Here is a 257,235-nt window from a genome sequence, read left to right on the forward strand (position 1 = left end):
TCAAGACTGAAGCCATCTCATGACGTGTGCACTGATCCCATCAACCATCACACTCTGAGCCTGGGATCCTCCAAAAAACCTCCCTTTGGGCATGAGTTGAGCACGTTAAGAGCCTGGGAAGGACAACTTAGATGTCCAGCGCTGATCTCTATCTCCACTGGCCTTTGACTGAAACACACCAACAGAAAAGGAGAAACCCACAACCTGGGCTTGCTGCCAGCTCTGACTGCACTCAAGCAACAACTCAAGCAAGCCCTAAGCCCTCTGACACAAACGGCAAGGCAAATACTTCACATCATGTCCCCGGGTGGGTTTCAAGCTCCCTGGATGAGTCTCTCACCAGAATAACAGCGTCCTGTTCAACTGAAGATCAGCTGCTGAGCAGCATCCCTCTGCTTACACAAAGTGCAATCCACACCTGGTCCCTCCCTGCTCCTCTCTGCCTCCTGCTGTGCAGGCAGAGGGGTGGGGAAGGCAGAGCTGCCTCCACGGCCCTGCACTGTACATGAGCCACTGCATTGCTGCTAATGAGGGGAGAATTAAAACCAAGTGGTAGAGGACTGTCAAGTCCCTTGGGGATGCTGAAGCTGGTGCAGCTGCTTCCGAGTGCCACACTTCCACTCTGAGCAGGGGTGGAAAGTGTCCTTCCAGGTGTTTCCAGGGCCTTGCAGGAGTCTCCAGTTGCAATTTTCAGGAGACTGTGATCCTTCCCATGCTTCACCTCCAGCACCTGATGTTAAAACAATGAAGCCAGTGGAAAGGGAACAACCGCACAGAGTAGCAGATAACCCTGATCTGTGTTTTGCTGTGGGCTGTAGCGCTGGTGAAGGCACAAGCCATTGGCTCTGCTGGGGATGGGCTCCTCCTTCCCCTCCCCTTCCTAACAAGGGACACAAAAAGCTGGCTGAAATGTGGCAGGCTGCAAGAGAGGAGGGCAAACAAGGCTAACTTTATAAACAAGCCCAGAAGCTGCTGACCATCCCTGCTCCTCTTTTGGGACACAGCAGAGACACAACCATATGGTAACATCCTTCTGCTACAGCTTGCTGGGATGCTGAGCTGCAAGCTGCTGCAGTGGTCAGGCCACAATACCAGGGACACTGAGGTGAATCACACAAGTCTCATCTTTCTGTCTACCCAGCAAGAGCTTCTCCAGGCTGCCCTTAAACATCTGGGATACATTGAGAAAGAATGTCACACAAGAACAGGCTACCTGTGTCCTTCTCTCCTGTGACAGGCTGGGACTGCAGCATTAGAGTGAGTCAAGCATGGAGGTTGGATGGTCACATGGACATGACCATATTTTGCTTTGAGGGGCAAGAAACCAGCTCCAAAAGCAGCCCTGTGAAATGGATCCTAGAAACATCTCCACATTCACAAGAAAAAGCTCTTGGTGGTTGAACCTTCAAATGCAGCCCAAAGCCAGGGCATGAGTGTGGACATGATGGGGGGTTAAGGCAGTTATGCTGAGGCCCACGGGCACGCCCAGCCTGGGCACATTTCACTCTGGGATGGGGACAAAGATGAGGCAGAGCAAGGACTCCAGGCCACAGTGCAGCCAAGGCCCTGGCACACACAGGCTGGGCTGGTGCCTCACTTCAGCTCTGCTTGGCTGCATGCAGAGTAAGGATGAGAGTCCTTTCACCTTTCTGCAAAATGCAAAGCAATCTCAAGAGAAGGCCTCAATACCTTAAATCCCTTCATGCTGGCACTGAGAGCTGAACCACTGCCTGCAAGCCCTGCAGGCACCAGACACCATGCAGAGTTTGGCAGACTGTGTCCATGCTGAGATGCATTTGGAAAAGAGGTTTCTTCTAACAGCAAAAGCTCACACAGCTGATCTCAGGGTGCTGCTGGAGCAGCTCTCCAGAGACAGTGAATGAGGCCCTGAAGGGCAGGAGGAAGAGTCCCAAAATGCTTGTGAAAAGACCAGGCCAGACTCAGAGAATCCCTGCAGCTGCCTTTCATGCTGTGGTGGCTGTAGAAAACCGCAGGCCAAGGCAGCTTGCTCAAATGCACGAGCCTGGGGCATTGCCAGCCCCTGCTGTGAGGCAGATGGATCATTCCTAAGCCCCAAACATGCTCTCTGTCTCTGGAGGTTTAGCAGTGCCTGTGATGTGCTGCATGGGTTGGAAAAGGACACTGAGAATGCGACCACAGCAATCAAATTCCCCCTGGGCTGCAGCACAGAACCTGGCATGGTGCTGGGAGCCAGGGAAGGACCCTCTGGTGCTAAACTCTTCCCTGCCCACCTCTCTCCAAGGGCAGGGCTCAGAATGGTGAGCAGGGCAAAAAAAATCTCATCACCAGCTGACACCTGAGAGTCCTCAGCAGTAGCCACAGGGCAAGACGAGTCATGATGTGGTGTGTGGGAGGGGAGGAGATGGGCTGCCCTGCAAGAGAAAGGATGGAGCAACAGTGGTGACAGAGCTGCCTTGATGCTGGCAATAATCTCTCTGCAGTCAAACACCTCCAACCTGGCTTTGCTATGGTCCCCCTTGAGTGGGCAGACAGGTCCAGAGGGGAAAAGAGGGTGGGTTGGGGAGGGAAAGAAAAGAAAAGAAATGAACCCCCCAGCAAGCCTGGGGTGGCAAATCTAAACCACTTTCATTTTAAATAACAATAATTATAATTAAAAAGAAGGGTTGCCCCTGGCTAGCTTCAGGGAAGTCAGTAGCCAGGGTGCCATTCCTCACTCTGTCATCCTAGGAAGTGTCTTTACAGGAGCCGTGGGATCTGGTTTCCCTGTCACTCGGTGGAGTCCCTGCGGGAGGAGGGGAAGGGAGGGCGACTGTGCCCGTCCCAGTCCGGGACACGCCTTGTGCTCGGCGCGGGGGCGGCCGTAGTCCGTAGCCAAAGGCGTTTTGCTCTCGCAGCCCTGCCCCCCGCCGCCGCCTCCCGGCGGAGTTCAGCGAGCCAAGGGCGTCCAGCTGCCTCCTGCTTCTAGATGAACTTGAAGCACTTTGTCTTGTCGTGGGGCAGGCGGGTCTTGAAGAGGACCGAGTCCACGCGGAACTGGGTGTACAGGAGGGGCATGTAGCCATACACCTTGACAAAGAAGTTGATGCACTTGTGCCGCTCGTGGAAGTGAGAGTCGTCGTGTGAGAGCGCCTGCGGGCAGCCGGGGCAGCGGAAGGTCCAGCGGGAGGTCACCTGCGGCAAGAGGAACAGAGATGGTCGCTGACAAGCTGCCCGCAGCACCCCGGCCAGGGGACGCCCCCTGCCTCTGCCCAAGGCACTCTGCAGGGCTCCTGCCACAGACTGGGCACAGATTTGGCTGTGCTCTCCTTGGCTGCCAGGTGTGCCTTGGAGGATGCCCATGCAAGGAAGGACTGGATGACTAAAGGTTCCTTCCCAACCAAACCGTCCACACCAGCTGTCAGAGCAGAGACTCCTGTAAACCATTTCCTGAATCACAGAATGGCTTAGGTTGGAAGGGACCTCAGAGATCATCTAATCCAATCCCCCTGCCAATTTCTTCCTTCCTCTAGTCTGAATCTCTCCTCTCTGTTTAAAAGCAAAGATGGAAAACTACACAAAATCAGCAAGGAAGTGATTCCTGCTTGTGTCATGTGTTATGGAAAGAAGGAAATTTGTCTTTCAGGATTGGCTGCTCAGAAGGGCCTTTGCTGAGCCAGGAAACCCTTTGGTCTGAGCTGCAGTGTAAGTTAAATCCCAACTCATCTGTTCACCTTGGCAGAGATATAGCTGCTTCTAAGGGCTGCAGTGAGCCTTCACCCCTTTCTGAGCACACACTACATCTCCTCAAGGCCAGACAAGGAAGATGCTGACAGCCTCAAGCACGTCATGCTTGCAGTGTAGCACTTCAGGGACACAATGCAGACACATTTGGTCCAGGCAGTGGATTCTGTGTGGCACAGCTCCTGTGCTAAGGGAAAGGCAACTGGATCTGTCTCGCAGCAGAGTGGCCTCCTAGCACACTCCTTGCCTTACAAACCGCTGGACCACTGCTTCCCCAGAAACACAAAGCCCAGGACCAGCTTCCACCTGGTGCTTTACCTTGATAGGAGGTTTTCTGGTCAGGTGAGAGACCAGGAAGTTCATGGCGATGTCCTCGCAGTTGATGTACTCATCCACCATGTCGCGGATGGCTTGGGGCATCACGTAGGAGTACAGGTAGGCGTAGTACTGGGAAGGAGAAAGAGGTGCAACGCTGCTCAAGGTGGTTCCAAGCAGAGCTCAAGGGTGGCAGTGGAGAGACTCCATAACAGAGATAATCCTGCACCCAGCAGACGTGCTGTACCCACAGCAACAACAAATCTACCCCACAGCCACCACCTTGACCCAGCCTCAAGGCTCCTGTAACTTCAGATATCAGGGAAGGATGGTTACAGTCTCCTCAGATCTTGCTGTCTGCACATGGCAGCAGCAGCTGGTGGATAACCTTCCTAGCATATCAAAGCTCAGGACAGTACCCTTGGGAGAAGATCTGACTCTTTTCTCAAGGCCTGTTTGCCTGCTTTTGCCTCTCCCATACAGAGGAGCACAGTCCATGGAACTACTTTCTGCACTGTTGTTCCCCTCCAACACCAACCAGCCACCTCCACACCTACCAGCCAGACTGCTACCACACGGCTACAGAAACCCAGGGCTTCCCCACAAACTACCCCTTGCAAACCTTTGGGCCTGCAGGATTTAAAATGCTAGAGTAAGGATGCAGGGCAGGCAACCCTGTGGCCTGTCTCATCCTCCCCATGACCAAGAACACTACTGAAATGCACTCAGCCCCATGCCCATGGCACTGCAGTCTGCTTCGGTGCAGTGGTGCTTCTCACATACAAAAACTCCTGCTGCTCCTTGAGGAGATCTCTTGCTGGTACACAGCCCAGTTGCTGGCTGTGTTTCATAGAGTTGTAGAACCGTTTTGGTTGGAAAAGATCTTTAAGATCATTCAGTCCAACCACTAACCCAGCACTGCCAATTCCACCGCTAAACCATGTCCCTCAGCACCGTATCTATATGGCTTTTCAACACCTCCAGGGATGGTAACTCCACCACGGCCCTGTGCAGCCTGTTCCAGGGCTGGAAGACTCTTTGGGAAGGAAGTTTTCCTCATCTTCAACCTACATCTCCCCTGGTTCAACTTGAGGGGAAAAAAAGACACAACTGCACAAATAAATACAACCCCTGGGAAGGAAGGGAAAGCTCAGGGCTTTGTGGCCATGACATCTCACCTTATGGAAGAAAGCAGCACCAGTGAGCACCATAGAGAGCTCACAAGAGTAGTTGGAGTTGTAAAGCCAGGACTGATGAGGGATGTCCCATGCATGGTAGCGTCCTGGGAAGCCAACAATGCGGTCCCTTGCCTCTCTCCAGACACTGCAAACACAAAAAGCCTTTCAGTGAGACACAAACCCAGGAAGCCTGTCCAGAGATGAGCATGGCTCTCCCTGAAAACCACTGCACAAAGCACTATGTCCTCAACACCAATGGACCAGCTCCCAAGGGAGGCTGCAAGTGATGGAGATATCTATAGACAGAAAAGTTTAGCAACTGCTCATGCAAAACCAAGCAACATGTGTTTTGGTAAAAAGGACAGACATTGTTAAAAGGTGCAATTACTTTGCTTTAAAAGTCTGGGTTTAATAAAAATAGACAATTCCAACATGTAAAAGACCTTTTTACACAGGCAAGTTTGTCCACCTCCACTGCACTGAAGCTCCACTGTTGGCAGGAAGAACTGATTGGCCATCACAGCTGCCTGAGTGACAGCTGTACAAGTACCACCCTGAGGTAAGTCCAATTTCTTTCCTATTGCAGTGCAGAAAGGGATGAATGCTGAAGTCTTGGCTTGAATGGACAGGCAGAAGTTGTTGACCTCATTGTAGAGGTGGAAAACCCACCTGGAGTACTGCATCCAGTTCTGGAGCCCCTATTACAGGAAGGATCTGAACATGCTGAAGCATGTCCACAAGGCCCATGGGCAGGGCCACAAGGATGATCAGAGGGCTGGAGCTCCTCTCCTTGAGGAGCTGGGGCTGTTCAGGCTGGAGAAGAGGAGGCTCTGAGGAAACCTTATTGTGGTCTTCCAGTATCTGAAAGGGGCCTACAAGAAAGCTGGGGAGGGACTTTTTAGGGTGTCAGGGAGTGATAGGACTAGGGGGAATGGATCAAAACTAGAAGTGGGTAGATTCAGATTGGATGTTAGGAAGAAGTTCTTCCCCATAAGGGTGGTGAGACACTGGCACAGGTTGCCCAGGGAGGTGGTGGAAGCCTCATCCCTGGAGGTTTTATAGCCAGGCTGGATGTGGTTCTGAGCAACCTGATCTAGTGTCAGGTGTCCCTGCTCATGGCAGCGGGGTTGGAACTAGATGATCCTTGAGGTCCCTTCCTCCCTGAGCATCACTCAGTCAGCTCTCCTGAGCACAGGCTGAGTGCAGAGCAATATTGCCTGGTACAATGCTGAGTTTCTCACCTTGTTCCTCTCCCAGAGGCACATTTGAGTTGCTTATTCACAAGGAACATGCTCCTAGCTCATGAATTAAGGATTTTCTATCTCATAGTGGCTGCTCTGCAAGTTTAAAAAACCCAAACTAATGAAGCCTAGTGGCCCTAAATTAGTTTCTGAATTACACTGAGAATGGAAAACTTAAGATCTCAGATGGAAAGGCAGAGAAAGAGGCAGGGAAACAGTGAGGCAGGAAACTCATCTGCCACCAGCTTCCTGTGGCCCATGAGAGGGAATTGCTGCACAGCGTTCTGCTCCAATCATTTCCCCTCTATGGCAAACCCAGAGCAGCCAAGGCTTGGCCCAGGAGGAACTCATTGTCTCCTGGCCTCTTCTGTTGAATGCCTGGGACCTTTCAGCTCATGAAACTAAGTTTCCTCCACCATAAATTGAGACAATAGTAAACTCCCTTTAAGAAAGCTGCTGTGATGCTGAAGACTCTGGTGTGTCCAGAAAGATCTGGAGTGCCAAACTGCCAACTTCCCCTACCAAACCAGCACCCAGTGGTTTCCTGGGCTCTGCCATATGGGGAGGTACTCTGGGACCATAAGGACACCCTTCACCCTAACACATTCTCACAGCTGAGCTGGAGGGAATTAAATGCTGCGGTTCACGTGTGAGAGCGTGGGCTTGCTTAACATTCTGCTCTCATCTGAAGCTCACTCTCCCCAGGAGAAATCCCACAGGACAGCTGCAACACTGGCAGGAATAATTAAGAAAGATTTCAGTGCCTAGTGCCTAACTTGGGAAATAAATCCAGCTTCCACTGGCAGGGGTCCTGGCTTCCTTCAGATCATCTGCTCCCGTCTCCCTAACATGCTGTTCAAGATGCAGCTCCAAACACAACACAATAAAAGAAGCAAGTCCCAGGCAGAAGCCTACTGGACACAGAGAGGCCTTGCCTTCTTCACAGGCACAAACCAGGGTGGAAAATGGTCTGTTCAGTGCTTTCCTCATGTGGATGCGAGTTCCTCCCACAAGTCCCATTCCCATGGAGGCAACTGCAGGATGCTGAAGAGACTGAACTTCTGAGAGCCCCGAGTTTTCTTTATCCTTAGTGACACAGCCAGGAGCAAAGACATGACTACTGTTCTAGGCTCTGCTCAAATTAACCCAACTCTGATATAACCTGGTCATAAACACTCAGTAATTAATACTCTCAGCAGCTTCCCTGGCACCATCTCCAGCGAGCATTTGTTTGCTGCTGTTTCTGTCAATCCAATCTGATTGTATTGAAAAGCTTGAGTGGGAACTACTCATTCCCTTTCACTTCTCCCACCTCTTGGCTATCCTATGAGCACAACACTTTTTCCTTCCCAGTTCAGCCAGAAAAATAAGGATTTCTCCAGAGACTTATTTTGGGTGTGCTCCACAGAAGTTTGCTCAGGTTGCCCACCTCCAACTCATTCCTGAGCAGCAAACGGGGCAAGAAGCAGCTCTTGACCTCAAGAACTGCATCTAGAAGCAAAGTTTCAACAACACACATTTGTTGTGAGCAGAATTTCACTCAGTCAGTGAGGCACTGACTCTGACTCTTGCCTGGCTGAATGCACTACACAGGGAGGCTTGGTGGGAACAAGGTGTTTGTAAGCAGGGAAATGAGTGAGAATACAAGGCACTTTCAATTTTCATTTGATGCTCTCCTGGGCACATCACTAAAGCCTCAGTGAGGCAAAGATGGATAAGGGAGGGAAAACAGAGACCAGAATTGGGGAGAAAACAACCAAGTTCAGATAAAGAGATTTGAAATGGAGCATGCAAAGGAAACCAGGAGTCCTGCTGCCTACTGCCTGGCTTTAATCACTTCAGCACCTCATTTCTCATCTCTTGCAGAAAGCTTGTTGGGATTCCAGGCATTTTGTGCCTTTTAATCTTCCTCCCAAACCTAAGCCAGCATGTTTGGTGCGAGCAGAGAGCTGGTCCCCATCCTCCACCCCCAGACAGCTGCCAGGTGCTCTTGGATTAGCAATAGCAGCCCCTGCTGCTGGCTGGGCAGGCTGAGTTGCAGCCAAACAAGTCCCAGCGCTCTCTCCTCGTGCCATCCTGGCTCCCTGGTGCCTCTTCGGCAGCTGGTGAGGTTTAGCTCTACAAGTTGCAGGAGCAGCCTACAGTAACCTCCCACGGCAGGAGCCCACAGATCTCCTTTCTTCCTCAGGGAGGCTTTTTGCCAGGGTGAAGTCAAGGAAAACAGAGGCTGGAGCAGGAGGGTGAGAATGAGAGCAGCCACCACCAGATGTAGCATTTGCCTTTTCCATGCTCTGCAGAAAAAATAAGTCAGAAGAGCTGCCACATCCCAGCATCAGAGAGAGCAAAGAGATGCAGCCCACTGTGAGCATGTGAGCATCACGTTCTGCAGCAGCCAATAGCTGATGGAGGATGCAGTGCAGCAGCCTCCTGCCTTTGTTTTCTAGTTTCCCTCCACCCTAGGAAGCCACACGCTCCTGAAACCGTTACAAGAACATTATCAGCACGGCAAAAGCTGAAGTGTTGAGGTCATGAAGTGTGAGAATCAAGGTTGTCTGAACAACCTGGAGGCAGAAAATATCATAGAATCATGGAATTATTTTGACTGGAAGAGACCTTTAAGATCATGTCCCTCAGCACCACATCTACACAGTTTTTCAGTCCCTCCAGGGGTGCTGACTCCACTGCTTCCCTAGGCAGGCTCTTACAGGGCTTGACAACCCTTTCCATGAAGACATTGTTCCTGATGTCCTAACTAAACCTCCCCTGGCACAACTTGAGGCTGATTTTCTCTTGTAATATCACTTGTTCCTTGGGAGAAGAGACTGACCCCATCTTGCTCCAACCTTCTTTCAGGGAACTGTAGAGAGCAAGGTGGTCTCCTCTCAGACTCCTTTTCTTCAGGCTAAACAACCCCAGTTCCCTCAGCTGCTCCTCACAAGACTTGTGATCTAGACCCTTCACCAGCTTCGTTGCCCTTCTTCTGATATGCTCCAGCACCTCACTGTCCTTCTTGGAGTAACAGGCCCAAAACTGAACACAATATTCAATGTGCAGTTTCACCAGTGCCCAGTACAAGGGGACAATCATCTCTCCAGTCCAGCTGGCTATGCTATTGCTGATCCAAGCCAGGATGCTGTTGGCCTTCTTGGCCACTTGTGCACATGCTGGCTTGTTATCGTCTGCCTATCAACCAACATACCCAGGTCCTTTTTCAGCCACTCTTGCCCAGGCCTGGAGTGCTTCAGGGGGTTGCTGTGATCCAAGTGCAGCAACCGGCACCTGGCCTTGTTGAACCTTATCCCACTTGTCTCTAACCATCAATCCAGCTTGCCCAGGTGTCTCTGTAGAGCCTCCTTACTCTCAAGTACATTAACACACCCACCTTACTTGGTGTCACTTGCAAACTTACTGAGAGTGCCTTTGATCCTTGTCCAGATCATTGGTAAAGCTGCTAAAGAGAAGTGGCTCCAGTACTGAGCCCTGGAGAACCCCACTTGAGACCAGCCACCCGCTGGATTTAACTGCATTCAGCACAACCCTTTGAGCGCCAAAGCACTCGCAGGCTGCGTGCACGGAGAGCACTGACCGGAAGCCGAACATGATCTCGTCGTGGCGCAGGTGAGCGTCGTCGTCGATGGAGAGGATGGCCTCCGTCTCGATCTCGTCCCACGGCAGGAACCGGTTGTTCAGGCTGTTCTTCTCTGTGCGCACCACCTGGCAGGGGAGCACACAACAGTTACTACGGTGGCTGCGTGTGCCCAGAGAAGAGATTGAGGGGTTGGGGCTGTGTGCTTCAGCTGCAGCAGCACATCATCTCAGCACTGCTTCCTAACCCTTACGAGAGAACATCATCTAAACACCAAGCATCAGCTCATCCTGCTGTCAGCTTCTAGCCGTTCCTCCTGCCTGGACTGCTGAAGCCAAACCCAGTCCTCATGGTACCAGGTACCAGCTGTAACAGCCATGCTTGTGCTGCTGGCCCTCTTGCATGCTAAGGGCAGCTCTGAGATAATGAAGAGGGGACAAGACAGCAGCCACGGCCAGTGTCCCCTGTGGCCACCAAAGAAGTGGCCCTTGCAGCCTTTCTGCACTACTGATCTGAATTGTTCCTGCCACTATTCACACTGCCTTCTTCGACAATTCATCTGCAGCACCTCCCTCTCTCAAAATTCTTCCAGCCCCGTGCTGGGTCATTTCCTTTATCCCCAGCCACATGAGTGTAAAAATCAGACTGTATTCCTCCGTCTTCCTGACTGCCCCTTCCATGCTGTACCCTCTTTCTCCCTCTCTCTGACACTTTCCACCTGCCCTGGCTGATCTACAGTCAATTAGCTCACCCTGGGCTTCCCATCCTTTTCAATCCCTGCAATTTCTCTGAACAACCTCTCTTGATTTGAAAATGAAGTCCAGCCTGGTGAAAAGAATAAAGCGTCACGGCAATAAAACTCCATTAAATAAGATTACATTTGATCACAGGAAAAAAAGCTCACACTGAAACCATTAACAGTGGAAAATATTTGTACTGGGGATCTGTGTGACAGCTGGTAGGATTAAATTCCCATGTAAAGCCAGTGCTGGAGCTTTCATCTGTCAATAGCTGCTGGGGAGGGGGAGAAACAGAGCATTTGACAAGAACACATTAAAATATTTCATTGAAGATCCATCAAAAGCACAAACAATTTATTGCAGGGAGGTGAGCAAATTAAGCAGCTCTAAGCTCTGGTAGAGCAGGGTCAGAGCTGAGCTGGCAGCATTCCCACTCCAGGAGGGCTGTCATGCAATTAATGCCTGTAAGAGAAAGCAAAATTCCAGAGCAGGAATTTCTTCCCCCTCTACTGACCATGGAGGAGGAGCATGATAAAAAACAGCAGGGTGTTTGTATCCACTTGCACAGCTAGCATGACCCTGCAGATGCACCCAGCAACATCTTCTCTACCTGGGAACTGCTGGAAAAGAGAGGTTGCAGGAATCACAGCAGCAAGAAGGGAAGCAGGAGAGAAGGCAGCTCCACACTGAGGAGAGGCAGCTGGAAAGACAGGAATCAAAGCCAATGGAGGTTGGCAACAGTATGGCCCTAAGGCTCTGGCCCAGGAGGCCAAGGAAGACCGGGACACAAGGAGGCCAACACAGGCTTCAAGAATTCAGCTACTGGAGAGGAGTCCAGCAGAGGCTGCAAAGATGCTGAGGGGACTGAAGCAACTCTTTGGTAAAGAAAAGCTGAGAGACTTGGGGCTGCTTAGCCCAGATAAGACAAGACTGAGGGGGGATCTTGCCAAACCTCATCAGTACCTAAAGGATGTGGGTGTCAAGGGACAGACTCTTTTCAGTGGTGCCCAGCAATAGGACAAGCAGCAATGGACACAAACCAGAACCCAGGACACTGTAACCTGAACATGAGGAGAAACTTCTTTCCTCTGAGATTGATGGAACCCTGGACCAGGCTGCCCAGAGAGGTTGTGAAGTCTCCTTCTCTAGAGAGATTCCAAACCCACCAGGACACAATCCTGGGCAACCTGCTCTGAGTGACCCTGCTTTAGGAGAAGGGTTGCTTGGTTGCATGGTTTAGTTGATTAGGTGGTGCTGGATGATAGGTTGGACACTATGATCTCAAAGGTCTCTTTCAACCAGGTTTATTCTATTCTAGATGATCCCCAGAGGCCCCTCCCACCCCCAGCATTCTGTGATGCTGTGAAAACCACCTCCACAGAACCATTACCAAACAACATATCCTCTGAATGTGTCAAGTGGGGAAACAATAGGAGCCAAAAAGTGATCCCCAAATGGACAACAAGGAGACTTTACATCTTCTCTTACATTGCCATGGCTGTACCTAACTGGCTTTAGCAAATCCAAGTGCTCTTGCAGCGGCACCAGGAGAACCAGGTCTGCTGGCTCAGAAACAGGGGATGCAGCTCTAGACAGGGTAGCTGAGCCCCACTCAGAGAAGTTTCTGGACTTGAAGATCACTTTGGCAAACTGATGCATTGACAAAACCAAGAACACTGCGCAGTGCAGCAAAGCAGACCGTGGTGGGTGCCCTGAACACCTCCAGCAGGACACTGTCAACCGCAGGTTGTGTGTGTCACCCATTCCCAAAGGGACTGTGTAAGACATTTAAGAGAATTGAGGGCCAAATCTGGGCACTGGCTTCTCAGAGGTGCAACAGCCCAACAGTGTCAGGGCTAGTGAAGTGGACAGCAGTAAGCTAAGACAAAAGGGACTGTCAAGTCACTACATCAACCTTCTGCATAATCCAGGTCACAGGGACCCCATCTCAGACCTGAGCTGTGGCTGGCAGCATCCACGCAGGTGTCCTTTATCTGTTTGAAGACATCAAGAGTGGCATTTCAACCAAGATGTTAACTCTCAAAAGTCAGTAACTTCTCATTGTGAACCATCTGCTTCAGTTCCTAGCTGCTGCTCCTTGATGATCCTCTTCCACTCCAGAAAAGCACAGAGGAGCTGAGGTCTGAGTCTCTCACCCGGAGCCATCTCTCCTGACCTTCCATCATTTTAACAACCAATTTTGCCACGATCTTGTTTCTCGACGCTCTTGAGCCAAGAGCTCTATCAAAACCCAACTATTTTGTCCCCTCAGCAAAACTGAAATGTTGCACTCTGGCAAAAGAGAGAGTCAGCAGTTTTCCTTACCCAAGGAGACAAAAATAGTGAGGAGGACACAAAACCAGCCAGTGAGCAGTGTGAGAGAGACAAACTCATTTACTAAAAAACCACCTTCCCTTACACCAAATATTAAGGCTCCAAACACACTGCTAGGACCTCCACATAAATTCCAGCTCCTCCAGACTCCAAATTATCACTGATTGTGTACTTCCAGCTGTCTTATTTTAGGCTTTTCCATGGGAATAATTTCTTTTAAAGCACTGTCATCAGTTAAACAGCCTCCAGCTCCAAATTTTGAACCCCTAAACAGCCTTTTGAGATAAACTGCAAGGCCTGAAATGCCTCTGAGCACCCCACATGCCACATGAGAAGTTTCTGCTCCTTTCAGCAAATTGAGTCAAGGTGATTCAATTCCACAAGGTGGGGTTTTCTGACCCAAGGAGCACAAAACCCCACAACTCCTTTTGCTCCTACTGTTGTTCATTTCCTAGTGGGGCTTTACACTGAAGCTTTAAGTGTTGCATATAATCTGATGGTGCAAACAAGAAGAATGTCTGTGCCCTTGGAGAAGTTTTGACAGGTCAGCCTGGTGAATGGGATTGATTCAGGTGATCCTCAGAAGTCCCTTCTGACCCCTACACCATTCTGTGATTTCTGGGCAAAGAGCAAATTCTGCAAGCAAGCAGGAACCTCAGAGCTCACATCAGGTCTTCAGGAGGAAAAAAGCCAGAGGAGAGCTGGATAATTGGGGGAGAGAAGTTTGGGATCCAGTTCAACAATTTTGTAACTCACTCAATTCAGTCCAAGTGGGCTGGGGAAAAACAGCACCATAGGCAGAGTGGGGATGGGGACACCACAAGCTCTCTTTTGCCATGCAGCTGAGAATTATGGCACTGAGGACAGGGGAGCCAAATGCATCTGCCTCTTGCGCCTGATGGTCTGACCTCGATCTACGCTTGGAAGGAAAAAGCTGAGCGCTGCTGCCAGCGCAGCCTCGAGGGAGGATGCAGATTTACACTGCTGTCAATCCCTTTTCCTGGCACCAACTCTGACCATTTTATTAATAAGATTCAGTGAAGCAAGTCTCCTGAGATGCAGGGAATCTCTCTAGCCAGAGGTTCCAGGGTTGTGTCCTTTGGTTTGCTGCTGTCCCAAGGACTGATTCGCTGGACCGGAGCAAAGCCCCTCTGCAAAACTCAGCTTAGCTCAATGTGAACAGGACTGACCTCAAGGGTGAGATCCACCCAGGACCTCACAGAATCATAGAATGCATTGGGTTGGAAGGAATCCTCAAAGGTCATCTTGTCCAACCCCCCTGTAGTGAGCAGGGACATCTTTAACTAGAGTAGGTTGATCAGAGCCCCATCCAACCTCACCTGCACTTCCAGGAACAGGGCATCTATACCACCTCTCTGGACAACCAGGGTCAGTGTCTTACCAGCCTCAGTTTAAAACATTTCCTCATGTTTAGTCTGAGTCTCCCCTCTTTTAGTTTAAAACCATCACCCCTCGTCCTGTTGAAGCAGGCCCTGCTAAAAAGGTCCCCATCTTTCTTATTCCCTGTAAGTGCTGAAAGGCCACAGGTCACAGCACATGCAGCCAGTGGTGTGGAATAGAAAGCAAATAGAAATCAGCCAAACTAGGCTTAGAGGTCAGAGAGAGCTCTGGTAGGAGATAACAGACTCACAAAATAGTTGGTGTTGGAAAGGATCTCTGGGGTCCAACCCCCACTGCTAAACCAGTCACCCAGAGCAGGTTGCCCAGTCCCTCCAGAGAAGGTGACTCCACAACCTCTCTGAGCAGCTGGGTTGAAGGCTCCAGCACCCTCACAGGAAAAAAAAATCCTCACATTCAGACAGAACCTCCCAGGTTCCAATTAGTGCCTGTTGCTCTTTGTCCTTTCACTGAGCACCACTGAAAAGGGTCTGGTCCAATCCTGTTGGCACTCACATCCATTAAATATTGATCTGCACTGAGAAGATTCCCTCTCAAACTGCTCTTCTCCAGGCTGAACAGTCCCAGCTCTCTCAGTCTTTCCTCACCAGAGCCAAGGTCCAGTCCTCTCAGCATTTTCATAGCCCTCCACTGGACTCTCTAGTAGCTCGCTGTCTCTCTTGAATTGCTGAACCCACAAGTGGACACAGTGCACCTGCTGTGGCCTCACTAGGGCAGAGTAGGTGTAGAGTTCAAGAACCATCTTCAACCTCCTGGCCCCACTCTTCTGGATGCACACCAGGAGATGGTAAACTTCAGTGGAGGGGAACAATGAACAGGAACCAAGTGTCCCTGAAAGTATTCTGTAGTCAGACATTTATTTTCATCTCCTACTTTGGACACCTTCTGATTAAGAAAGCTGCCCAGATTGGCCCTTAAGACCTGCAGACTACCAGATACACCAGAGTCCCTTCCCTCTATGCATCAGCATAGAAGTGCTGAGATTATTCACAAGACTCCTTAGAAGGAGTTCTGTGTGTGCAGAATATATCACATCTTTTTTGTGTGTGTACCATGGCTGACTCCATTCCCTGCTCCCTCTGAAACCAAGGTGTTAGATCAGACTGGCACTTGCTTCTCTGCAAATGCAACCATAGGAAGATGACAAGTCTGCCTGGTCACACAGAACCAGCAGTATCCTTGGTGATGTGTAACTCTTTGGGAGTGCAGCTGTCAGAAGAGGTTTGTAGTGACCAGCTGGAAATCAAGGAATGAGTTTGGTACATCAGAAGGGGATACAGCATGCTGTAAACATCCTGGCTGTGGCAGGGATTGTGGCACTAGGAGAGACTCCATATGGAAATTACACACCTGAGGTTCAAACTCTTAAAGAAGATTGATCCTGATTTCTCTCACGGTGTGTGTTATCTTTCCCTCATTTAACGTGTCAGGGAGCTGAAAAGAGAGGCTGGTCCCAAGACAGGCATGATATGGACACGGTGGCTGCAGGATAAGAAGCCAAGCTTTATACCAAGGCAGCTGCCAAGGAGAAGCTGAAAAAGCTGCTTCCATCACTATGGATGCCAGCAAAAATCTTTGCAGCCCTCTACCTATTCCCATTTTTATGATGTATGTGTGAATCACGTCAGTCTGACCAAGACTGCAGTCTTTTCTTCCTTGATTTTCTCGGCGGTGTATCACTACCTGCTCCTGGGCGAGCTGAAACGCTCCACAAAGCTGCCAAGATTGCCGTGGCTCTCAGCCCAGACCTCAGATCTATTTGACTACTCTTACCAAGGACAACGACACCAGTGCTTATTGAAGGCTATCTTTTGCCTCCACAAAGTGCAGCATCAAACTCAGCAGCCCTGGGGTCCTGCCCTGCCCACACAGAACTATTTCCTCCTGCCAGTCTCAAGTCCTACCGTGAAAAAACCCTCCCCATTTGCAGAGGACAGAAATTCATCCTGTTCCTCATGGCCAGCATTCTGCTTTCCAAATTCAAAAGCACAGTGAATAAAACACAGAGCCAAGCCTTGTGCTCAGCCAGCAATTCTTCATTTCATGAAGAAGAAAACAACTGGCCTCACCTGATACAACACAAAGCTCCTCCCAGCATGCTACCAGGCTGCCAGGGCTGTGCAGGCAAGAGAAGGGATGCTTGGTCTCTCCAGCGTAATCAAGCCCCTGGGATGATGCCTTTCCTCTTCTCAATCACTCTCTCACTCTCGTCCTGGCCCCAAAACTTGATGAAATGAGTCCAGCACAACAGGGGACCACAGGGCATTTCTGACAGTTCCTGATGAGCTGCAAATTCAGGGGAAATTGCAGCTCTGCACTTTGACACACATGTAAACATGGTGTTAAAGCTCCTTCCAGAAACCCCACCAGAGCTGGCAGCTCTCAGCAGATTGGCATGTTGTAAGGAAATGGATGTTCTTTTGATGCTGAGAGTTCATGATAATTAGTGCTTAAAACCTTGAGATGCAAAGACAAAATCATGGGTGCAGAAAGCAGCTCTTCCAAAACCTCTCTCTCTCCTAAGACAACAATCTTCTGCTGTTATCCTAGGCTTAACCCCCTCAAATCCCCAAAATACTGATACACACACAGGAATGACCACAGCTCCTAAACCACCTGCCCTGGCCAAAGGTGGTGTGGATAGAAATACAGGCTGCAAGGTGCAGCTGTAAGTGGATGTGCTCCTCTCCAAGCTGCTCTCTCACCATGAAAGAGCCTTGTTGTGCCTGGCTGGCTCTGCCACTCTGCTCCAGCTAGTCTGGATGAGGCCCAGGCCATGTGGTGCTTGGCTCTGGATGGTGCTACACCAGCATCTGCACAGCCAGGCAAGGGGCAGAACAGGCAGGAGGAGATGGCACCTCTCTGCTGATGCTCTCTCACTGCCCTTTCACAGCAGTTCTCACCTACCCTGAATGTATTCTCTGGCATCTGCTCTCCTGCTTGATTTGATGGCACTGGCATCAAAAAGATGTCATTTATTTGAGCATCCACCCAAACCCAGTTCTTCAGAAACACTCTTAGCAGGATGTTTCTTCATCTATTTTCTGACAAGACATCCCTGGCTTGCGCTGTGGTTTCCCCTGGCAATTCTCCACCTTCTTGTTTTCCCTTTAATCTTTGCTTGTAGAGATGGATTGGGAAGTTACCATTAGCCCCTTTCTCATGTATTAATTATTCTGCAGCTACTTCCCCAGCGCTTCCTTTTCACCTTGAAACAGTTACAGCCCCCCTCCTCAACTCCCAGATTTCTGAGCTGTGCTACCCTAAACTTAAGGCATTTTCAAGATTTGAATGAAAAGGATTTATAGACTATTTTAAGCCTCATCTCCAGAGGTATGAAGAGAGTTTCACAGCAAGGGTATTTAGCTACAAAGCTATCCAAAGGCAGCGTACGCCGCATATAAATTGGCAAAACAGATGCATTTTTAAAGTATGCATAATTAAATAATGCAACTTAAAACCCAAGCATAAATTATCCCCCACTGAGAACAAAACCACACAGGAAGGTATCAGTGGAAATCCCTTTTTTAAAGCTGGTGTACTGTGGCCACGCACGTAGTATGTGCAAACGCTCAGTCTCTCTTTAAACTACTCGATTGCTATCAGTGGGTTGCTCATCTCCAAGATGAGAAAACAGCTTGTGATACAAATAAAACTGATTATTTATTCATTTTCCTATGGGTGCAGCTGTCCCTTCCTTCTAGAGGAGCTAAGGCAGAAGAATGCTATTTTAGCACTGGAGGGACTAGATACTCACTTATTTTTATCCTCCCAACGTGTCGCTGTTCGTGGCTGTGCAATTAAAGATGCACGCAGAGCTGGCTGTCCAATTAGATTTATTTTACAATTATTTGTAATTACTTGGCTCCAAAGAACATCCCTGAGACAACACATCACTTGCAGTTGAGGCTTTCAACTACCTCAGCTCCCGTTGCTTCATCTCACTCCTTCCTCAACTTTCTGAAACTCCACCCTGTGCTTTACGTGAAAGCTCGCAGGGAAAGACTGCTGAAGGCAAGGGGACAGAGCAGCTCACAATCCAGCTTCCTTTAGCATGCCTGGGATCATGAGCCAGGCTTCAAGTTGTTGTTTGCTGTGAAACCAGAGCAAGTCGTTTCAGGAGGGACAATGCAATGCTCCCGGTCAAGGGTTCGATACCGATAACCTCAGTTCCGGGTTTGGTGGGGTTTTATCTGGGAATGAAACAGGCAGTGCACAAAGGCACAACCTTCTGACAGACATCACAGCTCATTTTGAAGGCTCCTTCAAGCTGCAGCTAGGTGAATGTCATAAACCTGCTTTTCACCTGGTGAATCCTGCCTTGGCATTCAAGGCCAAGATTCAGATGAAATTCTGCCCAAACTAGAAGCACTCTCAAAGCTCAGAGTGAGACACACTGGGGAGAAGTCGGACAGCAGCAGGAGTGTCTGCAGCAAAAGCACTCACAGATTCAGCGCAAGCAAGGGTGTATGTCCCCAGTTATTTGTCTTCTGTAAGACAAAGTAAGGCAAATAAACCAGAAATAGCCTGTCTGCAGGGTCTCTGCTGCAATTTAGTGATAACATTCAACTGGCCTGCAGTAATGCCCTTGCCAGATGCTGATTCCACTGGGAGGCTTTGCTCATCCTACCATTCACAGATACGGTAGGGAACTCTTTGCAAGAGGTCACATGAGATGTCACAGCCACCTTTCTGCAAGAAGGACAATGACCCCACCACTGCCACTTCTCTAGTGACAGCACCAAAACACCCATCACATCAACAGAAATATGTTCTCAGAACACCTCTCTGCTTGGGCTGGAAAGCGGCCCATCAGAAAAAGACCTTTGCCAAGGTGACCATGAAGGCCAACAGCATCCTGGCTTGGATCAGCAATAGTGTGGCCAGAAGGATTAGAGCAGTGATTGTCCCCTTGTGCTGGGCACTGGTGAGGCCACACCTTAAATACTGGCTTCAGTTTTGTGCCCTTCACTCCAAAGACATTGAAGTGGTAGAATCTGTCCAGAGAAGAGCAATGAAGCAGGTGAAAGGTCCAGAGCACAAGACTTATGAGGAATGGTGGGGAGGGAACTGGAGTTGTCAAGTCTGAAGAAACAGGCTGAGAGACCTTCTCACTCTCTAAAACTCCCTGAAATGGGGTTGGAGCAAGGTGGGGGGTTGGTCTCTTCTCCCAGGTAACAAGTGATAGGACAAGAGGAAATGGCCTCAAATTGCAGGAGGGAAGGTTTAGGTTGGATAACTGTAACTGGAAAATTTTCTTTCCTGAAAGGGTTGTCAAACACTGGAAGAGTCTGCCAGGGAAGTGGAGGAGTCACAACCTCCAGAGAGATTTAAAAGATGTGGTGCTGAGGGCTGTGGGTTAGGGGTGACCTGGCAGTACTGGGTTAAGAGTTGGGCTCAACGACCTTAAAGGTCTCTTCTGGCCAAAATGAATCCACAATTCTCAGCCTCCATTTTGCTCTATCTTCAAGTCCTTGCTTCTGGCTGTCCATCTCAGCTTCTTCCTCTGTGCATTTAATTCCTCTCCAAACACCCCTCAGCTATTATAGTGGTAATTTTAATAGCAAAGAGGTTGTTGGATAAAACATTTTGCTCTTCAAAAGTGGAGAGTAATGATATAATACACTGCTGAACCACTGTCATGCTCCAAGCTGATGCAGCTGTATTTTAATAAGCCAGGGCTGTCTATCCCTTCCTCATCCTAGGGGTCAGCTGTTGAGGTTTATGAATGCTTGCTGACAACTCAAAAGATCTTTGCACACAAAAAACATTGTCAGGAGGATTTTCAGAGGTCAGTCCTATACAACTGGAATATTGCCTTTTTCAAATGAAACACCACAAGTTTCACCCAGCTACTGATAGTACAACAGTGACTGAATTAAGTGATGAAACAGCAGTGTTGGGTGTGCAAGGCTGAGTCCCTGGAGCAACACAGCTCTGTATCACTTAATGTGGGGGGTGGGGTGGGAAGCAGGCTTATGTCAGCCTCCCCAAGTCCATCCCCAATAAAATTCTATTTACATTACAAAATTTCATCTGAGAAGAAGCTTTTTCCCCCACTATGACATCCTCATCTTTACAGCAGACCTTCTCTGCCTCTGTCTCCATTCTATTTGGGTGCCTGAGTTTTCCCTGGACAAGATTCAGCAGAGTGCCCAGGGAGAGCCAAGAGCTGGTGAAACAGGGATACCTGCCTTGCATTTTCTGCACTAAAACCATTTTTCTAGTATGAGGTAGAACACAGAAATGCCATTTGTAACCAGACCTTGCTACTGAAAAAAAAGAAACATGTAAAGAGACAGAAAGAGGGCAGGCAACATCTTTTAACTCTCTTCACAAGGTGGAGCATCAGAATCACAGAATCCTGGAACAGTTTAGGTTGGAAAGGACATTTAAAGGTCATCTAATCCAACACCCTGCAGTGAGCAGGGACATCTTCACTTCCATGGGGTTCTTCAGAGCCCCGTCCAGCCTGGCTTGGAATATTTCCCAGGGATGGGGCATCGTCCTGGGTTTGGCTAAGATAAGGCTAACTTTGTGGTTTGGGGTGGGTGGGTGGTTTGTTTTTCTTTTCTCCACAAGCAGCTGGGAAGGGCCACAGATGAGACAGCCAGTAGAACCAGCCAATGGTTATTGGGTACCACCCTGATGTCATGCCCACTATAGAAGGGAAGGGGTAGCTGGGTACTGTGAGCAGGTAGCTGCGGTATGGTGCAGTGGCTGGGCAGGATCAGGCTGCTGGGCTGGGCCAGGCCATCATGGTCCATGCTGCAATTTGTATCACTGTTTTTAAAGGCTATTTCATTGGTGTTATGTGGCTTCCTGGTTGTTTTCATCTCTTTGTGCTGTTCTATTCCCACCAGGGTGGCAGTGGTGTGAGCGAGCAGCTGCACAGGGCTCAGCTGCCAGCTGAGCCTCAACCACAAGCATCTTCTGCCTCTATGGGTAACCTGGGACAAAATATTTCCTCCTTACATCTGGTCTGATTCTCCTCTTCATATTTAAAACCATCACCCCTTCTCCTGCCACAACAGGCCCTACTAAAAAGTCTGTCCCCATCTTTTTTACTGGAAAACCACAGTAAGGTCTCCCTGGAACCTTCTCTTCTTCAGGCTGAAGAGCTCCAACTTTCCCAGCCTGTCCTCACAGCAAAGGGGCTGCAGCCCTTACATCGTATTTGTGGTCTCTTTCAGAGCTGCTTCAACAGGTCCATCTCTCTCCTGCACTGAGGACTCCAGAGCTAGACTCGGCTCTGTAGGTGAGGTAGTATCAGAGCAGAGGGGCAGAATTGCCTTCCTTGACCTCCTGAAAGGCCTGGAGCTCAGGGGTGGGGGATTCAAACTGCATGTGGTTAGCCAAACACTTTTCAAAGCCAGACTGCTAAATGCCAACAGCTCAACAGATGTGCACCCTACCAGTGCATCTGGAAACAGATACCACCTTTCTGCTTCAGACTGAAGCCAACTAACTCCTGTGATTCAGCAGGCGTTTGGCTCTGCCAGGAGAGGAGCTGTAGATCCTTGCAGCATCCTGGCCTGTCCCTGGAGGCAGGCAGAGCCCTGAGGTGCACATCAGGCTTGAGTGATCACTCCTCTGAACTAAATTCTATCTCCTGGATCTGTTCTGGGTATTGGAGGGAGGCTGGTACAGCACCATGGAGGGCAGAGTGGCACAAGATTGGACTGACACCCACAGCCAGGATTGCTGCACGCTGCTTGGGCTAATTTGTTTTCAGAGAAGCTTCTGAAATCCAAAGCAGGAGAGTGAAAACAGGCCAGGGAAGAGCCCACGGCCAGGACTATTCTGTTCCTGTACTTGAACTAACCCCTGAAGTGCTGTGTGATACAGCCTGTATAGATGAAGAAGAAAAATATCAACTAGCTCAGCTGTGAAAGTCTGACCTTATTTTGGCTAAAATATGAGGTGTCCCTGCCTCACTTTCCCATCTGCACAATGTGGAGGACTCCTCACAGATTCATCAGGCCACACACAACCTTGGTGCCTTGTCTTCCTTGGAAGAGCTATATGGGAGCCTGGAAAAGCCCTACTAGAGCCTAAAAAGATACAGAAACTGTAACTCCCTGACCTTATTAAAAAGGAAGAACAAACACACAAACAAAAACAAGCAACCCAAAAAATCCTTCTGAAGTATTGAGGCCCAGATTTCTCTCAGCCCTTCACTCTTAAGACTCCACTAGCTAATTCATGCACTTCAAATTTCATTGGAAAAGACACATTGCTAGTCCTCTGGTCTGTGCTGAGAAGTCTGGCAGCAAATAGGCTGAGAGCTCAGGGATGGATCTGGGAAAGGCTGTCATATCTCATCTGCAAGACAGAGAGTGTGTAAAAGTCAGCAAGGCAGTTTAGGAGCACCCTTGAGGTATTCTCTTCTTGCCAAGCCATCAGCTGCTGTGCAGTACAAGGTCATCAGCATCAATAAGAAGTAAACACTGCAATGTCCATCTTAGATATGTAGAAATGAGAGACAGACAGAAAAGGAAGAGTCTCCACTGGAAGAAGAAAATGCAACACCCAAGGGATGCACTCCAAAGGGATTATTGGAACCATCTTCCTTCTGTTCACTAAGTGAGGCAGAGTTTATCTTTCCACACTTTTGCTCTTTGGCTGATAGCCCAGCTGCTTTAATTAACAGGGACTTTCACCAGTACAAATCCTCAGCATTGTTGTGCAATTACTTCTTCAGGAGGTTCCTTCTCTTTCTCCTTGGTATCTGTCAAACAGGATTTCCACTGCAGCAGTAAACCAAAATGCCTGGCAGAGCAGGTGTGATTATTTAAGAATGTGTTAAAATGGACATGCCTCAGCGTTTGGAATACAATCAAGATGCTCAGTGATGGTGTTCAGCAGTTGAAAGCTGCTGTGTCCAACCCTAGAGAAGCTTTATCACAGTCATTCCTATCTGGGGGCAGAAGGCATCAAAATGAACATTATTTCTCAACTAATGGAGGAGGGAATTGGTGTCAGACTATAAACTTACAGAACAGCTACTAAAAAAGCTGGTATATAAACTTGGTATATAAGCTGAGCCAAGAAGCCTTCAAGTTTGCAGGTAGGTTATTTTTTTTTGATGGGAAGAGGACAGAGGATTTATTAATGTTTACTTGGGTGGGAGCAGCAATCATAAAGAACATTCAGGAAAGCAAACTCACTTTTGGCTTCCAGGTTTATTCCCAACTGGAAGCTTTCTGAGATTCTCTAAGATGAAAAGGCTGAGACCTCACTGGGAAAGTTCTGATGGGTCTTGGATGAAGACAGCTGAAGACAATCCTCAAATCTATCATCTAGAGATAATGGTTCTTTGAAGTAACATTAGAAGAAAAGAACTATCAAATCCATATGATGCCTCCCTAATCAGCATTTTATCTCTTGCTGCTGTCATTATTTCATGAGTACAACTCATCAAGAAAAGCCCTTTCCATTAGCTCAAATATCAGAGAATAGGGTCAGGATATTATCCTCAATGTGGTCAAGTAAAGGAGAAAGGCATTTTCCCCACACACATCCTCTCACCTCAACAGGCAATAAATGCCTTCTCACTTGACATGGCAGAGCCAGTTGAAAGATACAAGCCCCACATGGATTTCTGAGGATCCTAGCTGCTGCAATCCTTGGCTGAATTCTGCTTCTCTTGCATGCCTCAGAGTGACTCACTGTTCCAGCCAGAAGAGCTGAACGTAGCACCAAGAGGAACACCATCCCCATGCTCTCCAAGCCATGGGCTTTGCACTGGCCAGCATCATGTTCCTCAATGCCTAGCTTGCCCCAAGTCTTTTTGTATTGAGTGACTGACTTAAATGTCTGCTGCTAGTCAATTAAAAAGTAAAATAAAATCAAGGGGTAGGAAAGGCTGCCATTAATACATCACTGACAAACACATGGTTGGGATGAATAGAGACTACCACGACCACCTCCCACAGCCCACAGTATGGGCTGGGAATTAAGGACCAGCATGTGTTAGAAATCACAGCGTTCCCATAAATGAGGCACAGTTAAAAACAATCCCTTTCATAAATTTCTGATAAAAAGCAACCTAATTATTACCAATGTTTTGAAACCAATTTGCCTTGCCACCTGCATTCAGAGAGAAGAAAATAAGCCTTATTGTGAAGAATTATCTAGCTTACAGCTGTTACAGTTTCCAGAAAAGAGCTTTTCTTGTTCCCTGTTGGCTCTCTTTTCTCACAGTAAAAGATGGAGCTGTCCCTTACTGCAGACAGAAGAGAGCCTTCCCCACCAGCCCCACTCTGGGCAGTTCAGGAGATCAAAGTGACAATTAGCCCTTCCACATCAGAACCTGAACCTCCCTGCCCAAAAATGCTTGAAGTGTTCAGCAGTCATTTCCCTTCCCTACACAACCCTCAAAAAACTCCCTCAGAGATCAATTCAGACAAGCATTTAGGAACCTGAAGACTTTGCTGAACTGTTCTATTGTGATCTGAAAGTGTTATCTGGGGAGCCCAAGAAGAGCTTCACCAGATTTCCCATCTTTCTGCTGCTAGTAAGTCTGGGACAGATGAAAACAGCATTTCTGTGAGCTCATAAGGAGATCTACAAGTGCATGCCTTAGAGACCAGGCACAGCTTGTGCGTCTTTCTGCCTCAGCTTCCCTCTGGCTTATTAGCAAGATGCCCTTAGGTCTTTCCTTATGGTCTTTTAGCCAGTTTCAGGAGAAGGAAAATCAGAGTGGTTTGTGTTCAAAGGGACCTTAAATATCATCTAGTTCCTACTCTGGGCAGGGACATTTCCTACTAGATCAGATTGCTCAAGGCCCCAGCCAGCCTGGCTTTGAATGCTTTCAGGGCTGCAGACTCCACAACTTCTCTGGGCAATTTGTTAGTGTCTCACCACCTCCTGGTGAAGAATTTCTTCCTACTGTCTAATGTACATCTAGTTTCTTACAGTTTGAAGCCATTACCTCTCATCTTGCCACTACAAACCTTTGTAAAAAGTCCCTCTCCAGATATCCTGTAGGCCCCCTTCAAATACTGGAATGATGCTCTAAGGTTCCCTCAGAGCTCTCTCTTCTCCAGGCTGAACAACCCCAACTCTTTTAGCCTGTCTTCACAGGAGAGGTGCTCCAGCCCTCTGATTATCTTTGTGGATATTCTCTGAACCTGCTCTAACAGGTCCGTGTCCTTCTTGTGTTGGGGGCTCCAGAACTGAGCACAGCACTCCTAGGGGGGGCCTCACTAGAGTGGAGCAGAGGGTCAGAATCCCCTCTCGTGACCTGTTGCCCAAGCTGCTTTTGCTGCAGTCCAACATAAGGTTGACTGTTTGAGGTGTGGGTGCACACTGCCAGCTCACATTAAACTCCTATTCCTCACACTTCTTTGTAGGGCTAACAGATTTTGAGGCTGTAAATGAATGGAAATTATTTAAATCTATTGTTTTCTCCTCTGATTTCCTTAAACTCTTAAAAATGGAATCCTCCCACTGTCATCAGGAAAAAAAGCTTGGTATTTTCTAGCAGTGGTAGTTAAACAGTACTGATTCCCAGGATCAAGCAGCCAGGACAATGAGAAAACATAAGGGAAAAAAAAAACAACTCTTTACTTTGAGGCTGTTGGAGCACTGGAAGAGGCTGAGGAGTCCCCTTCTCTGGAAACTTGCAAAATCTGCCTGGCCTCAATCCTGTGCAGCCTGCTCTGTCAGACCCTGCTCTGGCAGGGAATTTGGACTAGATGATCTCCAGAGGTCTGTGATTCTGTGTGAAAATAAACTGCAGCCCCTGGTTCTGAATACAGCCACTCCATCACTTTTCTGCTTATCAATTGCTTTTTACATGCAATGAACTTCTTCCTCCAGGAGCACAGGAAGGAGCCAGGTGCTGCTTTCTGGAGAGGGGAGCACTCTGTGGAGCACAGCAAGGAGATCTGTCACACCTTATCGCTTAGCGCACAGTTTGATTTCAAGAAAATTAAAGCAGCAGCCAGCAGTTAAGATAAGGGAGAGCAGCATCTGCTTCCTCTCCAGATACAGACAGGTATGGGTGGGAAAAGGGGTCAGGGACTGTCCAGGAGGTGCACTGGTGAACACGGGAATAAGTCACCATCTTCTATTTGAGAGCTGCAATGGCTTCACTGATCGATCCCACAGAGCTTGGGGGGCATTTGTGAGCTACAACAGACACGTAAGACAAGCAGTGAACTCTTGCTCCTCATCTTTTCCTCTCACCTTCCAAGAGTTACCTTAAAATCATAGAATCATGTTGGAAAAAACCTCCAAGATCACTAAGTCCAACTGCTAACATAACACTGTCAAGTGCACCACTAAACCATGTCCCTCAGCATCACATCTACACTTTTGAATCCCTCCAGGCACGGGGATTCCACCACTGCACTGGGCAGCCTGTTCCAGGCCCTGACAATCCTGTGGGAGTGAAATCACTCTGCATGTCTAGCCCAAATCTCCCCTGGCACAACTTGAAGCCATTTCTTCTTGTTGTATTGTTTGTTCCTTGGGAGAAGAAACTGGCTCCACTTCACTCCAAACTCCTCTCCAGGGAGTTGTAGACTACAAGAAAGTTTCTCATTAGCCTTCTTTTCTCCAGGCTAACAATCGCAGCTCCCTCAGCTGCTCCTCCCAAGACTTCTGCTGTAGACTCCTCACCAGCTTTTTTACTCTTTTTGGGAAGCATTCCTTCCTCATGTCCCTCGCAGTTGACTTATTGATGTCCCAATGCCCCATGAAGTCCCTCCTATTCCAGCAAACTTTAACACAGACTTTCCCCCCCCCACCCCTTGGGTCTATATAATACCCATAAGCCAAAGCCAAATTCATTATCATGGTGGCTACACCTTGATCCTTCTCTTCTGTGCCTGGGTACTCATCCACTCATCCATCAAGTTATTGCCATTCTGAGAGGCAAGGGTGTCTTTGCTTCACAAATGCTTCACAATCAAATGATTTTGCACAGCAAAACCACTCCACCAAAGCAATTAAAACCATGAGAAGATAGGAGTAGCCCCAGTAAGGAGGCCCAGCCAGCACCCATGGATGATATTGGAGAAGCCATCAATCATTGCCCTAACAACCGGGGGGCCACCAGGCCCCCCGGCCTTTGTTGTCACCACCACCATCACCCAGTGTGCACCATGGACACTCACCAGTGATGAGAGGAGGATCCCTCAGCCCAGATGGGCTCAGCTTGGGGCTGCTGCCTTTCCTGGGGGGGATTAAAAAGGGGAGTGGGTGGGGAGGGCAAAGTGGCCACACCTGGAGTGGGAGGAGACTCCAACAGGTGCTCTGGGATTTGAGAGGGAAAAGGAGCAGGTGAGGGACTTACAGGGTGTCAGGGAGGGATAGGACTAGGGGGAATGGAAGAAAAAACTAGAAATGGGTAGATTCAGATTGGATGTTAGGAGGAGGTTCTTCTCCATGAGGGTGGTGAGACACTGGCACAGGTTGCTCAGGGAGGTGGTGGAAGCCTCATCCCTGGAGGTTTTTAAGGCCAGGCCAGGTATGGCTCTGAGCAACCTGCTGTAGTGTGAGGTGTCCCTGCCCATGGCAGGGGGGTTGGACCTGGATGATCCTTGAGGTCCCTTCCAACCCTAACAATTCTATGATTCTAAAACAATTTTGCAGTTTAGGCTGGATGTGAGGAAGAAATTCTTCCTAGAAAGAGAGACTGGCCATTGGAATATGCTGCCCAGGGAGGTGGCAGAGTCACCATCCCTGGAGGTGTTTAAAATAAGGCTGGATGAGGCACTCAGTGCTGTGATTTAGTTGAATAGATGGTGCTGGGTGACAGGTTGCACTTGATGATCTTGAAGGTCTTTTCCAACCTGGTTAATTCTGTGATTCTGTGGAACACAGATGCCCAGGCACTGGGACTTTATGGGAAGGAAGGTGTAGCTTGCAGTGAAGTGGATGTCAACACATGGTGACATACAAGCTAGACCTGAAACAATAAAGTTACAGAGAATTAAAAGAAGGCAAAAATAGAAGGGAGGGGGGAAATAGAGAAAATGCATCCACAGCCTCAGTTCCCTCTCATGCTTGTTCCACTGTATGGAATAATTTGTAAACATGAAATACTCTCTTGTTATTTAAACAGGCACATGCAGACCCTAAAAGTAGCAGGAATCCAGTCCTGGAGAAACGTTGTGGCATTTTGCTGCTGCACTGTTTCTGGTGCCAAGTTCTGCCGTGCAGCTTTTGTCTCTGTAGCTGTCGTGGCAGAGTCTGCATTTTAAAGATGCAGACAGCTTTTGTGTTGATGGTTAAAGGCTTTAACACAGGAGGACTGGCCCTCGTGACATCTTCAAGCTCTTGTGTGTGACCAAAATGATCCAATTATTTATGTACACAGCAGTGTGTAAGGCTGCTTCCATCCCTTGTTTTTCCCTTTCCAATGCCCCATCTGAATCCTTCCTTCTTGTCATCGACCCTATTCGCTGCATCCTAAGCCGAGGGAATTTAGAGCACTAAGGCTACAGTAACATTTTGCCCAGGGAAAAGCCATTACAAACCAGCATATGGCACAGGAGAGAGTTAAACCTTGGTTTAGGCAACATCAGTTCTTGCAAGGGTATCTGAGTTAATATTCAGAGCGCAAATCCCCACGAAGTCGGCGCTGCTTGTTACATTATCAGCGTACATTCACGCCTCGCTGCACCTTCGCTTAGGCCCTGCAGTGACAAGCATCTGGATTTTAGCATTGCAGGTAAACTAAGCAGCAAATTTGCTCTCTACCTCTTTTGCTATGCCACGGCAAAAAAAACACCACCCAACATATTGAGGCAGCAAAACTCGCAGGGATTTGAGAACTAATCCTCCTCTCCGGCAGCAGTGTGGTCTGCGGGCAGCAGGTGGTGCTATGTCCCCAGCAGCAGCACACGGGCATCTTCATGCAACATCACCCGGCCTCATCAAATTGCTCTCATCGAAAAATTTACCTCATAAACCAGTGGTACACTGCCCATGAAGCTGGTGCACTGGATGGGGCCCATTTAACCCACAGATGATGCAAAACTCTCCTGTAAAGTGTCTCAGTGCTAAGAAACCAGGTGATTGTCTCAGCTGTTTTGGTCAAGGAAAGCACAGCCTGTATTGTTCCTTCTGGAAGCAAACCTGTAGCTCCCCACTCCCACATGCCACCCAGGACCTGAACGTAAAGTTGGGTTCCTCCTGAGTTAGGACAAAGTAAGGAAAAATGGTGCCCAGTGTAAAGCTTTGAATCACCAAAGAGCTTGAGCAGGTGAGCTGGTCCAGAAAAGCACAAGCCACCTCACCAAGAATGGGTTAGGCACATGATTTCATACTCAGCTGAGTCAGGATCCGAGCTGGTATGTATGCAAAGCTCCCAGGAAGGAAAGGGATTCAGTGAAATTGTGGTGTGATTAGCAGAGTTTTAGACTCTTGTTTAACACATAGTTTCTGTGAGAACCTCACCCTGGCTCACCCATGACTCAAACTAATGGCAACTGTGTGAACTGTTGGTTTGCAAGGTCAGGTCTGCTCTTACTAGAAAACCAAACTTGATGTTAAAGGACAAGCAGAGAAGCTCATGCTGCCACCATGGCATGATACACACTAGTTATAGAATGGTCTGGGTTAGAAGGGACCTCCAAAGGTCATCTAGTCCAACCCCCTCCTGCAAGCAGGGACATCCTCACCTAGATCAGGTTGCCCAGAGCCTTGTTGAGCCTCACCTTGAATATCTCCAGGGATGGGGCCCCAACCACCTCCCTGGGTAACCTGTTCCAGTGTTCCACTAACCTCATGGTAAAGAGCTTGTTCCTAACATCCAATCTAAATCTACTCTTCTCTAGTTTGAAGCCATTTCCCCTCATCCTATCAGCACAGACCTTTGTAAACAGCCTCTCTCCATCCATCGCTCTTGTAGGCCCCCTTAGGGTACTGGAAGGTCATTATTAGGTCCCCCCAGGTGTGAGCAGGTTCTGTTCCCTTCCTCTTAACCAGAAGCATCACCTAGGAACCCCATCACACTCCTGAAAATGGAGATAGCAAAGCTCAAGTATCTTGGCCAGAATGGACATGCAAACCTAAGGCATCTGTCCTTCAGCAGCAAGCTCAGCAGAGCAGGGCTGTACAGACACTGCCCAAACAGAAGGGAAAATTACAACAGCATTTCCCCCCCAGTCTGCTCCCAATTAACAACTGGCATGTCAAGGGATACTGTGGCCAGCCAAACAGGTCTGCAGACACAGCAATGCTTCTGGATTAGACGTTTTCCAAAGATTATTCCTTTTTAAACAAGCAGCTAAATTGAATGAGCTTTCTCAGCTGGCCACCGAGCCAGCAGAAAAGGACGTTACACCGCTGGAACTGGCTGCAGAGATCAAAGCCAGCTACTTATTCTATAACAAAGCTGAAGGGAAGGATTAGTCACTGCCAAAAGCAACGGGAGCTGGCATTGGCAGTGAACCCAGCTAAATTGCTCAGAAATGCCTACAAGCACATGCCACCTAACCCTGGAGGAAGAGCAGCAAGCAAACTGCTGCAGGGCTTTTCCAGCCATGGCTCTGTCACTGACAGACCTGCAAGCATGCAGAAAAGAAAGATGAGTTGGGAGCTAAGGCTGTAATTTCTTAGGATGAGAGCACAGGCTGTGAAAATACTGGTTTGGGCTGAAGAAAGTTTAGCCCCAAATGTGAGAAGCCCTTTCACAGCTCAGCTGGGTTCACAGACAACCTCTGTGCAAAGTCCTCAAGGCTTCCAAAATAACTCAACCCAAAGGCAGCCATTACTGGGAAAATGGGGGAGATGTTACACTGTTTCAAAATAAAATGAAGCCAAAACACCACCGGATAGTCCTGATCGAACCTGCCCCCCTCAGCAATACACCCCAACAGCTGGTCAGTATAAAATCTCACTTATCAGCTAATAAGGATAAATGTCACTCTTTTTTTTGCCTCCAGCACACCCAGCCTGGCAAGCTTAGATGGTGTCACCTCTCTGCCTACTCATCCAAAGTGATGGATTTGAGATGGGTAACGTCAGCAGCCAGCCAGAGCTGCACAAGAAGGGCTCAGGACAGACAAAAGGAAATAAAGGCAACGTTGCTTGGAAATCCCTGTTTGAGGTTCAAACACCCCTGTAAAGAGATCCGGCTTCACAAAGCTGTCTGGCTTCCACAAACCTTGTTGTCATGTTGCTTGGATCTCTGCAGCCTTTGGCAAGCAGAGATGGCTGCGCTGGCAACACAGCACTAAAGCCTGACAGGCTGAAAACAGTGGTTCCTCTCCCTGGCTGGCAAAACCTTGACCGAAAAGGATGTGCTTCCTACTTACTCCACTAAGTGCAACTTTGCCCAGTTTAAGACAGATCAACCTAAAGATGCTGGACTGGGATGGCAGAGGGTGCTTACTAAGGGCACAGAATTATTTTACTCAAGATTATAATCAAATTTAGGATTCTCCTGAGCTCAGTTTTCCCTTTCCCAGTCTCCTCCCATCCTCAGGGCATGACCCACAGGCTGAGCAATGTAGGTAAGAGAAGAGGTAAGGGGAGGCTGCTGGGGGCACTCTGCTTCCATGGCTAGGACTGCAACTCCTGGGGGGATTTAAGGAATTTTCTGGAAAGAAAACGGATAACTGAATCACTGCATTAGAGGATCAGTTTTGAGTACAAGCTGCTTCAGAGCTTAATCACCTTGCTGTGTTGTGCTTTCACACCACACCAAGAGCCTATGCACCACTGGCAGCCTTCTGAAATGTGTATCAAATACATATTAAATACATTTAAGCAAACTTTCTTAAGGTAACTCTGGCTGTTCAAGCTCAACTTATTCCTTTAGGTCTTTAATATTAAAATTTGAGCAGAAAGAAATCCTGTTTCCCTGTCCCCAAAACGATCCTGCTCAAAGCCACACGACGATGGACGGTGAATCAGCTCCAGCAGATCTAAAGAGATGCTAAAACCACGGACTGGGGTTGTTAAGCATCCAGACTTGCACGTGTGCTGCAGGCTTGCTGAGGAATGGCAAGCGAACGTCCTACAGTGACCAGCAAGTGGCAGTATCTCAATGCTGAGCACACTGCAGAACACAGCAGTATCTGAATCTTCTTGGGTGCATCTTACTAGAATTTGTGTGGGTGGGATGTGTGGTTGCCTGAGTGCTTTGTTTCATTTGTTTCCCTTCACTTTTATTCATGTGGATGAAAACGCTGTCAAGGAATCACAAATCAAAGAGTGTGGTTTCTGCTGTCATGCTCTGTACACTGTTTAGCAATCCTGAGAATGGATCACACAACCCCAGGATGGTAGATGTTGGAAGAGACTTTGGGACATCAACTAGTCCAGCCCACCTGCTAAAACAGGGTCACCTTGAGCAGTTGCCCAGGATCATATCAATGCACCTTTGGAATTTCTCCAGAGCAGGAGACTACAACCTCTCTGTGCAGCCTGGTCCAATGCTCCAGCACCCTCACAGGACAGAAGGTTTTCCTCATATTCAGATGGAACATCCCAGGTTCCAGCTTGTGTCTGTTGTCACTACCATCACTGGGCACCACTGAAAAGAATCTGGCCCCATCCTCTTCACCTCTGCCCTATATATATTGATCAACATTGAGACAATCCCCTCTCAGTCTTCTCCAGGCTAAACAACCCCAGTTCCTTCAGCTGTTCCTCACAAGACTTCCACTCTAGAGCCTTCACCAGTTTTCTTGTACTTCTTTGGACATGTTCCAGCCCCTCAATGTCCTTCTCAGAGTGAGGGGCCCAAAAGTGAACATAGTATGCAAGGTACAGTCTCAGCAGTGTCCAGTACAGGGGATGATCCCTACCCTAGTCCTTTTGGCCACTCTATCGCTGATCCAAGCCAGGATGCTGTTAACCAGTTTGGCCACCTGGGCACACTGCTGGCTCATATTTAGCTGGCTGTCGACCAACACCCCCAGGTCCTTTTCTGCCAGCAGCTTTCTAGCCACTCCTCCCCAGTCCTGGAGAGTTCATGAGGTTGCTGTGACACAAGTGCACTTGGCCTAATTGAACCTCATCCCACTGGCCTCAGCTCATTCATCCATCCTGCCCAGATCCCTCTGTAAGGCTTCCTGACCCTTCAGCAGGTCAAAGCATGACTTATTGCTGTCTGCAAACTCACTGATGTAGATCTGCAAACTCATACAGATATTTGATACAGATATTTTTGTGACTTTGCCAGATGCCACAGACATGTTGAAGTACCTATTTTAAAGGATGCACCAGTGTGCACAAATCCTGCAAGAAGGCACTCAGGAGTTCAAGAAGTGGCTGCAATGTCACTGTTGGTGCAGCTGGAGTCCCCCTCTCCAGCTTCTTCTGTTTGGGGAACTTCTCCTAATGCAGTGTTAGAGATACAAACATCTGCAGAAAGCAGGTTTTTAAGCTTGCACAGACAAGACTCCTCATTACAACCTTTGTTTTCTGCTGTGACACTGTTTAACATGAAATGGGAACAATTTTACAACTCAGCTCCAGCATAAAGGCACTTTAGATGTCTGTTCCAAGGGCAACCTTGAGTGGCTACATACACAACTTTACATTAAATTATATTTGTTTCAAGTCTTTTCATACTTGGTACAGGGCCAGAATATTTTATCAGAGACTCCTGTGTAGCTAAGCAGTCTTACTGATTTTTCAGTCAATTAAGCCATCACAAGAAATCTGTATCTAAAGTAAAAGGTTTTTAAAACCAAATATATTCTGTAGCCCTGTTTATCTCACTATGCATGAAAGACTCAAAGATCCAAAAAGAAAAACCTTCAAGGTTTGCTCTTGAGTAACTCCCAGCCTGGCAGGGAAAAGAATCTACATAACCCACTTTGGAGGAACAAAATCACCACCAAGCAGCACAGTTTGCAAATGAAGTCTCAAGGAACCAATCCTTGAACTAAGGTCAGCCCATGCAGACAGTCTAGAGGAGGAAGCCCAAGGCTCTTTTGGGTATTCTGCTAGCATAAATCTACAGTATAGTCCTAAGTCCCACCTAGATGCTGCTGGTGGCACTTGGGACTACACTGTAGTTCCAAAGTTATCTCAGTTATGCTACAGGACATACTGTGCCTGTTGCTTTGTGTCATTGGGCTATGACTGATCTCAATAATCTTCTGATTTCAGGTGTTTTGATCATAGATCATGTCAACATACATGTGCTGCTGTTGAGCTGCTCCTCACAGTCAGATGGTGTCTGGATCCACTTCAGTTGCGAGAAGGGGGCACCCAAATCTGTCCCTGTCCACTTCTTGCTCACTCAACTTTCCTCTGCACAGCTCTGTATCTTGGGACTTGAATACAGGGCAATTCCTCGCACCCCAAAGTTACTGCAAGTTATTTATTACAAAGACATGCAGCACTGCTCCCAGATCTGAGAGAACCAGATATTCTCCACCAAAAGACACTTTTTTTCCCTGTAAGGAAATAAAATTCAGAGCTCTGCAGTTTCTTCTGACATTGGCAGTTGCGAGGGCTTGCTTCTTGCCAACCCCATGTATGCACCTGCTTCTTCCCCTGGCTAGCACATCCCACATCTCAGCTGTTGAGGCTCAGAGCCTCATCTCTGGTCCCCATGTTCTTTTTGCCCTTCCCCACAGCAGGTCTCAGGATCTGCCACTGATGCAGCCCAGGTACATTTTTACTCCATTACTGTACTAAGCCATCCATACAGATGAAGGACAAGATGATTGTTAAAGGTCCCTTCCAACCTAAACTATTCTACAGACTCCCAGTGTGATTTAAGCACCCAGTCTGGACGTGGACTTCAGTGGGATGGATGCCTAGAGGCTGCAATGCGTGAGAGAGCTCAAGACACTTGGGCTCTTTTAAAACATGAGGTTTGAAAAACTGGGAAGAGAGCACTCAAACTATCAGACATACATTCTCCTTCAGAAAGGACCCCGGCAAAGCTAATTGTGCTCCAGCTGTTCCCTGGCACTCAGCCATGAGCACAGTATTCCCATCTGACGTCCAAAACCAGACAGGAGGCCATTTCCTCCTCTTGAACCAAGAAGGTTTCTCTTGAACATAGAATTGTTTTGGTTGGAAAAGACCTTTAAGATCATCGAGTCCAACCGTTATCTAACGCTATCAATTCTGGTGCTAAAGCATGTCCCTTAGCACCACACCTATACATCTTCTAAACTCCTCCAGGGATGGTGATTCAACCACCTCCCTGGGAAGCCTATTCTGGTGTTTGATAACCATTTCAGTGAAGAATCTTCTTCTAATACCCAATCTAAAATTCCCCTGGTGCAACCTGAACCCATTTCCTCTTGCCTGATGGCGAACAAGCGACAGGACATCCCCCACAGAACACCAACCCCAGCAAGTGGCTCAAAGGCGACACGCAGCAACTCGTGTGTGTCGAAGTTCCCCCAAAAGCTAACACAATAGATATGCATATAAGAGCAGATTAAAAGAAAGCCATTAACTTCCACCAACAGAAACATATTTTTCTTTCACAAATAACAGCCATTAGCAACAGCAAGGAGAACAATCCCCACTCTTCAGCTCTGAAGGAGTACACAGTCTTCCAGCAGACATAATGTGAAGATTTTGCAGAATTCAGGCATTCAACAGGACTAATGTGAAAGATTATTTTACAATTATCCAAGCAATTTTCTCTGCTCATTGTCCCCGGACCATAAGGGTTTTTAAATGTGAGCTGAAGGATTTATTCATCACAATAATAATAAAACGAAATATGAAATCAATGAATCTCTTTGCATAAAGCATAAAGCTCACATGGTTATTAAGCTCAGCAGCATCCTGTCACATAAACCACACACAGTTTGCCTACTTAAGTACCATCTCCCCCTTTCATTTTCCCCTTCCCTAATTGGCAAGGCATTATCCTTCCATTTGTCCTCCAAACACGACCAGATTCACACAACGCAGTGTTGTTTCTTGTCACTGGCTCTATGCCCACACCTGGAGATTTATATTTACTGTGCACTGTTAACAGTGACCAGCACAGAAAGTTCCACTAGGATTACAGAGAACTCCTGAAGTAAATAAATACATTCAGAAGTAATAGTTTAGGGAGAATGAACTCCTTACAAGCAACACTGCTAACATGCAAGCAAATAGCTGGATGAGAAAAGGAATGATGCTGGGTTTTGAAGGTGTCACTTACTCACTTTGGCTGGAGGGGAAAAAAGAATACAAATCAACCCAGACCTAAGCAAAAGCCAATTACAACCTTTGGAGCATGAAAGCTGTCATAGTAACGCTGGCCTTGGTGCCCTTTTTTGCCCCTCTTTTCTTCTCTGCCATCCCTTGCAACGTAAAGTGATAAATGGCTCTTAAGGCCCTTGCAGGAGCTCCGGCTTCAGTGGGCCTCTCTTTTGTCTTTATAAAAGATTTATCCCCTGAAGTGCAGAAACAGTCACTACTTAGGTATTTATAAGGTGCCAACTGTCCTCACGGTGTGACACTTAAAGGAGGCTAGGCAGAGATCTGCAATAAGCATGAATCTCTAGCTTTAAGCCTCCAGAGTCATATTAGGCTCCACAGAAGCAATTACTGTTTCATGAGTGCTGAACAGCCGGCACCTCTGCAGATCCTGTGTTTACACACTTCAGGCTCTCCTGCACAACAGCTCCTGTATTTCATAACCCAAAGGCCACAGCAATTCATCCTGCCTAGGTTCACACATCCACAGAGCACTCCCATGCACCTCTGAACATCAGCCTCCCTTCAAAGCTGGGGGAGAGAAACAGGCGGTTCCAGAGCAGGAGCCAAGGTGTTCTCATGCAAACAACTAAAATGGGTGGGAGGAGTCAGACTTGTTTTTCTCTGCTGATAGAGCATCCAGATCACGTACAAACACCTACAACCAGGATAGATGAATGCTGTCCTAGATGGCTTAAACTGAGCTGACATCCTACAGGAGAGCCACACCTAACTTTAATACATAAACCCCACCAGGAAGCAAGACCATAGTAGCTACATATTTCTTACCATGATTGGGACGCCAATGTCTGGCCACAAGAGATCCTCAGAGGGAAGCTTGGGAGAGTTCCACACTACCACAACTTTATTTAAGTATGGCAGACCATTGAGCCTTTCTAGGGAGTTCATCAACACTTCCTCCCGCTCATAAGTCAACATCACTACTGTGAACTGCTCCCGGGGGACGTTGCCACCCAAAGCAGCCTGGAATTCCTTCCCAGAGCCACCTGCTCCTCCACCAATTGGTCGAAAGCCAGTCCCAGACCCCAGGAATTTTGCCTCTGATGGCAAAACAGGGTCAAAGGGAGTGTAGGGGAAGAGGTGGAAAGGCCCCGGAGCAGAATTCCAATTCCTGTAGATGTCCATTGCAGTGAGGGTGAAATTGCGGAGATATTTGGGAGACGCATAGGGTGGTTCTGTTTCCACAGGCCCCAAGTCCAGGTCACCATTGTCTGCCATATTGGGGTCTGTACCAGCAGCTTTACCAGACCGGTGGGGAATCTCCACAGCAGTTTCTTCTCGGATGGGAGCAGCCGGGATTTGGATTCGAGTCCTTATGATAGCTAACACTGTGCTGAACACGTTGTCAGAGGTGGAGAAGTAGGTCTCCCACAAGAAGCGGCCCTGCCTCCTCATGGCAAGGAGATCGTTGTCAGAAATGCTTCTCAGAAGAAAGTGCACTTCTGTGATACGTGGCTTTGGTATGATTAAGGCTGCCTCGTTCCACCGGATCACATCATTATAGGGTAGCTGAACTTGCTCTCCGAGAACCACTGGGATGGCTCCAACTTCCAGAGCCTCAAACAGTCTCATGGCACACCCAGCAGAGATCACCAAATGGGTGTCCCCTGGGGTGATTATCAGTGCAAAAGTAGATAGCTTCAGTAGCTCTAGTCTGTCGTCCCTTTCTCCACACAGAGCCCACTCAGTGGGCAGACTTGCCTTAGGCTGGTTCTTACATGTGAACTCCACCAAAACAAAGTCCAACTTGCTGTCCTGAACAGCCTTCAAGGTGGTAATGATGCGATCATCGTAGTCAGCTGGGGCGTTGCCTTCTATTTCCTCTTCGAAAGAGCGAACCTCCTGCAAGCTAGATCTGAGAGACTCGATCTTCTCTCCCTGGAAACTGAAGAGATATTTACGCTTGACTGGCACCTGGGGTGGGATTTCTAGGAAATTGGGTTCAGACATAGCGTGGACCAGAGGTGACACTACAATATCAAACCCTGGTCGGTACTGTGCATCGTAAAAGGTGGACTGGGCAATCATGGCGCGCCCTGTGCTGATGTTGTAAATGAAGTTCTGAGTTTCTGATTTCCTTGATAAATTGATGATGAGATGGTTATGTCCATCAGTCCTCCAATATGGCAAAGAGTGCAACTGTTGCTCTAGTTCAGTAGGTTTTGGCATCACGGGCTCTTGCATCTCTCCCACTAGAATTATATACACACAAGCAATATTTGCATTTTCAGTAACATAAACATTAGTTCTGACAGTCGCCTCGAAGGCTTGTTTAATTAAAGGGTCTAAGGAACTACCAAAAGGATAATCGTCACTGTTGTAGACATAGACTGGAAAGCCAGATGTCAACGGGCAGCGAGAGTAGTCAAAGCAGTTGTGTAGCCTGCAGTTCCGGATGGATTTTGGCAGCGGGAAGGTCACATCGTCTTTGTCTGGCAGCAGCCGGATGGGCAAAGAGAGCTTGGGCTGATTCTGAGCCATCAGCTCTTTGTAGGAATGCTCAGTCTGGCTGATGACATTCTTCAGCTGCAGGAGGTCCTGCTTGGCATTTTCAATGCTCTTTTTGCAGGCCTCAATCTTCAAGTTGAGCTTGGCAATCTCACTGTTGAGCTCCTGCCGCTTGGCCTCCAGCTGGAGCAGCTCCTCGCTGACCGACTCCCGGATGCGGCACAGGTCTTGCACATGCTTCACCTCGCACAGCTCACTGCCGGTCCGAGGGCCGAAGATGCGCTTGCCGGCATCGTCTGCGTCGTCGATGGTGGTTAAGTAGTAGTGGGCAATGAGGGGAAAGAAGACGAGGATAATGAAGAGGGTGAAACTAAGCCAGGTGAGCCGAATCCGACTGGACCATCTCAACACCCAGGGCTGGCCTCCGTTCCCCACTCCCCCATTCCGCAACATGGTATATCCAGTCATGAGTTCCAAAGTCGCTGTGTGCCCAATCACGTTGGATCAGTAGCCATAACCGTAGGAGCTTTTCGAGTAAGTCTCTCGAAAAAAGAAGTTATTGTGCCTGCTTAACGAGAAGCCAATAGAAGGGGAATTTCATCTTCTTCGCGTGCCAATGGCTTTCTACAGTTGTGTTGCTGCAGGTGCAACTTTTGATCCCAGTAGACTCAATCGCTGACCTCCTCACCCACCTGCGGCCCACCCTTGGTCTGCGGGCAGCCTTTGCTGGAAGTGTCACTGCGTTGTCATGGTGATTTGAAGCCTCAACCAGCCGAAGAAAAACACAATGGGATCAAGCCAAACTCTATTGCTGCTGCTCTTGACATCCTGCATTACCATCCAATGAATATGCAGAGGCACCAGCCATTGTGGAGAAGGAGCCAGGAGAGACTCGAATGAGTGTCAGTCTCTCTCATTGCTGCTGCACAGCTGATGCTCTGCCATTCCTACAAGAGAACAATCACATATTCAGATAATGTGAACAAAACAACCCCTGAGTGACCTAAGACAGAGCTAGTTTTTAAAAGCAACTGTCCTTTCTGCACAAGAGTAGCCTTGGTACATGTCTGACACCTCCAGGGTTAATACCAGTAAACCTGGGAAAGCGGTGGGACTCATTAGATGCGGGCACATGGCTGTCTGCAGGCACTCTGCTTTTCATTTAGGCTGCATGCTTCAGTGGTCAGACCAGGAAAATCACAGTGCCTGGGTCTGGCTCCCTATCTCTGCCTCTGCTGCTATCTTGCTGGGTAACTTTGCAGAAGACGCTGAACATCTGCAGGCCTCTATCTTCCTGTGTACAGAATGGAGATGCCACTGTACACCTGGCCCCTCTGCCTACCTTTGCATGTTGGGGTGCTGGTATGCAGCAGCGCTGTGAATTCGTACTGCATAACTGAGTGTAATCACTGTTGTTCTGGGCTACTGACTAGAGCTGATGAGGAATTTTTAGATTGTTTTGCCTTCACTTCCTGATGGAAAATTTTGATTCACTGCAAGAGGAAGTTTAAAGAGAACTATGATTACCTTTGCTGGATGGCTGCATACAAGAGAGAATTACCAGTCAAAACTGGAAAAGTCACAGAATCACAGAATTATTGAGCCTGGAATAGACCTCTGAGATCATCAAGTCCAGCCTATGACCTAACACCACCACATCAACTAGACCACGTCATTAAGCACCACATCCAGTCTTTCCTTAAATACCTCCCTCTGCCACCCCATTGGGCAGTACATTCCAGCATCTAATTACTCTTTCCATGAGGAAGTGCTTCCTAATATCCAACCTAAAACATGGTATCAAGGTAGTGAATGCCTATATAGCACAGGCAAAAAAATCAAGGACATGGCTAACTCATGTATGAGTCTTTATGACCTCAGATTTAAATCTAGGCCACAGGAATATACTGCCAGTAGAAACTCCTTTCCCCTTTTTTTATAAGCATCCTCTGAGGTACATGACTTTCTGGAACATTCTTTCATATACTGGACTTCTCAGATCCCTGATGAATGTAGTTCTGGGCTTAGCTTTGAGTCTTGCAGAGCCTCAGGAGAAGCTTATTCATTTCCGCTTCAATTTTTAATTAGAGGAAAGTCATCTGCGCCGGTGATGGTCATTTTTCACTAAATCTATCTAATACTCCTCTCATCTAATCATCAAGAATTAGCAGAAAGAAGGTGAGGAAGCAAAGCTCAGCTGAAACAGAGATCTGGAAACAGACCAAAGCGAAACAGAAGTTCACCTTCAAGGAATAGAGAGAAGTTAGGAATAATTTTGAGTGTGGTTCGCAAGTGCGGGGCAGAAAAAGTAAAAGGAAAAATGGATTCTAACCAGAAAAAATTAAAATGAAAGGTGGGGGAGGGGGGAGGGAAGTGGAGTAAAGCACAATTCCTAGGCCTGTATGCTGTGAGGAACTTAATGCCCCATGATTAAATGGGAATCTACTCCAAGCTAACCCCCAAATGATGCATAACAATAGGAATACTCAAAATTAAGGCAGATTCCTAATGTTGTCTGGCAAACAGCAGTGGTGTAAATCTCAGAAAGCCAAGCGGATGAAAGGGCTAAAAAGTCACCAGAAGGCTAAATCAGCTTTCTTGGATCTTGGCAGCACAGTTGCTGTGGGCAGATGCAGGAGGCTTTGGCTCTGCTGGCAGGACATTTTAATACTGTTCTCTGTACACCAACATGCATTTGCCCAGGCCGGGAGAGAGGCTGGTGATGAATATAAATCCCCAGCGCTGCTGCACAGGGCTGTCAGTCAGGCACAGCGAGCTCTGGCAATGGCAGCTCACTCGCATCATGCCTCTGGGACTGCTGCTACACAACAGAAGGGTTTTAGCACGCACCAGTGTACAAAGCAGGCATAAAACAGTAATAAAAAAGCTTTTAAAGTCTATTTTTCTGCTTTTTTTTTTTTATGCTCTCCCCAGGAAATGAAGCTCATTTTGTCCCTGTCTGTGTGCATACACCGCTTGGTCATTCCCTCCTGCTTGAACCTGGTCTCATAGGGACTGTAAAGATCCTTGAATTGCTCCGAGGTTTCTGCAAAATGCTGGCCAGGAAATGAGAGCTGTCCTGTTAACTCTTCTTTCCAGGGAAAAGGCAAAGCATGTGCTCACTCGAACACCAGTGAATGTAAAAACCAGTTTAACTTCAAAGCACACCAGGGAAAACAAGTTCTGTTTTTCGTTGTTGTTGTTGTTTGGGGGTGCCATGGAGTAAGTGCAGTCAAACCTGCAAGGTCTTGAGACAACACAGGAGCAAGAGCTCATAAACATGGCCAAGAAAAAATGAGGAGGTACACGAACACGTTGCATCAGGCTGGCCAGAGAAAACTGCAGCCCCATAAGCAGTAAAAGCAATCCTAAAGGTTAACAGCTAAGACTACATCTAAATCTTGTTCCTTTATAGTTTTGCCCATTTATAAGCCCTAAACAGTAATGAAATGGTAAATTGGACTCCTTAAAATGGCAGCTGGGGACCCTGGAAAGATAAATCCATTGCTCCACACATGATCCTCTGCAGCTGTTCTGCCACCTAATCCTTCCAGTGGCTCCTCTGGTCCTTCCAGTCACTTGGCACAGAACTTCAAGTCTCCTGACCTAAAAACATAGGCTGTGCATTAAAAAAAAAATCTGTATACTCAGAAACCTGAAGCTGACAAAGTGACTCTGCCACTAGCTTGGTAAAGACCACACGGGGAAGACCAGAGCAGGCTGGGGAGGGATTTAAAATGCAACATGTGTGGCTTGGGAACAGTTAAAAGTATTGACTGTCAGTATGAAATATGTGATGGCGATAAAGCAAGCACTTTAGACACACTCTCAGCCTCTTCTTCATTACTAAGACTTTACTCCTCATCAACCTGATGGAGTCTGACACTGTTATTAGGACTTTAAAAAAAATAAGCAAAGTAAAAATCCATTCTGTGGTTTTACCACGAGAGACCTCAGTGTTGTATTTAAGAGCAATAAGCAGCCCTGGGAAAAAAAGCTGATTTCCATAGCTCCCCAAAAAAGATGTTTGGGAGGAGAAGAAATGGGTTGGGCTCTCCAGCCAACCCATTCCTCTTATTCTTGAGTACTAATTATTCCTTTAAACTGACCAAGCCCCACACTGAGAAACTCCCCTGGATGCTGTAGCACAATGTTTCTGCCCAGCAGACCTAATTACACACACCCCCTACGTCCCCCCCAAAAAAGAGGCAGCAAGAGCTGATGGGAAATCACAAGCTCAATAACTATCAGAGCCTCTTCCCAAATGCCAACCTGACTGGCTTTTTGGGCTAACAGGTGTACATACTGCAGATCCTTCTTCCATAGCAAAGGGCTGCAAGATGAAATTGCTGCTCCAACACACTGTCATATCTTAGTGCAAATCTTGGGCTGCATTCCCAGCTTTCCTCCACTCCACAGTGGGCACTCCTCATGTTGGTGACATTATGGGAATACCCAAGGATCTCCCTCATTTTGACTTCCAGGAGAAAAAGTCAGGTCAGCCTGATCTATGGATGCTTGTGAAGTCTTCACTCAGCAAACGTTTGCCACAGAGATCCTTCTGCAATCATCTGAACACACCTATTCCTCTCTGCTTACACCTCCTTTTGTCCATCTCCCTATAAAATCATGAAAATATTGTTCCTATCTCAGCATATTTGTGAACAGAACCTGGAAATTTAAACTTCTGGTCCTCCAGAGCTCAGCACAGCAATAAATAACCATTAGGTAGAACACAGTGACACAGACTGCACTGAACCTTGCAGGAGGAAAATCCACAGGGACGCTGCATCTGCTAAATTAGAGCTCCCAGACTCTGCCTGTATGCACCCACACTTGTCCTAACATTCTTTCCTCATCTAATGATAGGTCTGCAGTGTTATCACTGCTGTTACACCTCCAGAAGCTTTCTGCTGTGCTGGCCCTCTCCATGCGAAGCGCTGCACCCACCTCTGTCATGCAGGCTCCTTCTGGATGAATAGCGAAGGATGTCAGGGAGTGCTTGTTAGTGGCTCCTGTGCTTTATCTGTCCAGTCTTCAACAGGCAGTTTCTACTGCCAAGAAGTCTCTTTTTCACCAGCACTAAAAATGAAAGAAAAAAAAAAAGAATTAAAAAAAAAAATCACTTCCTTTTCAAGAGGAGAAGCAAAATATTCTGCAAAGCAAAGAAAATACAGCGTATTTCCCTTTTCAGAGTGGGGTTTCTGGTGGAAAGAAACCACAAAATAGTCTGTCAGCAATGATAACTTTCTGCCCCTGTGGGATAACTGTCTAGCTCACCATGGGATTTAGTGAGCTTTGGGACCAAGATCGTTCACAATCAGCAGGTGTTTGTGTTCAATGAAAATCCGAGAAGCTGGCCCGCTAAATGGCCGAAGAAGGGAGTCTCATGGAAGCAATATGGCCCTGCTTTGCCTAAAAATGATGAAGCAAGGCTGAAATAATACAAATACCCAACTTCAGAACAGGTTTGGAAGGCCGAAGTTTCCCAGTGAAGACCTTTGCCTAATTAACTGCAATTTTAAAATTAAAGTTAACACACGGCCAAACTGTGTACAAGCTAAACACATACAGTGAGTTCTCAACTCTCCACCCAAATCATGCTAAACATCACCTAGAAGGCAGAGACAGCTAGGGCTAGGGCATAAAACCCATGGCAGTAACATCTCTCAGGGGTAGCAGCTGTGACAGGGGCATGCAGGGGGCACAGGTACTGTCACCAACAGCTGTACAGAAGGGCCAGCAGCAGAGGTACAGTATGGCCAGCACCAATGGGTGTACAGAAGGGCCAGCAGCAGAGGTGCAGTGTGGCCAGCACCAATGGGTGTAACAGAAGGGCCAGCAGCAGAGGTACAGTATGGCCAGCACCAATGGGTGTACAGAAGGGCCAGCAGCAGAGGTACAGTATGGCCAGCACCAATGGGTGTACAGAAGGGCCAGCAGCAGAGGTGCAGTATGGCCAGCACCAATGGGTGTACAGAAGGGCCAGCAGCAGAGGTGCAGTATGGCCAGCACCAATGGGTGTACAGAAGGGTCAGCAGCAGAGGTGCAGTGAGGCCAGCACCAATGGGTGTACAGAAGGGACAGCAGCAGAGGTACAGTGAGGCCAGCACCAATGGGTGTACAGAAGGGCCAGCACCAATGGATGTACAGAAGGGCCAGCAGCAGAGGTGCAGTATGGCCAGCACCAATGGGTGTACAGAAGGGCCAGCAGCAGAGGTGCAGTGTGGCCAGCACCAATGGGTGTACAGAAGGGCCAGCAGCAGAGGTACAGTATGGCCAGCACCAATGGGTGTACAGAAGGGCCAGCAGCAGAGGTGCAGTATGGCCAGCACCAATGGGTGTACAGAAGGGCCAGCAGCAGAGGTGCAGTATGGCCAGCACCAATGGGTGTACAGAAGGGCCAGCAGCAGAGGTGCAGTATGGCCAGCACCAATGGGTGTACAGAAGGGCCAGCAGCAGAGGTGCAGTATGGCCAGCACCAATGGGTGTACAGAAGGGTCAGCAGCAGAGGTGCAGTGAGGCCAGCACCAATGGGCATACAGAAGGGCCAGCAGCAGAGGTGCAGTGAGGCCAGCACCAATGGGTGTACAGAAGGGCCAGCAGCAGAGGTGCAGTGTGGCCAGCACCAATGGGTGTACAGAAGGGCCAGCACCAATGGGTGTACAGAAGGGCCAGCAGCAGAGGTGCAGTGAGGCCAGCACCACTGGGTGTACAGAAGGGCCAGCAGCAGAGGTGCAGTGTGGCCAGCACCAATGGGTGTACAGAAGGGCCAGCAGCAGAGGTGCAGTGTGGCCAGCACCAATGGGTGTACAGAAGGGCCAGCAGCAACAGTTGGGAGAGACAGCAATTAAGACAGTCAGTGGTGCTGTGCTCCTATTCCTCCACCCAAGACAGGGACACCTTTCTTGGTAAGAATTGCACTCTCAATAGAGAGTTTAACTTTTCCTGCATTTCTGTTATATATCAAAGCCACTGTAAAGGTTCACATCTCCAAATGTGTTGGAAGTTTCCCAGGATTTACTAATCCTGAGCCCCATCACTTGCATTCAGTGCACTTATCACTGTTAATCCCAAATCTGTTGTATCTGTGGCTGTAATACATTAAACCATTTGATTGTTGTAACTTCCTGAACATGTGCCAGTGCAAGTCCTTATCAGGACACCAAAAAGAGAGGGAAATATTAATTTTGTCAAGTAGTTCCTGTAAGAGTGCTGGGACTCTGAGATAGGAGAACATCAGGATCTTACCTGTAACGTGACAACTTCCTAATGTTCTCAAAGGAAAGGATTATACCACAAATCCCCAATCACTTTGGGAACAGGAGCAGCTGAACAAGGAGAGTAAATCTACTAGTTGTGTGCTTCAAGGCAAGTTTCAGAGCAGATCTTTGAAAAAGAGCAGATAGAAATTTCACTCTGAAATGCTGTGTGTGCTACATCCTTAGGGATCATCAGTAGGGATGTGCAGCATCCCAGAGCTCACAGGTACAGACAAATTCTCCTGGGCTAAGATCAATGCTGCTACACACAAAATTGGTTAAAGGACTTCTAATGTAAATTCAGGGGATAAATTCCATTCTCAAAACTCATTTGGACAATGACCAGGTTCAGAGACCTCCAGAAGTCCCATCCAACCTAAATGATGCTATGATTCTGTGTCTGAACTCTCAGGTGGAACTAATTCAGATCTGCATGCAGAAAACTTGGGAGTCAAGATGTCCTGAGTCTGACCCAAGCAATAACGGCCTTTCTCAAGCACCAAGGGCAAATCACACAACCTCCATTTGCCTCATTCTCCCTCTTTACAAAGCAAAGGCAAACTCAAACATTAAGGCAGACAGGGGAAAAACTGACAGTCTGTCTCACAGATTTTTGTTCCCCACATGCTCCAGGAGATGCTCAGTATTGTGGCAAGCAGAAACTACAGAGAACTCTCCCTCGTGAGCTTCCAGGTACCTGCCTGCTTTGCTCTGGGTAAAATGCAGCTGCTGAAGGTCTCTCATGTTTCTCAGCTGAGGTTTACTGAGTGATTCATGAACATTCATTTATTCTGATGAAATCCTTAAGACAGTAAAACCACATCCAGTTTTCAGAGCACAGGTAATGTAGGTATGGAGGAAGAACTTGCCCAAGGTCACCCTAAAAGTAACACCAGCTTGGAATTCACTCCACATCTAATTGTCCTGTCCACAAGATCATCCATCTTCCCAGCCCACCTTCTTCCAGTGGTTTCCTTCTCCGGTGCTGCCTTGCTTTTTGCATAATGCACTGCAAAACCTACTTTACATACAGAGCTTTCAGTGCTTAAATTTATTATTTAGTCTTGCTTCCTGGTAATACACCAGCCATATTCTTTTATATATTCTTCCAGGCTGCACAGAATTGCTTCACACAAAGAAATACCCAGCTTACAAGCAAATCCTTTCGTGTTTTGTGGTACCAAATGGCAGAACACCTTGCATGCAAAGTTCACCCCGCTGCAAATCTCAAAGCAAGGGACTACAGGGCAAAGCTTTACAAGGGGGCTGGTGAATCCATACAGACACAGTGGCTGAGGATGTACTGCTCACCATGTTCCTATTATGAAGTGCTAAAGGTTTTTTGGGACATAGAAAACAAATCAACGAAGAAAATACTTTGCTCCACTGTCACCGGTAGCAGAAGCTACTGGAGGAGTAGATGTGTGGTTAATATTTTGTAACCCCTTAACAGGGATAAATTAGGTGTGGAAGGAGGGGAAGGCTTCTGTTCACTTGTTCTTTTATTTTGCAGTAATTAATGAACAAGCACTGTTTTGAGCTAAACCACAATGAAGAGCCAGGTGTTTTGAATCATGTGAAAAAGCCATGCACAGGTCAACTCCAGACAGGAGGTGAGAGTTGGCTTTCCAAATGCTGACTTTGTGAGACAGCTTTTCACAGAATCATGGAATGGTGGGGCTTGGAAGAGACCTATGGAGATTATCTAGTCCAAACCCCCTGCTAAAGCAGGGCCACTCAGAGCAAGCTGCCCATGATCATGTCCAGGCAGGATTTGAATGTCTCCAGAGAACAATACTCCACAACTTCTCTGGCCACCCAGGTCCAGGGCTCCAGCATCCTCACAGTAAAGAAGTTTTCCCTTAAGTGGAACTTCCTGGGTTCTACAAAAAAAAAAAGAGATTGGCTCCATCCTCTTTTGACACCTGCCTTTTACATATTGACAAGCATTGAGAAGATCCCCTCTCAGTCTGCTCTTCTTCAGGCTAAACAGCCTCAGGTCTCTCAACCCTCTCTTTGCCAGAGAGATACTCCAGTTCCCTCAGCATCTTTGTGGCCTCTGCTGAACTCTCTCCAGTAGTTCCTTGTCTCTCTTGAACTGGAGAGCTCAGAACTGGACTCAATAATCCAGATGTGGCCTGGCTAGGGCAGAGGAGAGGGGGAAGAGAACCTCCCTCAACCTGCTGGCCATACTCTTAATGCACCACAAGAAAACATTGGCCGTGGTCACTAGGGCACATTGCTGGCTCATGGGGAACTTACTGTTCACCAGCACTCTTAGGACCTTCTCTGCAGAGCTGGGAAGTTCTTGGTATTCTTTGTAATTTTCAGTCCTAGACAGCTCAGGCACATTATTTTCTCCAAGACAAAAATATAAACCTCTCACCTCCCTAAAATGCCATCATCAGTGCTTCCTCAGCAGCAAATAACCATGTGGCAGAACTCAGTCTCCTGCACTCAGACAGATGCTTCAGGCCATAATTATTTAAATTTTATTTACATTTAAGATCTTCTTTGTCCTGAATAAGTTATAAGAAAGAGGAAATATTGTCTGAATGGGGAAACACACAGTGCTTAACATCTCCTGGATCCCTGTGGAAAGTAACACATCTCTGTGGGGTTTCTGGAAAGTTCATCCATTTCCCACACAGAGCAGCCAAGACAGTCCTGGAGACTGATCATATCCATCAAGGGGCCTCTAACAAGCATAGAATCATACAGGAGGTTTCTCCTGGACTTCAGCAGGCAAGGAGGCAGGTCAGCAGCCTGTCCTTGTGACTCAGGAGTGCCTGGAAGCTTACATCCATGGAAAGCCTACAGAAACTGGGGAACCCTGGCTGCTATATCCAAGCAGGGTGCAGTGACATTAGATTTGTCAGTGCCATGCAGCCAAAACCTAACCAGCCTAACCAACTTCAAATGTTTCTTCTCTCTTTCTAAGAGCTGTTTCGCATGCTCCCCATCTTCCTATCTCTACCTGCGCTGCTGTGCATCCAGCACCAGCTTTTCCCTCCCTCTCAGAAAATCTTCTGATGTGTGGAGTGGGCAGGCCAATTATCAAGCTGATGGTCTTCTGCACTTTTTGGAGAACACTCCATCACCAGATTGAAGCTGCTCCCTTTCAGACAGCCTGATCAATCGCACCAAACAACTAAATGACCTGACGTGCCATAATCACTCACAGCTATATAGCAGGTGGATTCTCAGCCACCATGGTTCACCACAAAGCAGACTGGAATCTCAGACGCACAAACACAACTATCATCAGGAGCCCATTAATTTGGACTAGCTTCAAAGAGGGTCCTATAGGTAAAACCTCCTCTCTCATTACCAGACACTCCAGTTAGAGCACCAATTAGGAGTGAGACATTAGATGCCTTTGTGTTGCACTCACATGCATGCAACACAGCAGGAAGCCAGCAGCTCAACTGTTCTGATCTTCACCATCTGCAGAAGTTTTAGGAGAAAGATGTCACCATGCCACACATTATGCCACTACCTCTCCGGTGTAAAAGCTATCTCACACTGAATTGGAACAGCATCCTAGCCTCAGTATCACTCTTATCCTAGCCCAAATATCATGGTTTCCTAGGAAGAAAGACTGAGATACCTGGGGCACTTTAGTTCTGAGAAGAGAAGTCTAGGGGATCTTATTAATGTCCATACCAGAGGAGTACCCACTCACCAAACTTTTAATAATGAAGCATTGTGTTAGCCATCAGGTAACCAAAGGAGGCCTCTGCTCTGGAGCAGCAACCCTCCAGCTCCAAGCTTATGACCATGTCCAATGGGGCTGCTCTCTCCCATAGGTTCACTGCTGCAGCTTGGATAAGATGCAGCCCAAACTAACCAGCTCCTTTTTAACATTTCTTAGTATCTGAAACTTAACAGCAAGAAAGCCACCAAAATTAATAGCAAAACTCTAGTTTCATTAAATTCTTGTAGAATACATAACTTACATGTTTTAAAATTGTATCTGGATTCTTCCAGTTCCCATGGCACACCTGGAGCTCAGGAAGAATCAGCAACCTTCCATAGTCTCATGGTGCCACAAAGCATATTCCTCAATGAACCACAGAGATGCTTTGTAGGGATTGATTGGCTGGAAAGCAGCTCTGCTGAGAAGGATCTGGAGTCCTGGTGGACAACAAGTTCACCACGAGCCAGCAATGTGCCCTTGTAGCCAAGGCCAGTTGTTTCCAGGGGTGCATTAAGAAGAGGTTCTCTTTACACTCTCCTATGGACTCCACATCTGCAGTCCTGGGTCTAGTTCTGAGCTCCCCAGTTCGAGACAAGGAACTACTGAAGAGAGTCCAGCAGATGGCTATGAAGATCCTGAGGAGACTGGAGTTGACTCTGAGGGAAGGCTGAGAAACCTGGGGCTGTTCAGCCTGGATGCTGATCATACACGAGGAAAAAGTTCTTTCCTGTGAGGGTACTGAAGCACTAGAACAGGCTGCCCAGGGAGATTATGAAGTCTCTTTATCTGGAGAGATTCCAAACCCACCCGGACATGATCCCGGTCAACCTGCTGTGGGTGCTCCTGCTTTATCAGGAGGATTGGACTAGATGATTGCCACAGGTCCCTTCCAACCCCTAGCATTCTGTGATTGCAATCTGCTCCTTCACAACTCTGTGATGGCCACTTTCATGAAATGCTTTAGACTCCTTCAAAGCAAACTGTAACTCTGATAACTCTCAGAGTTGAAAGTGTGGGGACATTAGGAAGAACATGGCAGGACTGTTTAAGGGCTACACACTTAAGGAGCAAACACAGCAATTCTTTTGACCTCAAAAATTACTTTTTAGGATAAAAGAAAGGAGGTCTCAAAATAACAAAAAGCATGATAAAACACTTCAATCAATGGCACTGCTGCATGGAGCCTGTTCCGTAGCATCCTGGAGCAGATGTGCTGCACTCAAAATGTCTTTGTCTATTAAAACTGTGTCAGCTTCAGAGACTCCAAAATTCCCTGTGGCATAAACAGAATTTCTAATGAACAGCTGCAGGATACTGGAGTAGCCACACAAAATGCAGCTGTTGAGATTATTTTCTTTGCCCCTCTCACCACCTTTCTTCTGCTGCCCAAATCCCACTTTCCCCCATTTGAGTCTCTCCTGTCCTTCACCCACAACTCCACTGGGTTTTCTGCACACTCCAGAGAGGAGTGCTGTCAACCCAACAGATTAATCTGTATCCTTCTTCATGCTTCCCTGGGATCTGCCTCCATCCTCCTGCTTTGTTGAAAGCCTGCTATCAACCAGCAGTTTCAGGACAGACAACCAGTACTGGTTTCTTCTGCTGACATTTCTAATTTCTGAAGCCTGGGAGCATCCCCCATCTCCTTAGACCACATCCTGCTGTGCCTGCACATCTCCCAGTCTCACAGAGCCACATTGCCATGCAGCCCTTGAGCTCTCTCACACCTCTCCAGCCTCTGCCAGAGCTTTGCTGCTGCTTTGCCTGCTTGCACCAGGAAAAGTGCAGAAGGGAGAAATAAAGGAGAAAAATATTACTTCTCCAAACCCTGTAATTCCACAGAACATGAGCAATCCTCAGGGAAAGATTCAGCCTTGGTAAATTGGAACTCATTAATAGAGCTTTTAGCTTCAGTGCTGCCTTCTAGGCCAAGGCACCAAACCATGATTCCTTCTGTGGGTTGGTTTGGGTCTATTTTTTTTCCTTTTTTTTCCACACCTGCCTTTGAAACCAAAACCCTGTGAAGCATAGAGCCTGGTCTGAAGGCACTTCCCAACTGCTCTGCCAAACCTGATGCTGTCCTGTAAGTTAGCTGGAGGATCATTCATTTAGTTAGGTGCATGTAATGGATCCTGTGATGAGGGAAAAATGTAATCTGGAGTCTCAGTGTAGCCCAAACAAGTACTTTGGGGAACATCAGCACAAACAAAGCCTGAATTCTTACTCTTTGATGCCTTCAATCATAGAATCAGAAGATCATTTTGGTTGGAAAAGACCTTTAAGATCATTGAGTCCAACCACTATCTAATTTGACCAAGTCTGGTGCTATGCCATGACCCTTAGCACCACTTCAATGCATCTTTTAAACACATCTATGCATCATTTCAGTCTTCCATGGGGTTCTCCAGTGGCCCATAAAAAGCCTCAATTCCCTGTTTTCAGGACATTCATAGGGAGTTAATGCTTCAGTGAGCTCCATCTCTTGAACATGAGTGAGAACGGCTGATGAGTTCAACAGTAATTTGAAGACTAACAGATGTCAAAGTCCCATTTTGTTAGAACACTCTGACAACATTAGAGTGTCTAATGCTGGTGCATTTTTAAAGAAATCCTTATTAATTGGGATCAGATACACAAGCCAGCTAAATACCTTGTGGCTTTGAGACAGTTTATCTGAGATATTCATGTGACGTCCAAAATGCTTTAGCTACTCACCCACCACGAGTGGTGAGAGCAGTGCTAGCACTAAGCAGCTTCAATCAGCCAAGTTTTTGCAAAGTTAATGGCTTAGCAGCTTTCCTGGACTGGCAGCAGGATGTGCAGGGCATGGGTATTATGGACACACTATGCACTTGGGAGATTGCCCAAGTAATCTCCACCACGCATGGTCTCACCTGCCCGCTCACAACAGAAGGTGAAGAGAATCCAAATGTTAGCAGAGGGAGCACATTCAGGAAGGCTGGAGCTGCTTTGGCAAAGAAACCCCAGGATTAAAAGTACTCTGGTCAGGAATCTCCAATGCACATCATCTATTTTTGCAGGGTAAGTGGGGCCAAATGTCTTTGGAGAGGCTCAAAACCAGGCAGTGGGACACAATGCCAGCACAACTCTCATGCAGATAATCACTTCTGACACAAGATGCCGTCTCCCAGCCATCATCCCAAAGATCAGACTATTTCCAACATAAGCCAGCTTTGGGCACCATTTACAGAAGAGATGATGAGATGTCCTAACGGACAAGGAAGCCACAAACATCTCTTCTGGCCATTTGCCTCAGATATTGTGGACGTAAGAGTAAGGCAGGGCCAGGTTACTGTCTGGACCTGATGACCTCAAAGCTCCCTTTCAACTAAAACAATTCTGAGATTCTATGAGTCTAAGGCCTAGCAGCTCTCATGATGTGCCACCTCACACTTCTCTCAATGCCCTGAGCCACAAATGGCTCAGATGACAGAAAAATAGTGGAAGGGCCAGCACAGCTACTTCCATTTATGGTTAACAGCCTATTGGCTGGCTAGTGTGTGAGTTATGTATTGCCATCCACTGGACAAAAGCTGCTCGTGTCCAGAGTAAATACCTGATGCCCAGCCAAGAAAAGGGGAAAGGTTCCCAGAGCCTGGGAAAGCTGCCGGTGAACAGCTTTGAAGAGCTCAGTGCTGCAGCCACCAGCTCCACTGCGAACGTGCCATGCAGACAGACACGAAGGCATTGGCTTGGAACCAAGTCATTAAGATAGCCACAAAATTCACAACTCAATTTGACCACTGTATAGACTCCAATAAAAATAAAAAAAGCACACGAGGATGGCTATATTAGATCAAACCAATGATCCATCCACTTCAATCCCTCACTCCTGAGTACTCATTTCCAGCTGCTTTGGTGCAAAATACTCATAAATTGTAGTCACAGAATGGCTTATTCAGAACAAATTTTCCTTGCTCACTAGAAAACAGGAGTTGCATGAGCTCTTGAAGACCAGAGGCTGCCCACCAAAATGCTTTTTTGAAGTAATCAATATATAGTTTCCTCCGTACAGTCTGAACTGTTAAAAAACCCCACCAAAACACACCAAACCAAACAAAACCCAATGCCCACATAAATAAATAACAAATACATTTAAAAAAACCAAACAAACCCAAACAAACAAAAAATCCCGACAAAGAAAGAAAGAAAGGGAAAACCACATCAAGCACTTGGTTTCAGTGCTTCTCACAGCAAAGTTCCACAGCTGCGCTCTGCAAGTGATTTCACAGAATCCCAGTATGGTGGGGAAAGGATCTGCAGATCATCTCATCCAGTCTCCCTGTTAGAGCAGGGTCACCCACAGCAGGTTGCTCAGGATCATGTCTAGGTAAGTCTGGAATCTCTCAAAAGAGGAAGATTCCACAGTCTCTCTGGGCAGCCTTGTACAGGGCTCTGGCAACCTCACAGGAAAGAAGTTTTTCCTCATGTTCAGATGGAACCTCCCGAGTTTCTGTTTGTGCCTGCTGCCGGTCATCACTGAAAAGAGTCTGGCCTCATCCTCTTGACCACCACCCTTTAGATATCAATCATTATTGAGAAGACCCCCTCTCAGTTTGCTCTTCTCTAGGCCCCAGGCCTCTCAGCCTTTCCTTGCCAGAGAGATGCTCCAGTTCCCTCAGCATCTTCATAGCATCCCCTGGACTCTCTCCAGTAGCTCCTCGTCTCTCTTGAACTAGGGAGCCCAGAACTGGACCCAGCACTCCAGATAGGGCCTCACAAGCTTCTTTTAAACATCTTCAAATACAAACCCTCCAAATTCAGTCTGTGCCCTCTTCTACAGTGTTCCACACCTCCACAGTGACGGGTACAACAGGACTCTCACTTAACTCACTATGAACCCAGTGGAACACCGTGGCAACAAGATGTGCCACCTTACCTTCTTTAAGCTCTCTGAGATCCCACCACATGCTTCTCACTGAGCTATGCAGTGTTAAGTTTTTCAATCCTTGTGACCATCAACGTTGGCAGAGAAGTAGGAATACAAGGACCATACTGCCAAAGGGCAATTTCAGTGAATACCTGCACTTCTACCTGATAAACATTCTTGCTCTCTAGTACAGTCCTTCAGTGGAGCACCCTCTCTACCTTCTATCCAACGTCCTTCTCTAGCACTGATGTTCTGTTTCCATTTCAGTCATTGCCCAAATCTGTGTAGTTTCTTTTGGGTTTGTTTTGTGTTTTTTCAATTGCTCTCAATATGTCACTCTATATTACTCAACAGCAGATGGATTTAAACGTGTCAATGCTGTTGCTTAGCAGATCTGACTGCACATTTAAGCCTGCTTTGGAATCATGTGGTCCCCTTCCCAGTGCTCCCCAGCATGTCCTCTGATGTCTGGAACATCAAAAAGTTAGCAGAAAATAAAAGTTAGTCTGACTCTAAAAGCAGTTCATTGGCCTGCCTAGGAAAGCTTCACTAGAGATCCTTAAAAAAAACACCCCAAACCACCACCAAAAACCACACTAGAAGAAGAGGAATTGGGCCAAAAAGCCCACTAGATTTTCCTTAGTTGAGAATCAGTATCAGGTGCTATTTGTCTTCCATTTTCTACCTTCCATTTTCTACCTTGTACCCACGAGCTTCAATAGGAGCCCATCAAGTAAATGATCATCAAGAGCTTTTCAGAGTCCTAATATGGAGCTAATATCAGCTTTCCCCCTGCAGCAAGCTAATTTTAGGTAATGGCCTTCAACTGCTCTATAAAAGGCCTGAAACACCCAGGTGAGAGCATGTTCTGACCTTTGAAATGAGACTTGGGACTTTGCTGAGAGAGAGAAGATAATGGCCCACTAAATCACGTACACAATGTTTTCTGCTTGGGCTTTTCAAGCGTTCTAACCAGCAATGGTCCAGGTTTAGTCATTGCCCCTGTGGACTCCAACTTGCACATTCACAAGTGAGTCACTGGAGTGCCTCACGGCTCCTTGCAGCAGTGGCAAGCTCCATGCACAAACTCAGTGAGAGGCAGAAGCTGTCTCAAAATGCTTATGAAAATGCCTAAGCAAACCTGAGAAAATGTCACCCTTCATCAATCCATTGAAGCTGAATAAATGAAAGGGAATTACCCCAAAGCACATCAAAACCTGCCACTAACAGATGCCATGTCTTTGGCACATTTCTTCAGAGCTCAGACCACACAGCCATCTCCCTCCAAGGTGTATTTCACATGTTGCCTCTAAGCTGACCTTACCTTCTCTCCCAAAATCTCCAGTGCAATCATAGGATAGGATAGGATAGGATAGGATAGGATAGGATAGGATAGGATAGGATAGGATAGGATAGGATAGGATAGGATAGAATCATATCATCTTGGTTGGAAGACACCTTTAAGATCATCAAGTCCAACTGCAAGGTCCTCACCAATACATGTCCCTCATCACTACATCTACACAGCTTTTAAAGCTCTTCAGGGATAGTGACTCCACCACTTCACTGGGCAGCCTGTTCAAGGGCTTGACAACCCTTCCAGTGAAGAAATTGATTCTAATATCCAACCTAAACCTTCCCTGGTGCAACTTGAGGCTGTTTCCTTTTATCCTGCTGCTTGCTCCTTGGGAGAAGAGATTGACCCCCACCAACCTCCATTCATGGATCTGTAGAGAGCCAAAAGGTCTCCCCTTCACCTCCTCTTCTCTAACCCCAGTTCCCTCAGCTGCTCTTCACAGGGCTCATGCTCTGGACTGCCCCCATCACCCTCTATCACTCCAAGCCAGGCTTGGGGAAATTAACTCTCATAAACTTAGGTCATCAAGACAGCCTCCAGCAGCTGGTAATTCCTGATGCAGGCTCCAAATCACACTGAAGAAACCAGATTCACAGCCTTGAGAACTGACACCACAACCTGAGATAGCCCAACCGAAGAGAAAACTTGCAGCAAGACCTGCAGAACGGCTGCCTGTGGGCTTCCCAAAATAACCCAGCTCTCTATCTGTGGTGCCTGACCTCCACTTACTTACAGCCGACTAAAAATAGCCCCTTCCCATTTGGATCAATGAGGAGAGCTGACAGAAGTGAAAGACGCTCATCACTCCGCATGCACGCAAGATTAAAGGAGAGAAAAGACTTTTGAAATGCAGCAGAGGGAACAACCCCGTGCTGGCCCTGAGACAGCCAGCTGGATGGGCCTAATGAGTCTGCTCCAGCAACAGCTGTGATGGGGTTTATTTCCATTTTGTGTGATTAAAAAGAAGGAGACAGATAAACGGGAGAACAAAAAGTCCAAGATTTCAAAAGGCACTAAAAATAAAGTAGTTCCTATTCACTTGGCACCCTACCTGGACAGCATTCTATAGATGATAGCCAAGCAGTCCTCAACAGCCCAATAGGAAGACGTAAGTAATTTACAGGCAGGGAAACCAAGGCACACAGACATTAAAATACTGACTCAACTAGCAATGAAATCAGCAGCAGGAGCAGGTTTAAAGGGCAGGCATTCCTGACGTACTTCTCTGCGTTCATGCTGTAAGAGGCTTCTCTATTTATTCTTCACAGAGCCAAGGTAATTGTTTCCATTGCCTGGCAAACACAAATCGATGGCAAAGAGTTCAGTGGCTCCTCACAAGGAGTTACAGTCCATTGAGCTGATAAAAGTTAACCAGCTTTCAGAGCCTGTTCACACCTCATGGGGGAAAATGCACTTCTTCAACATTTGAATGTACAAGTTTAGCAGCAGGGTGCCTGAAATTAATCCCTTTATTTAAACATTAACAACTTTAAGTGTCTCTAAGCAATTGTAAAGGCTTTATTAGCTAAGGCAACGAAAGCCCACAAGCAGCCAAGTCAAGACAAAGCCAAGGTTATCTGCAGTAGGTTTCCAACTATTAACTTTGACAACACAAACTCACTCTCGAGAGCATTTGTACCTCAGAGGCAGGAACAAAGAGGACAGCAATGCAACTGGAAAGGCTGTGTTTACCCTGCCCAGATGCCTTGCTGTAAGTAGGAATGAACAAAGAGAATCCTCCTAGAAGCTATTCCCACGGCCATGAAGGGCAAGAAGGTGATATTGGAAGCACCACAGATGTACTGTGGGCAAATTTTACCACACCAATCTGATTGTCTTCTATAACCAAGTGACTGGCTTGGTAGATGAGTAGAGAGCAGTTGACATGGATTACCTTGACATCAACAAGGTTTTTAATGTAGTTTCCTATGACTAGATATACCAGGGGGGAAATAAATGACTGGAACAGGAGCACAGAGAGGTGGGAGAGCCTCCACTGCAGCGAGGGTCAAGCCTCAACTGGACAAAGCCCTGAGCAACCTCAACTACCTTTGTGGTTGGCTTTACTCTGAGCAGGACATTGTATAAGATACCTCCAGAGTTCTATGATTCAAAGAAATGCCAGAGAGAAAGTGGAGACATTCCCTGGAGATATTTGAACAAGATAAAGCTGTAAGGTATAATAAAAATAACTTCTTGTAAGCTCTTCTTTGAACAGGTTAAGTCTCCCACCACACTGCACTTCCTTCTCTAACATCTACACCTTGACAGAGAAATACACCTGTTCAGTTAAGACATAACACTTTCATATTAAAATTCAAGGTCCTTTAGTGATGTTGTAAGACTCAGTATCTGCAGGAGGTAATAAAACATTCATGAGGGCAACAATGTGAGGTCAAATGGGTTGGGCTGACATTAAAAGATATTTTAAGAGTCATCCTTTTCAGAATTCCTCTGCTCCCATTTCTCTGCTCATCCACTACATAACCATTTCCCCAAATCCTTCCACATATCGAGCACACAGAGTAATGCACCATGCATGCATGTCCCAGACTGGATCCCATCTGGTTGCTTTAATGGGAGGAAAAAAGAACAGATCAGATGTTCCCTTTGAATTCCAAGTGTCCCTAGGTTTGGGATTTGTTTTAGAAATGTCTTCTGTTATTACTGGAAAGTGTAACTATTAAGTTTCACCACAGCCTAAAGCTCCCCTCAGGTTCGTTTTCCTTTCAGCTTGTGCTATCAGCTGTCCTGCCAATATCCATAGAAGACAAAAATCCTAGCACATACATTCTGAAACAGTTTCAAGTGCAGAGCAAAGTTTTCACCCTTAAAATGATCTTGTAAGGCAGACAGCTACGTTCCTGACTTTGCTGGTCCTGATCCAGAGGGAAAAAAACAAGAACAACAGAAAACTAAACCAACAAACCCACAAGCTGCTGGTTTTGCAGACCAAAATTACCCTACTTAGTGAGTATCAGCAACCTTCAAGGACACAGGAAAACATACCTGAGTGGAAATTACAAGTGCTGGATGCAGTTCCCTTAAATGCCATCAGCCTCTGCTTTTCCACTCTAACAGCCATTTAAGTGCTGATAAACTCACTTTTAGATTATTTTTATAAACCTGAAGGCCAATGAATGATTTGGTAATTATGACAGTCACACAATTCTCAGCCTGATGTATAACTTCAGCCTACTTCACTGAACAAACCAGGAGGCAAGGAGTATCCTGCCTGTTTTGAGGTGTGATGTGCCCCTTGGGGTCACAAAGCCTTGAAGACAGATTGCTCTGAGCCATGTCTCACAGCAACATGTATTTTGGAGCCTCTCCAAACTCTGGCTACCCTGCTGCAAGCACCTGCACCACTCAGCAAACCTTGGCCACAGTTAGTGACAGTCTGCTTTTGTGCATCCTTTGGCACTTGACAACCCCTCCTACTTCATCAACTAATAAGTTACCTCTCATGCAGGGTGGCTTTCCAGATGAAGAGTGAACAGTCACACTGAGTCTAGTTCTCAACAGTCCATCCCTGCATCTAAAATGTTCCTGACACTATTCAAAGTCAGTCTGAAGAAACACACTGATCTTGGCCAAAAAGTCTTAGATAGCAGGTGATTCTTATATCAACCAGTGGAGGGCAACCGAGAGACAACAGTCAGCATCCTACTGCCTGATAGAGAACAAAAAACAACACACTTTCTTCCCCTTCCCAACCATCAGAAGAGCTAAGTGCTGTGTATTTCCCATTCTGTCTTATTTACGTCTACACTCTTCCTTGTGACACTTAAACAGCATCCCCCAAATATCCCCCAAATAGGACATTCACCTGAAAGAGTGAATCTGAATTCCTCAGTTGCCCCATTCAGGAATTACCTCTTCAACCCATACATAGGAACCACCTGCAAGGTCATGTGGCAAAAAGGAACACTTTCTCCCTTCTATGTCAGCCCATAGCCATGTGGGCAAGACCACTGGAAGAGTTTCACCACTTTTTTTTTCAGATATGAGTCCTGAGCTGTAAGGGGCTACCCAAATAACCACAGAATGGTGAGGGATGGAAGGGACTTCTGGGCATGACCTAATCCAATTCCCCTGCTAAAGCAGGGTCACCTAGAGCAGGTTGCCCAGGATTGCTACAGGAGGGGTTTAGAATCTTTCCAGGGAAAGAAACTCCACAATCTCTCTGGCCAGACTGGTCCATAGCTCTAACATCCTCACAGGAACTGATTTTTTCATTATGATTAGGTGCCTATTTGCCCAGTTTGTGCCCATTGCCCCTTGTCCTGTCACCAACAAGAGTCTGGCCCCATCCTTTTCACACGTACCTTTTAGATACTGATAAGCATTGAGAAGATACCCTCTTAGTCTTCTCCAGGCTAAAAAGCCTGAGGTCTCTCAGCCTTTCCTTAAGAGAAAGATGTTCCAGTCTCCTTAGCATCTTCCTAGCTTCTGCTGGACTCTCTCCAGTAGTTCCCTGTCTCTCTTGTACTGGGAAGTCCAGAACTAAACACACTACAATAAAACAGCAGCTGTGATCCAGCAGGAACAGATCAGCACCTGGCAGGTCTTCAGCAAACAAAATTCTTACCCAGCTAAGCAATAGGTGCAGGATATAAAGGAGAAGGCAGGTGAAGGCCGTATGGACCTTACACCATGCAGATAAGCCATGATGCTTCTAAAGCACAATATATCCCCTCCAGACAGGGAGCTTCTTTCATGCTATTGGGAGATGAAAGGCCAAAGCAAGCGTCTCTCTTCAGAGGCTTGACAAAACAGCCAGCCAAATCAAATAATGCTTTAGCAAGAGGTAATCCAATCGTTTCAGCTGAGCGACTGTTTGAACAGCCACAGTGTTTGGTACAAAGACAGGTTGAACATCAATAATTCTGAAGTCCAGCTTGAGTAGATCTTAAGCAAATAGGAAACAAAACACTTTGTCCTTCACTGCACCGGCAAGCTCAGACTCCCTTCCACAGCCCAACCGAGCGTGTCCATGCCCCAGCCAGACCAGAGTGAGCAGAGTGGTGCTGCTCAGCGTGCCGCTGTGCTAACTTCATCAGCTGAACTGATAACCCCCTGAGCTTGTCAAGACAAGTTGGCTGCTGTTCGTGCTGCTGACCTACAGAGAATACATCAGTCACAGCTGGTAATTTGGGCACTGGAAGCAAGGAAACCGCTTGTGAACTGGCTATAAATAGCAAAGGGACTTGGGGATATTTTCTGCCTCTCGTGGGGGCCTGCCTGCCCTGCTTGCACAAACCCTTGGGAGCCTGTATCAGCTTGCTCTGATACTCTCATGATCCAAAATAAGCAGGAGATGAAGAGGAAAGGACTTGTTCAGAAGAGCCCAACAACTACAACTTTTATACCCTGAGGCAGGATATCCTGCTAGTAATGCCATTCCTCAGTACTTAGCTGGAAAACCCAAGGTGTTTTGGGGAGAAGCACTGGGTGACAGGGAAAACATTGTTGATAAACAGCTACTAAGGAAAAAAACTAAAAGAGACAGGCAAACAGAAACCACTGCTTCTCTGGCTTCCAAAGGATCTTTGTGCACTCAAACCTGTTTTGGACACATGGGTTTCAGTTGGCAGAGATTGCCTGTAGGATGTGCACAGCACCCAAAACACACAGCAGAGATTCACAAAATCACAGGATGATAGGGATTGGAAAATACCTCTGGAGGTCATCTGGTCCAACCCACCTGCTAAAGTAGGGTCACCTACAGCAGGTTGCACAGGATGGTGTCCAGGCAGGTTCTGAATGACTCCAGAGATGGAGAGTCCACAGCCTCTATGGGCAGCCTGTTCCAGTGCCCTACACCCTTCATAGTAGTTCTTCCTCATGTTTAGACTGAACTTCCCATGTTCAAAAGTTTGTGACTGTTACCTCTTTCCAGCAGGTCAGCCCCTAACTTGTACTGATGCATGGGGTTATTCCTCCCTAAGTACAGCACCCCATGCTTGCCCTTTTTGCAGGCCAGTAAAACACTCTGGGTTTCCAGACAGGGGTGGGTTTCAGTATTGTGATCAATGAGAAAGGGGAAAGGGGAGTTTTGTGTCATTAGTGTGGGCTGCCGTGGCCCCAAAGCTGTGCCAGGACACCTGCCTGCTCTAATCTCGGACCTCAAGTCCAACTGGTGTAAGAAAGCTGCTTTTATGATCTTAAAGATTCACACGTTCCTAAATACCACTGCCATGTCCAGCCTCCCTTGTGGGTTCATTTCCTGGATGTGAGAACTTCTGGCACAGGGCTGGAGATCACGTGGGTCAATGGTAGCTAGCCAAGGCCACTGCTGGGTGGGTTACACCTTGAGCAAGGAATTCCCAGTGCCCAGGAGCATCTCCTTGTGCCCTGGCAACCAGGCTCCCAACCCTGAGCTGTGCAACTCTGAGCAGAGCTTGGCCTCAAGAGGCAGGGGAAGGATCTGGAATCTCAGTGTTTCTCATTGCTTCACAGCAGTGAGAAACAAATAAATACCTGTGGAACACATGGGAAGGGTTATTGCTTCAGCATGTTTAGAGGAGACATTGAAGTGACAGGGAACTTCACTTTCCACTTTTTGAGGGGATAATACAAACCAGCAGAGCAGAAATAAGTCCAAAACATCATTTATCAAAGCAGCAACAGAATTTTCTGTCAAACAGATTTCACAACAAGGATGCTTTTGGCATGGGCGGATTCGTGGCCAAACAATGCAGCAATGCGAGTGATATATGATGGTTTCTTTGCACAGAACGCCGAAAAGCTTTCAGGAGGCCTGTAAAATTAGAGCAGCTTATGTTTAACAGCTAAAATGTAAAGGGAGGGAGGGAGTGCTTCCCATGCAGCTCTCCAGAAGCATAGCTGATGATTGTACTCAGCGGGAAACATGCTACTTGTGGAGCAATCTCAGCACCTTCCTTCCCACTGAGTTGCCGGCACAGGGGCAGCTCAGCAATTTACAGATTGGGTCCTTGCTTTTGTTCCTCTTGCCTCTCACCCTCCCCTCGTACTCCCCATCCTCCCTTTGACACACACAGATAGAAATACTGATGATAACATGCCAATTAGGTTATTTGAAGCCTTGCTACTCTAAATGCAGGGATGTGAAGCAGCAGGATTCTGCTGGTGACATTTGGACCACAAATGAAGTCTCCAACAGTAATAAACAATCAGGTAAAGAAATCTGGAGAGAAATTACCCAGCACACCTCATCTTCTTGGCCCCCATGGGATCCATATAAAATGTGTTAATGCATCTGATTATGATCTAAATTATGTACAGAGGCTCCTGCCAAGCACTCTGTTAAGTTTCTTTATTGTTAAGTTGGAAGCTGTTTAAGAATGGTCCAGTCATCATGTTTCAAATTAGATTTAGGGGGGGAAAAAATTTCCTACTTTATTGCTGGCTCGAAACACGGGTTTGTGGGAGAAAGTCGATATGTGGCTTTTCCCTGCTGAAGGAAGAGCAGGAGAAGTGATGACAGAACAAAAGAAGAGTCAGTCTATTACCTTTCCTTGTATTGTAACCTGAGCTGCATAGATTTACACACCAGAAAATTGCTGCAGTTGCAGCTGGCTTTCTAGGTGTGTTTTTTCCAAACTAGGGGTATAAACATTGAGGTGTTCTCATGTACACATTCCACAGACCACAGAACTTTCAGAAAAAGGGTTTATGAAAATGAAGAGTTTGATGAGAATGGTTTGCAAACCATCAGGTGTGACTTTCACCATGCTTGTATGGGTGAGCTGAGCTGTGGCATTATCTGCCAGCAAATCATTACGTTGGCTTTGGAAGCAGATAAGAAAGTCTAGGTGGGTTTGGAATACCTGGTCCAGTGCTCAGGCACCTTCATTGGAAAGAAATACTTCCTCGTGTTCAGGTGGAACCTCCTGGGTTCCAAGTTGTGCCCATTGCCACTTGTCCTGTCACTGGGTACCACTGAAAAGAAACTGGCCCCATCCTCTTCACACCTGCCCTTTAGATATTGGTAAGCCCTGCCAGCCTCTCCTTGTCAGAGACATGTTCCAGTCACCTCAGCATCTTCACAGACTCTCCTGGTCTCTCCAGTAGTTCCTTGTCTCTCTTGAACTGGGGATCTCGGAACCAGATGCAGTACTTCAGATACGGCCTCACTAAGGGTGAAGGAAAGGGAAAGGAGAACCTCCCTCAACCTGCTGGCCACACTCTTCTGAATGCATCCCAGGGACCACTGGCCTGCTTGGCCACAAGGGCACATTGCTGTCTCACAGGCAACTTGTTCACCAGCACTCCCAGATCCTTCCCCACAGAGCTGGAGAGGTCAGCCCCTAACCTCTACTGGTGCAGGGGGTTATTTATTCCCAGGTGTAGGACCTTACACTTGCCCTTATTGAACTTCATTATGTTCTCTTCTGCTTAACATTCCTGTTTGTCCAGGTCTCACTGAATGGCATCACAGCCTGGTGGTGTGGCAGACACTACTCCCAGTTTTGCATCATCAGCAACCCTACTGAGAGTACACTCTGTCCCTTCATCCAGGTCATCAAAGACGCTGAACAAACACATGTGTCATAGGAACACTGGAGTCTTTTCAATGAAAGTTTAGAAACACACCTCCCAGATGTATATTCAACACATACAAGTCCAAGAGAGCACTGACAGTTTTACATAACATGTCTGACAACCTCACTTGTAGCTAAAACTCCACCAATCCCAACCTGGGTTTAACTTCTGCTGGTGTCTGACCAAGCCTTCACTGCACACTGATCAGCATCTCCTTTCCACTGCACTGCTGTTTTTCCAAGTTAGAAGCAAAGCCAGGGTCACCTTGCTCAGAAGAGATGTTTTTTTAACAGAAGGGTCCCTGTATATATTAAAGGTCTTCCATCTATTACTTCTGCCCTTTCAAACCCACAGCTGCAGTAATAACTGCGTAAATGTGGACTGAGCAGGTCCCTATGGAAGAAAACTGGCCTAGAATAGCTCTTACATACTTATATGTATGTATACATGCACATAAATACATATATATAGATAGATACACTGCTGACAACTATCTCTCACCTCCTCTCAAGGTGCATAGCTCGTCTTGGGTATAGGGCTTACCACGGAATTACAGAATGTTCAGGATTGGAAGGGACCTCAAAACATCACTGAGTCAAACTCCTCCTGACAGAGCAGGATCACCTAGAGCAGGTCACATAGGAATTAATCCAGGCAGGTTTTGAATGTGCCCAGAGAAGGAAACTTTCTCTGGGCCATCTGTTCCAGAGCTCTGCTACCCTCACAGTGAAAAAGTTTTTCCTTATGTTCATGTGGAACATCCTCTACTCCAGCTTGCACCCAATGCCCCTTCTCCTATCATTGGACATCACTGAGCAGAGCCTGGCTCCATCCTCCTGACACTCCACCTTCACATACTTATAAACATTTGAGGTCACCCCTCAGTCTCCTCTCCTCCAAGCTAAAGAGACCCAGCTTCCTCAGTCTTTCCTCATAAGGGAGATGCTCCAATCCCATCAGTATCTTTGTGGCTCTCTGCACTGGACTCTTTCAAGCAGTTCCCTGTCTTTCTTGAACTGAGTGGCCCAGAAATGGACACAATATTCCAGATGCAGCTTCACACCCATCAGATAACAGACATTTTATGGTATCAACCACACTCCGCTCTTTTGGTATGTCAAGACAGTCATTTGATATGCCTGACAACTGTTGAACACATTTGATATTGCTCCACAGGGTGAAGTTAGAAGCTAAGCATTAGAAATCCACATTTAAGACAAGCCTTTCTTGTTTGGTGTGAACTGAGCTTTGCTTTCACCTCCAAACACCTTCCATGCCTCCAAGCACCTCGAGTTAGGCAGCAAGAAAAACAAAATGCTGAGACTGAGGCAGATGGGACCCTCACACCAAGGACATTGTGGTGCAGTAGTGTGTCCATAAAAAAGCAATGAAGCTGGTAAAGGGTCTAGAGCACAAGTTGTATGCGGAGCAGCTGAGGGAACTGGGATTGTTTAATCTGGAGAAATAGAGGCTGAGGGGAGACCTTCCAGCTCTCTACAACACCCTGAAAGGAAGCTGGAGCAAGGTGAGGTTCTGCCTCTTCTCCAAAGGAAAAAGTGATAGGCCAAGAGGAAACAGGCACAAGTTCTGCCAGGAGAGGTTTAGATTGGACATGAAAAACAATTCTTCACTCCAGGTTGTCAAGCCCTGGACTAGGCTGTGCCAAGAGAAGTGGTGGAGTCACCATCCCTGGAGGGACTGAAAAGACATTTCAATGTGGTAGTGAGGGGCATGGTTTAGTGGTGATTTGGCATTGCTGGGTTAATGGCTGGACTTGAAATCACAGAATCATTTTGTTTGGAATAGACCTTCAGGATCATCACGTTAAGCCTAAATGTTGAACTGCAAATGGCCTTGTTCTGTGTTTCAGCATTCATTCCTGAAAACACCAACTAGGCAACAAGGCAGGAATAGAATAGAATAGAATAGAATAGAATAGAATAGAATAGAATAGAATAGAATAGAATAGAATAGAATAGAATAGAATAGAATAGAATAGACCAGGTTAGAAGAGACCTTCGAGATCATCGTGTCCAACCTATCATCCAACACTATCTAATCAATTAAACCATGGCACCAAGCACCCTATCAAGTCTCTTCCTAAATACCTCCAGTGACGGTGACTCCACCACCTCCCTGGGCAGCACATTCCAATGGGCAATCGCTCTCTCTATGAAGAATTTCTTCCTAACATCCAGCCTAAACCTCTCCCGGCACAGCTTGAGACTGTGTCCTCTTGTTCTGGTGCTGGTTGCCTGGGAGAAGAGACCAGCCCCCACCTGTCTACAACCTCCTTTCAGGTAGTTGTAGAGAGCAAGAAGGTCTCCCCTGAGCCTGCTCTTCTCCAGGCTAAGCAACCCCAGCTCCCTCAGCCTCTGCTCACAGGGCTTGTGCTCCAATGTTGGCGACCAACATGTCTGCCTGTGGTGAAACTCAGCACAGGCATAAAGGCTAAACCCAGGAGTTAGCAATACAAAACTCAGTCAGAGCTAGTCCCTGTTATCAGCAAATCTACAGGAAATTAGGGATAAGAACCACCATTTCTAGCCACCATGGTAATGTAGTGGTTTAAACATCAAAAAAAATGCTTTCATGTAGGATCATGGGATGGATCCCAGCCAACTAACAGCAGTGCTTTAAAAGGAAGTATTTATCTCTACCAAACACTTAGTAAACAGCATGCTAGGTGCTTGAAAACAAACCCTTGGCTAAGCAACCAGATTTTAACCTGAAATTCTGCATGTTGGCATTCTCCCCTGCTGCAGGTAAGACTGATTCCCTTATACAGCATGCTTATTTTCTCTCCTCTTAAGAAAGAAAAAGAATTTTCTCTTTCAGTTTAACTTTGAGGCAAGATGGAAGACCACAGCCTGGCCTCAAAGGCGTGAGATCTTTTGAACTCCTAGTCAGCAGGCTCTCACAGGAGCTGCGCTCGAGGGCTGCTCAGGAATAAATCAAAAAGGATTTACTCTTACCCTTGAACAAAGCAGAAAAAACCTTCCAGATGTACAGATACGTGGTTGGAGGTGGGAAGACAGCTAACAGGTTGAAAAGAAAATGAAAAAGGCAACTTAAGAGTGTGCCATTATGGTTTGATTGCCATGATCCCATAAGCTAAAAGCTGTCCTGCACGGTTGGATTTCCTGGAGGAATTCACCACAGGGTTTGCTAAGCCTGCTGGAAGCAGTTCAGCCCAAGTATATATGGAGCAGATGCTCCAAACATGACACACAAGGACACAGCACTCCTAAAAAAATCTTTTGACAGCAAGGCAAAACAGGGGCTTGACCTGGTCATGTGTCATTAGAGAGGCAGATGTGATTTTCACACAGATTGTAGAGATCAAGGCCAAAAGGGACCTTGAGAGCACCTAGCCTGCTTCTTGCTTTATCGCGGCCCATTACATTTCATCCCAGTTTTCCTAAGAGCAGCAATTAGATCTGGCAACTAAATCCTAACTTCAATAACTATGGTGGCTTGCAATAGCAATCCAGATGCTACTTCTACTCAAAAACTGAGACTGCCAGAGTAGCTTTGTGGGGGATGCAATTGCCTCTTGGTGCCCCTGCATCCCTTTGTAAGAAAACACCTCTCTCTGGCAGAGGCAGAAGTGACTCCATTCTCCAGCCACTTCATGCTTGACACCCTTGCTGAAGTCCAAATTCATCATCTGTTTTGACAATACTCCAGAGCCTGCCTGAAAGAGCTCAGCACAGGGCTTGAAATCTCATCCTCTGGCTTCACTACTGGAGCGAGAGGAAAACTGGATAAGGAGAAATGTGCTGCTGGCAGCAATCTCCAGCCCCTGCAGTGAGATTGCCTGCGGTTCCCAGTCAGCCACACACCCTCGCAACAGCTGCACATCAGCACCCATGGGCCAATCCTCACACAGTGAACCTACCTTGGGTACAAAGTGTTTTGAGACAACAATCTGCACAAAGAGTAATGCTAAAGAAGAAATGTTTTTCAGAACTTGCACCACTTTTGGAGCCTAACACTCCTCCACTGAGCTGATTAAAGGGATTTGGATCCTGAGGCACCCTGATGCTGAGCTCGGACCATTAGTGACATTTAACACTGCTCGTGAAATCAGAATTTAAACTGCAGAAATCAGAGCATTGTGAAATGCTCCATCTTCACCTGCAGTTCTGCCAAAGGATCTGGCTGAAACACTCAGCAAACAATAGATGATTAAATAAAAGAGCTGATGAGCAAAGAAGTATGCAAGGGGTTTGATTAAGACTCCATGAATGACTCTGCACTGGTGCTGACCAATTTTTGCAAGCTTTCCCCATCTCACTGTTACTTTAACTTGGCTATTGGGAGAAGGCAGGAGAAAGGGCAAAGGCAGGAGAAGGGTGAAGGCAGAGTGTTGCTGGAGGAGTGCTGAGATGTTTTGGGGGACTGTGTTAAAACACAGCACAGGAAGAAGCAATCTAATCCCAGGCTTTACCTTCTGCACTGCAGCTCCTTGGCTCAAACCTGTCCAGCATCACACATCAATTCCTTCACTACTTTTCTTCTTTCTCCCAGCACTGATCTCAAGGGTTCTTTTCCTGTTTAATGTAAAAACACAAACAAACTCACATTACTTAAGAAATGTTTTACCCATTGCCTAGAGGCATGGAGGCAGAGCAACTGCCTATGAGCACACTTGGTTCAAAACTCTCCTTCCAGAACGTCTCCAAACATGAGAAATTCACCACATAGTTGGTCTTATGCCTAAAAGCTCCCAGGGGCTTGACAGTCTGGACTGCTGGTAAGTATCAGAGGCTAGAGGACACTAGCTGAGGAGACAGGCATGGTATTAGCCCCAGGGCAAAGGATGTATCTTTGGGTGCTATGATGCCTAGAGTATTAAGGGACATCCTCAGCTCCCACATATCCCTCAGCATGGCACAGACTCACCAAGAGAGTGCAGAACACTCCTAATAACAAGCAAACTGGCAAAGTTCTGATGACCTGGACTCCTGGTACTGAGCCCCTTCTATTGCAGGAACTCCACTGCAGGAACACCAGGAAAATTAACTCCAAGCCTCCCCTACCTGAACTTCATAGAATCACAGAATTGTTTAGGTTGGAAGAGACCTTTAAGATCATCAAGTCCAACCACTAACCCAGCACTGCTAAGTCACTGCTAAATCACAACCCCCAGCACCACATCTAAACAGCTTTTCAGTCCCTCCAGGGATAGTGGCTCCACCACTTCCCTGGGCATATTCTTACAGGTCTTGGCAACCATTTCAGTGAAGAAATTGTTCCTCATGTCCAACCCAAACCTCCCCTGGCACAACTTGAGGCGATTCAAACTTGTTCTGTCACTTGTCCTTGGGAGAAGAGACTGACCCCCACCTAACTCCAACCTCCTTACAGGGTGTTGTAGAGAGTGAGAATGTCTCCTGTCAAACCTTTCTTTTCTCCAGGCTAAACAATCCCAGTTCCCTCAGCCACTTCTCACAAGACCTGTGCTATAGACCCTTTATCAGCTTTGTTGTCCCTTTCCAGCCATGCTTCAGCACCTTAATGCCCTTTTACAGGTTGGGCGTATTTTCCTTTGGCTTACAAGGGCAATATGCACACTTCCAGGGCTAGCCAGACTCAGAAGAAGGACTTGAGAGATGCTCTTGATTGCCACCCTGGCCACTGACTTGCTGAGTTACCTTCGCTCCATAAATCCTGGACCGTTACCCAAATCCCAGTACAAAGATACTTCGTTCCCTAAGTGCCACTACAATTTACAGCACCAGAACTTCAGTGGTGGATGATCAGCATGCTTCACAAGTGCTGCTGCTAATACCCCTCTCTGAATGAGACAACACAAAAAAGGGTTACTTCCAATTTGTTGTAGATAAACAGGATGAAATGTGTGTGGGTCAGCAGCTCTGCACCCCAGCAGCTCAAAACCAGCTTGCAGGCATTCTCAGCTCTGTCACAAAAAACATTTCCACTACATCTGGCAACCAGTAGGTCTCAAACCACATGCATCTGACCACAAAACTAGATAAAATAATCAGCTACGCTGTTCCCTACGTGTCAAAGTCCAAGAGGACCACCATAAGCCATTCAGTCTGACCTGCTGCGTGACACACCATGAGCTCCAACCACCAGTCCCAGCCTCAAGCCCAGTAACTCACAAGGCTTCCTAATCCAGCTTTTTCCCTATCTCAAATCCTCTCTGATACACACTTCTGCTGCAAAAACCTCTGTGATCTCAGCAGTTAAACATACAGAAAACTGACATAAAATAAAATACCTTTTGCCAACTGAAGTCCAAGGCTTCGGGACTGTCATTCAGCAGGCGATGCCTTTGCTGTAAGTGGCATTTCCTTTTGTTTCTAAACAAAAAGCTCTGTGCACCAGGACCATGCACATCCTGCCTTCACCCTCCTACACAGCCTTTTGGACAGCCAGTTTTGGCAGGCAGCACAAGCAGAGTGTCCCAAGCCTGCCTCTTCCCACCCCTACTCCTACTAATGTGTTCCATACTCACAACCACTCACACAGTCCCAGCTCCACCGCCACTCCCAGCAGAGAGCTGGTGCTGGGCTCTGGTGACAAGACTGGCAGCTGCTTATAAAGGCTCACTCCATCCTTTTCACTCTGGCTAGTAGAATGCTTCCCAAGTGCCTACATTTCCAGGCTACAAAGAAGGAAAGATCATGAACGAAGCTCTCCTCTCTTGGGGCAGGCTGCAGGATGTGGCACATTTCCATCTGCACAAGGCTACAAGATGTGTGCAGAAATGGCAACAGCCATGACCCCTCAATTCCTCACTCCACACCAGACTGCAAAGCTCCATCTACAGTTCTCCAGAAATCAGGGGTGAAGATGTTACTCAAGAGCCACAGCTGAGGATTTCATTTCAGTGTGCTCTGTAAAACACAGGCTTCAGCACTCACCCACCTACATGATCCCTGCATCTGTACACAGCCCTCACTGGGCTTTGAACACATACAGCTGAAAAACAAAAATTCATGTTGCTGAATTTGGTTTTTGGTTATCTTTTTTCTAAGTCACAAATTATTCTGGGTCCCTGAAACTCTGGACTCATGGGGCAAAGGACATAAGAACTCAGAGAACATGAAAAACATAGAATTACTGAGTGATTTGGGTGGGAAGAGACCTTTCCAGGTCATCTAGTTCAATGACCCTGCAGTCAGAAGGGACATCTTCAACTAGATCACGTTGTTCAGAGCCCCATCCAGTCTGAACTGGGATGGTTCCAACGAAGGGGAATCTACCACCTCTCTGGGTAATCTGGGCCACTGTTTCACCACCATCAGCATAAACAACTTATTCCTTAGATCTAGTGTAAACCTCTCCTCTTTTAGTTTAAAACCATCACCCCTTGTCCTGTCAGGCTCTGCTAAAAAGTCTGTCTCCATCTTTCTTCAGGTTCTTGTAAGCAGTGAAGGGCCACAAGAAGGTCTCCCTGAAGCATTCTTTTCTCCAGGCTGAACAATTCCAATTCTCTCAGCTTGTTCTCACTGCACAGGGCTGCCAGTCCTCTGATCACCTTTGTGGCCCTCCACTGGACCTAATCAAACAGATCCATGTCTCTCCTGTGCTGAGGACCCCACAGCTATAGGTGGAGTCTCACCAGACCAGAGCAGAGGGGCCTCAACCTGCAGCTTTGGATGCAGCCCATAACGTGGTTGGTTTCTGGACTCTGAGCACACATTGCCAGTTCATGTCCAGCTTTTCACTTGGCAACACCTCCAAGTCCTTCCCCACAGGGCTGCTCTCCATCTCTTCATCCCCTACCCTGGACACCAAGGATTGTCCCAAACCTCAGGAGGTTCACGTAAGCCCACTTCTTCAGCTTGTCCAGGTCCCTCAGGATGACATCCCATCCCTCAGTCATGTCGATCACACTGCTCAGCTTGGGGTCATCTGCCAACATGCCGAGGGTGCACTGGATCCTGCTCTCTGTGTCACTGATGAAGATACTAAACCACATCCAAGATGCCCGAATTCACATCAGCCAAATGAAGCCCTTTCCTGAGAGCTTAGGTAAAGAGTAACTCAAATGTAAGCTCTGAAAATCATTGGAGTGACAAATGTCACCTCCTGATAAAAGGAAAGCCCCTTCCCCAATAAACACTGTATAAGGTATATAATGTAATGTAAAAACTACAGCACATGTTAATGACAGTGATCAGAATATTAACAGCAATAGCAGCACACCAGCAGCAGACTCACCCCAAAAGGCACTTTCCTGTCTATTTCCTCTCAGAGCAGTGCTGGCAAGTAGCTGTTAGGACTTAATTTTACTTTTTATTAGTTTTTACAAGCCAGATATGCTAAAAGGTTCCTCCAGCCATTTAAACTGCAGTTGTCAGCAGGAGTGAAGGACATTGTGGGATACATTTTATTCCAGCTCCTTTTATTGCTTGGCTCCTTGGAGAGACTCAAGCAGCTTAAGGATTTCAGAGATACTGTCACAACAATATCTGGCCCTTAGTAAGCTGCCATTTCAAACCCCAACAAATCCCAGCCTTCAAAGAACTGTCTGGACCAGCAGAAGCTGATCAAGAGTCAACAACCGCAGATTGCTTCCAAATTGCTCCCTGGCAGGGACAGGCACTTTGTGCCATGTTATCCTTACTTGACAGACTAGGAGGTGGCTCTGCATAGGTGGCAAATGCTGAGTTTTGCAGCTCTGCCAAAACACGTGCACAGACCCACACCCGTGTCATGACTCTCACCACTGCTGGTGACATAGCAGGTAACATGATGCTTCATGGCCCTTGGGCTAACATCAAGTGTGGTAGCGTGTGGTGAGCTCTCCATGGGACAGAGAGCCATCTCGACAGACTGACAACACACACTGTAATCAGGCATTGAAGGAGACCTTGTGCTAATCATTTGCTTCTAAATAAGCCTCTCATCTATCCATACAAAAATAAGCTCCTCTGTTGTGATTGAAATGTGGCTCACCAAGGTGCTGCCGGCACACATGAAGGAGCCAGCAGAAGGACGCTGGGCTGGTTGCCTCCTCCAGACCCGATCCCAGGAGGTGGAGAGGAGACATCATATATCCCCAGAGTATGTGCTTTACTCTGCCCAGTCCTGCCCATCAGCTATGAACAGGTTGGGCAAGCAAGACCTCTTCCCTGCTGTGCCAGCCCCTGAAGAGGATAAGCAGAGGCCTGGAGTGCAATGTGGCTGGCACAAACCCAACCCAGGAAAGCCTCTAAAGCGTTAGCCTAAGGAGAAATGTTTTGAAGATTGCCATGGCAGCAGGCGCCTGCTTTCTGTTCAAGCACCACCCCAGGGCTCTGCTGGACTCTTCTCTACAGACGATCAAAAGGAGATTTAATTTGCATCAGCTGTTCCTTGAACTCACACTCACAGACCAACACAACAGCTTCTCCCCACTAGATCAAGCTGGTAAGAGATGCTGGTCTTCATCCTCATCTCCCTGTCCCAAACCCTCTGGGACTGAAGAACGTCTACTGGCTGCCTGCCTGGCAAAGGACTCGATCCCAGATCTGATTATGAAAACTACTCCGGAAAAAGGGAGTGGGAGGTTGCTTTGCAGGAGGGCAGAACAGACAGGGGCATTCTTGGTCCAAGTAGTGCCTTACGTTGAGTACCAGAATGGTTTGGGTCGGGAGGGACCTTAAAGATCATCTAGTTCCAAGACCCCTGCCATTGGCAAATCATGTGACTGAATTCATGCCCTGCTTCCCCATCACAGCCACGAGCTTTCCTGGGGTCTGAGGCTGTGCTAGGAGAGGTCCACACTTGTCAAAGCAAGAGGTAAAGATAATCTTGTGCCAGCCAACCACATCTTAAAGCCTGTGAAGCCGAGCAGAGCTTCCTTTGAAAAGTGTGATCTGTTAAAGCAGGGCAATGGCTCTCGTAGCTGGACTGTAAGATTTTGAAGTTTGAGAGCTTTTCTTTTTAATTGAAAAGAAGTTTTTCAGGTCACCTTTGATGCAAAGAGTCATCTAAAAGGAAGTAGCTGTCAGATGGTCTCTCAGCAAGTGAGTATCTGTTCCCTGGGCATAGACTCAGAGCCTCCTGAACTCCCTATGCCACCTGCATGTTACATGTTTGTAATCCAAGCCCCACGGACACTTCTTTGATGTGTTACCATTTGCTGAGCTGGAGCTCCCAGAGGTCTCCGAGATCACAGGAACATGTGTGGCACAATGTGCTCAGTGGATAAGGACTCCTCCATCCAATGAAACAGAAGTTAGGCTTTTGTCTTTTTTAAACAACATTTAATTTGCCTTTTTTTTCCCTCATGTCACTCCTCAGTTATTGTGCTAAGCAAAGAGGGCTGCACTTGGCAGAGATGGAGCAGAATGGCTCACCCACTGCAGAGACAGCACTTATCAACATCTGCTGCTCAGCTCACCATCAGCCTTTCACTGCACACCTCATTGCTGCTGTTCACTGGAGAAAGGCAAGTGGCAGATGTCTGTTGCAGAGTCTCCATGAGTATTGTGTAGGTAAGAAGCACTTCAAAAAGTTAAAAAGAAGCTTTGTCCTAAGCAACCACAACAAGCCACAGAGCTTAGCACAAAGAGCTGGAGATGAGGGAACTCCAGCATGAAGACTACTGTACTACATAAGGATCAAACCTGTCCTTAGGTCTCAACAGAGATCTGCGACATTACAAGAAAAATGTTAATATAGTACTGTGGACAACATCTTTGGGATGCTGGGTTGGAAGAAGGCAGCAAGAAAGGTCAAGGGGGATGATTTTGCCTCTCTGCTCCACTCTGGTGAGACCCCTACCTACAGTGTTGTGTCCAGCACTGGAGTCCTCAGTGCAACAGACATGGAGCTGCTGGAGCAGGTCTAGAGGAGGCCACAGATATGATCCAAGGGTTGGAACCCCTCTGCTGTGAGGACAGGCTGAGAGAGTTGGGGTTGTTCAGCCTGGAGGACAGAAGGCTCTATGGAGACCTTTTTATGGCCTTTCAGTACTAAAAGGGACCTATAAAAAAAGATGGGGACAGGCTTTTTAGCAGGGCCTGTTGTGACAGGACAAGGGGTGATGGTTTTAAGCTAAAAGAGGGGAGATTTAGACTGGATCCAATGAAGAAATTGTTTATGACGAGGGTGGTGACACACTGGCCCAGGCTGCCCAGGGAGGTGGTAGGTGCCCCATCCCCAGAACCATTCCAGGTCAGGTTGAATGAGGCTCTGAACACCCTATCTAGTTGAGGATGTCCCTGCTGACCACACAGGGATTGGACTAGGGAAAGGGCCTTTCCAATTCAAACCGTTCTGTGAATCTACCATTCTATGAAGAGGGGCCAAAGGCAGAGGGGGGCATGGCTGGTGCAGGACAGCAGCAATGGACAGATACCTCAGAGGGCTCTTCTCATTCTGGGGAATCCAGTCCTGTTCCTAAACACATGGTGTCCTCCTGGCCTCGCTAGCTTGCTGCTCCAACGTAAGTAAATAAGATCTACATCCTTCTGGAAATTAAAACCAGCATCTGGGATACGTACAGAGACAAGCTCTCCTTCTCCCCAGCAGCCAACAAGGATGGAGAATATGCAGCACCAGGTGGCCTGGAGCAATCCACTTTAGAGGGGGCTGAGGAAGACTGAGACTGAAACACCCATCACTAAATGGCATCTTGGGATATTTAACTACCTTAGTTTTCTTTTTCTGATCTACTCTCTTCAGTATCCAAATAAATGTGTCCATTTTCTTTTCCTTATCAATGCTGTATCCACTGAAAAGCTTTTTGCAATTACCCCTCAGTCACAGAAACATCACAACCTGCTTTCATCTCACCCTTTCCTGACAATCATGCTTTCCTGTTTTCTCCTCTTTCAAGGCTCTCATCTGGGCTGGCTTTTCACTTCCCTCATCATTATTTTTCACATTGCCAGGCAGGCTACTGTGTATCTAAAATTCATTTTCAGTGTGGTTATTTAAGCTCATTCTCCTGTGCTCTGGTAGATAAATATTGCAACCCAATACAGAAATACGCTGGTAGAAATCATTCCCAGCATGCAATGCTCTACCCAATTCTGAGCAGAAGGCCAACCCTATCAAGACATGGGGCAGATTAAGCTCAGATCTGCAGTTCTGGAGGGCCACCCATCCGTGATGAAGGTACAGTAGGCTGCAACATGCTCTGCTCTATGCAAACACACTGGCATGTGTCCAAGTGTCTCTCTGCCAGAGCTGCTGAGCTGACCGTGGTTGGGATGGAAACATTAAGCAAGGCCAGGCAGACAGCATTTCTGGCAGCTCCATACCTGTGGCACCCAGTACTGTTAAGAAGATGCCAAAGTTCAGCAGAAGTTTGGACAAAGCACAACATTAAATGGAGCTCTTTGATATTTAAGAGCAGAAAGTTTCCCAGCCGGCGACATGTCACATAAAACTGGCAACATCACCATCTGGGCCCATTAACTGCACTTGCTCTATAGCATTTGCTGTCTGAATTGTTTATGCCTCGTTTGAGCACAGAGCCTACCCAGCATATTAATACTCTGGAAAAGAACACGTAAAGCAGAGCTGGAAATGAGGGGCTGTTTAGGATGCCTGTTGTTATGCCAGAGTTACAGTGCAGGCTGCAGTGGGCTAAAGCAGAAGGGGACTAGAGGGGATAAAAAAGCACAGATGAAAGCCCCAGAGAGCCCCTGTCTAGCTTCCAGTTCAGCAAACGAAATCATACAAGCAGTGAAATTAAAACCTGTTATTGCAGAGAGAAAGACAAGGATTTTGTTATCTCACTGCAGGAAAGGAATTTTAAAAGGGATAAACCATTAGTCTCTTCTGGAAACTCCAACAAAACCAACTGATTTCCCAGAAACAAACTGGGAAATTATCTCCCTCCCCATTCCCCCAGGAGTCAAGTCAAACCCTGCTTGCAAAGGATTAGTTTCTACTGCCTCTTCCTTACCCCCGACTTGAAAGTCTGGGTTCAGAATCACAGTTCAAAGTCAGATAGGTTAGAGATGCCCTAAAAGCCTCAGCTGAGCCACTGAAAGGGACTGAAGCACATCATTTACCTTACAGCTGACGAGGAGCTTGCTCCAATGATTATTGTGGTCTGCATCTATCTTTTAACATCACTTTCCAAACAGCTGGTACTTCTCACACTCCTGTCCAGTAGACTTGGCAGCACCCAGCACCCTCTTCCCATAATAAAGAGGAATGTTTTGTTCTCACTCTTGACCTAACAAACAGTAAATTCAAGTCCAGATAGATGTTTTCTCCCCACTCCTGGTACTGCCCCACTGTTCCTTCTGCATATTCTCTAGCTTTTCCCATGTCTATTTTAGAACACAGGTATCAGAGTTAAATAAGCTATTCCACCAGTGTTTTCATAAAGGCAGATTTGGAAAAAAACAACAACATCCTTTTTTCCTATTTCCCAGCTCACATGTCTGTAGATGGCATGAACACTTCTCACTGCACTACCACTCTGGGAACTCAAGTAGCCTTGGCTGCTCAGTACAGCAAGTACCTTCTCACAGCAACCGCTTCTGCAGGGCAGAGCCCTCTTTCTCAGGCATGGCCCACGCTGCTCACTCCTCCACATGCAACTTTATGGTGGGTCATTTCACACATGATTTGTGGGACTGCAGTTTACTGTGGATGACTCTAAGTCATTTACCATATTCTCATAATGATTTCTCAGCAGCAACTCTGTACTTGATGACAATGGCAACAGCAAAGATTCAGCTCTTCCAAAGAGCTCCCATGATCACATTTACAGTGCTACAGCTTTATCGCAGCCTTTACATGACTTTCATTCCCTGCACTGATGAAAAATGAGCAGATAGGGGCTTACACTACCTTCATGACAGGTTTGACACCATCTAGTCTCACACAAAACTGAATTTGTTCAGAGCAGCAGCCTTTCATCATGAGCTCACAGACAACCCACTCCTACCTATAAGCACAAGATACTTACACCCCATTTCCTTTTGGCTATGGGCAAGAAAAAAATCAGTTAAGCAAGAGAAGTCAGCCTTACAAAATAGATCTGCTTACCTACTCTCTGTCAAATCAAGTAACTTGAAAAACTGGCAAATCTATGTCTTTGCCCAGGAATTAAGACTAATAGATCTTTCAATGACTCTCACAATCTTCTCTTCCCATCCAGTGTGGGCCTTTGTCACCACAGGAACTGTGCTCGGTGCTACCAGTAACGATGCCTGACGTGCAACTTTAACATGTGCAAAAGCTTCATTAAAAGGCCATAAAAGTCCAGGAAAGGGTTGTCAAACTCTGGACCAAGATGCCCAGGGAAGTGGTGGAGTCACCATCCCTGAGGGGATTTTTACAGCAACTGCAAAAGTGTTATCTAGGCCACACCTTGAGTACTGTGTCCAGTTCTGGGCCCCTCAGTTTAGGAAGGATGTTGACTTGCTGGAACGAGTCCAGAGAAGGGCAACAAAGTTGGTGAGGGGTTTGGAACACAAGCCCTATGAGGAGAGATTGAGGGAGCTGGGGCTGCTTAGCCTGGAGAAGAGGAGACTCAGGGGTGACCTTATTGCTCTCTACAACTACCTGAAGGGAGGTTGTAGACAGGTGGGGGTTGGTCTCTTCTCCCAGGCAACCAGCACCAGAACAAAAGGACACAGTCTCAGGCTGTGCCAGGGGAGGTTTAGGTTGGATGTTAGGAAGAAGTTCTACACAGAGAGAGTGACTGCCCATTGGAATGGGCTGCCTGGGAAGGTGGTGGAGTCACAGTCATTGGAGGTGTTCAGGAGGAGACTTGATGGGGTGCTTGGTGCCATGGTTTAGTTGATTAGGTGGGTTGGATTAGTTGATAGGTTGGACATGATGATCCTGAAGGTCTCTTCCAACCTGGCTTATTCTATTCTATCTTTGAGGTCTTTTCCAACCTTATAATTCTATGAAATCCTGGTGTACCCTGGTGTTACACTTTGTCAGTGAGATAATAGCAAAGTGGCAGCAGTAGATAGGTATCAGGCTGAAGCACTGTTAGCCCACAGCCAACACCTGATACATGGCATCCACCCTTCCACAGTGAGGCAGCAGTGTGGGTATGCACACGCACAAGTTTCAAAGTTCTGAGGACATCTCATTTTCAAGAAAAACTGGACAGCAGTTTTGCAGTCACTAAGCTGCTTGTGCTTAGCAAGTGCTGCAAAAATCCTCAATGCCTTCAAATTCTTCACCATTAACACATGCTCCGCATTAATCTCCCCCAAAGGATCCATACTGGAAATTTAGGTCTGACCCTGTATTAAAACTCAGGGCAGCTACCTATTTGAACATGTCATGGAGCTTAAATACATGAACATGATCTGCTAGAGGGTAGAGAGGCTCTGCAGAGGGACCTCGACAGGCTGGACAGATGAGCAGAGTCCAACGGCATGAGATTGAACACATCCAAGTGCCGGGTTCTGCACATTGGCCACAACAACCCCATGCAGAGCTACAGGCTGGGGTCAGAGTGGCTGGAGAGCAGCCAGGCAGAGAGGGACCTGAGGGTGCTGGTCGATGGTAGACTGAACATGAGCCTGCAGTGTGCCCAGGCAGCCAAGAGGGCCAATGGCATCCTGGCCTGCATCAGGAACAGTGTGGCCAGCAGAAGCAGGGAGGTCTTTCTGCCCCTGTACACTGCACTGGTTAGGCCGCACCTCGAGTACTGTGTCCAGTTCTGGGCCCCTCAGTTTAGGAAGGATGTTGACTTGCTGGAACGAGTCCAGAGAAGGGCAACAAAGTTGGTGAGGGGTTTGGAATACAAGCCCTACAAGGAGAGGCTGAGGGAGATGGGATTGCTTAGCCTGGAGAAGAGGAGACTCAGGGGTGACCTTATTGCTCTCTACAACTACCTGAAGGGAGGTTGTAGACAGACGGATGTTGTTCTCTTCTCCCAGGCAACCAGTACCAGAACAAGAGGACACAGTCTCAGGCTGCGCCAGGGGAGGTTTAGGTTGGATGTTAGGAAAACGTTCTATACAGAGAGAGTGATTGCACATTGGAATGGGCTGCCTGGGGAGGAGACTTGATAGGGTGCTTGGTGCCATGGTTTAGTTGTTTAGGTGGGTTGGATTGGTTGATGGGTTGGACGCGATGATTCTGAAGGTCTCTTCCAACCTGATTTATTCTATGTACTCTATGTATTCTATGAAGCCGAGTGCCTTGGGAGGCTGAGGAGAATCGTTTTCTGCCACATTGGCAAGGACAAACTGGTTTTATGAGTGTGTGGTTTAGAGTCTGTTTTTTTCAACTTCAAACTAAAATAGTCCCCAGATGGAAGTTGTGTCATTCCAACGTCAACCTAAAGAGTATTTTCTTTTTTTGAAATTGAAAAACAGGCCAAACTTCAGAAAATTGGACTCCACAGAAAAGCTGACAGTGCCTTGTGTTACTCAGAGAGGACTCAGGCATGGTGGGGAAAAAAAAAAGCAAGCCTTTAAGATTTTTTTTGTATCAAAGATTCAAGCAGTAAGGAAACAGTTTTGAAACGGTGGCAGCAAAGTTTGCTCTTAATTCCACAATGTGTGCATCAGACTGTGGAAAATTTCTTTACAAAGCTCCAGGCATCCACACAGGCAGCTGGAGTGGGAAAAGGATTCCCTTGCCCACAGTGTGCTTATCCACTGCCTCAAATGAGCTTTCCTTCTGCAAATCGATATTTTTGAGTGTCCCACACAACTATGACATGGCTCCAATATTCTTCCCAGCTCACAGCACCTTAATAATTAACAACCTCTAAAGCTTGAATTTAGGTTTTAATGTGCATCAGCAATGTCTAATGCAGAAGACAGTCCAGCTCATCTCTTATTCTGGTGCTGGGTAGGTGATGCAGAGCTGTGTGCTCCTGCTAAGCGAACAAATACTTGCAAAAGCGGAGAACAGGAGAAGGAAGATCCAGGAGATGAAAGCAGGGGTCTTGAAACTGTACTTCTGCTAGCATGTGAGGCTCAATAAGGCCAAGGGCCAAGTCCTGCACTTGGGTCACTCCATGCAATGCTCCAGGCCTGGGGAAAAATGGTTGATAAGCTGCCTGGCAGAAAAGGGCCTGTGGGTGTTGGTCGAGAGAGGCTGATGAGGAGCCAGAAGTGTGCTCAGGTGGCCAAGAAAGCAAATAGCATCCTGGCCTGGATCTGCCAGGCCAGCAGGTCTAGGGAGGGGACTCAGCACTGGTGAGGCTGCATCTCAAGTACTGGGTTCAGAGGCTTCTGGCTCCTACCCTAGCTCACTGACTTTCCTCACCCACTATTCAGCAGTCCTTTCTTTTCCACATCCTCATGCCAACACCAAGTTCCAGCCCATGTTAACAATTGCTGCTGGGCACAGAGATCCTGTTACAGCAGATTACTGAAATGTTGCCTGTGCTTTGCAGTTTGGAGAGGATCATGAGTATCATGTTATGCCACAGCTCATCCAAGCTCACCACATTGTCAGTGATCATTAGGAAAGCTTTCATTCTGCCTGATGAAGAACAAAACCACTTTGGCTGAACCAGAGAGGTGGGACAGAAGAGAATAGCTTTGGTTATGAAAGGATCTCATAACTGGGTAGAAATTGTGCTGTCAACACAACATGCTGGCAGAAGTTCACAGAATCACAGCACGGCAGGGGTTGGAAGGGACCTCAGGAGATTATCTAGTCTAATCTTTCTGATAAAGCAGGGTCACCCACAGCAGGTTGCCCAGGATTTCAGTGTCCAGGCAGGTCTGGAATCTCTCCAAAGGAGGAGACTAAACAGCCTCTCTGGGCAGCCCGGTCCAGTGCTGTCAACCACACTGGAAAGATGTTTTTCCTCATCTTCAGACAGAACCTTCTGGGTTCTAGTTTGTGTCTATTCTGCCTTATCCTGTCACAGGACACCACTGAAAATAGTCTGGTTCCATCCTCTAGACCCCTGCCCCTCAGTTATTGAGAAACACTGATAAGATTCCAGGGCCATGAGCCTAAGCAGGCAATCAGAAACCCCTCAATGGCCACAAGTTTTGCAGCAGACCCCTCCCAGCACTGTGTTCAGGCCACTCTTGCCTTTGTACTACAGGGTGTAAGTGGTGCTTTTCCTTCTGCAAAAAAACCACTTGGGGATCTAAACCAGAGCTAACTTACTAGAGAAGCCACATCTCAGTCACAGCAGGATGCTCTCCCCGGAGCCAGGCTGAAACACAGACACCTTCAAGCCTGGACTTTACCCCTCCACATCACCAAAGCCACTCTTTGCTTAAACACGCTCTTTAAACACCAACCTCATGTGAAGTTCCACCAGCAACCACAACAGAAAGTGCAGGTTTCCATATCCATTTCTGCTCACTGCAAACGCCAGGACACAGCAAGACCAGAATAATAATGCCCATTACAGATATTTAATGCAGTAATTAACATAATGAACCTCCATCTCTTTCAGATAAGTAATCTCAGAGCAATTGAGTTAAAGGTGATCTGGCTGAAGCACACAAGAATACTAAACACTGATTACATGGATGGAACTGGGAAAGATTTCTACATAGTTCCTCAAAAAAACACCTCCCAGCTCCCCTCTGCCTCCACACCCACACAAAAGGAGGACCCATGGTATTTATTATCTGTTATTTTGATAGCACACAGAGGGAATAGTGCTGGAAGCTTTTTATAAAAGAGATACTGAGCCAAACCAAGCCCTGTAGCAGATGATTTGGAGGCAGGAGGGTAGTAAAGTAGTCTTGCAGCAAACAAGGAAAAGAATAAGCAGCAAGTCATTACTTCTCTATTCTGATGCATCAGAGGAAATATCCTCAAGTTGCATGAGGGGAGGATTGTATTGGATTACTGGAGAAGTTTCTTACCTAAAATGGTTGTCAAACCACAGAGTAGGCTGCCCAGGGAAGTGCTGGAGTCACCACATTGGAAGGATTGAAAAACTGTGTAGATGCGGTGTTGAGAGGCATGGTTTAGCAGAGGACTTGGCAGTGCTGGGTTAATACTTGGATCTTGGATGACCTTAATGATTCTGTGATAGAGAAGTGGAACAGATCCATATCTCTTGAAAGAATACCCAAAGTGACATGTGCTGAGTGCTCCACACTGTGCCCTCTGCAAAAAGTAGCCAAAGAGGCTATGAAGGATGCAAATTGTATGTATTTGGGACACTTCAAATCAATGTTGGGGGGGTGTGGGAAGAATAGAATAGAATAGAATAGAATAGAATAGAATAGAATAGAATAGAATAGAATAGAATAGAATAGAATAGAATAGAATAGAATAGAAGTGGAGTGGAGTGGAGTGGAGTGGAGTGGAGTGGAGTGGAGTGGAGTGGAGTGGAGTGGAGTGGAGTGGAGTGGAGTGGAGTGGAGTGGAGTGGAGTGGAGTGGAGTGGAGTGGAGTGGAGTGGAGTGGAGTGGAGTGGAGTGGAGTGGAGTGGAGTGGAGTGGAGTGGAGTAGATTAGAATAGAATAGAATAGAATAGACCAGGTTGGAAGAGAACTTTGAGATCATCAAGTCCAATCTATCATCCAACACCATCTAATCAACTAAACCATGGCAGCAAGTGCCACATCCAATCCTTTTTTGAACACCTCCAGAGATGGTGACTCCACCACCTCCCTGGGCAGCCCATTCCAATGGTCAATCACTCTTTCTATGAAGAACTTATTTCTAACACCCAGCCTAAACCTCCCCTGGCACAGCTTGAGACTGTGTCCTCTTGTTCTGGTGCTGGTTGCCTGGGAGAAGAGACCAACCCCCACCTGCCTACAACCTCCCTTCAGGGAGCTGTAGACAGCAATAAGGTCTCCCCTGAGCCTCCTCTTCTGCAGGCTAAGCAACCCCAGCTCCCTCAGCCTCTCCTCATAGGGCTGTGCTCCAAACCCCTCCCCAGCTTTGTTGCCCTTCTCTGGACACATTCCACCAATTAAAAATCTTTCCTAAACTGAGGGGCCCAGAACTGAAGACAAGACTCAAGGTGTGGCCTAACCAGTGCAGTGTACAGGGGCAGAATGACCTCCCTGCTCCTGCTGGCCACACTGTTCCTAATTCAGGCCAGGATGCCATTGGCCTTCTTGGCCACCTGAGCACACTGCTGGCTCATGTTCAGCCTACTACCTACCAGTATCCCCAGGTCCCTCTCTGCCTGGCTGCTCTCCAGCCACTCTGACCCCAGCCTGCAGCACTGCATGGGGTTGTTGTGGCCAATGTGTAGAACTTGGCACTTAGATGTGTTAAATCTCATGCCATTGGGGAAGGTGACACTAACACTCAGGACATTACATAGTAGGGAAGGGAGCTATTTATTACTTCCCCTGGACATAAATTTCTCTGCCACACTGATTACAAGATCATTAATACTTTGTGGGGTGAACATGAGAAGTCACCAGGGATGTGGGGTAAAAGACCACCACACTGACGAGGCCAGTGGACTCCACAGTGGCCCTTCTCTGTTCATTCAGCATAACCTTCATCTTTCTAGCCAGACACGCAGCCCACAATATCCACAACTGCCTGGTCCAAGTCTTTACTGTGGGAAGGAGGAGTTCAGGGTGGTGGAGCTCAGACTGCCCATGTGGGAACAGGCTGGTAAGGTCCCAGCACAGCCCCTGAGGGTTTCCTGATTTTCAAACTGCAGAAACAGTTGAATTTTTCTTTTGCCTTTTCTTAGGAATGAAGCAAACACGTCAGCACAGTGAATGCAGATGGCATGAGAGGGAAGTAAAAATAGCCAGAAAATTAAATCAGGACACACTGAACCTGTCTCCTTGGCCACCATTCTTCATTTGGGAGGAATATTTCCTGTTTCCAACTCCACCACTATCCTTACTCCATTTCTCATCCAGTTCCTTGGTCCTCTCCCAGGAGAGAAGCACTCCAGGGAGCTCCAGTAGATACACTAGGATTCCTTCCTCTACTTCTTTGTGTAGAGTTAGACCAAAATGCCCACCTTCACTGCCCCAACTCTCCACTCATGCCCCTTGTGCCCACAGCACCAAACTGGATGCTTTGGAGGTTCATCTCAGACGTCTCATGTACCACCCAGCAGCTGAACCCAACTGCTATGCTGAAAGCTTGCTATTCCCAACGCTGGCACCAACAGCAAGCCTTTGATGTGTGCATGCAAACTCTAGGTGCTAGAGGAAGAGACCCACAATATCCCCCAAAATGAGGTAGCCCACCAAAAACAAGCCAAAGGATATAAAAGATGCAAAATGCTAGTTGTGATGAACTCAGGCACTTGTAGGGCACAACCATGTCTCCTCTTGGGCAGAAAGGCTTGATCACATTTCATAACCACAAATCTCACAGTTCCTCAAATAACATGCACATAAAAAGTTTCGTAGTCTAAGACCACAGAACGGACAAAGTTATTCTATGCACTAAAGCTTTTGCCCTATTACTTCAAATCACATCAAAATCTAGCCCCCAATTCAGAAGAGGACAAGTACCAAGGGTTTTAAGCCCTGAAACTCAGGGAAGTGGTGGGGTCTCCATGCCTGGAGGGGTTGAAAAGCTGTGTAAATGCAGTGCTGAGGGACATGGTTTAGTGGTGGCTTGGGAGGGCTGGGTTAGGCACAATGATCTTAAAGGTCTTTTCCATCCTAAACAATTCTGTGGTGCACTTCAATGAACACTGAATGGACCTTTCCAGACAAGGTCACACCAGTACTGCCTGTTGACATCCATATTGGAGCGGTCAAACAACCTTGCACTGACAGCTAAGCCTTGTGTTTGTTACAAACTCAGTCATCACCCCTAAGTTGTCATGTTAAACATAGCAAGTGTGCTTTTTCCTGTTTCTTTTGCTAACAGAAAACCAGATTGAAATGGTCCCTTCTGCAAGCTGAGAGCTTCCACTATAACCAGCAGCACCAATTACCAAAACTCTGAGATTGCAAGGCAGTAATTAGGGAAATTAAGGCAAAGAGCTAAATGATCTGCCCAGGGCCACAGAAGGCAGGCAGTGATGGAGAAATAAGTAGTGTTTAGGAGTCTTGTTTACAGCACTGTTCCTGAAGCCCTGACAGAACACCCCTGAGGCCAATTCACTTGGGAGCTGCTGGGACAAAGCACTGGCATCTCAAAACCTGCCATGGGGTCACAAAGTCACCCTGAAGCCAAAATGAGTTTTCTCCCCACTCCCTCTTTGCCCACAAAGACAAGAGTTTTGCTGGCTGAGTGATTTCAAGCAAGATGAGCAGAGCTCGACTGAAAACAGAAAGAAAAAACAAACATAAGTCACTCACCCTCCAGTGCTTTGGGCTCAAAGAGCCAAAGGCTGCTGAAGGGATGCTTGCTTGGCTGGGCTGCCCGAGACACACCATATGATAGATGCTCCTCTGTGAGCAAGCAAAGCTACAGACAGCAGGGGAAAAAGAAAAGCTTCTCGTGTGCTGTGGCAGCAGAAGGCATTGCCAGGGATCTCAGGGCCTAGTTTGGGGAACCCAGCTGCTGTACAGAGGACAGTGAAGCTCTCCTGCTCACAGAGCTGCCTTGAGAAAGCACCACAGGGAGCAGAGCAGGATAAAGCTTACAGGACCAGGTTGCCCGTGACTCATGTACCCTGACACTTCCATTTCCCTGAAGACAGAAGCAACTAATTAATAGAGAGTCAAGGGATATAAGTGAGCTGCTAGATATTTTGGATTACTTTAATTACTTCAGTCCCAAAACTACAGCAACAAGAGATTCTCTTTATAGCATCCCTCTAGTACAGCAATACTACCTGTACTCCAGCCTCTGCCGCAGCTCTTGACATCTCCAGTAGCAGAGATTTCCTTGGGAGAGGATTCTGGCAGCCTAGCTGATTTTCAGTGTTAGGATGTAATAAAAAAGAAAATTCATGAATTGGCTGCAGTAATTTGAGGGAGATTTGTGGCCATAGCAACATTACTATAATCTAGGCTGCAGGGAACAAAAGCTGCTTTGATCATGCTTTTCCCTACCCTCTCCACCCCACCCACCATGCTAGACATCGCCATCCAGACACTCTCCAGCTCCCAAGATGCCCATGTGTGCTCTCACACTCACTATGCCTGACATGAAATAGCTGAAAACTTCCTTCTCTGAAGAGATTCAAACCCTGCCTGAATGCAAACCTGGGCAACCTGCTCTGGGTGCCCCTGCTTTAGCAGCGGGGTTGGACTAGGTGATCTTCAGAGCTCTCTTCCAATTCCCACCTTTCCGTGATTCTGTGAAGAACAGACTCAAATGGCCTTTGAAAGCTTATGCAGTGCATCTGCCCTCCAGACAGACTCTACCCACTCCTGAGAGACCATGTTCCTGTGCTGGTTTAGGAAAGGAACAACACCTGGCTCTCCCAACTGCCCACCAAGCACCAGCCATTCCACACTGCTCCCAGCAAGGTGAGCATATGACAGTGATGAATTGGCTGAGGATGAGCTGAAGACACTAATTGTGCTGGTAACAGATCATAAATCACTCTGGCTTTATTGCTGGTGTATGTCACATGGCTGCAGCCTCCAGTTTCCCTCCTATCATTCGCCACACTTGCTTACTCTGAAATTGATCTAAAACATCTTTAGGCTCAGAAAATCTCTTGCAATGCACTCATGTCACAGAATCAGATCAGGGTGAGGGCTGGAAGGGATCACCCAGTCCAAATCCTCTGCTAAAACAGCATCACTCAGAGCCAGTTGCCCAGGATCGTATGTGGGTTTGGAATCTCTCCAGAGAAGGAGACACTACAACCTCTCTTGGCAGCTTGCATCAGGGCTCCAGCACTCTCACAGGACAAAAGTTTCTCCTTACATTCAGATGGAACTTCCTGTGTTGCAGTTTTTGCCCACTGCCTCTTGTACTGTTGGTGAACATAACTGATAAGAGTCTGGCCTAATCCTCTTGACCCCTGCCCTTTAGATATTGATAAGCATTGAGAAGATGCCATTTCAGGCTGCTCTTCTCCAGGCTAAACAGCTCCAGGTGTCTCAGCCTTTTCTTATTAGATAGATGCTCCAGTTTACCCAGCATCTTTGTAACCTCTGCTGCACTCTCCAATGATTTCTTGTCTCTTGAGCTGAGGAGCTCAGAACTGGACACAATACACCAGCTGTGGCGTGAGCAGGGCAAAGTAGAAGAGGAGGAGAATCTCTCTCAACCCACTGGCCACCCTTCTTAATGCACCACAGGACACTGCTGGCCTTGGCCATGAGGACACATGGCTGGATCATGGGGAACTTGTGCACCAGCATAGGCAGGTCCTTCTCTGCAGACCTAAACACCTAGCTGGTACCTTAACAGTGTCTTAGCTGCACTTAGGCCTGCAGGAACTCCTGTAATACGTACCAAAACAATAAATCCAACTGCCAAGAGCAGCACCCAGCATGGTGCCTGCCTATAGCCTGCCTCCTACAACAAAGACATCTCTGGAGAGGCCAGCCTGCCCAATGAGCCGAAGGGAGAGCCTGGCCAGTATAAATGCTCTCACTACTTTTAGCTTTCCAAATGGCACTTCCTGCCGCTGTACACATCTGGCCCCTTTATGGTCATTCCAGTTCCTTTCCCATAACATAGGGCCTGGAATGTAGCAAGGTGGAGCACTGGAGGGAAAGGAGCAAACTTTACAAATTAGTAGCAGAGGGCTGCAGCAGCTCTACAGCTGGGATAGCTCAGCAGCAGTGATTACAATCTGCCCACTTAATTTGGCCCTGCAGTTTCTATTAGAGACACAGTAGGAGGAAATTCTTGTACAGTAGTTAAAGCAAGAGCCGGGGTGTGGGGTGACTGGGCTTTTATTCCCAGATGCATCTCAGACCTTCTGCGCAACCTCAGGGACTTTGCTTCATCCGCTCCAGTTCCCTCGCTCACAGCATTCCTCAGCAACTCACAAGGGATCTCATGAGTTACAAATAGCAACAGAGACTAAAAGTATAATCAAGAGCAACTTCCTGTTCAGCAGGATGTTAAGCATCTCACGAATTTGTTTATAACAAGACCAAAAGATTTAACTGCACAAAATTGATCAGTCTGCTTTGATTCCATTTTTAAAGGAACAAAAACACATACACAGGCTGAGCCGTGCCACAGTCCCACACTAGCAGGAAGCCTATTGGAAGCTGGATCTTGATGGTCTCAAAAGATGATCCTGGAAGATAAGGAACATGAAGCACCTTTTGCTGGTCTGCCTTAAATTATTTCATAGCTCTGACTCTGAAATAAAACCTGAGCGTAGGCACAAGACATGCTAGAAACATTAGAGACCTCTTAGTAGAGCCCCTTGACTTTAATCAGTCTTAAACTTCAAGCTTAAAAAAAAAGAAGATAAGGCAGAAGAGAACCTTTACCTCAAGTTAAATATAATGATAGAATAAAAAAAAAATGGAGGAAAAGGGTCCTTATTTCATTGAATCATTTAGGCTGGAAAAGACCTCCCAGATCATTGTTGCTGGTTGATGGTAGGCTGAACATGAGCCTGCAGTGTACCCAGGCAGCCAGGAGGGCCAATGGCATCCTGGCCTGCATCAGGAACAGTGTGGCCAGCAGGAGCAGGGAGGTCATTCTGCCCCTGTACACTGCACTGGTTAGGCCGCACCTCGAGTACTGTGTCCAGTTCTGGGGCCCTCAGTTTAGGAAGGATGTTGACTTGCTGGAGCGTGTCCAGAAAAGGGCAACAAGGTTGGTGAGGGGCTTGGAGCACAAGCCCTATGAGGAGAGATTGAGGGAGCTGGGGTTGCTTAGTCTGGAGAGGAGGAGACTCAGGGGTGACCTTATTGCTCTCTGCAACTACCTGAAGGGGGGTTGTAGTGAGGCGGAGGTTGGTCTCTTCTCCCAGGCAACCAGTACCAGAACAAGAGGGCACAGTCTCAGGCTGCGTCAGGGGAGGTTTAGGCTGGAGGTTAGCAGGAAGTTTTACACAGAGAGAGTGATTGCCCATTGGAATGGGCTGCCTGAGGAGGTGGTGGGGTCGCCGTCGCTGGGGGTGTTCAGGGCGAGGCTTGACAGGATGCTTGGTTCCATGGTTTAGTTGATTGGGTAGTGTTGGATGATAGGTTGGACACGATGATCTCGAAGGTCTCTTCCAACCTGGTCTATTCTATTCTATTCTATTCTATTCTATTCTATTCTATTCTATTCTATCATCAAGTCCAGACACAACCCCAGCATTGTCACGTCCCTCAGCACTACACATCTACACACGTTATCAATCCCTCTAGGGATGGGGACTCCACCACATCAATAGGAAGACTTTAACAAAGCTTTAAAACCCTTTCCATGAAGAAATTGTTCCTCATGTCCAACCTAAACCTCCCCTGGCACAATCTGAGGCCATTTCCTTGTCGTTTTGCTTGTTCTTTGGGAAAAGAGCCCCCCACCTTGCTCCAACCCCCTTTCACAGAATCATAGAATCAGTAAGGTTGGAAAAGACCTCAAAGATCATCAAGTCCAACATGTCACCCAAGACCTCATGACTACTAAACCATGGCACTAAGTGCCACATCCAATCCCCTGTTGAACACCTCCAGGGATGCGGACTCCACCACCTCCCAGGGCAGCACATTCCAACAAATAACAACTCTCTCTGTGAAGAACTTTCTCCTCACCTCGAGCCTAAACTTCCCCTGGCTCAGCTTGAGACTTTCAAGGAGTTGCAGAAAGCAGTAAGGTCTCCCCTGAGCCTCCTTTTGTCCAGGCTAAACAACTCCAGTTCCTTCAGGCACTCTCCACAAGACTTGTGCTCTAGACTCCTCACCAGTTTCGCTGCCCTTCTCTGGACACACTCCAGCACCTCAATGTCATTCTTGGAGTGAGGGGCCCTAAACCGAACCCAGGATTCTAGGTGTGGCCTCACCAGTGCCCAGTACAGGGGGATGATCCCAGGTCTAGTCCTGTTTGCCATGCTATTGCTGATCCAAGCCAGGATGCTGCTGGCCTTCTTTGGTGGCCATTTCTTCGACCACCACAGCACACACTGGCTTATATTCAGCCGGATGTTGACCAACACCCCCAGGTTCTTTCCTGCTAGGGGCAGTTTCCTGCCACTCTTCCCCAAGCCCATGGTGTTGCAGGGGGTCATTGTGACCCAAGTGCAGGTCCTGGCAGTAAGCCTTGCTGAATCAAATCCTCAAGTGCTCTTCCGACACTTGACTCACATAGCTCTTAAGTTTGAGGTTTCTTTGGAACTGAATTTAGTCTAGTACCTGGGATCTTTTGATGCATTTCATTTGCAGGGAGGCAGAGCAGAGGTAGTTCTTTGTGAAATGCTCCAAGCTTCTCAAAAAGGGCCAAAACTAATTAAAGGTACACCTTCCAGCTCAAAATTCCTGCACCACATTGATGGGGGAATTGTTGAGACTGTATTCAATTCTCAGAATAACTTCAACATAGAAAAGCAATGTGGGGCAAAACATTGTGGCAGAAATAGGAAACTCTTATCAGCATTTTCTTCCACCTCTTTTTGCATGCCCATACCCAAGGCAGAGTTAAGCAATTAGCTCATCAGCACATTTAGGTTAACAGGATTCACTGCTCAGACCCTTGGAAGAAAGGCAGTGTCACAGCAACGCTGCACACATTTAAATCATCCTGTGCCAGTTTGAAGGCAAAACATGCAACACCAGATGAAGTTGAGTGGCCAGAAAACAGACCAAGGCTTTTCTTTCAAAGTGTCACGAGCACCGCTCAGTAACACTGACCTAATTGTCCCTACAAGAGGGCCACAAAAACAGCTGACACCCCCATTTTCTGGGCTGCTGCTTTACACAGCTCTGAAATCACTTTAGAAATTAGGCTACAAAGAATATAGGGCAAGTAGGACTTCTGAGACAGCTCCAGCTTTCACCAAAATCACTGCTGTTTTCACCACTGCGTTCTGCGAGGGCCGAGTCAGAGCAAGGCTGCATTGAGGAAATTCCACTTTGCACCTTTGCCTCCCTGCAGCATCTTTCATCCAGTATCTCCCTAATGTTAAAACCCCTGTGCACTCTTTCTGGGATGAAAGGATAGGCAGACTTCATTTTTTTCAGGATGAAAGCTTTTGAGGCTGCAGGAATGTTTCAGCAGTGATCGTTCACCCTTGCCAATCCAAACAAAACCCCACACGCAAGTACATGGGAATGTTAAAGGGAAACAGCCCGCGCAGCGAGCTGCAGTTCACAGACCTCCAGTCCCTGCTGACCAGGCAACCTGATGCTCCTCCAGCCAGAGCAATACACGAAGGCAGAATTAAATGGGGGGAAAACTGTGAGTGCAAGAGCCTAAGCCCACCCATCTGACAACTCAGAAACACACTATATACAGGCAGGGTACCAGGATGGACCTACATCGCCGCAAAGCCTGACGCACCCTTCATGGCACCTTGTGAGGTCTGCAATTACAGCTTTAGAATCAAATTTTCACTTCAGGCTTTATTTTCATACAACCATAGCTTGGGAGGGACCTTTTAAGGTCATCTAATCAAACCTCCCTGCAGTGAGCAGGGGCATCTTCAAGTAGATCAGGTTGCTCAGAGCCCCATCTGACCTGACCTGGAATGCTTCTAGGGATGGGGCATCTACCACCTCTCTGAGAAACCTGGGCTAGTGTTTCACCACCCTCAGCATAAACAAATTTTTCCTTCTCTCTAGTCTGAATCTCCCCTCTTTTGGTTTAAAACCATCACCCCTTTCACATCATAACAGGCCCTGCTGAAAACACTGTCCCCATCTTTCTTCTAAGCCCCTCTAAATACTGAAAGTCTGCAAGAAAGTCTTTCCATAGCCTTTTCTGCAGGCTGAAAAACCCCAACTCTCTTAGCCTGTCCTCATGGGAGAGGTGCCCATCTTGGACTTGCCTGGCTAATCATATCACCAACCTCTTCCTAGGGCTTTCTACAAACAGATCCTACTGCCCAGCACTGTTTATAGGCATAAAACTGGGAGCCCAGCAGGATTCTCGTTTCATCTGCAACTTCGGAAAACTCTTCAAATAGAAGTTTCCTGAACACCAGCCACAACTTCTGAATCAAGGCTTGCATAGCAGATTCCTCCTCTATCCCAGCTGATGGTGTGATGTCTCTTTACTTGCCAAACACCTGCTCATCAGAAATGAAGCTTGGCACTTTATAGCATGAAACAGACTTTGCAAACATATGAACCAACCATGCAAATGAACCATTTGTTCAGGCTCCATGCACAGCAGCCTCATTCCTTGGCAGATCTGCCACTCAGACCAGCAGCAAGACAGCCTAGGTGGCTCATGTGGAACACTCTGAGAGGCACAAACAGAGCCCCAAAAACTCAGGCCTGGATTGTTCTAAATCCTGCCTGCACAGTGAGCTGTTCTGATTCATCCCGGGACCAAAGTCTGAGCCATCATTAGGAACAAGAGCATTACAGATCTGTGCAGACATCTGAATAAACACTCCAGATTTTACAGAGCCTCCACTCTCTCCCAGTCTCCTGAAGACCTGTCAATTTCATGATGTTTGGCATCTAACTACTTCAATGTGCCACAAAGATGAACAATGACAGGCAGCTGCACGCTATTAACGAGAAGCATCACTGTCTTCAGTTAAAGTGCCTCCATTTTGTGTGCCACAGGGAGCTCTGTCTTCCTTAACTCCACACAGCATGCTCTATACAACACAGACTTCTCCAAAGCCTCCACAGATTTTCCCTTGAATTGAAGAAGAACATAACCTGGGAACCTTTACATGATAGAGACGTTTTGGCAGAGGCCTTCATGTAAAGTACAGCAGAAACTGGATCAGTGTACACCGAAATGCAAAATTTTTCTTTGTTCAATCTGGGGACAACAAACCTCAATCCAGATTTCAGCCATTCAAAGAAACTGTGATTCCCAGAAAGTTTAACCTTCATGGTTTGATTTCCACCCAAATGGGGTTTTGCTACAAAGCTGAGCATCTCCAGAGATGACCAGCAGATGACCTGTATGCAACACTCACTGAAAATTACACACAGGCACCTCACCCCATGCAAAGCTCTTCACAGAATCATGAAGGCTGAAAGAGATCTCTAAGATCACTAAGTGTTAAACCCAAGTCCATGAAACCATGTCCCCTCAGCACCATATCCACACATCTTTTAAATCCCTCCAGGAATGGTGACTCCACCACTCCCCTGGACAGCATGATCCAGGGCTTGACAACCCTTTCCTTGAAGAAATTGTCCATAACATCCAATCTAAGCCTCCCCAGTATGAGTTAAGGCTGTTTCCTCTCAACTTGTCAAACCAGTCCCATTCCCACACATATTTATCCAACAAGTCTAATGGGTGCTGGTACAAGAAGTGATATCTATATTCCATACACAGCAGTTTGCACCCTCAGCCACCATTTTTTTTCTGTAGTATGAGTACAACAAGAAATGGATACACACAAAAGGCAACTCAAAGTCATTTATCTGACTTAAATAATGGCCATTTCCTGGTAATTTCACTTACCAACTCTGGAACTTGCAGTACCTCAAGCCAACAACAAAAAGTGGTCATGCAGCTAAAAGTTAGTGACTTTGGCTTTAGTGAGACATCCCATCCACTGTGTACATTTCTGATAAGCACCCACTTGTTGTAAAGAACCACCACAACACTGACAAGTCTCAGATTTCCTTTTGCTTTTATTTAGCTTCTAGAAGGAGATGCAGAAACTGTGAAGATGCACTAAAGAGAATAAAAATGGTGATTTTCTTACACTGTGTAAGCCCAGAGAGTCCAATATCCTTGAAATTACGGATTCACAAAATGATTTGGCTTGGAAGAGACCTTTGGAGTTCATCTAGTCCAAGCCCCCTCCAGTAAGCAGGGACTGGTTGCTCAGAGCCCTGTCTGACTTGAGCTGGAATGCTCCCTGGGATGGGGCACCTACCACCGCCCTGGGCAGCCTGGGTCGGCAGTCACCACTCTGAGCATAAATAATTTCTTCCTTCTCTCCTCTTCCAGTTTAAAACTAGATGATCCCCAGAGGTCCTTTCCAACTCCCACCATTCTGTGATTAAGACCATATGGGATTCATTTTTCAAGTGATTTAAAGGATTAAAACCATACCCATACAATTGGGAAATACAGTCTTGTGCCTTGCTCTTTTGGTGCCAGTTTCCACATTGTCCCAGCAATTGTGCTGAGGGAGCCAAGTCCCTTGGATGGTGCACCTATGGTTTTCTATCAGCACTGCTTCTCCAGAACCACTTCTCCTCAACTGCACACCTAGCCCTGGGCCATGGCTGCCATAACTTCTGGTTGAAACCTTCTGGTGAAACAGTTTGGATTTCCCATGTTTTCATTTCACATTCAGGACTGGGCATATTGGCAGGTGAGGAAATTTGGCATTACAATGACAATATATGTGAGTAAAGATCAGAGACAGAGGGTGTGTTGTGACAGGCAATAGCAGCAGAAAGATAGAGCTTTAAGGCTGCAAACAGGACCACAGAACACCCTTCTAACAGAGAAAGACAAAACAGCACTTTTCAAGGACTAAACCCAGGGGCCATGCCTATAGCAGTGAGTTAAACCACACCAGAGTGGACCCAGACCCCAGGTAAGGATCGAGAAATGGCACAGGCAAGGCATCATCCCCTGGAGGGATCTGGGACCAAGCTGTCCCAGTTTGGAGGCTGGAAGTTTAACACTGTGTCAGGTGGACTGAGACCAGGAAGGGATCAGGAATGCCACGGGGTGAGTGACAGTCCTAACCAGTGACATACCAGTTCCCAGACCTGCACCTTGACAGTCAGGGGGAGTGCTTGGGGATAGACATGGAGGAGACAGCTGGCAGACAAGTATCTTGGGGAGGGGTGGGGGTGGGGGGTGTTCTTTCAAATACACATGAGCATTTTTAGCATCTGCTCACTTGAATTCCCCCTAAGAGAGAATATGAAGCTGTTTCACATCCTCTCAGGCAGAGACTGCTCTCTGTGGGATAAGATAGGTCTGCACTTGCTGCCTGTCACACAGCAACCTACACACTCTGATTCTACCACAGAGAGAAGAAAGAGCATTCCCTGCAAAGGACCCTGCCAACAGGCCACCATCGATGACTAAAACACACTTTATACAACAAAAGACTTGAGGAAATCTCTTTCTTCAAGCAGCTCTGGAGACACTTTAAGGTTTCTCTACACTGCACATTTCAGCACCACCATGAGGTACTTCAGCTCCACAGGAACAAGCATTCTTGGTCCTGAAAGCTTTGGGCTTCTAGTCAATAATTTCTTCCTGTGTAGATGTGGTGCTGAGGAACATGGTTTAATGGTGACCTGGCAGTGCTGGGTTAATGGTTGGACCCTAACAATTCTATGTTCTACAGCTGCATTTATAGAGAGAAATTTTATTTAATTTAACAGACACCTGCTGGAGTTCAGAGCAGTGCACTTGTTCCCCTCCAAGCATGAGCTGGAGAACAAGCAAGATTTTAAAAGTCAATACTTATAAAAAACAGAAGAGCAGCTCAAGATGAGGAAAGTGCCCTAAATTTCATTGCTTCCAAGTACCAGCAAACAACCAACCCTCCCCTTCCCTCAACTATCTTAGTGCTTGCTCTTCTTCATCTCCATTTATTGATTTTACAAGAAAAGCCAGCACTAGAGCCAGGAAGGATGAATTATGTGTGTATAGTCAAGATGTTAAAGCAGACCTGACTTGAAATCTGAGGATCGAGTTGTAAGTAAGGTTATTCAGCTTATACTGCTTCCCCCATGGCAAAACACAACCATGAGCTGCCCAAGCTTTTGTCTAAGATGATTTTTCACTTTTGGAACATTTTTCAAACCTTAGTATTTCACAGAAATACTCATTCCTTCATTGGAGATGTCAGTAGAAGTACAAACAGAATTTGCAGTTCCCTAGAAGTACAGAGGAAGCTTTTCTTATTTATTGCTCTGGAGAAAAAAACTTTGCTTGCTTTAAATATGGCCTTGCTAGACTCAAGGCATCTGCACAGAAAGGCAGATTTCACTTCATGATGTGGTGGATTTGCTGTGCCCAGGGAAAGCTGCACACATGTGAACACATGGCAAGTGATACAAAACACCCAGTGTCCTACTACGGTGCCCACATCAGAGGCACAGAAAAGGGGCATGAATAAAAGCAAGCAAAAACCCTTCAACAGTGGCAAGAATTGCTGGGTCCTAACCCAGCTCTGACTTCACTACAGGGCCACACAATGAAAATTACTCTATTTTAACTAAAAGGGTATTAATCCAAGCCAATTAGTTCAATCATACTAAACCTCTATTTGCTGAAGTGACCTTCTTTCTAATTAGCTTAGCTTCAATCTGGAAGTAAATGAAGACAAACCTTCAGGCAAATTTCCTTCTAAGCAACAACTATATTTCATAAACTTCAAGCAACTCAAGAACCTAAGAAGCTGAATTCAGATCTGTTTGCCTGTATATTCACATGCAGATGAGCCAGGAACCTTACAGCAATTCTTCCCAGCACCTCACAGCAGTCTCAGCCCAACTTTCTACTCCCAGACTGAAGTGTGATACTGCTCTTTTAGTTGATAATCATCTTTCCACCTCCCAGATGGCTGTATTTCCACAGAGCTGTGAATGCAGAGCTGTCTAGGGCTTAGAGATCTGGAAATGAAAAGCATTATATGATGCTTAAGGCTATTAAACTTGAGTGCTGTAGCCCAGAAGTCAGCAGTTAGGAGAAAAGTCGAGATACAAAGCTTTTACAAAAGAGCTCAGCAGTGGTTTTGTTAAAAATAAATAAATATGGGAGAGCAGGGAGTTTGAAAATATTGAGAAATAATAAATTTGTTTCCCAAATTCACTTTGCTGCACTGACTTTAAGTGAAAAAGAATGTTTACAGCATATGAATTGAATCAATCACAGTAGTTTAGGGAAAGCACAATACAGCAGTGAGGGGGAACAACTCACCCAGCTTCAGAAACACCAGCCTGCTAGGACAAGGAAACAGGTCACTGCTGCAGCCAGGCTGAAGAAAGGTCATAGAATAGTTTGGGTTGGAAGCCGTGTTTGCTCAAGGCCCCATCCAACCTGGTGCTGAGTACTTCCAGGGTTGCAGCCTCCACAACTTCTCTGGGTAATCTGTTCTAGTGCCTCACCACCCTCATGATGAAGAATTTCTTCCTAATGTCTAATCTAAATCCAGCTGCTTCCAGTTTGCAGCCATTACTTCCCATCCTGTCACTACACGCCTTTGTAGTAAGTCCCTACCTAGCTATCATGTAGGCCTTCTTCAAATACTGGGAGGCTACTATAAGGTCTCCCTGGTTTCTCATCTTCTCCAGGCTGAACAACCCCAACTCTCTCAGCCTTCTTCATAGGAGAGGTGCTCCAGCCCTCTGACCACTTTTGTGGCCCTCCTCTGGACCAGCTCCAACAGTTTCATGCCCTTAAAGTTCACACAGGAGGAGTGGATTTCTGCCTAACTTTTAAAGCAAGAGATGACTACAAATCAGCTTAAGTTTCCACCATGTGGCTCACCCAAAAGGACAGGTCTACAATGAGATCAATTAAACAAGATAGGCAGAGTGGAGGAAAAAAAAATCCCTTCTTCTCAAGTGCTGTAATTAGGGCATATGTAAGTAAACAAATCTTGACAAACTTGCTTGTTGATCTCTTCTGCTCCAGGAACAGTGCAGCTTCAGAGCTAGGAATAGCTGAAAAGCAGCTGAGAAGGGAACATGTTTGAAGAGAGAGGGAATTATCTGACAATGATACACAAGGCTGTGCTTGAAATGACAGAATTACAATTTCAGAGAGGTAATTCTGAGCTCTCTTCAGATGATGAAGCTCTACTGGAACATCAAAAACTCCCCTAAAAGCAGCAGTAGGAGCCCTATTTGTCAGCTATAAAACCACTCAAGATCACGCACAGTGGAGAAGCAGTCCAGGGGTACAGCTTGATGACCTCCCTGGTTGCTCATCTCACACAACTTGTCCATAGCAACAAAGATGATAACACTGCAGAACTGCACACTATCAGAGCTCAGGGTTACAGTAAAACTTTGCACATTCACTTTCTGTAACTGACTTCTTTTCATTTTCCAGGTCTCTCCACAAAGCCACTTGCCCTTTATTTCCCCACTCAGGGATGCTAGTCATGGACAAGTTGCCACAAGAGATGTTTGCATTGCCCCATACGGGGCACACAGCCATCAGATGGGAAAGGGGGGTAGGAGGAGGGAAAGAACAACCCTTCCAAAACAGAGAGTGAAGCAGAACTATTCCCAAACACCAGCTGTCATTTCCTGACCTTTCTCAAGAAGACATAGAGAGCTCTATAGCAAAAAAGGTAACTAAAAGTTACCTTTTACCAGGGCCACAAGGATGATCAGAGGGCTGGAGCACCTCTCCTATGAGGACAGACTGAAAGAGCTGGGGCTGTTCAGTCTGTTCTCATGGGTGACTTTAACCTGCCTGATATCCACTGGGAACTTAACACAGCAGAGAAGAGGCAGTCCAGAAGGTTCTTAGAGTGTATGCAGAATAGTCTCTTAATCCAGCTGCTGTGTGAGCCTACCAGGGCTAAGGCTTTGCTTGACAAGCAGAGAAGGGCTGGTGGGAGATGTGGTGGTTGGGGGCTGTCTGGGGTCCAGTGACCATAAGATAATTGAGTTTTCAATATGGAGTCAAGCTAAGAGGGGCAGCAACAAAACCTCCACTCTGGACTTCCCGAGGGCAGACTTCAAGTTACTCAAGGAACAAACTCAGAAGGTACCTTGGGAAACAGCCCTTAAAAACAGAGGGGTCCAGGAGGGCTGGACCTACTTCAAGAAAGTAATCTTGAAGGCACAGGACCAGGCTGTGCCAATGTGCCGGAAGATGAGCCGCCGGGGCAGACGGCCAGCCTGGATGGGCAATGAGCTTCTGAATGAATTAAGAGGAAAAAAGAGGGTGTACCATCTTTGGAAGTAAAGAGAGGTTCCCCATGAAACGTTTAAGGATGTTGCTAGGTCATGCAGGAAAAAAATTAGAGAGGCAAAAGCCCATTTAGAGCTTAGACTGGCCACTGCTGTGAAGGACAACAAAAAGCCCTTTTACAAATATATTAATAGCAAGAGGAGGGGCAAGGACAACCTCCACTCCTTGGTGGACACGGAGGGGAAGATAGTAACTGAAGATGAGGAAAAAGCAGAGGTACTTAACACCTTCTTTGCCTCAAATTTTAATAGCAGGATAGGCTGTCTTCCAGACAACTGGCCTCCTGAGCAGGCAGATGGAGTCAGGGAGCAGTATAGCTCCCCTGTGATGCAGGAGGAAGCAGTTAGAGACCTGCTTAGCCACTTGGATTCCCACAAGTTCATGGGACTGGATGGGATCCATCCTAGGGTGCTGAGAGAGCTGGCAGATGAGCTGGCCAAGCTGCTCTCCATCATTTTTCAACAGTCCTGGCTCACTGGGAAGGTCCCAGAAGACTGGAAGCTGGCCAACGTGGTGCCCATCCACAAGAAGGGCCAGAAGGAGGAACCAGGGAATTACAGGCCTGTCAGCCTGACCTCAGTGCCAGGCAAGATTATGGAACAGGTCATCTTGAGTGCAATCACACAGCACATACAGGATGGCCAAGGGATCAGGCCCAGCCAGCATGGATTTAGGAAGGGCAGGTCCTGCCTGACCAACCTGATCTCCTTCTATGATCAGGTGACCCACCTGGTGGATCCACCTATGAGGACAGACCGAAAGAGTTGGGGCTGTTCAATCTGAAGAAGAGAAGCCTCCAAGGAGACCTTATTGTGGCCTTCCAGTATCTGAAGGGGGCTTAAACGAAGGCTGGGGAGGGACTTCTCAGGATATCAGGTAGTGATAGGACTAGGGGGAATGAAGCTGGAGGTGGGGAGATTCAGACTGGATGTGAGGAGGAAGTTCTTCACAATGAGAGTGGTGAAGCCCTGGAATGGGTTGTCCAGGGAGGTGGTTGGGGTGCTGTCCCTGGAAGTGTTTAAGACCAGGCTGGACGAGGCTCTGGCCAGCCTGATCTTGTTTGAGGTGTCCCTGCCCATGGCAGGGGGGTTGGAACTAGATGATCCTTGTGGTCCCTTCCAACCCTGACTGATTCTATGATTCTATGATATGGGGAAGGCTGTGGATGTGGTCTACCTGGACTTCAGCAAGGCCTCTGACACCATCCCCCACAGCAAACTCCTGGCCAAGCTGTCAGCTCATGCCTTGGACAGCAGCACTCTGCAATGAGTTAGGAACTGGCTGAAGGACCAGGCCCAGAGAGTGGTGGTGAATGGTGCCACATTCAGCTGGCAGCCAGGCACTAGTGGTGTCCCCCAGGAATCAGTGCTGGGCCCCCTTCTGTTCAGTATCTTTATTGATGATCTGGATGAGGGTATTGAGTCCATCATCGGTAAGTTTGCAGATGACACCAAGCTAGGGGTAGGTGGTGTTCTGTTAGAGGGTAGGAGAGCTCTGCAGAGGGACCTTGACAGGCTGGACAGATGGGCAGAGTCCATGGGCATGAGAGTTAACACATCCAAGTGCCAAGTTCTACACCAACAACCCCATGCAGCACTACAGGCTGGGGTCAGAGTGGCTGGAGAGCAGCCAGGCAGAAAGGGACCTGAGGGTACTGGTAGGTAGTAGGCTGAGCATGAGCCAGCAGTGTGCCCAGGTGACCAAAAAGGCCAAGGGCATCCTGGCCTGTATCAGGAACAGTGTGGCCAGCAGGAGCAGGGAGGTCATTCTGTCCCTGTGCTTCACACTGGTTAGGCCACACCTTGAGTCTTGTCTTCAGTTCTGGGCCCCTCAGTTTAGGAAAGATGTTGACTTGCTGGAAGGTGTCCAGAGAAGGGCAACAAAGCTGGGGAGGGGTTTGGAGCACAAGCCCTATGAGGAAAGACTGAAGGAGCTGGGGTTGCTTAGCCTGGAGAAGAGGAGGTTCAGGGGAGACCTTCTTGCTGTCTACAACTACCTGAAGGGAGGTTGTAGCCAGGTGGGGGGTTGGTCTCTTCTCCCAGGCAACCAGCACCAGAACAAGAGGACACAGTCTCAAGCTGCACCAAGGGGAGGTTTAGGCTGGATGTTAGGAAGAAGTTCTTCATAGAAAGAGTGATTGGCCATTGGAATGTGCTGCCCAGGGAGGTGGTGGAATCACCATCACTGGAGGTGTTTAAGAGGGCACTGGATGAGGCACTTGGTGCCACGGTTTAGTTGATTAGATGGTGCTGGGTGATAAGTTGGACTTGATGATCTCGAAGGTCTTTTCCAACATGGTTAATTCTATTCTATTCTATTAAAGCACAGGGAGGCAGTGGTGGATCACATCTCAGTAGCTGCTGTCCCCACCCAGCAAGTATTACAGATGCCAGTAAGGAGTGAAGTGCACATACCATGCTAAGATTTATTATTTTGAAAATCATCAATGACACACTTGGCAGAACTGAGAACTCTCTTCAGGGAAGAAGAAACTTGCTGCACTTTATGTGGGAGTCAAGCATCTCTACTCCCATAATGAGGTTCACACTGACAAACATGGACACTAATCTTCATGAAGTCACACAACTCCCCCCTACCCTTAGTGGGAAGCAGGGATATTAATTTCAATTTGGACCATCAAATCCTTCAAGCCAGAAGCACCAGGCAGAGAATAACCACAGCTTGCCGTCTACTCTGATGTATGACTTGGAATATAAAGAGGGGAAAAACAGGTGATCACACTGCATTTTCTTCTTCTGGCTCTTAAACCCTTGCCAATAATAAAAGATTTGTCACTAAGAAGCAGCTCACTTTCCAATAGAGATGCATGCAGTGGGACACACTCCAGCTTGTTCTCCCACAGCATCACTTCAGCTGAAGGGCAAACAGGAGCCAGAGCTTAAGTGCTAAAGCAAACAGATCTAGCTTTAACACGCAGGTTGATGAAGGCAGCCACATAGCGGCTCTTGAAGTCATTTCTTTGTAGCTTTCATTCCCACAGATAATTAGGAGCTTAAACATTATGAAATGATGCTTTGCACTTTCTTCAAATAATAAAAAAAAATAATTAAAATCTTATGCTTTTAAAGTAAAAATTAATGAATCCTCACAAGAATTAACAGAATAGCCTCAGTCACCTAAGCAACAGATTTGTAGGGGTGCTCTGGTGTACCCAGTTTACCCAAAACATATTTTCCCACATCTCTACTCCCCTTCTATGCTGCCCATGCTCAGCCCACCTACAACTCTGCAGTGGGCAACCACTGCTGCCAAGCACCAACTACGGGAGGGTGCTGTAAGGACGTGTTGGGATGGATGAGGACAGCAGAACAAAAAGTGCAAGGACCCAATCTCCCAGCAAGTATCCACAACACTGAATGTATTTGGAAACCAGATGTATTCTTCCCTTTTGCATAGGAAAAGCAGTATCATAGAAAGTCTGTACCTCAATCTAGGTTGAAGCCATAATTACTTAATCTAAAAAGTGTTAGAATTCCTCTCTTGGAGACTATCTACATAACATTCCTTCTTTATAAGGTGAATTTGAGTAATATCAAGTTTACAAAGAGACCTTCACAAAGTACCACACCTTGAGTACTGTGTCCAGTTCTGGGCCCCTCAGTTTAGGAAGGATGTTGAGTTGCTGGAAGGTGTCCAGAGAAGGGTAACAAAGCTGGGGAGGGGTTTGGAACACAGCCCTGTGAGGAGAGGCTGAGGGAGCTGGGGTTGCTTAGCCTAGAGGAGACTCAGGGGTGACCTTATTGCTCTCTACAACTACCTGAAGGGAGGTTGTAGACAGGCAGATGTTGGTCTCTTCTCCCAGGCAGCCAGCACCAGAACAAGAGGACACAGTCTCAGGCTGCGCCAGGCGAGGTTTAGGTTGGATGTTAGGAAAAAGTTCTATACAGAGAGAGTGATTGCCCATTGGAATGGGCTGCCTGGGGAGGTGGTGGAGTCACCATCATTGGAGGTGTTCAGGAGGAGACTTGATAGGGTGCTTGGTGCCGTGGTTTAGTTGTTTAGGTGGGTTGGATTGGTTGAGGGGTTGGACGCGATGATCTTGGAGGTCTCTTCCAACCTGGTCTATTCTATTCTATTCTACTGTTAGCACTGAAATCAACATTTGGAAGAACAAAGCTGTAGGCCTTCACTCCCCAAATGCTATGAGTATGATCTCAGGGGAACCTGAATCCAGAGAAAGGAGGAATTCAACCAGGATGTCACATTCACCTTAAAATAAAAAGAAAAATTACAGCATCACCCCCACTGAAAGGGCAGAGACCCAAAAAACAGGGGCAAGAGAGAACATAAAATGAGACACAAATAGTTTGTGATGGAGAAGAACAGGTTTTATTCTCTCCCCTAGATTTGGAAAGCGTGGTATGTTTTGTGTGTAGCAAGTGTGTGGGGAAAGGGAATGGATGGGAAGAGAGTATCAAAATCAAAACAAGTCACAAGGCATCGACAATCCCTTGATGACAGGAGAGTAGTTTTTGTTGGCATGGCTCACGACAGCTGGAGGAATAATTGCAAAGCTGAGCAAGAATGCTTAGAATATATTTTGCCTTTAGATTCTCAGATGAAAGATGCTATCCACAAGCACTTTGTGAACGTTAATTAAACCCACACAGCCCCCTTTGGCAGATCAAGAAGTATTTATCCTTATTTTGCAGAGAGGGCAATTAACATCTCAGGCATTTTTAACTTCTACTCTTTCTATTTTAGAAGTGCCCCACAATACATAGACCATTAAAAAACACACAAAAAAACCCCACAAAATAACCTTTCCAGTCCAGTAGCCTTCCCCAGCATAAAGCCAGGATAGAGCTGATACCTCCAATTTCCTCCTGACTACAGCTAGCTCTGGCCATGCAGGTCAACAAAGGTGAATATGAGCACCACAAACAAGCTTTAAAGCAACACCATTCCTTTATGACCTGTAAAAAAAACATTCAGCTTCCCCCTCCTTTGGGTTTTCCACTTTCAAGGTGATTCAGCCTTTGCATCCTGACTGGGCTTCATGCTGTGAAACATCTTCCCATTTAAGAGCCATTCCCAGCAGGATTGCTCCTTCTCAGCACCACTTTATAGACATTCACCTCTGCCCAAGAACTTATCCCACACTCTTGGGCCACTTCCCTACGTTTAGACCACACGGTCAGCTCAAGAGTCTCCCTGCAGGTAGGGAAGAGCATGTTCTTATTACCCCCAGCAATCAGTCTTCCCTATTACCAGCTTTATCCTGCTGGAAGAGGAGAAATACTTCTTCTCCACACAATGGTGCAGTTAAGGACTCGAGTCCTCAGCTTTCACTGAGCTTCCTCCTTGTTGAGCCTGAGGCAAGTGCCTGTGAACCCAGTAAAAGTCAGGTTTCATCCATCTTCACCCTAATTATACATTGTATCAGCAAAAATTATTTCAAAGTAGCTTTATCCCTAGACATCAACAGAAACTGCTACTGTAGAAAACAAGCTTTCCATTCCATATATTGCTACACACACACAACTCCACATTGTGATAAATAAACCAGTGTTTGTGTAATTTCACAGAATCCCAGCATGATGGGGGTTGGAAGGGACCTCTAGAGATGATCCATTCCAAACCCCCTGCTAAACCAAGCTCACCCAGAGCAGTCTGCCCAGGATTGCAATGTTCAGGAGGGTTTGGAATCTCTCCAGAAGAGATTCCAGAAGATGGAACTTCCTGTGTATCAGTTTGTGCTCATCAGCCCTTTTCCTTGTCTCTGGACATGACTGAAAAGAGTCTGGCCCCATCCTTTGACGTCTGCCCTCGATAAGCATTGAGAAGATCCCTTCACAGTCTCCAGGCTAAACAGCCCCAGTTCCCTCAGCCTTTCCTTGTCAGAGAGATACTCCAGTCCACTCAGCATCTTTATAGACTGCACTAAACCCTCTCCAGTAGTTCGCTATCACTCTTGAACTGGGGAGCCCAGAAATGAAAACAGCACTCCAGATATGGCCTCACACTAGGGAAGAGTAGAGGGAAAGGAGAATTTAATCCAAGACATGGAGTGAAAACAGGGAGAATCATTGGAGATAAAAAAGAACCAGTGAAATATTTACCTAAATAAGCAAGAGAAGCAGGAAGTACTTGAGACACCTACACCAGCAGGGCAATAGAACTGCTGTCTTCAGTAAAAAAGAGCTTATACTCAAAACAGTCAATCCTTTGCTAAATTGACATGAAAAACTCTGTATTGAAGAGAAGGGTCAATTTGTTAGATCTACAAAGAGTAGCTGAAGAGGTCTGCAAGGACAGGAAGAACAGGCATAAACACAGGTGAAATAAAAAGCCCAAACACACAGTGGTGGCCAACACTTACTTTTATACCACAAAAATAAGTGGTGAAAAAGCCCCCCCAAAACCAAACAAAAACCATACCACCAAAATAAACCCTTGAGGCAGCTGATTAAATATATATTGCAGTTGGAAATACATTTAATGATGCAGTTGGAAAGGAAACCTAAGAATAAGTGGAGCAAATTCAAAGGCCTCAGATACTAAAAGGCATAAAAAAATTCCCTGGTTTTCAAAAACCTCATCCCAACACACATATAGCCTAAGAGAAGCTTAATGGGAACTGAACAGCGTAAAATATGTAGCTTAAAACTTCGTTCTATTCTAATTTCTTGTCTAACACACACTTGACAAAAGACCCCTTCTGCTGCTGAACATGGAAGGAGGTTCTCTGCAGAGATTAAGACAATCAGGTATTGAGTGATGCCTACTGCCCTGAAGCTGGATATGTCTAGACCTCTCTCTGGTGACTGCAAAACCAGATGCCTGCACACATTCGCGCCTCCAGCACGTCCCTTGAACTCACCAGGTCAGCAGCGATTGCAGGTCTGTTAGTTCCATATGCAGTGAATGTACTGAGTTAAAGCATCCTTCAACCCGAGGGAACTATCAAGGAAGAATTTGGGGGTACAAACTACCACTCTACCCTCATGTGCTAGGCTCTACTTTACTCAAATCCAATGTGGCTCAGCTTATATTTTCCTACAACAGTGGAGGTGAGGCCACTTTCAAATTGTTCATCTCCAGCTGCTCTCTGACTCTTACTTCATTGGCCATCTGGGCCAGCCTCTTCACCTTAAAACTGAATCACAGAATCCCAGCATGGTGGGGATTGGAAGGGACCTCTGTGGACTGCCATGTCCACTCCCTCTGCTAAAGCAATCAGAGCAGTCACATCCCAGGCAGGTTTGGAATCTCTCCAGAGAAGGAGACTTCACAACCTCAGTGGGCAGCCTGGGCAGCCTGCCACCTGAAGCTGACATACTTAGGCTGTTACTTAGCAGGAGCAGGGAAGTCATTGTGCCCCTGCTAGTTAGCACTAGTTAGGCCACACTTTGAGTACTGTGTCCAGTTCTGGGCCCCTCAAATTAAGAAGGATATTGAGACACTTGAACATGTTGCTGTTTAGGTGGGTTGGATTGGTTGATGGGTTGGACGCGATGATCTTGAAGGTCTCTTCCAACCTGGTTTATTCTATTCTATTCTATGTCCAGAAAAGGGCAACAAGGCTGGGGAGAGGCCTCGAGCACAAGCCCTATGAGGACAGGCTAAGGGAGCTGGGGTTGCTTAGCCTGGAGAAGAGGAGTCTCAGGGGAGACCTTATTGCTCTCTACAACTACCTGAAGGGAGGTTGTAGCCAGGTGGGGGTTGGTCTCTTCTCCCAGGCAACCAGCACCAGAACAAGAGGACACAGTCTCAAGCTGCACCAGAGGAAGTTTAGGCTTGAGGTGAGGAGAAAGTTCTTCACAGAAAGTTATTGGCCATTGCAATGTGCTGCCCAGGGAGGTGGTGGAGTCGCCATCCCATACAGGTGTTCAAGAGGAGATTGGACGTGGCACTTGAAGCCCTGGTTTAGTAGTCATGAGGTGTTGGGTGATAGGTTGGACTTGATGGTATCTGGCATCTTTTCCAACCTTATTGATTCAATGATTCTATGCTGCATGTTGCAGTATACTGGAGACACTACCCTCACCACCCCACACAGGTGGCCACAATCTTCACTAATCCAAGGCAGAAGCAGTTTCAAAGACCCAGGAAAACTTGAAAAACAGCCAGGGAACCATGTAGCTGGTCATGCAATTCCAGTATTACATGTTCTGTTGCAAACTGGCACAGGCAGGAGCCACCTGAAACATTTGGGGTACAACCAGCAGATGTTTGGTGCTGCATATAATTTCCCTTTTCTGAGCTTTTGCAGAAAAGCAAAACCAACAGGGAGCCCCAACTGCTTGCGCCACCCAGCACCACATGCCAAATCCAATTTTGGTGCTCTCCTCCCATCTCAGAGCTGCTTCTCCAATCTGCTCACTCAGGATGGTGGTAACGCAGGAGTTAAAATAATGCACCTCGACTGCATGCATATTTTTTAGTGATAGATAGAGTCAAACATTTTTGGCTGGAAATTTCATCTATGCCCTTGGCTTCTGGTTAAATTAGGATTGCACACAGTGAGGTAGATATTGAGACATTATTACAGGTGTCCATTGCATTCAGAGATACATTTCTGGGGGAATTGCTATTTGCAGTACACTTCATCTTGAAGACAACCACGAATCAAGGCAATTCCAGATGAGAAATGTTGCTGTATTTTAATGCACACCATGATATGAGACAGCTGCACTGACCTTTCCTGCCTGCTGTTGTGGAGTCCTATCAACAAATACTTGCAGGTTTTGGAATGGGTTTTGACTTACACCGCCCTTGAGGACAGAACACAGAGCAGTGTCCTCCACCATGGTGCTGCAGTGGCTGACTGGTACTGGCTTAGAGAATCACAGACCAATCATTACCATTGGCCAGTGTCCTTTGGAGTTGGCTTAAAGCCCTTACAACAGCCACCTGACCATAGAAGGTTCAACAGGATACAAGGAAAGTATAAAAACATACAATTAGAGTCATTTTGGTTGGAAAACACCTTTAATATTATAAAGCCCGACCTTTCACCCAGCACTGGTAGGTCACCATTAAACCATGGCCCTCAGCACCACACCTGTGTGGCTTATACCCAGCATTAGGAGAGGAGGGTAGGTCTAGGATCACTGAGATGTGAGGCTGCTCTGCTCACAGGGATGGCAGAGGCCAAAAGTCTGCAGGAGGACAGAGTTGCTGCTGAATTCCTCTCAAGAGGAGCAGCCCTCCTCTTCTAAATATCAAGAAGAGGTTTGAGGCTCAGTACTCAAGGTTGCAGGGTGACTGGAGCTGGCAGGGGGTACCCTCCTTCCCCTGCAGGAAGGGGGCAGGGGGGTAGGCCTTGTTATTTCATTCCTCATGATAAAAGCCAGAGCACAGTTTTGGCCTTCCCACACAAATCAATAGTCGGATGGCTGCCAACTCTTTATCGCTTCCCATTTCACTGATTTTTGTTGTTGTTTGTTTGTGATTTAAACTTTGTTCATTGCCACATTCAGGAAAAAACTCTCCCTCGAAGTATAGCATTAAGAATACATTAACTCCTGGAAATTGCATTAAAATCTTTCTTGATCCTTACAAAGAAAGCCCTAATTGAGTGATAGAACAGCAAACTTCTGCCCCTTTGCGGGTGAAGCACTTTGTACAGGCCACCATGGAAGCTGCCCTCATGACTTTCTACAGATCAGTAAGCCCCCACATATGCTCACCCTCCTCTCTTGCCCCTGTGGGACACTAACACCACATGCACACAGCTATCACACAAAGCAAACATTACTCAGTAGCCTTGAATCTTGATAGTGAGTATAAACAAGCATGAAACAGCTCAGGACTGCCTACATCAAGTACAACCTGCTACAGTCACCCTCTCAAAGCCCTCTGGAAAAGCATTAAATGCTTTAGAAAGAGCCCAACTGGCTTTTGAACTCACTCCCCAAATGACTGTTTTAAATCTCCATATGCAATCACTAAAAGCCACATTCTAACTCTCAACTGCTGTGCTTCTTTGCAGCCTTATTTTCTTTTTGGGAATCAACACTGTCCTTTAAGTTACAGGACATTTTTTCCCCCAATATGGTATCATCAGTATTACAGAGCGAGACAGTGACCCTTTTGCTATCTTTCAGTATCCCAAGCACACCTCTGGTAGCATTCAGGGATAACTGACAAGGCCTCTTTGCAGCTCCAGTGTCCAGCAAATGTTCTACACTTTAAAGAAGCAGCAGCTTCTTATGTGGCTGACTCTTCCCAATCATCCTTCTCTGAAGCTAATGACTCTGGAAAGATCCCGGGGGAGGGAGCACTTTGCTGCCAATGAGCTTCATTAATTATCTAACAACATCCAGCAAGAAACAGGAAAACAATTTTTTTCTTCCAAATCACTTTTTCAAGTTGGCTGTTACACAGAGAATATCACAGACCATCTGCTGTTTTAGTCACAGAATGGTTTGGGTTAGAATGGACCTTTTTAAAGGTCATCTAGTCCAACCCCCTCACAGTGAGCAGGGACATCTTCAACTAGAGCAGGTTTCTCAGAGTCCTGTCCAACCCCATCTGGAATGATTCCATGGATAAGGTATCTACCACCTCACTGGCTAAAACAGCATCTCATCACCCTCATCATAATCAGTTTCTTCCTTCTATCTAGTCTAAATCTCCCCTCTTTTAGTTTAAAACTATCACCCCTTGTCCTGTTGCAACAAGTCCTGCTAAACAGACTGACACTCTATCAGCTCAGCTACTCTAAATTTAGCTGTAGGCCGTGTCTTTCACATAGGCCCCCTTTACATACTGAAAGGGTACAATAAGGCCTCCTCAAAGACTTCAGGCTGAACAACCCCAACTCTCTCAACCTGTCCTCAGAGCAGAGGGGTTCCAGTCCTTGCATTACTTCTGTGGCCTCCTCTGGACTGGCTTCAACAGGTTCAATTCTCTCCTGTGGCTGAGTACTCCAGAACTGGACACAACACTGCAAGTGGGGTCTCATCAGAGCAGAGGGGCAAAATCTTCTCCTTCAACCTGCTGGCCATGCTCCTTTAGAAGCAGCTGGCCTCTAGGCCAAAAGTGCAAATTGCTGGCTCATGTCCAGCTTTTCATCCACTTTTACTTCCAAGTCCTTCTCTGCAGGGCTGCTTTCCAACCATTCATCCTCTGGCCTGCACCAGTTATCAGGGGTTGCCTCAAACCAGGTGCAGGACACTTTGTACTTGGCCTTGTTGAACCTCAGGAGGTACACAGAGGCCCACTTCTTGAGCTTATCCAGATTCTTCTGGATAGATCTCATTCCTCAGGTGTATCAACTACACCACAGCTTGGTGTCATCTGCAAACTCACAGAGGGTGCTCTCCATTCCATGATCTGTCCACAATTCTTTACATTTATTCTGGCAGTTGTAAGCAACTGGAGCTATCTCCAGGGAAAAATAAGTCAGGATAACAAAGCAACGTGAGAGCACTGCTCTTGTGATGCAACCCACATGTCACTTCAGAGCAGGAAACAAACAACTGCAAATACCTTCAAATACTGACACGTGACTGGCACATGAGGCTTCTCTCAGGATGTGGTTTCACACTGTCGCTCAGCTGCTATAAAAGCCTGCTGGTGCCAAAAAGAGGGATCTCTTCCCTAGCTTCCAAGCCTGGATCCACAGTGAACACATTTGGGAAGTAAAGCTGGAAGGCTCCATACTGAGGAGGAAGGACTCCGACATGCATCAGCACAAAAAGATCGGTGCCAGCACAATGCTGGGAGCAAAACCTTTCCTTGCAGCACCATCATGACATTCTAACAGTGCAGACACAGTGCACAACCATGCTCTAAATTTAGGTTTCTAACTAGAAAGCTGTACCTCATGCTCGTCATTCCTCTCCCAACACAACAATGAGCCACTCTGTTACAAATGCTTTTGTATCACTGTAGCACTATCCACCCGACAGGAGCACGCATCAATTGTGGATAAAGTGGTTCTGCTTCTGAATGTAGACAAAAACGGAGACAAAGCTAATGGTAGTGAAGGACAAGTTGCCCAGGGAGTGAAATGATCACAGGTTTAGGATGAAAGAGGAAAAAGCCTACAGACATTTACCTATGCTTGGGTCACTGCTCATTAATACACTGAAGAAAATCATTCCACACGTTATAAATGCTGCTGCTCTCAGCTTACTCACCTATTACCCAGCTCAGGCAGCATCCAGTACCCTTTCACACACACAAGCTAATGAGAAGGCTTACTCTGAATAAAATGGAAAGAAGGAAAGAACTGGGGCCTTCATTTGAGCAAGAAAATACATTAGGAGACCCAGCAACAACTTCTCTAAGTCACTCTCTACCTTTCCACCTTCCCCAAAAAATGGAAAACCTCTCTGAAAGCAAACTGTGAACCACATGGGCAGAAGACAGGGTTGTTCTCTCCTGTTAATGTTTTTATCTACTCCCTGTTGACTTGGGATTTCCAACAGACTTTTAAAAACCTTTCCCATTCAAGCTGCATTCCATTTTAAGAAGTCTCTGGAGACAGTAAACTGTGTTCAAGGCACACCCTCTTGTGGCAGATGCCAAGAGGATGAGACCAGACCTTTCAGTGGCACCCAGGTACAGGGCAACAGGCACAAAATGGAACACAGGAGGTTGATTCCATCTGAACATGAGGGAAAACTTTCCTGTGAGGGTGTCCTGGAACAGACTGTCCAGAGAGGTTGTGGAGGCTTCTCTAGAGGTTCCAAACTTGCCTGGATGCAATCCTAGGCAACCTGGTGTGGGCGACACTGCTTTATCAGGGGAGTTGGACTAGATGATCTTCAGCAATCCCATCCAACCCCTTACCATGCTGGGATTCTGTTAAAGCTAGTGCTAAGTCAGTCTGGATCTGGAATGAGTCCAGAGGTGTCACACACAATGCCTCAGCCCCCCATGCAAGTGTCTAGTAATGGCTTCTGCTGGCCTGCACAGATCTTACAAGGTTATAGTTCTGGTCCTGTAAGGCAGTTTCTGCAAAAGCATTTTTAGAAAAGAGATTTAAGTTTGGAAGGGTGGAAGGTGAATGCATTGTTGCACAGAAACTGCCTCTAAGGAAAGGAGGGTGCACTTCTCTCCTTTCCCCTCCTATCTTCTTTGTGGGGCCACCTGGCTCCTCTGCTTCATCCTGCTGATCCAGCTGCTGCCTTTCCCTGTGGACATATTTTGTGTCCTTTTAATTCTGTCTAGAGTTCTCACCATGAGGCATGACAGAGCTGATGCCTCTGAGGAGAAAGGGAAGCCTTCGTTAGCTCTCCAGGGAGTTAATTTATAGTAATACTCTCGGGTTTACTAGTCAAGTGTGTCTTCGTTTCTAGAGGCTTTTGCTTCTGAAATCTTATCGTGAGATCAAGTGCCAGTCTGCTGCTGCTTGCACAACTGTATCCACACAGCCTAAGAGTTTGGGATCTTTACTAGGAAGGGGAGGGAGAACTGACAAAATACTTGGGTCAAAATAGGATGTTTCAGCTTCGCTGGCTGAAGCTAGGCTGTGCTGTTCTCTCTCAGCACGTTGTGGATTCTTTCAATCCTTAACCTTCAGAATAAAACATTTTTAATCACAATTATTAGTTTATTTTATCAGTGGTAGTAACAGATGAGATGATGTGTGGGAAAAGAGTGATCTCACCTTTGCCAGCCCCAATAGAAGATATCACTGGTATACTACAGTCTGATGTCGGATTTCATTTCAATATAGAAAATAATTACAGAAGTGTGTGTTACAGCTGCATTTTTTTTTCAAGCCATGATTAGGTAGAAATAAATAAATAACTCAATAAGCTGGGGCAGAAAGTGGCTGCTGGCTTTTGAGTACTGAGCTTTTCCTAACAGTAAAAATTAAAGGGTTTTGATCCCCTCTCTGTAGCCCTCCACCAGACTCACAAAATCTTCCCCTTCTCTTTTCAACAGTACAAACAGTAACATGCAAACCAAGAATCTGATTCTTCACAAATGACTTACAAACATTCAAATCTCTGGATCAGTTCTTCTGCAGTCTAGCAGGCCCAGACTGAAGCACATTCATAGAGGCGACCCTTCTGCTCAGGACTTTTCCCAGCAATGTAAGCTGCACTCGCTGTTCATCGCTCTGGACCAACTTTTCTAAGATTTAATTTTAAGCATCACTGTCACAGGGCTATGCCCACGGCTTCCACATCAGCCCTTCCCCTGCCTGCAGGGAGCACAAATCTTGGTCTTGTTTTAGCTCATGTGTCACTTTGGAGGCGGTAAGAGAAGAAAGGTCTGAGATACACAAGCATCCTCCAGTCATCAGCATCCCTGGCTGAACATTCAGGGAACAGCAGGTCTGAGACCACGCACAGGGAGGACAGAACAAAAACATTTCCATACATTTAAAAAAAATTTAAAAGAAAGAGGGCAAGCAAAAAACCTTACTAGTTTTGGAAAAATAACTACACTTGATTCTCACTCTTTCTTTGATTTGCAACAGGAGGAGGAAGGGGTGTGAAGGAGGGAGAAGCAAGTTGTTTAAACAACAGCTGTTACATCAATACCGGTATAATGGAGCCACAAGCATCCTGCTCCTGTCAGAGCAGTCACTGTTTAAGTACAAGCTCTGCCTTTTGAAGAGGACTTTATGACCTCAAACACAGACCTTCAGCTACATTTTCTTCCTAATTAGAAGTCAATTACCCTGCTGAGTGATGACAGAACAACTCCACAAAGTAAATCCTACTCATATCAGGGCCTTCCCTGATGGAGTTGCACTGGAAACCTCCTTGCTCACACAAAAGCAAGGAGGATTTCACTTGCACTTCCCACAGTTGTTCCCAGAGGCCTCTCGTCAGACTACTACTTGAACCTTTGGTGCAGAAAAAGCTTCACTGGACAGTGTGGGCTAACATGCTTTCATGCAAACTGAAATGTCACCAGTCAATCTTTCATTAAGTTTGAGGCTATCCAGAAAGTATTTATGTCCATCTCCCTGTAGATTTTACTCAGAAGTGCTATCAGCAACCATCTTTCCCTGCTTCCCAATCATTACCATAGGAATGCAAAAATCCTGATTTCTTAACCACTCTGACATAGTTTTATCATAGTAAATTACTGCAACATATTAATGTACAGGTTAGTGGTTGACCTAGTGGAAAGATTGACCTGAGCTCCATAGAGAAGGACCTGGACGTCCGGGTGGACAGCAAATTCACCATGAGCCAGCAACGTGCCCGGGGGCCAAGAAGGCCAATGGCATCCTGGCCTGCATCAGGAATAGTGTGGCCAGAAGGAGCAGGGAAGTCATTCTGCCCCTGTACTCAGCACTGGTTAGGCCACACCTTGAGTCCTGTGTCCAGTTCTGGGCCCCTCAGTTTAAGGGCATTGAGACTCTTGAATATGTCCAGAGAAGGGCAACAAGGCTGGGGAGAGGCCTCAAGCACAGGCCCTATGAAGACAGGCTAAGGGAGCTGGGATTGTTTAGTCTGGAGAAGAGGAGGCTCAGAGGAGACCTTATTGCTCTCTACAACTACCTGAAGGGAGGTTGTAGCCAAGCCAGGAGGGGATTGGTTTCTTCTCCCAGGCAACCAGCACCAGAACAAGAGGACAGTCTCAAACTGCACCAGGGGAAGTCTAGGCTCGAGGTGAGAAGAAAGTTCTTCACTGAGTTGTAAGACATTGGAATGTGCTGCCCAGGGAGGTGGTGGAGTCACCATCCCTGGAGGTGTTCAAAAAGGGATTGAAGCCATAGTTTAGTAGTCATGAGGTCTTGGGTGACAGATTGGACTTGATGATCTTTGAGGTCTTTTCTAACCTTATTGGTTATATGATTCTCTCCAGTTCAACAGAGAGAGGAAACTACTGGAGAGAGTCCAATGGAGGGGCTAGAAAGGTGATTAGGGAACTGGAGCATCTCTCTGTTGAGGAGAGACCTGGGGGGTGTTTAGCCTGGAGGAGGCTGGGAGGGATCTTCTCAATACTATCAATAGCTAAAGGCCAGGGGGCAAAAGGATGGGGACAGACTCTTCAGTGGTACCCTGTGACAAGACAAGGGGCCAGGACACAGATTAGAGCCAGGGTATCCTTTACTTTGCAGGGAAGATTCCATGTTCCCCCACAGCTCTCCAGGCTGGCATAATCCAGTTCTATTTCCAGCTCAATCTGTAAATAGCTCCAGGAAACCACTCCAGAATGCTACTTGCCCTCCAAAGGAGTTTGTGATCAGTCACTGTTGTTTCTGGAGCAGAGAGCACATGTTCAGGGACAGGTGCCCACAAACCATGCCTGTATGAAGAAAAGACTGGCAGAACAAACACGTGAAAAGCCTGATGATCCTTTACCTCATCATGAAAACTATAGCTACACACTCAGGAACTCTGCTTATTGAGTTCTGCTCTAACAAGAAGTGTTCCTACTCAGGGCACATGTATTTGGAATTAGATCCACTCTATGCAAAGTGTCAGTTAATGTTTATCCCTGCTTCAAAAGGAAGCCCTGTGTGGTATATCTGAGCAGGAATGGTCAGATTCCATCCCCTCTTTTTTCAATGATGACACAAGACAGGAGCAGAAAGAAACCAGGATAGAGCTTTGTCCTTGTAGCAGAAACAGCATGAAAAATATAGCTAAGGAATATGCTCAGATAGCCTCCTCCCAGGAGCAGTTAAGGAACAAACTCAAGAAAGAGCCTGGAGAAGAACATCAGAGAGCTGAAGCCACAGCCCACAACAAGTGATAGCTGAGCTTTGTTATTTAATACCAAAGTAGTCACACCACAAGAATAAAAGGGATGGAACATTGCAGACCTGCAGTAACACATTATGGAGCATCCTGCATGCAACCTGACAGTTTTAGCATCATTTGAGCACTCTTCCTCTAACCTGCCATGTGATTCCAGAAGAACTGCAAGTAGAAAAGAAAAACACACACAAATAGTGACTTATTCTACCTAAATATGAACCACTTCTGGGAGGGGAAGGGAGAACAGGACTCAAACTGATATTACAGGCTTAGTAAGTAAGAGGACTTCAACACATACTGCTGGCTTTGTACTTGTGCCACAAAGGCAGCCTGTTACAGCTCTACCATTACAACATTGTCCAATGCAGCCTCAAGTCCCCATTTCAATGGCTGTATTAAATGAGAAGATCCCTGAGTGATGGTGTTAGTTGGCTTCTTGGAGCTCTCCATTTACAGCATCTTGCTTCCTTAGCATGGCTGGATAACAGCAGGGATCCCAGCAAGGTCATAAACCTTCCCTCACTCCAAGCTAATACATGAGGTTTCCACTCCATGGAGTCTCTCCATCACAAGAGATTTGCCTGGGCAGAGCAGAAGTCCAACACGTAACTCAACATTTTGCAGGCCCTTTCCACATTGCCTATACTATTCAATGATAAAATACAAATAAATAGATTTTGTGTTCCAGTCCAGGAAGAGCTGATTCCTTTTTCAGAGAGATCAATGTCTGGCACATCTACACCCTCTAAAGAGTGCTTGGCCAAAAATAACACTGAAACCAAGAAGAGAAACAGCCAATTTGGCTGTTCTTATCCCAACCAGATTAAAAATTACTCTCTACTTACTATCTTAGTAAACTACATCTGAAATTGTTACAGTAGGCTGTCTGTGGGCTGGCAAGCTAGCTGCATGCAACTTCACATGAGCACATATAAAAAGAATGAGGAAGAACCATAAATGCACTTATGAAGGTGGCAGGAATGGGAAAAAAATCTCCCTCCCAACTGTCCTTCACTTCAAACAAGCTGGGCCCGGGACACCCTGGGTAGCAACAGATCAACCCATAGTTTCTGGCTGTATTTCTCTCATTCTCTCCTTTTGCCATGCAAGTCCCCTGTCCAGGTGAACTCTGCAGCTCAGATTTCGGACTGGGTGAGGCAGCTCCATGTGCCCAGAGTGAGGCACCTTGGCAGGCCAGGCCAGGCTTTAGGAAGCTGTTTTATTACCAGTGAAATGACATTTGCTGACATGCTTTCTTGGGCACAGCAGCAACATCAGCTGCTTCAAGAAAAAACTGCTACAAGGACTAGGTCTGCACACATCTGTAGGTCAAATTTACAGTACCGTGATACCGCAGACTGGTGCAGAAGAGTTCCAGGGCTTTTGGCATGGTACTGCTATGGGAGAAGTGGTCACCACACCTAACAACAATCAATAGGGGCCCTTTGAAACAAGGGCTGAAGCAGACAGCAGTCAGGTCCTTTGGCTTCTCTGAACAGAAGAAAAGGCCCAGATCACTGTGTGGGTTCTTTGGTCTTAAAAGAAAGAAGGAAGCACTGGGAGATGTGCCAGAAAGGGGAAAGGAGGGAAAGGAGGAAAAGTCTAGTAGCAGGAATATCCCTAGAGCTGTGAGGAGCAGGGAGAGAATGCCCTGGGCAGATAAACCTCAGCACAGGGAAAAACTGATCTGGATAATCCCTGGAACTCTGACTCCGTGCCAAGGAAGAGAAAAATACTCAAGTGTTCCTTAGCTGAACCAAGGCCCAGGTTTCTCAGGCTGCTCACAGGGCAAGTCTTTAACCACCCTTGTGGGAGCTATGATTCACCTTAGGGCAGCACTAAAGCCACAGACATGAGTCAGGACAGATATCTAAAAACCACAGACAGCCCCAGGCATGTCAGTCTGCAGACCAGCACTGCAGACCTTTGACTACAACCCAGGGTGTTACAATTCTCATCACATACATCCAGTTCTACTTTTTGGAAGCCACAGAACTAATAAAATAAATACCACTAATGCAAAGCACAGGGCATGGAGGGACATGCCTTGCTCTTGCAGAATCAGCACGTGCTGTTTGGTGACACTGATTTATATTTATTTAATCAAGGCTAATTCCCTCCTTAGATATAATTTCCTCTCTTAACCAGTGAAGAGGGGGAGGTGGTTTAACATCAAGAGTGTTTCTTGTCCCCATGTAGAAGACACAGTATACAGCAGCAGCCACTGAAGTCTTATGAAATCGCTGCAGGATACAAAGATACATCTCACATCCTGGCTGACAGCTTTAGCACAAAGCCACACAATGTCTGCCTGGGCTCCTTCCTAAATACCATATTGTTCTAGTGACCCAGGGCACTGGAATGTATCAGGTTTATTCACAGTTTTTCTGATAAGGGTGTTCAGGCACATAGACTTCTGCTTTTTAGATAAAAGAAAAAAAAAAGTCTATGGCTTATTATGTGGAGTATACAAAATTCCTCCATTTTTATAACCCTGGAAAAGAAGTGAAGTAAAAAGGACAAACCTTCAGAAACCTAATGGTTCTTTCAAGCTTCTAGTAAGTAGGTCTGTAAGAACATTTGAGAGGAGAAAAACCAGACCAGTAACAAGACCAGAAGTCACTGACAAAAGGAAAGAGAACAGAAGAGCAGTGAGGACAGCGGAACACATGGAGCATGGAAGATTGTCAAGGCCTGAAGCAAGTTGCCCAGGGAAGTGGTGGAGTCACCTTCCCTAGAGGGATTTAAAAGATGTGCAGGTGTGTTGAGTAGCATGGTTTAGTGGCGACTTGGCAACGCTGGATCAACAACTGGACTCTATGATCTTAAAGGTTTCTTCCAACCAAAACAGTTCAATGATTCTGTCTTCTGTACAGAGGATGGTTGAATTAATTAGGACATTCTAGTCTTGAAAACAGACCTCCAATCACAGAAATGGTAGGGATCTATAGAACCCAAACCAGCATGGAACTGGCAATCATGCACACAATTCCCTATACAGGAACTTGTAGAAGTAAACTTGTTGGTAGCAGGTTATCAAAAGGAGGCAGCTCGTCACATAAAGTTATAGTTAAACTCTGAAACACATGATGGCAAGACAGAGGCTGAAAGCACCTGTGAGTCCAAACAAGAGCTAAATAAACTGATGCGAGATGAAGGCCATTTCTACATGGCACTGCTGGAGACAGAACAGACTTCCAGTCTCCTGCAGCCCAGGTGTCTGTCTGCCATGTTCTGAGTTTTAGACAAAGCTGTCAAGAGTCTACGGCATCTTCTAAAGAAGGACAGCAGCTTGAAGCAGGAATTCTTCTGACTCAATGCCCCATATTCTTTGGGAGGAGATACCAGTAGCTCAAATCCTCCCAGCGACACCAAATTATCTGCTCTTGCTCAGTCTGGTTAATTTCAGCTGTGAGCAAAGTCCACATGAGCATGTATACAGCTAAGACCAGTGCTTGCACAAGAAGCATCAGACCTACACTCATGCTCATACAGATGATGCCACATCCTCATAGGAAGGGACCTGCAATACAACATCCTGCAATACTTAGCTTTGCTGCCAAGCCAGGAAGCCTCAGGTGATGCCCGAAAATACTTTAATATTCCAGTTGCAGGTGAGTTATTTTGGTATTTAGTGCCACAGAGCCTTGCATAAGAATGACTTGCTGAGGACTCCCTAGAAACAGGTCATTTTGCCATTCTGCTCCATGGCAATTGTAGACAGACTGTGTTTCTAACATCTTTTCTGTTCTAGCTATCTGCCAAGAACAGCCCTTGGCTCAGCTATCTCCTACTGACCTAAATTCACACATGCAGTCTTCTTGCTTTAATCACAGTCTTCTGCCCTGCAAAAGGACTCCAAGGCTGAAATCCTTGTCTCCTATATTCATTCTTCCAGCCATTAGGTCCTTAAAAGCATAACAGCTTCTGAAGGTCAATGCTGAGCCTGCTACACACAACACCAGCCGTAATAAATGTTCTGCAGGCCAAATTATGCCCTTGGGGAAGCCTACATAGCCCTGTGGCCTTCTGTGGATTGCACAGCTGTCAGGCTGCAACTTACTATGTTTTACTTAAGATATGCAAGGAGAAAAAGAATTCAATGGTATCGACTTATTTGAGCTACTGAAGTCAGCAGATCTGACTCTAAACACACACTGGGATTACATCTGTCGATTAAGACCATGGCACGATGGCACCGTTGGTCAATAACGGCATCAGTTGTTCTTCACACGACCTCTCTGCTACTTCCACTTCTATTATTCACTATTGCGTTTGTTACAGGAGTCAAACCAGCCAGGACCAGCTGAGATGAGAGTCCCCACTGCACTTGGCATGTTACACAAGTAGAGTAAAAAGACTGTCCTGAATCCCGAAGTATAACAAGTTGAATCGATGCTGTAGAAAGCAGGAACAGAACATCTGAAGCAAGGACATGTTGCATGTCACTATACTGCTCAGATATAGAAGTTTGTACTAGAAACAGCATGGCCAGGAGGACTGGGAAGTGATTGAATCTCTGTACTCAGCACTAGTGAAGCCACATCTCAAGTACTGAGTTTGGTTTTCAAACCCGAATGGTGAGAAGGATATTGAGGTGCTGCAGCAGGTCCACTGAAGGGCGACAAATCTGGTGAAGGACCTAGTGAAGTCTAGTGAGGAGCAGGTGAGGGAACTGGGGTTGTTCAGCCTGCGAAAAAGGCAAGATCTTTCCCTCCACAGCTCCTAAAAGGAGGTTGGAGTGAGCTTAGGGTCAGTCTTTCCTCCCAGGGTAAAAATGACAGGACAAGAGGAAATGGCCTCAAGTTGTAGAGGGGAGGTTTAGGTGGGACATGAGGAACAATTTCTTCCTTGAAAGGGTTGTCAAGTCCTGGAACATGCTGCCCAGGGAAGTTGTGGAGTTACCACTCTTGGAGAGATTTGTAAGACATGCAGATATGGTACTGAAGGACATGGTTTAGTGGTGACCTGGCACAGGAATTCTCTGCCCTTCCCCCAGGATGTATGTAAACCAACTTGCTGGCACAGTCCAGTTGCAAAGTGTATTATTTGATCCTTGCCTTTCCTTTCCTTACTTTTAAAATTCATCATCCCATGTTATCCTCAAGGGAGCTGCCTGCTAGGACTGTTAGAATAAACTTAATTGTGCAGTGGTCTCAGTCCATCCATGCAGCTCCTGCACTCACCTGCAGTTTACGTCCAGAAGCAGAGTAACCTCCCACTTGCAGATGCCTACAGCAGGCAGTAAACTATTTCAGTCTGCCAATGCCACTGCACCACACAGGCCAGAACATTCCAATTAACCAGTACTTACTTAACTAGCTAATGGCCTTCACAGGAGCCAGCTAAAAAGTATTTGTAGACACCTCATAAAGCATGGGCTCATTACTATAGCCCATTAACATGCATGCCAGATATTTTAATGTGTAAAAATCCTCCATGAAATAATGATTTTCTCCTCCTCTTTCTGAGAAAACCTGCCATCCTTACCATGAACTAGGCAACACTTTCCAATTATTTTTTTCTTATCCTTTCCAGCTCACAAGTCAAGCCAAGCCTCATCTGCCTGATTTCACAGCATGCCTCTATGAGTAACCCCTACATGTGCTGCGGCAGGTCCCTCACACGCCCTCTTTGCTGAGTTCAACAGCTCCAACAAGGCTGGAAAAGAGGAGGCAAACCTTTGCTCTCCTGACCCCAGAACCTCCTCTGCTCTGCAGCACAGGAAACTGCACATGACACATTGCTAAATTATGTGGCAACACCTCTAAAGTTGATTCCCCACAGCTTTGAGCAGGTAGAAGACATAACTGAATCCGTTCTCTGCTCTGCTGAAACGTGCACACTTCTGGAAGTGCAATACAAATAAAATTTACCACTTCAGACAAAAAGAGCTGGAACATGCTCCTCCCAAAACAAGAGTGAAGCCAAAGAAGCTTGTATTTCCAGGACAATACTGTCCAAGCATGCAGACTTAATGCTGCTCCCCTGTGAAGTCAATTTTAAGCCAGTATTAGGCACTGCACATAATCTTATACTTGAAATATTAAGGTACTCACTGTGTAAGCTGAACAGCTGGAAAACTGGGATCTGTACTTCTTCTGTACCAAACTCGCTACTCATCTGTGTGGAGCCTATTAGAGAGGGAAAAAAGGTTGTAAATATAGACAAAGGGACAACTAAAATTAATTTTAAAGTATTTTTGAAAAAATCAAGCAGTCCAGCTAAGCAAGGCAAGACAGATAGAAACACACACACCCAACACTGAAGTCAGGAACTGGTCTCAAGAAAATCATTGAATCATTAAGGATAGAAAAGACTTCCAAGATCATCCAGTCCAACTATTAACCCAGCACTGCCAGGTCACCACTAAACTATGTCCCTCAGCACCACAGCTAAACAAGTTTTTTTAATCCCTCTAGGGATGTTAACTCCACCACTTCCCTGGGCAGCCTGCTCCAATTTTTAATCTCTCAGTTAAAATTTTTTTTTCCTAATGTCCAGCCTAAACCTCTCCTGGCACAACTTGATACCATTTCCTCTCAGCCTGTCATTTGTTATCTGGGAGAGGAAATCTACCTCTACCTCACCCCAGCCTCCCCTTTGTAGAGAATAAGAAGGTCCCTTCTGAGCCTCCTTTTCTCCAGACTAAACCTTAGTTTCCTCTGCTGCATCTCAGATGACTTGTGCTCTACACCCTTCACCAGCTATGTTGCTCTTTTCTGGACCAACTACAGCATCACAATATCAAATGTTATGATCTTGAAAACAACTATGGAACCAGCTGCCTCTGGAGCTTCTCAAAAAGGTCAGACTTGATCCAACTCAAGAGTAAAGTACAATATTTACCTCAGAGTAGCAACAATAGCCACACAAAACCAGTTACCATATCGATGGTGAATCACAGCTCTCTGTGATGCATGCTGATCACACGTGGTCAAGAACATTACAAACACATTTTTCCCCTCACTGGCCACAGAAACTGCTTTACCAAGACAGAGTCTTCACAGGTTAGATGGGCTGTGGTCTAGTTCTTTCAACACATTATATCCACAGTTTAAGTAAAAGATTACCTACAGAAATGCGTTGGGGTGCAAACAAAAGAAAAACTCATTGCTAGATACACATATTAGTATACATCACACACAGACCAATTATGCTTCAGGGAGACATTTAGTCCCTGTTCAATTAATAGAGACACCTCAGAAGATGAGCATTAAATAATTCCCTACAATGCAGCCAGACAAATGGCTACTTCAGTAAATTGCAATAGAAATAACTCCACATCTCCTCATCAACAAAATCCCAGTCAAAATTCTCCCACAGAATGACAAGAGGTCAGTAAAGAGGGAGGAGGGGCAGGAATGGTACTACTGCAGTGCTATTGTATGCTTATATTAAAGACTCCTCATGAGAAAATTAAATGAAATGGATGCTTTTCATGTTTATCAATAACAGAGCTAATGGTTTTTATGTAAATGCCATTACTTTCAGCTAGATCTGCAAGAGACTCAAGCCATATAGCCCCATTTCCCCTTGCAAGTGACTCCCCTTCAGGCAGCCAATCTAAATGCAAATTACAATCAAACGGCTAAACCAAGAGTCTTCTGGATGATACTGGAAAAGTATAACCAGGGACAAAGCACACATAGATGAGAACAACCCTCCTCTTCTGGAAAGACCTGCTGATCTCACCTTGCTTTTTTATCAACCTGAACACATAAAAATTGAACTTGGTTCTCATTTGCAGTCGTATTATTTACCTATACAGTACCATCAAGGGTAGGGAGGATCCACAGAACAATCTGGACAGGCTGGAAAAATTGACTGAGGCCAACAGGCTTGAGGTTCAACAAGGCCAAGTGCTGTGTCCTGCACTTGCATCACAACAACTCCACAAATGCTCCAGGCCTGAGGAAGAATGGCTGGAAAGCTACCTGGTGGAAAAGGACCTGGGGGTTTTGGTCAACATCTGAACGAAGATGAGCCAGCAGTGTGCCCAGGTGGCCAAGAAGGCCAAAAGTATCCTGGCCTGTATTGGAAATAGTGCAGCCAGCAGAACTAGGGCAGGGATTGCCCCCCTATAATGGGCACTGGTGAGGCCACACCTCAAATACTGGGTTCACTTAAGGGCTCCACATTCCAAGGACAATGAGAGGCTGGAGTAGCTCTAAAGAAGAAAAACAAAGCTGGTGAAGGGTCTAAAGCTCAAGTCTTGTGAGGAATGGCTGAGGGAACTGGGGATGTTTAGTCTGCAGTACAGGAAGCTCAGTGGAGACATTCCCAATCTTCCCAACTCCCTGAACAGAGGTTGGAGCAAAGTGGGGGTTGATTTCTTCTCCCAGGTAACAAGTGATAGGATGAAAGGAAACAGCCTCCAATTGTGCCAGGGGAGGTTTAGATTAGATATTAGAAAAAACATCACTGAAAGCCTTGTTAAGCCCTGGGATAGGCTGCCAAGGGCAGTGACAGGGTCCCTATCTATGGACAGACTTAAAAGCTGTGTATATGCGGTGCTGAGGGAAATGATTTAGTGGTAGACCTAGAACTGCTGGTTGGACCTGATTATCTTGGAAGTCTTTTCCAACCCTAATGATTACATGATCCTATCTTTTTCTGTTCTATTGCCCTCAAGTGTTAAAACAAGGAGGGGAATGTTCAGCTACCAGGCTAATAAGAGACAATATCTCTTGGAGATATTTCACCTGTACCAGGAGCATCCTGGTTATTAAACCAAAGCAATAATAAAGCCCCAGTTGGACTTGGCAGAACAAACAGCAACATTTTCAGGGGAAAATTTCTCCTTGGAATCGAGTTGTCTGTGTAAGTCAGAGGAAGAAGGTATTACCACAAGATGGTTATTAGGAGGCAGAGATATAAAACTGTTGCCAGCACAAGGAGCACCATTCTTGCATCACAAAGGCTTCTTTGAAGAACACTTAAATCCCAACCCTTGCCTGGAGCCTGTAGCAAGTCAGGCACTTTGTCAGCACTGATTAAAACAAGGTACTAATGGCAAATCTGAAAATAACTAAGACTGGAAACTGCACTGTTTGACAAGTAGAATGCACAGAGGAGAAACCAATGATTAAAACAATGGCACAACATCTGACTACAGCACAAGTCTGCAAGTGAATCTCAGAGGGGCCTGACTTTAACTACCACAAGCAGCTGAACACCAAAAACTATCATTCCCGAGAGGGACCCATGTCTTCAGAAGGATGCAGCTAATTAACAGTATAGCTGTATACACACTCATTACACAGGTGAAGAACTTGGCCCTTTGTATGTTTTCCAAGCACAGACTACAGGAATATTCACAGAGCAGAACCTGGTTAATTAACATTAATAACCCAGAGACCACTTCTGCAAATGGCCGGGCTTTGTGAATCAGCCAGCAAGAGAACATGCAAAGCCGGGAAGCCAGAGAGACAACACGGCCCAGCAGGCACCTGGCTCACTTCCTTAGGTATCTATAACTAAATAATTTATCACTGTGCCTCAATGTCTCTGAGAGAATGTGTGGCCTGTAAGAAAAGCACCTCTTACTATGCAAGGCCCTGCTAAATATGTTTAGTCGAGTTTGACCGCCTGTTGAAAAAGGCTGTAAATTAAAACTACCTTCTATCAGGAACTTTTCCCATGAGTCTGTATTTCAGAGAGCACATCCACCTCCTTTTCAGCAGTTCTGACATACTTCATGGTTAAACAATTACTCACAGACCTATTGTTTTTTACACCAAAATGCTGGCTTTCAATCCTGAATCACAACCTGGAATTGCTATGGCCCCCTTGTCCTCCTTTTCAAGGGAGGCAATTCTGCTGCTCTACTCCATGCTGGTGAGACCTTACCTGGAATACTACATCCAGCTCTTGAGCACTCAATACAAAAAAAGACAAAAACCCGTTGCAGTGGGTCCAGAGGAGGCCACAACAACGATCCAAGGGCTGGAACACCTCTGAGAGTTGGGGTTGTTCAGCCTGGAGAAGGCTCCACAAAGACCTTCTTGCAACCTTTCAGTACTTAAAGGGGCCTACAAAAAAGCTTGGGATAATCTTTTTAGAAGGGCTTGTTGTGACAGGACTAGGGGTGATTGTTTTACACCAAAAGGGGAGATTCAGACTAGATGGAAGGAAAACATATTTTCACAATGAGGGTGGTGAGACACCAGCCCAGGATGCCCAGAGAGGTGGCAGATTCTCTATCCCTGGAATTATTCCAAGTCAGGTGGGATGGGAATCTGAGTAACCTGATCTAGTAATGATGTCCTGCTCACTGCAGGGATATGGGACCAGATGACCTTTAAGGGTCTCTTCCAACCTAAAGCATTCTATGACTCTGTAATTCTCTTGCTCTACTTAGAGCTTGTTACCACACTGGCCACAAGTGAGAACAACCTGTAAGCAGTAGGGGGGGTGGGAAAAGGAAGAAGCCCTTACAAAACAAGCACAGCTTTTCTTCTCCCCAGTCTGGACGCTTCAACAAATAGTACAAGCCTGCCAACGGATGTCCTGGCAGAAGCAGCAAGTGGCAGCACTGGGATGCAAACGAGCACTCGGGCACAGCAACTGAAGGAGACAACTCTGCTGCTCCAGACAAGACATCGTGAGACCGCACAGCGATGCCTTGGTGACAGTGCCACTCAGCCACCTGGGATTTCACACCCAGCCACCTCGGGCAAGTGTAATCTGATTTAGCAGTCGTATTCTGTCAAACCACAACCATGGTACATTTGCTGCAGCAGCGGGTGCAGCGATATGCTGGCAAACCAGAGCTGTTCTGCAGCAAAGCCATTTCCTCCTAGAACTGAAGGTTCAGAATCAGAAGCACTGCAGCTTTACACTGGTGCCCAGCTGTGCCACACACACCCCAGTCACCACTGGCATGCTGCTGAACACAACCTCAACCACTGACTTAACCAAGTAGGTGGCAGTGACAAAGATTATTTCTGGAAGACCTTATAGCAGCCTTTCAGGACTTACAGAGTGGTGAGTCACTCGTACAGATCATCCAGAGAGGAGGTAGGTACTCCATCCCTGAAAGCTTTCTAGGTCAGGCTGGACAGAGCTCTGAACAACCTGATCTTGAAGATGTCTCTGCTGGCTGCAGAGGAGTTTGGACTAGATGGACCAACTAAAGGTCCCTTCCCACTCAAATCATTCTGTGATTCTATAATTTTCCTTGGGATGGCAGAAACTTCCAACAATCACTTGAATTTTGCAAAGGGAAGGAACAAAAATTGCAAATCTTTCTCCTCTCAAACTGCTTCCTAATGGCTCTTGTTCTTAGCTGTACAATTCGAGACCAGGCTAAACTTACTCAGTACGGTGGGATTTTGGGGTTTTCTTCCTTTTCCCTCAAAATACTTTCTGTCATCACTCACACCCAGCCTGTGTCTTCCTCCATTAAAGCTCAAGGTTTTCCCTTTGCAAAGGTTTAGGTTTCTACACACCAAAACGCCCTGTTCAGCAGCCCCTTCTTACTGCCTTTTGCGAGAGGCTTGATGTGATGATGAATGCGTAGAAATGCAAAGCAGGAGTCTACACAAAAAGAAGCTAGTGTGTGAGGTGGTTTTGCCTTAAAAAGAGGAGAAGCAGGAATGACTTATCGCCTCATTAAAGAGCTCCAGTCTGCATTTTTATTAGATAGTTTAAAAAAAAAAAAAAAAAGGCAGTTATATTCTTAACATATGGCCCTAGATCAGTCACATGGCTACAAACAAAAATAGGCACAGCGCATTCTCCAAACATAGGCATGGAAATCGTTTTAGGGTGCACATGGCCTAGAAAATGTCAAGCAATTCCAAGGCACACAAAGGTGTTACTGGATTTAGCTACTGCAGGGCTGTGCCTTGTCCCCTTTCTCTTGCATCACATACGCCTGTGCGTATCATAGATACTACAGAAGACAGTGAGGAGGACGAGTAACTCCAGCTTGGTCCTAATGAACATGCACACAGGCTCACAAACCCTTTCTATCCTTATTTTGAAGGAAAAGAAATTGCTCTCAGCACTGCCTGTGGGCAAAAGGTCTGACTAACGCTGAACTTCACCTCAGACCATATCTAAGGTACAACCATGCTTGGAAACACAGCAGCACTCGCCTTTTCATCACTCTGTTGTGCTCAAGTTTTACCACATAATTAAGGGATTTCTCCAATGCTCTTCTTTCTGTGTTTTCTGACTTCATTACACAGAGTTTGAAGAGTTTGCAAGCTGCCCAGTGCAGTAAAAAGGCAAGTCATGCTGTATTTATTTTTTCTGCAGAGAAACTGAGGCACCAAAGAGGCAAACTGCCTACATTCATTTCCTATTTCAATGGTAAAAATGAGCTGATAACCCAGTCATTAGCCTCCTGACTTCCAGATATCTTCTACAGCACTGCTGCAGTCCAGTGTTACCCCAGGCAGCTCCCTTCTTATGCTGTCACCTCTATCCTGCAGGAAACCATGGCTTCAAGGCAAAACTTATTTCAAGAGTCAATGAGTATTATGCACACAAAGCACTAATGTAAATTGTATCTCCCCAGTTTCAATGGTAATGATAAATTATGGCCAAGCACATACATGGACACTTGCCCTGAAGAAAACAAGAAGGCACACCCAAGAGCAAGCCTGTCTTGCAACCACTAAACACACATTTCTGTGCAATACGTGGGCAGCAGCTGCTCTCCAGAATATTTTAACAGCAGACACTGCACGGCTTGCTGTAGAAGGCAAAATTAAAACAACCACCACAACACAAAGAGAAAAAACCTGAATACATTCCTTCTCTTAGTCAAAGCCAGAACATAAGAAAGAAGCAATATAATTATTTCCACACAAGAAGGAAAATAAGCCCAAGAACACACAGATGGAAAGAAACAAGCCTCCAAAACTGGATTTGCGAACTAGTTATGGGGCTTCTGTGCAGGACTGCAACCTCACAGCAAAAGTCAAGAAGAGTGAAAACTACAGAAAAGGCTACTGCAGAGCCCACAGCACCCCCTCTTCTGTACTCTTCCCCACCCCAGCACTGGCTGGTTCAAGAACAAATCCTCAAACTCCCCTGCCCAGCATCCAAACAGTAGTGAGGGTACCTGTGATATCTGCTGGCTTCATTTCAAGTGCTGGTTCAATTTCTTCCCCTCACTAGTGATCCCCATCACAGCCTGCAGCAGTGTCTGCACTAAGGCAGCACCCCAAAGCCAGCACAGAGTCTGCAGCAGCAGGTGCCCTAAATACTGCCCATCCTTCATCATGCGACCGAGTTTCAGTTCACCCAAAGTTACCCTTTCTGTGGCGGTCTCTGTTATAAGCAAAAAAATACCCAAGCATGTTCCTACCTTCTGCATCAAGCACAAAGCTCCACCACCTTCCATCCCAAGGATTCACTCAGTACATCCATCCACAGATTCCTCAGCTGAGATCAAGAATTTTGGGTCCAGCATGAAGGTTGCAGGCAAACAAACCCTCAGCATGAACAAAACCAGGCTCTCGCATCGCCCTGCTTCTTCCAGATAGCAGAAGCACAGTTTGGACGCACTCACTCTTCATGGCCAAGTAAAAGCGCCTTAAGGAGGGCTTTTTTTCCCTCCCTCCACTTTGTTTTAAAGGGCTGAAGAATTTCCTCTGTGAATGCTCCCAATTGTGGTTCACGCTGAGTTATTTTTAAAAGCACAGAACCAGATTTTCAAGACCCTGAATGAGGAAATGCAAAGCTTTTATTAAGCAATAATAGCCCAGACAATGGTCACAATTTCCCAAGGGTCTGAACACCTCGGCTGACAATAAGCTTTATTCCTCCACAAAACCCCCTTCTCAGGCTCGAAGGGCTTGCTTTGTATGATCCAGGCTCAAGTTAGAGAGCTAAAACAAAAAGCTCTGTGGTCGTTTTCAGTGTGATTTCCTCCATCATTGAACAACTGATCAGAGACAAAAAATCACTAGGAAAAGACACTTTGCACTATCTTGCTCCCTCCTTTGCTAGTGCAGGAGTCCTCCATCTAGCTGCACCTTTCCCTCATGGATGGATGGTATCTGACAAACTGGCTAGTCTTTCCAGGGTCAAGTGACTGAAACAAAGCCCTTCAACTTCCTTCAATGATAATTCAACCATCACATGACTCTCGCTAAAATGGCCAGAAACATGCTTCAAACCTCAGACCTGCTACCATGTGGTATAATTGGATCCAGCAACCACATCAGCTCTTCCTTCTCTGAAGAAGTTGCAACTGCAAGGAGCTTTGTACAGTCTCCAAAATCACCCAGCATCCAAGGTTTAGCCTTGAGAAAGCCACTTCTCATTTAGTAAGGTGTCATGGTTGGCCATAACAGATTAAGTATTACACTAAACTAGCTGGTCTAGCTCTCTGTACAGCTAGCAAAAGCAGCAGGCACTTCTGGGGCACATAAAACTAAAGTGGTTCAAGATGTTTGCCTAGGACAACATGAGATGTGCTCCAGAAATGGTTGTTTTTCCTCTGCTGCTACAAAGCAGATGTCAAAGGAAAAAAAGAAGGGCTTTGTAGACAACTATATCTGTACAAAAAAGTCCCAACCTAAACACTGCTCTCACCTTAAAGAGCAAAGGATCTGTCCCCAAAAATTCATTAGTTTTTTGAACCAAGCACATATTATTTCTACCCTCCCACCATCTCTCCCCTTCCTTGTCCCAGCAAAAGCAGTGCTGTTGCACAGCAAACTGAGGGTGCAATTAACACTGCAAACAAGAAAGCTTGTGTTCAATCCCATCGCTTCCCAAATCTTGCCTACCACACAACCAGGAGAGAGAGAGATCACAGGACCTCTCCTTTCCAGATTTCCACAGCTTCAAGAGGTTGTGATAACATTTCCTAATCTTCTGTGTATCTGTCAGTCAGTCTATGACTGAGAGAGCTTATGCAAAGGAGAAAATACTTCAACACCCTTCACAAACACCTGCACTACTCCTGCTACTGGTGCACCCTCTCCAAAGCAGCCATCAGGAGCTGCAGATGTGAGACACGTGCCTGCTGCATTGCTTTCCCCCTTTCACTGCTCTCAGAGGTACAGACAATGGAAAATGGTTTCAAGTTTGTCTTGAACTTCCTAATGGAGAGAAGGAAAAGGTGTCCAGAGGATTTAATTCAAACACATTTCATCCCCTTCGCCTTTTCAACCCTGCCTGTCAAATCAGACATAAGGCAATAGTCTCCATCATCCTTTGTCTGGTTTACTGTAAACTCCAAGGACACCTGACCCAGCATAATCCCTCAATTTGGCTTAAAATGCTACTGACACATTATTAATCATCTGCTTCTCTCTAAGACGTCCGTCCACATTACACGTGTAGGCAGCTCCATACACTGTCCAGAGGGGCATGTTTAGAAAATAGACACACTCACAAATTGAGGATGCCAAACACACCCAGATATTGCCATTCAGAGAATCCACAGAAGTACTTTATGTGCAGCAACATCTGTAAATCAAATAATATTATTTTCCATCCTCATAATCAAGAGATTTGTTTGATTATCTAGAGATCTGTCCAATCATGACAAAGCTGTTGAACCTCATGCAGCTGCCTGAAATGCACACTCACACAAAGAGCTTACTCATGACAAAGAAGAACAAATGTGGCCCTTTCAGAACCTGCTTCCAATTAGTGAAACTCTCAGTACTACGAGGAAAGAGCCCATCACAGCCAGAGGAGTGGCCGCAGGTGACAAATGTGAATGCCAGCAGCCAAACCAGTCTCTCTATAATGAGGATGGGAGGCAGACTGCAGTCAGGGCTTCATCAGCAGTCAGTGAGAAGCCAGAGAGACTGGAGTAGCGTCAGGATGACAGACAGCAGACCTAAAAAGGCCGCCTTGACAGTGAGAGCAGCTTCAATTAACACGCTGTATTTGCAAGGCCACACTCCAAAATGTTCTTTGGCATCCAATCATCTAACTGTTGTTTAAAGACATGCCATTATAAGAAGGCATTGGGTATCAGCTGGATGAACAACTCATCCTAGTCAGATGCCAGAACTACCAGCAAGTAGGTCAGTGACATATTTTTTACCCTGTTCAGGGCCCTCCAACCAGGCCCAGTTACACACCACCACTCATGCACCTGTGAAAGTAGTTTGAGAGGTTCCTCATAATCCCAAATCCATTTGTCAAATGATACTTCATTTTGTGGTTCAGGAGCAGGCAAATCACAGCCCACCTCATTGCCAAGAAGCCTTTTCATTGCTATCCTTCCAAATCATGTTATGCAACAAGTAATTCACTCCTACACAGGTAGGAGCAAAATGCCATTCAGCATTCATAACGACTCTACATTATAGTGACCTTAATAGAAAGATCATGGAGATTTTATTATACAGCTCTGCAAACTACTTACATCAAGCCAAAAAGCACAAGGTCAAATTAAGACTCCTTTCCTGCTCTACCCTTCATGCCTGTCTGTGGGAGTACACACAACAAGATTATTAAATAGAGCTGTTAACTTTCAGATGCAGTATAACAGCTATTTATTGACTTATGGAAGATCCAAGCACGCTCCTCAAAAAGCATGTGCCAAGGATAAGTTATTTGAGGTACTTTAAGAGCCACTTCTCTCCAAAGAGAGCAGTGACAGATACCATCTCTGGAATGATTCAGGGCTGTATTATACTGAGCCTTCATTGCCATCTATGACCTTTACAATCATACAGTAAATATTTTAGCATATAATGAATTTACTGCATTATATTTGCTCTCTGGGCTACTGAATATCAGCAAGAAACTGATCAATTGTAGGCATAAGGCTCCCACAGAGCTGAAAGCTGTAGTGGAGATCTTACTGCCTGCCTCAATACTGCAGCAAAAAGCTGAGGGGGTGAAGAGAAAAAAGGTGTCTTTAAAGAAAAACAACTCATGAGCTCACCATTTACATAAGCTTCCACCAGATTCAGAAATCCCTGCAGTCACTCAAGCAGCATTGCTCCTGAAACTGCATCTTTATTGTTTTCAATCCTGGCATTCACTGACGCCAACAACAAACCTCTCAAAGCTAACCTCAAAGACTCACAAGCTTCCCAGGAGTTTGAAGGACATGCTGCATAATAGCTCTGAAACACAAGGGAAACTGCATGTGTTAGTTAGCTCCAGTTCTGCCATCAGCTCATTTGGATGATTCCAGACATCTCTTTGCATCTCCACTTCTTTGCCTGCTGGGAGACGTCAGCACTTTGTAATTTTGCAGTAGCATCTCAAAAAACACACAGAGTTGTCCATATCTCCTCCACTCACGGAAAGGAGATGCCACGGTCTCTTTCTAGATACCATCAACTCAGTATCCACAGAACATACAAAGCCAGCCGTTAGAAGCACTGCTGATCTCTACTGAAACCTCAGGCAGCCAGATTTTCTCATTTTTCTGAATTTCATTTTCAACAGGTTAAGAAAAATTATCCCAGGGGTATGGCAATGGACCAGAATGCAGGAGATCATTGCAAGACATCTGTAATAGCACACAATTAACAACAACTCTTCAATTTTGTATGATGACCTCACTCATTAAGAAGGGGTTTTTATCACCTTCAAATAACAGCTTTAGAAACACTCCTGCCATGTTCCTGCCAAGTCTTTCCTTACTGCCATAGCAAGCCCATGGCTTCTCTTTCCTCCCCTTGAGATGGACTTAAGGCAAGATCTTAATTTCCTCTACCATCTGCAATGAAATTGCATATACACACATGCCAAACAAGCTCAAACTACACCATTCATTTCAGCTTAGTCAGCTCACACCACAGACTAAGGCAGTATTAGCCAGATATTTAGCAAAGACTACAATTTATTTAAATCACAGAATCATACAAAGTTTGGGGTTGAAAGGGACCTTTAAAGGTCACCTAGTCCATATCTCATGCAGTAAGCAGGGACATCTTCAACAAGAGCAGGTTGTCAGAGCCCTATCCAACCTGACCTGGAATAGTTCCAGGGATGAAGCTTCTACCACCCCTGTGGCAAACCTGGACCAGTGTCTCACCACTCTCATCATTAAGAAAAATATATGTATTCCTTGTATCTAGTCTGAATCTCCCCTCTTTTAGCTGGTTCAAACCATCACCCTTTGACCTGTCACAAAATGCCCTGCAAAAAGGTTGTCCCAAGCTGTTTTTATACACCACTTCAGAAGTGCTGAACAGCTGTAAGGTGGTCTCCCTGCAGCCTTCTCTTCTCCAGGCTAAACAACCCCAACACTCTCACCTTGTCCTCACAGCTAAGGGGTTCCTGCTACATCATTTTTGTGGCCTCCTCCAAACCAGCTGCAACAGGTTGATGTTCTTGTGCCAAGTGCTCAAGAGCTGGACTTAATACTCCATGTAAGGTCTCAGCAAAGTAAAACAGCAGAATCCCCTCCCTTGACCTGCTGGCCATGCTGCTCTGGATATAGCCCAAGACACAGTTGGCTTGTGCACTGTGAATGCATATTGTTGATTTATACCCAGCTTTTTCACCTATTAGCACTCCAGGTCCTTCTCCACAGGTCTCAATCATATCACCCCCCAACCTGTACCAATACCAAAGATTGCTGTGACTCAGATGTAGAACCTTGCACTTGGCCTTGCCAAACCTCAGAAGGTTTACAGAGGCCTACTTCTTGAGTTTGTCTAGGTTCCTCTGGATTGAACCCATACCTCAGGCATGTCAACTCCACCATGTCAACTCAGCTTGACATCATACACATATATTTTGAAGGTTCACTCAATCCTACTATGTCATTGATAAAGATATTACACAGTACTGATCTCAGTGTTCAGCACATTGTGCTCACAGAAGCAGATAAAGCAAAGGATGAGAGACAGCAGGACACGCTGTTTGTGATTTGGGGGTCAAACACTAGACAGCCACAGACTTCTTTTGGCTAGGAACCTCCTGTTGTCAAAAAATGGAGATTGAGGGAATAGAAGGATCAGTGTTTCCCAAAAATCATCCCCTCAACCCAGGCCTGCTTCATGAGAAACAACCTTCCTGTGAACAACACCATGTGCGAATGAGAACATCTCATCTTTCAGAGAGGCAGGGTTGCTAAGGCAATTGGAACAAAAGGCCCCTTGTCTGCACCTCTTCACAGTTTCTCAACACATTGCCATCACTGCTAGCTATAGGGCAGATCAGCCCATACAAGAAGCTCCAGCTAAAACCAGCCTCCATTGCAAAAACATGTTTCTCTGAGCAGTTCTTAAGAGCACTCAATGTTTTCTGGTATCTTCACAGCTGCTCCACAGCTGGCAGAGAAAAGGGAAATTTTGAGCAAAAGGACTTACATGAAAAAAATGCCAAAGTGGAGAAATAAAACAACAAACAGTTCAAGCACAACTTCACCATCAACTGCAACTGGCCCACTACTCTAAGTTTTTAACAGAAACCATAGGGAAAGAAAAAGAAACTATCAATTGGAGGACAGTCCCTCTGCTTCCCATCCCCTCCTGCAATTTTTATAATTTTCTGCAATCCAGCTGTTTCAAACAAGCACAGCCTAGCAGATATCGATGCTGTGAGTCAGCAGCATCGCTCCACAAATGCCATCTCACCCAAAGTGACTGTTTTCCAGAGCAACATCTCCAAACCAAGCAGGGCAGCAGCGCAACTCAAGAGTTTTCTGACAGTGCTGTTTAGAGGAAGAAAAACTGATGAAGCCGCCCAGCATGCCAAGATAGTTAATGATATTGCAAAGAAATTAGTTTACCCCAGATCATGTCAACGTCTGACTTGGAGCAGCCTCATTTTAAAAGACTATTTTTTGGTATTCAGTATAAAGGGCTAGAGAAGAAAAAGCAATTCCTTCAGCTGTGCCTTCCATTTCTCACAATAGCATCTTTTTCCCTCCTGCACCATCATAAGCAGATACTAAAGCTCCTGGGCTTCTCTCACTCTCCTGTGCAAGCTAGTTGGCAAAGCTCTTTGCTTACACTAGCTCTGGGAAATTATGCCAAAATTGAAGATTAAAGGAACAGGTCATTGAAAAATCCCAATAAACAGACTATGCCATCTAGGAGGGAGGGGGGAAAGTGTCAACACAAACCTCCCTCTTACACAGCCAACCACAGTTAAGTCGCCTCCTGTCAGCAGATATAAAGCATTACACACATCAGAGCTGCCACCAGCAGTGAAAGCTGCTCATAAACAGAATGACATGCATGAAAACTAAGTGTTCCTTGTTTTGTACATAACTGTCTGAGAGAGGAAGTCCAAAGACCAAGTAAACAGTCCACGTGGAGCCCAAACCAGCTGCACAGCATGGAATTTCCCAGCCAGCAGTGTCCCTGGGACCTTGCAGACAGCAAATCACATTTGGTGAAAGGAAGGTCCACAATCAGAAGAAACCCTCTTTTGCAGTGCTGCAGCTCACAGAAGTGACTGGTTTGGTTTTAATTCAGTCATAGAGTAAATATTAAAAACAGTGACATAGAATATACTCATATAAACCTTTTGTTGCTAAACATTGGTACCTTTTTCCCATGGACAAACTCTTCAGCTACAGAAGCTGAAGGAAATCACAGGGACAGCAGCAGACACACATATACAACCTGCATTTCAAAGCACAAAGAACAATACTCTGCTGAATCTGGGAATTCAGAAGCCTGACAGACTTAACTCCGGTTTATCCCCTCGTAAATTAGCTGCTGTTCAAACATGAAGCTTGGGTATTACATCATCTGTTTGCAGGGAATTTGGTTTAATATTTTTCTAAAGCTAAATCATTCTTGTGTTCACAGCTTGAGAAAGATCATTTGATTCGCAACAGACTCAACAAAATGAAGGGGTGGATCAAACTTTTTGCAGGAGCCCTGCAAGCACGGAAGCACAAATCTAAACTGTTTTGCAAGTACAAACAGGAGAAGATCTTATCTGGAATCTAACAGGAAACACAGAGTGCCCCTCAGGTTTGTCTATGCAGATTCAAGAATGAGAAGCCTGCTTTTTCAAGTCAGGATGTGCAAAACACAGCTTGATTAGGGGCTGAAATCACACAGCTTCAAAGGCCTGTGACTGGGTTCCATTTGATTCTTTCACTCACTTCTGCCACCTATGCAAGGAACTCCAGCATCTTCGACCTCCATCCAGTGGATGAAAACCTGGACATGAGCCAGCCACGTGCACTCGCAGCTCAGAAGCCAACCATATGCTGGGCTGCATCCAAAGGGGATGAAGGGGATTCTGCATGTCAGCTTAGCTTTGGTGAGACTCCACCTGCAGTGATGTGTCCAGTTCTTGAGTCCTCAGCACAAGAGACACATAGGCCTGTTAGACCAGATCCAGAGGAGGGCCACAAAGATGATCAGAAGGCTGGAAACCCTCTGCTGTGAGAACAGCCTGAGAGTTGGGGTTGCTCAGCCTGGAGAAGAAAGAGCTCCAGGGAGTCCTTATTGCAGCCTTTCAGTACTTAAATGGTCTGATAAGAAAGCTGGGGACAGATTTTATTAGCAGGGCCTGTTGTGGCAGAACAAGGGGTGATGGTTTTAAACTAAAAGAGGGGAGATTTAGAGCAGCTATAAGAAAGACATTTTTGTACAATGAAGGTGGTGAGACATCGGCCCAGGTTGCCCAGAGAAGTGGTAGATATTCCATCCCTGGAATCATTCTAGGTCAGGTTGGACAAGACTCTGAGCAACCTGCTCTAGCTGCAGATGTCCCTGGTCACTGCAAGGGAGTCAGGACTAGATGACCTTTAAAGGTCCCCTTCAACCTAAAGCATTTTATGACTCTATGATTCTAGGTACCAAGCTGCCTTAATGCACCAGACTGAGAGGCAGGAAAGAACCAGCTGCAAACTGAGCTACTGGAGATATTTTTGGTACCCATTCTCTTGTTCAGCTTTGAACACTCATTTTGGCAAATTAGTGTCCCATAAGAGACACAGATACCCACTAATGCAATTTTGTTTCTCAAAACTGGGCAGAACACTAATATTGCAGCACCTGCACTTCAACGCTTCTTTCACAGAGCTTTGAAGGACCAGGCTCTCACAGCCTCGCCAAGTACAGCTTCAGAGAATGCTCAGTGCAAAGGTCTCTTGTGAAAATTCATACTTAAAGAGTTGATCTGAGAGATTTCACACAATCTGGTTTTTTCATCTCTTTGATCTCAAGAGTTGTCAGATTTTATAGACGAAAGAGGAAGAATGCCAGAAGAGACATTTCAAAAGGGTAGAGGGAGGAACCATTGGTCTCAGCCTTGAGAAGAGGGGTATGTGTGGCATGACTGAAGCCCTTGCAGATATTTGACATGATCCTATATACCAAACCCACAGCAGGCTGTGACAACCACCCAGTAACATCAAGGCACAAGATGCCACAAAGCTTTTGCTGAAGCTCAGCAAACACATTTTAAAGGATTTTCTTTTTCTGAAGCTGGTAAGGTTCTATGACCTAATCATGTTGCAACTGCTTAAGCTGAAACAAAACAAACCATACCAAAAAAAGCAAAACACCAAACCACGATAAGTAACCGACAAACCCAAAACCCCAACCAAAATGCAACAACAAACCACAGCCCTTTCATCATCGTGCCTTAAGACAGTCAAATATAGTGCGAATTTTCTTCTCAGATTAACAAAGAAAGCAAACAAGCAAGCTTTATTTGGAAAGAACACCAAGAACAAACAGTTGTCTGAAAATAAAGGAAAAAAAACAGACCACAACCAAACACACACACAAAAACCAAACCCAATCCTCAAAGTTTCAGAAAACTGCATCTGTGGAAGTCCTGTTAAAAGACAACTTAACCTTTAGAAAAGCCAGAACTGTGACACACAGAATGCAATTAAAAAAACCCAAAACCCAAACTCAAAGCAACTCAATTCTACTCCATCTCAAGATAGCCAGAAGCTGATCAAGTCAAGGAAATAGATTTTCTCTCTGAGATTCTGAAAGGTCATTTCAAAGAATTGCTACAATGCAATACTGAAAACAACATATGCCAATTCTTTTTTTTTTTTTTTTAATTTAACAAGGCATCTTTACTGCTCTTGTTATTACTTGGAAGGAGTAATAATCCCAAGGATCACAAAACTGGTTAAATAATTATATGAATACCAAGGCACCATTAAAACTGCATTTCAGAGCGAGTAGGCTACACAACTATTTGTTTCCTCTTCCTCTGCTTTTGCATAATACAGTTCCCAAAGGAGATCTCACCTGCAGTTAAACCTGGGCTAGAATGAAGACATCCCTCTCCTTGTATGGGAAATAAGGGAGATTATTAATTTCACTTCTCCTAACAGAAGAACAGAAATCATAATAACGTAGCCTCAGAATAAAGAGGCAGGTAATAAAAAGAAGTGCCAAGGCCTGAAGAGATCTGCACCAACAGCTCCTCTTTCCAGTTGTCTCACTGCCAAGCAATGCTCAGACCTGGGCATTTTCTTTTTTCAGTCCAACTCCAGTGCCCATTAGCAGGAACTGCTTGCGTCAGCACAAACCTCAGCTTCACCGGGCAGCAGGCAGGGACTGAAAAATGAGCATCCTGTTCTAGTGACCTTCATAGTCATATACAACAGTGAACTGTTCTTGTCCACTCAGCGCCTTCATTTATAACAAGCTCCCCCCTACACTTCATTAAATTACCCTCAGTGGTCCTGAGCAGAGTCCAGATTTGCAATGAAGATAAAAGAGCACTGGAGCAGACCTCTGCCATGGCACAGCAACTCTATCACTGTCCCACTACCAATTCTACACTTGCCCAAGCCTTGCAATGCTCAGCCATTCCTGTCACTACCAGAAGAAGGGGCCAAGCACAGTTAAAAACACAGCTGAAGATGTCTAATGTCCTTGCTCACTGAAGGGAGATTGGACCTGATAGCCTTCAAAGGTCCCTTCCAACACAAACAATTCTGCAATTCTATGACAGCAACTAAGAACAAGAAAAGGAAAGAAGGGGTGCCTAGCAACCTCTCCTCAAATCCTGCTAGTAAGGAAACCCCTCACTCCCCACCTCTAAAAATAATCCAGCAGCAAACTGCCTATCAAAGAGAATCAGCTCACTGAGGCATCCTATAAATAAGAGGGACCACAGAGCTGAGAGAGGGAGAGGGACCAAGGCCATCCCCTCCAGCAGCAAGCTGTGAAATCAGTTCAACCATGTCTTGAATCCTGAATCCAAAGGTCAGTGTCAATAAGTATTGAGCACTTCTCTACATCACAGAAGCTGTATGATGCCATGGAGACGTTAAACTCTTTCCTGAAGATTTGTAAAACACAGAATGTCCCCACGTACTCAGTACAGTTACAGCCACAACTTGAATATGGATTCAGTTTTGGGCCCTTCATTCCAAGAAGAGCATTGAAGTGCTGTGATGTGTCCAAAGAAGGGCAAGTCAGGTGAAGAGTCTAGAGCATAAAGGTGTTCCGAGAAGCAATTGAGGAAACTGTGGTTATTTAGTCTGGAGAAAAGGTGGCTATGGGGAGACCTTCTCACTCTCCACAGCTCCCTGAGAAAATGCTGGAACAAGGTGGGAGTTGGTCTCTTCTCCCAAGTAACAAGCAATAGAATAGACCTTAGAGATCCTCTAATTCAACCTCTCAACTAGACCAACAGGACAAGAGAAAGTGTTAAATTGCACCGGGGGAGGTTTAGTTTGGATGTCAGGAAAAATTTCTTCCTCAAAAGGGTTATCAAGACCTGGAATAGGCTGCCCATGGAATTGGTGGAGTCCCCACCCCTGAAGAGATTTAAAATGTGTAGATGTGATGCTGAGGGACATGGCTTAGTGGCGACCCAGCAGTGCTGGGTTAATGCTTGGGCTTGATGTTCTTAAAGGTCTTTTCCAGCCTAAACAATTCTATGACTCTGTGAAACAGTAGAGAGTGAAATAAGAGCTAGGGTGCAATCCTGTCTCTCCTCAAAAGGCTCCACGTAAACACACAAATAGTCTGTACACAGTATGATTTAACACAGTGCTCCCTTGGTAGGTACACAACAGCTCTTGGTAAACAGGCTAAGAATAGGTACAGGGACAGCAAAATGCTCTGGCAAGACACTCCTGAAAAGCAACACTGAGTTTGCAAGAAGCAGTCGTGATACCACTTCTCCTTTAAACAGTTTTAAGAGAAGGAAACTCACTTTGGTTCTTTTTATAATACCTACTCTATTACATTTGTCAAACAGCTGCCACTTTCTGTCCCAGATAGAGCTGCTGCCAGCAATAACCAAAGAGACTGCTGTGTCTGCGCATGTATTAGAGATCAGAGATGCATATTCAAACAGACTTGAGATCCATCTGGAGATTGCATGTCACTCCTTCCATGGCAATGGAATTAAAGAGACGCAAGTCAGTGCAAAGCCCAGGTCACACTTGTATAACCTACACCAGAAGATGCTCTGGGCCTCACTGCCTAAGAAATGTTGTCTGAAACGCAAGCTCAGTAAGACAGACACTCAACTGATGTAGAGACATCATCTGTTCCAACATCTCCTTTGATAAGAAGAAATAATTGCATCACTTGACCTTTCTAATCAAAATCATCATTGTGCCTGCAATGAAAATCATATCCAGAGGAAGAATAGGTTTGATTCCTGAGGGGTGGGGAGGAAACTACCTTCTGTACAAAAGCCTCACGATGCCTGCCAGCTCCAGCTCAATCCTTCTGCCTAACTAACCACACAAAAGGCTTGGCGATCATCAACACTGTCACAAAATAAAACCAAGGCCAGAAGACCCTGGAGGCAAAAAGGAAAACCCAACCACAAGATTTCTTTGAATCTTTTTAACATTATATTCATTAAAGGATCATTGTTGTAAGAATTTTACAATTAGCATCATCAATAACACTTTGCAGCCGATTTACAGCTGTCTCATGAAGAAAGGCAGCCTCAAACCTTTTATAGGTAAGAGGCATAGTAAGTTTGCCAAATATAGCAGAGTCCAACAGCAAAGAGCTTCTGGGCCCACCATCTCCTGCCTGCTCCCACAGCAAGGAACCACATCATAGAATATATGTTCTGCTCTTAGTTAGATCAACAAAATAACAACCACCCAGAACATTTCCTACAAGATCATTACAAGGACAGCTCTTACTTTTCTCCAGGTCCTTGTTTTTGTTCCTGATGCACGGTTGAGAACTTGCAAAGAAAGGCTTAACAGCAGCTAATTGTCAGACACCACAGTAATTAGTGGCAATTTTCCAAGGCATCCATCTCTGGCTGGTTTTCGATAGCTGGCTCCTCCTCAATCCCCACATTAAAATGAAGGTACACAAGGTAGGCGGCAGCTTCTTTTACAAGAACCAAGGCCTTCCCAGGAGAGATGCCTAAGGAAAGGAATACCTTACCCAAACAATGCACAGGTTGGGTTTTTTCCTTCCCATTTGCTATGGGACTGCTATCTCTATTAATAATCTAAGAATGATCCTAACCTATTACTTGACGTATTAGGAGATGACAGTGCATTTCTGGGAGTCTATGGGCTCCTGTATCATGTTAACTCTGGCCAGTAGATTATCTCTAAAGGAAGAAAACAGAATCATACCATCCTGTCTTCTGCCCACCTGCTAGTTACACATCACAGGTTTTATGCTACTACTGCACTTGTGGCCTGCAGGTCAAGGAAGTGGGGTTTGTTGCTCTACTCCACTTTCAAGAGACCCCACCAGAAGAACTATGATCAGGTCTTGAGCCCTCAGTACAAGTAGAAAATTAACCTGTTGGAGTAGGTCTAGAGCAGGCCACAAAAATGATCCAGGGGCTGGAACCCCTCTGCTGAGACGACACACAGAGGGTTGGGATTGTTAAGCAAAAGAAGGCTCTGAGAAGACCTCCTTGTGGCTTTTCAGTACTTAAAAAAGGTCTATGAGAAAGATGGGGACAATCTTTTTATCAGGGCCTGTTGCAAGAGGGGATGGTTTTAAGCTAAAGATGGGAAATTCAGATTAGATACAAGGAAGAATTTTTTTCATGCTGAGGGTGGTGAGACACTGGCCCAGCTTGCCCAGAGAGGTGATAGGTGACAATGTGTGCTTACAGCACAGAAGCAAACCATATCCTGAGCTGCATCCAAAGCAGTGTGGCTAGCAGATGATGATAGAATTCTGCCCCTCTGCTCCACTCTGCTGAGACCCCACCCACAGTCCTGAATCTAGCTCTGGAGTCCTCAGCACAGGAGAGACATGGACATTTTGGAGCAGGTCCAGAGGAGGCCATAAAAATGACCAAAGTGCTAGAGCACTTCTCCTACAAGGATAGGCTGAGAGTTGGGATTGTTCAGCCTGGAGAAGAGCGGGCTCCAGGGAGACCTTGCTGTGGCCTTTCAGTACTTAAAAAAGGCCTAAAAGAAAGAACAGAAGCACATAATCATTATGGGGTGAGACTCTTCAGCAGAGCCTGCTGTAGTGGGACAAGGCGTGATGGTTGTAAACTGGAAGAGGGGAGATTCAGACTAAAATATCAGGAAGAAATTGCTTTTACTGAGGGTGGTGAGCCCACATTGCCCAGAGAGGAGGCTGATGCCCTATTTCTGGAACCATTCCAGGTCAGGTTGGATGGGGCTTTCAACCACCTTCTCTACTTGAACATTTCCCTGCTCAATGCAGACATTTTGGACTAGATGACCTTTAAAGGTCCCTTCCAATATAAACTATTCTATGATCCTATGAAAGGGTTCTGGCCTGTGTTATTTGCAGACCCTTCCAAGTTTCCTTGCAGACACAAAGACTCCCAGTAGCAATTCAGGACTGCTTTGCTTAGACTTTACGGACCCCTTGGAAAAGGGCTCACACCACTGTTCTATGTATTTAGGCTTTGCTCTCAACTCTGAGGTTCCCCATAGATTTGGCAGCTCTTTTTGTCGCAAGCTCAAATGCTTTCATGCCAACCTTTTACAGGCATCATCTGCATGTCAGAAGTATCCCACAGCATATACTCAACATCAACACAATCCAGAACACATCACTTCCCACTAAGTGCCTACACAGAGCAGACCTGCAGTATAATTACTTCCTCCTGCCCATAATAGCAACACTAAAAGGCATGTACAAATTCCATCCTGATGCACTCCTCCGTTACAGATGATGTGGAGGCATTTCATCAAGGGAGTCTTTCCCACGTTCAGTGACGTGGTTCATTCCATCCCATTCAAATCTAGACCCAGAAGGTGGGGTACATACAAAGGCTTATCTTCACATTGAAAATGGAGATGTGTTGATGGGACAACACAACGGAGGGTGCTGATGGTTTCAACTGTGATGCCTTTATGTAAGCAGGACCCAATTTCCACATAAAGTTGCCAAACCTGAATTCATCATCTGTTTTGACTGGAGTTAATAGCACTCAACCTGTCGAGAAGTGTTCCTCAAGGAAGACAACACATGCACAGAACAATTGATTTTCTGCTCCATGGCATTTTGGCTTTCAAATAAATAAAATTCACTTCCAAATGAATTCATAGATGACCAATACACTGGCAGAGATATGAGATGACTGCATAGCCTCACAGTCCTTTCATGTCACACAAACAGCAAAACAGCTCATCCTACAGAGTCAGATGTCAGGATTTGCACTTCAGCACAACAGCTCTCCCACCAAAACAACAGGAATGGAACCAAACCTCAGGCTACCTGCACTGCCACTACTCCTAAGAAGAAAGTGAGATCAGAAGATACCTACAAGTATTTGGAGTGACAAAAGAAAGCATTTTATGAAACAAGACTGATAAAATGGTAAGCAGCTGGAAACTACTTCTAAAAGGAAATAAAAACATTACTTGTGCAGTGGGAAATTATATTAATATTCTGCATTAGAAGAAACTTGAGGTTTCATGGGTTAATGCCATGTTCTGCTGCTATTCTCAGGCAGATATTTGCATTAGTAGAGTGACACATTTGCTTAAGCACCTAAATTCATGGGGAAGAGAAGGGCAGGAGATTGGCAGAGAAAGCAGACACCTGCAATTCCAGGCAGGGAGATCCCAACCATTTAAGAAACAGAAAGCAAGAGCACTAACTCTGAAACTCATTAAAACAGACACCTTAACACCTTTTACACCCAGTAGCAGCTACAGATTACCTCAGTTTGGAATGTCAGTTTTTCCCTCTCTCCCTTGACAAACACAGAGTAAGTTTCTCCTCACATTCAGATTGAACATCCTGGGTTCCAGTTTCGCCCACTCTCCCTTGTCTTGGTACTGGGCACGAATGAAAAGAGTCTGGCTACATCCTTTTGGCCCTCACCCTCTAGATATTGATGAGCATTGAGAAGATCCCTTCTCAGCTTTCTCCAGGTTAAACGGCCCCATGTGCCTTGGATTCTCCTCAGAGAGATGCCCTGGTCCCCTTAGCATCTTCATAGACTCTGCTGGAGTCTCTCCAGTAGTTTCTTGTCTCTCTTGAACTGGAGAACCCAGAACTAGACACAATACCCTAGATGTAGCCTGACTAGGGCAGAGTAGAAAGCAAAGAGAACCTCTCTCAACATGGTGGCCACACTCTTCTTAATGCACCTCAGGTCACCTTGGCCTTCTTGGCCATGAGGGGACATTGCTGGCTCATGGGGAACTCCTCAACCAGCAGTGCTCCCAGGTCATTCTTGGCAGAGCTGCTTACCAGCAAGTCAACTCCTGACTTGTACTGGTGCAGGATGCTATGCCCCTCCAGGTGGGAAATTCTACACTTGCCCTTGTTGAACTTCATGGGGGTCTCCTGCACCAAATTTTCCAGGCTGCCTAGGTCTCACTGGATGGCAGCACAGCCTGATTGGGTGCCAGCCACTCCTCCCAGCTTTGTATCATCAGCAAACTTGCTGAGGGTCCACCTTGTCCCTTTATGCAGGTCAAGGATGAAGATGTTGAACAAGATGACTCCTGAACACTACTAGCTACAAGCCTCCAACTACACTCAGCACCACTGATCACAAACCTCTGAGCATTGTTCTTCAACCATTTTTCTATTCACATCACTGTCCATGCATCTAACCCACATTTCCTAAGCTTACCTGTAAGAACATGATGGAAGGTGGTCAAAAGCCTTGCTGAAGTCGAGGTTATCAACATCCACTGCTCTCCCCTTAGTTGATATTGCAGGATGCTTTAAAATTTCTATCGCCTCGTAGAGAATGTCCATGAAATCAAGGCAGAGGCTACAAAATGTCCTTTCAAATCCATCTGTGATAGATTAGTCAGACCTCTAAACTGCTCTTGCTGATAACAGACATCAATTAATTAATAGTAATGATTTCCCTGAAACAGGATTTCAATTTGCACTTCAAAACTGGCTCTGCAACTGCCGTGTAATGACATCAATTTACCTGGCTGGCCAGCGCTCAAGGCTCCCCACGCCCAGGCAGTCCAGGAATTGATTAGCTGTAGGCCATGGAGCTGAGCTGTACATGCTTTTCTGTCTCTGTCCTTCCTAACCCCAAACCCTCAAACTGGCTTTACACCTCTTCCCAGGCAGCATCCACCACCATCTCCTGCATGTGACAAACACCTGCCAAAGCTGCAGCACCTAAACTCAGTAGTGACAATCCCCAGTAAACAAGACTCAGAAGGATCTCAAGAAGAAAGCTACAGGCTCTTTGCTTTTGAGGATATATCTAAACTGCAGCCACAGAACTGTAAGCATACTCATGCTAGGGTTATAGCCCAGCAAGCACAGCACATCATGACAGGTTGTAGCAGACAACTGAAGTCCCAGCTGTGGCTCCAAATCCCATGTGAATATTTCCCCTATTGTCTAGCCACATACTAGCAGAGCTAAGTCTATTTGTACTGAAATCATAGCACCATAGAATCAATTTGGCTGGAAAAGACCTTTAAGATCAAGTCCAACCATTATCTAACTCTACCAACCCTGGTGCTAAACCATGTCTACTAGCACCATGTCTATGCATCTTTTAAACTCTTCCAGGGATGGTGATTCATCCACCTCCCTGGGGTGTCTATTTCTTCTAATATCCAACCTAAACATCCCCTGGCGCAACTTGAAGTCATTTTGTCCTATCACTTGTTACTAAGGAAAGGAGATCAACACCCACCTCACTGCAACCTCCTTTCAGGGAATTGGAAAGAGCAAAAAGATCTCCCCTCAGCCTATTTTTCTCTAGGTTGATCAATCCCAGGTCCCTCTGTGAGCTGCTCCTCACAAGATTTGTGCTCTGGACCCTTCACCAGCTTCATTACCCTTCTCTGAACCTGTATCAGCCTCTCAATATCCTTTCTTGGAGTGAGTGGCCTAAAACTGAACAGGTGTGGCCTCACCAGTGCTGAGTACAGGACAATCACTTCCCTGGTCCTGCTGGTTACACTATTCCTGATCCAAGCCAGGATGCTGTTGGTCTTCTTGGCCACCTGGGCACATGCTGACTCATCTTCAATAGCTGTTGACTGGCACCCCCAGCTCCTTCTCCACCACACAGCTTTCCAACCACTCTTCTCCAAGACTGCAGTATGGCAGGGGGGTGTTGTTACACATGTGCAGGACCCAACACTTGACCCTCTTGAACCTCATCCCACTGACCTCATCGCATTAATTCAGCCTGCAAAGGTCCCTCTGTAGAGCCTTCCTACCCTCCAGCAGGCCAACACTCTCTCCCAGTTTAGTGTCATCAGCAGGTTGACTGAGGGACCCTTCAATCAGATCATTGGTATCAATGGTCTCATCCATACCATTGATAATGTCACATATCTAAATATGCCTATGAGTATCACTCACCTTTTTTGTGAGGAAGCAAACAAACACCCCACCTGTTTTGCTTCTTGGGTGGTTAAAACATAGGAAACCCAGTCTGGGTTGAATTATTTTGTTACAGTAACAGCAAAAGTTCAATCCTAGGTTAAAACCCAAGAGGTAGGTGCTACCCAGACTGCTTCTGCCCAAAAAGAAGCATTTGGCACAGTTCAGAAGCAGAGACCTGAGAAAGCAAGCACTAGGATAACCTATCCACTCCAAGGAGAAGTGATTCAGTGACTGAGGGGTTCCTTCCAATACAGGGGTTTTGTGAGGCTTCCAAACCAACACTGGACTAAGAGACAATTTACAGTCGGCTGCTGTGATCTTGGCTTCAAACAGCTAGCATATGTGGTTAGCTGCATTTCCCACCTCAGTGAAATCACTGTTGTGGGCAGGGGGAGAAATGGCACAGGAAACCAGGTGAGACAACTGGGATAGATGACAGGCATGAAACAACAAGGAGAAAACTTTGGCATCAGAGACTGGAAGGAAAAAAGAACAAATATGCACAGCCAGAAGGAAGGAGACAAACTCCAAAATGTCAAATGGCATTTCAAGACAGAATAGTCATGGAAAGTAGACTCAAGATGGGCTCTGGTTCTATATAAGCAAGCAAGCCCTGGGACTACATCAACATTCACTTCCTTGGCTGAACAGTACCAGAGCCCCATGCTACAAATATTCAACAGAAGATGATGATGATCTTCCCCATCCCACCTTAACAGCACACAAACAGCCCTCTGATTTTTGCCATATATCACTTAGAAACATTCTAAGTGAAGACAATTCAACAATCATATTCTTCTTGTTTTGTGTATTTGCTGCTTTTGCTCTGTTTTGACATCTGCCAAAATCCAACCTCATGTGCAAACAAACACAAGAGCTAGCAGTCTCCACTTGAAAATCTAGAGAATTTCAGTAAAAACATTTTTGGACTTCCCTTCTGCAACAAGCCAGCACGAAGTTCAAGAACTGTCTGTACCACCGCTGAGCTGCCAGAAGAATTTGGCTGTACTGTGCTCAAATGAAGAGGCCCCAGCTCCAGAATCACTTAATACCGAGCTGAACTGATGCAAATTTCTGTTTCTGAAATGTAAAACTGAAAGAAGAGGCATCCCAATGTCGTGACTCAAGACAGATAAAGCTACATATAGTGATGGGGCTCTCAGATGATACATGAAGAAAAGTGAATTGTCAGTGGGAGAACACTTCTCTCTCTTTATCATCATATAATCAGAGTGGTTCATTTCTGATGCTACTTCTGCATAGAAGCTAGCTTAAGATTACTCATTACTTGATATAACCCAACAACACAGAAAACACACCCTGCACTCCAAGAACCTTTCCACTTCACATCTAACAGAAACACTGATCAGAATACACTTGTAATATCTGCTTTAGACTTTAGCATCTCACATATATAGATTTCTCCATGAAAACAAAAATATCTGTAAGCTGCATGTGACATCCCTTTCAGCAAACAAAGTGGAATCTTAAATCTTCTTTATACAGAAGTTAGATTTACAACACAGAAACCCAGAAATTTTAATGCCAAGCTGTTGTATTGGGGTAACAACACAGACTATTTATCAGGCACACACACAGCCAACAAGAGATGAGAAAACAGTCAACGAGACTCTCCATGTTTGAATGTTAACACATGCAGCCACAGAACAGCACATCTAGAATGCTTCTCAATATCTCTGTAACACCATTTTAACTATTTCCTTCTCCTCCAGGCTCCAAATTGTTTGGGCTTGCACCAGCATAATGGGATGTTAGGCAGTCAGCACCAATGTATTAGAATCCACACTGGTAAAAAGTTTTGAGTGAGGTATGACCCTTCATGTTTTTGAGCAAGAAGAGACCTCATGTGGGGAAAACAGCTGGGAAAACAACCAACCAACAAAACCACAAACAAAGATAAACCTCAGCTTCAGCAAACAATTCACAGGAGCACAACACGAATGTATCAGAAACGCTGAGAAGCCCAGAAAGATAACAGCCTTGTCATCTCTGTCCTCACTGTTTCACGAGGCGAAACCCCAGCAAGAGCAACAGGGAGCAGGCACTTGTCGGGAGGAACTCTGTCAAGTTTCCAAGACACGGAACTACCCTGCGAGATGGCAATAAGCACCAACGCTTTTGGTGACCATCAACGCCGGACCAGGCGCTAGGCCTCAAGCCCCCACACCAAAACATGCCTCAGAGCGGGAGGCACAGGTCTGCCCCAGCCATGGAGGAAGCAACGTCCCCCCACGTGCAGGAGATGCTGCAGGCAGCCAAAGGAGATGGGATGAGGGGGTCTCGGGCCCATCTCCTCGCAGAGTTAGTTCAAAGAGGAGAGAGGGCAGGGCACAGCCAGGAGGGAGAGCAGGGGGCAGGCTGTAAGGCTGGAGCCCATCAGCAACCTAGGAGCCGTCGCAACGCTCCCGCCATGCGGGGACTCCAGCCTTTGGGGATGCCCGCCTCCCCGCAGCGTCCCTCATGCTGTGAGGGCCCCCTGTGCCCTCAGCCCTGAGGATCCCCTCAGCCGTGTCCCCAGCCCTGAAGGACTCTACCCGCTCCCCCCACCCCCAGACTGCCTCTCAGGGACACCCCAGCCAGGCCTTCCCGCTCCCCGCCTCAGGGGGTTTCCTCCGGACTGTACCACTGCCGCCACTCACCCGGCCCCCCGGGCTCCCCCAGGGGTAGTGGCAGGGGGGGTGTGCAACCACGGTGAGTCGCTTCCCCCACCTCAGTATGTGGTACGGTCCACCCTACCTCTTGGCGCCCTCACTTCACCCTCCTGGCGGAGCCGCGGTCCCGGCGCCCGCTACACCGCCCTCCGCGAGTGGCTGGGGGGGGAGCCATAGCTGCTGTCTTATCTTCCCACTCCGTCCGCCCTCCCCTGCTCCCCCCCCCGGTCCGGACACACTTGGTTTGCTCCGAGAAGCCGGCCGGTCTTCTCCCCTAAACCGCTGGCTCTCTCACGTCTTCGGCCATTTCCGACCGAACCGGCGGAAGTTGCCGAAGTGGTGGCGGAACTTAACGACTTCAACGATGGGTGGGCGGAGACACCCGAACTGGCAGCGGAGCTATCCGAAGGGTTGAGGGGGTGGCGAGCAGAAACGCGGAGGAGGAGACTGAGGACTCTGGAATCTGCCGAGGATAGCTGAAGCCCCCAGCTTTCCGCCGACTCCAGCGCGGAGAGAAACAGTCCAGCGTTGGCAAGGGCTCAGCTACCCGCTTTCCCTCGGTTCTGAGGAGGCGAGCTACGAAGCAAATGGGAGGACTGTCCCTTTAAATGGCGGAGGACGCGAAGCAACAGCTCCTCCCCTTTCGGAAGCCCGCCCAGCCGTCTCTGCGCGTGCGCACTACGCCGCGGCGCTTTTCCCGCCTAAAGACAGGCACGCGCTCTGCGGTGCGTCTCTCCCAGTCGCCTCACTGAGGCCCCGTTACGAACAGCCACCCTCCCCTCAGTGCCCGATGCTGCTTCACACGGGCAGTCATGCCAAGCCGTTTAACCACCCAGCCATGTCTTTGTCCAGCTGTCCCCCAAAACCCCTGCAAAGCTGGGGCTGAACCCAGGGAGCTCTGCCACATCTCACCCACCTCTGTTAAACTGCTGCAGTGACTGCAAAGGTTGCCACACGCCTCAGGCAAAAGGGGTTATGAAAACAGCTGTACTGCAGGAAGCTGACCTAAAGATACGAAGATCCTGACTGCAGAGCCTGCTTACAGGTACTAAAATACAGTTTTGGTTCCCCCTCCCCCCCCCCCCAAAAAAAAAAAAAAAAAAAAAAAAAAAAGATGCATACAGGGAGGAAAGTGTCCAGAGAAGTGCCACAAGAATGATCAGAGGACTGGAAGAGCTGGCATATGAGGAAAGGCTGAGAGCTCTGGGTTTGTTCAGCCTTGAGAAGGCTTAGGGGAACCTTATTAGCATATACCTGTGTATAAAGGGTAGCTACCAGGATGATGGAGACTCCCTTTTTACAAGAAGTCACACGGAAAAGACAAGTGAACATGGGTACAAGTTAACTCCTGGGGAGATTCCTGTTGGAATTTTTCACAATGAGAACAGTTGGCATAATCATTGGAATAATTTCCCAAGAGAAGTAGTGGCTTCCCCTACATTTGTCAGTTTTAAGGCTCAACTAGACAGGCTGCTGGACCATCTCGTTTATTAAACTACATTCTCACCCAGAAAGGTTGGACCAGATGATCCTTGGGGACCCTCCCAACTGGGCATGCTGTGATTTTGTTACAAAATTGCATCAAGATACAACCTGGAAGGTTTGCATTAGCAGTACAAACAATCACTTACTCTGGATGAAGTACTTCTAAATACTAGAGAGGTGTTGCCATTTCTGATTAAATGTTAAGTCAAAACAGCTATGTAAAACTGAGGTTGATAAGTACTAAACATATTATGCAACAGATGGTGATTGAAGCAAAAGGAAAAAATAAACCACAATGAGGAAATAAAGGGGGGGAGGGGAAGAGAGAGGTAATCGTGGCAGCATCTTTGCACAACAAAGCCAAATCATAGAATCATAATCATAGAATTACAAAATAGATTGGGTTGGAAGGGACCTTAAGGATCATCTAGTCCAATCACCTGCAGTCATCAGGGATATCTTCAACTAGAACTGGTTGCTCAGAGCCCCCATACAACCTGACTTTGGACACTTCCAGGGATGGGGCATCCACAGCCTCCCTAGGCAATCTGTTTCAGTGTCTCACCACCCCACAGTAAAGAACTTCTTCCTTGTAGCTAATCCTAAATCTGCACTTTTTTCAATTTGAAGCCATCACCTCTTGTCCTGTTATTACATGCCCTTGTAAAAAGTCTCTAACTTTCTTGTGGGTCCCCTGTAGCTAATGGAAGGCTGCTGTAAGGTCTCCCTAGAGCCTTCTCATATCCAGGCTGAACAACCTCAACTCTGAGCCTGTCCTTACACAAGAGGTGCTTCAGCCTTCTGATCATCTGTTGGAGAGAGTTCAGAGGAGGACCACAAAGGTCCATGTTCTTCTTATGCTGGGTGCCCCAAGGCTGAATGCAGTACTCCAGGTAGAGTCTCGCAAGAGGTAGGGGAAATCAAATGGGTTCAGTATTCTGCTTCATTGCTTTATGCACTTTAACTGTAATTTTATATTTTAGGAGCCTCATGAAAGGCATTTGTATCTGTGGGAATCAAGTCCTACCCCAAAGCACACAAAGTGGGGGATTAGAGAATTTTTACAGGGAGAAATAGGTTTTTATCTCTGTAGGAGTGGAAAGGGTGGCAAGTGGAAGGTGTCTCTGGCCACAAAGCTCCAGGAATCTCAGCTTTAATAAAACATGAGCACTTCAAAACTACAAGAAACCACTTTTCCACCACTGCACTTTTTAACAGTCATTTACACATCTGTAAAGAATGCAAAGAGAAACCAACTTTTGTACTGAGATGAAAAAGCGGTGGGGGATAAGGTGGGGGGCACAGGTCTACCCTTTGATAAACAATACAAAAACCAATCTCACAAGCAGGGAATGTGCTGTACTGAAGGACAGAGATAGGTACTGCAGGTTCAAAGGCTCTAAGAAATAATACTTATATTTTTCAGGAGAAAAAAAAGACAGTCTATGACTGCATTGCACAGTAGAAAGACAAAATTAACATCTGAATCACTGAACACACCCACGTTGTCCTAGCATACACATCTGTTCCCACTCTGACACAGCTTGAGATTTTGCTATTCTACTCTGCTCTACCTGGAGCTCTGCACAAGGAAATGGGGAAACAGTAAATTCCCTTCAGGACCTCCTCAGAATGTAGGTGCAATGCAAAGACAGCAAAAAGCAGCTGCAGTTCAGATCTTACCCCTTCTGTTCAATCTGCTCATCAACCAAATAGCCAGTTCATGTGCATGACAACCATCTAACTATCCAAGTGGTGCATTTCCAGGCAGCAACAGGAGGTTTGGGATGCAGGGGATGCCTGGGGCTACCGGGGAGGTTGTGAAATATCTTGAGCTTTACAGTAAGGACAAGGAGGAGGGAGGTTTGGATGTGGTGAGCAATTCACATGGGGTGAGGGGTGAGCCTGTGATGGCACACACATCAGGAAACTGAAGAAATGGCAGCATTCAGAGGCTACAGGGAAAAGAAAACATGAGTCCCACCGCTCACAGAAGAACTTACTGATGTCTCTGTATGATTTCATTTAGGGAACCTCCCTTATACTGAGGCTGCATGTTGAGTACTGGGTTCAGTTTTGGGGCCCTCACTACAAGGACATTGAGATGCTGGAGCATATCCAAGGAAGGGCAACAAAGCTGGTGAAGGGTCTACAGCACAAGTCTTCTGAGGAGCAGCTTAGGGAACTGGGGTTGTTTATTGTGGAGAAAAGGAGGCTCAGGGAAGACCTCACTCTCTACGAGTCTCTGAATGGAGGCTGGAGCAAGGTGGGGGTCAACCTCTTCTTGCAAGTAGCAAGTGACAGGATGAGAGGAAACAGCCTCAAGTTGCTCTAGGGAAGGTTTAGGTTGGACATGAGGAACAATTTCTTCCCCAAAAGGGTTGTCAAGCCCTTGAATAAGTTCCCAAGGGCAGTGGTGGAGGCCCCTTCCTTGGAGAGATTTAAAAGCCATGTAGATGTGGTACCGAGGAACATGGCTAAGTGGTGATTTGGCAGTGCTGCAGTTAATGGTTGGACTCAATGACCTTAAAGGTCTTTTCTGACCAAAAATTATTCTATGACTCTGTGCTCAGAACCTCCCTAGTAGCTCTACGGTTGGCAGCTGCAACTGCATGTGGTGAGTGCCAGGACACTTTTATGTCCTCTTTTCCTCTGCTGGAAACGGTCACAAATTTATCTCTTCTCCTTACGTGCACCAATTCCCTCTCATTCTCTCCACTTATAAGTATTTCTCACATCCAACATACTGGTCTCTCCAGTCTGTCATCTACCAAGTCATTTCAAGCAGGTATTAAGGAGTTTGAGAGCCAGCTAATGCACATTTCCATGGCACACTTACATGGCCTGAAATAAACCTCAGAAACACCCATCCTCAAGTGAACAATGATGTAACAGGAGGACCCTGAACTTTCATCTTTTCCTTGCTGTAATCCTTTGGGTAAATCTTTTTTTAAAAAGAACTCCTTCTCCTCCCTTCCAGGGAAGACAGTACCAAGGCTGAATCATCCATGGGTTTCAAAAGTTTCATGGAATGTTTGCAGTCCGCACTCTTAACCTCAGACACTCCCACTGGATTTTGACATTCTAGTGGATTTTGTAGGACTCAGTCCCATTTTAGCCCCAGGGTGCTGTAGGTGATAAAAAGATAATATACATCTCTCAGCCATTATGGAAGGACTACTCAGCACAGCTCAGTTTTTAATCTTGCTGAGACTCAGGCCATCAGGTATCCTGCAGCATGCTTCACAAAAGAGGAAATGTTAATCTGGAACACTGGACAAATTCCAGTTTAGGTAATTGCATTCTGACAATTTACACTCCCCCTGCAGTTTTTAATGGATATGGATTTTTTTTTTTTTTTACTCTCTACTTTATGTCATAAAAGCAATGCTCTGGTCCTGCTCCTGCTGTTACAGCAGCTGCCAGGCTTTGCAGTGTAAGTAGCTGCATTTCAGTGGAAGGGGAAATGCGTTTCATTACGTTTAAATAAAGCACTTTGAAGACCTCATGGGCACAAGAAGTGTTGTAACAATACACCCCACTGCTGGCCACAAAGCACAGCAAGGGCTAGGGCATGAACTGAAACACTCAGTGGCAGTATCTATGTTGGGAAAGGAAAAGTTTGCACCAGAATTGACACACTGGTAATGAAAACTTTTTCCTCCCAAATGCTAATTCTCGTTTGGATCCAGTGGGGATCCAAAAAATAAATACAGTAAATTCCCAGCATCCTGCACAGGGGAACCAGATCCTGAAGGCAGGCAAAAGTCCATTTGTAAAAGCAGTGAAAGCTTTTGGCAAGATGCTGGAGAACACTGTCTGGTAGCATAATGGTGTGCAGAGAAGAAATGCCCCTTCCCTTGTTAATTAAGGCACAGTTAGTGCCTTTCTTATTTAAGAGAAACATCAGAAGACAAGAAATGGGGATAGAAGGTTTTGTTTAAGGTGGAATATTAGGGATCACACTCAGAGTATGTTGAGTTGTGCTGCTGCACATTTGATTAGGAATGAACATGCTAGACTAATTAATTAAATGACTGTATTTGCTTTGTTTATAAGCTCACACATAACTACAATGCTCACAAGAACCACAGTGCCTAAAAGAGTAATTCTCGTATTTCAGTAACAACACAATAAGTTAAAGAGAAATTAGGATAAATAAATTGTGAAAGCCCTTGCAGGATGTGCAGTAGAGAGAAGGAATCACAGAACCATAGAATGGTGGGTTGGAGTGTTGGAAGGGACCTTACTGATCTAGTTCCAACTTCCCTGCCATGGGTAGGGACACCTTCTACTAGACCAGGTTGCTCAAGGTACCATCCATCCTGCCTTTGAACACTTCTAGGTTACAGCCTCCACAACTTCTCTGAGCAGCCTGTTCCAGTGCCTCACCACCCTCATGGTGAAGAATTTCTTCCTAATGTCTAATCCAAATCTAGCTGTGTCCAGTTTGTCCATTACCTCTTGTCCTGTCACTACAAACCTTTGTAAAAAGTCCCCCTTCAGATACTGGAAGGCTGCTATAAGGTCTCTCTGGAGCCTTCTCCTGGCTGAAAAACCCCAGCTCTCTCAACCTGTCTTTGTAGCAGAGATGTTCCATCACTCTTTATCTTCACAGCCCTTCTCTGGACCTGCTCTAACAGGTCCATATCCTTCTTGAGTTGGGGGCTTCAGAGTCTGACACAGTGGGGTCTCACCTAGAGCAAATGTGTCTGAATGCAGTTGTTCTGTTACTCTTTTTAGATAGACTTAGCTCTATCATTCTAAAATAAAAATAAATCAGTCACCCAGCATTAAAAAAAAAAATCTAAAACTTATCTAAATTAACATTTATCTACAGAAATAACAACCCCTCCCACTAGAGACTTCCATATTCCAATACTCCTGGAAGTTTCAGTGACTCTTAAGAAAAACGTCTTCCAAAGTAGGAAGCAGCAGCCCAGGCTGGTAACAGCTGAGCAAAGCTCTTAGTGTATTTTGGTGATGGCTGAGTAAGAGCAGAAAATACCAGTACTGCTTCTTTGCTTAAGGCTCCTTCCCCTCCCAAGCCCTGCTACACTGAGGAATCAACTGTATTTCTGTATAATTCCTTTGAATTCCTTGGATATTACAGCTAACTATGCTTTCCCTTCATCTCAGAAGAGATGCTTTGAAGTTTTCCAGAGATACCCAAGAATGAAGACACGTACAAATACCTAGCCTACCCCCAAACTCCACCCTGGAACAGATGGAGAGGTTATAAATAGAGAATCATCTGGTAACCACTGGTATGAAAATGCTGGCAAGCAACAGCTTATTCTGTTCCACTAAATATTCCATAATTTGAACTATATTTAAACAGGAGATAAAAAGCAACAATCATTTCATTTGTATATAACATAATCCCCAAACATCTACATATTGTAACTGCAGCATAGCTTGGCCATTATACCCTTGTCTACCCAAGGCACTTTGTGTAATTAAGCATTCAGCACTGTCTAAACTGAAATTAAAAGTGACTGCAAACCAAGTAGTTCAGTAAAGTACAAAAGCATTGTTTTTAGTGTGTGCTTTGTTGCACCAGACAACCAGACACAAGACTGTGAGTCTCCACCACTTCAGCTCACTCTTGAGTCTGCAGCATTTGAGGGCCTTGACAACCTGCCAGATTGCTGAGAGTGCTTGAAAAGACAGAGGACGCAGAGAATGCAGACTCTGCTCACACAGACCTGTGAGCTTAAGCCAGCTGTTTCATTTGTCCCCAGTTTTGGTTATGGCAATGTAAACTGGGGATAATTCTTCCTACATGGCTGTCAGAACAACAATCTGTTAAGAATTACAGTCATCCTCGAGTAAAGAAGGGCTAGTAAACACATACACAGGTGGTTAAGAAAACCCACCCTCAAAGCCCCAAACCAAAGTCAGACCTGATCATGCACACCACCCATATAACCCCAAATCCACTTCCAAAATTCTGTTTAAATAATCTTTTGGGACACTGCTCTGCAGTTTTTTCTGTGAGCTGAGTGAATCATCTGTGTTTGCTAGAAATCCAAAGCGATGGCATGCATAAAATGATCGCTCTGAATTAAAGTCACTTTGGGAAAAGGCTGTAAAAGGCTGTCTGCTGGGACTGTGTTAGAGGTCCGCCGGAGACCCCACCGTCGGCTCCGGATGTGCACAGAGAGCTTTTCAAAATGAGAGAGAAATACTCCTAGGAACTGGCTGGTAAGGGAGTCTTAAATTCCAGATATAGAAGGAAGAACAAATACTAACTGCAGGGCCCTGTATGTCCAGGATGTAACAGCCAACAGACTTCTTTACAAAATAGGCGCTGAGCAAACCAGAGGTGATTCTGCTGTCGGCTTTCAGCAAACAGTGAGGATGTTATAATAAAAGCTGCTTGTGATCACTCAATTCCAGCCTGCTTTCCAGAAAGTGGTTTGATTTAAGCAAAGTAAAAGCAGGTTTGCAAGGCTTTCCATTTCAAAAAGAAAAGCTGCGGTAATTAAGGGAGCTAGTTTGTGAAGCTGATGGGTTTGAATGGCTGAAAGGCTCCAAGGAGAAGACCTTGAAACCAAAGAATGAAAACCATCTGCCATTTGCAGAATACAAGAGGTGAATAAAAAGCACATGTAAGGAAGCAATGACAATGTGCTGGAGGTTGGAGACAGTCATGGTCAAGCCCCTAGACTGAGTAGAGACTGCCTTCTTGGGTAATGAGGACAGTATAGAACAGAGGGGCAAAGGCAGAGTGGGCTACAAGGAAGTCTGCGAGCCATTTCTCCAGCCAAGTGAAGTTTGTCCAGTCAAGAGAAAGTCAACTGTGCTGCTTAATGCCCTCTGTGCCAGGCTGCCAGAATCACAGCATGGTGGGAGCTAGAAGCACTTCTGGGGATTATCCTGTCCAACTCCCCCACTAAAGCTGGGTCACCTACAGCAGGTTGCACAGGATAGTATCTAGGTGAGTTTTAAAGGAGATTACACACTTCTCTGGGCAGCCTGGTCCAGTGCTCCAGCAACCACACAGGAAATAAGTTTTTCCCTTATGTTTAGATGGAACCTCCTGTGTTGCAATTTGTGCCTGTTGCCCCTTGTCCTATCACCAGGCACCACTGAAGGAGAGTCTGGCCCCATCTTCTTGCCCCACACCATTTAGATATTGGTCAGCATTGAGGAGATTGCCTCTGTCTTCTCAAGGCTACACAGCTCCAGATTTCTCAGCCTTTCCTCCTCAGAGGAAATCTTCGTAATAAAAGCTTAGAAGTGCTGTAATGAACGTTCTTGTCCTACAGCCCACATTTGAAAGTTCTGAGGGCTGGAGCACTTCTGCTATGAGGACAGGCTGAGAGAGCTGGGGTTGTTCAGCCTGGGGAAGAGAAGGCTGTGGAAAGACATAATTGTGGCATTTCAGCATTTAAAGAGGGGCTGGAAAAAAGACAGGGACAGGCTGTTTAGCAAGGGTCTGTTGTAATAGGACAAGGGGTGATGGATTTAAACTAAAAGAGGGGAGATTCAGACTAAATTTCAGGATGAAATCCTTTGAGCTGAGGGTTGTGAGGCACTGGCCCACATTGCCCAGAGAGGTGCATCCTTGGAACCACTCCAGGTTAGGTTGGACAGGTTCTGAGAACTTGATCCAGATAAAGATGTCCCTGCTCACCTTTAAAGCTCTCTTTCCACCCAAACCATTCTATGATTCTATACCTGATGTTCCCATGTAATGACACAGTATCCCATCAATACCATTCTTCTTCAACCAGCGTCTCTCCCAAGTGGCAGAGACCTCTACACAGAGTATTTCTGTTTCTGGAAGAAGGGCTAGAAGGCAGCCACACTCAGGGAAGCCACAGCTATCAATTTCAGACAAGACTTGAGTACAGAGTCTGCAGTGAAACTTAAAAGGCATGGAAATACAGAGTGTAAAGTGCATCCTGAGATCAAAGTTACATTGTGCTAAAATAGCTTGGCACCCATCCTTGATTAAATAGCTGGTTTCTTTGGACAGAGAGGCAGTCAGTCTTTATTTATTGGGATTTTAGCAAAGCAACACGAAATCCAGGGACTATCGGGGGGGGGGGGAAATGGGGATTGATAATAGAATGGTGAGATCAATAACAAACACAACTGCGCATGAAGTGCTGCAGGGGTTTTGAAAAATACCATTACAAAGAAATAATAATAATAAATAATTGTCATAATTTTGAACACAATCTATTTCAAAGCTTAACTTTACTACCACATACCAAAAAATGATTTAAATTAAAAAATGTAAATACCTATAAGCAGTACAGGTTGCTGCCAAAATCGACCATTGAAACAGGCAAGCAGTTGCCAGCTGCTTCTTTTTCCCAGTGCATGAAGGATACTTCCTTCTTTCCACAGTCCACACAACCCACTTATTAGTGCATTAGAAACAGAGAAACCAACTCCAAGCTGAATCATTATGAAAATATTTCTTAAAATGAAAATCTTCTATGTTTTTTTCTCATACCTGAAAGATTCTTAAGTATATTTGTCAAAGCACAGGACCGGAAATCCTGAGCCTGATCCCTTAATACTGAAGTCAACCACATTGCGTAATCCCATTACTACATTTATCAGGCTTCATCTTCACAGTAATCAGGTTTTTAGCCCCTGTTACACAATTCCCATTAGAAAGCTGTTCAAGAACCTCCCTTGGTTTGAAGCCATCCTGCTCATTTCCAGCCTAAACTTATTCCGAGCCATTTGTTCTTGTGCCAGAATTGTCATTTAACTTAAATCCCTCTCCGGTATTTATGCCAGTGTATTTATAGAGAAGGAATATAATTATTCTCTGCCTTTTCTGTCACTAGCTTACCGTCAGGCTCCTATAATTGTTTTGTGAACCAGCTTCTCTGCTCTCCAGATCATTTCTAGCAAACGCTCTCCCCTGCACCCTTCACAGTTGAAATCAATCTTTCCCCTACATGGACAGGGAATGCACAGTCCATTTTAAACAATGCCTCACTAAAACCTGCTGCAGTGGCATTCATGTTTCCCTGTCGCTAGTGGAAACAACTTGGATGACAAATATGATCCCAGTATGTGTCTTTGTCACTGGGATGTCAGAATTATCCTGCAATTGATTAATTCATTCCAGTTCTGTTACAGGAAACCCAGCTTTCTGCCACATTTTGCATTGCAAGAGCTTGCATTTGCTTACAGACAAATAGTCCTAAAGTCATTCATTCTGCTGATGGGGTGTCCTCTTTTCCCACTTTTGATGACATCTCCAAATCCCATTAATTTCTGCTCTATCATTATCCGATACATTAACAACACTCCTGAGACCAGTCCTTGAGGAACACCGCTGCTAACTTACCTGCCAATCTTTCTTCAACCATCCTACCTTTTCTCCTGTGACTTCAGGATTTAGTGATACAAAACAGAGAGCAAAATACTGACTGATTTAAACTCTCTTGCTTTGCATTTTCTTTATTTCCTTTTTTCCTTAGCAAAAGGCTGCTGGAGAACAACAAAGGCACATTTCTCCATAAATCAAGCCCTTGGTCAAACTGGAAAGCTGTCCTATTTTCATACTCGGGCATTTGTAAAAATTAATAAACTAGGCAAGTCAACGAATTTTATGTTAAAAATGGTAAATTAAGTTTCTTAATGCCTAGCCTGACTTTTTAACTGTACTTAGGATTTATGTCATAAATTTAAAAGACAATTAGAATGCAGGGGAAAGGCATGTAAATCTTGTCGTTAACTAGAATTAAGCTAACTGTGCTGAATGCATAGTTTAAATTAAAACAAACTGGTATGTTGTACAAAGGAATTCTGCAGCCTATAAATAGAACCCATTTCTATCTATTCAGCATGTCTTCAGGTTTTCAGAACTTGAGACAAAATTAATTTCTGTGCTCATGCAAAGGAAAAGCTGATGCTTGAGTAAAATGAATGTGGCAAAACCGACCTCATTAAAAATGTTCTTTTAACCCAGATCACTTCAGCAGTTCAGCTGCCCAGGCAGCCCTGCCCATGTTGTTAGCAACAGTTTTGTTAGTAAGATGAAGGAAGAGCAACATCAGTGAGAAAAGGTGGGCAGAGATGAGCAGGAATGCTTCTGTGTCGCTGTACAGGGGTCGGGGTATGGATAAGGTGATGGTCTGTGTGACAAGAATCAAACACAAGCAGAGCATATAGAAGGCCAAAAAGCAACTGATTTATTCCAGCACACAACTCATATATTCTGTGTATTGTTAGTGTGGCTGCCTGCAATTGCTTAATGAACTTTTCTCAAGATTCTCATGGTCAGCGATAGCATTGCTATAGTTGTTAAGCTAGTCCAAGTGGCCTCCCATCTTATCTTGCGGTTTCTCATTCCCACTTAGTCTGTCCGGGGAGTTTCTGGATTCTCATGGGAGCACAGTGATGTTTTCCCACCAAAGCTCTTCTGAGGGTTAACAGATGCATCACAGTCCCCCATACTTCTGCCATTTGTAGTCCTGCCTAACATGGTTGTGAAAGTGTGTTCACAGGTGTAGTTTTGGGGAAGACCGAGATGATGTGTACTGATTGGACACACAGAATCATACAATTGTATAACCGTAGAATGGTGTGGGCAGGAACAGAATTTTAAAGGTTATCCAGTACAATCCCCCTGCAGTGAGCAGGGACATCTTCAACTAGAGCAAGTTGCTCAGAGTCCCATCCCACCTGATCTGGTATGGTCCCAGGGATGGGGCATCTACCACTTCTCTGGACAACCTGAGCCAGTGTCTCACCACCCTCAGTGGAAACAATTTCTTCTTTCTCTCTAGTCCTATGAACTTCAGTGGACAGTTGCATTTGCAGTGTCTTATATTAGTACTAGTGATGGCAAGATTGCAGATTGAGAAATTCCAGGAGTCTATCAGAAATTAAGTCTGCAAAAGAAAGTTATTTCTTTTCTGTTTTTTCCTTAAATGCAATCCTATGCATTCAGTGCGGGTGATGCATGTGCAAGCACTGCCTTCTAATTTGGTTATTGCTCATAGATCTCCTTAGCAGCAGCCGCCTTTCTTTCCCTCCATATAAATCCATGCCTACACACACGGGCTCTGCAGAAATGCAGGCTGACAACACCACAGCAGTTTGAAATCTCAATGGCTAAGAACTGGGCAATGAAGCTTTTTAAGTAAGTGCAGAAAGGCAGAAGTCAACAAAAGGGGCAAACTGGAGAATAAAAATGGAAATCACTCCAGGTGGCGTAGGGAAGAATTTGATCTAGCCCAAACATACACTGCTATGGACCAGGAATTGTTGTCCCCAGTAATCACTACCTCAATCTGAGCCTGGAAAGTTGCTTCAGCTTCCCTATTGATAGAGAAACTAATGACATTCTCCAAGGCTTCTTCACAAGGCCAATTCCTGCATGTGGGTCACAACAACTCCCTACAATGCTACAGGCTTAGGGAGGAGTAGCTGGAAAGCTACCCAGCAAAAAAGCACCTAGGGGTGTTGGTCAACAGCCAGATGAACATGAACCAGAATATGCCCAGGTGGCCAAGAAGGCCAACAGCATCTTGGCTTGGTTCAGCAATAGTGTGGCCAGCAAGACTAAGGCAGGGATTGTCCACCTGTACCGAGTATTGGTGATGCCACACCTCAAATCCTGGGATCAGGTTTGTGCCTGTCACTGCAAGGACATTAAGGTGCTGTAGCATTTCAGATTTGTTTCTCTTTTTTTGATGAAGGGTCTAGAGCACAAATTGTATGAGAAGTGGCTGAGGGAACTGGGGGTGTTGAGCCTGAAGAAAAAGAGGCTCAGGGGAGACCTTGCTCTCTACAACTCCCTGAAAGGAAGCTGGGGTGAGCTGGAGGTCAGCCTCTTCTACCTAGGAACAAGCAATAGGGTGAGAGGAAATGGCCTCAAGCTGTGGTAGGGGTTGGATATCAGAAACATTTTCTTCACTGAAAGAGTGGTTGAGCATTGGAACAGGCTCACCATCCCTGGGAGGATTGATGAGCTGTGTAGATGTGGTGCTGAGGGACATGGTTCAGTGGGGATTGGATAGTGCTGGGCTAACAGTTGGACTCAATGATCTTGTAGGTCTCTTCCAACCTTAATGCTTCTATGGTTCTATGATTCACTCCCTAGTCCTGAAGTGATCTGAGATCATGCACCAGATGGCAATACTTGTGTTTAGTCAATACTAGTCCTGGCTCCCAAGAGAGCAAGAACAAACAATAAATTGCCATTTCCAATTACAACAACATTCCACTAAAACCACCATGTATGTTGAGTTTTAAAGTCAATCAAATTTAAAGATTAAGAAAAATCATTTCTTTCTCCCACCAGTGACAGAATCATGCAATCCTTTGCCTTTTGGGTTTTTTTTAAATTAAAAAATAGGTTGAATTTTAGGTGTGTTCTTGCACTTGAAGCAATAGAAGCCGAATGAAGTGTATCCTAAAAGATGCCACTGGGATCAGTTACAGCCAACAGAAGTGAAAACATTTAGAAGGAATGAAGCCAAAAACACAGAACCAGATTTAAACTTGGCGTATGCTGTGGCAGGAGGCCAGTGGAGAGAGAACTTGCTAAAGGAGAAAGGAGATGGAGGGCTCTGCTGCAGCCCACAGATCAGGTATGAGGAGCCAGATAATCAGGTGTCATCAACTGGTGCAGCTGGGATGAGATCAATACCATTTCCAACTTGCCAAGGCTCTGCCCTTGCATATTTAAATGCAGATGTAAAAAAAATCTCATTGTATTAAGCCATGCCATTAATAAACATTGAGCTGTTACACACCACTTGCCATCTCCAAAGAGCTTTAAAACCAATGACTAGTCCTTACATCTACCTCCTTAGGTGAAGGGACTGTTTATAAAGATGGGGGGAAAGGCAAAATGGAGAAGTTACTGGTAATAGCTCCTAAAAAGCAATTTTTCACAGTATCACTAAGGTTGGAAGAGACCTCAAAGATCATTGAGTCCAACCTGTCACCGCAGACCTCATGACTAGACCATGGCACCAAGTGCCACGTCCAATCCCCTCTTGAACACCTCCAGGGACGGTGACTCCACCACCTCCCTGGGCAGCACATTCCAATGACAAACAACTCGCTCGGTGAAGGACTTTCTCCTCACCTCCAGCCTAAACTTCCCCTGGCGCAGCTTGAGACTGTGTCCCCTTGTTCTGGTGCTGGTTGCCTGGGAGAAGAGACCAACCTCTGCCTGTCTACAACCACCATTCAGGTAGTTGTAGGGAGCAATGAGGTCTCCCCTGAGCCTTCTCTTCTCCAGGCTAAACAATCCCAGCTCCCTCAGCCTCTCCTCACAGGGCTTGCAATTTTTCAAACCAGCTGAGCAGAAGGCAGAAATTCAGGGCTCTCAGTAACATACCAACTCTACTAGGCCAAATTTCCCTTTCATTTCTTTGACAGCAGGAGATATCTACAACAAAGTATCTGCCCCTCCCCTCTCTCCAAACCTGAAATCTCATCTGTAAAGATGCTTCTCAAGTGCACAGAAGACTGATTTTGTATCTTTTCTGCACAAGCAGAGAACAGCAGAGGAAGTAAAATGGGTGAAGTGATGATACAATGGAATTCAACAGGAAGTTTTGGCCACTAAATTGCAGTTGAGTTTATGTGGTTTAACCAAAAAAAACCCAAGCAGCCAAGTCTACTCACTAGCAAGTTGGTAAATCACAATTCCTAGATTCTCTTAACACTCAGTTTCTCTAGCAAATAAAATTGCCTTAAAATTTACAACAAAAAAAAAATATATATATATGAAAAAAAGTCAGGTTTACAACAGATCTTGGAAGAAAGATGATATACATGTGCAGAGCTTCTCCATTGTTTTTGTGTCCAAAGAAGGGCAATGAAGCTGGCGAAGAGTGTAGAGCAGAAGTCTTCTGAGGTGCAGCTGAAGGAATTAGGTTTGTTTAGCCTGGAGAAGAAGAGGCTCAGGCAAGACCTCACTCTCTACAGCTCCCTGAGAGGAGGATGGAGGGAGGCGGGGTCAGTCTCTTCTCTCTGGTAACAAGAGACAGGACAAGAGGAAGAGTCCTCAGGTTGTGCTAGGGGAGCTTTAGATTGGACATTGGAATAAACACCTTCACTGAAAGAGTGGTTGAGCATTGGAACAGTCTGCCCTGAAAAGTGGTGGAGTCAGCATCCCTGGTAGGATTGAAAAACTGTGTAGATGTAATGCTGAAGGACATGGTTTAGTTATGGACTTGGCAGGGCTGGGCTAACGGTTGGACTCAAGGATCTTGGAGGTCTTTTACAACCTTTATGATTCTATTATTCTAATGCTTTGCTCAGCAGAGATCTCCAGAGGAGACTGAAACAGGGGGGGGAAAAATTAATAAAATGACATAAACAAGAATAAATTACTCCAGGGAGAATAATCCAAACATACTTGTGTTTCTCAGCACTTCAGTATCATTATCAATAAACCCAGATGCATCCTTTCCACAAATACAGCAGCAACAATCGACTCAAATGGATGACACTTCCATAATGCGCCCATTTGACTCTCAAGCTGAAGCAGATAAAGATTGGAAGATTGGACTTCCTTGGTATTTGTATGTTAATCTACACAGCTTTAGGGAAATTGCTGCAACTCAACCTACAATTCACTCGGTGCAGTCAGTGACATTCAAGTACCTAGCAGCAATTTTCATACTGTTTCCAGTCTGTCTTACAGGCTGTCATCAATTTGATTTCTTTGCAAAAGATCTGTCATGAGCACCAGGCAGACTTCCCCTTGGTTTCGACAGGCAGGCACAGAGCTGACTCATCCTTTATATTCCCCCTTTCATTCTGATTTGTATTGTCTCCTTTTCAATTTAGCTCTCCCATGTTACACAATGAAAAGAGGTCTGGCTACATATATGTAGCATGTGTGTGCACGTGCAAGGGCCAGCAAGGGAAAGAAGGTGGTTTTAATCACCTATTCCTCTTGCTAGCAGTTCCTGATGCTTCATATTTTTGGAAGTATTTTTGTATTAAAATCAAATTAATTCTCCTTTTCTGTTGCTTTTGTTGCAGGAAAACAATAGAACTTGTAAGAAACCCTAGGAAGAAATGTTCACGAGTCCTTGGACCTGCTAAAGTCTTTTGCTGTGTTTCTGCAGAAGGCAGGCAAGCAGCTATACCTCCCACCAAGCCACAGGTTTCCCTTGCATGAGCCAATTTCAACTAGGGCTAGCACTGCCCAAACCACTACCTCATTTAAACTCAGAAGACATTTTACTGCAAACAGAGATCACCATCCATGGGGTCCACCAGGGCTGCAAAGGAGCTATATTCTGGCCCCAGTTGATAAGATTTCATGACCAAAACAGTCAGAAGATCTCTCCCTCATGGGGACTGTCTGGTATCCACTCACGCAAGCAGGAGCTGCACCTCTCCCTGAGGCTCAGTAAGTACCTAGGCTATCCCTCTTGTCTGTTTTTCATTAACTTATGCAACCTTAATTACCCCTACAGACCTGTATCTCCTTGTCAGGCTTCACTGAAATAGGCCAACAGGTTTACAAGTTACTGGGGTGGCACAAAATATACTTACATATGGGGGGGATTAGAAACCTGAATGAGATTGAGTCTTGTTTTGTAAGAAAACAACAAGGATGTTGACATTAAGGGCAAAACAAGGGAGTGGTGGTGTGGGTCCAAGCAGAGATCCCAAGCAGTGAAGCAAATAAAAACACTAGATGTAGCCACCCTGAAAATGAGTATTTCAGTGTACTCAAGAATAGAATAATAGAATTATGGAATCATTAAGACTGGGAAAGACATCCAAGATCATCAAGTCCAACCATTAACCCAGCACTGCCAGGTCACCACTAAACCATGTCCCCTCAGCACCACATCTGCACAGCTTTCAAACCTCTACCTGAGCAGTCTGTTCCAGGGTTAGATGGACCTTTCTATGAAGAAATTTTTCCTCACATCCAACCTAAACCACACCTGGCACAACTTGAGGCCGCTACCTCTTGTGCTGTTGCATGTTCCCTTGGAGACCAACTCCCACTTAGCTGCAGTCTCCTTTCAGGAAGCTATAAAGGTCTCCTCTAAGCATCCTTTTCTCCAGGCTAAACAACCCCAGTTCCCTCAGCCACTCCTCAAAGGACTTGTTCTCTAGACTCCTCACCAGTGTTGTTGTACTTCTCTGGATCTGCTCCAGCACCTTAATATCTTTCTTGGAATGAGGGGCCCAAAACTGAACCCAGTATTTGAGGTGTGACCTCACCAGTGCTGAGTACCAGGGCACAATCACTGCCCTAGTCCGGCTGGCCACACTATTGCTGATACAGGCCAGGATGCTGTGCATGTTTTCATAGTCACAACCTTGACCTGGGCAGAATGGTAAGAGCACAAAAACCAACACTCCTACTTCAAGCTAGTGCCAAGGCACAAGGAGATGAGAGACAAATTCAACAGCAAACACAGCCCATCCTTAGGTAACAACCTGCTCTGCACTCAAACATTGTGATTAATATTATGCATATTCCCTCATTAACAGTCATAGTTAACAGTTGCTCATACACAGCCACAAGAGTGCATCCCCACCCACCTCTCCCACAATCTGCTTGGCTCAGTGCATGGTGCAAGCCTACCCATTCCCCTAAGCATGCAGGTACAACACAGAACAGCAGTGCATCACTGTTCCAGGGTGTCCTCCTGAATGGGCCTTCATGGCAACATGAGACACAACAGAGCAGCAAGCAAAAAAAATACCTCAGGTGGTGAAAGATTCATTATAACCAGAAGAATCATTCCCTTTATCCTCTTTCCAGTCCCAGCTTAATTGAGTAGCCTGGTAAATTGATAAATTACAGCTAAATGATCTTGCTGTGATGCCTCTTGCTGATGAATGAAGAATACCCTGTCAGAGTCTCCTGATTTCAGGTGATGAATTTGAGCCCAGGACGCAACACAATTCCTTGTGACTGACAAGCTCAGCTATTTTCACTCTTAATCTTGATATTATTTGATTGAATAAATCCAAGGTCATAATTACCTAGGTAGATACAGCTGTTCAAAATACCACCAGCCCTCCAATTACTTTTAACTGCATTTCAACCAAAAAAAAAAAATCTCAGCTAATATCTCAGCTTTGTTTCTGGGAAATACCTACACCAAAGACACACCTTTGCTAGAGCATGAACAAACAACTGTGAAGTTACATTTGTCATGTCATGGCCCAAAGCTCTTATCATCAAGCCCTCAAACCTCAGGGACACAGACCCCTGAGGGACTAACATTTCTCATGTTCAGTCACAGTCCAGGAGCAGCTTGGCTGAATGGGAGCAATTTGAAGGTGTGGGAAGAAGGGAAAAGGTAACTTAATTTGCACTGTTTTCTTTCAGCATATACAAACACTTCATAAGAGGGGAGGACCTTAAAAACCCCATGCTTGAGCCTTAAACACCTTGGGGATATAACTGATTTCTCCTTCCCATTTTCTTCTCCTTCAAAAGGCACAAATGGGAGGAAAAACTTCTCCAACTTGGCTGCACAAAACTTTCACACAGATCTCTGCACAGCATCAGCTGGATTGAAAGATATTGTGTCATGTGTGAAATATTCCAGTGCTTTATTGTGCAAGCTCCTAATTATTAATGTCTAGGCTCAGTATTTCTGCAGAGAGATTTATGGTGTAGCTTAGGGTGGTGGATTTGAAATACTTTCCCTCAAATCTACAGATGGGGAACCACAGAAACGTTTTTTATTCCCTCAGCTTCTGTAGTCTCCAGTGCAGAAAACCCCCAAGCAACAACAAGCCCCTCAAAAGAAGAATCTGGCTGAAAATTATCCTTCTCTGTTCACCACCACTGCAGTAGCATAACTGCTTTTTAAAAGGCTCCATGCTGTCCCTTGGGGACAATACAGCCAGATCTTCACAAAATTTCACTGTTCTATCTGGTTTTAGGAGATCTAAACCACACCATTGCAAGCCTCCCTCCCTCCCACTGAAGCCTCCCAGGCCAGGTCCAGAAGCAGGACTGAAGCAGGAACAGGACACACATGGTCCCCTGGGATCAGGAGAAAGGAGACAGCTGATGGCAAAAGATAGTGTAGGGAGCCAGAAGCTGCCCCCACCAAACAATAGAAGGAAATGCTGTCACTGAGCTGGGCTGTGGTCTGTGCCTTCAAAACCAGTACCTGTTGTTGGTAAGGTCTAGCAGAGGAGAAGCAGAAAACTCCTGGGGATAAAAGGGTTTCACTTCTGTCTATCATTTTCATGGCAAACTGAAAGGGAAATATTTTAAGGCTGGAAATTAAGCCAATTTTTGAGGTAAACACATGGGTGGAAACTCAAATGATGCTAATCCTCCTCCCTCCTCATGAATACAGTATGCTGGAAAAAAACCTGTAAACAACCCATACCCAGAGCAGTGATACACACTGCTCTTAGTGTTAACAAGGGTTAACACACAGTGTGCGCTCCAAAAAACAGTCATATTTATATATTCATACATATATGTGTGCATATACACGCTGCAATTGTATTTTAAAACCCTCCTTTTTGGCTCCAGGATGTAGAATTAAAAAGAACCAATCCACACGTGCTACTGCAAGAGCTGCAATAAAAAAGAGCACTGCTGGTGCCAGTTATAGGTGCTCACAACAAGAGGGATAATGGGACTGCACCGTGTTTTGTTTCCTCAGAGGTAACTGCATTCTTATCAAGAGATGCAGGATATGAGGCTCTGACACTGCTCTGATTCAGCGCTGGAATACAGCAGACATTTGATGGCATCTGCATTGCTGACTCAATCACGTATCTCCAGTGCTCATCTTGATGCCAGGAAAAAGAATTTCTTGTTGCTCTTCTTAGCTGCATGCAGCAGGCGACACAGCCACAGCTTAGCTGGTTTGCCTCGGGGCCTCACTGGGAAAAATAGGTAAATAAATACAATAAATGTGCTCCTCTCTCCACCCCACATCCACCAAGGCAACATTTTCAGCCGGGTTTCTCCATTCAGACTTGGCAAAGCAACTTGGGGGGGGGCAGGGGGGAAGGAAAAAAAAAAGGAATATATTTGAAACCAAAAGGAAGTAAACCTTGCTTCATCTTCTCCCTGCACTTTACTCCCAGCCAACCTCAGAAAAAAAAAAGTGGAAGACAACCATTCTCTTGTTGAGGCTCATGCTACCTCTAAGTGGTTATTTCAAAGTCTGGATTTTTTAATTTTATTTTAAGATCTGGCACATCTAATTTTCTTCCTTTTGGAGATTAAACAAAGAAGAGCAGCAGCCCAGCAGGTGATGAAACAGATTCTCCTCCAAGTCTATAAGTACAGAGTGGAGACCAAGAAGGTGACAAAAAGATAAATTAACACCTTAGAGGATGCTAATTGCTCACGGGAGTAATGATTTCCAGTGGGCAGGCACTTTTGGCTTTGTCCTGCACTCTGGCAGCCCAGAGCAAACGTTCACAGCCCCACATGCCAGACCCACCTGTGGGATTGCTGCTCACTTTCTCTTCTGGCCATGCCTTCACCACCCACAGCTGCGATGGATGTAGCTACTCAGCCTCTTCCCTGCTGCAGAATGAGATGGACCATGACACTTTCTGCACTTAAAAGTAGGTGACTTAGCAAGAAAAATATCTGCAGCTACACATGTGGTTCTTATCTCCATGGCATGATCCAGGTTGGGTTGTCTTGTGTTGGATAAAGACAGTACTGGAGTAGACTGGCTATGCCTTGTGTCCCTCTTAGTATTTTACTAATCAAGGTTGCAAACAGGACCAATGGGTGGGGCAGACTAAAGGTCCTCTCTTTCACTGTCCTGTCTCCAGTGGCAACAGTACAAGAGTTTTCTCCTTGCACACCCTCCCAGCTAGCTCACTTGAGCCCACTTGAGCAGTTGCTATTCACAATGTCCATGCTGACTTTAGAGACCTTTGGGATGAACCAGGATGAGAGCAGCTCCCTATGAAACACATTTTCAAAGCATCTCATGAGGAAGGCAAGGCCATCCCAACTCCTGCCCTCCTACCTGTCCTACAGCAATGGCCCCACCAAAACCAAAACGATCCAGAGGATTTACAGCAAACAAGAAGAGGCCTGGGGATGATGGCCACCATGCCTCGTGCCAGAGCTAAGCTTCTTGTCCAGGGAAGTTGTGTATCATCAAGTGCAAGCTTTGAGTGAATGCTCTCCCAGGCTGAGACATGCTAGAAGGCTCTTCCTGGTGCATCTTGGCCAGTGACTAACACCACAGGAGCTTACCTCCTCCCTCCATCACAACATTCCTGCCTACACAAAGAATCATTTTGGCTGGTGGAGGTCTTTAACACCATCAAGTCCAACCATTAACCCAGCACAGAAAAGTTCACCACTAAATCATGCCCCTCAGCACCACATCTACACAGCTTTTCAGTCCCTCCAGGGATGGCGACTCCACCACTTCCTTAGGCACTGACAGCCCTTTCTGGGAAGAAATTGTTCCTAATATCCAACCTAAACTTCTCGTGGCACAACTTGAGGCCATTTCATCTTCTGTTGTATGTTCCTTGGGAAAAGAGACCAATCTGGCTCCAACCTTCTTTCGGGCAACTGAAGAGAGCCAGGTGGTCTCCCCTCAGCCTCCTTTTCTCCAGGCTAAACAACCCCAGTTTTCTCATCCACTCCTTAAGACTTGTGCTCTAGACCCCTCACCTGTTTTGCTGCCATTCTTTGGACACACTCCAGTACCTCAATGTCTTTCTTGTAGGGAGTGGGCATCTTGCACAAAGCCTGTTGAGTTCCCATCTCTCTGAGACCCCACTGTCCTACCAAACATGGTCAAAACTGGATAACAAACAGCGCTTCATTAAGCCCCCTGGGTTTTGGGAGCTACCTCCAACTACAGCTGTCACCAGCTGCACACAGACCTTCAGGTGTACTAAGCATCAAACCCTGCCCACGCCTGTTAACAACGCTAGTTGTGTTCACCTTTGGCACTCCATACTTGCTGAATTTTCCCCGTTCCAGTTCTTCTCTGCTGTTTTATTAATCACATACAGCAGCTCAGGGGAGAGCAGCTTTTCTAAGAGGGTGGCAGTACACAGTCATTAAATAAAATATAAACACCTCATCTATACTTAACATCAAGTTTGATCTTCACTGTTTTCACTCCCCTTCTTCAAGACAATTTACAATTTCTTTAGTTGCTTTTTGGGAAAAGAGAATGTAGGGGAGGGCTGACTTTCTGCTTAATCTCATTTTTGATCTATTATTAAATACCTGCTTTCTGTTTTCATTTTTTTACTTTTCCCCTTATTTTCCCCCTTTCTCTGGAAAACCAGAAGCCCCAGCAGAAATTACAGCCAGAAAGAAAGGTGAACTGTGAAATGAAAGCTGGGAGAGAAAGAATTGATTGGGTTGGGGCTTTTTTCAGATTTTTCTCATTTTCAGCTGTAAGAAATCTCTAGAATGCCAGCCAAGTAAAAAAAAAAATGCTGAAAGCAATGAAAATGCAAAGTATTGGCCCTGATCCCACTGCTGAGATATGTGGCCAAGCCCTCTGATTGAGGCCGGCACACGTGTCCCCACTGGATTCTTCACAGACCTGCTTTACTACTACAAATGCATTGATATGTCCTCTCCCTTTTACCAACAAATCCCCAGGTTCAGGGAATGGTGTTTGTGTGACATGAAGCCACACACTCAGATCTACAAATTGATGACAGAGGGGTGGTAAGGCGCTGGAACAGAATCACCAGAGAATTTGTGGAGGCCTTAGAAGTCTTCAAAGCCAGACTGGACGGGGTCTTGAGCAACCTGGTCTAGTAAGAGGTGCCCTGTCCATGAGAGGGGAGTTGGAACTAGATGATCTTTTAAGTCCTTTCCAACTCAAACCATTCTATGAACGTCCAAGGACAGACTCAAGGCATCCAACATCATCTTTTTTATACAACATCTTCAAAAGGTTCAGTGAAGCTGTAACAAACACCATCAAGGAGCTTACGCAAACCAGTAGCACAGAGTCAAGCAGAGAGCACTGCAAAGGCACGGCAGCATTTAGCACCTGCTGCCTTCGCTTTAGGATGCTTTTTAATAGCTTTCTGATTATTTCATTACTTTATCCTCCCCCGTTGCTAAATAGCAGTGTTTATGTCTGCCCTGCAGCCCAGTGTGTGACACCCACACACACACACACCCCCGCCCCAGCTCACGGGGACAGATTTAGTTCCAAGGTAACAAAGCCAGCCCCAGAAGCAAAGCAATTCCCAGGTGGGGAATTCTTTGCTCTCTGCAGACACTTCACCAGGGTCAATTCCGGCAGATGGTATAAAGTTGATCCAGGGACGCCTAACTGAAGGAGTTCCCACCAAGGCAGGAGGACAAGTTCGGAGCTATCTGTAGCATGTCCTGAAGGTTGATCAGTTTGTTCCCAAGACCATACTGAGGTGGGTCAGGGTTGATGGAGGTCCTGAACAGACCTGCACCCATCATGTGCTTTTTCATCACCCCTTTTGCCTTCTTTTGGCCTGTTCTCATCATGTGAAGCAACTCCTGCTCTATTTGCAGAAATAAGGAGTTTCTCCTCATTTGGTACAAGGGCACGCTTCCACCTCCCAGCCAGATCAGACCAACAGTGAGCATTTCTCTGCTGCCAGCTCCTGCAGAGAGCTGGATGCACACCTCACCAGGCTGGCTGTTTAGCTGGCAAGCAAACACCCCCCATGTGAAACCAGGATGCCCAAATCGGGGGCCCCGGCTCCCCAGTGAGCCACTCCACTCCTACATCTGGGCTGCCACAAGCCCTGACTTCCAGCCAAGCCTCATGCAGAGCTCACCCATCAGCAACTTCAGTTAACAGCAAATGCTCCATAGCATTTATTATTAATTTCATTCATTAATTTAAGTATTTCCTATGATAAAAGATTACCTTATTAACTAACATGAAGAAAGCCATCTCCTAACCATCAGGAATACAGGGAATCCCAAACACTATCACTACTTTTGTCAGGGGAAAATCAGGGTTTTTTTAACTGCATTTAACTTTAAACAATGTCCCAGGCAAGCAGCTGGAGGTTTTGCAGCAGAACTGGGCAGGTTCAGACCCATTCTGAAGGAAAAAGCATACCCAGGCCAGAGAATCATTTTCACTGGAAAAAACTTTTAAGATCACTGAGCATAACCTGCAGGGATGGTGATTCAATCACCCCCCTAGGGAGCCCATTCCTGGGCCTGACAACAATTAAAAGTTTCTTCTAATATCCAACCTAAACCTCTCCTGGCACAACTTGAAGCCATTTCCTCTTCTCCTGCTTGTTACCAGGGAAAAGAGACCAACCCCCACCTTGCTCCAACCTCCTTTCATGGAGTTTCAGAGAGTGAGGTCTCCTCACAGCCTTCTTTTCTGCAGACTAAACAACCCCAGTTCCCTCAGCTGCTCCTCACAAGACTTGTGCTCTAGACCCTTCACCAGCTTTGCTGCCCTTCTTTGGACACACTCCAGCACCTCTATGTCCTTCTTGGAATGTGGGGCCCAAAACTGAACACAGAAAATGTTCCACAGCAAACCCTCTGGTTTCTCCAGGGGAACATGGAAAGGACAGGGCAGCAACCTGCAACCCAGAGAGCAGCTGAGTAAGATACCACCATTTCCTGGATATCCCAGTACCAGATCTCTGGGAAAAGCCAGCAGATGTTTGGGAAAGAAATGGCACATTCAGAAAGAGCCATCCCTGAGTACAAGCCATCAGGAGCTGCATACATCCCCTGTGACATCCACCAGTGCCCACCTCTCCTCTCCCATACAAAAGGCCACTGAGACCTTGTCCTGGTCCTCCTACAAGGTAGTATGTGTCATAAAACCACCTGTTTGATCATTTCCAGCCAGCTGTTCCCAGGACCCACTGGAAAATGACTATAGATGTAATAAATACTGATACAGGACTGGAAACCCTTTTCTCCTTCCCAAGGGACACCAGAGAAATAAAAGAGATGAAAGCAGGAACTGTGAAACTTCAATTACAATTCACCCAACAACCACAAAGACACTTTTTGAAATCCCTGGTGATCAGATCACAGCTGCTGCAAGAATCACTGTTGGTGACATGGGAGCAGAGGTTCCCTCACCTTCAGATCTTTGTGGCAGGAGTAAAGCTGGAAAGAGCCTGTTCCCACAGATGTATTTCTCCTCAAAACAAAACAGAACTGGAAGTCACCATGACGCAAGGGGCACGTGTGCCACCTCCTTTCTCCATCTTCTGCCTAAATCCCTTCCTGCCTCCCCTTAAACTCAGCAAGAAGGAGCCAAATAAAGCAACTGTCTACATTTGGCTTTATCTGCTGCAAAACGTCACATTTTTCTAAAGAGATGACTACATTTCCATCCTCCCTCCCCCCAAAGCATGAAGACTGCTATAAAGAAGTCCAAAACATACCACACAAAGGAAAGCATCACTTATACCAACCACCAATGCCAGCCACCAAGGAGTGGCTGACACACCATCAGCCTGTGCTGCCATTCAGCAAGACCTGAACAAGTTGGGTGGAAGGGATTCTAATGACGTACAACAAGGACAAGTGTAAAGTCCTGCACCTGGGGAGGAATAATATCCTGCACCAATACAAGTTAAGTGTTGACCTGATGGAAAGCAGCTCTGCAGAGAGGGACACAGGACAAGTGCCCAAGTTCACCAGCAATGTGCCCTCATGGCCAAGAAGGCTAATGGTCTCTTTGTGTGCATTCAGAAGAGTGTGACCAGCAGGTTGAGGGAGGTTCTCTTCCCCCCTTCACTCTGCTCTGGGAGGTCACATCTGGGATACTGTGTCTAGTTCTGGGTTCACCAGTTCTAGAGGACAAGGAACTACTAGAGAGAGTCCAACAGAGGCTGAGGGAACTGAAGCATCCCTCTGAGGAAGAAAGGCTGAGAAACCTGGGTCCATTCAGCTTGGAGGAAAGACTGAGAGGGGATCTTCTCAATGCTTATCTGCGTAAAGGGCAGGTGCCAGAGGACGGAGTCAGACTCTTTTCAGTGACGAGAAAAGGGGCAACAGGCACAAACTGGAACCTGGGAGGTTCCCACTGAACATAAGGAAAAACTCTTCCTGTGAGAGTGCTGGAGTATTGGACCAGACTTCCCAGACAGACTGTGGGGTCTCCTCTGGAGAGATTCCAAACCTGCTTGGACATGATCCTGGGCAGCCTTCTCTGAGTGACCCTTCCTTAGCAGCGTGAGTGGACTAGATGATCTCCAAAGGTCCTTTCTAATCCCACCATGCTGGGATTCTGTGACAGACTGAAGCTGGAGGTCTCTCTCAAGAGTTAAAAAAAAAAAGAGCCCTGTTGGGGAAAAACCCATCTGGGTTCCTCCATTCCCTTGCATCCTCTCCAATTTTGTTTCCCACACATTTGTTTATAGAGCAATGCGAGTGCAGGTGCAGTAAAAAACCCTGGAAACATCATGAGTAAGCGATGGGAACCTGCGCAGTGTGTAAACGCTTCCCTCTCTCCTGAGGTAACAGCATTTGGCATGCACTTTAGGCACTGGCACCTACGTCTCATCTGCTTTCTTACAGGACGGTGCAAGACATTGAACAAATTACACTGATTGTAAGCCTCAGACTGATTCTGCACTGGCATCATTTCAGCAAAGAAGTCACAGGCCTCCCCTGGTCCGTGGCTACGATGGCAATGGGCTCACGCATCCCTTCATTTTTTCAGGACAAGCACATCAGCGTACACCACATCATCCAACGTTGATATGTTTGATTTTCCACTACCCTCACAATCCCTGGTCTTTGTCATCCACCTGGATGTCACAGGACTGCATCTCCTCACCCATCTCGTGCCTTGACCCCACTGCTCCTGCACACGTGTGGTCCTGCGTCACTGGGGCTGTGCCAGCTTTTGCAGCAAGGAGAAATCTCTTGCTCAAGGTTTCTGCACAGGCAGTTGGGAACATTTACAGCCCCATATAAATGATATGTACTAGCGCCTCCAGCCATGAAACCTCCTCAGCCCTTAGTTCCTGCATTGGAGAGGCACATTCCTGTGCTCACTGGGTTGTATCTAGTCTCCAGCTCCCAGACTGCAGCAGTGGGGACAGGTAGAAAGATATTTCAGCACTTTGGGGTTTTTAACACCCTATACAGGGACCAAAAATAAACCCAGCTTCCATCATTTACAGCATCCTTTACCTCCCGAGCTGAGCAGCACATGCCATGGAGCATACACACATCCCTCAGCAGAGCACACAGCCCCAGCTGACACACAGCTACTGCCAGGTCAGCTGTGCTCACTCTTTGTACATCCACAGCACCTCTCAGCCTGGTCCTGAGATGCTTTGTGGGAATGGGGCCAGAGAAGAAAACCTGCAAAACCCCTCCCACGCAGCAACCAAGGAGAAACACCCAGAAGAGCATGCGGGAGGCAGAGGACAGAGCAGCCTCCACAGGGAGCAAGGGTTGCAGGAAGGAGCAGAAGTTTTTTCACTTGGCCAGTAAGATGCGTTTGAAGGTGAAGGTTGGACATGCAAACATTTATGTCTGTAGGGAGCCCAGACTGCCCAGAGCAGGGTGGAAAACAAAGAAACCCAACCCCTGCATGATGAAATAGAAGTTTATTTGCTTTAGCCCATGTCCAGCTTCTGTCCCTGGCACAGAAAAAATTCTTTAATGCTGCTCTGGCTGGGGGCTTTTGTACGAAACTGAGGTTTTAACCGACCAAGAGACACAAAATACAATTCGAGGGAGCTGGTGAGTCCCAAGCACCTCCAGATACACCACACGAAGGGGCAATTAGCCATGGAAGTGAGACCGGGGCGTCCTGATTTCTGCAAGCCCTTCTGCTCTCCTCGCACCCGCCCGGTTCACGTCCCAGAAGGAGTTAACATAGCTATAGTCAACCGATGGAGAGGTACTACTAAACTAGCGGCGATGGGCACGCTGAGGCTCCCCAGATCGCTCTCTAAGGGAAAGCCAAAGCCACTCTTCCGCTTCCAGGGGCCACTCTCCTCCTGTCTGGCTATCCCAGGCTCTCTCTCCTGGCCGGGATCTCTCCCTGCGGCTCAACAGCCCTTTCAAAGCTGCCAATTTTCCTTGCGTCCCCTATGGCCCAAATTGCCAAACTCAAAAGCAATTTTCACCAGGGTCAGAGGATTCGTCGCCCGCTATTCAAACAGCGGCTTCTACCTTCAGCCTAATTCGTGTTGCACCATTCGCGGAGCAGCCGGGGAGGAGACAGTGGCACACCAAAGCCACGGGCACAAGTTTCCCCTAACTTGGGGCGTATGGGTGAAAACCCAGCACCCCTGCTCCAAGAATGAAGCCACCAGCCTAGCCAGGGCTCACCCCACTACTGGTGATGCCTCTCCAGAAGCAACCAAAATCCTCCAAAAACACCCCTAAGCCCGGGATGGGGAAGAGGAAGACGTGGGCGGGAGGAGACTGGTGAGTCCCCTCCAGCTGGAATCCATCCTGGCGGGGATGGTGCCGGTCCTCGGCAGAGCCAGAGCTTCCCCAGTCCTGTGCCGGGGGGAGAGGGATTGTAAAGTAAAATAAAATAAATTACGTTACATATTTTTTTTTAATGTTTAAAATACAAGACCAATATAAAATATCAAAATAATTAGGGACTCAAAATAATTCAGAGGAAAAATAAATAAAATACCCTCCCCCCCAAAGTCCCCGAGCCCGCTCCGAGGGCCGGGGGTCAGCGCTTACCTGCCGGCGGAGGCGGCGCGGTTCTCCGCGGCTCTCCGCGCTCGCCCTGCGGCCGCAGCCCGGCGTGCGGAGCGGCGCGGAGCCCCTGGCCCGGCTCGCTGCATTGTGGGAAGCGGCGCTCAAACGTGAGGCCGTGGTGCCCTCTGGTGGCAGGACCTACATGATAGGGGCGGGCTGACACCTGAGGAGGGTGTTACGGGGTCGTCTATCGGTAGATGTCTATGTGCGTTAACGTATGTGAACCCTCTAATAACCCTCACCTGGGTCCGGCACGCCCCATGGGCTCTCATCATCTACGAGAAATTTGGGGAGGGACAATTTGATGCATCCTGGGCTGCATGAAAAGGAGCATGGCCAGCAGGTCCCGAGAGGTGATTCTGCCACTCGGAATACTGTGTCTGTCTATGGGACTCCCAATACGAGAGCGACATAGACCTGCTGGAGCAGGTCCAGAGGAGGACCACAAAGATGATCAGAGGGCTGCAGCACCTCTCCTATGAAAAAAGGTTGAAAGAATTTGGGCCGTTCAGCTTGGAGAAGAGAAGGCTCTGGGGAGACTTTATAGCTACACTTAAATGTCTGAAGGGGAAGGACTGCTTAGAAGGGCTTGTAGCAATTGGATGAAGGGCAATGGTTTGAAACTGGAGCAGGGAAGATTCAGGTTGGACATCAGGAGGAAGTTCTTTACAGTGGGAGTGGTAAATATTGTTTGTCCAGGGATGTGGTGGAGGCATTCAAGATCAGACTTGATGTGGTCCTGAGCAGCCTGATCTAGTTGGAGATGGTCCTGCTCACTGCAGGGGGGTTGGACAAGATGACCATTGAGGGTGCCTTCCATCCCAATGCAATCTGTGAACCTGTTAATTAAAAGCAGGGTGCTAGGGAGAAGCAGAGGTTGCAGGAAGCTGCTTCTTTTCTCCACTGTGCCAAGGCAGCACCCCAAAACTTTGCCCTTTCCCATGCAGCATCCTAAATCTCTGTCCATTCCCACACAGCAAATTCACCCCAAAAAGATGAGAAAATAAGTGATGTCGAGGTCATTCATTTCAGAAGGAAGGAGTAGAAGTTGGGGCACATCAGTTTCTGGGGTGCAGCTCATGGCTGGTGATTCAGAGCATTCCCCTTGTTGCATGAGCATGTGCTGGAGATGGGGGTCTCTGGGTCACAGTCCCAATTCTATTCCTGACTCTTTCTGCCCTTGCTTTTTCCCACAAGCATCTTCTCTCTGCCTGAATGGGTAATTAATGCAGCTTGGACATCTAATTAATGCAGCTCAGTAGAAGGATCAACTAAATATTAACAAGACTTTGTGGCTTGCTGGAGAAGTCACCCCTCTGGGTCACCACTGGAGGAGCTTTGCTCTGCTGAACTCACCAGTGGCACCCTACTCAAAAGTCTACCAAAAATACAGTAAGCTTTTGAAGAAAAGGGATCCCTAAAGGGTGGCAACCACAGCAGAGCGGGAAGCCTACACCCAGGCAGGGTAGGATCACCCCAAAAATGGGGTTAAATCACAAACATGCTCTGAAAGTGGGTCAAAAGTAGACCCCGCATGCTTTGATCCACACATCCCGATTGCAGCAAGCTCCTCTAATATAATTCCTGTCTTTCTGACAGCACGTCATGGACAAGACCTGGAAAAGAGCCACCAGCACTGACGGAGGAGAACCACTGGATGAATCTGAGGCACAAGTGAGCAGGCTCACACACAGCTTCGGCTCCAGCTTTGTCCCTCTTCATTACCAGGGCAAGAGTGGCCAAGCCACCATGGGCAACCTCACAGGTAGGACCAGGTTCTACAGTGCCACCCTGCATCTGCTGCAGATGCAGTGACATTTCAGATCCCACCAGTGGCTTGCTCAGACTCGAAAAGCCTCTATTTAAACCAAATTCTTCATCCTATCAGCTCTGTTTGCACACTGTCGTTCCAAACACTCTGGCACTATTTCCTTCACCTCATGGTGGCAACTTGGACGTGGATAATCTGTTGTCTTCAAGAAGGTGGTGGTTGCCCAGACCTCCCTCTGTGGTACAGGAAAAGGGATCTGCAAAGATTATGAAGGCTCAAAACATTCCTCCTGGCTACAGAGCACCCATATCTGGACAGACCCATAACAGACAGGGCAGAGCAAAGCCACTGAGCCCAGCAAGGATCATCTCCTCTACATTGCTTGCCACCAGTGTGGCTCCTGGGGTACCTGGTGGGGGTGAGTTTAATCTTTTCCATTTGATTTTAATCAGCTCATCAGTGACGGGCACTGACAGCACGGTAGCTAAGAGGCTTACATCCATTATTCCCTCAGGATTAGCCTTTCTGATCCCAGCAGAGGGAGGTGGCTGCATCTCAAGCCTTGCTGGGGGTGTGCATCACACCAGTGATGGACTGCAAAACCACCTGCACCCACCTTGTTATTTAGCGGCATGCAAATACTGGTCTCTATTTGCACAGCTTGGGACTGTCTCCTTCCTTCCAGCCATGAGCTCAACAAACCCTTCCTCCAGCCTTAGAATCACAGAATCATTTTTGTTGGAAGAGACCTATAAGGTCTAGACCCTTCACCAGCTTTGTTGCCCTTCTCTGGGCAGTCTGGAACCTTAGTGTCCTTCTTCAAGTGAGAGGCAAAAGCTGGACCCAGTATTTGAGGTGCAGCCTCACCAGTGCCCAGTACCGGAGGATGATCAGTGTTCTAGTCCTGATGGCCTCACTATTGCTGATTCAGGTCAGGATGCTGTTGGTCTTCTTGGTCACAGGGGCACAATGATGCCCTATGGACTCCATAGGATGAGGGATACCCTCCCTACAGCCTTGATGGGACCATATGGAGTGCGGGGCTGTGCTTATGTAGTTGCAAGTGTGCCCTTATGTGTGTGCACACTTGGGGGTGCTCAAAGAGCAAACCTGGACCCTAAATATGCTCAGGGGAAGAGAGGTCCTGTCCTGAAAGCTTCTTGTCCCTGTTTAATGCCCTGAAAAAATCTCTGGGTAGGTGGGCATGGAGCGAGCTGGGTTGTGATGGCAAGAAATTGTGGGGAGCTGAAACAGGAGGCTCTGCTCCACTCCTCCCTCCTTGGTGTTCATCTCATGTGAGCTGAACTGCATCCCGAGGCACTCTTGGGCTCCTGGGGTGTCAAGAAGGCACCCATCAGTGTGTCCTTGGTCCCTGGGGCATAAGTGAGACACCCATCAGCCATCTGTCTTTGCTCCTGTAGCTCATCCAACAGCATTGCTGCTGCCTTAGACATGGCTCTATACATGCACAAAATCGTTGCTTCCCTGCAACCTTCCTAGAGATCATGAGAAAACTCAATAATCCCAAACATCCCGGCGAGGTTTCTCCCAGGTGGTGCCGGCCCTTCCCGGGGCTCGGGGAAGGGCTGGGGACACGGTGCCCCCCCTCAGAGAGTCGGCGATGGGATGGGATATTCCCGTGTGTGTCCCTCTCCATCTCCCTCCAGGACAGGACACCGAGCAGAGGCGGGGATTGCGTGATCCGGGAGCTGGGTGTTGCCACAACCCCATGTGTGCACCCCGTCCTGCTTGGCACCCATCTATGTCCCAGCTAAGGCCGCTTGAGCCACCGGAGCCGCTTGTCCCTCCGCGCAGGGTTCACACGGGGGGGCACTATTGCATTAAAAATCCCAGCCGGCCTCTGGGGATGCTGCTTGCTTTAGAGATGACTCCCCTCAGCCCTCCACAATGGTTTCCCCGTGGGCTTCTCAAACCTAGTGGAGAAGCTAGGGCAGACCCTGCCCAGTCTGATGCTCAGCCTCACCAGGATGAGACCTCGCATTATCCCAGGGGTTTTCCTTTTCCAGAGTGACAGAAGTGTTTGTACCCTGGGGGTTGGGTGGAAAAGCTGTGATGGATGGATCCTGACAAGCTGCCTCAAGGGACAGTGGTGGGATATCACTGGGAACCTTACAAAAACTTAGTATCATGGCTTCTCCCACAACATTCTCCCATAGCCTGCCTGCTTTGGTGCAAGAAAGCTGTTTATGCCTCTTAACAGCCTTGTGAGCCTGGGCTCGCTCTCTTCACTCCAAGCAGGCAAGACCTCAAGCTCTCTCAAGGTTACACTCTCCTTGCTATGAGCAGCCACCCCCCTCCATCTTTGGGAGCATCTCTTCATCCCCACAAACATCCATGCAGCTCCATAAGAGTCCCCCTCTCCTTGGGAGCATCCCGTGAGTGTCTTTCTATTGCCATGAGCGTTAGTTCCTCCCCACAAGCATCCTCCATCTCCACAAGCATCCTTCCATTCTCACAAGCACCCCTGCCTCCCCATGAGCATCTGTACTTCTTCATGAACATCTCTCCTTCCCCATGAGCATAAATTCCTCCCCACAAGCATCCCTCCTCCTGAGAATCCCTCCCTCCTTATAAGGATCCTTCACTCCTATGAGCATCCATTCCTTCCCAGGAACATTCCTCCCTCCATACCCGTGAGATTCCCTCCATATCAGTGAGTATCCCTCCATATCCATGGGTATCCATCTCTCTCACCCTGTGAATATCCTCCTATCCATACAAGGCAAAGTATCCTTCTCCCTGCACCCAGATTGCTCTGAGAGCTCTTTCAGGAGGCTAACAATTCCCTTCTGCCCCAAGTGGGAGGAAAAGCCTTTAAGGATGGTTTCTCCTTAGGGAAAGAGGGCACAGATGGGGGCAAATGTTTTACAATGAGCTCTGCTTACTGCGGGAGCAGAGGAGAGTGAGGACAGGGACTCACCTGATGCTAGGGGTTGGGTCAAGCCTAGTCTCGGCGACACCACATGAGTTTGCAAGGTGGTGCAGCTCTTCACCTGCTCCTGTACCATCCTTGATCCCACTAATCTGATGAATCCAAAGCCCCAGAGGGCCTGGAACAGGAGCATCTTTGGGAGCTTGATTTACTGCTGATCAAGGTAGATGCAGAGCAGAGATGTCCCCACGACAGCCACTGATGCTGCTAGGGCTGCAGGGCTCCTCTCTCCTGGGCTTTATGTGAAAAATCCACGTTTCAGTCCTGCTTTTTCAGGAGCTGCTGCTCTGTATTTTCTCCTTTGCTACATCCCACAAGTGTGCAGCCCGTCCCATCCCTGCTGACTGTCCCCAGGGTGCTGCGGTGCGGGATGGGGCAGCCCTGTACCCCATCACAGCCCTGGGGACACGAGTGCTGCAGAGACGAGTAAGGATCGCTCCCATGCAGCTGGAGGAAGAATCGCTCCCGCGGGGAGGTCGAAAGGGTCACTCCCAGTGAGCGACGGCGTTCGGGGCGGAAGGGGGGGCGGGGGGCTGGGGGTGCCCCAGCACCTGTTAACGGCAGCAGGGCTCGGCACCTCCTTGCTGCGCCGCTGCTAATTTGTCGCAGGTCCAGGGGCCGGCGTGGCGAGGCCGTCACTCCAATTAGCACCGCAGCCCTTCACGGCGCTCAGGGGCTAATGAGCTTTGGCAGGACTCGGGGAGTTCGCTCGCTCTTAAAGGCACCCAGAGACTGCCTTAACCCTCCGTCTGCCGAGCCCTGCCCAAGCGGCGCTAAGGGGTCACATTTTACTGGGCTGCGGCCAAGCTCAAGTCCCCCCATGGGAGCTCCAGGAGCTTTCCTGAACAACCAGGTGCTTCAAAACTGCTTTTCACAAGGAAGGTTGGATCACGTAAGGCCTCTTCCAACCTGATATTCTGCAATTCTAGGATTTAGGGAGAAGCATTTCAAATGCAAAAAGAGATTTGAAATATAAAGATTGCTTCTTCTTTTCAGTGGGGCCCACATGTTGGTTTAGTCTCACACTTTATTGCTCTACCATGAGCTGGCACATTGAGGGCCCCTCTCCTTCCGTGCATTGGTGCCACCATCCCCAAGGGCTTGCCAGCACCTCTTTCTCAAGGTTCATGGACCACCATGAAAGCCCCAAATCTCCCGTGCAAGGAAGAATCAGCAAGAGGAGCTGGTTGTCCCCCCAAATCTAAAACTTTAGGAGCAAGGTTAGCTTTTATTTAACCTCCATTTCTGCAGCCAGGCAGATGTTTTGTGTCTTTTAGCAGGGGCTGAGCCTTATCTCATTGCAGCATTTCCATAGCAGAGAGCAGAGAGCTTTGAAGGTGTCGTGGCAGCTCGGCAGAGGTATGTTGAGGCTCGTCGCTTCTGACAGATTCCAGGTGGGATTTGTTTCTGGATTATGTTGCAGTTCAGGGCCTTAAGGGATTTCTTCAGCATGTTCTCCCAAAAGCAGGAAGCTTCCACACCAATAAACATGAGAAGCAGTGGAGGAATTGTCTATGCCAAAGAGGATGGATTTAAAAGAAAGCAAACAAAGGAGATCTCAAGACAAAACAGAAGGAAATAAAGTCAGTATCTGAAGTTCTGAGAGCCACAAATGTACCTGAACCCCCTTGTTTTCGTTAGGGCTCCAAAGCCATGAGCTGAGTGACAAGCATGGGGCAAGACCTTGCACCCTGCTTGTCTGTCTTGTTTCTGCAGATCAATGTGAAATAAATATATAAATATGGGGGTCCATTTTGGTTCCCTCACTCCAAGAAGAACATTGAGGTCCTGAAGCATGTCCAAAGGGCAACAAAGCTGGTGAAGGGTTGTGTGTGATGCACCTACCACAAAGGTTTAGAGCACAAGTCTTTTGAGGAGTGGCTGAAGGGATCTGAAGTTGTTTAGCCTGGAGAAAAGGAGGTTGAGGGGAGACCTTCTCACTCTCTACAGCTCCCTGAAAGGAGGTTGGGGCAAGGTGGCTGTTGGCCTTTTCTCCCAAGGAACAAGGGATAGGACAAGAGGAAACAGCCTCAAGTTGCACCAGGAGAGGTTTAGGTTGGACATGAAGAATGATTTCTTCCCTGAAAGGGCTGTCAAGGCCTGGAACAGGTTGCCCAGTGCAGTGGTGGAGTCACCATCCCTGGAGGGCTTTAGAAGCTGTGTACATGTGATGCTGAGGGACATAGTTTAGTGGTGACCTGGCAGTGCTGGGTTAATGGTTGGACTTGATGGTCTTGAAGAGCTCTTCCAATCAAAGCAATTCTGTGACTCTATGATCCAACATAATATATACTATGCTATACTATACTGTTATATTACATTCATTCTATTATTATAATACATGTTATAATTGTTATGAATAGCATTAAAATGTTGTATTACAGCAGCTTGAGATGAGGTTGACAACCGCTTGGCACTGCAGATCCATCCTTCTTCAGCTTTCCCACCATTTCAGATGCTCCCCCAAACCTGATGAGCATCCCTGCAGCCCTCTCTTGGCACACTTTCCAGCCACCCAGGAAACTTCTTAAAGCCTGCCCTGATGTAGAGACAGTTGCTTCAAAATGGACCCAAGTGCTGTAGGTGTGTTGCAAAGACAATGTGTTAAATGAGGGCATGAAGTAAAGGATCTTGGTGCAATGTGGGATTTAGTATAACAAAAAAGCAAATGAATGGGTGAGGAAAAAGTGGCATTCCCCAAGCTGAAGCCCTTGGACATGTCCTTATGGGATAGAGGGGGAGCAGGAGGTGCAGGTGGGGCCGTGTGAGTGGGATGTGGATGTTGGGAAGAGGCAGGAAACACACAAAGGCATTGAAACCAGGGACTGACTATCAATCAAAAGTGCTTGGAGTATCACAAAAACCAGTCAGACTGGTAGCAAAGCAGGTTGGAAATGTGGGTCCCAGCACGTGGCCATGCAAAAGGGTCAGCAGCTTTGTCCTGCTGTGTGGCAGTAGCACTGAGCTGGTGATAATGCCTGAAGAACAGCTATTAAAAAAGGATCCTTCTATTTCCACCTGCTGTGCTTCCATCTTTTCTTACCGTGGAGTTCTTGGAGATTTTAATTTCTTCAGGATTTGTGCAAGGCCAGGTTCTCCTCTGCCTTCAAACTGGTGAAGAAATTGCAATAAGAGCATGAATCAGCAGGGCAGAGGGGCAAAGCTGGACCCAAACCAGTAAACAGAGCGCTTGGGTGCATCAGAAATGCAACAAGGACTAAAACTGGCTGCCTTATTCTCAGTGTAGGGAGGAATGTGGGTCTGGGCTTCCCTCTGCCTCCAGCTCTGGCCATGACTGCTCTCTCAGCTACTCTTATTTCACACTTATTTGGTCTCCCTGTCCTGCAGGTCATTAAAACTATCTTTAAACTTTGCCTTCCACACATCCTGAGGGCTAAACTCGCTCATCCCTTGCACTGACTCCTCTGGGACATGCAAAGGCGGTGCACAAGTGGGCAGATAAATGACGACTCATCCCTGATGGTTTTAGCTGTGCTAAGAAACCCCTCACCACCAGCTGCCCCAAATGCCTGAGGCAGACAATTTCCTCAGCTGCTCAACTTGAACGCTGGCAATGCTCACAAACCAGTTTAAAGCCAGGGAAGACAGCGTTAGGAGGAGGGATATTGTCCCTTCTGCCCTCCTTGTTGTGGTGCAGGTCCTTACAGCAGGACAGGCAGCTGCCTTTTCAGTGTATCCAACCAGCTCTGTGAATCCCCAGCGCTTGGTAGCCACAGCCCTACCTTGGCTTTCACTAAAAGTTTTCCATAGCCAGCAGCCACCACTCCCAGGGGCTCTTCAGGTGCTGCAGTTGCAGCATCCCCACAGAAGCTGTTTTGGGAAGGAGCTGCTGTGCTGAGGATGCTGCGCACATGGGCTGACTTCACTTCTCCATGTGGCCCTGCACAATTTTTGTCTGAACCAGCAGCTCCTAAATTTCATCCTTGAGCTGAGTTATCTAAATGAGACCCAGACCAGTAGCACCTGTGATTACTAATAGCAGTCATTTTATCACCAACATTGCAAGACCCACAGCATAGGGCTTCCCAAACTGAAATAACCACCTGTCTGCCTGGGTGCCAGGCAGCCACTTCACAAAAACAGAAGTCCCCTGTTCTTGTGTTTGATTGGGCAGCAAAAAACCCAGCACAAGCCCCCAGACACCCTCAGTGCTGCTGCTCCCAAATCCACCTGCCATGCCTTGGCTCGCTCCTCTTTTTGCTCACAAAATGCCGGTGGTTTGAGCGGTCTGTTGCTGTTGGGTGGAACAAACCAGAACCCAAAGTCTGTGGAAAGCTTTGTGTTTGCTGGAAGGGTGCCCAGTGTCCATGAGCACAGATGTTGAGGAAAAGATTAAGCCTAGAAAGTCCTTCTTCAAATTCAGAGCACTGGAGTAAAATGTAATATTCAACTCTTTGCTGCCTCTGAGCTGGGTTTTAAGGGAGGAGGTTAGTTCCACACATTGGCGAGGGTTTGAAGGCCGATTGAGGAAGAGACTCAGGGTTTTTCCATGGTTTTATTAAAAACTTTCCAAGGTCTAAAATGAAAATGTACAGCTACTACAACATGACCAGTTTGTACACTCACAGTTAAAGTGCTAAAAATTAAACATTACACAACCGACACTGGACTACTGTAAATGAGCCTACCAAGAGCCAAGCGCAAGTCAGGTCAGCTACAGTCGGGGCCTAGCCCATGCTAACAGCCATGTGCACCCTCTGTGCACAGCTCTCACGAACACCAAAGCCTCCTCCTCTCTCATTCCAAAGGGCTGAAGTTACAACAGCGACAGGAGCGTGGTGTGGGGAGAGGCGGTGGCACCGGTACACGCTCCGGGCCCTGCCAGAGCTGGCAGCCGCTGGCGACAGGCAAACACCGCCTCAGGCACCCTGCCTCTGGGGAAAAGAAACCTTGGTCCAGGGAGGAACAAAGGACATTGGGGTAGGAGTGAAATTCCACATTCAATTTGACATTCAAGGCTAATTAACCTAGGGGTGTCTCCCATGTGGGGGCTGCTCCATTCTGCACCCCAGTTTCTGGTACATCCAGAGCTGCCTGATCCCTACTGCCATCTTTTGGGGGAGTCCTCAGCCCCCTGGAACTGGGCTGTGGGGTCTGCTTCCATGGGTGGGCATTGCCCTAAGGGCTGGCCCCAAGTTGCCCAGTTCTTATGGTCTCCCCAGGTGCTTCTGGAGCTGTCTTCCCTCCCCTTGTTGCTGGAATAACTTGGCAGCCATGGTTGCTTTGTATGTGGCTGGATTTTGGCTGGAGAGGCCCTGAGCAGCCCCATGCTCACCACTGACCCCAGGTACAGTTTATATCTAAAGCTTCCATGGTAAAATGTAGGTCTAAGCATTAAAAAGAGGGAGAGCCCTTGAAAGCAGACAAATTCATACCTAGATGTGACTTTTGCTGCTGTTGGACTTTTTAGGCTGTAAGAAGATCCAATGGCAGGGCAGCTGCAGGGTGTCCTGTGACAGCCTCTGCCATACAGTGTGACCGCACCTCTGAGTCCTGATGTGTCACAGCACAACGAGAGCTATGAAGAGATTAAGAGAGAAGGAGCATCACAAACTCAGGGGAAGCTGCTGCCAGTGGCCATCAGGCCAGTGTCTGTGTTCACAGCTGCAGCCAAGTGCTCATCCGCCCTCAGCCACCTCCTGTTGGCCAGACCGGACAGCAAAGGTGTTGGAGCAAAGCGTGCTGTGCTGCATTGCTCCCTGCTGGAGGATAAACCAGGAGCTTCAGTTCCCTGGATCACTGCGAACAAGAAGCCAAGGGATTTACGGGAAGTTTTGATACCACAATCGTGCAAAGCAGCATCTTGGAGCTTCAGTCGTTATGCATAGGATGGAGATACATTAACCTGCTGCTGAGACAAGCTGGAGGAACTGGGCTATGTACAACTTCTCTGCCTGCTTCAGAGCAGAGAGGGTCATGCTTAGCGGCATGCATCTGCTGGAGAGGAACAAAGCGCTACTGTGAAGCCCTCAGGAACCTGTGTTTGGCTGCAGGTACATTAGGTCACGCCAAGCCCAAAGCAACCAGAGTGTTTCAGCAACTGCAGAACTGCCCTCCTGGGATGGGGTTTAAGCTCTGGGGGAATTCAAGGATTGGCACCAGTCCCAGAAACTAGATGCCAAGGCTAGAGATCTTGCCGGTCAGCTGGGGGTGCCAGATAGGAAAGCACCGCAAAAACACAGCCAAGTATCGCTGCCAGAGATGGTGGCTGAGCTGCATTCAACATCAGGCATGCCTCAGAGCCCCGAGGAGCAATGATTTGGGAGCTGAAGCCCTGCCAGTGCCTGGGCCAGGGAAACGGCAACAGGGCTGGAGCAACAACCTGAGACATGAAACCTGAAACAGCCACTGGGAAGGGCTTTGAAACCCCGGGAAGGAATGCGGAGCTAGAGCGGCACGCCAGCTTGGGCGTTGAAGAGCAAAGGGAGGGTCTGGGATTACAGGGGTAAGGGCAGGGGTCAGAAAACCCAGCCAGAACTTGGGGTCTACATTCTGATCACTCCTTTGGAGTAATCAAATCTGTCCCTTGTGTGCAGGACTCGTGAGCAAGAACAGCTTAGATATTCCCATCCGGAAATGACCCAAGAACTAAACCTCAGAAATTAACACAATTTCCAGCAGGATGAATTTCAAACCTCCATCACCCTTACCCTCCCTGACTGAAAACAAGTCAAAGCATTGCTACTATTTTAAATAAAGCCCTGGAACTTGAGCCAAGAAGATCAAGATAAACACTAGAGCTTCTTTAGTTCAGTTGCAGTGTTAGGGAAACTCAGCTGCCCAGATCCTTCTGCAGATCCAGATTCCTCACACTATCATCCCTTTGAGGCAGCAAGTTATTTAGTAGAGAATAAAAAAACAGGTTTCACCTTTGTAGCTTACAGGGAATTGTAGCTTTGCCAGTTTAAGTCACTCAAAAGACTTTTCCTGCCCATCTGCTTTGAAAGAGGTGATCTGGACAGTTATCCTTGTGGATGTCCCCCGGGGCTATTTGCAGAGCAAACCAAAGCAGCCAGTCTGCTCTGCCCTGAGGCAGGTGGAGCAGCGACCTCCCTTCCTGGATGTACAACAAAGGGAGCGTGGGGGGTGTTGCTAAGCTTTGTTATTCCATGTTGGGTTTGTTTTGTGCTTCTCCTTTGGAGCAAAAGCCTGGTGGAAGCAGGAAAGACAATTTACAGTAAATATGTGTCCAAGACACGGTGACTCCCAGGGCAGCCTTTGATTTTCACGTGCTTTGCTCGTGTCATCAGCTACAATTCAAATGAGTCATTGCGGCCCTGCTCCGATGCTGCAAAAGCCTCTGGAGCTGCTGCCCTAAGCCTGCTCTTGAGGTTGTGCCATCTAAGTGTGTACAAAGGCCTTGAAACACACCTTGAACAGGTCAAAAAGGGAATTATGTAAGGACAGTGTAAAAATAAGTATTCATTTCCCAGCAACAATGGGTAGTAATTACTGAGGTAGGTTTAAATGCAATCAGTGGTTCCTCATGTTGAATGAGTCTTGCAGTGGATGCTTCAGACGATCTACAGCACCGTCCAAGACACGCCCCGATGGTTGCCAGCAGTGTCAACAAGGACTCGCCATACCAACAGATTATTTACACACAAAAAAGCCCAAACCGAGAATTCTCTAACAGGCAACTGAGAATTCTCTACAGGAATATGCAGCAGGGAATGAAAAGAGAAGAATCTACAGCAGAGGTGGAGCAGTAATGCAAGGAAGGAGCCAACAATTTACAATGGATTCCTGTCTCCTCCTCCTCAAGGTGGCAATGCAGTGGGTTTCTGGCTGCTTCGTCCTGCCCTTTCCCCACCTGCTGGCAGCTCCTGCCTCGATTTCTCCCACCCATTTCTAAATTCCTGCTGAAAGCAAAGAGAATTCTCCCCCAAACCAGCCATGGTGTCACGAGGAAGGCAGCTCATCCCTGATTAAACTGCTCCTGTCTACTCTGGCCTCTGCCTGCCTCGCCCAGGTTATGGGGTCTGGGCTTTGTTCTGTTTGTAAGCAAAACGTTCTACATTCTAATCTGGGCGACAAACGCAGTTCTGCTACCCTTAATATTCTTTTTTAAATAGATAAGGAACAGGCAATCTCAGCTTTTGTACATGAATCTAAAAAATAAGTGGCTGAAGATTATCTACGTTAACTGGGTTTAAAATTGATCTCTGCCTACATAAATTGTAAACAAGTAGAAAATTTAAATAGTCTTCCGTAAAAAAGCAAGGACCATACAAGTTATACAAAACCCCCTCTGCCCTGCCTCTCTCACATCCCCCCACCCTTCAGCCCTGGCCCAGCCACTCAGCCTGAGCAGCTCTGCTAAGAGCTGGTAAGCACCAGCAGAGTCTCCTTTATGGATAAGAGGAATTTGGTATCTCCCTTCCTTCTCCAGAATGCTCTACTCTTGCATCACGCTTCCAGTGTAATCCGGACGAGCGCCTGCCGGTGCACGCAGAGGTCCTCTGTACAGCACCTCATGTGCCTCCCCTGGGTGAAATCCAGCATCGCCGTGGGATCTCATCAGAGCTGGAGGGAGGGATTCCTTTGGTATTCCAGGGTTCCCTTATGCCTCAGAGGGAAGAACCTCAGTGTCACGCTGCCAGCAAGTTTCCGAGGGTAACACCTACCAAGGTGCAGAGCCGTTGGAGGGAGGGGGGGGGATGTTTTTCAGCAACAAGAAATTCAGCAAGGGTCTGATGAGCGACAGTTACTGAATAAATAATTACCTCCAGAGAGGTTCAACTGAGGCGACCAGCTTTTTACTCAGTAATTCCAGACTGCTGAACGCTTTAAGCGCTGAAGCAAGTACAGGAGTGGTGGCTTTCAACACAAAGAAGCTGGTTTCGGCTTCCTGATGGGACGAGATCAGCACCCGATGAGAGGCAGGATAATACTGAGCATCATCACATGGCTGAGGTGCGGCCGCCGGCGGTGCGGCCACGTCTGCGTCTCCCTGCAGATCAGAGCGGCTCAGGCGCTGGTGCCGTCCTCCTCGATCACGCGGTTCATGCTGGTCCCGTGCGTGATGTGTGTCATTGGGTTGCTGCTGAGATCCCTGATGCTGCTGTGCCGGGACTGCTCGTTGAGCCGGTGGGAGCTGCTGTGCCTCGAGTGGTCTGTCAGCCGCGACATGCTGCCGTGAGGTAGTCTTTCTTCCACGCCTCTGTAGCTGCATGGAGTGTACCTAAGGGAGAAAACCCGAGGACAGTTGTTGCCATTCTTACTGGCACAGACACAAATGAATGCAAATAAATCTCAGCACAAACCATCTCTGCTTTTGGAAATCATCCTCTGTGCAGCTCAGTCAATAGCTTACACAGTCCCAGGCAGGTTGTTTCAACTCCTTACAAAGCCTGAGTCTTATTCCAGCTCTACACAGAGTATTGATAATTATGTGAGTAAGATAAATGATTCACAGATTCCATGAGGTTGGAAGGGACCCTCAAAGGTCATCTTGTCCAACTCCCTGCAGTCAGCAGGGACACTTCCAACTAGATCAGCCTGCCCAGAGCCACATCAAGTCTAATCTTGAATGTCTCCAGGGATGGGGCTTCAACCACATCCCTGAGCAACCTGGTCCACTATTTTACCACTCTCATCGTAAAAAACTTCCTCCTGAAGTCCAATATAAATCTACTGCTCCACAAACCAGTGCTCCTTGTCTATGACTACAAGCCCTCCTAAACAGTCTTTCCCCAGCCTTTCTGTAGGTTCACTTCCAATATTGAAATGTAGTTCCCAGCAGGTCTATGTCTCTCTTATGTTGATGATAAATTAGGTTTTAAACCTTAACATCTTAAATTAGAGCAGGTAACTTCTAAGATTGTTTACTCTAACAGGACCAGGACTATTTTCAGAAACAAAACCAATTTATACAGAGTTTTGGACATTGATTTAGAACAGAATAAATAGTATTAACCAGGTTGGAAAAGACCTTCGAGATCATTGAGTCCAACCTATCATCCAACACTATGTACTATCAACTAAACCATGGCACCAAGCACCCCATCCAGTCTCTTCTTAAACACCTCCAGTGATGGTGACTCCACCACCTCCCTGGGCAGCACATTCCAATGGCTATTCTCTCTTCTTTCTAACATCTTCTTCCTAAACCTCCCCTGGTGCAGCTTGAGACTGTGTCCTCTTTGTTCTGCTGCTGGTTGCCTGGGAGAAGAAACCAACCCCCACCTGGCTACAACCTCCCTTCAGGCAGTTGTAGAGAGCAATAAGGTTTCCCCTGAGCCTCCTCTTCTCCAGGCTAAGCAACCCCAGCTCCCTCAGCCTCTCCTCATAGGATCTATCTCTATCTATACCTATATCATCTATATCATCTCTATCTCTATCTCTATCTTCATCTTGTTGGAGCATGTCCAAGGGAAGTCAACCAAACCAGCCAAGAGTCTAGAGCACAAGTCTCTCAAAATAATTCTTTGATTCTAGGATTCTGTAAAAGCAGACACAAAAATAAGAAGCTGATTTTAGACCAGATCTGTTTTCTCATGTGCTCTGGTGATGTAACCAGATCACTGCAGGAAAAGCCTCACTGGATGCATTCACACCACGTAATTCATGAACATTCTGAAAATATCATGATATTTTTTTCACTTTCCAATCCAGTCACTGACAGGAAGATGAGATGCCATCAGAGAAATTAAGTATGAGCAGAATTTCCAGTTTTAGAACCACAGAATCATTTAGGCTGGAAGAGATCTTTATGATTATCAAGTGCAACCCAGCACCCAGCACTGCCAGGACAACACTCAACCATGTCCCTTAGTATCCCATCTATATAGGCCTTTTTAATCACTCCAAGGTATGGGGATCCAACCACTACACTGGGCAGCCTGTTCCAGGCCCTGAAAACCCTTTCCATAAAGAAATTGTCCCTCATGCCCAACCTCCAGGCTGAACAATCCCAGTTCCCTCAGTTGCTCCTCACAAGACCTGTGCTCTAGACATTTCTGCAGTTTCATTGCCCCACTTCAGCAATGTGGTGGCCCAATGGCCACCCAGGAGATGCTAGTGTATTGCCCTGTTCAGCAATGTGGTGGCCCAACACCTGCCAGCAGAGGCTGGTCCATTTTGCTGCCAGAAGCCACGTACCGGCCGTCTCGCGATCGGTGCAAGCTGCCATGGTAGCTGCTCACTTTGCTGTGGACGCTGCCTGCCTTACTCCTTTGGTCATCCATCATCGCCAGCTGGGTGGAGGAGGCGTGCGTGGAGGTGCCCTGTGTGGAGGTGCCTCTTGACTTTCGGATGATGGGGGTGTTGGGATCTCTCAGCAGAGACTGAGCAAAGTCTGGCTCTTGCAGCACTTGCCGGCTCTCGTTCACCACCCTGCAGAAGACAGGCAATTTGCACAGTTAGCATTAATGACTGCAATAGAAAAGCCACCGCAGTAGCGGCACTGCAGCTCTTTTGCAAACAACGCCAACAGATACTAGCAAGTAAAACCACCTATTTACATTAGAATGCCCCCTCTACATTTGGGGCACATTCTTGAATCCTTTCTACTCCCCATACCTGATCCTCCAGCCTAGGTGTGTGCAACCACTGCTGTATTTACTTATGTGGCCTCAGTTTGTGAATAGAGTAACAGAATTGTGGACTCATTTTGGTTGGAAGAGACCTTTATGATCATGAAGTCCCACCCTTAACCCAGCACTGCCAATTTACCACTAAACCATTTTCCTCAGCACCACATTTACTTTTCTTTTAAATCCCTCCAGGGATATGACTCTTCCACTTCCCTGGGCAGCCTGGTTTAGGCCTTGACAACCCTCCCCATGCAGAAATTTTTTCTCATGTCCAACATAAAACTCCCCTGGCACAACTTGAGGCTATTTCCTCTTATCACTAGTGACTTGGGAGAAGAGACTAACCCCCACCAACCTCTTCCCAGGGAGTTGTAGGGAGTGAGAAGGTCTTCCCTGAACCTTTTCCTTTTCTCCAGGCTAAATGACTTTAGTTCCCTCAGCTGTTCCTCATATTGTTAGAAAAGAGACCCTGCTGTGGGCAGCAGACCCTGGGTCAGCAGGCTCCGATGACCCAGGACACTGCCTCTTGGGAACATGGGAAACTGCTTCCTCACTCAAATCAGCACTTCAAATCTGGATCAGTGGTTATAGTTCTGCAGCTCCTCTGTTTGCTGAAACCCCTTGCTGGGAAGGGCTGGTGGGGCAGCATGCACTTGGCTGCTCTACCATAGCATGCTGAAAGGAGGAGCTATCACACCCTCTACATTCCTTTTGTTTTTTTAATCTCTTTGTTGTGGGGAGGCCTTTTCCTCCCTTCCCATTCTCTTTATAATTCTTGCATGTACCATTTCCTCTGCCTGGCTAACTCCTCCTTTTAGTTTCTTGAATCAAGAAACATTTAATCAAACTTTACAGAAGGTCATTTTACTTTAGCCTCAGCAGAGGGCCTGTGCAGCTAAGGGTCAAAGTCACAAAGTCATGGAGTAGTCACCATCTACTTAAAACTCAGTATTTACCATTATGGGAACAATATAGATTCTCTCAGATTTATGGGATACCTTAGTCTACATAATTTCAACCTTACAGAAGCTCTAAGACTTTCTTACAGTCATATGGGGCAACAGTTTGAAACTGGAGCAGGGTAGATTTAGATTGGACTTCAGGAGGAAGTTCTTTACAATGAGGGTGGTAAAATGCTGGAACAGTTTGCCCAGGGATGTGGTTGAGGCTCTATCCCTGGAGACATTCAAGATCAGACTTGATGTGGCCCTGGGCAGGCTGATCTAGTTGGAAGTGTCCCTGTTGACTGCAGGGAGTTGGATAAGATGACCTTTCAGGTTCCCTTCCAAACAAATGCAATCTGTGAATCTGTGCTTTGGCACCAATGCATAGGGGAGGATTAAAAGCACAGACAATTGCTTTTAACTGCAGTTGTGGTGAAAAGAACATCAGTTGAATTTCAGTCTCTATGTCTGATTCATTTGCCAAGCACATCTGTAAATAAAACCTTTCAATTCCACCTCTCAGTAGATGGCAGAGAAGTTATGGTATACAACTGAAACCTAATTCTTGTTTAAAAGTATTTTGGAAAGAGATGGAGTAACAGAGACTTGATTCAGAGACCAAACTATAGAAGAGTAGATTCAGATTGGATGTTAGGAACAAGTTCTATGCCACGAGGGTAGTGGAACACTGGAACAGGTTGCCCAGGGAGGTAGTTGAGGCCTCATACCTGGAGATATTCCTGGCCGGGCTCAACAAGGTTCTGAGCAATCCTGATCTAGTGGAGGACATCCCTCCTGACTGCAGGGTGGGTTGGACTAGATGACCTTTGAAGGTCCCTTCCAACCCAGACCATTCTATGACTCTATGAAAAATAACACCAATTCTTCAGGGGTTTTCTGAGCTGTTGCATGTCTTCTTTCTCACTCCATTTCAGAGAGTGAGAGATATCTTCCTGTCTTCGCCTCCATGAAAAACTACCAAACCCCCTCTTTTAGCACCGCAAGAGAAGAGGAGATTATTTGCCAGTACTCCCCCAGGTTATTCTGTTAGCTACCAATACACACTCTTTTTTCCTGCGCCCATGGAAGAAGCTAGCCCACTCAAAACAGGTCTTTTTGCTTCCAACCCAGAAGACTGAGGGTATCCCCACGACCAAAGCCATGAGGTATTTCATGAGGAAGAGAATCAAATCTGGACGACTCATCTGAGTGACCTAAAGAGAAAAAAAAAAAGAGAGAGAGAGAGAAAAAAGAGATTATAGAATCCATCATCATTCTCTACTTCATTTATGAACTCATTTAAAATAACTGTTTCTGGCTTGGGCCAAAGTAAACATCAACAGGGTGCCTTTGTTTTGGGGCTCTGCAGAGCATGACCAAGTGTGTTGCACGGCCGCTGTTAAGTAACACAAAAGACTCAGCTGCTGTGAGGTCTTGGCCTGGATTTGTATTTCTGGCCTTTTGTCTGTGCCCTCAATGATTGTGAAACATTTTATACTCTTCACATTATTAAGACTTGTTTATCTGATGGAATTAACCTACATTAAGCCAGGTGCTACATTTGCTGTTGGGAAAAATCCCAGTGAAACGCTTCATGGGATGTTCAGTGGTGATCCCAGGTCAGGTTGGATGGGTCTCTGAGCAACCTGATCCAGCGGAAGATGTCCCTGCTCACTGCAGGGCTGTTGGAGTAGACAACCTTTAAAGGTCCCTTCCCACCCAAACAATTCTGTGATTCTGTGATCTTTTATTCCTCAGCCTTTGGTAGAGGGTTATACCCATAGTTACCCTCCCCTTCCAGAGATCTTCAAGTGCAAGCCTGAAAGATACCACCATCTTCTTACAAGAAGGCTGTAGAGGAAAGGAACTAACTTATTCTGCTGGATTTAAGTCCTCTGTAAGCATTTGTGTGATACTGTCCCTTCCATTGTGACCATGGAAGGTACTCTAGATCTCTTAACATCCAATGACAAATAAATGACCTGGAGTATAGGAAGGGGCTCCCTGCTTTTGAGGGAGAGCTGTTCAGAAAATGTAAATGAGGGATCAGTAGACAATAAAAGTGGCCACAGCAAAGCTGAGTCTAGAGGAATGGGTCTGCAAAAAACCTTGGATCTATGAAGAGAGATGGCACAATAATGGAAGAAGAGCCTGTTAGCAGAGAACGAAAATGAAACCAGCCAGGGACCAAGACAGCATGCAAATGATAAGCAGATGGCATCAAAGGACAGGAGATGTGATGGCAAGAGCAGAAGGCAGAGGGGAGAAGGGAGTAGAAGGGAGGGAAGGAGATCCTGTAGCTGAGAGCTCCTTGGTAAGGATTGACAGGCCTTTAACTAGAGCAGATCCAGAGCAGAAGGGTCTTCTGCCTGAGAGGAGCTCTGCTAAAAGCAGTGGACGTGAGGCAGAAAAGGAACTTGACAGGCGAGGGGAAGATGTCAGTGACTGTCTCCTATTGTGACACGTTGACAGTTTAAGGTTCTCACCAGCACACCATTAGGACATGTGATGATAATGCTGGCAAAGATGGAAAAGAAAGGGAAATTCAATCATCTCCCATTAAATTTTCCTGGTCCCAACCAGAAATAAAGTAGGTAGATAACAACAAAGATCCACAGGTGGCTATGGATTAGTACAGTAGGAAGGTTTGGGGCTGTTTTAGGTCTCTTTCCACCAACCAGTATCTGCAGCAACAACTTTGAGACTGATGGTGACATAGCTGACATAGTTACACTCAAGAAAGAGATCTCCCAGCTTTCTAAAACCAGGCTAAAATAACAAACAAGCTGTTTCAAGCCAGGTGAAAATTGCTCTGTGAGGTAAGAGTGAGACTGAAGCACTTTCTCCAGTTCTGGGAATTAGGCTCAAATCCATCTTCCTGGAAAGCAGAGGGGTAGAGGATAGGACTAGCAGCGTGACAGGGAACAGCTTGTCTTGCAAGAAGCTTCTCTGGCCTATGAAGACTCAAAAAGTGGGGAAAAATAAATGCCATGTAACATGAAATACCTAAAACTGAAATGTAGAAAGAAGATTTGCCAGAAACAGGCTCACTCCCCATGATTTTCCCACCACATAATGCCGAGGGCCAGCACAACTTAGAGATGGGCAACTGAAAATACAGCAATTGTTGTTTCAACACCTTCTATTATTACACATTTTTAATAATATAACCATTACAGATGGAAAATGGAAATGCCAGTGTCTTGCCTGAAAGCACACAGTGCAGTGTGGCAGGCTAAACACAGCAAGAATTCAGGACCAGAGCTACAAAGATGCTTTGTGGACTGGAGCACCTCTGTGAGGGGAAGAGGCCGAGAGACTTGGGGCTGTTTAGCCTGGTGAAGAGCAGACTGAGAAGGGATCCTCTCAATGTTTGTCAGTAACTAAAGGGCACAGGACAAGAGGATGGGTCCAGACTCTTTTCAATGGTGCCCAGCAACAGAACAAGGGGCAACAGGCACAAAGTGGAATCCATGAGGTTCCATGTGATTGTGAAGAAAAATTTCTTTGAGGATGATGGACCACAGGAAGAGGTTGCCCAGTGGGGCTGCAGAATCTCCTGCTCTGGAGAGATTCCAAACCTACCAGGACACTGCTGCTATGAGCTGTGGTGACCCTGGGGCGTTGAACTAGATGATCTCCAGAGACCCCTTTCAAATCCCACCATACTGGGATTCTGTAACAGGAAATTAAATGAGACCAAGGCTCTTGCTATGTCTGTTGGTTCCTCAGAACTGCCAAGTGTGGTTTCATCAGTCTCTGCCCCAATTAAAACACTGATGTTGAAGGTCTGGCTTCACAGAGGTTTTGACTTTATAGACCTTCCTATGTTTGCAACCATTTAGCCAGGCAGAACTAGTCTGAAGGCTTTCTAGATGCTTTTGTAGTTCATCTGTGAGATTCCACTCAGGTAAAAAACCCCAAACAATTACCTACTAAAAAATTACCCAAGAAAATTAAGTTCTCAAAAATTAACCTTATTATATCATTTCATAATGTGCAAATGGGGCCTTAAGTGGAAGAAATGGGGAAAGGTAATGAAGGTAATGCCTGGGTAAATGCTTCTGTTTACACGTAATGCTTGTCTGTGGAGCCTGCCATTACTGCTGGCCTGAAGGGAATTTCCTCTCAGTTCTTGCATTAAGAATAAATCAACGGTTCCAGCGCTGGAGCTCTCAGTTCCTCACTTTGTTTTACTGACTGGAACGCTCTGCTGAAGGTTTGAGCCAACAGAAAGCAGGTGCTGTGATGGGTCCTACTGTCCAGACTGAATATATTACATAATCCTGTTGCTAAGCACATTATATTACTTCCATGAAGAGAAGATCTCCCCCACTGCAAGGAGACCTTACTGTGGCCTGTCAGCACCCAAAGAGGCGTATAAGAAAGGTGGGGACATACTTTTTAGCAGGACATGTTGTGACAGGACAAGGAGTGATGGCTTTAAAGTAGAAGAGGAAGGCTTTAGACTAGATATAAGGAAGAAGATAGTTTATGCTGAGGGTGGTAAAACACTGGCCCAGGTTGCCTAGAGAGGTGGTAGATGTCTCATCCCTGGAGACATTCCAGGCCAGGTTGGACAGGGCTCTGAAGAACCAGATCTAGTTGAGGATGTCCTTGCCCAGTTGAGGGATGAGCTTTAAAGGTTCCTTCTCACTGAAACCATTCTGTGATTCTGTGACGTTATATAGTAAATCACCCGATAGCAAAGCTTCTGGCTAAACATATTTGTGCTGGGTACTATGAATAATTCCAAGCAAAACCTGCAATAATTCTACACAACAAACACTTTTCAGGTGAAAAGAAGAGCACCCCACCCCTTGCCAAAGGAAGTTAATAACCATCATCACACAGATTTCTTGCAAATCAGTCTCTTTGCACAGAGGAAGCAACCAATGGAGTAATGCAGCTTGAACTCCCTGATCATTCACACTGAAGTAACTGCACCTGTTTTAAACAACATCCATTCACCAATTATGAGACATTTACAATAATTAACACAGGAAAAATAAAGCCTGAAATTACTGTTCCAGGCTTATAAAACTTAAAATACCAGGTATTCAAACCCAAGCTGCCATCTCAGTTCCCACAAGCATGGCACTCATGTAACCTCACGGCCAGCATGTCACTGTTCTCACAGAATCCCAGCATGGTGGGGCTTGGACAGGACCTCTGCAGATCCTCTAGTTCAGCCTCCTCCTAAATGAGCTTCACCCAGAGCAGGTTGCCCAAGATTACATCCAGGCAGGTTTGGAATCTCTCCAGAGAGGGAGACTCCATAACCTCTCTGGGCAGCCTGGTCCAGTGCTCCAGCACCCTCATAGGAAGGAAGTTTTACTTCATGTTCAGAGGGACCCTCCTGAGTTCCAGTTTGTGGCCATTGTCCCTTGTCCTGTTGCTGGACACCACTGAAAAGAGTCCGGCCCTACCCTCTTCCCCCTGCCCTTTATCTTCTAATCTGCACTGAGAAGATCCCCACTCAGTCTGCTCTTCTCTAGGCTAAAGAGCCTCCCCCAGAGCCCCAAGTGTCTCACAGCCTCTCCACCCCACAGAGATGCTCTAGTCCTCTCAGCTGCTTTGTTGCCTCCACTGGACTCTCTCCAGTGAGAGTCTGTCTCTCTTGAACTGTGAAGCCCTTAACGAGCTAGGACTCCTCATGTGGCAGTGATGGGAAGAAGAATCTCCCTTGACATGCTGGCCACATTCTTCTTCAGGAGACCACTGGCATGCTTGGCCATGAGGGTACATTGCTGGCTCATGGGGAACTGGTTGTCCACCAGCACTCTAAAGTCCTCCTCTGCAAAGCTACTTTCCAGCTGCTTTCCAGCAGCCCCTAACCTGTCCTGCTACAGGGGGTTATGCCTGCTCTGGGTGACACTGCTTTATCAGGAGTGTTGGACTAGATGGCTCTCCAGACCCTTCCAACCCCCACCATTCTGTGATTCTCTAACTTCAGCATCTATTTTAGGACTTCAGTGTTAACCACAGATTATACATGACAGTAATTTCCCTTGAAAGGAGTTCTGTCTGAGCATTAACTTCAATTTTCAATTTCGTTCTGCAAGGAATCCAAGTTGTGAAAGGCTAATGAAAAAATCCCCATGTGCATCTGAAAACAGAGGGTTGAACACCATTTCAGCTTCAAATTAACAGCTCTCAAATACTGTAACTTTTTTGGCACAGATGCAGGACCATGAATCCCATTAGAAAAGCAATCCCTTTAATACTCGAGTTCCACAGCAGATGCAATGAGGAAAAAACCCTCCTAGAGCTAATACTCCAGTTTAGGCCTGCTCCACGCACGTTGTCAGCGCAAACAAGAAGCTGTGAGCATCTACTAAGCAATTTAATTCAGGCATTTCTTCTGTTTCCTACTTGGCACTGTTGCCAGACCCTTCCTTATGCCTGTTGACCTCAGCACTCCCCTTGCTATCATCTATTGAAGGCTTTCAAAATACCTCCTGTGTGTTGGAAAGCCACCAATATGTCTAGAGACATTTGCAGACCTCCTCTGGGCCTTAAGGAACTGTAATAATACTTTTGTTTCCAGAGAGAAGCCAGTCTTGTAAGCATGCTGCTGTTCTGAACAACAAGAGATGTCTTTCCATGAGGGCAGAGAGTGTCAAGGAATCAGAAGGCAACCAGTAGTGATAGCTTTCAAGATGAGAACCTCTCCTAGTGGAAAGATAACACCGGTGGCGATTCTCCCATTTTCCTTCACTCCTGACTGCTTTCCCAGAGGTGCAGGAGGGGCTCATGCACTCCAGCAATGTGAAAACCCAGGGCAATCCCAAAACCAAATATAGGCTGGACAGAGAATGGATATAGAGCAATCTTGACAGGAAGGACTTGGAAGTGCTGCCTGAGGAGAAGTTCAAAATGAGCCAAAACTGTGCACCTGCAGCCCCAAAAGTCACTTGTATCCTGGGCTGCATCCAGAGCAGTGTGGCCAGCAAGTCAAGAGAGGTGTTTCCCCCTCTCTACTCCCCTCTTGTGAGACCCTACCTTCAGTGCTGTGTCCAGCTCTGGAGCCCCCAACTCAAGAAAGATAAGAAACTGTTAAAGCACGTCCAGAGGACAGCCACAGGGGAGTGGAACAACTCTCCTCCTGAAGACAGGCTGAGAGAGTAGGGTTTGTTCAGCCTGGAGAAGAGAAGGCTCCAATGAGACCTTGAAGCAGCCTTTCAGCATTTGAAGGTGGCCTACAAGACAGCTGGAGAGGGACTTTATATAAGGGCATGTAGTGACATGTCAAAGGGTAGTAGTTTCACACTGGAAGAAGCCATTTTTTTGCATTAGACATTAGGAAGAAATTCTTCACCATGAGGCTGAAGAGGCACTGGAACATGTTTCCCAGAGAAGCTGTGGAGGCTGCAACCCTGGAATTATTCAAAGCCAGGCTGGACAGGGCCTTGAGCAACCTGGTCTAATAGTAGGTGTCCCTGCCCATGGCAAAGGGATTTGAACTAGATGATCTAAAAGGTCTCTTCCAACCCAAACCGTTCTATGATTCTATGACTCTATGAACTTGACAGTTTAGCAAAGCCAGTGCAAGTAAGTTCTTGAGTGAGAGCCTGTTAGCTGCACACTGAGTTGGACCTGCTGCAAAGGCAGCCACACATGAAGATGTGATAGCAAAACCTTGACAGGCTTCACGTAGACACCTGTGTGAGTGCTAGATTGTGTGGATCTAAGTCCCTGAACTGAATTTGCCTTGCTGGGCAGCTCTGGGCCTTCAGAGGCATTCAGCTAATGAGAAAGAAAATAAGCAGTGAGATGCAGACGTGGGCATTAGGGTTGTGTGCTCTAGACTTGTCTCTTTTCTGTTCAGACACGTCTCACAAGCAGCACAAGCACCAGTGTTTCACCTAGTGAAGGCCAACAAACAAGTTCTGTCAGATACAGAGATTGCATATGTGATAGAGAGATTTCTCTAACCCGTTCTTCCCCTCCCTTCTGCTGGGCTGGAGTAGCAGCTGGGTTGGTACAGATCATCAAACAGAAATGTACTTTCTGTCGTGACTACAGGAAGATGTTAGTTTGAATCCTTTGTTTCCCAACTGAAACACACAGTGGCAGGTGTTCAGAAAGGAGGTTAAAAACCATCAATTTCAGCATTCCTCCAGGGAAAAATGCTACTTTATAGGCACACTGTTCATTTAAGATGTTTATATAACTAATTTCTGAATATTTTCCCCTTCTGCCCTGAACCATCAATCACAGTTGCTTTTTAGTGACAGAGACCAGTGGCCTTTTCCCACTCAAATGTACAAAATAGCAAATTAATGAGCTTGCTGCATATGTGAAGTGAAAGCACAAGCACAACACCTGTCCCCCTCCTCTGGGGCATGGTTACACGGTAACACTGATCATTTGATATTTCCCTAAGGATAAAAAGCAATGAAATTCAAATTAACCCATCCCTTTGTTGAAAGGAGGAGAAGTGGGGGGAACGACCAAAGGGAATCTGATCCAATGTTCTCACTTTCATAACCATTTCCATCACTGTCATTGCTTTGAGATGCAGAATATTATATTCACAGTGCTCATTTCCCAGGAAAATGTAGTAGCATTTGTCACTGTAAAGCAAAACTGCCCTTCCAGGTTATTAAACCCTGCGACTTGCTTGCTTTCCTCTTAGCCAACAAACAAATCCATGCCACCGTTTGAGCTGTTGGGCTCTGCAAGCTCAAGCACTGAGTATCTAAAAGCACCTGAGAAAAAGATAATGACTAAACCTCATGTTGCCCTCTTTTGAGAGCTAACACCAAAGCCAATACTCATTGCAGGAGATTTAGAAGTGCTTGAGTCTGTGTGAAACTGTCTTGACACCATCAGACTTCCCTGCATCCAGAAGAAAGAGAAGGAAATTTTTCTGGCCCTAAACACCAAAGCCACATGCCTCATGAGCTATCCAGGCTATTCCAAGCAGAATAAATATGGGATTTCTTGAGGGTGTTGCTCTGTACTGTCACATGAGAACACCAACACTCATTCTTTCTTGCTCTCTGCTGCAGAGTCCTTAGCTACAGCAGCACAGAAGCACCATGCCTTCGTTCTGTCCACGGGCTCACTTGAAAACAATCAAATGCTTAAAATAATTATGAAGAAGCATCAGTAGCTCTTCTCCAGACTGACTTAATAACTCCTGAGTTGTCTAGAGTGGAAATTAAAGCCAGCTGATCACCTTATGCAAGGCTTGGGCCAGTAACAGATAGCTCTGAAACCTAACCCAAGCCAAAAATAAATAAATAAGGCCCTGTAATAAATGCTTATAAAATTACCATCTTAACAGGACTGCAGCCTCCTCTGCAGGACACTTACTCACCACAGAAATGTAGTGTGAGCCCAGGCACTGCAGATCCATCTCACCATGCCAAACCCATCTTGCAATAGTTTTTGCAAGAATTTGATCTGTATGAGTGCCTAAAAAATACATCTTTAGTGTCCTAGTTTGAGCTTAATGTTCAGTGAATTTAATTCTCAGCTCAGTCTCCTCTCAGTGATGGCACTTTCTGAAGCTAAGGGCACATCTGCACAGACAGCGACTGCTGCTAGCAGAGATAACAGATTCACAGATTGCAGGTTGGAAGGGACCCTCAAAGGTCATCTTATCCAAAGCCCCTGCAGTCAGCAGGGACACCTCCAACTAGATCAGACTGCCCAGGGCCACGTGGAGTCCGATCTTGGTGTGCCTGGGGATGGGGCTTCAGTCACATCCCTGAGCAACCTGGTCCAGTAGTTTACCACTCGAACTGTAAACAACTTCCTCTCCTGATGTCCAACCTAAATCTACCCTGCTCCAGTTTCAAACCATTTCCCCTTGTCCTTCCTCACCCTTCCTATAGGTCCCCCTCAGACACTAAAATGTAGCTGTAAGGTCTCCCATGAGTCTTCTGTCCAGGCTGAACAGCCCAACTCTTTCAGCCTGTCTTCATAACACTGGTGTTTAACTACCAAGGACTAGGGTGTGGAAAGGAAGCCAGGGTCACTACTAAATCTTGTGTGCCACATTGGGGAGCATGCAGGGAGGCATGGACAGGACAGGTGACCCTAAACTGACCAGTAGGGGATTCCATTCCATGTACGTCACATTCAGATGTCGCCAGGGTCAAGGCCCTTCTTGAATGGCTGCTGTCTGAAGAAGACTCTGTTCATTCTCCTGCCTTTGATCCCCATGTGTGTGTTGCTGAGTCCAGTTCCAGAATCCAGCTCCTGAATCTGGTTCAGCCTGGGTCTTCCCCAGTGCCTGCCCACAGCATCAGCAGTGACAGTAATGTAACTGCCATCAGGAGGTTGGGTTCGATACTGAGTTTGTATATATTTGTATATATTTCATTTCATTGTTACTATTTTCATTAAAGCTGTTTCAGTTTTCTTTTCCAACCTCTCTTATTCCCTTTGGGAAGGGAGAGGAGTTAATAGCATCTGTCAACCATTTAGTGGCCAGCCCAGCCCCATCCCTTAATGCTTACAAAAACTGTCTCTGCGGAACACTCAAAATGCAATTAATTCTATTATAGAGAAGTTTCTCTATCCTTTTATGGGGAAGAAAATATATGGGATCTATAATATATGCAGTTTTATATGGGGTATAAAATATATGCAGTTCATAGAAGAACTGCACTGGTTTTCAGCAGCAGCCATTCCTTGTCTGCACTGTGCCTGGGGAACACACTGGAGTCTAATCACCCTCTGGAAAAACAGCTCGGATAAAGAATGACAGAGCAGAGAGAGGCCTCTTACAAGGTACTGCTGCAGGGTTTCCTCATCCATCTCCTTGCTGAAAAGGGATCCCAGAGGACAACTAAAAAGGTCCTGACTCATGACTGGAGTCTAATAACTCGCCTCCAACATTTTGCCCTTCATGCCCTGCATTTAGTCACAGTGTCAGTCACCAGCAATCAGCGAGACGCTGTCTGGTGTCCATGGGGTGGGAACGCAGGAGGCTACGGCTTCAGCAATCACCTCACAACCATCTTGGGACAAGTTGCTTCTGCAGCTTCAGGAGACTACTTCTGGGAGAATGCTCAATTTATCAAAGCAAAGCTGCACCTCAGTGAAGCTGTCAGGATGTCTGCTCATTTGTGGCTTTATCTCGAAGCAGAAGACAGCATTCAATCATGGTAACTAATTTTTTAAGTGCTACCCACAGACTGCAATTAAAGAGATTGCCCAAGCACCTGCCTTCTGTTTCACCATTAGGAGGAACTAGGATCACCAGTCTTTAACACTAAGAGCAGACTCAGGGGAGACCTTATCCCTCTACAGCTCCCTAAAAGGAGGTTGGTATGAGGTGCAGGTCTGATCTCTTCTCCTAGCTAACATACAAGATGAGAGGAAATGGCCTCTAGTTGTGCCAGGGGAAGTTTAGTTTAGATTTTATGTGTTGGGTTGAAAATTCCCCTCCAACATTAAATTTGCCAGACCAGCTCAGCTGGAAGCAAGTGAAAGCTGTATTTACAAGCAAAACTACAATCTGCAATGGAATGCAATGAATATGTAGAAAAAATACAGTATTTCCAATGTTTTCAGCTATTCACAATTAATGAACAGCACAAGGACCCCTCCCTCATCAAAGACCAGGGGAAGCCAATAGCTTCTCCCTCCCTGCCCCCTCTTACCCCCATCTACATGAAAAGGACAAGAGAAAGGAGCACAGATGTTAGACTTAGCCAAAACAATGCAGCCAAGGTCAAGCAGAAGCCAGTTAGTATCTCCCACCGAGCGAAGAAGCGAGAGAAGAGAAACTGTTTACATTACTAGCTTAAGCCCTTTAGCTCTCCAATGGATTGTTCAGAACTATCATTATTTTCCTTTTCACACCCAATAGTGATTTATTTACATTTTACTACTTTCTGGTCAAGATCTGTGAAAACATTTTAAAGGCATAGCCTAAAACTACCACACATTAGGAAAAAAAATAAATCTAGATTTGATAATGGGAAAAACTTCTTCACTGAGAGAGTGGTTAAGACCTGGAACAGGGAAGTGGTGGAATCACTGGGCCTGGAAGCACTCAAAAACCATGTAGATGTGGTGATCAGGGACACGGTTTGGTGGCCTGGCAGTGCTGGATTAATGGTTGGACATGATGATCTTGGAGGTCTTTTTGCACCTTCATGATTCTACAATTCAATTATATATATTCCATATAATAGGATTCAATATTCTAATGGTGAGCATTAAGCATAGGAAAAGCAAGTCTACTGGAGTGTACTACCCAGGAGAGACTTGGACCTCTCTTTTCCTGCGGACATGTAGAAGCTGAAGTAGGGTGTTCTTCTGAAAGAAGAATGCAAACAAGTCCCCATCTGCCACACAGTCGATTTCCTCAGCACAGCTTATCCTTCCTCCACATCACAATTCCTGAACATACTGCTCACTTTGAGCCATTTCAGCCTCTCTCTGGAATACTCTTTCTTGGATGAGGTGTAGCTGTCTGATATCACATGTCCAAGGATCCACAAACCATTTTTTTCCCCTACAGACCTGTGACTAACACGTGGATTAAAGGGATGAAGCATCTTTGCAAGTCAGGGCATGACTCACCTAAAGGTGTCTGAGGCAAAGGATGAAATCAACCCAATCTATTAGTGTTTCTCTTACTTAATGCTCATCAAGAAAAAAATAAATCAACCACAGTTGTCCTCATCCCTCTTGTGGAACCAGATGGCATTACTGTCATATTCTGTCTGTGCAGCCAGAGAACAGGGCTGACAGGGGCTAAAATGGGTCAATAAACTTACAGCTGAAACAAAGTCTTATCAGAAAATACTTCTTCACACTCACAATATGCTGCTTGATATACCTCTCTTCCACAGAGATTATAACAGAGAGTAAAGAGGCATGATGGAGCCAGGCTCCATCAGTGATGTCCAATGACAGCACAAGGGGCAGTGGGTGCAAGCTGGAGTATGGGAGGTTCCACATGAACATAAGGCAAAACTTTTTCACTGTGAGGGAGACAGAGCACTGAAACAGGCTGCCCAGAGAGTTTTGGAGCCTCCTTCACTGGAGACATTCAAAACTCACCTGGATGCATTCCTGTGTGACCCTGCTCTGGGTGATCCTGCTCTGGCTGCAGGGTTGGACTCTTTTGAGGTCCCTTCCAACCCAAACATTCTGTGATTCTGGCAAATCTGTCAATTAAAGGAAACTGAAAGGTTGCTGCAGTAAGTTGCATTTGGCAGATCTGTCTCATGGCCAGAGAGGCTGGAAGCTCCCTGCTGCCATTCAAGAAAAATTTATTAGGAATCAAACAATATGGAAAAAAACCCCCCAAAATTAATCAGAAAGCCTCTCTTCTGTCAAAATCTGATTTCTATGTGCACTAAAATTCCAGCCCTGATAGCTATTTTAGCCATAGATATTCTTTCTTGAATTCATTCACTTCTTACATGAAAAAAACTTAGACCACCCAGGCTGCAAAATTCATCCCCATTAATGAACTCCTGCTACGTGAATGAAAACACTGGGCATTAAGAACACAGAACGAAAGGAACATCCTGGGTCAAATCAAGCCTTGGCACACAAGCTTATCCTAAAATCACGAGCTCCCCCCTCAATTTAACATGCCATTATCTAACTCCCAGATGAAGCTTATTCAGGACCATATGATCACTCTGCCAGCACTGCCATTTGACTGTAACAGCTCTTCATCATTTGGACTTCTAAACACCTAACTGCAGCCCTTCTTACTCTTCTTTCACAAGGCTCTCTACACTCTTACAACCTCCCACTCCAAAGAAAAACTTCAACAGAACCTCACTCCTGCCACCACCCTTTCATTACTTTTTCATTTATTTTTGTTTTCTCCTTAGTCCTTTTTGACCCAACACAATGCAGTCAATCACACAATGCAGTCAATCAATGACACAATGCAGTCCATCACACAATGCTCTACAGAAAAAGCCAGCTGCACGTGAGGTTGTATTTGCTCCGATAATGGTTCAGAAAGAGTAACTGCCGCACTGTGAAGCTGCTGGAGATGAAGTCATCAGAAACAGGGTAATTCTGTAAAGATGCAAATAACAGCCAGATCATAGCTTAAAAGAAAAGTACAGAAGCTAGGGGAGAAGAGACAATTTTAGCAAACACAGAATTTCTACAATATTTCTGATTCTCCCCACACAGAAATACTTTGTCTCAAGGAAATAGAGGTTGCCTTTTTCAGGTTAGAGTCTGAAGGGAGCCATGTTAATGATCATTTATATGGTGATTATATGATTTGATTTTAAAAGCTCAGTCCAACTGACACTTTGAAAAATACTTGGGTGTCAGGGTTATTACACCAACAAAGCTGGTGAAGGGTCTAGAGCCACAAGCCTTGTGAGGAGCACCTGAGGGAACTGGGATCATTTAGCCTGGAGAAAAGGAGGCTCAGGAGAGACCTTCTTGATCTCTACAACTCCCTGAAAGGAGGCTGAAGCCAGGTGGGGGTCAGTCTCCTATCCTAAGGAATGAGTAATGGAACAAGAGGAAATAGTCTCAAGTTGGGTATTAGGAAAAATGTCTTCCCTGAAAGAGTGGTTTAGCTTTCTTTAGAATAGAATAAACCAGGTTGGAAGAGACCTTCAAGATCATCGCGTCCAACCTATCATCCAACACCACCTAATCAACTAAACCATGGCACCAAGCACCCTATCAAGTCTCCTCCTGAACACCTCCAGTGATGGTGACTCCACCACTTCCCTGGGCAGCCCATTCCAATGGCTAATCACTTTCTCTGTGTAGAACTTCTTCCTAACATCCAGCCTAAACCTCCCCTGGTGCAGCTTGAGACTGTGTCCTCTTGTTCTGGTGCTGGTTGCATGGGAGAAGAGACCAATCCCCACCTGTCCACAACCTCCCTTAAGGTAGTTGTAGAGAGCAATAAGGTTTTCCCTGAGCCTCCCCTTCTCCAGGCTAAGCAACCCCAGCTCCCTCAGCCTCTCCTCATAGGGCTTGTGTTCCAAGCCCCTCAGACCTGGAACAGGCTGCACAGGGAATTAGTGGAGTTGCAATCCCCAGATGTGTTCAAAAACTTGTAGGTGTGGTGCTTAGGGTAATGGTTTAGTGATGGACTTGGCAGTGCTGGGTTAACAGTTGGACTTGGTCTTGGAAGTCTTTTCCAATCTTTATGATTCTATGTAATACCGAATACAGGACAAGCTGCCAAGAGAGGCTGTGGAGCCTCTGTCCACAGAGATACTCAAAATTCATCTGGACACAGCCATGAGCCAGCTGCTTGCTGAAAATGGAATCAGTAGGAATAGAAGCACAGAAGTGCAGTGTCTCAATATGTACTGCACTTGGGAGTTTCTGTGCTGACACGACAGATCATGCAATAGTCAAGGAATGTTAGAGGGCACAAGCTGGAATTCACTCAGCTGCAGACTATTTGGACTTAGAAAGGTCAAGGTTCAGCATTTGCTGAGATTTTGGCAGAGAACTACAGTTAACATCATCAACATTAAAGACTTTCCCTTCGTAAGCTGGTCTACAACTATTTTGACACCACCAACACCTAAAAGTCTAAGATCCAGTGGAAGAGTGATAATCATTGATGAAAACAAAGCTATTCAGAACTCCCAAATGCAAATTAGAGACAATTCCCTTCCATTTATTAAAATTAGAAGTAAAATCATCTTCTAGGTGACCGATTTCAACAGATGGACTGCAACATTCAATTCTGACAGTTAAGAGTGGCTGGTGCTTGGAAACCAGAGAAATCAGACCTCTTGACTTAGTTTTTTGCTGCCATTTTAATAGTAATTAAAAGTGTCAGTGGGAAAAGAGCTTCCTTCCTAATCAGAATTAAAAGCTGTTCTAGATATAAAGCAGGCTTATTAGAAAGAGAATGGAATGAAACTGAGAACTCAAACCCAGCCAGATCTGACCTCCTTTGGGAAGTCACCCTCAGCAAAATATTGAATTCAAAGAAAGGGGGTGGAGAGAAAAGATGACCTTGAGGAGTCATCCTTGGGTGCAAGTACAAATCAACCTGTGAAGAAAATGGTTGAGAAATCAACATTTCCCTTTGTCTCTAGCTCAGTCAATCCAATTAAAAACCCAGCCAGCAGTGAGTCATGGGGATGAAATGATTGCTTTCACTCAGTATGGTAATTGACTGGAAATTGCATACGTGCCAAGGTGAGATAAGAGAATACATTGCATCTGATGTAGGATTTATCAAAGCCCTGGATGTGCAAGGAGGAGACAGGGCTGGTGTTATTAATGCTGCAAAGGAGTATTCTGAGAAATTAACTTGAGTGTATTCTCTCTCTTGAATGTCTTCTATTTCCTAAGCACAAACCAAGAGAAATTAACTGATTCACTGCTAGCAAACTGTAATGCTGTGATTAATGTTACCCTCTGCTGACACTGCCTTTGTTTTTGAATGAAGACTAACTGATACTTCAGATTTGCTCAGTCTCTTCCAAGGACATAGCAATCTGGAAACACTTTTTTATCTCAACCTCTTTTTGTTTCTTCCCCCCCCCCCCCCCCCCCCCCCCCTTTTTCTTTAGGACAGAATAATTACATTCAACAAGGAGGAATTCCTTAGGGCAGATTTAAGCAAATCCATTACCTCTTCTAAGAGGAATTCTAAACAATAACTAATGAAAAAGAGGGGGGAGGAGAACTCTAGATTTATAGACATCTCTAAATATATTCTCTTTATGCCTGTGCCACACGCAAACGGTGCTAAGACGTTTCTTAACAAAGCCTCTTTTCTGTAGCCAGCTTAGTGCACTCCCCCGCAGGTTTCTGAAGACCCACTGTCACACAGATGGCAAAACAGCTGAGACATTTGGTGTTTGAAAAGATAGTGGCTGCACCCCCCCATTAGTGCAGAAAATGGCAAAACCTGGAACAGGCCACATACTGCGGCCAGTCAAAATGGGGAAACCCCATCCCGACTTCAGCAGCACCCCCAAAACCACAGACTGTGCCTCAATGATTAGTTCTTGCTGCTGGGCTCTTTCCTGGTGGGATGTTTGCAAGCCCCATCTTTTCTTCTCTTTGCTCCGCGTGTACAATTGTTCTAAAGCACTTGTGCATGAAAAGAAAGCCTGTGTCAACAGGGGCTACACTTCACCCACAATGCAGCCATGGGAAAAGACAGTCTGCTGCAAGAGCTTTTCTGAGCTGCGTGCAAGTCAACAGGGCCATCCCTAAACATTTAGTACTCACTGCATTCAAACATCAACACAAGTTTGGGGAGGGAAAACTACTGTAGAAACAGAATACAGGAACAAAATTATTTGGGTTTGTTCCTTTTTTTGTTGTTTTGTTTTTCCCCAGTGGGGAACAGAGGAGATGTATCTGCCAAACCTGAACAGGAACTTACAGCAACTTGTCTGTCTCTTCTGCTCCTGCACAGTTAGTTCAAAGTAGGCACTACAAGCTACATTTTCCATTGGAGCGAAGTGACAGCAGGGAAGAGACCAAACACTCCCCTGCTCTTGCCTCTCAGCCCACCATTACTTTACCACCACAGTCGCCTTCCTGTTGGCACCTGCTCATAAGAAAGCTTCCTGGTGTTGAAAGGTTTCTGCTCAATGGCTACACATAGTCTCTGCTTTTAGTAATCTTCCTGCTGTGTTTGCTGAGGGCACCAGGCATAAAGCAAAGAGGACAAAGCCACACCAAGGGGGGAATGAAACACTCTTGGAAGCATTACCCCACCCCTGTTACATGGGCAACCTTTACAAAGGATGCAAACCATACAAAGCAGCTCCTAGTTGCTAATGAGCCCAACTAGCCTGAAATGAAGAGATTTTTATCTCAGCAGTGTTAATTTGGAGACATCTAAAATGACCTTGAAATTGAACAGTAAAAAAGAAAAAAATTAACTGTGAAGAGATCAAAAGGTATGCTTGTGAAAAGGGGAAACAAGAAAAGGGACAAACTCCTGAGCCAAAGCAACAACCGTAAGCATGTGACAGAAATTCATTCTAATATTCAACCCCATTGTTCCAGTGCTGGTTGTCAAACAATGCATTAAAATGATCTGTGATGTGGTACCATTTCAGGAGCAAGAGGAATATATTAGCAAGCTTGCACTTTGTTTTCCTTTGTGCCTGTACTAGATACACATAACTGCCACTGACAGAGGAGAGCTGCTATTAACAAAACATTCCTTCCTTTTATGCTTTGGGTTTCTCAGGCAACCACAATTAATCCTCTCCTCTCTATCTGACACCAGCAATGAACGGAAGCGGGTGGGTAAGAACTCCCATCTTCAGTAAAAACCCATTTGGCACTGTTAGACAGCATGGCTGGGGCCTCATAGATTCACAGAATGGCTCAGGTTGGAAGGGACCTTAAAGATCTTCTAGCTCCAACCCTGGAATGGAATAGGTGGAGCAGAACGGGGAAAAAATTGTCTGGATTGACTAACTGTTTTTGTTGCTGACAGGAATGATATTTGGTATTACATCATCTTACAGCACTACTTTTAAGCCCTTGAAAATACCTCATAAAAGTGAAGATCAGAAGGAAAACACAAAAATATGTCAAGAGATAAGCATGGGAACTGCTTCAAGACCTCAGAGAAATGACGTGTGCAAAAGCACTTGTGTGGTGCTCATTGTTCTTGCAGAGAAAGTCTAAAGTCAGGGAGAATTCATCTTCATGCTCTATGAATCACTATAAAAACTCCCATTTCTCTGCTTCAGCTAGAAAAAGAGGCTGGGCTGCCTGGCTGGGATGGAGACATCTGAAATTAGATACAACGTTTGCCATTGGTAGTACTCTTGATTTTCATGTTGTTTGCATTCTAATATATGTCCATTATTTTATCTCTGAAATTCCACAGGTTTATATGAGGTCAAGCCCAAAGCAGTGTGGCCAGCAATTGAGGGAGGGGATTCTGCCCCTCTGCTCCACTTTGGTAAGACATCACTTGGGGTACTGTGTCCAGCTCTGGGGTCCTCAGCACAGAAGAAACATGGACCTGTTGGGGATGGGTCCAGACCAGGCCACAGAACTGATGCAAGGGCTGGAACCCCATTCTTGTGATGACAGGCTCAGGTATTTGGGATTGTTCAGCCTGGAGAAGAAAAGGCACTGAGGAGACCTTCTTGCATCCTTTCAGTACTTGAAGGTGCTGATAAGAAAGCTGGGGACAGACTCTTTAGCAGGGCCTTTTGTGACACAAGGAGGGGTGATGGTTTTAAACTAAAAGAGGAGAGATTTAGACTAGAGGAGGACATTTTTTTAAGCTGAGGGTGGTGAGACACTATCCCAAGTTGCCCCAAAAGGTGGTAGATGCTCCATCCTTGGAAACATTCCAGGACAGGTTGGAGAGGGCTCTGAGCAACCTGCTCTAATTGAAGATGTCCCTGCTCACTGCAGGGCAGTTGGACTAGATGACTTTAAAGGTCACCCAAACCATTCTGTGATTCTAAAAGCACAGATGATGTAGTGAAGCAGACAAGCTCACGCACAGTGCCACGCACTGGCACTTTTTTCTCCAGAGATTCCTTCCCACTCCTATCATTCTGTGGAAAAAAAATATTAGATATGAAATAAAAGTCTGACCTGAAGAACATGTAAAGCACCCAGCCCAGTTAAAATGCTCCATTTATGATGGTGGTACAAGATTCTCTAGCTAGTGAAAATTAACTTCATTTTCCACTGCAGGAACTCTTCTTGCACAAAGCCATTAATGCAATTTTCCAGGCCAAGAATGAATTCATTCTATAAAGCAATGAGTGAAAAGTGGGACACCCACACAAAATGCAGCTCTTCATTTTGGTTACTGTGCTGAAAGTAGATTACAAAGGCACTGCTACCCCCTACAGAAAAGGAAAAATAGCTCAACCTCAGTGAAAAGGGAGGTGGATGGGTAAGATATTTTTAGGCTGCTATGACAGAGAAGTAATGTTAACTGCAAAGATCTCAGCACTGCAATTACTGCAAATAATCCCAGCATCAGAAACAATCAAAATCATAATTTGTAGCAACACCTTAGTCAATTTGTCATTACCCATATTGAAAGAATGATGCTCTAACACAGCAACCTTCATATCTGTAACTAAATTAAGAGATTTGTCTAGGTTGATACAAAACACAGCTCCTGAAGTTGCCTAAATTGACAGCCACAAAACCAATTGATTTTCCCTGTGGTAAGGAAAGTGCAACTATAAATTACTTAATCATACAGAATCACCAAATCCCAGCATAGTGGGGGTTTGGAAGAGACTTCTGAGGATCATTCAGTCCAATCTCTTCCTAAAGCAGGGTCACCCAGAGCAGCTTGCCCAAGAGCATGGCCAGGCAGGTTGGGAATTTCTCCAGAGAAGGAAACTCCACAACCTCTCTGGGCAGCTTGTTCCAGGACTCCAGAAACCTCACAGGAAAGAAGTTTCTCCTCAGGTTCAGATAGAAACTCCTCTGTGTTCCAGTTGTCCCTTACCCTGTCACTGGACACCACTGAATAGAGTCTGGTCTCCTCATTTTGACCTCTGCCCTTTAGATATTGACAACCATTGAGAAGATCCCCTCTCAGGCTTCCCTTCTCCAGGCTTAAACAACCTCTGGCCTCTCAGCCTTTTGTCATCACAGAGATGCCCCAGTCCCCTCAGCATCTTTGAAACCCTTTGTATTAGCTACACTGTCTATTCTGTAAATAAAGCTCACTTCTCAATGTAGCAGTTGTTTTCTCCTTGCTAAAGGAGACTCACAGAAACAATGCTCACTACACTGAGCTTTTCACAGCTCACCTCAGAGCTCACTTGAGCCCTCATGGCTACAGTACAAGGCCAACTGCTGCCTGCTTTACCTGCTGTTGCTGCCCAGGCAACAGATTAAAGCCACTGCCCAAACTGCAGCAGCTCATGATGCTGCAGGAAGCTGAGGACCAAGATGTGCTCATGGAGAGAGAGTTTCTGCCAGCTTTCACAAACCCCTCCTCTCCTTCCTAGTCTCTCCCATAAACTTGAATTGCCAAGGACACTGAAGGCAAAGTAAGGTAACATGAGTTCCGTTTTGCCCTGCACTTACTCCTCCAAGAGAGGACATACAAACTGGGCTGAATACTGATTTCTTCTCTTTGTGGCTGAAAATTTTTTATTTCACAAGGAAAGCCTCCCAGATCAATGCTTATCCATATCTAAAGGGCAGAAGTCAAAAGGATGGAGCCAGACTTTTCAGAGAAGCTCAGAGACAGGGTAAGGGGCAACAGACATGAACTGGAACCCAGAAGATTCCATCTGAACACAAGGTAAAACTTCCTGTGAGGGTGCTGAAGCACTGGAACAGGCTGCCCAGAGATGTTGTGGAACCTCCTTTTGTGGAGGTATTCCCAACTCTGCTGGACACAATGCAGGACAACCTGCTCTAGGTGACCTTGCTTTGGCAGTGGGCTTGGACTAACTGATCCTCAGAGGTTCCTTCCAACTCACACCATATTGGGATTTTGTGACTTGACAAACAAGCATAACAATACATAACCAAGTCAACCCAGGAAACATCAAGGTAGGTAGGCAGAAATCATGATTGAAAGCATAAAGGTATCCTGTTGCTTCCTCCATTTGGGGAGTATTTAGCCCTTTAAGTATTCAAAGAAACACAATGTCTGCTTTTCATCTGAACACCAGCTGCCCCTTCCCTTTAGCAGCAGCCAGGAGAATCTGCAGCGAATTATTAACCCCATGGTATCTCCTGCATGAAACAGTCACAGTGGAGGCAGGCAGGGGGCTTGCCTGCAGCAGCTGCATGCCCCAACTCCCCCATTAGCAATTTTCCAGAATGAGTTACTGTGGCATCATCCTCTGATGGCAAAGATGAGGTCATGGTTGAACACACTAATGAATTTCTAAGCTCAGGTTTGCTCACTGTGCCTGTGCAAGCAGCAAATTCTAACTACCACAACCCTGTGCAAGTTCTGCACGTGAAACCTACATCTACTGTGGAGTCAACTGCAGCTCTCAACTTAGGACAGCTGAATCTCAGAAAGTGATATGCAAATCTTTGAAGTTAAATAACTTCAAGGCTTTAAAAAAAAAAAAAAGGTCGTCTTTTGTGAGTGATGCTTTCCACAAAGCTTGGCATTTCCCCCTAACTTAACAATATATTTCACTAGCATGATCTAAGGATAAAATTATTCCCCCCCCCCTCCCCCCCCCCAGCTTTGGAAATCTGTTTCAATTATAAGTCTGGACAGTTTAATTAGGGAAGCATGTTTAGTTTAAGGGGGAAAAAAATTGGATGGGTTAGGAGAAAACCCCTTCTAATACTCCCTAAGGTCTATGGGTCCTTCAACCCAATTTGATGTGAATGAGACCATTATTGTTCTTTTGACTCCCGCTGAGCCATTGTGTTAATGGCTTCCTACAGATCCCAGTGGCATTTTACTACATGGTTTCGCTATTCCACTCACCAGCACTTGAGCCCTTTGACAACAGAAGTTTCAAGGCTTAAAACAGTTTTTCTTCAGTGTTCTGAGAAAGAAACACTCTTGGAAATGTAGAGGTTCTTAGACAAATTTTAGGCTGGCATGTGGTGGGTATTTGAAATTAACTGAGAGAGAACCACACGCCCCTCTTTGAAAGCATCGAGGTTAACACATTAAAACCTGTAGCAACAAAGACTCAATCAAGCCAATGAAACTCAGCACACCCACCCAACAGATCTTTCCTGCCATAAAAATGTTCATGTACTGGTTGGGAACGAAGAATCACACCCTAATAAAACCTAACCGAGAAAACAGGGTTATAAGGTAATAAAAATATTATTATCAAGCTATAGAGACTACGTCAATCCTTAAAGTGATATTTTATTGCACTAAAAAGTGAGCTTTGATGAACCAGCTGCTGTTTTAACTGCCTTAGAGCCAAAAACCTGAGTTTTATACCCCTGTGTGTGCAGTTTTATAATAGATGCCTCCTGTAAAACCGCCTTGAAATAAAGTTGTTCCAAATAAATTGCAGAGAACATCTGTGTAAAGTCTTGTGCCTGGATTGGAGCACTCCTTGGTATCAGTCCAGGCTGGGAGATGAAGAGATGGAGAGCAGCCCTGAAGAGAAGGACTTGGGGATACTGGTGGGTGAAAAGTAGGATACGAGCTGGCAATGTGCACTTGCAGCACAGAAGCCAACCGTATCCTGGGCTGCATCCAAAGCAGCATGGCCAGCAGGTCAAGGGAGGGGATTCTGCTCCTCTGCTCCATGCTGGTGAGACCCCACCTGCAGTGCTGTGTCCATCTGTGGGGTCCTTAGTGAAGGAGAGACACGGACCTATTGGAGTAGGTCCAGAGGAAGCCACAAAAATGATGCAAGAGTTGGAACCCCTCTGCTATGATGACAGGCTGAGAGGGTTGGGGGTTTTCAGCCTGGAGAAGAGAAGGCTCTGGGAAGACCTCCTTGCATCCTTTCAGTACAGAGCTCTATAAGGAGGATGGTGACTGACTTTTTAGCAGGGCCTGCTGTGACAGGACAAGGGGTGATGGTTTTAAACTAAAAGAGGAAACGTTCAGACTAGAAAGAAGGAAGAAATTTGTTTACACTGAGGGTGTTGAGACACTAGGCCAGGTTGCCCAGAGAGGTAATAGATGCTCCACCTGTGGAGAGGTATCAGGTCAGGTTGGACTGGGCTTTGAGAAAGCTGATCTAGTTGAAGATGGCCCTCTGCTCACTGCAGTGGGGTTGGACTAGATGACCTTTTAAGGGTCCCTTCTCACCCAAACCATTCTATGATTCTATGATCCATGCAATATCATTCCAAAACCAATTTGCCACTTTGGCTCAAAAAGTAATGTAGGCTGCATTAATACTGGAAATCACCTCTTTGCAACAGCACCAGTGTAAGACTGAAGTAATGGACAGTTCTAGTGGTCTTAAAGGCTTCTGTAGGAATGGATCAGGTAAGTGTAATATTCTTGAAAAACAAAAACTAATGAGCTGTAAGCCTTGGTTTTCTTCAGAAGACACTTCCAGTAAGATGTTACACAGAGGTTTCTGACACATGCAGACTGCTCTAAAAGAAGCACAGAACCTCTAGGCTAATCAAAGCAACAACAAGAACTAGAAAAGCAATAATCAGGTTGATGACAGCTCAGTTTCAACACCAAAATTCCTTCAGAGCAAAACTTCTAATACATCTCTAATGACCAAAAGTAAACTCATGAAGTCTTCCTCTTGAACCTGGTTTGAAATAACATTTTTATGTCCTGTATAGGTCCCACACAGCCTAGAATCTCCATGAAAAACACCCACCAAGCAGCTGATGCAGACCTCCAGTTTTCCAATGATACCAAGTCTTCCACAAGGCATTACCCAAATAACACAAGTATGGCAAGAACCTTCCCTTGTAGAAATAGCAGCGTTTTCAGTTAGGGGTAACAAGTGAAGTTTTAACATACCCCCTTCATTACCATTTTCTGCACTCCTGAGCACGTCATATTGGTGTTCTCACCTGGTAGGGACACGGGATGTGATATTCTCTGCAGCGCTCTTGGATCCAGGTCGTCTCCCACACACCTCGATAAGCCTGCTCATAGAAATAGCAGCCAATTACAACCAACAGTGGCACGAGGTACAGGACACTGAACACGCCAATACGGATCATGAACTTCACCAGTTTGTCCTGGTTCTCTTTCTCTAGCGGGATCTCAATGCGAACCCGGTTGAGCGAGATAATGCCAGCTAGCAGAAGAGAAACTCCAACAACCACATACAGGCAGAGAGGTGCAAGGACAAAGTATCTCAGCGCATCCACATCATAGAGGCCGACAAAACATACGCCGCTAATATTGTCACCTTCAATTTTATTCATTGCTAAGAGGATGATGGTCAGGGTCCCTGGAATGCCCCAGGCACTGGCGTGGAAGAGCAACGCTTTCTTCTCGATCGCTTCGCTGCCCCATTTTGGCACAGCTGCCAAGAACCACGTGATGGTAAGAATGACCCACCAGACACTGCCAGCCATCGTAAAGAAATAGAGCACCATGAACAGCATGGTGCAGGCTTTGTTGTGAGAGCCTTGTGTCACTGTGGAAGCTTTGTACTGGGCAGGGCTAGAGGCATTGCACGCCACTCGGTCTTCAAGCAGAAAGCCAATGAAGAAGATTAGCGACACCATCATGTAACAGACGGCGTAAAATATGATCGGCCTCTCCGGGTAGCGAAACCGTGTGACATCGATCAGAAAGGTTAAAAAGGTGAACAAGGTAGCAGAAAGGCAGACGATGGAGATCACTCCGATGAAGTAGCGAGCAAAGGAGAGCTCTTCACGCCGGAAATACATGTTTGGGCAAGGAGGGGAGCAGTCTCGTACCCTCAGGAAAGAGTAGCCTAGATCAGGGTCTATTTTCAGCTCCCGAGGACACCAAAAACCATAATCCCTCTGGACTGCCACCGGGACCTCTTCTGTGGGCTCCCCAGCTAAATTGAGGTCAACAAGACGAGGATATGGCTCATCACAGTCTGGGAATCTACAAGGTAAGAAAATAATTATTTACAAGGCATATACACATCCTTTGCACAGACTTAGTAACTTCATTTATATGCCTGACTTCAGACGTGCTCAATGGAGTGAAAACAAAGACAACCCAATTAATGGGTGATCCATGGAATACTGCACTGTGTATAAACAGACTCCAGAACTCACTGTCCCAGAATGCAGCAGATGCTGGAACTATACAACTAGTTTAACAATAAAACAGAGAAATAACAGACATTTTTACTAAGACATGTAGTGACAGGATGAGAGGTAATGCCTTCAAATCGGAAGTAGCCAGATTGACATTAGGAAGAAATTCTTCACCATGAGAGTGGTGAGGCACTGGAACACAATGCCCAGAGAAGCTGTGGAGGTTGCAGCCCTGAATGTGTTCAAAGCCCAATTGGATGGGGCCTTGGTCCCTTCCCACCCAAATGATTCTGATTCTATGATAAATGGACAAGGGGCCCCTTGAGGGTTTAAGCATAAAGTGTGGACTCAAAATTTATCTCTAGAAGCCTATACATTTAAGATGACTGTAAACTGAGACTGTGTGACCAGGGAAGCATAACTTTAGAACATTCTAAAACCTGGTCCTAAGCAACTGTACCACCTACTACCAGACAGACTGGTAAGTGAGACCAAACACCCAGCCGAGAAGCTGCTACTAGCATTAATACATTGAAATGATGAGTAAGACATTTCTGTAATTAAGCAAATTTCTGACTGGAGGCTAAGGGCTGCTGGAGGTGAAGTCTGAAGTTCTGAAGGTGAGACAGGAGGGATTCCAAGCAGAGTTGTCCAGTTCTTCCCTCTGCTAGATGATAGCGCCACAGCAAGCATAGCATAAGCCAAATATGCCTCTTCCTCTGCTGCAGTTCATGCTCTGGAGCAATGGCCCTAACACAGCCCCAGCAAAGGTTCGGTAATTTTAGCTCTGGCTTTGAAATTTCAGTACCTGGGTCACACTGAGGAGATAGGAGGACCTGAAGGGCCCAGGCAGCTGTTTGAAATATGGAGTCTGAACCATCTTTGACCCAGCTTATCAGGATCTAGAAGCACCCTCTGCTGAAGTATGGAGTCTGAACCATCTTTGACCCATCTTATCAGGATCTCGAAGCACCCTCTGCTTTATTCTTTTGCTAAAACAAGTTTTAACTGTTCTTCATTCTCTCCAATCCAACTGTCAGAGAGACTGTGTCTTTCTGTTTGTGCTCCTGTGTCGGAGTCACTTCAAAAGCACAAAGACATTGTTTCAATTTCATGTATATTCTGTTTCAAATAGATTGGAGCATCATCAAATACCTTTCCAGAAAGTTACCTCTTGTAACGTAAGACTGGAAACCTCTTTTGCACACAAGCTCAACAAGGGGTAGATGCTCTAAAAAACGAGATTTCACACAGCCATCAAAACCTGGTTCCCCTTCAGAACAAGGAACTATTAATCTTATCAACAAAATCAATAAATAATCCCTACCCATGGCACGGGGGTTGGAACTAGACAATCTTTAAGGTCCCTTCCAACTCACATTGTTCTATAACTCTACAAATCTCTACCATATATAATTTTTTCTCTCTCTAGGAAATTTGCAGCAGTATCACCTATTAAACTTTGGTACAGATGACACAACCAGGTCAGCATAAATGACAAAGAAGATGACAAATAGAGGGGTATATTGATTCATTTAAGTACATGCATGTGCAGTTGGCAGTAATTCCCCACAGAAATTTTCAGCTTATCTCTTAGACAGATAATAGAAACAGGTCAACAGGCTGACAGACACCCAAGGCAAGAGGCTGACAGAAAAATGGATGGGAAATCAAGAGCACTTGGCATGGGAAATATTTTAACTGTTTGTTTCAGAATAAAAAATATCCTAGATGATACTAAAATCACATATTGAAAACCTCAGATTTGCTCACCTGGTGCACTCCATATCCTCAGGCCAAGATACCCCAAACATCTCCATGAGCTTGGAGCACTCACTGTATGCTCTTTGACAGAGTCTGCGACAGGGGAGCGTGACACGGCCGTACTCCATGCACACAGGAGCATAGAGGGCACAGAGGAAGGGTCGGAAGTCCCTGGAGCATTCCAGATTCACCATGGGATGAAAGGGCTAGAAAACAAAAAGCAGAATTCAACAGCTACACACAGCAGTTTTGTAGCAAGGGCAAGCACAGGGTCCTGCACCTGGAGAATAAATAAACCCTGTACCAGTACAGACTAGGGGGTGACCTGCTGGAAAGTAGCTCTGAGGAGACGGACGTGAAAGTGCTGGCAGACAACAGGCTGCCCATGAGCCAGCAACATGCCCTCATAGCCAAGAAGGTCAATGGTCTCCTGGGGGGCATTCAGAGGAGTGTGACCAACAGCTTGAGGTAGGTTGTCCTCCCTACTCTGCCCAAGTGAAGCTACATCTGGAGTACTGGGTCCACGTCTGGTGTCTCCAGTTTTAGAGGGACAAGAAGCTACTGGAGAGTGTCTATTAGAGGCCAGAGAGATGATGAGGGGACTGGAGCATCTTTCTGACAACAAAAGCCTGAGAGACTTGGGGCTGTGGACCCTAGAGAAAAGGCTGAGAGAAAATCCTATCAATGCTCATCAATATCTAAAGGGCAGGGCATTCCATGAGGAAAAACATCTTTCCTGTGAAGGTGCCAGAGTTGTGGAGGAGGCTGTCCAGAGAGGTTGTGGAGTCTCCTCTGGAGAGATTCCAAACCCACTTGGATGTAATCCAAGGCAACCTGCTGTGGATGACCCTGCCTTAGCAGGGGAGTTGGACTGGCTGACCTCTAGAGGTCCCTTTCAACCCACACCATGCTGAGATTCTGTGAAAGAACCGTGAAATTGAAGTCTGAAAAAAGAGGAGTCAGGAAAAAATAACCTGGTGTCTGCTACTGTGCTGTTGTGCAACACCTTTAAATAACAGTGACAGCAACGCTCCCTGGAAGCACCGAGAGAAAATCTATCACAATTAGCCAATTAATACAGCTGTTCTCAAGTACTTCTGAAGACGAAAAAGAAGGAATAGGACAGGGATTGATGTATTAATAAAAGCAGGTGCACACTGATAATCCATGTTGTCTTCTTACTATCCCGCATGGGTTCATTTTGCTCTTGCTTAGTTACAGCTTGTCTTGAAAACTCTCCAGGAGCCAATCAATATTTTATTCTGAGTTTGTGAGGCACCTGCCACTATGCAAAGCTTCACTGTATCTTTAGATACTAATAGAAGATCAATTACATCCTCTTGAGAGTGGAGCTACAGAATACTGAAATACATGAGGAGTTACAACTTGAGAATGAAACAAAACAGCTTATGAATGCTGAATTACTCTGCTGCCTCCAGTCTGCAGAAACAGCAGTGACTTCTTTTCCTTGACTTCTCTTTCAAGTCAGTGCTCAAAGAGAAAAGGTGACAGTTGTGTGATGATGGCAACACTAACATGAGCTCTGTCCTAGACAGATTTTTATTAAAGGTCCACTCTCTTGATACTGGTCTCCCCTTCTCCACAATCTAGCAGGATTATAGGGCAAGAAGTCTAATCCTCGGCATTTGTGGTGCAACAGCAGAAGCACAAATGAACCCGCTTCTCTCTCCTAAAACCTAAATCGTATTATAACCAAAGCTAAAGAGCAGGCTGGAGAGAGATTACCTTTTCAAACAGCTATTTCCTGAGCTTTCTTTTTGCAAACTACTGAACAGATCCAGCAATAAAAAACAGACCAACTCGCGTGGCAATACAAATGACAATTACTAGGAACAATGATGAGGATAAGTGTCACATTTCAGTTCTTCCCTATCGCCTCCTTAGTCTTCCAATTCTTTCTGTATGCCTCCTTCAGTCTGCAAAATGTTAATTTTCCATATATAAGACACAACCACACTGTGAGTTTACTAAATTTTTAGGCATAATTATTCTTTACACAACTAATCAAATCTTTTAAACATTTTTGACGGTGTTGCCAGATGATAACAAAGCTGAGCGACCGGGCAATAGCTGCTATGAAAAACATCAACTTTCAGCACTGTTGATAAGGAAAAAGGAAGCAAGGGTTAGAAGGTATTTACATGAAACATCTGAATTAACACTGGTGTAAGTGAACCTTCCCTGACAAACTTCCCCAGAGGGTATGTTGGCTGCACTTGGGGTTGTTTAGAGCTGCAGAGAACAAGTCTGGCTTGGAGCACAGCCTCAGCATACTACTCCGAACACAGTACAAACTTATCCCCCAAAACACTGAGGAAATACAGTGAAACAGAGGTAATGTAATAGCACTGCCCCCCTAGTGCTGGCTGTTCTGTTTCTCAGCATCTCCAGGTCTCTCCCAAAATAGCAACAGTGGGCAGACAAAAACCTCTCTTAAGCACTATATCAAACCAGTTTATTTTAAAATCATGAAGAAGCTATGCTGGACAGAAGGAAAAACCCTACAACCACTCCATGTAATGCAACAAAAAGAGACTTAGGTGCTTTCAACCGGTACCAGCAACATTTGTGCCATAAGAAACAGTCTGTAAGCCCCCTGTCACTAAAATGATTTTACCCCATTGCAGCTCCCAAGAAGAAAAGTCACTTCCACCTACTAATTATGTTGTTCACTATTAAAAAACAAAGCCAAGGAGATTAAAAGCCTGTTTTTATACTCTTGCCCACGGACACAGTGCAAGTTATGACATTTAGCCCTGCTCCACTGGTGCCTAACAAAAGGCCCTCTGTTTAAATGGGACATGCTTTTGAAGAAAACAGAGGAAAAATGGAGAGAACAAGAGAGGACATGATAGCCAAACTGATTTCAATAATTCAGGCCAAGTCCTGGGAAATCCAAGAAAGGGAAGAGATAAATGTTTAAGAAGAGATAAACACTTCTTTGCTCCTGAAGGTATTTAAGTATTTAAGATATGCCAGCTCACATAACTGTATAATGTATCTACATTTGTACACCCACCTCTGAGAACATCACGACCAGGCAAATTCTGTCAAAGCCAGTGATAGCAGCAGTGTTATAAACCCGACTTTTATTTCAGGCTGTCACAACACTCCCATTCCTCTTTGCTTTGCCACGGAGTTGGTATGGATCAATCATGTCACCAACATGCATCACAGCTTTCCTCAGAGAAGCCCAACCTTACTCACCTCTTCTTTTCCTCTTTCCTTGCTGGTAGCAAAGCTGCCTTAAGAAATTTCCTGATTCCCAGAAGCATGGCCCCAGCTCCTCACAGAATGGTAAAGGTTGGAAGGGTCCTCTGGAGATAACCTAGTCCAATTCCCTTGCTAAAGCAGGGTCAACCAGAGCAGGATGCCCAGGATTGCATCCAGGTGGGTTTGGAATTTCTTCAGAGAAGGGAGACTCCACAACCTTTCTGGGCAGCCCAGTCCAGGGCTCAGGCACCCTTTCAGTAAGGAAGTTTCTCCTTATGGCCAGGTGGAACTTTCTGGGTTCTAAATTGTGCCTATTGCCCTTTTTCCTGTCACTGGGCACCACTGAAAAGAGTCTGGCTACATCTTGACTCACACCCTTTAGATACCAATAAGCATTGAGAAGAACCCCTCTCAGTCTTCTCCAAGCTAAACAGTCTCTGATCTCTCAGCCTTTCTTTGTAAGGGAGATGTTCTAGTCCCCTAATCATCTTTGCAGCCCTTTGCTATATGCTCTCAAAGCAGTTCTCCATGCTTGAACTGTGGAGTCCAAAACTGGATTCAGTACTCCAGATGAGGCCTCACCAGGGCAGAACAGAGAGGGAGGAGAGCTTCCCTCGACACCCTCTTCTGAATGCACCCCAGGAGACCATCCTTCCCTCCCCCCCAATTCCAATTTGCTGAAAATGTTTCAATGGCCTTGCTCTAACAGAGGGCAGAAATATCCTGCCTGTCTTTGATTTTCCCTGAGTTTGTTTTTCAGGAGGCGATGAGAAACAAAGGAGAGATGGAATGATGTAGAAATTTTCCCCCAAAATAAGTTTTAAACCAAACCTTCACTTTTGTTTGATAACTATAAATACACTACAGAACTATGTTGCAGTTTCAGACTGGCCACATTGCTGAGAGACAATAATAATGCAAATTCTGCCTTCTGTTTGACACAGTGGCAGCCATTTAGCTGGCTGTTTCTTGGGAAGTGGCATTACTGCAAGATGTAAACAAAATTCTCTGGATGATTTTTCACTGTTCTGTTTGCTTACATAATCCTTTAACAGAAAAATAACCAGGAAGCATTCTCATGAACTCATAGATGGAAGGAGAGACGTTTTCATCCCTGAGGCTCATGGGAAAAGAGTGATGCTATGACTATCAATTACTGTTGCAGTTCTCTGGTGGAAGAAACTGCCTCCGGGCATGCACTGTCTCAGGCCAGCTGCAGAGCATCCTCAGATCTGTGCCTTCTGTCCTGTGTTGCCCTATGTTTGAATACAGCTTCCAATTCATTATCAAAATACCTTGCATGCTGTCTCAAAGTGCATGGGCAATAATGATTTCCAGGCTTTTTCCCTAGGAGAACTGCAAGATTTAACTCTTCAGACAACAGCTAGTTAGGCTGAACATGTATAGTTTGCAGAAGCAGGAGGCAATAACATCTTTAAATGACCTGCCCTCACAGATCTGACAGTTCATGTGAATGCTCTCTAGGGATCATTACAGGCAGAACTGGTTTTCTTATATGACAGTGGGAATTTGGTCTCCAATGTGTCCTGGTCTGCCTTAGAACAGAACTATTTCTGTTCTGTGGTTTTACTTCTCAGCAACAGCACTTTCTGAAGCTAACAGCTGCTGGCTGATGTTTAGAGTTACTACCAAAGACCAGAGTGCAGAAAGGCTCTTGCTTATACTTGCTCCTGTGGAAACCAATGTCAGTGCTAAATCTTGCATGCTGTGTTGGGGGTGCAGTAAGTAAGAGGTGACACCAGTAGGGAGGGGCAGACAGGACAGATTAATCAACAAGGGATTCCATCTCATGGACATCATACTCAGTATGAAGTTGAGGGATCACCAGAGTCAAGCCTCTTTTTCAATGGCCAGCACCTGAAGGCCTCTGTTCATTCTGCCTTCAATCCCTAGCCAAGTCTTCCTGAATCAATTTTCAGAATCCAGCTCCTGCATCTGGTTCCCATCTGCCACTAAGTTCAGTCTGGGATTGCCCCAGTGTTTGACCACAGCATCAGTGGTGATGGTGAGGTCATTACCATCAAGAGGGTTGAGTTCAATATTGGCATGTATCTATTTGTACATATTTTGTTTCATTGTTATTTTCATTAAAGCTGGTTAAGCTTTCTTTTCCAAGCCATAAATCATATTCCCTTTCTCTTTACTTTGGGAAGGGAGAGGAGTTCATAGAGAACACCTGTCACCTATTTAGTGATCAGCCCTCACCCTTGACACAATGGTCCTGACCTGCATGCTCTTCTGAGTCCCGCTAGGTTTGTTGGAGCTTACAGCCCTCAGTCAGACTGGTATACAAACATAATCTGAAAATATTTGTGTAGGTTAATAACCTGAGCAGAACAACTGCTGCAGAAGAGTGCTGCTGCTGACTCCAAAGGAGGATGTACTTGAGAGTCTTCTCTATGCCTAACTGGTGTTTTCTAAAGATCAGGGAGTGCTCACACAGACCAGTGATTTGGGTCACTAGCTTCTCAAAACAAACATAGTCTACCTTTTTCCCCCACTCAGTTTAGCCTTGAGCTAGACAGTGGCATGTAAACAATGACTGCAGAAAGAGCCTGAAACACAGGGTCAGGTGTGTAAGAGCAAGTCCATTTATTTTGGAACCAATCCACACGTGCTCCATTTAACATCACTATGGAAGTCCCATTCTACTGCACAGATACTTTGTTCTGTTTTTAGACTAATTTGCCCACACCTGCTTTTAATGCACTGTGCCAAGACAAATTTAGTGTAGAGTACTTAGCATAACGCACATTCAAATCTTACCTCATCATTAACTTCCTTGTCTGGGGGAACAAGTACACTCTTTTTAAAACCACCATTATTTTTAGCTTTGCACAGTGTTGCATGTATGAAAAAGCAAACGGGGGGTCACAATTTTGGTTGTCTGCTATTCCCTCATTAGCGGTACAAACCCTTATGAAGCACCATGGAATCACAGATTCATAGAATGGTTTGTGTTGAATGGGACCATATAGATCATTCAGTTCCAACCCCCTTGCCACTGGCAGGGACACCTCCTGTTAAACCAGGTTGCTGAGACCCCATCCAGCCTAGCTTTGAACACTTCCAAAGTTGCAGCCTCTGGAGAACCTGTTCCAGTGCCTCATCGCTCTCATGGAGAAAATTTTCATCCTAATGTCTAATGTAAATCTAGCTGCTTCAGTTTGAAGCCATTACCTCTTGCCCTATCACTGTATCTCCTTGTAAAAAGTCCCTCTTCAGCTATCCTGTAAGCCCCCTTCAAATACTGAATGGCTGCTACAAGGTCTCCCTGGAGGCTTCTCCCTGGATCCCCCCAATATCCCATACCTCATAACATGGGATGTGAGCTGGATAATTTATGGTGGCAAACAGGATTAGATTTACACTGTCCTACTTTAGGGACTGGGAAGTGAATAAAAAGTAGTAACAAAGAATAAATCAGATTGTTTTAAATGAGTACTAAAAGTATATGTCTTCATTTAAATATCTATTAAGTCAAGCCAACAATAAAAATGGCAAGTCATTACTATGCTTTTAAATGGTATTCTTTCTCATGCTGTAAGTTAAACCAGACAATCATCCTGTTACTCACTTTAAAACCTAAGACCAATTATTTCACCTGCCTTACTTGTTTAAAGGGCAGCAATCATGCAAACCATCCTATGCTTTTTGGTCTGTGAACAGACAGTTGACAGTAATTTCTCAACTGCAGAGGTAAAAAAAATGTAGCTTAAAGACAGTAAATAACATTAATCTCTGTCTATAGGACTAAAAAGCAAAGCCATCTGCTCTTGCTCTTTAAAGAGGTCTCCTGCTTCGTTTTAAATTCTTAAGGTCCTCTGGAAGACACTGAGAAGATGGCATCCATCTGTCAAGCTGCACTTTCCCTAGCTGTGATCTTTATGTTTTAGGGACTGATGTATGCAGATGGGTGGTCTTGGTAACAATTTCCATTTGCAAGAAGTGTTAGTTTTTGTAAGACAGCTGAGACTGCTTGGACTTCCTCCTTCCTCTCCATATGCCTGCTGTGAAGGGCTTGGGAGAATTCCAAAGTATCACAGAGGAATAAATACATAGTCCTCTGGAGTGTATTTCAGATCCTATTAAGTTCAGACACTATAAAGCACACTTGCCTGGGCAAGAAAGAGACTAGGGGGAAGGAGTTGCAAGTCTTGAAAAAATATTGTTCATTTAAATGACACATTTCCATCTCCTGCAGTTTCAAGACAACCTTCCAAGTACCAGCTGAATGTGAATACTGCTTTGATGCCTGCTGAAAAAAATGCTCCAGTGCTGTTGGCATTGTGGGAAGGAGAAAGATCCTCATTATGAGAAGTGAAGTGCTAGTGATAACAACCTTTTTATTTCCCTCCTCTCTGCCACTGCTGACTAATCTGCATGTCAGGGACACACAGACTATTTCTGCCAGCTCTAGAGAGGTCTGTATCCTTGAGAAGTAACAGGAGTGAGGACTATCAACAATTCACTGCTGGCACAGTGTTCAAAAATGCATCTTGGTGAGTGAAGGAGGAAAAGCTTCTGATATTCACTGGAACAGGTTGCCCAGGGAGGTAGCTAAGCCTGCATCCCTAGAGATATTCAAGGTCAGGCTTGACAAGACTCTGAGCAATCTGATCTAGTGGAAGACGTCCCTGCTCACTGCATGAGGGTTGTACTAGATGACCTTTGGAGGTCCCTTCCAATCCAAACCATTCTATGAGTCTACATGAAGATTTGTTAGGAGAGCTGACACTAAATTGAGAGCACACAATGGAGTCAGTGTCAAGATCAAGCTGTGGAGAGGTCCTGAAAAGGGGAATTTCTAAATGAAATGTGGGAAAACAGAGATAAGATTCAAAATCAGATTTGTTTCACCTTTTCACTTTTACTGCCATCAGTGTAGCCAGTGACAGTGTCTGCCACATCATAACATTAATACCATGCATGTGACAAGCTGGATATCTGTGTTACAATGGAAGTAACACTGAATACTCTTGCTGAAGAGAACTGACTTTTAATTCTCAAAGCTTGATGACTTTTACTATTTCATGAGGGATTTACAGGTGACCTGGCAGTGCTGGGTTAACAGTTTGACTTGATGAACTTAATGATCTCTTCCAGCCTAAACAATTCTATGATTCTGCATGTGACTTCTCCAACTGCTTTTTTACACAGCTGAAGCAGCAAAATATCCAAGACAGCTCAATTTCATAAGCCAGTGCATACTACATGAAGCTTCATGTTTTCCACTGGGATGAGGATGAAAGCAAGCTTCTGTTTTCTGAACTCTGACATTCAAGCAGAATTGTTTCTTGACAGACTATGGGCACAAGTTTATCAACCCTTGCCCTCTCAGCTGCCACCAGCCTCCTTTGCAGTGACCTTTAAGATTGTTTTAAAGAGTCCATGAAACTCACTTCGAAGCCACACAAGCTGTGTTTGTACCATTCATAATGTAAAAAGTCAGGATAAGACACTAAATGTTGAGACCTTTAAGAGTTCACATCTAAGTAGTGCTGGAGTGTGTCCAAGGAAGGGCAATGAAAGTGGTGAAGTGTCTGGAGAACAAATCTTGCAATGAACAGCTGAGGGAACTGGGATTGTTCAGCCTGGAGAAAAGGAGTCTCAGAAGAGACCTTCTCACTCTTTACAACTCCCTGAAAGGAGGCTGAAGCAAGGTGGTGGTCAGTTTCTTCTCCAAAGTAACAAGCAATGGAACAAGAAGAAGCATCCTCAAGTTGTGCCAGGGGAGGTTTATGTTGGACATCAGGAACAATTTCTTCCCCAAAAGAGTTGTCAAGGCCTGGACCAGGCTGCCCAGGGCAGTGGAGAAGTCCCTATCCCTGGAGGGATTTAAAAGCAATGTAAACTGTAGTGCTGAGGGACACAGTTTAGTGGTAACTTGCCAGTACTGGGTTAATGGTTGGACTTCACAACCTTCAAGGTCTCTTCCAACCAAAGCAGTTCTATGATTCTAAATACCCTTTCCTGTAAAATACACTTAGATTGATGAATTCACTACTTCTTACTTTTTCACTGACCTTACAATAGGTTTGGGCAAACTCAGGTATCAGTGCAGGAAGCACAAAAGGGACGTGTTACTGAAGAATGAAGAACAGGGCACATCAATGCTGACCTTACAGGTAGTTAACACTAAACCCTATGCAGGGCTGCTCAGGACATCTGGCATGTTCAAAACCATCTATAATAGACTTCAACTGCCCTGCACCCAAGCAGCCTCAGAAAATGTTACGAGGATATATTTAAGGCAAGTTTTAAAGCATGAGCTCCACCATACAGAAAACAAAGACTTCTTGCCATGGATAAGAACATGCATTGATGATGTCGAAACCAAGGAGCAAAACCTTTTGCAGACAGAAGGCTGCAAAACAAGAAACACACTAACTGAATTCAGGAAGCTCTATTTGCTACTCTCTTGGCAGCCAGACTGCTGTCAAAATTGTCACACAAATTCTCTTACTAGCCATAACAGTCTCTTTCATATAAGAAAATAAAATGGCTGATGCAGTTGTAATAAATCAACTTACTGCTCAAGCTATGAATGTCAGATAAGGTTCTCAAAGAACAAATCACTATTCAAAAACTCATGTCTTACCTGGCTACATGAGGATCAACATTTCCTTAGGCATAGGTTAAAGGACTTAATTTTGCTCCTCTTAAAGCCCACAATGAATCCAACCAAAATACATCAGGAATGATCTTGCAGTATGCACTAAGACTGTTGCATTGTATTAGATAAAACCCTCACAAACCAGCTACTGAATCACAGAATCCCAGCATGGTTACCCAGGATCATGTCCATGTGGGTGTGGAATCTCTCCAGAGAAGGAGACTCCACAACCTCTCTGGGCAGCCTGGTCCAGGGCTACAGCACCCTCATAGAAAAGAAATTTTTCATCACAATCAGGTGGAACCTCCTAGGCTCCAGTTTGTGCCCATTGCCTCTTGTCCTGTCCCTAGGCATCACTGAAAAGAGTCTGGCTCCATCCTCTTCAGCTTTGCCCTTTAGACATTGACAAGCATTGAGAAGATCCCCTGTCAGTCTTCTAAACAGCTCCAAGTCTCTCAGGCTGTCCTCATCAGAGAGATGCTGATGTTCCCTCACCATCTTTGTTGCCTCTGCTGGACTCTCTCTGGTAGTTCATTGTCTCTCTTGAACTGGGGAGCCCAGAACTGGACTCTCAGATATTTCCTTACTAGGACAGATTAGAGGGGAAATAGAGCCTTCTGTCAAATCACTTTACAGACATCTTCAGCTACGTATTGGAACTTTTCTTGACTCTGCCCAATATTTATTGTCCAAATTGAAGCTGAAAAGGAATCCTCAGGTAATACAATAAAGCAGTGCTAACAGGGGAATTTGGTATATACAGTTTGGAAAGAAGCAGACCATGACACTGATCCAATAAAACTATGCATATACACAAATGATGAAAACTGTAATTAGAAGATAACCTGTTGGATTAATACTATAAAAATTGTTCTGAAGAGCAAGCAAAATCATTGTATGATATGAATGCTAATATTTTAACATCTGTGCCCTAATATAACATCACAAACCATCTGTTACATCTACATACCAGCAAAAACCATACACACACAGAGACACAGACACACATATCAACAGTTGGATGGAAGAGAAGATTTGCATCCTCAGGCCTTAAAATTAAGGATATTTCAGAGAGCAATAGTCAAGGGTTAGGGCTGGGCTGGCCACTAAATGAGTGAGAGACACTGTCTGTGAACACTTCTCCCTTCCCAAAGTAAAGAGAAAGGGAATAAGGGAGAGAGACATAGCTCAGAAAACTGAAACAGTTTCAATGAAAACAAACAAACAAAAAGATAAAATGAAATATACACAAATAGATGTAAAGCAATGTTAAACCCAAGCACTGATGGCAATGACATCACCATCACCAGTGATGCTGCAGGCAAGCACTAGGGAAGTCTCAGACTCTGCAAAAGATGGGAAGCAGATTCAGGAGCTGGATTCTGGAACTGGATTCAAAAAACATATGGATAGGGATCAAGGGCAGAATGGACAGAATGGCCTCCTCAGGCATGGGCCACTGTAGAAGAGCTTGGTGACCCCTCAGCTTTACACTAAATATGATGTACATGGAATGGAATGGAATCCCTTGAGCGGAAAAGAGAAGAACCTCCCCCAGCCTTCTGGCCACACTATCCTTAATGCACCCCAGGATACTCTTGGCCTTCTTGGCCATGAGGGCACATTGCTTGCTCATGGGAAATGTGCTGTCTACCAGCACTCTCAGGTCCTTCTTGGCAGAGATGCTTTCCATAAGGCTAACCTCTAACCTATACTGGTGCAGGGGATTATTCTTCCTCAGAAGTAGGACTCAACACTTGCCCTTCCTGAACACAAACCATGGGAAAATGAGGTGGCTTTTGGGAAAGCTTTCAGCCTTTTGAAAGAAATTCTTCTTTCATGGTTATAATTTGACAGTGAGTCTGAATGTTCTGAACATACATTGACTCCACTTCTTGGGATGGCTTTATAAATTTTAAGAGATATTGTCCATCCTAGTACATATACCTTGACAGGCTGGAGAGGTGGGCACAAGCCAACCTCATGAGGTTCAACAAGACCAAGTGCAGGGTCCTGCATCTGGGTCGGGGCAATCCCAGGCACAAATCCAGGCTGGGCAGGGACTCGCTGGAAAGCAGCCCTGAGGAGAGAGACTTGGGGGTGCTGGTGGAGGAGAAGCTCAACAGGAGCTCTCAGTGTGCACTTGCAGCCCAGAAAGCCAATCAGATCCTGGGTTGCATCAAGAGAAGTGTGGCCAGAAGGTCAAGGGAGGTGATTCTCCCCCTCTGCTCAGCTCTGGTGAGACCCCACCTGGAGTACTGCCTCCAGTTCTGGAGCCCCTATTACAAGAGGGATCTGGAGGTGCTGGAAGGTGTCCAGAGAAGGGCCACGAGGATGATCAGAGGGCTGGAGCACCTCTCCTATGAGGACAGACTGAAGGAGTTGGGGCTGTTCAGTCTGGAGAAGAGAAGGCTCTGAGGTGACCAAATTGTGGCCTTCCAGTATCTGAAGGGGGCCTGCAAGAAGGCTGGGGAGGGACTTCTCAGGATATCAGGCAGTGATAGGACTAGGGGGAATGGAATGAAGCTGGAGGTGGGGAGATTCAGGCTGGATGTGAGGAGGAAGTGGTGCCTTCCAACCCTGACTGATACTATGATACTATGATATTCCTTTTACCCCATTACAGAATTTCAAGAGGGCTACTATGCACACCTCTCTACATCACCCAACAGCAGATGAGAACAGTGAAGCTAAGACTAAGAAAAATCTCAATTTACTTCAACGTATGAAATGAAAATTCACTTTCTCTCCAAGCTTTAAGATAATTGATGGCATCAATTTTTAACCACTGTTGAACCATTAACCATATGTAAAAAGCATCTGCAGACACAGCAGCTGTAAATTAAAATTTCACTTTCTCCCTCCCATTTAGTGTCAAGTTAATGAGGTCACAAATGAACTTTACAGGGTAGGATAAGGAAAAATAATGACAACTCATTGCAATTAGATGAGACTTTTGCACTGGACAGAAAGCTGTTACCTACTTCACAAGCCTTCCAATGACCAATTCTAAAAGCCTGACCAAAACTATCAACTTCAGAATAAAACCAAGCTCCCCCAGTTGATTTTTCTTCCCTTCAGTTAGTATTTTACCAGATAACTATTTGACAGAAATTCCCCCAGTGTCTCTGTGTATCTGTTTCTGTGGCACCCTAAAAGCAGGCCTGCCTCGCTCAAAAGAGATTAAAGTATATTTTGACCTCAAAGGTCCAGAAGTTTCTCCCTGTTGAGGACAGAAATTTGTAAGCCTAGCTCTCCTCTGCGGAACTAGCACAGCTGTGGGGGAAAATTGCTTCCACACTGTGCCCTGTGTGTCTTTGTAACACTCTGGACAAGTAGGACAAGACCTCACACAATAATAGGATTAACAAGACAGTGGGTGGAGAGAGGGGACAGGGATGGAAGGAAACAAGGGTGGACAAAAAGCTTGTGCAACTACTGTGTGAGATCACTGGACCCAAGTCCTTTTCCTGCTGAACAGAACACAGATAAGCAAGTATCTGTGGGTGTTGTGGAAGAAGTATTCCTTCAAAACTTGTCTTGAACAGTAAGTGACACAATCACTGTAAATGTACTGGGTGTCAGGCTGTGTATGGAACAGACTGCAGCAGGGGAAGCAAAGCAGAATGGAGTCAGTGAGATCAAACTATGAGAGAGCAGGTCAGACAAATAGGAAAGACTACAGCCCAGAGATGTACCATTTGAGAGTGATGTGAAAGACAAGAGGAATAAGCATGTTTTCCCATTGATTGCCTCTTTGAGTAATTGCCCAGGGCTGCAAAATTCCTTTTATACAGACCTGTGTCTAAAAGGATGGAAAATGCAATTGAGCAAGGAGCAGGTGTGGGGCTCAAAGGTATGGAAGGTGAAAAATGCTGGAAGCCTGCTGTGATCAGCCCTGTTTAGTTAGCCACAGCAGGGCTCATCTGGCACACCACAGATGACCAGTCAGAGGGAGGTTCTGCTCTGAGGAACCATAGAAAGTTCACAGAGCAGTGCTGGCTTTCCAACTACCTTTGTCTCTTAAATCTCAAAAGCAGGAGGATGGGGACAGGGCATGTATGTGCATTTTCAGTTTTTCATGATGAGTTCTGCCCAATAGCTCTTGGCTGATATCACTCATACTTAGCTCCCACTGCCTCCCACCTCACAGATTAGGACTAACACTGAGAGATCAAAAATGTGTCCTTTATCTGTCGCGCTGGCTCCTCTCCAATGGGTACAACAGGTTGTGTCAGAGGAAATCAGCTACCACTGCAGGGGAACTGAAGTCACAGCTCTTTTACAGTCCTGGCTTCAATTCAACGCCCCTTTCTTGAGCCCCCTCTGTGACCCCAGCTACTAATAGCAACTAGCATGAAGAGGGAGGGGAATCAACGCCTGGAATCTTACTATTGCCAGACAAAAGCAACTGCCTCCTATTGTGTCAAAGAAAAAGTAACCTATGGATCTGAAGAATTATGTTGCCTTTTTGTGATGTCACTTAATTAAAGTTATTCTGAATAACAAGAATAATTTATAGTCACAGAATTGTTTAGGCTGGAAAAGACCTTTGAGATCATCGAATCCAACTATTAATCCAGCAATGCCAGGCCACTGCTAAGCCATGTCCCTTAGCACCACACCTATACAGCTTTTCAGTCCCTCCAGGGATTGTAACTCCACCACTGCCCTGAGCAGCCTGTTCCAGGGCTTGAAAACCCTTTTGGGTAAGAATTTGTTCTTCCTTCCCAACCTAAACCTGCCCTGGCACAACCTGAGGCCGTTTCCTCTCATCCTATCATTTGCTGCTTGAGAGAACAATTTGTCCCTAGTTATGAATAAGACTATGGAAAAAGCCTGTGCCCTTCAAGGGCTGAGACTTTTCAGTATTTCACCCACAAAATGTTTTCAAGAGCAGTTGTTATTCCCCCCTCCCCTTTTATAATTGAGAGTAGGCATCCAAACTGAAACCCAAGGTCAAACTGTTATTCTTCTCTGCAGTCATGTTTCCATACTGCAACTGCCCAGATCTGGCCACAACGATAAAAATGTGCAGTAAGACAGCAGAAGGAACACTCATGAGCAGGAACTTGACTAATGGGTCTGCTGATGCTGAATGACATATATTCATCCACTCCTCCACACACACACACAAAAAAAAAAAAAAAAGGAAAAAAAGAGATGCACAGATGGTAGATAATTGACAGTCTGATAGAATCATTAGGAAGGAAAAAAATATGTAAGAGGTGTAAGTTTTTAGGGCAAAATATTAAAAGCATGAATGATGCTTTTGGACCTATGAGGGGGAAAAGTCAAACAAATGGCTGAGGAGAATTTGCTCACTGAATTTTAAAAGGAAGATGTTTCTCCTTGCTTAGTGCCACCAACATGATACCTTTTGCTCTATAAATCAAAAACAGGGAATATAAACAATTTTGCAAAGTGAAAGCAACTTTTAAAAGATAAATTTCAGGCTTCCACCAGACACAAAGAAGAACTACAAGGAGCTTGCCTTCCTTCCTTCCTTCCTTGTTCAAATTCAAATCAACCAGCCTCCTTTGTGCTTCTGTTCTCTCCTCTTTTCAAATTTCCTTCCTTGTTTCCATGGGAACCCCCTTGCTGACAAGCCTCCTAGCAGAGCAAGAGGCCAAGCTTAGCAAGGGGTGTGAAAAGGGGAGAGAGTCAAAGGGCAGAATTTGGCTCTGGAGAATCAAGATGCCAACCTTTGACACCCCACAAAAGGGAAGTAACCATAGGAACTAACTCTGTGGGACAGGGAGCAGGGAGGAGGAGAGAGTATCATGGCCAAATCCACAAGATGAGAAACAAAATGGGAAAGGCATCTTTAAAAAAAGGCAGTGCTGAACCTCCAGTGAAAAAAAGTCTCACAAATGGACTAACTTAAAACACAACTTTAAGGAACAAGTATACAATGTTGTGCTAGTTTTAAGTCCACCTCACAGCATCAAATTAATTTATATGGGACCATACAGAATCTGTGCAGAATTGACTCTTAAATTCAATATGAGTATTTAATCATAGAATCACAGAATGCTATAGGTTGGAAGGGGCCTTTAAAGGTCATCTGTTCCAGCACCCCCCATAGTGAGCAGGGACACCTGCAACTAGATGAGGTTGCTCAGAGCCCCATTCAATCTGACCTGGAAGGGTTCCAGGGATGGGGCTTCTACCACCTCTCTGGTTAACCTGGGCCAGTGATTCTATGATTTCTACCATTTTTCACATCAATAATACTCTTTATAACCATATTTTATTAAAGATGTAACTCTTCTTCGAGCCCCAAGTGATGCAAGATCGAACAATGAACTCAGTTCACAAACCCTGGGCTCCTCAACCATTAGGGATATTTTGCAGCCCACAGGCTATCAACCTTGGGTACCAGTTTGGTGCTAGATGTAGGGCAAATGTTGTCTCAGTTTCCTGCAGAAAGTCACAAAACCCTCCTGCATCTGCAGCTCTTAATGACCAGGAGACAAAATGGGGAGTAAAGCAGCAGACACATATGCATTTGCTTAATAAGGTTCATCCTTTGTATATTAAAAACATGCTTTAGTGAGCTCTTCTTCTCATACCACAGAACACAACAGCTTCACAGACAAAACTTCCTCTAAAATCACCACAAGAATCTCCCAAAAGAAGAAAACTTCAGCCATAGCAGCAAGACAAATTCTAACATTTAGAGCTGCTCCTTGGTGCTGAAGTTGGTTTTGTTCTCTTGTCTTGTCAGTCCCATTTTAAATTCAACTACCCTATAACTTCATGACACACCAGAGAAAGGAAAGAAAACCCCACCACTTCCAAGTGATCAGCAAAATAAAAAGCACATCTCAGCTAGCCCACACAACTTTTTAGTCCAGTGTTTTTTTTAAGTAGTCCACTGTTATTTACCTGCCTGTCAACTATTTGCACATTCTGAAATAATGACATGTCAAAGGGACAGAAACCTAAAGAGTTTCCAACTTATTCTGTCACCTCACAAGTTACAACTGACTTTGTCTTTGTATCAGAAGACTATAAAGGGTGAAGAGAAAGGTCTAGCTAGTAACTTGGACTAACCAGAGTTGTTAATTCTGCAGTGCACATGCTAAACCTTTGCCTTACCAGGGACATGATCTAATGTGTGCATGTGCTAAACACAGAGTGGCTATTTCAGTACTCTCCAACTTACACATACAACTAGATGTAAGGCTAAGCCTAATTACTGTAACCTCTACTACTACTACACCATCAAATATACAATATAAGCATGGGTTTTGTCCCACAGCAGCTGCCTCCAAGATAATCAGCTCATTGGTTTTGATTAAGGTAAAGAAAAAGCATGCAACAACTGGTCTGCACGCTTGTTGTAAATGAGAGGAAAGGTACAGGGTGTGATCAATGTTCCCTTAATGCTCCAGCACAACATTCTTTTGACTCCCAGTTTACACTTGTGCATGAATATAAAGCTGAAACTGACTATAAAGTACATTGTCATTTAACTAGTCAAAATAAATTCATGTGTGTTCCACCTTGCCTAATAATTCCTCTTAAAGCCTCCACCAGATGCTGCCGAATTAGCCACACTGCAGAGCCATCTGCCTTCATGGCCCTGAAAACAAGCCCACTGTGAATAGATGTTGATTAAGATGTAGATCATTTACTTTAAACCAAATCATTACATAAAACTGATGGGTTTTTTCATATGCCTGCACTAAACTATTAAAACTAAACTTCATTTCCACACATTTCCAGTCAAAGATGAGGCTCTTTCCCTTTTCTTCCTTATTTAAGCCTCTACAAAATTCAAAGTACAAAGAGGGGAGATTTAGACTAGACGTAAGGAGGAAATTGTTTACACTCAGGGTGGTGAGACACTGGCCCAGGTTACCCAGAGAGGTGGTAGAAGCCCCATCCCTGGAGCCATTCCAAGTCAGGTTGGCCAGGGCTCTGAGGAACTTGTTGTAGCTGATGATGTACCTGCTCACTGCAGGGACGTTGGACTAGATGACCTCTAAAGATCCCTCCCCACACAAACCATTCTGTGATTCTACACATGCATAGTTTTATGCTTTATCTGAACATAAATTATTGTCTCACATGGCTGCTCTTCCTGTCTGGTAGTTTCATTGAATATTCAATATTCATTCAGATGATCTTGAGGTTCACTGGAGCTCAGTGTGAAAAGGATTGGATTGATGGTCTTAATATGAGTCTGCCTAAGGCTATGCTCAAGAAACAGCTTCCTCAGAAGCCTCTTTTTACAGAACTGCCAGATCATACTAATTTTTTTTATCTACTTGGGGATGCAAAGACTCTACTTCTTCTCAAATTGTTCCTATCCCCCCCAGAGGTTTCACCTTCACACAGCACTCATACCCTTTACAGATCAAGAATGAAGCCACAAGCTGACAGGTTTCAAACAGACAAATCTCAGGTATTCTTAGAGCAGGAATTTCTAAGCAGTGCATCACTGGGCACTCCTTTGCTCTGCAGAATCATCTTTGCAATTCTAGCCTCAAGACAGTCTGGTTTAACAATAAAACAATCCACATCTTTCCATGGCTATTTCTAAAGTAAAAATTCAGAGTGGGAATAAGGGAATATAAAGTTAATAAAGGAGTAAGCTCTAATCAGATGGTGTGCTGCTTGTGTTCTTATGATCATGCACAGTTCCATTGTTCTGCAAGCATCACAATCTTACATGCTAAAGAGAAAATTAATCCCTTCTGCACATTAGCGTCTAAGATTAGGATGCTTACAAAACACCAGCTGATTAAAACCTGCTTTTCCATTAGCTTTCTATTCTTACACAAATTTTTCGATGCAGAACTGAGGAATACAGAAAGCCAAGCAAAAAGTGCTGAGATTTCGAAGGCGTAGTGCACAAGCAAAGCAAAAAGGAATAAAGATGGAATTGGGGGCGGGGGAGGGAAAGGGGGAAAGAAGTTCAGGGTTTTCCACCCTACACTCTCCCCATCCTTGTGGGTGAGTGGGTAAGAAAGAAAGATGCATCCCACTTGCATCCAAAAATATCACTCAAAACTAGATGAGGGATGGGGCAATATTACCTCCCAGCTCCAAGGGAGGCAGGAATCACATCCACATAAAACAAGGTCAGTGCATTTTGCACACTTTTCCTGGCCCTTATGAAAACCAAGAACTGAGACACAGTATTCCACATTAAATTCAATTATCTTAAATAGAATCATAGAATGATTTAGGTTGGAAAGGACCTCCAAAAGTCATCTACTCCAAACCCCCCCCCTGCAGTTAGCAGAGATATCCTCCACTAGATCAGGTTGCCCAGAGTCCTGTTGAGCCTCACCTTGAGTATCTCCAGGGATGGGACCTCAACCACTTCCCTGGGCAACCTGCTTCAGTGTTCCATACTCTCGTGGTAAGGAACTTGCTCCTAACATCCCATCTAAACCTATTCTTCTCTAATTTCACACCATTACCCCTCATCCTATCACTGGAGCCCTTTGTAAACAGTTCCACTCCAGCTTTCTTGTAGCCCCACCCCCTTCAGGTGCTGGAGTCCACAAATCAGTAATAATATATGTCTGATAGTTAAGCTATTTGAGAAACACTACTGAAATGAGCCACTTAGCATGTGACCAACCTATATTGGTAAAACTCCAATCTCAGAAGCTAAGGCTGGCTAGGAGTATATATAGCTGTGTCTTCTGTTGATGCCATTTTTAACTGTAGTCTGTTTGGTTTCCATTTAAAAAGGACTTTAAAAAAAGAACTAAGACTCCAAAATCACTGCTGGGAGGAGAAGCAAAAATACTGCCACAAAAAAGGAAAGCATGTTATACACACAGAATGTAGATACCAAGGATATGAAGTTTTGCAGCACACACTAATTTTGAAGCAGAGTGTGAACAATCAGGTCTCTTCACATCTGCTCTAAGGCAAAGTCCATTAGCTCTGTTTCTAAATATTTAAAATTTCATGACTGGACAATTTATTTTTATTAACTCAGTGATTCCCAGATGGTGAACCCTGCCACCCTGATGGAGTAGGAGAGCACTGGTTGGAAAAGACCTTGAAGATTGTGCAGTCTAATCTTTAATGCAGCGCTGCCAGGTCACCACTAAACCATGTACCTCTGCAATACATCTACACAGCTTTTTAATCCCACTGCCCTGGGAAGCCTGGACCCTTGCAACCCTCTTGGGTAAGAAATTGCTCTTTATGTCCAACCTAAACTTCCTCTGGCCCAACTTGAGGCTGTTTCCTCTCATCCTGTCTCTTGTTCCTTGGGAGAAGAGGCCAACCCCTCCCTTGCACCAACCTTCTTTCAGGGAGTTGTAGAGAACCAGAAGGTCTCCCCTTACCCTCCCTTTCTCCAGGCTAAACAACCACAGCTGATCTTCACAAGATTTGTGCTCTAGACCCTTCACTGGCTTCATGGCTCTTCTTTTGACCTCCTCCAGCTCCTCAATGACCTTCTTGGAGTGTGAGGCCCAAAACTGAATCTAGCATTCCAGGTATGATCTCACCAGTGCCATGGGGACAATCTCTCCCTGGGTCCTGCTGGCCACACTATTGCTGATCAAAGCCAGGATGCTGTTGGCCTTCTTGGTCACCTGGCACATGCTGGCTCATCTTCAGTTGGCTGTTGACCAACAGTCCCAGGGACTTCCCAGCTTCTCTTTCCCAGGTCTGGAGTACTGCATGAGGTTGTTGTGACCCAAATGCAGGACCCACCACTTGGCCTTGTTGAACCTCAGTCCATCCACCCAGCCTGTCCAGATCCCTCTGTAGAGCCTCCCCCCTGTCAAGCAGATCAACATTCCAGTCTAACTTAGTTGTGTCTCCAAACATACTGAGGCTGCCCTCAACCTCCTTAACCAGATAATTAAAAAGATACTAAACAGGTCAGGCACCAGTACTAAACTCTGAGGAACTTCACTTGTGACTGCCCACCAAGTGGATTTATGAGACAGCATTACTCCTTTCTCCTTCCAGCTACAACCAAGTCAGCTGCAAAATGGCATTATTTCTCTATTGCCCCCTTTGCTTTTTCCACCTGCACACTTAGCCAGCCTGTCTACAGTGCATCCATAAGTCCTCCTGACTGCTCTTTTTTGATAAGCAAAATTGGAGTGAAGTTGTGAGAGAGTGCAAAGGAAGAGCCTGTTATCTCCTATGCCCACATGGTCGTCATCTCATTTCTGGAGCGTTTGACCTCCGGTATAATCCCAAAGGACAACATTTCAGTTCCCACCCAGAAGGAACCATTTAGCCCTCAGTTCTGCCTGGTTTCTGTCTTTGAAATCCTCTTTGATCCCTAGCATCATTTGTGAGGTCTCTCAAAAATCAGGGGAAGGAGAAGGAAGTGCTGGCAGTATGCTTAACTGCAGGAAAGCTGGCAATCATCATATTAACCCAGTTCTCTTCATCAGTGACAAAAGCTTTAACAGCATGTTCCCAGGCTGCAACAGGCTACCAGGTTATGTGTTCTTTGACAAAAATATTTGCTGTCAAAAACTGCATTAAAGCAGATAAAAACCACTGATTCATATAAAAAAACACTGCTTGCTAGTCTTACACCTAAGCAAATCCTCCAAGGCCAAAGGAATATTAAGCAAGAAAGGGGACAGAAGATAATTCTTCATGTTGTAGCAATAATAATCCAGGAGATGGGTAAACACGTTCAGATCCCTCAGAGAAAAGGGGTAATTTTGTCATCTTCACAGCCTCACACAGCACACAATCTGTGTAACACAGCAGAACTGTGGCAGCAGCACAGTGTGACATCATCTCAATGTCACAGAACTATTTAGAGGGGAGTTTTAACCACAGAGCTGAAGCAGACTGTGCTAGATGGGTATTGCAATAAAACAACCTGTTAGTAGATGATACGATATTTTAAAAGACCTACAAGATGTTTCACATAACAGCAGGCAGCAGATAAAAGGCAAGAGCGGGGTCAGCAGCTGTGACGCCGGCAGCAAGTGCAGCAGGTGCTGCCGTGCAGGACTGCAGGGCAGGACAGCTCCCAGCTCCGGCCTGGACAGCTCAGCCCCGGCTCCAGGCTGCCGTGGAGCCTCCCAAAATATGTGGGCTTTACAGCCATCACCTTAGAACTCCGTACTCTGTCATAACCAAGTGGCCATGAGTGCCAACAGCATCCTGGCCTGTATCAGCAGTAGTGTGGCCAACAAGACTAGGGCAGGGATCATCCCCCTGTACCGGACACTGGTGGGGCCACACCTTGAATCCTGGGCTCAGTTTTGGGCCCCTCCCTCCAAGAAGGATGTTGAGACGCTGAGGCAGATGCAGAGAAGGGCATCAAAGATGATGAAAGACCTAGAGCACAAATCTTGTGAGGAGCAGCTGAGGGAACTGGGGTTGTTCAGGCTGAAGGGAGACCTTCTCACGCTCTACAACTCCCTGGAAGGAGGCTGCAGTGAGGTGGGAGCTCAGTCTATTCTCCCAGGTAACAACTGATAGAAGAGGAAACAACCAGAAGGTGCAGCAGGGGAGGTTTAGATTGCCTATTAGGAAAAATTTCTTCATGGAACTTGTTGTCAAGGCTGCCTAGGGCAGTGGTGGAGTCCCTATTCCTGGAGGGATTTAAATCTGTGTAGATGTTTTATCGAGGGATACTGTTTAGTGGTGACCTGGCAGTGCTGGATTAACAGCTGGACTTGATGATCCAAAAGGTCTCTTCCTACCAAAGGTGTTCTATGACTACTGTGACAATTTGTGCTAATCAGCATCACTCCTTTTAAAAAACTGTAGGTGAAAAAACACTCTTTTTACCCTCTGCTACAGCCAAGTAGATGTCAACAGAGGTTGCACTGGTGCAAACTGGTGTTTGTCCTCTATCAAAAGGAGTAAAAATCACTTTAGAGATACGTAGGGATAAAATAATGCTCCAGGCCTTGAATGCAGAAAGCTTTCCCTTCAATCTCACAGGATTAGAGCACAGATGAAATGTAGCACAGAGGAAAGCTTAAGGCATTATCTTTCCTAGAGTAAATAAAGGCACAGGGGAACCAATTACAGTGTGGACCAGGATACACTGAGAGGGATTCCTGATATTTTAGTTTTCTTCGTTTAATCAAGATGGTTAACACCAATATTGCTGGAACATATCAAGAAAACACTGATGACATGCCCTAGGATCCTTTATCATAATTATGAAGGAATCAAAGTCTCAAAAAGACAATTTACTAACTAAGATTTTAACAGTTGCTTCAATTAAGTAATCAATGATATGGAAAGAGAAGTACAATGAATTTGCTGATGATAATACCACAGCTGTAGTAGTTCTCTTCATTGCTTCACATTCACCCTTTTTTGTACTCTTGCAGTCCAAGCAAGCTGCATTTTTCTTAAGGGTTATGTAAAGAAGTGGTACTGAAAACCTGCCAGAATGACAAGGACTTCCTCCCTCAATACACAAGAGGATTCATGCTGCTCCTGTTTTATCACAGAATCAATAAGGTTGGAAGAGACCTCAAAGATCATCAAGCCCAACCTGTCATCCAAGACCTCATGACTACTAAACCATGGCACCAAGTGCCACGTCCAGTCCCCTCTTGAACACCTCCAGGGATGGTGACTCCACCACCTGCCTGGAAAAGACCTTTAAGATCACCAAGTCCCACCACTAACCTAACAGTACCAAGTCTGCTGCAAAACCATGCTCCTAAGCAGGTAAGAAAGGCCAAATATTACGACTACCTTTACTCTCTACAACTACCTGAAGGGAGGTTGTGGACAGGCAGAGGTTGGTCTCTTCTCCCAGGCAGCCAGTACCAGAACAAGAAGACACAGTCTCAGGCTGCGCCAGGGGAGGTTTAGGTTGGATGTTAGGAAGAAGTTCTATACAGAGAGAGTGATTGCCCATTGGAATGGGCTGCCTGGGGAGGTGGTGGAGTTGCCGTCATTGGAGTTTTTCAGGAGAAGACTTGATGGGGTGCTTGGTGCCATGGGTTAGTTGTTTAGGTGGGTTGGATTGGTTGATGGGTTGGACGCAATGATCTTGAAGGTCTCTTCCAACCTGGTTTATTCTATGTATTCTATGTAAAGCAGCCTTCAGAACGAAAAATCTTCTATTTGTGGCTCAGTGTCCTGTTTTTCTGGCACTTAGCTAAGTGACAGACCATTCAAAATAATCATTCATGATTTAGAATAGAATAGAATTAACCAGGTTGGAAAAGACCTCTGAGATCATCAAGTCCAACCTATCACCCAACACTATCTAATCAACTAAACCATGGCATCAAGCACCCCAGCCAGTCTCATCACCTCCACCACCTCCCCAGGCAGCACATTTCAATGGCAAATCACTCTTTCTATGAAGAACTTTTTCCTAACATCCAGCCTAAACCTCCCCTGGTGCAGCTTGAGACTGTGTCCTCTTGTTCTGGTGCTGGTTGCTTGGGAGAAGAGTGTGGTGGTTTGAAAGGAAAGGCTCTGCTTTCCCTCCCCCACTGAGAAAGAGACCACGGCTAAACCCAGTCGGAGAAATGAGATTATATTTTACAAGGAAACAGATTATATGTAACACAACAAATACAGGTATTTTACAGTATATACAGGAATATACAGCCAATGAACTCAACCAGAAACCAGACCCCCCACAGAGGGGGCTTCCCCCTGTGCCCCCTTCAACCCCCTACCTCCCTTCTCCCCCAAAGGAGGTAGAAGAAGAGACGAGGACAGTTAACAGGGCAGGAAAGGAAGAAAGGCCTTGCACAGGAGTTAGTATCTTATCTTAGTTGGCCAGAATCCCAGAAGCAGATCCAGACGAGAGGGACAGCGAAGGAAGGAAGACTGAGAGAAAGTTCCCAGCTCCCCCGGGTCCAATCTGACCTCCCACAATCCTTGGCCAATGAAATTCGTTTAGACTACCAAAATATTTTACAAACATTTAGCCAGTGTGCCCCTTCCTTAAAGGCACAGCGTCAAACGGCCACAAAGAGACCAACCCCCACCTGGCTACAACCTCCCTTCAGGTAGTTGTAGACAGCAATAAGATCTCCTCTGAGCCTCCTCTTCTCAAGGGTAAGCAACCCCAGCTCCTTCAGCCTCTCCTCACAGGGCTGTGCTCCAAACCCCTCCCCAGCTTTGTTGCCCTTCTCTGGACACCTTCCAGCAACTCAACATCTTTCCTAAACTGAGGGGCCCAGAACTGGACACAGGACTCAAGGTGAGGCCTAACCAGTGCTGAGCACAGGGACAGAATGATCTCCCTGCTCCTGCTGGCCACACTGTTCCTGATCCAGGCCAGGATGCCATTGACCTTCTTGGCCACCTGGGCACACTGCTGGCTCATGTTCAGCCTACTCTCAGCCAGTACCCCCAGGTCCCTCTCTGCCTGGCTGCTCTCCAGCCACTCTGACCCCAGCCCGCAGCGCTGCATGGGGTTGTTGTGGCCAATGTGTAGAACCCGTCACATATCTAAAGTAGCACACAAACATTAGATCTGGAGTACTTCACACTAAATTAGGCAAATTTTGTAGTCACAGAATATTTTTCTATATATTACAACACATTCTGTGAAAGTGGTAGTTTGGGCTTACATTGAAGTAATTAATTATTTCGATTTTTCCCATTTTCATTTCTAATATAAAACATCTTCCTGGATTCTGTTACCATTTATTTGCCAACTAGAGGAGAAGAATACACACGTTGCTAATAAGACAGGCTTACCTCCATTGCTAATGCTGCTGTTTGCTGGTCATAATGATTCAGGAGATTAGGCATGAAGGTGGTGTTGTAAGGCAGATCCTGGCACATCCGCAAGATGATGGGCTCACAAGAAAATAAACTGTGCCCTCTTGTGTGCCCCACCAAAACATCCAACAGCCAAAGGTAACAAAACATCCAGCTAGGAGCCATCCTGCCACGCTGGGGATGGGGCCAGGTCTTGAGCCCAGGCAGAAAGCTCCTTTGACTCCTCATGTGCCCGCAGATTTCACTTCAGAGATGACATGTTCGGTCCTGGTTTAAGGTTCTTCAGAACTGGGATGTTCTTTGTATGCGTCCAGGAGCTGTATTTGAGACAGATGTGAGGAATGGACTCAATGATCTTTGAGGTCTCTTCCAACTTTGGTGATACTCTGAATCCTGTCTTTTCTTTTCCCAGCACTATAAGTTATGGTATGAAAATCTTTAACCACATTCCCACACAACTGACTCCATTGTGACAGAGCAGAAGGCAAGCCACGTTCTCCTTTTGTTAGGAAACCTAGAATAAAAAAAACCAGACAGAACACAGTAAAAAAAACAACCTTGTATTTGATTAAAATATTTAAACAGCTTGGCAGTCAAATTGCTTCAAGTTCTCACATGCAAGACTCGGAGGACCCCACGACAAGTCTGAATCCTGATTTCCAACTATTTCTGATGGAAAAAAAGCTACTGTGCTGCAAACTTGACCCAAAAATGATGGCAAAAATGAAGAATATATTTAGAAACATAGATTCACAGAATGCTTTGGTTGGAAAGGGACCTTTAAAGGTCATCTAGTTCAATCCCCTGGCAGACAGCAGGGACATCTTGGGGATATGGTTTAGGGGTGAACCTTGTAGAGTAGGATTATTGGTTGGGTTTAGTAGTCCCAAGGGTCTTTTCCAACCTGAACGTTTCTCTGATTCTGTGATAGATCAGGTGGCTCCCAGCCTCATCCAATTCCACCTGGAATGGTTCCAGGGATGCACTTACCACAACAGGCCCTGCTAAATTGTCTGTTCCCAGCTTTCTGACTGGCCCCTTTAAGCACTGAAAGGCCACAATAAGGTCTCCCTGGCACCTAATTTTTGTGGCCTCCTCTAGACTGGCTCCAACAGGTTCATGTCTCTCCTGTGCTGAAGACCCCAGAGCCAAACACAGCACTACAGGTGGAGTCTCACCAGCATGGAGCAGAGGGGCAGAATCCCCTCCGTTGACCTGCAGGCCATGCTGCTTTGGACACATCCCAGGATGCAGTTGGCTTCTGGGCTGTTGAGTGCACATTGCTGGCTCCTGTCCAGCTTTTCACCCAGCAGTACCCCCAAGTCCTTTTCCACAGGACATAGGATTCACTATGAAGAAAGTATTTTTAGAAGCCCCTACACTTCACATTTAACCACATGAGCACCACAGTTGTTGACCAGACTGAAACCAAGTTATTTACGACTCAGCAACTCCACTGGTACACTCATGTCGATAGCATCTCTTTAGCTGCATGGCCTCAGAACTTCTGCTGAATAATTATAAAACAAAACAAAACAGTCACAGCCACCAACACACAAGTCCCAGCTTGCAAGGCTAAAGACTACTGCTCTGCCCAACAAGCTACAGTCATGGTTTGGCTACCTGTGTTCAAAGAAGTCATTTTAGCCTAGTTGTAAACAGATTTTTTGTTGTCTCTAACCCAGTCACACATGTATCTCACCTCATTCTCCCCAGGAATCATTGTAACAGCTAAAGTTAAGCCAGAAGACAGTATTTTCTGACCACCCCTTTCTTCACACACTCTCCAGGATGGAAATTGCAAAGGTAGCTGCATCTGGTTCTCTGCCAGTGCCACACAACCTATAAAGCCAACTTAAACAGCAGCCTTTCCCCAGGGCTTGATCTGCTCTTGCTCAGCACAAAGGGAGTAGAGCAGGACATGGAAGCAGGACTCAGTATATCATGCTCATCAGCTGAAGAAACAAACTCTGAAATTGGAAGCTGAAGCACAGAACAAAGTTATCAGAGCTGTAAGAGCACAAAAATAGACCTTTTCATATAACAACTTTGTTTCACAGCAAAGAAATTTCAAAAATTCAGTCTCTAATGAACTGCTTTAAAATAATAATGGTTATAAAATGTAACAGGCATTTGGAAATGTTGTTTGAACCAGAAACCCCCAAGTATTCCCTCAGTATTTGGGAGGAATAGCCCCCTGCACCAGGTTAGGTATTGACCTGATGGAAAGTAGCTCTGTGGGGAACAACCTGGTGGACAGGTTTACCATGAACCAGCAATGTGCCTTGTGGTAAAGATCAGTGGTGTTCTGGAGTGCATCAAGAAGAGTGAGGCCAGCAGGTTAAGGGAGGTTCTCCTCCCCCTCCGCCACAGTGAGGCCACATCTGGAGTGCTGGGTCCAGGTGTGGGCTCCCCAGTTCAAGAGACAAGGAAATACTGGAGAGAGTCCAGAAGAAGCTACAAAGATGCTGAGGAGACTGAAGCATGTTTCTTATGAAGAAAGGCCAAGAGATCTGGGGCTGGTTAGCCTGCAGAAGTCAGAAATGGGATCTTCTCAGTAATGATTAATACCTAAAGGGCAGGGTGCATAAGGATGGGGCCAGACTTTTTTCACTGCTGCCCAGCCACAGGACAAGGAACATCTGAAGGTTCCATCTGAACATGAGGAAAAACTTCTTTCCTGTGAGGGTGCCAGAGCACTAGACCAGGCTGCCCAGAGAGGTTGTGGAGTCCAAACCTGCACAGACATGATCCTGGGCACCCTGCTGTGGATGACCCTGCTTTAACAGGGAGGTTGGACTAGATGACCCCCAGAGGACCCTCCCAACCCCCCAGCATGCTGGGATTCTGTGATATTGATAGAGAATCTGTACGAGGCAGCAATGATGCACATAACATAAACAGTAAAATTGTTCCAAGTCTGGGCAAAAAAGGTAAAACATGAGGGGAAAGAAGAAAAAAAAAAAAGCAGAAAAGAGAACTATCTACACCTTAACTTAAGTGGTAGAACCAGCCAACACAGCACAAATCACGTCTTGCCAGCAATCTGATTTAGTTGAGGATGTCCCTGCTCACTGAAGGGGGGGTTGGACTAGATGACCTTTAAAAATCCCTTCCAACTCAAACCATTCTGTGATTCTGTATTTTGAAGGAAGCACTGCTGTAAAGAGCAGTCAACACCCCAAACTGAAAAGATCTAAATTAGCCACGATATTAGCTGCCAAACAGAGAGGGACCTGGGGGTGCTGATTGACAGCTGCCTAAACATGAGCCAGCAGTGTGCCCAGGTGGCCTAGAAGGCCAATGGCATCCTGGCCTGCATTAGGAATAGTGTGGTCAGCAGGAGCAGGGAAGTCATTGTGCCCCTGTGCTCTGCACTGGTTAGGCCACACCTTGAGATCATGAAGTCCGACCTGTCACCCAACGCCTCATGACTAGCAGACCATGGCACCAAGTGCCACGTCCAATCCCCTCTTGAACACCTCCAGGGACGGTGACTCCACCACCTCCCTGGGCAGCACATTCCAATGGCTAACAACTCTCTGTGAAGAACTTTCTCCTCACCTCAAGCCTGAACTTCCCCTGGCACAGCTTGAGACTGTGTCCTCTTGTTCTGGTGCTGGTTGCCCAGGAGAAGAGACCAACCCCTTCCTGGCCACAACCAGCCTTCAGGTAGTTGTAGACAGCAATAAGGTCACCCCTGAGCCTCCTCTTCTCCAGGCTAAACAATCCCAGCTCCCTGAGCCTCTCCTCGTAGGGCTTGTGCTCAAGGCCTCTCCCCAGTTTCATTGCCCTTCTCTGGACATGTTCAAGAGTCTCAATGTCCTTCTTAAACTGAGGGGCCCAGAACTGGACACAGGACTCAAGGTGTGGCCTAAGCAGTGCAGAGTACAGGGGCACAATGACTTCCCTGCTCCTGCTGGCCACACTTTTTCATGTTCAAGATCTCATTACTATCTAGTATCAGAAAGGAAATTAAGAACACACTTACTAGAACCAGTGTCCTGGTTTGAGACATAACAGAAATAATTCTGTTTGGTAATTTGACTGTTCTTCTCAGTCTCTTCTAATTAACTGCATTTTCTGCAGTCAATGGCATGTGTTTTCAGAGAGTGTCTGCTTCTAGCAGTGGTAAAGCTGACGTTTAGAGTTAGTACCATGGATCAAGGTCATTGATAAATCTTGCATAGCACATTGGGGTGCACAAGAGGCACATGAGGGGAGGAGCGGACAGGACAGGTGACCCTAAACTGACCAACAAGGGATTCCATCCCACAGACATGATATTCAGTGTCAAACCTCTTCTTCAAAGGTTGGGCATCCAAGGAGGGCTTTGTCTGTTCTGCCTTCAATCCATGTTCTCCTGAATGCAGTTCCAGAATCCAGCTCCTGAACCCGATTCCCATCTGCAGCTGAGTCCAGCTGGGATTTCCCCAGTGCCTGCCCACAGCATCAGTGACATCACTGCCATCAGGGGATTGGGTTCAATATTGGTTATGTATCTCTTTGTGTATTTTTCATTTTATTGTTATTGTTTTCATTAAAGGTGTTTTCTTTTCCAAGCTATAAGTCTCTCTCCTTTATTCCCTTTCTTTTTTCTTTGAGATGTGAAAGGGCTTAATAGAGAGCATCTGTCACTCATCTGGTGGCCAGCCCAGCCCTAAAGCCAGAGAAGGACACCAAATTATACAGCCTAGCCATGAAGTGTCCTTTCATGGACAAAAAGCCCTCTAGGTGAAATTAAGAGCTGCATCATTGTGAAAGGAGACCAAAAGTTTTGCAAACAAGCATATAGATGACCTATTAATTGGTGCAGACAGACAAATGCTGTAATAAGCAATTTTCAGTGTCAAGCTACCTTCCTGACACAGATCCAGTTCTGTAAACTCTGTGCTAAGCCTCTACATATGAAATTTTGTGGTTATTTTAACATGGATATAACAACAAAACAAAACCCTTTCGATGACACTGAGAATAAAAGAGAAGGAGGAGATAACAACCCATCCAACCCAAGGCACTGCAAAAAAACACTGTGGGCAAAGGGGGTAGGAAAGAGGTAGTTTGTTACTGTGATTATGGATTTATACATTATTTGTCATCATAATAAGCCCCTCCAATTCCTCCTGTAAAGAATAAACAAACACATGCATAAAGAACTACTGCAAAGAGTGAAAAATATTTAAAGTGCAATATTTTTAAAGTACATTTTGAAGTTCCTAAGGAGGCAATAAGAGGGAGAGGCAATGAGGGAAAAAAAAAAAGTCACCAAACATTAGAGAGAAAGTATGTAGGTGGATTAATTCATGGTTATCTGTCCCTGAGAAATGAGGTGATAGAACAACACCTGCACAACTGAGAAGACAAGAGGAGAATGTCACCTTAGTCATTCCCCACCCAATTCTGATCATGGTGAAAGGCGAAGAACTCACTCATTGCACACAAGCACTGGCAGCACTTCCCCAACCCCTTCCCACCCACGTGAAGGCACAAAAGAAGAATACATTATTCTCCCAACTCCATTTTAATTAATCAGTGGGAAAGCAACTCCAGTGCTGTACTCCCTTGTTCCACTTCTGTTACATATTAAGGGAGAACCACACTATAATATCCCTCATTCTCTATTTCAATTAGAAGACCAAGGAGGAAAGAGAGCACATGCTCTTCCACATTCCTCCTCACTGTACTACATAGCAGAATGAAGACACACAGAATCTTCTTCCTCTCTCCCTCCTTGCAGGGACACGACGACAGTGCCTGCTCCAGTCTCCAGAGGGAGGCTGGAAAGGCAGAAATCCCTTCTGGTGAGATTCTTCACGAAGGGACAGGCATCTCTCTCCCTTTGAGTTCCTATTGCCCGGAAAGCTAAAGGAACTGGAGGGAGAGCTAACTATCATTCCTTAGATTGGAAGAGAAGGTAGGGTGCAGTCAACTAGCATCCCCTTGAATCCGCATCGTCTTTTAAAGGCAAAAGGAACAAGTGCACACACGGGGCTATAATCCGCTTGGAATCCTGCTGCATTGCAAAGGAAAAGGCAGGAGATGTATGTGCCCTTCGTCCTGGATCCCCACTACATCGCAAAAGGAAAAGGAGAGTACATGGGCAGAGCTAGCATCCCCTTGGGTTCCTCCTGCACTGCATAGGGAGAAAGGCAAGGGAGGTGTGCATGGGACGCGCATCCCTTTCCCCTAGGTCACTGCTAGCACTCTGCAGCGTGAAAGGAGGCAAGAGTGGGACTAGCAACCTCTTGGGTCTCCCCAGTGCACTGCAGAAGAAAAAAGAGGGGAAGGGCAGACGGGGTAATGGATCCCCATGCTCTTCGGGTCCCCATTGCACTGCTGGGAGATAGAGGGGGAGCCACACACAGCAAGGAGAAAAGGGAGGAGGGTGCACATG

General features: G+C 46.1%; 2 protein-coding genes across 5 annotated transcripts; both read right to left on the reverse strand.

The window, feature by feature from the left end:
- Positions 1-920: 920 nt before the first annotated feature.
- Positions 921-180,785, reverse strand: EXTL3 (exostosin like glycosyltransferase 3). Of its 4 annotated transcripts, none has more exons than XM_054179752.1 (9): positions 180,698-180,785; positions 123,320-123,394; positions 69,314-69,416; positions 44,072-44,203; positions 37,442-40,068; positions 10,023-10,150; positions 5,196-5,340; positions 4,021-4,149; positions 921-3,153 (listed from the first exon to the last, which is right to left on the reverse strand). In XM_054179752.1, the coding sequence occupies exons 5-9, from the start codon at positions 39,587-39,589 to the stop codon at positions 2,944-2,946; spliced, it is 2,760 nt and encodes a 919-aa protein (XP_054035727.1). In that variant the 5' UTR covers positions 39,590-40,068; positions 44,072-44,203; positions 69,314-69,416; positions 123,320-123,394; positions 180,698-180,785; the 3' UTR covers positions 921-2,943. The 4 variants fall into 4 exon arrangements, with proteins under 4 accessions (XP_054035727.1, XP_054035726.1, XP_054035728.1 ...); XM_054179751.1 differs by lacking the exon at positions 180,698-180,785 and adding an exon at positions 151,679-151,788; XM_054179753.1 differs by lacking the exons at positions 123,320-123,394; positions 180,698-180,785 and adding an exon at positions 117,326-117,344.
- A 12,666-nt stretch (positions 180,786-193,451) lies between these two features.
- Positions 193,452-251,206, reverse strand: FZD3 (frizzled class receptor 3). Its single transcript, XM_009907732.2, has 6 exons — positions 250,818-251,206; positions 225,296-225,492; positions 222,347-223,364; positions 199,007-199,155; positions 196,564-196,797; positions 193,452-194,644 (listed from the first exon to the last, which is right to left on the reverse strand). Exons 1-6 carry the CDS (start codon positions 251,067-251,069, stop codon positions 194,431-194,433), a joined length of 2,064 nt encoding a protein of 687 aa, XP_009906034.2. The 5' UTR covers positions 251,070-251,206; the 3' UTR covers positions 193,452-194,430.
- Positions 251,207-257,235: the final 6,029 nt, after the last annotated feature.

Source organism: Dryobates pubescens, chromosome 3, assembly GCF_014839835.1.
Source record: "Dryobates pubescens isolate bDryPub1 chromosome 3, bDryPub1.pri, whole genome shotgun sequence".
Classification (NCBI taxonomy): domain Eukaryota; kingdom Metazoa; phylum Chordata; class Aves; order Piciformes; family Picidae; genus Dryobates; species Dryobates pubescens.

Coding starts and splice junctions, on each gene's coding strand:
- EXTL3 (XM_054179752.1), bottom strand. CDS start 39,589: ATGACTGGATATACCATGTTGCGGAATGGGGGAGTGGGGAACGGAGGC. Junction 10,151..37,441: donor ACATTGGCGTCCCAATCATG/GTAAGAAATATG, acceptor CTCCCCTGCCAG/GTGGTGCGCACAGAGAAGAA. Junction 4,150..5,195: donor GTGCTGCTTTCTTCCATAAG/GTGAGATGTCAT, acceptor TCTCCTTCCCAG/TACTACGCCTACCTGTACTC.
- FZD3 (XM_009907732.2), bottom strand. CDS start 251,069: ATGAGGAGTCAAAGGAGCTTTCTGCCTGGGCTCAAGACCTGGCCCCAT. Junction 225,493..250,817: donor CAGCAGCATTAGCAATGGAG/GTAAGCCTGTCT, acceptor TTTGTTTTCTAG/CCCTTTCATCCCATGGTGAA. Junction 199,156..222,346: donor ACATCCCGTGTCCCTACCAG/GTGAGAACACCA, acceptor TTTTCTCTTTAG/GTCACTCAGATGAGTCGTCC.